Consider the following 288,358-nt stretch of genomic DNA (forward strand, 5'->3'; position numbering starts at 1 on the left):
GAACCAGGTTTTGAGGGATTTCCTAAATGCCAATAGGGTCAGGGCTAATCTCACCACATCTTGGGTGATTAACTGGGTGATTCATTCATGGCTATAATAACATAATTTACAAGTCTGATTGTGTACCTTTTCCTCCTTCTTATAGTTCAGTGAATTAGGGAGAACTCTAAGCTGCTTCTGAACATTATCTTGTTGTTCTGGACTTAAAAAAATGCTTCTGCCCCTTTTGCCTAGGTAAGGATTCTTCCATATTTCCATCAAGGTCACCTTCCTTAATCTCTACACTTGCAGAGGTCAGTGGTGCTGATAACCACAGACTGTCCAGAAAATGATCTATCCGTGGTAAAGGACTAATGTCCTCCATCTTTAGATAGATAGAAATCTTTATTGTCATTGTACTACTTGTACAACGAAATTAAATGCCACCCCAGTGCAGCTTTAAAAATATAAAAACCATAGAACACATAAAACACATAACACACATAAAACACATATACCACAACCTTCACATTCCATATTGCACAACCCCTGATGCTGCATTAATACTGCACTATACGATAGAATTCAGTATAGTTACAGCTCTGTGGTAAAAGCTAACTGCTGAGGAGAATCCAATACCAGCTCCAGAAATTCAGTAAAGGATGCATTCAAACAGCAGGGTGGGTTGAACAAACCAACATCAGGTACAGACACCTGCATCCAGTCACTTGTGGAGCAAAACATCTAGTCACAGCTAAGGTCTCTTGTATATCATTGCCACCCTCTCTGGCCTTGGATCTGTGGCTGATGAATCACCTGAAACCCAGATGGGCAAATTTCAGATGGGGCACACCTACATTCTCACCCTGCCAGGTCTTGGGTATGCATGCCAGGACCTTTTTACAAACAGATCTAACATTCACTAATGGCACTCTGAGGCCAAGGCACCCAGAAATACATCATTCAGGATCTGGGGAAAAGACAGAAGATCTTGAGAAGGTGATCTCATGGATCTTCCTCTGATAGCATCTTCTGTCATAGTTCCTTCTTCCAGGAACTCTGATGACTTATCTCCTGCCCCCTCTCTGTAGTATCCTGGAACCCTCCCCTCTCCCCCAAAACCTGGGGCATCTTTTCAATAAACTTTGCCCTCTCATAAAAATTGACCTGGTTATCAGACACTAATATTAAGCCTTCCAACATCCGTTTTAAGCCTGAAGATAAAACAGGGCAAGTGAGGTGAAAATTGGCCAAAAGCCAGTAGAAAAAGCTAGGAGGTGGTCCTTTAGCGGTTTAGTGCCATTGTCTTTCTTGGCTCCTTCCCCTTTCCAACCTGCTGCATTCTGGCCTGTTTATCAGGACTTTCCTCCAGGGGTGTGCGCGCGTGCTTGCTCTCTCGCTCTTTCTTTCTTTCTTTCTTTCTTTCTCTTTCTTTCTTTCTTTCTTTCTTTCTTTCTTTCTTTCTTTCTTTCTTTCTTTCTTTCTTTCTTTCTTTCTTTCTTTCTCCCTCTTTCCCTCTCTGATAATTTTATATTTATTAGAAAGAAGGGTTAAGGTCGAAGTGCTTTACTTTCACCTATAAGCTCAATTAAGTCCTATTTTCCATCCTCCTGTGATTCATGTGAATTCTACCCTAAGCTTCAAAATTAAACCAGGGCTGAACTCAGCATGTCAGTCCAGTTTTGAAATGGATACCTCTTCTGTGTTCTAATATGTTTGTGAGCCAGGAAACGGTGACAGAAGCGACAAATTACATGGCTACATCCCAGAGAGTGAATTACATTTGGCTCCAGATAGAATGAGCACATACTGTCGCTCAAGAATGGTCATAAACTGTCACATCTCTCTTGAAAAATGAATTCTTAGAATCCTTCCTAAGCCTGTAGAATGAGCTCTGTCTTTTTTTAGCCACGGCCTTCTGTGCTCAAACAGTTTTTGAATGTACTGCTGGGTTTGTATTAGGTGTCCAAGAAAAGCTGAGACAGTAGAAGCATACATTTTGTTCATGTCTTCAAACATGAGGATAGAGGCTTTGCAGGTCAGTCTGATTGTTGGAAGAGAAGAACTAAAAAAGGGAGGCTTTCCTAGCATGTACAGACCCATCAAGCTGCAAACGTAAGTTCAAGATCTAAATAGCTGTAGAGCCACCTTCCCTTGGAGATCTAGAAGAAAAGGCCACCTCCAGATCCCTATTCCTTCATCTTCAGGGGATCTCTGGGTCAGCCCTTCTCGATCACTGCTCCCATTCCCTGAACATCATTCCTACTAATATCAGATGAGCCTCAACTCTGTTACTTTTTCACAACCTGGGTATTTGATCAGGTCTTTAAGGTCTGAGGGGCTGTTCTTGTCTCTTCTGGGGAGTGGTTGTACATATGGGCTAGGGTTGTTCCTCCACACTGGACAAGTTCCTCAGCACTGTTACGCTGTGATGTTTCAGTTTTTAATCTTATCACATTTCTGGAGGGTTCTAAGCCAATCAGTCCAGCAAGATGGGTTCACCTAGTAAAATAAAAATAAATAAATAAAAGTAAGTCTGGGTTCATAGGAGCTGCTTTTGAAAACCAAAGACAGTATCTCATCTTGCCTCTTTTCTCTGACAGGTCTTGCTACCCATTAAGAAGCAGAGATTAAAGAAGTTCAGTGACAGATGTAAGCCATAACATTGAAGGACCTGTTCTTTGGACTCAGCGGTGTGAGTATTGCACGGTAGTGTGTTCAGAATCACTACTCGGAAGCTATTAGCTGTAACTATTAGGACACCAAACTTTGTGAATTGCTATTTTTATATCACTTCTAACTAAAAATATAACTAATCTAAATAAAGATTGAGCAATTTTGAATTTTGGAATTGGGTTTAGTCTGTTTTCTGTGGGCCAGAATTGTACTTCACTGCCCACCAACTCCCACTTCAATAGCTAGGTTGTAAAATAAAGTTGTCAACAGCCAGCAATAAAGAGCTTCATCGTTAGTTTTTTCAGGGTCTAGACAGGGTCCTGTCCTATCAGTTAGTTGTCTTATTACAAACAAGCTCCTCACAGAGAAGTGGCTTAAAAATACACAAGTAATATGTTTCTACCTATTATCTTTTTTTGGTGAAATAAAATTGACCATTATAGCTAAGCTGTGATCCTGAAACAATTAGGAAGGATTTACGCCAATGTAGACATGATTCTAATACTGGGGGAAAGAACTGATACTTAATGTTACACAGCCAGCAGTTAACATCCTATTATATTCCCTTGGCACTTATTATCAGGCATAACCCAGAATCAGAATACTGTAAAAGACTATAAATCATAGTTACCTAGCAGTACATTTTAGAGGATGAAAAGATCTGGAGATCTCAAAAACCTGTCCAGATTATTAAATGGTTTGGGGCCTGGTTATTTATGGCACTTTCTCCAATGATCTCCTGTAGGACCTATTCTATAAGATCAAGCAGGTGGGCATGATCTGAGTCCTACCAATTAAAGAGGGCCATGTCATGGGACCCCGGAAGCATGTTTTTTTCCATTTCTGCCCCTGCACTCTGAAATATCCCCAACCTTGCTGTCCTTGAGAAAAGTTCTAAAACCCTGGCTTTTCAGAGAGGCCAGAGATCAACATGATTTATAATCCCAACCGGTGGAAGATGGACAATTGGTATTTGAGTGACCGTTTCCCCCAATGTACTTGACTATGTGGCTTTCTATATTTTTAATGCTCTTGTTATTCTGTATGCTGCTTAGAGTCTTCAGACATGGCAATCTAGAAATATAAATAAATAAATAACCTGTACAAAATATTGCTGACCATAGATTTTGCAAAGTATTTCTTATTTTCTTGTAGCTTTTTAAAAAATCCACCTCTCAAGAGCTGCTAAACAGTGCTAGTATCTTGTATAAAAGGTAACATAAATATGACAATTATTCCTTTTTATAACTGAAGAAAACCAAGAATTTAACTTGATGGTGCTTCCATGGAAGGGTGGGGGAGATAGAAAGTCACATAGTTCTGCTGATTTTTTTAAAAAATCAAATGTCATTGACATTTTGCAGAAGTGATTTTGGTTAATACAAGCAGTCCTTGTTTAGTGACCACAACTGGAACCAGCAACTCAGTTGTTAAGCAAAGCAGTTACTAAGTGAAACTGTGACTGTACTTATGATCTTACTTCAGCTTTCCTTTGTTTTACAAACCTGTGAAGTCATTAATGCTAGGATTGGTCACAAAGTTACTTTTTCATCACTGTTGTAACTGCAAATGGTCGCTAAATGAGGCAGTTGCTAAACAAGGACTACCTGTAACCTAAATTAGTTACTTAGATTTGTATCTTGTTTTTTCCTCTGCATGTTCAAAGAAGGATATGTAATATTCCCTTCTCCAAATTTTTCCCACAAGAAAAGTTGTACTGAGAGTAAATTACCTTCCCAAAATCACCCAGTAGATTTATATGACTGAGGACACCTTAGTCCTACACTGTACTAGCTGTTCACTTCACTTTTGAAGTAACTATGTGAAACAAGATGCCTATTATTTTTAAACATTCAGTAATGATATTGCTAAATTATTTCACTGGATTTTATTATTGTTTTTATTTATTTTTTCTTCCCAGAGAATGTATATTACTCAGTGGATCAATAAAATAATAAGTAACTCAATGTCAGAAAAAAAGAATGGCAATTTGACATACCTGAGTTTGTAATCTAGATACTGATATGAACATAGCTATTGATATTGTATGTTAGGAAATGCAATGTGAGAGTAAATTAATTTTCATTCAGATAGCTGACATCCAAATATTATTTACTGAACTGTGGCAAGCATGTAGAAGACCAGAAAACAGAGTAACCAAAAAGGTCACAGCACATGGGGCTGCATAGATGGTTATGAAGGCAAGAATTTGAAAGTCTCCAGCAGGATACTTATGTTCCAAATGTAATCAGCTGTACAAACAATACAAAACAATCCAGCATTCTTCTAAAATGTATTATATACTGCTGTGGAAAATAGCATCCATATATCGATCTCCACTTTCCATATGCAATAGGTAGAACTGTGCACTATGTGTTTTAATCACATTATACTTATCCTCACTAAGACTCAGTTCTTTAGAGCAGGAACTGGAAATGCATAACATGCCACACAACAGAGTGACTTTAGATCTATCTGTCCCAATCAGATGCATTCTCGACTTGTGTTGAATCTGAAATCTCATATCCCAGGTCACCATCAGTTCTTGTTTTTATTCCCTTTCTTATTCCTTTCCTAATTTTATTATATTGTATTTTCTATTTTGTTTGGTTTTATTATATACTACCCAGAATCAGTTTGAATAAACTGAATGAATTAAATTAAATTAAATTAAATTAAATTAAATTAAATTAAATTAACATGGCTGTGATTTGGTGCCTGATACATCAATAGGGCACCTGGTTGATGAAGGCAGATTTAAATGTTACTGTAAACAAGTCTACTAGTGAATCCCATTTTGGGTAGCAACCTTCTGTTGCAGATAGCATACAATTCCACATTTATTCAAGAAAATAAATATGGATTTGTCTTGTACTCAACCCTGGACTTATTCATGTTGAACAACTCTACAGCAGATCTAGTGTGTTCATGGAGAAAATCTATCTAGGTAGTTACTAAAAATTGACAATGACTGGATGGTACATAATTAATCAATCAAACCATCAATCAAGAATTAGTATGCTATTCTTTACTGAAAATGCAATAAAGCAAATGTGTTTGAATAGCATACAACATAATAAATTATACACAGATGTCGAAACATTTTTCAACAAAAACAGCTCTGCAGAGAAAGATGTAACTACTTAATTTAGCTAGTTTCTATGGCTTTAGAGAAAAGCCTTGAGGGGTGTCTGTCAGGGATGACTGAACAGGATCTAGATCATCTTGAGGGTTGGGTTAAATGCTTAGAATGGGAAGGATGACACTCTTGTGCTAGGATATGTTTTTGTGCTGAAGATCTCTATGAGAAATGAAGAAAAAGTGGCTGAACATGAGACACAGCCTCCAATTTTACATTATAATCATGGCAGTCTTTTATTTTTATTTTTTCTTTGCTTTACTTACTTACCAACTTTTGGGAACTGGATACATGATATAAGCACTGAACAACATTTATCAGATATTCAGGTCATAAAGCCAACTGCATTTGTTTCACACAAAGATTTAGTCCAGTTGTACTTAGTATCCTTTCCTGTTAAATCCAATGCCCTAACTCCTATGCTCTTTCTTGCAGTTGTATATAGCACAAAGCCCTGGATTCTGGCATGCTCCCTTGAATCTATTTTGGCATTCCCTTAAAAGTGTGTGTTCTTCTTGCTGTCCTCTCTCTGGCTTGATTGGCTGCAAAGGAGCCCACCTGTGCTGTCCTTCTCCTTTGGAATGTCTCAAGTCTTTCGTCTTCATCTGGCGCATTGTCATTCCATTGGTGAAGGTCCTTTTTCTGGCACTCTGTGTTGCATACCAGGAATGCAACTGCTTCTCAAGGAGACAAATGGAACTACAGCATCTCATTCCAGAGGAGCTTCTGTCATGATGCCCTGGCGTAGGATGGCATAGGCAAAACATGGGGGGGGGGGTGTACGGGGGCAGCTTTTCTCAAGAGATCCTATTTTATGGTGAAAAGGTTTGAATTCAAAATAGATTTTTAAAAATAGATGTGCAATAGCAATCAAAGAAAAAAAAATGTTGATAATGCACAGTGCTTTTGATATTTCAGTGCCAGCCATAGCAATTTTGTTACTGCTAAAACCACCATCCAAGATTTTGCTATTATAGGCACTGCATTAATACATAAAATCTCTGCCCATGTGCCAATGTGCTTGCATCACTGAAATGAAGACGGCTTTAATAATGGAAGTTATTTGCTTGCATATCCTCTTCAGGAATAGGACTGCATCTCCAATAGTTTTTTTAAACTGCCCAGGCCAGAATGAATATGCATAAAAAAAAAAAAAGCACAACTGAACTAATTTTCAGGGCTAATACTCCGACAAATCAAAATTAAACAATTAAAAATACTTTTTTGTATAAATATTGGGAAAATACCTCACAACAGAGGGCTTGCAGCAATCTAACATTTGGTGATACAATTGTGCAAAGCTTTGGCTTAGATGTGTTGTTCTATTGTTTTATGATAATTGTGGGTAATGCGTTTTCTGCAGCAATCTATGTTCTTTTTCTTATTTATAATGCTGGTCAAAGACGCTAATAAATACATTTCAGTTTCAGTGATAATGTATCATAGCTACCAAATATTTTGCTAGTGACATAAAATGCACCTACACCTCCAGGAACAAACAGTTTTTATAACTGGTTCTTTAACTAGAAGGTGATTCCATCTGGCTATATTACACAGGCTGATAGATTACTTATGTTGCATTTGGGTTCAACTCTTCTCCATAACTGTATCCAGGCATCAATTCAAAATCGCCTACTGCTCCTGGATCAGTTGACAATGAAGGAGAGAGATGGATGTCAATAGCATAGTTCTTTGATGATCTCTGCTAGATGCTTTAATTTTTAAACAGGCACCAGAATACAGTCCTAAGAAAAACCATGAGATCTCTTAATGTCATCTGCTAAAGTGATTGTATCAGATAGAACAGAAATGGATGCAAAAGAGCTCCTCATACTCTTAAAGTATTCTATTGATATTCAGTTGTGTCAAATGTGATTAAACAGCATGAAACAGTGCATAAGGCCAATATTTCCAATGGCTATCCTAAAGCATATATCAATAAAACAAAGAAATTTCAATCTTCAAACCCAGCTTAAACCAAGATTGAAATAGAAAAGATGATAGCCCGGTAGTACAGCATGATTTTAATTTTGAAGAAGCTTATAGTTGGAAGGGGCTATTTAGCCTGTTGAGCCCAACCTGGTACTCCATGTAAAAATCCAGGCATACCTGACAGGTGGCTATCTAGCCTCTGCTTGAACACCTGCATTTAAATATCTTGTGTATCAGAATGTTGTGGGGTACTTTGTCAGATACTTTGCTGAAATCAAGATATACTCGATCTCCGAAGTTACCAAAAATAAAGTAAGATTAATCTGGCAAGACATACTCTTGACAAATCTATTCCGGCATTTGATAATTACAAACTTGTTTTTGAAGTGTTCACAGATCTGGTTCTGTAGAACTTTTCCTGGTATCCCCTGGATCAGACTGGTCTGTAGTTCACTAGATTTTCCTTTCCTCCCATTTTTGAAAAGAGGGACATTTGCCCTCTCATCTGGTATTTACCAATATCCAAGATTTCTCAGATAAAGCAAAAGGTTCAATCAGGCCAAGGATACAATTCCTCTGGTCCTAGAGATCCAATCTCATTCAGATTAAAAGGTATTCCCAAACATGTTTCTGTCAATCACAAGCTTCTGCCACATCTCACCCTCCTGCTCTTCACAGTTTGCCAGGTGGAACTCATTTCCTTCCTTTGATGAAGTCTAGGAATCAAGAGGCTCTGCTTTTTCTTCCTTACTTGTTAGCATTTGCTGTCTTCATTGAGAACTGATATACTAATTATTCTCTCTTCTTTTTATTTTGAATGTAATTGTAGAAGCTATTTTTGAGACTCTTAGCATCTTTTGCAACCTTAGCTCATCCTGAGCTTTAGTTTTCCTGACTGCATCTCTACAATTCCAGACTACTAAAATGTAACCTCTGTTGGTGGTCCGTCCGTCTTGCCACTTCCTATATTTGTCCTTCATAACAAAAGTTCTTGAATGTGCAGTTTTAGTCTAGTTAGATCAGTGTTCTTCAAATGTGGCAACTTTAGATTCTGTGGACTTCAACTCCCAGAATTCCCCAGCCAGCATGCTGTGGAATTCTGGGAGTTGAAGTCCACACATCTTAAAGTTGCCAAGTTTGAAAAACACTGAGTTAGCTGAACTATCAGATTGACAAAGCCAAGATTATATTCAGGTTAATCCTTTGAGAGTTCACAACTGGCAAGACCACCATTCAACTGTTTAGTGGCTTACACACATTATAATCCATACAGAAATTTTAGAAACTATTAACACGGAATCTCTTTGCTGTAAAACTGAGGACACAAGGTGCTGACATACAAAATACTGTTACTGCTGCTGCTACTGCTACTGCTGGACAAAATCCATGAAGGATAAGGTGAGAAAGGAATATTGGGAATGGTTTGTTTCTGTGGACTCTAAAGGATTTTCCTCCAGCCTTCCTCCAGTTAATACTATCAGTCTTGGGATTTGTTTCACAGCAGCTTCTCAATTTTAGGAGGGTGGCATTTAGTCAGCTTTCATTTTTTGCCCAGAACTCATTGGTTAGTTAGTCTGTTGATCTTGGTTGGTTGATCAATTAGCGCAATACAGAAAATTCAACCATAAGGCATAAAACTAGGGAAAAAGGGGGAGGAGGAATCCTAAAAGGGATGGTGTTTGAAAGAGCATTTTGAAGATTTTGGTAAGGTTTTGTCCTGCTCTTAGGAAGAGTTTGGCAGGAAAAGAATCAGAGTCACAGTATCAGAAGGAAAGGGAAAAGGAGAAGGAAATAGAATAAAATATAAACAAAACAAAACTTTTTACTTCGTGGGAACTTTGCTAAAAGGAAGTTTGGTGAGTCTGTAGATCAGCACCAACTCTGATGTGAGCTTGCTCCATTGGTGAGTTATGAGTCTTGGTATCTATTTTAGAAGGGAAGTTTAGGTGTCATGTATGATTTGTTTAGAGAGCAAGAGATAGTGAACACTTCTCTATCCCCAAAATAGGAGCTGAGCTGGATTCTTACTATAGAAGCATTAGGACACGTTTGCACTTACTGACCTGGTTGCACCTATTCAGAATAAAATAAAAGTTGCAAAGCAAATACAGGTAGACACTTAAGGGGCTTGGCACTGAAGTAGGAAGAAGGTTCGAATGAGAGAGATAAATCTTCCTGACAGCCAGTCTTGAAAAGATTATCTGTCCTAAGGATCCAGTTGGGCTAATCTAGAGCTGGAAGGCAAAAGAAGCCTGGATCAAGGCCACAGCAGAACCAAAATAAATAAATAAATAAATAAATAAATAAATAAATAAATAAATAAAATGGATTGACCCATGTTCTTTTTTCCACCTTGCTTTGGTTGGGACTATGGAGATAGTGCTATTACAATGTGCCTTTATTCTATAGCCCTTGAAAACTTCCCATCAATTTTATCTCAGCAGCTCTGTTTACTCCTTTATGCAAGAAGCTCAGCAGCTTGGCTTTTGGGAGTATGACACAGCTATGATTCTACCTGGGACAATCAGGCTTCCACAAAAACAGCAGGATGTGGCTTCCCTGTAGTCTTACAATCTGAATTTCTTGTGAAAGTGGGCAAAAATAAAGAACAGCATTTAACTTGCCCAGCGAGTGAGACTGCAGAAATAAAGTGCTAATTCTTATTCATTAGTTACGTGCCATGGCATCAGACCCAACCTCACATTTTCCTATTTTCCACACTATTAACGTTTTATGCAATGCATATGGATCCAACAGATACCAGTTTCAGCCAATCCAAATCTGTTTCTTCTCCTTTCACAGTTGTTATGTTTTCCTTTGCACTAAATGGTTTGATTAAAGAGTGCAGCAACTCCTATGGGAAAAAGTCATTTAGCCATGATCAAAGGAATCATAATGAATGATGATGGCATATTCAGCAGTAAAAGAGCATCATGAAACAGTGCCAGATTTATTGTTGTTATGAAGTTCTAAAATCAATCCCCTTATATGGAAGAAATAAATATTGTAACTGTGCATCAGAACTCAAGACTCAGCCAGCACTCTTTAGAAAGAAAACAGGCAGCTTGGAATTTACAACCAGAGCTGGCAAACAAGTACTGGGGAGTTTTGCAAAGGAGTTTAGCTAGGGGTAGGGAACAAGCTGACCTTGGACCTTGCCAAAAGATGAACACTGGGGGAGCAGCAGTGGTGACTTGCCAGGTATGTATTATGTTTGTCTTCTAATTACATCTACAGTATTGCAAATGCAAGCTTGCCTTCTCACTGGAGGAGGAAAGGGAAGGACGGAAGAACAACCATTCTTCTTGGCAATGCCTCAAAGAAGCATTGAACACACAAGTATCTCACATGAAGAAATCTCCATGATGGCTAGCAGAAAAAGACCTCCAAGGAAGAAGAAGGCATCCCAGTGAGAATAGGTAAGTATTTGGAAACACATGTAAAGAAATAATGAACATATTGAGAGGAGAGTTGTGCCACTGGAACTGGCCAACCAGTTGGAAGCCCTGGACCTGGAAGGTGAGCTCTAGCTACCTTGAAAGAGTTTGATCATCCCAATGGAAAGGATTCCCAACTAGTTATTGGAATTGTTACTGTTGGAAGGGACTTCACTGAGTTGATTTAGAATTATTTGTAATTGTTTTTCTGTGGAAACCAGAGCCACATTGAAATGTGGCAGTATACAAAAACTGTAAAATAAGTAAATAGTAAATCAACTCTGAAGGGATCAACACAGCTGAAGCTCTTCACTGAAGAGGCAAAGAAGAGGGATGACTCAGGAAGATTCTCCATCATGAGGGACAGAAGCAAATATGTATAGACCAAATAGGCTACTGCAAGAAATGTGCTGTCTTCCTGTTGCACATGTTCCACAGGTAATGGTAGAAGATTAATCAAACTGACTGGTCATTTTATTCATTCCTGATTCTCTGCATAGGGACAAATAACATTGCTGGATGTAGACAATCACTTTAGAAGACTACAAGCAACCATAAAATCCTAGGCTGGAAGTTGAAGGAGACATGAGACAAGGAGTAACAGAAGGAACCTGAAAATGAAAGAAAAAAAAAACTGTTTAAGAAGATACTGTCTTCAAAAAAGATTTGGATTCCTCGACTGTGGCCTATATCACCAACATAGGGGAACTCTTGGATAGGGAAAATAAGTTTTTCACAAGCTTTCCTAACCTTATGAGAAGAGCTTTAATCTTTGGAAGGGAAAATGAGACAGAGAAGCAGTGTCTCTAGAGAAATGCTGGTCATTAAGAACATTATTACACATAATAATAGAAGTGTGAGGAAGAAAATAATACCTGGAAATCATCAACATATGGCAGTAGAAAGACCAGTGACAGCTGTGAGAGAAAAGCCAAGAGCCAGAGGTTCCCAAGGCAGAGATTACATTTATGCCAATAATCAACCAACAGCCCAGATTCAAGGCCAAGAAGGGCAGAGTAAAGAGTTCACTGAAATGTGGGAATGGTGGGAAGCAGCAGCAAGGGGTTCAAAGCTGCTATGGGTATAAGAGGGCACTGCACTCTCATTCTGACAGAAGGCAACAAACTGTTTAATATGACTTCAGTTTAGTTTGCAATAGAGATTCTCATCTAGCTGTGCAGTGATGAGTGTCTGAAAGACTTATGGTTCATGTTTCAGCCTAGAAGCTTGGTTAAACTAAAGTTCAGGGCTGGAAGTGTGCAGCTCAGTCCTGATCTGGAGAGCCTGACAATGCCCTGTTCTCTCGTCTCTAGGCCAATGCACAGAATATGGATAGCAGAGAGGAGGAACTAGAAATCCTACACATAGGATGTGTAAATATCACCTGATCTTTCTGATTCTAGTAGGATAAAAACCATGGTTAGAAGATACACCTTGATTATTCATTCAAATGAAAGGAAGGAGAAAAGGGAGGCAGAGTGGCTTTATATGTAAGTGGCTTTATACCTATGAAGAAATTCATGTCCTTGAAATACAGAAGTTCTGTTGAAAGCTTCTGGGAAAGATTAAAAGAAATAAGAAACAACGAAACTATACCATTGTGGGAATTCACAACAAGCCGTTAATCCAGGCAGAGGATATGGACAATGTTTTTTTAAAATCAACTCATTGTGTTCTCAAGAGGTCATTCTACAGTCATAAAAGAATATATCAGCACTCAATATCTGCAAGAAAACTAACCCAGCTAAGAACTGAATGTCTAATATATTTTTGAACAGCCTTGTTACTTTATTTTTCAGAAGACAGAAGAAGAAACAAAGGGAGTAGCTATTTTGGACCTAATCTGACCAACAGAAACAAATGGGTCAAGGAACTAAAGGATTCAGATGTCTTAAGGGAGAGTGACTCCTGCAGTAAAGGCCTGAATTGATGAGAACCTTCATCCCCTTCAGCTTATCCTTAGAGACCTTCACCCCTGAAAGTCTAGTACTGCACAGTTTTAACAGGTATTGGAGGAGATATGGAGAATCCTCTTTCAATCCTCCTCCCTGCCCTTTATAAATGTGTCAATCCTCCTCCCTGCCCTTTATAAATGTTTACTTCAGTTTAATGTCAGGGTTACTTATAAGGATAAAACTTTCATTTTGTGGAGGTGAAGCAAGCACAACAGCCATCTATTGAAAGGTTGGTTAGATTGCAAATGTAATCGGTGTTGATCACCTTGAATGTAAGAGAAAAAGGATAATCCTTCAAGAAGTCCCATGCTAACAGTAAGACAATCAGAATAGACGTCTGACTTATCTGACTTTCCCCTAGGTGAAGGCATGAGCAGTCTTTCTGAATAACCCATATTGGACAGACACAGCACTTATCTTCACATCTTGCTAACCATGGTATGAAGATGTCCAGTTAATCATTTTTAAAAAACATATCATCATGATACAGCCACTGTTTCATTCCTAACTTATCCTGAAGGCAGCCTAAATTTGTCCTTAGTTTCCAGTTTTAAAGCTGTGTTTTCCATTTTCTCCTGGCAGATGTATTGTTGTACGAACAATCTACAACACCTCATCACAATCTTTGTGTTGCAAGCTGGCATCTGCTGAGCTTCTCTTGGCTGGTTGAGGCTGCTGTAGGCACACACACATCAGTTATTGGGCACTCCCTTCCATGGCTATCTTGGTTTGGACTACAGGGGTGGGCTAGTTAGATCATCTTGAGATCTTTTCTTTCTCATTAAAAGCACTCACTCAAGGAGAAGCTGCAGCAGTTGGGTGGCCAACTCTGAGCACTTCCCTTCCAAGCAAGCCTTTATTCACTTCAGGCAACTTTTTTTAGCCATATGGATGTGGCCCTGTCAGAGTTTTTCATGGAGCTGGATATGTAGTCAAAGGCTCAGGAAAAGCCACTGGGCTAAAATGGAATTTGAAAAAGAATTACATACAAATAATGAACATGTGATTTTTAAAATGTATAAACTTTTGTTGAGATTTGAAACAGAGGAAGAGCAAGTTAAAGAATGTATGGTAAAATGGGCCAAGAATTTTGGTTATAATGTTCAAATGGATCAATGGGACAGAATGTGGTTAAAAGATTTGAAATTCACATTGTCTTACAATTTAAAATATTTTTTTTTAAATGATGTACTGTTGGTATATGACTCCAGAGAAATTGTCTAAGATATATAAAGGTACTTCTTATCACTGTTGGAAATGTGAAAAACATGAAGGGACATTTTATCATGCATGGTGGACTTGTGAAAAAGCAAAAAGATACTGGATACAAATACACATGGTGATGCAGAGAGTTTTAAAAATTAACATTCAGATGAAACTGGAACTTTTCCTATTAGGATTTATGGACACTAAACTAGAAAAGGCTCATGGATGACTGGTTTTATATATGGTAACTGCAGTGAGGTTATTATATGCACAAAGATGGAAGACTATAGAAATACCCATAATGGAGGTGAAGATGGCAGAATTTGCACAAAGAAAGAACAACAATTACTTTTCTAAAAGACTTTTTAATCTTTTTCTATTTCTTCTTCTATGTGTCTGTAGTTTTTTAAAATCTTTGTAAAATCTTCTTTTAGTAAAAAGTATTAAAATGAAAGAAAAGGTCACTGGGCCAAACTGGAGCTGAGCGTAGTGCCTCCAGTATGTTGTCTCCTTAGACCTTTGAAGCATAACTTTCACAGCTTGGAAGAACCAGCTGCCTTTGCCCACTCAGCTGGCTCTAATTCACACAAGGGTAAGTATACCAATGCCCACTTTCTGAACTAGTCTAACTTCCCAACTCCAGAGGAACTGTAGGTTCAGAAAGTCACAGAGCACATTAAGCTGGCCCAGCCAAAAAGCACTGGAAAACAGCTATTGATAGAATTCTCTCCCTTCCTTCTGCAGACTTACGAAAGCTTTGTCTACCACAAGATCTCAAAAACCAGGACTGTGCAATGGAAAGTATACCAGTTCTCCTTTCGCTTCCCTTCTTCCTGGTTTACCTACTATCTTTATACTGTATATAAAGTGCCTTTTCGGCCCCCCTTTTCTCTCTCTCAGAATCCCCAACTCACAACAGGAAGAAATACGCACCTCTCCTTTGTGAGTTATTCCACTCACTTACTCTCCCCACAAAAGGCTTATACAGAGCATGTTGTGCCCACTCTCTCCACCCCCCACCCTACCCTGTGGCAGGGATTGCTCATTGCTATTCTATCAATATTGCTGAACTATTATTTCCACATTGAATACCACTTCCCAGTTGATTGCTACTTTCCCTTTCGTTGCCATTTCCTGCTGACTGTCATCTTTCCCACCGCGTGCTTTGTGGACTTGTTTTATATTTTCATGGCTAGTCCCTCAACCCTGCTCATTCTGGTATTCCTTACCAGTTTGCTGCTTTGCTCCATTCCTTACTTCCCCAACAGTCCTGACTGAGCAGGTAGATGAAAACCCTTCACATCTTCAGAGACTGGAGAGCTACAGGAAGATCTTTGGAAAGAAGTCTCGGAGGAAGGAGTCTGAATTTCTTCTCTGTCTTGACTTGTCCCCCCACACCCAGTGAACCGAAAGTGATTCTCTTTTGGTTGGATTGTGGGAGGGCTGACCAGGCAAAGCTGGCAACACTGGTTGAAACTGACAGCAGGACAAGGACCAATGTGTTGAAATTAAGATCTCTTCAATTTAAAGATTCAGTGATTCTAAAGAATAGACCCCGGTACCATATAATAAATTTGTAATTATCTATTACTGTACAGTTTTATTGTTGCCAGCGTTGCTGACAAGCATATAAATAGAAGAGCAATCAATAAAAGTAAAGAAGGCTATAATCCCAGACAATGTGTGCTTCTGCTTCCAAAAGCCTGGCTGCTGTGATATAACCTTAACAAGAAAATTGTCTAAAACAATTCAATCTGGAATTCCCAATATGGCTCCTTGGGACCCAAGGAATCTAGAAAGCATTCCCCTTGGGACTCACCAAGATCCTGGCCTGAATGGACTTTTTTACATTTTTAAAACCCAATTTTAATTTTTTAATTTATTGAAACAATTCATATGGCTGCCCATCTAGCTGCAGCAACTCTGGATGGCTAACAGTAATAATAAACAACAACAGTCCAGTTAAAAACAGTTGCAATGACAAGCAATTCTCAGTGTATTAGAGCAGTGTTCCTCAACCTTGGGAACTTGAAGATGCGAGGACTTCAACTCCCAGAATTCCCCAGCCCCTTGGTGGCTGGGACATTCTGGGAGTTGAAGTCCATGCATCTTCAAATTCCCGAGGTTGAGGAACACTGCTCTAGAGGTCCAAAAAAATCCTCTTTGATCTTACAGACAAACAGGGCTCACCTAACCACCCAGCCCAAGTGTTTGGGGAAAGGGTATACAAAGTGCCAGCCTCCAGCATTCTATTTATTTCCAGAAAAGCACTGAGGCCTTGCAAAAGTTCTCTAAAAATTTACATCATGGGCTACGGAATCCCAATCTTGGGTTTGAATATGTGTTTACCACCCCATGAAAAAAGGATCAAGGGAAGCAGGGATAGTTACTGAAGTATCCCATGAGAGGGGCACTAGAAATGTTTTATAATCAAGAAAACCACTTATGGTGGGCATGTTATGAATGGGGCAGGCTGACCCAGCAGCCAGTGTCGGAGCACCCACAACATTGAGAAATGCAGTTTTTTCTCCCTTCTGGTTTTCCTTAGGTTTCACCCAGCCATGCTGACACTTTCCCTCACTTTGTAGCTATACAAATAAACACCCAAGTTTCCTATTCATATCCATATGCTGTACTATACACACATACATACCACAGACATCATCATAGACCAATGACCACCGATAAAATCTTTAGTTTCCATTCATTCTTGAAAAAAAAGAGATAGAATCTTGTGTTTATTGTCACAGAGATCTGCTGTTGGAAAATCAGGGAATTATTATGAGTCAGTGGTGTAATAGGTATTAACATTAATTAGAAGGAACATCTATCTATGATAACAGCAAGGGTTTGTCAAGCAATTCAGCCCTGCAACTGTGTTAGGAAGACAGATTCTCCCACTTTTTTATAGAGTATTAATTTCAGCCTCACTTAGATTTGTGGCAGGCCTATTTTTTAAAAAAAGAAAACTGGAAGTATGTTAAGCATTTTATCTGTGTAACATTACATCTATCATGCCCTCCCCGTTCCCCCCCCCGCAGTTGGCAAGTTTTCATAATTCTCAATGGTTTTGAGTGTCCTCTTCTGACTGAGCAGGGTATGACTCGGGCAGGCAGATGAAGAGTAGTGAAAGGATCTGTCTCCTTCCCACCAACTTTGACTCCCTAGTTATTTGCAGCACTTTATGGAAAGTGGAAGGTGTGCCAGAAGGAATTCATTTTCCCCCTTGGAATGCTGCAGTTGTCCCTTGGTGTAAGGAGATCCCCCAGGGCCTAAGCCAAGAAAGTGCTGACAAAAGTGAAACTCAAAAGGGCAGAGAGCAGGAATAAGCTGGTTGGCTTAAGAAAAGCTCCAATCAAGTGCACCCCCCTAAACGAAGCTATTCTTTATAAAGGCAGACACACTGGCAATGGCGCTATCTTCTGCAGAGCTTTCGAACGCCAGCCCTATGATACTTAAAAATTATGATCGCAAGAAGTGCGACTCCCCCATTTTCAAACGCTCTGCAAACAGCCTCAAAATTTCCAGAGCATGCTTTTGAAAGAAGAATCTGTTTTCCTCAGAATGCTTGGCCAAGGCTCTAAGTTCCGTATTTAGTTGGTAAGTTGAAGCAAGTTGAAAGGATCTCATATTCCATTTGCTCCACGTCTGCTATTTAAGAAAGCATGCTTTCAAAACACAACTTGTAATCCATGTTCTGAGGATACGTATTCCCGCATATACCAATTGTCCAATTGTTTCTTCTATCCTTCTTTTCACTCAATAAGCTGCTATGCCTTTATCTACCAAACATTCAGATATTTCTGATGCAGTAATTTCCTCTTCATTTTCCTCAATATATCGCTCCATGCATCTCAGTTCCTTTGTTTTCCTTGGGTTGTATCCTTTAGGACTTGAAACTATTATTAAGAGGCCCTATAATTTTTTCTGTGGCATTTAGATGTGGGTATTACACTTTCTCTTGCAATGTATCAGTTGGTTTTTTGGCTAGGGTAAAATAACTTTTTTAAAAAGGCTGTAGTTTGAATGCTTCAGTTACCACATTATTTAATATAGACTGTATTTCTTCTTAAATTGGCAGTATCAGTGTTTGGTATCTTCATATAAAGAAAGCCTGTACTTTATTTCAACATTGGCTAAGGTGTGTGTGTGTGTGTGTGTGTGTGTGTGTGTGTGTGTATTTGGGAAACTCAGGCGGTATTATTCAGCTGCTTCAATTCCTCATCCAAATTATCTCCCAGTTTAATTATTGTATATGAATAATAATAATAATAATAATAATAATAATAATAATAATAATAATAATAATAGAACTTCAAAGTGCCCTGGAACTTGTGGAAGACACAGCATAGCCAAAACTGGAATATGTTGTAGAGAGTAAGGAAGATGACCCTGATGGAGATAGGTAGGAACCATTACCTAGGCAAAAGGGGCTGAAGCATTTTTAAAAGTCCAGAACAAGGAATTAACGTTTGGAAGCACCTCAAGCAGATGCCTCCCTAATTCACTTAAGTATAAGCAGGAAGAGGAGGAGGTCCAGCACAATCAGATTTGCAAGGTTCTGTTATTATAGCAGTCTCCATAAAAGTAATCTTAGCGTACCTGTGGAGTTTCCTAGCCTGCCTACACTGTGGGGATGACATAAATACATCATATTGTTACATCAAATCCCTGGTGAAAATATAAATACAACCAAATTCCAATTAATGTTGCTTCTGACTACTGGAGCCTAATATATCAGGATAAAAAATGTAAAATGTTTTGTACACATGTACACATTTTAGAAACAATAAGGATAAATTATATAAGGTCAGTGGTTCAGACTGCTGAAATCTTAATTTATAATACAACTCACATTTAACTATGATTTGGGGCACTCTGTTGCAGCTTCTTCCTCACCTGCTCAAAAAAAATTTGCATCATGCAGTTCTTGCTTTGAACAAATTTTGCAAAGCAGTTTGGGCCTTAACTATCCAAGGGTGAACTCATTTACTGAGATCCAACCTGATTCCATTATTCGCCTTCTAGCAACAAGTAACCCAGAGATTTTTAGAACTTTCTGGAGGCTGTTAGATGGCTATTTGAACTGCAATGTTGTGGCATTATTATATATATATATTCATAAACAGTTTTATTTTCTTAATATATTAACTGGCTGTATTTGGGAGATGTAGACAAAAAATCCAGAAAATTTGCAGTTTTTTAATTACTTGGTGTCAAGCAGGAAGAACTTGAAAATATAATCTAAAACTGTAGCCCCAAATATGATAAAAATATAGCAAACTGAAAATTCATAGGAAATCTCATGGTTTTTGAAAATTTGGTATTTTGGACCAAGGTATAACAATTAACTAAAAGATATTTACATTATTGCTGGTGAAGGATGATAAAGCATATTTAAACTGTATCGCTGGGAGTTGGGTGACATATACATATAATAATAATAATAATAATAATAATAATAATAATAATAATACCACCACCACCACCACCACCACCACCTAGGGTTTTCCCACAGGTGCAGAGTCTGCTTTTTGGACCAATTATTATAATAATTGATAATAACAAGATTATTATCTGGAATGTGTGCACAAACATATTTTCAAGAAAATTAAAGGAAGGAATTTAAAATAATGTTCTGTTTGAATTCTGGATATCTGATTTTTTGGTAATTCTCTTGGTCCTTCACACTCCCACATTCACAGAGAGTAGAGAGAAGAGCCATCTATGCATGGAACAATTCTTAACAGCTGGGAATGAAGTTTAAATTCTACCAAAGTCCCAAAAGCACTTGGTGCAAACTGACCCAAGGAAATTCTTGATGGACACTTTGATTAAAGGAGACTTTGTCATGTTTTCCCCATCTGGCATCACAGAAGATATTTCAGTTCCAGGAGAATCTTCTTACATGAAAATGCCTACGTCTGAAGAAAAATCTAGCAGGGTACTTTCCCAAGGAACAACTTTTCAGATACAAGCTCCTCAAAACAGAGAAATCAATGAACATTTTAATACTCGGTCTAAATGAGAAGGAGGTATAGGACAGAGACAACTATTTTACCTAGGCAAATACAGATAAATATTTCCCTGCTATTTACTGATAAGGAAAATGATATATCGCATCTAATTTAATTAGGTACAGGCTCTGTTTTGAACATACTCTCCTTATGAACTTACAGATTTCAAGATGAGAACGCAGGTTTTAAGTTTCTTTCACTTTATTTCATCATCTGTGCCCCACATTTGATTTATCTGATCAATTATCCCACTTCATAAAAAGAGTTAAGGTTCCCGTCCTACCATGTTGCTCAGTAGCAGCCATATAGTAAACTGTACCAATTATTTCAAAAACAAAAAGCGACGCTCGATATTTGTCTGGAAATGTTGGTTGAGAAAGGACCTGAAACCACGCTTCCGAGGAGTCACTCGTAAAACTTGAGAGCAGGCAAATCCCAGTGGTTAACTTCAGTGCTGTTCAGTTCAGCAGGGGTCTCTTCAACAAGAACGCACGCTTCTAATGACGAGAGCAATTGTGGCTTACGTTCGGCACGGATGGCGTTCTCTTGGGGAAATCTGCACGAACAAGCCATTGTACGGCTGAGGCATATCCAGAGAAAAGTATCTAGACAAAATACCACCCATGAAAGACATCCAGCTTCTCTTTGGAATTGAGTCTTAGTCTGTAGTATAGGTTTAGTAAATTCAGCTGCACAAAGAAGATGCCACAGCAGACTACCTGCACAGTAGTTCCTCCAATTAATGTTACAAGCTGCATTTCCCCCCTATATAAGAAAGGGGGGAAAAACCCTCTACACAATTGCTTTTTTGAGCTGCTGTGCTTGATGAAAGGCAGGCTTCCCTGGAACCAAGCTTTCCCCATCAGTTAAGAGTAAAGTAGGGACCCATGATTGCAGGTAGTCCTCGACTTATGACCATTCATTTAACAACTGTTCACCATTATGCATTTTAGATGTATAGTAGCAGGCGTGCTTGCCTGACAGTCAGAAACCTTAGTCCCTTATTCCTTCTTGTATTGTTTCATGTGCTTTAGGATGGAAGAAGCAATTTCAATGTTATTCTTGTTTTGGCCAAAATAATCAACAAATTTCCCATCAGGCCCAACAAGGTACATTATGATAGTGTGATCCACCTGCAAGAAAAGAAACACAAAAGAGATGGAGGTAAGGTGGAAATTCTGAGAATGGGCAATTCTGCTGAGCACTAAATTATCTCTGTGACTGAACTACTCTCCACCTCTAGACTTCTACATAGAGGAAGGCTTTCATAGGTAGCCAAGAAACACATCAAAAGAAGATATTTCTTCAGCAGCAAATGTAAGAATACATTTAAAAAAATGCCCCACACATCTGATGATAAAACACCAAAACAGCCAAGCCCTATATAAAAAAGGGGGAAAAAAACCTCTACAGAATTGCTTTTTTGAGCTGCTGTGCTTGATGAAAGGCAGGCTTCCCTGGAACCAAGCTTTCCCCATCAGTTAAAAGTAAAGTAGGGACCCTTGAGTGCAGGTAGTCCTCGACTTATGACCATTTGTTTAACAACTGTTCAAAATTATGATGATGCTGAAAAAAGTGACTTATGACTGGTCCTTGCACTTATGACCATAGCAGAGTCCCTGCAGTCACATGATCAAAATCCAGGTAATGGCAACCGGCATGTATTTTCAACAGTTGCAGCGTCCCAGGGTCACGTGATCACCATTTGCGACCTTCCCAGGGGGCGTCCAACAAGCAAAGTCCATGGGGGAAGCCAGATTCACTTAATGACCATGGTGAGTTGCTAATGACCGCAGCAAAAAAGGTCGTAAAATTGGGCGCAACTCACTTAACGACCGCATCGCTTAGCGATGGAAGTTCTGGTCCCAATTGTGGTTGTAAGTCAAAGGCTACCTGTATGAGAAAAACCAGTTCAACATCTTTTGTAAGGCACAAGAACAGTACTGAATTTCTTGGGGTGGGGCGAACAGCAGCAGCAAGAAGCAACTTCAGATACTGTTTTTAAACAATATTAATTAAAAATACCACTTTTTCATGACTAGACTGCTAATTTGGGAGGAACCGAAGCCAGTACTACAACCAACAACTGTCACCTTGGGGCATCTATACTTTAAAGTACATGTAGGGACATTTACACTAATAAAAGCTCCTATTTGAAACAACAAAGACTGAAATCATTTATATTTCGAATTTAGATACCGCCCATCTCACAAAAAGTGACTCTTTTGTATGGAAATTATGCCATATAGTGCTTGCCCTTTGTGGCCAATGTCGTTTAGTATCTGGCACCCTCTGCTGGCTATCCTCTGGTACTGCTGCTTGCCCATCTGGATCTTTCCTTGGGAGAAGGCAGCCCCTATTTGACCTTGTCCAAGCTCAAAAGCTCAGCACCGCTGGGCCTGCGGAGCAGTTGGAGGGGAAGCCACCAGGGAACTTCAGGGTTACGTCAGACTGGAAAGTTGAAACACCCCAAAGGTGGCACCACCTCTGTACTACTGCCAAGAAAGCTGCATCAATGTGTCACCAAAGTTACTTGCAGTTGAGCCAGACTCTAAAAAGACTTCACTTTTTAAAACAATTATCCTCCTCTAGAGCACATTAGAAAACATGTTCAAAAAATGAATGCCAAGAAAATGCAAAGGCTTGTCCAGACAGTTACCAGGAGTCAAGACTCACCTGAAGGCACGCACACACACACAATCCTGCAAGCCTCAACTGAATTTTTCCAATCTCAACATGGCCTTATTAAAACTAATATGAATACTGAAACCACTCTCAGTATCAGAGTATAATGTTTTCAGTTCTACTGCTGACAAGCTCTTTTTCAGTTCGGCTTTTCTTGTTCATGCTTAAAATAAGAATGTCCCAACAACTGTTCCTCTACACAAACAAAAGAGGATCGCAAAACTGCAGCCTCCCATCAGTCAGAAAAGTCAAACGACCAAACGCGATCTTCTCACAAAGGAAAGCCTCTTGTTTGGAAGAAATTGCAGAGTCAGCTCCCACGTCCTCTATGAGAAGTGCCTTTTATCTTTCTAACATAGGCCAAACATTCTCACAATGCTTTCGAATTTATATACTTCTAGGACTGTCCTACTCTCTGATCATTCACATTTTGTTGATTCAATGACCCTCTTTCATAAAACCTCTCCCAGCTTTATCAATCGGTGGGAAAACTCGAGATATACCATACAGAAAGCGTACTCACGATGTAATCGTTATCCTCATCTCTGGGACCTGGGCTGTAATAGACGCGATAGGCTCGAGCCACTTGATCAACCTGTTCTTTCGTACCAGTCAATCCGATCAACTTTGGTGAAAACTCTGGAAACAAAAATAAAGCCAACAAGATCCGATGCATTAAAAATGAGAGCCCAATTTATCAAAAGTGAACTTGGTCAGAATTGTAAGTTAAAATGGAGTCAGTAGAGTTTCCAATAAAAAGAAAGGCCAAGATTACCTTTAACATATTTGGCAATGGCCTCTTCATTGTCCCTCTCTGGATCAATGGTGATGAAGAGTGGAGTGACATTAGGCAAAGATGCGATTCCATCTGTCATCACAAAAGATGATACTTAATCTTCAAGTAATCAGTCTCAAGACAGTTTACGTTCAAGCCTGCAGATCTCCTAGATTAAGCCTGGAGATAACCTTGAAAACAAACCTATACCCCTTACCCATCTTTGTGTTCAAGCTTGTATATAGCCCAGCTTCCCCAGGGTGGATGGACCTAAGCTTTCCATGTTTCCTGGTACATTTTGGGCAGGTTTTAAGGGATAAAATGAATGCCTGAAACCGTGCAGTTCTCGGACTAAAAAAAGGCTTGGCCACCCTTGCTCTAGTTACTTTTCCAGCGATTTTTCCAAGATGTTGGATTACATTCCTATTATATTTGACTACTAACCAAGACAGATGTCACCTTCATCTGCCATTTGAAATATGGCAGTTAGATATGAAAATATCTCCTCCCTGTTGGCACCAACAAAGTGAACTCCCCCTGGACCGTCTTTGAGAACCTCAGCTATCTGTCCATGCTGGTACAGTACTATCAATGCTTAAAAACATATTGTCTTTCTACCAGCTTTTAATTCGCTTTAACATTTCCCCACCCATTGCTAAAGAACCCAGTCCTAATCATAAAATCAAGCTGGGATTATCACTCTTTAACCAAAACCTAACCTCATACTAGTTTTAGAATTGACTTGAAGGAAGCTTAACTCTAACCTTAACCTTACACTAACCCCACAATACCTTTTTCCCTCACTGTTCCTCAGCAGTCAGTATTAACCTCAGGCTATCACTGTGCAAAAAATTAACTCAGGTTCTAAGTCTCACCCTTCTTTTTAGTATAGATTTCAAGAAAAGTTAATCATAATGCTAATCTCTCATAACTTCCATTGACCTCACTCACTCTTAAACCATACTATGAATTTGAGACTACCAGTATCCATTTATATTCACCCTAAATATAATCTTTTTAGCATGAATTTGGAGATTTGAGTGCCAGTATTGTGTAGTGGTTAAGGCATCAGCCTAGAAACCAGGAGGCCATGAGTTCTAGTTCCACCTAGGCACAAAGCCAGTTGGGTGACCCTGGGCCAGTCTCTCTCTCATTTTCAGCCCTAGGAAGGAGGCAACAACAAACCACTTCTGAAAAACCTTGCCAAGAAAACTGCAGGGACTTGTCCAGGCAGTCTCCAAGAACTGGACATGATTGAACGGATTAAAAAAAAAAAAAAAAAGAGGTTTAACCCTAAACTCACCCTAATGCAGATAAAAATACTTTCGATACACACTGCCCTAGCGTTATTACCCATTATGTGAATTTAAGGTTGATTTTCAAGATTAACTTCAACAAGCTTAACTCTAACACTAACCTTAGTAACATCAAGTTAAAATTACCACTATTCAGAAAAATTCACCTTGATTCTAACCCTCATCTTTGTTTTAGCATAGGTTTCATGTAAGTTTAACCTAATCCCTATACACACTCTATCGGCCATAAAAATATTTTCCCCGCACACTACCCCGACAATCAATCATTTCCTCAATGTTGGCACCACCACTATTCATAGATATTTACCCTGAATCTAACTGTAATAGTAATTTAAGTAGAATGAGATTTAGAAATAGGGCTAATTTTTATTGATAGAGACACTCTAACATTGTATTACAGGTAAGAGTGGGGCAAATGTTAAGGAAAATATATTTCTGGGACACAGGGTGAGGTTAGGGTTAGGACTAAGCTTCCTTTAGTCTGTGCTACAAGCTATCATTAGACTTAGATTCATGGTGAAATTTGAGGCAGTAGTCTTGAACCAACATTGAGCTCAACTTGAGTGCTATGGAAGGGTGGGTGGAAAATAGTTTTACGGATGATAAGCTGAATTTAGGTTAGGGTTTAGCTTCCTTAAATTTTATGCTTGAAATTAAGACAAAGATAAAAATCTGTATGAAAACAGTAATTTTTATGCATAGCACTATTCTTAATTACATATTACAGTGTGAAATGTGTGTGAATCCTGGGGAACCTGGAAGACAACTTATTTTCATTTATCATATGATCATATGATGAGGGTAGGGTTAGGGTTAAGTTTGCTTGGAGTCTTTCTAAAACAAAGCTGATTCCAGGGAATCTTTATCATAGCATTAATCTTAAATTCATAGTATGGATAAGAGCAAGTGCTGAGAGAAAACAGAAAGTGAGAGAAAATATTCTTGTAAGCAGCAGAATGGGTTTAGAATTAATAACAGAATCTAGGATTAATACAGAAAAACAAGGGTCACATTAATATTCAGGGAAAAAAAATTAGGGACAGTTATAGTCTTAGGTTTATACTGACACTAGGATTAAACATTATGGTAATGTGAAGAAAAAATATATGTATGGGCAACTGTCAGCCTCAGTAGATGGACCAGACCAGGAAATCAACTCCACAGGGAGGCTAAAACTATTTTCATCAAGATTGGCTATTATAACAGAATTTTATAAATCTGATCGTGTTGTACTTCCTCCTTCTTCTTATAGTTCAGTGAATTAGGGAGGGGTCTGTCTGAGCTGCTTCAGAATATTATTGGGTTGTTCTGGACTTAAAAAACCTCCCACCCTTTTTGCCTTGGCAACAGCTGCTGTATATGCCCATCAAGGACCTCTTCCTTACTCTCTACAGCAATAGAGCAAGGCTAGGGTTAGGCTTAACTTTTCTTGAAGTTTGTGCTGAATACAGAGTGATTTTTTAAGGACAGTGGTTGCCTTAAGATTATATTGCAGTCAGAATCCAATGGTGGGCAACATGCAGAAAAACGGGTATATCGGTGATAGGATTAGATTAGGATTACAGTTAAGATTCCTTGACATTTGTTATAAAAAGTAGGGTGAAGGATAGATTCAGAGTTAATTTGTATGCATAGTGGTTATCCTAAATTCATACTGTCATCAGAAATCAGTGTTGTGGGAAAATGTAGGGGAATATACACAGACACACATGGATATGTGCAACAGGGATACTTAGGGTTAGCATTAGCTTTAATCTTAAACTCACTTTATCAGCCATAAAAATAGTTTCTCTTACCAGTCCAAGGAAGTGTAAGACTAATCCCAAACTCAACCTATCACCAGTAAAAATATTCTCCCTGTATGTTTACTAAAATAAATTTACTAGAAATTTACTAGAATAAATCCTAACCTCAATATCAACTTAAATCTACCACTATCCATAAAAATGGGACAACAGAACAAGGTTCAGTTTAGGCTTATGCTTTCCTGAAGTTCATGCTAAAAGCCAGCATTACAGTTAGATGCTTCTACTAAAAACTAGGGTAGGGCTAAGATTGAGGGTTCATTTCTACAACAGTGACGGCCTTAACTTAAATTGAGGACAGGATTAATTGTTGGGGCATGGGAAATATTTTTTAGGGCTGATCAGCTGAGGATAGGGTTACACGTCCCAGAAGTCTCAACTAAAATCTTGGATGAGGGATAGAATGAGGATGAATTTTTATAGATATCGGTAGTCTCAAAACCATTATACTCTTTGGATTGAATGCTGGCCAACTGGTTAGATAATAAAATCTGAAGTTAGAGTTAAGCTTTCCTGAAGTGTACAATAAAAGGAAGGATACAAGGTAAAATATGGGCGAATTTTTATGGATACTGGTAGACTTAAATTTTAATTGCAGTTAGGATCACGTTTTGTGGCAAAATGTATGGAAAATGTTTCATGAGTGATAAGGTGAGGTTAACACTGACGTTCCTGGAACTCTAATCTAAAAATTTAAGATGAGGATGAATTTTTATAGACTGTATTAGTCTTGGTTTGATACTAAAGTTAGGGTCGAAGGCTGGGGCAATGGTTATGGAAAATATTTTTAATGAATGTTTGTGCCATGTTAACATTAAGTTTAATCTTCTTTGAAATCAATCCTAAAAATGAAGGTGAGGATTAAAATCAGGGTGAATTTTTATCGTCAGTTATAATCTATGATTTATGTTACTGCTGGGATCATCTCCTGGTATAAAGGATAATGTCAATATTACCATGAAGTTAGTGTAAGTACAGTATTAGGATTCCTTGACATCTATGCTAAACTCAGTATGATGGTATGAGTTCTTAATGTTAGTTCTAGTATGTTATTTATCAGGTTTATCATCAAACTGGGAATTACTAATGTGTTACTCTTAATGGGAAATCTTCATAGGATAAATCTTACTATCACGTTAGGACTAATTTGTTTAAATTCCAAATGGTCTATAGTAAAAATAAGGGTGGTTATTATGTTGAGCTTATATACATTGTAGTAGTCTTAGACTGATGATAGGGTTGAGTGGTGAAGCAAAGTTTTGGCTAAATTCTTTTTGGCATTAGGATGAGGTTAGGGTTAAAGCAAAACTTCCTTGAATTCTATTAAAAATAGCAAGAGAATTAGAATCAGGGAGAAATTTTAGGATGATAGTCTTAGGATCATATTCAGTTAGATTAAATGATTGAACATGAGTTAGGGAAAGTATTTTTATTTATTTCATTTATAGGCTGCCTGACTCCTAAATGACTGAGAGGCTTATGGGCTATAGGGTGAAGTTAGGGTTAGGGTTAAGTGTCTTTGAAATCTACATGGAAAACTAGTGTGATGGTTAGAATGTGAGTGAATTTTTATGGTTCGTGATAGTTTTAGGTTTTTCTTTTGTTTAGTACTGAGCTTTTGGCAATTATTAGGGTTAAGCTTCTATAAAATCTAAGCAAAAACTAGCATAAGGGTCAGGATGTAGCTCAAATGTTTAGTGACCAAGGTTGGAAAAAGATGCTCAAGTGTCAATTTAATTCAATCCATCTAAGAAGGCGCTCTTGTAAGATGGACAAGTGAAACAGTACACCACTGAGATCCTTTTTAATAGTAAATGTCTTCGTTTTCTTGCTGTTTCTTATGCAGATGTTTCCCTCTCTGAACATGGGCACCAAGCCTTCACTCTTCTATGCTATACATTTCCCTTTTATTCATGTTTGTTGAATATAACCAAGTTTTAAATGGATGTAAAACCTTTCTACACAGATTCTTTTCTTTTACCTCCCTCCCATCTCCCACTCTCCATAAGCTCTCTGATGAGAGGCACTGGTTTATAACAGGCCCAAATCATAAGGTAATCCTGAGTCACAATCATTCTCTCACTCAAGAGAAGAACAGCAGGACTGTCCCACATGGAGAGTCATTCCAGTCGCTCTGGAGTTGGGCAGTGCCGACATCAAGCCAAATCAATAAATTCAGGTTTCAGCAGGATTTACTTACCAACTTCATCCACTGCTAGCATCATTTTCTCCAGCTCTTCTGGGCAAATGTCAGGGCAATGTGTAAAACCAAAATAGATTAAAACCCACTGGCCCAGATAATCATGATCTGATTTGGGTTGTCCGTGGTGATCAACAAGTGAGAAAGGGCCTCCTAACAAAGGCTTTCCAATGGATCGGGTACTCTCTTTCTCCAGTGCTGAAATTGGATCACAAAATCAGATTATCTGCCTGGAGCTTTGATGGAAGAAAATCTTGAGAAGATTCCAACAGAAATTCCTACATATACATTCGTAATTCTTTGCTTTTTCTTTTCCTATGTGTGGGACAGTTTAAGATGTGTCTGTCCTTAGAACTTGTTTTGGGGGTTTGGTTTTTGTTTTTGCTTTATCTGAAGAATACTATCTATCCTGGGGGTGAAAATACAGAGTTACAATGGCAAAGGCCAAACATAATAGCAAGAAATAGTGTTATATCACAGTGAAACATCCACAATTTGGGAAAAGCTAACATGGAAGCTTTCAGAGTCTTTCAAAATCGGTGCATAAAATGATTTAAAGATCACTTGTATCCTCTCTTGTTGCATTTACACTCAGGGGTTTAATTAAGATAGGTCCTGATTGCACTTCAATAAATGCTAGTATATTTACTGTTTCAGCTGCTTGAATGATTTTCAAAACAACCATTTACAGCATCCCAATTTTATGCTGTAGAAGAGATTTTACTGATAGCAAGACTTGGAAGACGGAGAACTTTAATAATATTGATCTACACATGCACAAATCAATTGAAGACAAGGACAATAAGCAGAAGTTAAGTGAAAACCATCACACATTTGGGCATATCTCATGGTGGGAAGAAACAATAATCAAAAACGTATAATTATTTGTACTACTGCTTAAATGTGTTTGGACTACAACTCCCAGAATTCCTAGCCATGCCCAGCACATCTGAAAACCAGTTTAGAAACGATCAAACTACACAACAGCCACTATTAGCCACATGTGGAAATCTTTACACAATACAACGTCATCACATCTCCACAAGGTGGTAATAAAACAGCAACAGAATGAGTGCAAAGGATGCCAACCTGCTTCTTTCTCTTTCTTCACGTATTTCATTACTCCTAGCAACCCTCCTCCAATCACAGCCGAGACTGCTAAACTCTTCCAAGTTACTGGCTACTGGGAAAGAAGGGAAAACGAAAGGGTTATGCAAATAAATGCTTTCGGGCCAGCCCAAGCCCCCTTTTCACACGATCGCTAATCGTAAGTCTTCTCGTCGTCCCGCCTTACTTTTCCACGCGCTTTTAATTGTCTCCCCTGCTCCCGGCTGAACCGGTTTATTCAAAGATTTTCAGCCGGTATGGGGACCACCGAAGGCAAGATCGGGAAAGGAGGTGGAGGTGGAGGGGCCCCTTTAAGGAAATTAAAGAGTAACATCCCACGGACGGGACTCCGCACCTTTGAGCAAGTTCAGCAGGAGAGAGGATTTGGCCAAGCGTCTCTTTTCAGCTCCGCAGAAAGACAGACCCGCGATCCCGACCGAAGCGCCCTCTTTTGCCAAGAAGGCTGCGCGCAAAGGTGGCCAAGCGAAGGCCTCCACCCAGCGATCCAGTGCTTGCGGCGGCTGCAGCAGCAGCCGCCGCCCATCCGCTTCTCCCACCCTGACTTCTAGAGCCGGAAAGCCTCACCCCAGGTTTCTTGAAGCCCTTCTGCCACCCCCTGACTCGGGGAGTGACCAGGGACCGCACAGGACAGCAGCCCGGGGAGCCACGCGGCGGAAGCGCTGGTCGCGCGCAACGGGCGAACGAAACGAGGCGACACCGCACCGCTCCCGCCATCCTCCCTTCCCAGGCTCACGAAACGGCGCGGCCGGCTTGCAGTTCCGGGACAGACCGGCGTCCTGCCACTGCATTGGCTTCAAGACTGTCACATGGCGCAAACTCCCGGGACTGCAAGAGGCGCCTGCGCTCTATTTTGGCTCTCTATGGTTGGCATGGGAAAGAGCAGTGGGCACTTCGGAATTCAGTCGCCCCCAGAGTACTTTCCCCTCCATTCCTCGCCTCTCTACCGAAATCGCAATACACGGAATGCTTTGCAGACAGGAAAGGAATTAAGGCGGCTTTGGAAAGGAGGGGTGTCATCGTGAAGACTTACATTTCCGCCCCTGTTTGTGGGATGGTCCTCTTCTCTCTCTCCCCCCCTCTCTCTCCAGTTTCTCTTGAATAGTAATAAGAACGACTGATAAGAAAGGTGGAGAAATCCCAACTTTTCATTCCCTGTTTTAAAACAATTAAGTGGATTACGAGGTAACTTTTCAAACATTTTGATACTGGGAAAAGTCCGTATTGTGAACTTAAAACAAGCGTGGAATAAAAACACATCCGTTGCCAATCGCCATGTTTTGTTTTCGGGTGGACGCAAGGCGAGCCGACCGTAGCCTTGCTGGATTCCCCCCCCTCCCCTCCCCTCCCCTCCCCTCCCCCGCCGCCAACAATTTACCAATCGCCCTCTTCCGACCGGGGAGAGAGGCGATAACAGGATAGGAAAGAAGCAGGAACGATCCTCTTGCGAGATTCAAGAGTAGCTCCCGCAGTGCCACCCGCAGAGTTTCTAATACATAGCTCTATGGCGAAAGGAAGGAAATGAAATCACTTCCGCCGGTATCTTTAATATACTTTTTTTTAACCGAAAACAGTACGAAACTTCAAGCGAGATGAGCGGGACCGGTTGCTTGTACCCAAAGTAACCCTACCTATTATGTTCACCGGGGCGGGCCTTCGCCGCTAAATGCAAGGCTAACAGAAACGTATGTGCGAGTGGCTAATTGGAAATCTTCAGATTTTCATTCATGAAAACTGTAAGTAATTTGTACCACCATTGACCCACAGGGTTTTTCCTACCCGCCCCCTCTGTTGCAGAGGAGGACTCTAAAGAACAGCTTGGAGAACGGGACAAAAGTACAAAAGTTACCAGCACGGAAAGGCTTCCCCAAATCTAGGTTGGGGATGTAATCCAGGGCTCTTGTCCTACAACAAATGCCCTAATCCCCAATCATCACAGCTATGCTTGTCTGAAGAGGAGGAGAATAGTAGATCTGTGTATCAGGAGATGTTGTTGTTGTTATGTTGGAAGGGATAATATGACAGTATGCAAGGACATTAACTACCATAGGCTTTGATAATTAAGGCTGCAAGCCTATGCATGTTTACATAGAAGTAAAATCATATTCAGTTGCTAGTGATTGTGAGAAAAATAACTATAAAACTGCAGTTTTAATCTGTGTTGTTTCAAACATATTCTACCACCTTCATGAAATACAATTTGCTGAAAAGATCAGTACTATCAAAAACTGTATCTGAATAAAAATTCCTACACACTTGCTTTGCTTCATCTGATTTACTTTCCAAACAATTCATCTCTTCTTTTTCTCCTTGTATTAGTTCTGAGCGAGACCTTTTCGCAATATGGATGCAGGAACCACAAGAGCAACATCTGAGGCACTCTTCTCCTTTGGAATCATAGCAGATATTCAGTATGCTGATATAGAGGATGGCTATGATTTCCTTGGAATCCATAGGAGATACTATAAGCACAGCCTATGCTGCCTCCAGAATGCAATTGAAGATTGGAATGGAACTGGGGTTCAGTTTGTAATACAGCTCGGGGACATCATTGATGGCTTCAATGCCCAACATAAGACATCAGAGAAAGCACTACAAGAAGTTATGAAGGAATTTAAGAAGCTCAGTGCACCAGTTCATCACATATGGGGCAATCATGAGTTGTATAATTTCAGCCGGAACTACCTGATGCAATCTGAACTGAATACCAAATACTTAGAAGACCAAACTTTGCTTAATAATTCTACCAGAGACCAGAGTTCTACAGGAAACCCAACTACAGAATTCTATTATGCTTACCAATTTTCTCCAATGCCTAAATTTCGATTCATTCTTCTTGATGCATATGACTTAAGTATTCTGGGGAGGGAAACATCAACAAAAAAATATAAAGAATCTCTACAGCTGCTACAAGAAAAAAATCAGAATGAAAATCTGAATAGTCCAATAGGTAGTGTATTGTGCTGAACGTAATTGTTGCATGTTTTTAGAATCATGATCTGGGAAAGATCTGGTTTTGTATAGATAAAAGAACTTGTCATTGATGAATATGAAGATGTCTTCATATATTCTGCTTTAGGGGACTACTTGTGTTGAGTTTGTCATACCAAAAATAAAAAGGTTATATGATAATCTTAACACCAACACATTTATTGTAGGGTCATAAGTGGACTTTTCTCAGCTTGTGTTTATAGGAACACAAGTATATGGCAAGGATACCACCCCATGGAATGTTCATTTCAGAATGCCAACTTTTTCACACAAAAAGTTCTACTGAATTAAGCTAGGCAGTAGAGCTACCTATCAAGGCATTTATGTAATCTCTAAATTAGGAAAGGTGAAATGAAAGAGCTGTTATCTACTGTCTACAAACACTGATGTGTTCTGTATAACTGCTGCAATATTAATATTAGAATCTCTGCAATTATTAAATGATAAGAATAATTTATTAAATTTTTATGCTACCCAACTGAAATATCAATATTGAAACACTGACAAAATTCCTACCTCCAGGAAACTCAGTGAAACAAACCTTTTTTAATCCCATTTTCTTCATTTATAAGACCTGGTTCAATCCTTTAAAGTCAGGCACACCTTGCCTTCAACAAACATTTATGGAATTGGCTATTATTCATAAAAAGTACATTTCAAACTAAAAATAGAGCTTCCCTTTGATTTACTTTTTTACAGGGCTTGTTGAATGCAATTTTGTACAGTTCAATGGTGGATTCAGTCAAGACCAGCTGGACTGGGTTGACAAAGTTCTTACATATGCTGATGAGAATCAAGAGAGAGTTGTGATTGCAGGTATGGCTGTATTTTTAACAATTAGTACTATTGGGGAACAAATAAAGCATCAATATTTGTAGTTTTTACAGTTCTGACTAAGGGTGTGTTCTCTGCTGGTTTGGGGTGTTCTGCTGCCTGAACTGAATTATGTATGTTTTAGATGTTTCAAGGAAGGAAAGGAGTGGGAAGATCAGGGGATAGACAGGCCAGTGAGATACACTTTGTTGGGATATCAGCAGCAGTTATAGCTGAAGGGGCAGAGAATGCTGAAAAAATCGGGGGTAGGCTAGCTGTGGTATGTACCACACTGGGAGCTGCATAGCAGGGAGAGGAGCTAATGGGTATTAGCCTTGCTTTATCTGCACTACCTGAATTTTTGGCTGCTGAAACAGTGTGGCACAGACCTCAAAATGTAACTGAGTTTTGTTCTGAGTTGAAACAAAACATTTTTCACTTCCATCTGTTCTGACAAATTCTTTTTCTTGAACCTGATATATAATGTACCTAAATGAAGACACGTAATACCAAACCGTGACCTAAGAGAGAATGAACAAATATCCTGTTATTTATTCTTTTGCACATTACATTGTATTTAGGCTTTCCTAAAAAGAAAAGAGTTAGAAAAAGGGCCTAGTTACTTCTATTTTTCCAGTTCTACTTCTTCCAAACATTTGAATGATTAGAAGTTTAAATCAATATTTACTATGTAAATTGTAAAGGTATGACTGTTCCTGTATTTACTTAAATATCAGATTTTCAAAGAACAATTCTGAATATTCCCAGGGCAAGTGTTTCACTCTTGTGATTTCAATACAGCTACACTGAAGTATGCTAGTATACTTCCCATCTTATAAATTGGAATGCAATTTAAGAATCGATGGCTTTTAATTAAGGTTACCCAAGAAGCTAAGGACTGAGCTGAGGATATCCAGTTTCGGTCAAATTCTGTGGAATGTTATACCGTTGTAGATGTCATAGTACTGTGTGGTATTTCATTTGTTTTGGGCACATTTCTTCTTGCGTTGCAGGACACATACCTATCAACCCAGACTGTACAAGCAGTATCTGCCTTGCTTGGAATTATAAAGCTGCCCTTTCTGTCATTTCCTCACATCACTCGGTGGTGTGTTTTCTTGCAGGCCATCTCCATTATGGTGGTTACTGCCTAGATTCTCATGGAGTCCATCACCTTACCCTTGAAGGAATTATAGAAACTCCTCCAGAAAGTAATGCTTTTGGAACTATATATGTCTATAATGACAGACTGGTCCTAAAGGGAAAAGGAAGAGTTCCAGATAGGGAGATGCATTTCAAAGATCATCGATACCCTTCTCCATTTTAAATATAATTGTATTGGCCTGGGTTAGAAATTGATATTTTTCAACTGTTTTTAATTAAAACTCAGTTTTAATATTTAATATTGAACACTGAATTAAGAAAGTTACAAAAGGTGTCATATGAATTTTTAAACAACAAAAAAAATAGTCCTGGTAAATTGAATTTATTTCATACTATATTGTAATAACTATTTGCCAAAAGTTCATTCTTATGTGTTTCCTATTTGGATAATTACACTTTCAACTTTGTCTGACATGAAAATTGAATGGAAGCTCTGTTTGCTGATATGAAGCCTGGGAAAATAATACATTGGATTGACATCTGTAATCTTGGAATAAAATAACATTCTGTTTAAAACACTCCCTACCATTGTGCTTCTCCCTTTTGGTCCCTTTGAAATACCACCACTTTCACTGAAGAATAAATTCCTGGCTGAGAGTTCTAGTGGTAATTCTTCATAGTTTTTCCTCTAGATAGAATTCAAACAATACTGAAGTATGAATATCAGAAATAAATAACCTCCTGCCAAAGGATGAATGGAGAATGAGACAGTGTCTAACTCCTTACACACCCTGTTCAATTAAAAATGAGTGGTAATGTCTTCTACATCCAATTAGATGGAAGGATTTATTAACTAAAACACAACAAGTAGTAACAATGGAAGTTCTTGCTATCATATTTCAGTATTTGGATCACCATATCTGAGCTGCAAAAACCCAGAGAATACTGGATGGCAGCAAACAGAGTTTTTCTATGTCTGTTGCAATCTAGTGGTTGTCCAGATATGTGTAGCCCAGATATGGTTGCCCTCTTCAAAATACTTAAGCTTTAAGTTAAATCAGCTTCTGTGAACAATAATTTACAGAGAAATGAGCTTAGTACTACATCAAGCATTCACTTCTCCAAATTTTAATTTATGACTTATTAAATGGAGTATGTCATTCTTTTATAGATTAAGAATTGTATGTTAATCATCTGAATAGTGCAGATCTATGTAGAGAAGTTATGGATGGTTTATGGATGGAGTTTCAAAGACATCGGATACATCCCTATCAAATTACTAATATATTTATTTACATTCCATAAATATATACAACATACTGTTCTTCTAATGGTGTGGTCTGGCTTCAGTCCTATAACTTCAGCATGAAGCTCAAACTAACTTTAGGCACCTCCCACAAAAGCACTTTCATTTTATTCAGTCCAACCCCTTGCATGTATCAAGAGCACACAATTAATACAATGGAAATCATGAACCAGCTAGGATTAATGCAGTTGAAAACAGGTCATAATCCAGAAAATTCAACTTTCAATTACCTCTGGATTTTCAGTCTTCAGGAGCAGTGTAGATAAACTGGACTTTGTGGGAAGTAAATAACCTTATTTGTGGTTCTTGTTAATTTGGCATCAGTGAAGAATCAAGCTCTGAAGTAATGACACTGCTTTCCATCATTTTAAATAACGGTTTTACAGTGAGATGGCCACGAAGCTCGCATTTCTGTATTCACATAGATGTACAACCACATTACAAAAGGAGAAAGAGAGAGGAAAATTGCAATGACCAAGTGAAATCCACTCAGGGAATTTCTGGAAAGAAAAAGGCAGAGATTTTGCTGAACAATCCAATCCAATTCAATCCAATTAACAGGAACTCAAAAACAGGATTTATTCTTGATTTCATAAAAGTATGATTTCTGGAACTCTGATATAGGAGATACAAGTAGTCCTCACTTAACAACCACAGTTGGGACCAGAATTTAGGACACTAAGTGATGCAGTCGTTAAGCAAATCATCACATGACCGGATCCAATTTTATGACTTTTTTATGGCAGGCGTTAAGTGAATCACTGTGATTGTTAATTGAATCATATGGCCGTTTAGCGAATCACATGGTTCCCCATTGATTTTGCTTGCCTGTGATGGAATGTATCTACGAGAAGGAGAATGATGTGGGAGATCAAGGCTATCAGGAAGGAGGGTTCCAGGAGGGGAAAGGAGACAAGAGGCAGCATTGTCCGCAGGGGGAGCTTGAGAAGAGTAAGAGATTCAGGATAGCCACTCCCTAGAACCTCACAGAGTATATCCACTAGTTGCTGTAGTATAGATTTAGTTTGGCAAGATTCTATCTATAAGGTGTAAGCAAATAAAGGAACTGTACTAGACTGGACTGTTTCATTGTTGTTCTTGGGCTGGGCCTGACACTGCCGGAAGCTGGCTGGGAAGGTTGCAAATGGTGATCATGTGATCCTGGGATGCTGTAACCGTTGTAAGTGTGAACTGGTTGCTAAGCAGCCAGATTGTGATCACGTGACTGTGGGGCGTGCTGTGATGGCTGTAACTTCGGGCACCATTTGTCACTTTTTTAGCACTGTTGTAACTGAATAGTAGCTAAACAAAGTCGTTAAACAAACAGTCTTTACCTGTATACAGGTAGTCCTCACTTAGTGACCTCAATTGGGACTGGCAACTCTGTCACTAAGTGCCGCGGTCGCTACGTGGAGAATTGTGACTATCATGGACTTACAGCATCACTTCCCATTTGGTCATTAGGTGACCACGACTTAGAATTTTACTTCTGCGTACTCCGTTAACTCTGCTTATTGCAAGCAGGTTGGGAAGTATGCAAATGGTGATCACGAGACCGTGGGACACTGCAACGGTCGTAAATGTGTGCTGGTTGCAAAGCGCCTGAATGGTGGTCATGTGACTCTAGGATGCTGCGACAGTCATAAATGCAAGGTTTTGGCAGAGTTTATACACCACTGTAACTTAGAAGAAGTGCTAAACGAGGCAGTTGGTAAGCGAGGGCTATCTATGTATTTATTTCAAAATAATAAAGTTTTCAATCCTGCAGCAACATGAGAAGGCAATATCTATACCACATTTCAGTGATACTTCTTTCTCCTGCATTTTAAAGTGTATAGACAGATATATATGAGTTAGCAGAAGACACTAATATATCTGCCAAGGCAAGCACAAGTTTTCCACGTATTTTAAACACTAAACTGGAATTAGTAGGTTAAAAGACTCACTTGGCTGAATTACGACAAAGGCTCATCCAGGCTGTAACAATCATCAGACCAAATAACTCCCTGTTTTTAATCAAAGATGACTATGTAAGTTATACAAAATTGGTTCCATAAAATAAATATATGCAAAGAAACACAGTAGAAAGTCCTTGCTTATAATTACGACAGCATTAATTCTGTTAGTACTGAACAAGTACAAACTTGTTAGTACTGAAAGCACATGCTGGCGGTTTGAGAAATGAAAAAAAATGCTACCTGAGGAAAAACTTATTTGCCATATTTTCATTAGTTGGGAGTATTAACACAACCCTATCAATCCCACAATTTGATTAGGGAATGCAAGATACTTCCATTTAGGCAAAAGATATAAGCATTTTACTTGACTTGGGCACTACACCATAAGATTGGTTGTAGACTGGTTACATTTAGCATCTTCAGGATAAAATATGACACTGTATTTAAACATACAAAACTAGATTAAACAGCAACTACAGAGGAGCCTGAACAACCTACATGTGCACCATTAAAAAAAAAAAAATCAGACTACCTCCTATGCTTTGTATCAATGTTAGTAAGCTCAGATTGCAGGATAAAATTTTCTGGAATTTCTTTCTATTAAGTTTCATGGCACATCAAAATATATCTCAGGAATTTGTTCTAGGTATTTCAAAGCTTTAAATGCTTCTAATTCCTTAGATCTATGGTAGCTTGAGGATCTCACAAGTGTTAAGCAAGAGAACTACAGTGGTACCTCTACTTACGAACGCCCCTACTTACGAATTTTTCGAGATACGACCAGCTCTGGCCCCAAAAATTTACCTCTACTTACGAACTCGCCTCTACTTACGAACTGGATCCGCGGCCATTTTCCCTGCTGCCACGCGGTTGCGGCTTCCTGTGGGCGAGATCGTGGTAGCAAGGAGACGTTTGGTGAGGCTTGTGGTGCGTTTTGTGGTGTTTGGAAGGTTTTTGTGGCGTTTGGAATATTTTGGAGGTTTAAAAATAAAATGCATATGTTTCAGAACTGTTTAGCCATATTTACATTGAACCTTATGGGGGAAATTTACCTTGGGGTGCGACCAAATTCGGAGGGCAGATTAGCCGTATTTACATTGAACCTTATGGGAAAATTTGCCTCGTGGTGCGACCAAATTCGGAGGGCGGAACGGATTAACCGGATTTACATTGAACCTTATGGGAAACTTTACCTCGACTTGAGACCAACTCGAGTTGCAACCAGAGTCACGGAATGGACTAAGTTCGTAACTAGAGGTACCACTGTATAGTGATCATGAAAAAATGATAATATTGAATTAACGCAGAAAAGATCTCATTACTGACCTGCCTTCTTCCTCATGCAAGATGTTATTCTGAGCACTGGTAACCAAGGAGTATCCCAACATAGCAGAACCCACAACACAAGCAGCTGAATGTAGATCTGATATACTCTTCCACACAATGTTATCTGGAAAAGGTGGCAAGTTGTTTGTACAAATTACAATCGAATTTGCACACTGAGTTCATTTTTTTCTTGGATAATCTCTTCAAAAGCCTTCAAACAACAATTGTAGAGAACAAATTATTTAGATTTAGGATTTACTGCATATAGTAGAATCATCAAACAAGAGGAGGCATTTTTCATGCATGTATAAATATCTAAAACAGCTGAATTTAGAGAATTAAAAATGTAGGAGATACTGACATAGAAAAGAGAAAGAGCAGCTAACAGGCCACATTAGATACAGATATAACATAAGAATGTTAAATAAATAATTATGGTATGAAATCTTAGGGAAATTAATCATATGGTAGACTTCTTCATTCCAAAAAGAGAGTAAGAAGAGCAGAAGATTTTAACTGACTTTGAATATGTTGGATAAAACATCTAAACATAACAAAAATATATGCAAAAATTTGTACAGTATACAACTACTTCAATGGAATAGAGAGGCAAAATAACACATGGGTTTATACAAGATAGATATCAAGTTAAATGTGAAAGAAACATAACGCCAGGCATATCTAAGGATACTTAAAATGTTACCTTCACATGCTGCCTTTTCAACCAAAGAACTGAAGTATACTATATTCTCACCTCTGCTTTTATCCTCACAACAACCCATCAAGTAGATTAAGCTGAAAGCCAGTGGTGATTTACACCAGGCTCTCCCTCTCTATGTCCAACTATACAGTTTCAAATATCACAATTGTGAGAATTTTTTTTTTAGAAAAGGAAGAGGATTGGGTTAAAAATAATTATAACTATCAACTACCTTCCAAAGAGCATCCACCAAAAAATAGAAGAGTGCGATACCCTTAAATGACTTTATGATTTCACCGTTCAGCATATTGCCTAGTAGCACTTTACAATCATATATAAATTCATGGTTTAAGAATGTAGTTAAGAACGTTCAGTTAGCTGGATGAGGCACAAAATCTTATTTCTAAATTATCAAAAAACAAAGAAGAGATGCATAGCCAAACTATCAGTAATTGGAAGAGGGATCTATTTTGGTTAATAATACTATACCTGTGATTGATGGATTAAGGCTGACAGCCAGTGAAAGACTTGCTGGCACAGAGTATACAACCTAAGAGTGAGATATATTAAATACATTTTGTAAAAAATGTAGGAAGGAACAAGGAAAATAAAAGTGTACCATCCCAGTGACTAGAAAAATAAAAAAGTCCCAAAATCATACTTCCAGGAGAGAGAGGAAAGCTGTGAAGTTTATCATCTAAGGAAAAAAGACCTTAGAAGGGCAAAAAAGCTCCATTGCGCCCAGTAGGCTTTTTGGACCATTGATGCTTCACAAAAGGAATGGAACTGCCAAAGAAACTACCCACCATGAAAGCAAGCAGACCTACCAAGTTGAAGGAGATGATAACAGGTGAAATTATTTCTTATGAATGTTCTGTCTGCTTGGGGAAACAGTCTATGTGGGGAAGTAAACTACAGGAGAGCTGTAATTTAGATGTTCAGTTTTGCTATTGGTAATTCAAATTCACTTCATGGGATTGAGAGCTTTCCACCATTAGAAGCAGATATTTCAGCTGTGAACCCTCAAGGAAGCTCCAAATTAGATTGTTATACAAAGGGTTAGCTCCGACAACTGTGCATCAATGGCAGCTAAAGTACAGTTATGGTTCCTATGTGCAAGTACACAATAGGACCATATTTCACTCATGTAGGCACAGCAGCCTTTGATAGTAAATAAAATCTACTTACTAGTGGTACATGCTTAATTTTAAACTTCAGTAGAGTAATTGAAAAACCACCTTCTGCAATTTAAGTTCGCTTGCACACTGACATCATCTCTGGAGTTCCTCTTCCAGATGTCATCAGAACTGAAACAAGTGCTAATGGGGAAAAGAGCTTCCTCAGGTACAGGGCTCTCCCTTTAGAAGTCCTCTCTCCAAGGAAGCTCTGTTGATATGATGCTGAACCTGCTATCATTCCACCACAAAACACTGTCTTCCCATTTTTTCTAGATCTTTTAAGTGCTGTTTTTAATTGCTTTTAGGTCCAGTTTTGTATTTATTCTATATGCAGCAGGTGGCAGCATCTAACCAATCATGGCTGATCTCAGGGGAAACCTCAGTCTAGTGTGATAAGCACCTGGATGGAGGACCACCTGGGAATTCTAAAGCTGAGGGCTTGGCTGGGACTTCAAAGCAACCTTCTGGAAGAAGCACACATCCATAACTCTTCTGTGAAATGGATGCAATTATCAGGAATCAAGCATGATATGAAGGTGCCTTGTTTTATTTGTAAACTACCCTAAAAATGTTTATATAAGAGTGTAGCAAAAAAAATCTAAAAATCAAATAAATATGAAAATATAGCAACACATTAGATCATAATGTTAACAAGTCAAGGGGCAAAACCAAAGGCTAGAAGCCAGATCAGGGTTTCAGGGTATTGACTAATGTTGAGATGCCAGGCAAATTTTTCTGTAGTATCAAGATCTCTAGCATACCATAGCCACTGAGGGTATACTCACTATCCAAAGTCCTGGATCAGGATCATTGATCTGTAACAAAGAAGGCAAAAATCATTGCTACAGGCTCTGATACTAAATGGTACATAAAAACAAAATCCTTCAAGGTGAACAATAAGTCATACACATGTCCAAGACAAATTATTTCTGAAATTACATTATCTTGTAAAAACATGCTAATGATATGGGAAGTTACAAAGAAAAGCCTGTGAAATTTGACTAATTAGGAGTATTGGTAATAATAATAAAAATTGAGCACAGATGCATGCAAAACAATCAACATAATGTCACACAAACCATTGTCTGCTTTCCTTGCTCAGCCCTTGAAAGACTTACTAGGGATCTTTTCTCACTGATAAGGATCATGAACAAATGCTATTTCTTGCAAACAACATGAGTGGAAAGAAACTGCAAAGTGCTGAGAGTGGGGTCCTCTTCTGTTGTGTACCTCAAAGTAGAGTCAAATTGTCCACATCCTACTGCCACTGTGCAAACCTGACTAACTGCAAACCCACTGGTGGCTCCCATCCTAATCTGTGGTAAACATTTTAAGAAGCAACATCAAGTCACCTTCAGGTTGTGCTTGAAACTTGGGGACCACAAGGTCCCTTCCATATAGTTTCTTGGCAAGAATACACAGCAAATACTTTTCTTGTCATTTCACATGCCAAATTGTGGGTAGCTGTCTAGGGATAAAATAGCAGAATGGTAGCAGAAGAGGCTGACTTGAGACAGAAAAGGGTCTGCCCGCTCCTCCATTACATCTCCACTGGTCACTTGATTCCATCACCAAGGTAATGAGGGGGAAGCATAGCAGCTTTTACACATCTTGAGGTTGTGTGGAGTGTTGGAATAAGGAGGAAAATGCTGCTTTAGTGCCAGTCCAGGCTTGCTCATGACTGGGGAGGAAATGAAGGCAACTCTGCAAATAAGGCAGAAAAAATGGTGTTGTCAGCTGGGTAAATGGGGAGAGGCTCTTAGACAGTACTGTCTAAGTAACACTGTCACCTACCTGAGCCGCGAAGCGGAAGGAGTATAGACTAAAACATAGAAAAATACTGCAGAACAGACCATGGCAAACCACTTCCGTATTGTTGCCAAGAAAACTGCAAGGGCGTGTGAGGCCTCCACATAGTCACCAGGAGTCGGACTATACTCCAGGGAGTCCTTACTGTTTACGCTTTTCAAGTTGCTTCTCCTGCTAAGCCCTTCCCTGAATTTATTCAAGTTTATGCTCCCGCCTCCTCCTACCGCTCTAGCTAGAGCTGGTAGAGCACTGTGCGCGGGGGGAGGGGAGCGGGTTGTCTTTTCTTGTGACCGCCTTGCTCGAGCCTTTCCCCAATTCGGGAGCCTTCCAGGTTCTGCCTCCACCACTGCCTTCTGCCTTGCGCTACTCTGGGGACTAGCCTGCCCCGGCCCCCGCGTATCCTTTGTCCCTCTCAGCACAAGCACTCAGCGACCCCAGCCAGACCTGAACAGCTCCAGCCAGCCCGAAGAAGACGGCCATGATCACGTTGCTGAGCCTCCAGAGCCGGCTGGCTCCCGGGACAGCAGGCGAAGTAGAACAGCCGGCCTCCATCGCCCGCCTCCTTCTCTCCCGCCCGGAATTACGGCTTGCCTTCCCAGCCCGCCCCGCCGGGCATACGCGGCCCCAGGCGTAACCTTCTTTCAAAGCCCACCCATTCTTCCCATGCCGCCGAGCGAGCGCCCTGGACGTCCCACCGAAGGAGCCGGGGACCCGCCTCTCTCAGCGAACCCAGCCGGGACGCGAGAAGGGGGCAGATCATGCACATAGCACTGGAGCCCTAACAGCCTGGCTGCTGATACGTAGCTAATTTGGAGATGCGGCTTTGTATCTTCTGTTTGTAAATAAACAGGCCTTGATAGCTGGTGGAAGGAAGGAAGGCAGGCCTAGGAAGGCCTACTGTTTCGAAGCTGACCTGATCGCCTCTTTCGGTTCAAGTGGGCACAACTCCGACCTTCGTTGCCAAGATCGGAGAGTAGCTGCCTACGTCTTCTTTGAAATCATTCAAATAGCACCAAATAAAGCTGACAACAAAATCGTAAGGAAAGATGTATGAGGAAACATTACATGACTGGAACATCTTTTTGATTTATTGCATAAGTATTTTACTTCAGTTATTTATATCGCAATGAGTTATTTATTTTCATTACGATTTCTGCAGTCCTGGCAACTGGCACATTGGTTCTTGGAGGCAAATTACTAATATATAGTAATGTGAGTTTTGATCCAACATAAAATTAAAGTTGCTTACTATAATTTTCTACTTCTACTTTTATTTTTAAATTCTTGCTTTGGGATTTCAACCAAATCCACTAGAAACAGATGCTGTGGTCCCAAACTCAGAGAAATCCTTTCTTACTTATTTTTTAAAATGTATATTTATTATTTGTCATATTTATATAGCCACCCAAAGTTATTTGATTATGAGATGGGCAGCTATATAAATATGGCAAATCAAATGTATATACTGATTTCCCCAGCATAGCGCCTCCCAATGTGCTAGGTAGGAATTCAAGGAGTAGTGAATGGTTAAAGACAACTGATACATCATGTATTTATTATATTTAATTAACCAACCTCTCCTTATATAACATGAACTTAAATCTCTACTCCTGCACCCATCCCATGCTTAACAATGAGCCAATGAACTTGATTTTTATTATGCATTTTGTGGTAAGATGATGTTTTGCACCAAAGGCCCCAATTCAATTGCCAATTAAACATGTACTGTATGTTGTGGAGTTTGGACAAACACCAACAATAAGCTAATTGCACTTTTTGAGACACAGTATATGCCAACATCTTATTTTCTGTGCCTGTTCATCTACTGTGCTGACAACATTCAGGAAACTTATCTTGATTTTGTATTAAATAGCAGAATAATAATAATAATAATAATAATAATAATAATAATAATAATAGCAGAATAATAATAATAATAATAATAATAATAATAGGAGGAGGAGGAGGAGGAAAAAATATCATTTGCCTGCAAGCAAGAACTGGTGGGACCACAAAACAGACAAAGTAATAGAAAATGAAGAAGCTAAAGTGCTCTGGGACTTTAGAATTCAAACAGACAAGCACCTGCCACACAACACCTCAGACTTAACAACTGTTGCTAAGAAAGACAAAAAAAAGTCTGGATAACAGACATTGCAATCCCTGGAGACAGCAAAACAGAAGAGAAAGAACTGGAGAAAATCACAAAATACAAAGACCTGCAAGTAGAAATAGAATGACTGTGGCAACAGAAAGCAAAGATAGTACCAATAGTAATAGGCGTCTTGGGTGCAATTCCAAAACATCTGGAGTATCACTTGAAGACCATTAGTATTGACAAAATCACCATCAGTCAATTGCAAAAGGCAGCTTTACTTGGAACAGCTTACATCCTGCAACAATACCTTTAACACCATCAAACAACATCTGCCTATCCTAGGTCCTTGGGAAGGACTCAGTAGGTGGAAAAAAATGCCAAATGCAGTCTAAACAACTGGCTGACTGTGTGACCAACAATAAGTAGTAGTAGTAGTAGTAGTAGTAGTAGTAGTAGTTTGGTGTGCAGTGGTAAAGAAAAGTAAAATTCCATGTCAGAGATTACAAAGAAGTTTTAAAAATGGCTAGCAAGAGTCAGTGTTGAGATTGTCTTATGGGATTTCAGTATCCACACTTAAGATAAACTTTCTTTGGGGAAACTTGAACTCTTATGGCCCATTGATAAAAACAGACCTCTTTCAAATTAGAATTAGCCTAATACCCATGATGACAGCCAGTTTGGGGTCGTGGTTAAGGCACGAAGGCTAGAAACCTGGAAACTGAGTTCTAGTCCCGCCTTAGGCATGAAGCCAGCTGGGTGACTTTGGGCTAATCACTCTCTCTTAGCCCTAGGAAGCAGACAATGCCAAACCATTTCTGAAATCTTGCCAAAAAAAAAATAGAGGGACTTTTCCAGGCAACCCTCAGGAGTCAACACTAACTTAAAGGCACATACACACAGTACCTATGACAGAACATACACTTGTCTCAAATTAGACCACTTAAGAAAGAAGAACATGGAAGAACATGTTATGGCTTTATTATCAGATCACCTTGTCATTATAGGTTTTATATATTGGCTGCTTTTTGTTAACATTTTGTGTGGTGTTTTTATATGTTATATGCACAGAATTACTAGAATGAGATGGGTGGCCATATAAATCAAATGAATTGATCAACCTGCCTGGTAAAGTTTGAATTAATAGATGAGTGGACATCTATTAGGATGAGAGTATGTTTAGCTGAAATTTAATCTAGATAAACAAAGTTACTGTTGTTTGGCATGACTGTCAGTATAGATGGAGGGTCACAACCTATTTTGTATGGAGTTGTACTCTCACTAAATGATCAGGTATGTGTGTTTTTCTGGAATCACACTATTAACGGAGTTGAAGTTATGCCAACTGCACTCCATCTGGAGAAAATGGGTCTGTCCTTAGTGACTCAAGGCTGATTACATCCAATATTCATTAGTGCATTACTGTAATCCTCTATATATGGGTCTTATTGATAGTTTTAAAACTCTAATTGCAATAAAAACAGGATGCTAGCATGAACTAGAATGACCATATCACATCAGATTTATATTACTTTTCCCTGGTTATCCATTTGTTTCCTGTGTCTGTTTAAATTGTCCGTTTTTAATGGTTTGGGATTAAATTATTTGAAAGACTGTGTATATATGAACAAGAATATAACCAAGTCATAATATTGGCCTTAGAAGGTCCAAGAAAAATCAAGTCAGCAAAATGCAAAGTTTTTCGTTGTTGGCCCCATATTTAATCAATTCCTTCCCAGATAATTTTATCAGGCTTTTATCTTAGGTTGCTTTTAAATGGGCCCCAACTATATTTTCCATTTTTTGTTAGGAAAGGCTACAGGGTCTGACTTTTTATCTAGCATTCTGAGGACAATGGTATAGTCAGGAAAAAAAAAAAAACAAGGGCACAGGATAGACAAACTAGGTAAAAAATATTAGATGCTGCCTAGTGGCATTGGGTCCAAGGCACACATACAGGAGTTTGTGGCCTCCATGGCAATCAGGGTCCTTTCCCAAGTCATCAATGGCCAGATACATACCTGGCATCACACATTAGATCTGGTTTTGTCTCATGGCAGTTGTGACATGATCTGATAGTGGAAGTCATTAACATCACTCTGTTGCCCTAGACAGATCCCTCTCTGATTGCATTCCAGCTCACTGGTGTCACCCTTCCCTACAAGGAGATAGAGCCTGTTTGATTGGCCCAACCCCATGCCAGGTGACTGATGGCCCCTACGGGTTCCAAAGGGACCTTAGGGCTTTCCCTAAAGATCTGGTGGGCAATTCAGGTGGGGCCCTAGTTGCTACCTGGAATGCGCAGATAACCTTGGACTGCATTGCCCCTAAATGGCTCCTCCCTGTACACCAATCCCAGACACACACTGGTTTACTGAGGAGCTCTAGGAGATGAAGCACCAGAAGAAATGCTTGGAGCACCATTGGAATAATCACTGATTCCAATCAAATATGAAAGAGAGTCCATATTTACCTCATGAAAATAAGAGTGGCAAAATGTCAATATTTCTCCACCCTTAATACAGCCATAGATAGCCACTCGGCATGCTATTTAGGGTGACCCAGTTCCTACTGGATAGGGGTGGGCCACAGTGCCATCTGTAGGGCTGCTGTGAAGAGTATTATGGCTATTTGACAGATAAAGTTGATTAGATCCACTATGAGTTGGACTTTGAGTGGGCAGGTCAGGCTAAGGTGCCTAGGGCTTGGTCTTGTGATGGGATTTGGGATGAATTTGACCTGGTAACTTCTGAGGAAGTAGACAGGATTCCTGGTGCTGTAAGTCTGACCACCTGCCTGCTGACTCTGGTCCATGCCATGGGGTTGGCCTCTTTGGCAGAGAGGGTAATACCTTTGGTCCTTAAAGAGATGGTGGTACATCCCCTTCTCAAGAGGATGTCCTTGTACCCAAAAGTTTTAGATAACTACTGCCTCATCTCCAACCTTTCTTTTTAGAGAAGATTGTTGAGACTGTAGCTGCTGAGAACCCTAGAGGAAGTGATTATCTAGACCAGTGTTTCTCAATTTTGGCCGCTTTAAGAGGTGTGGACCAACTCCCAGAATTCTCCAGCCATGCTGGGAGTTGAAGTCCACACCTCTTAAAGTGGCCAAGGTTGAGAAACACTGGTCTAGACAATTTCAATCAGGTTTCACATGGAGACCACCTCAGTTGCACTTGTGAATGCATTTAGGTGCAATGTACTCCAAGGCCACTTGCCCATTCCATGGTGCAACCATCCTTGTGCTCTGTGATCTCTCAGTGGCTTTCAGTACACTGACCATGGTATCCTTCTGAACTGGCTCCAGGGGTTGGCAACTGGGAATACTATTTTACCATTTTACTATGGTTCTCTTCCTTTCTTCAGGGCTGATTCCAGTTTGTTGGTTGGGTCACTCCTTAGGTCCCTCCTTTTCGAGGTGCCACAGGACTCAACACTTTCTCCTCCTATTCAACATTTACATGAAACCGCTTGGTGAGGTTATTATATCTCTCAGCTCCAGACTGGCCAAGTGACGCTGTTGAAATCTTGTCCCTGTGCCTGGAGACTGCAGAGTTCTGAATGGGGAGAAATCAACTCCAACTCAGTCCTACCAAGACTGAGTGGCTGTGATTGTTGGGACAGCCTAGTCTAGGGATCTTTTACCTTTACTCTTCGATAGGGTTTCACTTCCCCTTCAGGAGTGGTGTGCAATCTGGGGGTCCTCTTAGACTGACAGCTCCTGCAGGTGTTAGCTGTGGCCAAGAAGGCCTTTACAGAGCTTTATCTGTTGTGTCCCTTCCTGGATTGGGTGGCATCTAGACAGTCATTCACACTTTTGTCACCTCATGGCTCAACTATTGCATGAGGCTGCCCTTGAAGACCACTTGGAAGCTGCAACTACTCCAGAATGCAGCAATGTGAGCAATGAAAGGCCTTCCTCACTATGCTAATGTGATACCCCTGCTCCATGAGCTGCACTGGTTTCCATTTTGCTTCTGGGTGAGATTCAAGATGCTGGTTATGACCCATAAAGCCCTACATGGTGTATGGCCTGGTTATCTGAGGGACTGCCTACCCCTTGTGGTGTCTTCCTGGGTGAAATGAGCTAACAGGGTTGGCACACTCTGGGTTCCTTCAATCAAATAGTGTCATCTACTGGGACCCCAGCAAGATGCTTTCTCTGTCGTAGCACCTGCCCTCTGGAATGAGGTTCCCCCTGAAATCTGGGTGGTTCCCACCCTGATGCATACCAGAGAGCTTTAAAGAGCAGGTCTTTGGCTAGGGTGGTTGGAGCACCTCACTGGATGAGTTTGTATATGTTTTTGTGTTATGGCCAGATTCACCATCTTGTTCTTTTTCAGCTTGCTGTTATTTTCCTTGTTCTTATAGTATATTTTTATTTGGTCTGTTATATTGTGAGCTGGCTAGAGTCATTCTGGAATTGGATGGTGCCTAAACTGAATGAATAAATAAATGTATAATTACAGAATATAATCAGACAAAAGTATAGAATGTCTACTGCAAAACTAAGCATGTTTTATGCATATATAAAACCCACAAAATAAACTGAAGCTTACTCCCCAATAACTGCTTTGTTTGGAGCTTTAAAAGCTATTACCATACAAAATGTTTCTTATATGGGGTAAAAGCATGTATATAATCATAGGAAAATAGTAATACATGCCTGTTTGAAAAATTATATATGTTGAGAGTATAGCTGGCAATTAGTTTATAATACAAGGAAAGGGCTAAGGAAAACTCCTTCAAGAAAGCCCTTTTTGCTTCGTTATGCCTTTCTTTTAGGAAGTTTTTAAACATTCCTGTTTAATCCCTTTTTAATCTGTCTTTTGAGGGGCTTTGAGTAATAGAGTTTTTAAATAAAAAAGTATTTTAAATAAATAAATATTTATTACCATTTTTTAAAATGTTTTAATGTTTTGAGGTTCCATTTTAAGTTATAAGAATGCTTGTAACTGATTTCTGATATAAGTCATCTTGAGCCCCCAGGTGGACAAGCAGGGTATACGTATCTTTAAAAAAAAAATATGTAAATTTGAAAGAGCTCCCTCTTAATTAATTACAGCACTGTAAATATAAACACTGAAAAAGCTAATAACAGAATAAGCTTCCCTAAAACACTTTGCTCACAAGCATACGCTTCCCCCTGCAATATCCTACTCGAATCGCAGGACCACATTTAATTAAGGCAAGGCAGGGCAGGGCAGAGCAGGATAATTCACAGGCTCGACTCTTGCAGAACCGGAACTGATTGTGTTCTCTAGAGATCCAGTTACAGACTCTGTCAAGAAACGATCTTCCCTCCTTCTCCACACGCCGTCCGGCTTAAACAACACTGAACCGCTTCGTACACCGAAGCGTTGCAACCTAAAGACGAGGTGAGGCAGAGAGGCTTCTGCCTTCAGTGGCAACCCGCTCGCGGTTAAAAGGCGGCGGGCGAGCTTTGCGCGGTTTGAAGCAGAGCACCTACATTTCGAGGCCAGCAAGGCTCTTGCTGTAACCAGCCCTCCCGCCCTGCACAGCCACCCCCTCACAGGATACCTCCAAGGCGCTCCCACTTGAAGGTGAACGCGACATGCCCGGCTAGTTTGGGAACTTGCCCACACCGCGGCTCCTTCCCCTTCCTTCCCTCGCTCGTCTGTTTGGGCGAAGGAGTCAGAGGCATCATCCGTTCCGCCCGCTGCCTGGGAGGGGTTATACTTATGCCGTGGAGGTGGGAGGGAGCGACGGAGGGAAACGGAGCCCCAACAGCGCGGAGAGGAGAGTAGCGGCGGTTTGGGTCGGTCAGGGCCCGGGAGGCTGGCGCCTGTCGTCCCGAGTCGGGACTCCGGGTGTCCCGCCAGCTGCCTGGGGCCGAGGCGGGAGCGCGCGAGGAGCCGGGGGCGGGCGCGCGGGACGGGGAGGGGGTCGGTCCGCTGCGCTGCTTCTGCTGCATTGCAGCCTCCTTCCCTCCCGCCGTCCGTCCATCTCTCCCTCCCTTCGCGCCTGGCGCGCTGTACAATGGCGGCTCCCAGCCCTGGCCCCGGCTCTGGCTCCGGCCCCGGGTCGCAGGCGGCGCAGACGACAGTCAGCAGCATGCAGGGTAAGGGAGCGCGCCTCGGGAGCGGCAGCCGGGCCCCGAGCGATAACCCAGAGGCTCTAGGCCGCGCTTCCACCCCGGCCTTCGCCTTGGGCGAGCCGGACGCTCGCCTGCTTGCTCGCCTGCTTGCTCGCTCGCTCGCCTGCCGGCCGGCCTGCCTGCCTGCCTGCAGGGACAGGAGGGAGCGCCGGAGCTGGGCAAAGGAGGACCAGGCCTCTCTGGAGGATGATAGGCCTAGAAGCGCGTCCCGGGAAGGCGGAGGTGGAGGCTGAGTTCTTCTCCGGCGAACCCGGGACGACCCCCCAGGCTTTACGGAGTAGGAATTTCGGTGGGAGGGGGTGTGGTGTGCATGCAGGAAGACGAAACGGGGGGAGAGAGTGTTAAAGAGGCGCAAGGCGAGATGAGTTCGTGGGCCACGAGAGCGAGGGAATGAACGAACTAGTACGTGTGTATTGGAGGAGGGGAGGGCAATGTGTATATAAATGCGCGTGCAAAAACACTCGGAATCGAAAGCAGATGATCACGAGAAAATCGGACCTTCCGTTGCTCTGAAACAAACTGATGTGTAAGGATAGGTGGGTAATTTCCGGGAATGTGGGAAGTGGAGCTTTTAACTCATCCCGCGAGGTAAATTCGGGGAGCTTAATCACTGGAGAGAACCAGAATCCAGTGCAGAAGACGAGGCGTTGCATCGGCAGAACAAACCGAGCAGTCGCTATGAGGTCTTGTTGCCGTGTGTGTGTGTGTGTGTGAGAGAGAGATGTGTGTGTCAGGGAATGGGTCGGGAAAGAGTTACAGCAGGTCTTCAATGAGATGTATAAAGCTCGCTAGACACTTAAGGGTGTTTGTATGGAGTCATGGAGGAAGCGATGATGTAGCTTTAAGAGTGCGAAACGAATGAAGGTGTGAGGTGTTCCCTTAAGAAATTCGAAGATAGTAGGTACGGTAAGTGGAATGAAAAATGCAAAAGAAGTAGATTCGGAGAAAGGAAAGAGGATGCTTATCTAGAGATGTGAGAGCTCTCTTTTTCAGGATCTGTGTTTAGGAAATATGGGGTTGCCATCATATATTTCTGGTTGAATCCAGAACCACTACTGTCTCTACTTACAGAAGTTCTGGAGAGAGATTCACTGTGATGTCTGTATTAGGAAAAACATTCTGAAATAGAGGTGAAAGCATATTTTAAATATTGCATAACTTAAAATTCTACATTGAGTTCCTTAATGCTCTATTTGTTCCTTATCAGTTCAGTATTTGGAAATCCGTTAGCATGTGTATAAAATAACTTTAATAAATAGAGTTTAATACTACTGAAACTACAAAAGGTGCTCTCTCCTCGAGGCCAGCTGAACACTGCTAGACTTTGGACAAAAAGTTTTAATTTTTCTGTTGCATCTTTGGAATAACTTCTATAGAAAGCCTACTATGTTTTGTAAAGCATGTTAAGGATCCTGGATTGAATACCTCATATTTTTAGTTCAAGGGATCTCTAATGGCAGGGCTGTGAGCCTTGAAGAGCAGCTACCGTTAGGGTATAGGCTATAGTTGACTAAATTAATTGTATAATGTGCTCATCAGATGCTAGAAAGCTGTGATTGACTTTTCCTTGCACGTGTATTAAAATGTCTTTGCAAATATCAGATAAGATAGTGTTATATTCTGCTTGATAGACAGAAATGCTATGTTTGAAGCAGTCTACTATGCTGAAACATTAGAATAGTCAAAGTAATATATTTAAGGTTAGGATGGCATTCAAAACCTATTTGGAGGAGAAATATGTAGTATTTCAGAAATTACCTGTATATTGTAAAATCCAGTTTTCGACACATTATTTTATCTCTGAAGCTGTACTAGATGGAGTAAAGTACTAATACAGTACATTAATCAATTTTTATTCTGGTTTGTCTTACTCGTGATTAGTAATTACATGACAAGCAGTTTGTTTCTTCTGGTTTTGTCCCACAAAAACTTTTGTCACGATATAAATACATTCACTGTCCTTCCTAGGAATGCTGGGAAATGTAATTCAGTAACATCTGGAGTGCCACAGGTTGCCTCCTCTGATTAGCATATGTAAGTATAGTATGATATCTGGTTACCATGTGTAGCCAGGAAAAAAAATTACAGATAATGTTGACTTGCTCAGTCTAATTCCTAGAAGTGGTTATATCAGCAAGCAAATAGATATCTTAATAGCTCTTGTATGGCAAGAGATTCTCATTATTAAGCTCTTTCTTACCTGCCCAGTATTTTTATTGAGAATCTTAGTGGGTAGATTTAAACAGCAGGGTGAATAATCTTCACTTGCTTATAAAATGTTATTCTTATTTTCAGTAGTCTCGTATTCTGTGACATGAAGAGAACAATGGGAATATTCTCTTTCTTATGTAGTAGAAAAAGGGCTTTAAGAATCCAGTATTTAACGAGCTAATTTCTCAGCATGTGGATGTTCCAGAAAACCACTGCATTGTAGCATTCATATTTTAGTTACTTCCATGTTTTGTCTCATAGTAAAGAATATTACTTCCCCTGGATGTTGGAAACAACATGTGTTGAATGATAGGACTTTTCCATTTATAATATATTAAGTTGGGAAAACATCTTGCATAAAGTTGTTTTCAAAATTTGCTTATTGCAACTAATAGTTTATTGCAAGGCACTCTGAAGTTTAACAATTTCTGTATCTTTCTGAAAGAGACATTTGGATCAACAGTTTTTAGTCTTGTATCACTTCAAATAAATTATCCAAAGACAGGTTACCCTAGCTGGCTGCTCCTGAGGGAAAAAACCAGATTAACTTCTAAATACTTGTATATTGCTGCCTTAGATTTATCTTTTAGACAAGACATGTAATGCTAAGAACATAATGGTGTTCATGCAGTATATCCAACTATGATTAATGAAAACTAAAACTGCATTAAACCAATTTTTTAAATAAAGTTGGGGAAAAATCCAATTTCATGCAACAAGACTTTCCATGTGCTACTTCTTCCAGAAGCCTGCCATGTTCCTTCAGTCTGCTCCAGAGGGTTTCAGGTTGAGTTGTAAGTTGGAGGGACACTCCACCCCTTCCATTCTGTTGATAGGAACTGATTGGTCAATAGAATGAATTGATTAGGTATCAACCATTATTTAAAGAATTGATTTGTCCTGCTTCATTTGTATGCCCTTGCTATTTTATAAAGGAAAGCGTATTCTCATTGAAAGTTATATACCTTCTAAAACTTAGTGATATACTGACTCCTTATTTTTTAAATTATGTTAAAATATGCATAATTAAATTATTTGCATTATAATGGATGGTAAGCTTGAGTAGAAAATGTGAGTTTATATAGTTCTTAATACAGGAATCAAATGGTTTCTTTATCTACATAAGTTTATGAGAACTTTTACACTGTCATTCTAGATTTGTTTGAGCAAATACTAAGAGATCAGTTATCAGTTTAGTCTCTGAATGGTATGTGAGATTTTTGGTGCTTCAGTAACTATACCAGCTCACAAATGTACAAAAGTGCTTCTCCCATTTATTTCAGTGGTAGGTGACATACATTTGAATACAAGTTGTATATTAATCACTCAAGTGAGTAAGGAAGCCTGAATGCTTGGTAGCACTTACAAATCCTTGGATGCAAGTCATAAATTGTGGTTCAAGGTCAAAAGCCATTCTGCTGGTCTCCCACTCGCTAAATGCATGATTCTACTGTGACAAGTATAAAGTTACCTTGGTCACTGCCTCTTTTGGAAAAGATTTAGTATGTTTCTTTTCCCTCCTTGTATTCAAGGAGTGAACGAAATGCACATACCCCAGATAAGCTTAGGTAACTTTCAGAGAGAATCAAGAATATTAACTGCTCACAAAAGAAAAGAGTAGGGCTGTTTAGTGAGTGTGCCCCCTCCTTAAGAAGTGGTGATGTGCTCCCTCCTCAAGAAGCCATTGCTGGACCCCTAATTTATTTTTGTCCAGTCTCCAACCTTCCCTTTTTGGATAAGGTTGCTGAGGGCTCTGGAAGAAGCGGATTATCTGGACCCATTTCAGCTGAGTTTATTGCTGGGACAAGTGCAGGGACAGCATCAATTGTACTTACCAATGAATTTTGACACAACTAGGATGAGGTAGTACCACCATTCTGGTTCTTCTTGACCTCTTAGTGACTTTTGATACCATTGCTCGTGGTGTCTCTCTGGACTGGCTATGGAGTTTGATAGTTGGAGGTGAGGGATAATTTTTAGGGCCAAGCTGGTGCTGTGGTGGTTCTCCTTTCTCTGTGACTGGTTCCAGTTGGTGTTTACAGGTAGGGAGAAGTCCAGCCCAAAGCAAACCAGGGTGCCTCAGGATTTGATTCTCTAGTCTCCCTTGTTTAACATCTACATGAATCAGTATGGTGAGATCATCCATTAACCTGTACTTGTGATAGTTGACCAAGTTATGCTGTCAGGGTCTTGCCCCAATGCCTGGAAGCTGTTAGGATCTGGATGAGGAAGAACAGGTTTAAACTCAGTACTGACAAGAATGAGTACCTAATGGGTGAATGGAGATTCTCTGTCTTTGGTTCTGGATGGGGTGGCACTTTCCCATGCAGAACTGATGCACAATTTGGGAATCTTTCTGGATTCACAGATCCTGCTCAAAGATCAGATGGCAGCTGTGGCCAGGATGGGCTTCATATAGATTCATCTAGTGTACCAACCCAGGATTCCATTCTCAGAGTCATGCATGCCTTGGTCACCTTGTATGTGGAGTATTGCAACATACTGTATATGGAGCTCCCCTTGAAAGCCACTCAGAAGCTACAGCTGGTCCAGAATGTAGCAGTGCAAGCAGTTATGGGGCACCTCTGCTACATGAAGTGCATTGGTTGCCATTAAGCTTTAAGTGCAATTCCAGGTGCTGGTTAACAGCTATTAACTCCCTTATGGCATAGGGCCTGACTATCTGTGGGGCCACCTCTCTTTTATCATTAGATCCAACAGAGATGGCATGCTTCATATTCATGTTAGGAGATATTGTCTGATGGGACTTAAGAAGTAGACCTTCTCTATCACAGCATCTTCCTCCCTCCCTGCAAGGTTTGGACTGTCCTGACCCTGCAAGCTATTAAACAATCTTTGAAAGCATGATTCCACCCCTTACCCCCCCATTTCTGGGATAGCTTAGAATGTGCCCATTTGATGTGCAGTATCTGTTTGGTTAGGATATGTTTGTTTGTCCCTGCTGTGCTTGCTTTTATGTTCTCTGTTTGTTTGTTTTAGGCATTGTGTTGTTTTTAATCTGTATACCACCTAGAATCCCTTTGGAGTTGGGCAGCTTTATATATCTTAATTACAAATACATCCAGATTCGAAGGGCAAAATATGTTTCAGAGAGCATGACAGCATAAGCGTAGCACCTGTCTTTAAACCAAAAGGATCTTTTTCTAGGATTTTACGTCAACTGTGCAAGCTCAGGAAAAGAAACAACTGATTTAAGATTTTTCCAACAGGTGCAACGGGCTTACCTGTGTTGCCTCCAAATCGTACTTTGCCCTTTGACTCTGGATCTCTGCGTAGTGCTAGAAGAGAAGTAATTTAAAGCAAAATAAAGAGCTCATTAATCTCTTCTAGGAATGATCCCTTAATACAATATCACTAAAATATAATTAACAATAATTTGCAGAAATGTACTTTATTGCCATCTATTGTAAAATTTGAACACGGTTAAATATACTGCCCTTGTCAGCAGTGTCTAGCATAGCTTCTTGTAGATCTGAAGTTTCATATGCAAGAGGTAGAAGTTTGAGTGAAGGAGAGCAGACCACATCATAAGGCAACATAGTCTACTGGTTGACAGCTGTTAGGATATTCTTCTGATACCTAACCTGCATCTACCTCTCTGTGGTTTCAACCCATTGGTTCTGGTCTTGCCCTCTGGGGCAACTGAACAAGTGCCCTCCCTCTTCTGTATAATACATATCTAAAGACTGCTATCATGCTTTCCCTCTTTTCTTCTCCCAGGCTAAACATACTGACTTCCTTTAATCTTTTCTCATAGAACTTCATTTCCAGTCCCCTCACCTTCATAGCCTGCAGCCTTTTTAACTATAGTGGGCAGCAACTGGCCTTTTAAATAACAAACCCCTGAGAGCCAATAAAGGAAAAGAAGGGGTTCTGTCAGGTTTGAGCAGGAAGAAGTTTGGTGTTGGTTTGAGTTGGCTGGAGACCTGGAGGAGGGGGTTACCTTGGGCAAGTCTGGAAATTGAGGAGTTGTTTGGCTATAGCTAGAATTGCATTAGGGTTTTTCAGTATTTTCTCTCTTTTTAACTGTGTGTTGTGAGTGTGGAACCTTATCTTCTTTTGGTACCTCTGATAAAGTTGATTTTTGTTTTGGTCCTGGAGTTGACTGGTTGGCCTTCTGGCTCAGCTTGGTTGAGCTAGAGACTCCCAAAGTTGTGTTTGGTTTCCCTTCCCATAGTTTAGCCAGACCCAGGATTTCTCCTACAGCCCTCCCCTGGTTCCCCCAGAAGTCTAGTGGGAAAAGGGAAAAACTGGTTATAATGAAGGGGTGGTGGTGATGGCTGCGAAGGGACCTAATTTCCCAATTGCTGTTGACCCCTCAGAACTGAAGTGCCTGAAGGGAGTGGCTGGATCAACCCTGAGGGTGCCTTCAGTGTTACAAGAGCAGAGTGGGATGGTTCCTTACTGTGATCCAGAGTCTGTGCTTCTGTTAATACATCCCAAAATAGCATTTAGCTTTTTAGCAGCTGCATCACACTGTTTGCTCGCATTCAATTTACAGCCTACTAGAACACAGAGTAGTGTTTTCACTGAACTACTGTCAAGCCAGGTCTCCCCCATCCAATATTTTCTCCCCAGATACAGGACTTTATATTACTCCTCGTTAAATTTCACCTTGTTTGTTTTAGCCTACCCTCCAAGCCTGTATTGTATAATCATCTCCTCAGCCCCTTAATCTAGGTGATTAATAAACACGTTGAACAGCACTGGGCTCTGCCTTTCCGTTTGATGCTACTCTCCAAACGGCTGTGGAACCATTTATTAGTCCTCTCTAGCAGTGGATATTCAGGCAATTATGAATCCATCTATCAGTTTTATCATCTGGCTCATGTTTTACCATTTTATGAATAAGGTTATCATGAGAGACTTTATCAAATGCTTTGCTAAGATTAAAGATCACTCTGTTCATGGCATGCTCCTGGTTCTATTAAGCTTATTGTAATTGTAGAGTTTCAGCTGTTTTGTAATGAGACTATTCTGATTGTCTTTGTGTTCTCTTACTTTCAGCTATGTTTCTCTCTCTTTCTGTTTTTGCCTTGGTTGCTCTCTCCTCTTCTGTATATATTATTTGAGTTTCATCATTGTTAGTCTTTTTTTCCACCTTAATATGGTTGAACTTCAGGGAGTTATATTTTCATGTTTCAAAAAATTCATATTAAATATGAGTGGTTTGGTATGTTTCCAGCTGGTGGTCATATACCTGAGAAAAGGTTCTTTCCTTCTGATTTGCATATGGTTCCAGATCTCTTGTTTTCTACTTGCAATTGGGTATTTGCATGAAGTTCTTTAGAAGACTAATTATGGAGGTCTGTTGTGAACCAAAGTTTTTATAACTGTTGAGTGCAAAGGTTTTCTGTTACTATTAATTATACTTCATGTAATAACATAGATAGGATATCTTATCTGCATCTGTGAGTTTTCATAGAATTTTCAATTTGTACATACACAGGAATGCACACTGTCAAATATCAGCCGGTGTACTTTCTTATTCTTGCTATTGGCTGAGATAAATTAAAATATGTATCCATATTATTTGAAAAGAATTTATCTCAATGCAAATTTCCCTTCTGATTGAATCCTTCACTGTGGCATATGATAGAAAAGCTAGTTCAAACCTTTAATTTGTCAGGTGCCAGTAGCAGTAAATAATATAGCCTTAAGGTGTGTGGTAATTCCCCCTCCCTTTACAGTTGTAAAAGAGAAAAATGATACAGTTTTGAGGCAACCAATCCTCAATTTGTGATGCTGAAACTCTGAGCTGTTACTGTATTAGAAGCCATCAGTAGTGCCTGAACATATTTCTTCATTATACTAGTCATCTATTAAGTGTGAAATGAAATTATATTTAATAATAAAGATAGATTAGTCCATAGCTAAACAGAGTTTCATGATTAAAGGATTTGTTCCTATGACTGTTATATTAATGCTTTGCTTCTGAATTTTGTGGAATAATCTGTTCTGGTTTGAAACAGGATGCTGTTTCAAAGCTAGGTAGTCCACATTTTATTAAGTGATAGTAGCTGTGGTCACAAGAGTCATCAGAGAAGGCTACTATAAATTCTCATATCTGTATCTAGTGTAAAAGTGTCCTCTCAAGTGACAGCTTGCCTCTGGATATTATGGTGGACTGAGAATTAGGACGGGATTTGTCATTAAAATATCTTGGAATTCTGTAGGTTGCCAAATTATTATAACTTTAATTCTTAATCCTAAAATGGCAAAATAGTGGATATTTCAGTGTGCTTTATTTTATACCTTGAACTATTGAAGGAAAGGTGGGATAGAAATCTAACAAATAAATAAAGAAATAAAATATTATTTTAAGAGACATTTGAAGATGTCATAATGTGATTTGTGAATGCAGTAGTCTCAGTTCTTTGACAAGCGTAGAGATTGGTATTTGGTGCAGCATTCATAGGCCTGAGATTTAAAATACCTGGGAAGGTAGCCTTAAAAATATGCAGAGGATTCTTAAGAGAAATTAAGGAATGCTTAAGGAAAGCTAATCATTCTTCAAACTAGCAAAAATGACATAAAGCAGCTTTGTAAAATAACCAAGCAAACAAAAGCAACATCTGCCTAATTTCATACCGGTTGAAGAAACAGTATTGGTATTTATGCAAGGAATAATTCTGGTTAAATGAATTATAGAACTAACTATCTAAGGGCAGAGAACTGTACTTTTTTATGTAGAAACAGCAGTCCCTATCCATTAAAGCACTGGAGGATAATCTGTGAGTTGCATCTTCTCTGTTCAAGCCAACTTCTAACTTCTGGCCTGTTTCTCTCCACAACTTTGAGGAATCTTGCTCATATCCACAGCTTGCCTCTTGCTGCTGCCCTTGGTGACTCCTTGTCACCCATATTTTGCTTTCTGCTGCTGTCTGCCAATGAGCTGCTGCGTTTATTTGTCACTCGTATCACATTGGCCCAACTTTACTGTTTCTAAGATTTACTCTTGTTAATAACATGATTAAAAAGAAGGTATCTCCATTTCCTTTGTAGAGTGGCTGCTGCTGTGCTAATCACTTTTTTCCCGAGTTTTAAATTGGAAACCATAGTATCCACCAGCATATAATCTGGCTTCCACACTCAGAGCATTCTATGATTATTGTGCCTTTCAGTCTGAGTGCAGCCATTAAATCAAAGAAAGTTTCCCACCCATGCTTTACAATAAAAACCTAACCTGGGGAAGAGAACTCTCCATAATGTAATTATTTTCAAAGTATTTATAAATATCAGGATGCTGCCAAAGAAGTCATATGGAAACCTTACTAGCTATTTATTCTTAACTTTCTGTTTTTAAGTTAACAATAAACTAATATGTAATCTTTGTCAATGATCTGATTTGGATGTTCATCTGATCCTTTACAAATGTTTTGGACAGAATAGTACAACAGATTTTTTCCCAAAAGTTAATAGATAAGCTTTCCCTAAGCTAATGCTCTCCAGATTCTCTGGAACTTCAGTTTCTAGAATTTGGAGCCTGCATTGCCATTCTGAAAATTATATTTTCAGTACAGTACAGTTAGAGGGGAGGTTGTGCTTGTGACAAAAAACCAGATAATTGGAATTCTCTCTTTGCAATTCAGATGTTGTTTTACCTATGTTAAACCTTTTATTTGGTGTCTTAGGTTTTTTTTTTTAAATGAATATTAAATGTGATTTTAAAGGTTATGAACATCTGTAATTTCCAGTAAATGAACTAGAACTTATCTTTTTTGCTTTAGGCTTTCAGATAAACTTCTGTGAAAAAGCACAAAGTAAGATACATGTTTTATAGTATTCTGCTATTTTAATTTATTTTTAAATCATTCTTGGTATTGGGAATGTGTCCACTGTTGATCTAACTAACAGGCCATGCATTAATACATGGGCAGGGCTTCCATTTTTCATTTTCCAAAATCAGATTCTATTTTGCAATACTTTAATGCATCTTATTTATCTTGGATAATAATGATAGTTGTTCCCACAGTAAATAACTTAAAATCAATATAGGACTTTTGCCTTTTGCCAAATAAAATGTATTTGAATTCTGTGTAATGTAAAGATACATGTTTTCATGTGGTATCTGGATATAACTACTTGGGGAAACTACTTAGATACTGAAATGATTATTTCAGTAGAGGTCTAACATTCAGCACCTTAGGGCTCCCCCTTCAGATATCAAACTACACATGAACTGTCATATATGGTTAGATTATCAATTTAATAATGACCGGGATATTGACCAGCAACTCACCAGGATATCATAAGATGCTGTTTCCCACTACTGCTATATGAGATTTTTTGTCTGGAAATGTTGAGCATGAACCTTGGACTTTAAGCATCCAAAGAATACGTACTATGCCATTAAGTCATGGCTCTCTTTTCTCAGTTAAAGTTTTATCTTAAACCTCTTCAGCTGTTGCAAAAGATGGTGAAAACAAGCACACTCAAGCTTTCCCTTCCACATCACCCATCATTTGTAGAGCAAGTATCTATAGAGAACAGTTTCCTCTGTAAATGGAAACTTTCCACATGATAGAAGTTGTTGCATCCCAAGGGCCTTTGTTTGTATAGAGAGGAAGATTTACAGTATGAATGTTTGCTATTTATGTGTATAAGCCAACATGAAAGGATCTACCAAGCTCATCTCTACTGCCCTTAAATATGAATATAATCTCCCAATTTTTTAAAAACGCCTGAAGGTAACGAAAGTTTATCAGATGTTGCTTTTTATTTACCCTCGGAATGATGTGGAAACATGACCGAGTAAGTGCCATGAGTTTGAAATGTCTAGGAAGTTTAGACATTTTAATCAGTCCTTGTCAGATTGTGTTTGGATGATTAATGGAAGCTCTGCACAATTTTTTCATTGTTTCATTCTCTTATGGCTTTCATTTTTAATTGCTATGTACATTATATCTTTATAATTGCCTGCCATGCTGTAGTGGGGGCTCTGTTGAAGAACACAACGTAGCATTGCTAGCAGTTTTTTTCTCTGTCGGGTAAACTTACTTAAACATATTCATTCTGCATTTAATTCTATTTATTTATTTATTTATTTATTTTTGTTTTTGTTTTTTTGAAGTTAATAAATATGCCTACTTAAGTTAGAAGTGATAAATGTTTCCGTGATTGTGGATGTTCAGTAATTTGTGACAGAATTTTATCTCTGAGATTTCTGAAGATCTCTTGTTGGCAGATTATAGGCAAGAAGTACAAAGACTAAAGCATTCTTAAACCAATAAATTAGATTATTACTCATGATCGTACTAGGCTTCCTATGGGAAATCATATTTTATAATCAGGACACAGGACACTGCAGAAGAAAATACAAAGACTCAAAGTGTTGAGAGAATTTGCATAATGTTTTGGGGGTCTTATGTTTTCTCTGTCCCAACAAGACATCCATTGTTCCATGGAATGCTGTTTTTCTCTTGTGCTTCTTGCAGACTGCGATATCTACATGGATGACAAACTCTAGTTCTTAGAAAAGTTATGTGGAAGACGTAACTGATATAGCTGATAATTGTCTAAATGTTTCTTTAAAGTAAATAGGAACCACATGGGTCCAAGATTGAGACTGGTCCTGTGGTATGGAGAATTGTTGACCCATTGCTTGTGCTACAGTCTTTGTTTACATAAGGAGAAAGGGATGAAAGGACTTGGCTGCAATTTGTTTTGAGAGGGGCTTCCCTCTTGATACATGTAGCAGCTGTAGGATCCAGATTGAGTTAAAAACAGAAGCAAATGTTTAAAGACACCTTTCCTCTGTTACACCTGATGTGAGTTCCTCTTCCCTTCCCTGTTCTTGATTATTATCTGTGTTAGAAACATTGAGTTTTAGCATTAAGTTGTGGCTCCTTCCAATAAGATGTTTGTCTAAAATAAGACTTTCAGCTTTAATCTCCCTCTTCATTTCCTGCTTATTATATTCTATATTGCCAAAATGTTTGATTTTATAACACCATAGGTTTTTTTGCACAGTTTCCAGTCTGCATCGTACAGGTGTCCTGTTTTTAGGAGTAAGATATTAAAAATTAAGTTAGCAATAGCATTATTGTTTTACCAGAAGGAATTAATGAGGACTAAATTTGAGCTGCTGTGGAAATTATATTTGAAAATATAATCTACATAGCAACAGCTTTTGGATATTATATGCATAATTAAGAAAGCTCATCAATTTTGTGTGGTCTATCTATGAGGTAATGTTTTGTGGGTATCTTACAGCTTTCTGCACTTTTGTATATGCAATAAATTCTGTTTATGCAATAACATATTCCATAGTATATGGAATGGAATATCATTCCATATAAATATGGTAGTCTTTGTGATTTTTTTTTTCCTGGGAGCTGGAAAGAGAAGATCAAAATTGTGTAACCATTTCACAGTCAAGGGTAATCTGAAAAAAATGCAAATGACGGAAGCCTATGAAATTTTATCAATATTTCATTTGGGGAAGGGGACAGGATGTATAACCATTTCCCCAAGTTTGTTTATTTTAGTTGTTTAACAAATTTATATAGCTGCCCATCTCACAAAGTGTGATGCAGTGTGATGCATAAAAACAATAAACATCATAAAACACTAAGTAAAAAGAGAAAAAAAAGATAAACACTCAAGATAGCAGTATTTATTAATTGAACAAATTTATATAGTTGGAGGACATTTGATGGTGCATTGGAAAAAAAACTAAAGTAACAGCCTAACATTGACCATCCTGTTTATTAAAATATAATTTTTCAGTTTCTTCTGCTATAGTTTTATAAAATGTCAGCTTAAGCATGGAAAGGATGTCTCTTCTTTTTCCAGAGTATTTTTTTGATGGAGATTATGCTTCTATACACTCACACATACATATGGACATTATTAACCCCAAACACCCAGTCTTTTTTTATTTTGTTATAGTTTTTGTGTGCTAGCAGGCCCAAATTCTACCTTTCTTACAAAAAGGGAAGGATTGTGTGGAAGGGTTTTATTTAGAGACATATAATAAATAAACCATGTTCCCTCTCCTGGTTCTGTTATGTCACATGAGCCTAGGGCAAGAGGAAAAGGGAAATGAAGAGCAATAAAGCAAAATTTAACCACACCATTGAATGCTGGTCTGCTCCCTCCCTCCTTTGTTCTGTCAGACACCAATGTGTCAGTCAGTCAGCCAACTCTGAAGGATATCCTGGTAGAGGTTTCCTCTGAAATTAATATGCGTTGGCTTTCTCAGCCAATTCACCAATATAAGTCAGGCCTGCAAGATTCATGTTATCTCCCTTTTATTCTGCCTCTTGGCTCCATTTGTTACTGTTCTTCCAGTTGTCCTAGAGTTTTATGCATTATTTCTTCATTCTCCTGTAAAGGACGAGATAGTGTTATTTGCATCTGCTGCATGTTCCCAGTTAGGACCTATCCTTGTTTTGGCTCAGAATATTTATCTTCAGAGGATTTTCTAAGGACCGATGCAATAAAACGTACATTGGTGCTTAAAAGTTTGTGAACCCTTTTGAAGTTTCAATATTTCTACATAAATATGACCTAAAATGTGATCTGTTCTCCACACAAGTCCTAAAACTAGATAAAGAGAACCCAATGAAAGAAATGAGTCAAAAACATTATACTTGTTCATTTGAGGAAAATTATCCAAAATTACATATTTGTGGGTGGCAAAAGTATGTGAATTTCTAGGATTATCAGTTCATTTGAAGGGGAAATTAGTCAGGTGTTTCAATTAATGGAATGATAATTGGGTGTTAGTGTGGGAGGTCCTGCCTTACTTAAAGAACAGAATTCCTGGTATTCACTATCAAAGTCTGATCATCACAACATAGGTATGTGGAAGTGTGTCAAGGAACAACGGAGATTTCTGAGGACCTCTGAAAAACAGTTGTTGATGCTCACCAGGCTGGAAAAGGTTACAAAACTATTTGCAAAGAGTTTGGGCTCCACCACTCCACTGTCAGGCAGTTGGTGTATACATGGAGGCAATTCAGCACCCTTGTTTACCTCCCCAGGAGTGGTCGACCAACCAAGATCACACCAAGAGCAGGGCATGTAATACTCCAAGAATTCTCAGAGAACCTCAGGATAATGTCTAAGGAACTAAAGGCCTGTCTTGCACTGGTGAATGTCAGTGTTCCTGACAGGAGAACACTGAACAACAATGGTGTGTGTGGCAGGGCTGCAAGGAGAAAGCCACTACTCTCCAAAAAGAACATCGCTGCCCATCTACAGTTTGTGAAAGACTACATGGATAAGCCAGAAGGGTATTGGAAGAATGTTCTGTGGACAGATGAGGCCAAAATAGAATTTTTTGGTTTGAATGAAAAGAGTTGTGTTTGGCGAAAGCAAGCACCACATTCTAGTATAAGAATCTTATCCCATCTGTGAAACATAGTGGTGGTAGTATCATGGTTTGGGCTTGGTTTGCTGCCTCTGGACCAGAATGGCTTGCCATCATTGATGGTACTATGAATTCTGAATTATATCAGTAAATTCTACAGGAAGATGTCAGGGTATCTGTCCATGAACTGAAGCTCAAGAAAAAGTGGGTCATGCAGCAAGACAACAACCCAAAATACACAAGTCTTATAACCAAAAAATAGTTAAGAAGAACATTAATGTTCTGGAATGGCCAAATCAAAATCCTGATCTTAATCCTATAGAAACATTGTGGGAGGACCTGAAGTGGGCAGTTCATGCAAGGAAGCCCCCCAACATCCCTTAGTTAAAGCTATTCTATAAGGAGGAATGAGCTAAAATTCCTCCAAACTGATGTGCAGGATTAATCAACAATTACTGGAAACATTTAGTTGCAGGTATTGCTGCCCAAGGGGGGACATACCAGTTACTGAAAGCAAAGGTTCGTGTATTTTTGCCACACAGAAATGTGTAGCTTTGAATCATTTTCCTCCATAAATAAACAAGTATGTTTTGTTCATTTGTTTAATTGGGTTCTCTTTATCTAGTTTTGGATTCTTTTTATTTAGTTTTAGGACTTGTATGGAGAACAGACCACATTTTAGGTCATATTTATGCAGAAATACTGAAAATTCAAAAGAGTTCACAAACTTTTAAACACCACTATGTACAGTGGGGCAAAAAAGTATTTAGTCAGCCACCAATTGTGCAAGTTCTCCCACTTAAAAAGATGAGAGAGGCCTGTAATTTTCATCATAGGTATACCTCAACTATGAGAGACAAAATGAGAAAAAAAATCCAGAAAATCACATTGTCTGATTTTTAAAGAATTTATTTGCAAATCATGGTGGAAAATAAGTATTTGGTCACCTACAAACAAGCAAGATGTCTGGCTCTCACAGACCTGTAACTACTTCTTTAAGAGGCTCCTCTGTCCTCCACTTGTTACCTGTAGTAATGGCACCTGTTTGACCTTGTTATCAGTATAAAAGACACCTGTCCACAACCTCAAACAGTCACACTCCAAACTCTACTATGGCCAAGACCAAAGAGCTGTCGAAGGACACCAGAAACAAAATTGTATACCTGCACCAGGCTGGGAAGACTGAATCTGCAATAGGCAAGCAGCTTGGTGTGAAGAAATCAACTGTGGGAGCAATAATTAGAAAATGGAAGACATACAAGACCACTGATAATCTCCCTCAATCTGGGGCTCCATGCAGGATCTCACCCTGTGGGGTCAAAATAATCACAAGAATGGTGAGCAAAAATCCCAGAACCACACAGGGGGACCTAGTGAATGACCTGCAGAGAGCTGGGACCAAAGTAACAAAGGCTACCATAGGTAACACACTATGCTGCCAGGGACTCAAATCCTGCAGTGCCAGACGTGTCCCCCTGCTTAAGCCAGTACATGTCCGGGCCTGTCTGAAGTTTGCTAGAGAGCATTTGGATGATTCAGAAGAGGATTGGGAGAATGTCATATGGTCAGATGAAATCAAAGTAGAATGTTTTGGTCTAAACTCAACTCGTCGTGTTTGGAGGAGAGAGAATGCTGAGTTGCATCCAAAGAACACCATACCTACTGTGAAGCATAGGGGTGGAAACATCATGCTTTGGGGCTGTTTTTCTGCAAAGGGACCAGGACGACTGATCCGTGTAAAGGAAAGAATGAATGCGGCCATGTATCGTGAGATTTTGAGTGAACACCTCCTTCCATCAGCAAGGGCATTGAAGATGAAACGTGGCTGGGTCTTTCAGCAATGCAATGATCCCAAACACACCTCCCGGGCAAGGAAGGAGTGGCTTCGTAAGAAGCATTTCCAGGTCCTGGAGTGGCCTAGCCAGTCTCCAGATCTCAACCCCATGGAAAACCTTGGGAGGGAGTTGAAAGTCCGTGTTGCCCAGCGACAGCCCCAAAACATCACTGCTCTAGAGGAGATCTGCATGGAGGAATGGGCCAAAATACCAGCAACAGTGTGTGAAAACCTTGTGAAGACTTACAGAAAACGTTTGACCTCTGTCATTGCCAACAAAGGATATATAAGAAAGTATTGAGATGAACTTTTGATATTGACCAAATACTTATTTTCCACCATGATTTGCAAATAAATTCTTTAAAAATCAGACAATGTGATTTTCTGGATATTTTTTCCCATTTTGTCTCTCATAGTTGAGGTATACCTATGAAAATTACAGGCCTCTCTCATCTTTTTAAGTGGGAGAACTTGCACAATTGGTGGCTGACTAAATACTTTTTTGCCCCACTGTATATAAATTTAATAATAAATAAAAATAAATAGCACCTTATTAAACCTCCAGGAATTCAAAGCTAAATTGGAAATGCAAGAAACAATATACATTTTTAAAAGAAAATAATTTGTATTAAGTTACCAAAAAGTATTTGGTAACAAGGCCTTCAGATTTGATTTGTTTTCTTTGAACAGGATATAATTGTTTCCTTAGGGTATTATTAAACATGGAGCTATAAGGGCACAAGTAAGGTTTCTGGGGATGAGAGAACTGTCAAATTTTTCTTGGGGGGAAAAAAGTTTTTTTGCATCTCAATCTAAAGTACAGTAATTTATTTAATGTCACTACTATTGCATATATCTAGATATGGGTTTAAAAAGAAAATGGGTAGTTTTTGTTTTTGCTTTAAGTTTTCATACCAGGAACAGCAACAAAAATATAACTTTATGAATTTTTAGATAGGTTTTTCAGAATTAACACAGCTTAGATTCTGCCAGTGTATCTGGGTTAATTGAGTTTTTATTTTTTATTTTTATTATTTATTTATTATTACATTTATATGCTGCCCATCTCCCCCAGTTCTGTAGACATCAGAATAGGTCCATACCTTTTTGTGTGTGTGAAGATGCATTAGGTCTGAGCCAGAATCTCAAGCTCCAGAATGACCCTGGAGGTCATGAGAAAGTAAATGTAACACTGTCAGTGCTATCTTAAAGCAACTTTTGGTTTTCCTGGGATTATATGGCAGTTGTGGAGGGCAACTGCTTGGGAGGCATGTCTGCTTTAAGATATTGTAGACAGGGCATACATTTATGCTTCTTTCTATTCTGCAATGCTTTTGGGAGCTTGAATTTGAAATGCTGCAAGTCCTAATACATATAACATTTTGGTACTGTTACATGGTGTTATAGAAGTAATCTAGGCCAGACTCAATGAAGGATGTGCTAAAGCTTTTTGGACAGTTGCCTATTTAGCCTCTCAGTTTAAAGATCTCCACTGAAGGGGAATGCACCACTTCATGTGGCAGTCTGCTCCATTGGTCCACAGCTCTTACTGTCAGGAAATTCCTTCTATATTTAATCTAAATCTGCTTTTGTCTAGATTCATAAAAGTTGGGTGTTGGTAAAAGCTAGCAAATTCTATTTTCAGCAGCCCAACTGGCTTTATTTTCATACGGTTATTACCCTGATTTGCCCCATTGAAGTTTTATTTGGGTCTCCAAACAATAGCTAACACCATTTTCTCTTTTTATATGTGTATTTTTTTGCTATGAATTCCTGCAGTTGTTTTTTATTGCTGGGGAAATATGATAATAGAGTTCAAATAATAAGGCTATGTGATGAGTCATAAGTCTTTCTGTTCTTCAAAGCTGGAAATCAAATGTTTGTTTTAACTGTTACATAATATATAGTGAATGTGCAACAGGATAGCAAGGCAGTAAACTATATAGTTATTTTAAAATGTATGTTTTGTTGATAGAGTTGCATCACTAATTGGTTTTGTATGAGCTTCAGGGTGTAGAAATTGAAGGCCATAAACTGCACTCGAGTGGGACTGGCCTTTGGGGGGGGGGGAAGCTTTTGCACATGTTATTTGATTTTAATTTAAATTTACATTTAGGAATGGCAGCTAGGCAGGGAGGATTTTTTTTTTTTAATTGTGTTTCCCAAGGTCTGGTCTGGTCTGGTCTGGTCTGGTCTGGTCTGGTCTGGTCTGGTCTGGTCTCTCCTCTCCTCTCCTCTCCTCTCCTCTCCTCTCCTCTCCTCTCCTCTCCTCTCCTCTAATAGAAATGGCAACTCAGTAAATATGAGTGGTATACTTAATTGAAGAGTACACGGCAGTAAAGTGTTTTGTGAGCATATTTAATGTTATGCTGGATTTAACTCAAAGAGAACGTATGTTTCTTTAAGCTTAGCAAATCCACACACACTTGACAGCTGCTCATAATAGATGTTACTCTGCCATGTATTATGTTTTGTATGAATCATATTGAGACATTTTGTAAAGTGACCAGAGTTCATGTTCAGGCCTGCTGATTAAAGTGTTATGGCACTAAATTCTTTGCAGCTGCTGTAAAGGCTTCTCCATTTCAGCAGCAATCCCAGTGGAAGTGTCCTTCGCATATCCACACATACGCACGGACAAGATGGGGAAGTTCTTCAGGTGGCCACATTTAGCTTTGAGGATGTGGTGGTTCAATCCTTTGATCAGCAGATTCAGAAGAGTGCTTTGATCACTTTCTGATGTTCCCCAACAAAAGATTCACACAAGACTAGTACGTAATTTTTAAGTCAGGAATATGGCTTTTTTGTTTATTTGTTTTGGCCTGGAACTTCACATTTCCTATATCCATTGGCCATGAGAACAAAACACTGCACATTTACATTTGTTCTCTCAGTGCTTATAGGCACTGGTATAATTCCCACAAAACACTAAATTTATTTGGTTCAGATTTGGGATATTGTGGCTTGTAAAACATAGCTTCTGGCCTAGGCATTTTATGTAAATCCAGGAAATAGTGGTTTATTCAGTAAACTGTGATTAAACAAATTATGGTTTATTATGTATATTCACCTGTAACACTAAATATTTATATAACTATAGAGACATATACATTTTTTCTTGTTTTCTGAATCCCATGCTACCCATCAGGGAGTGGCAGCAGACTTTTCTCCTCTTTTGCCAGAAATCTCAGCCAGATTTTGTGATTGACTGCCTGAGATATTTGTAATTCACTTGTGGTCCCCTCTAGTTTTTAATTTTCTCTCATATATGTTCTGTACCCTACATCTCATAATTTCAGGCAACTAGTGTTGGGTTTTATATGTAGTTGATACCATATAATCATATTGTTGAAAATCGTAATAAATTGAAAACCTTTACTGTTAACTCATGAAAATAATGTAGTATACTTATTACACCAATGAAAAATAACTCTGGAGCAATCAAGTTGTTTATCAGATGCAGACTTTTTGAGCAGCTTAATTTGATGCAAAATGTGAGAACCCTACTGATTTTGTGAGTGATATCATAAAAATTATTTAGTGCTAATGTGAAACGTTGCAAGGAAGAGCTTATTATAGTTTCTGTTTTATTCTAATGTTCTTAATATAGTAATCTATGTTCTCTTCCCGACCAGAGTTTGTGTTTATTTCTCAGGTAAGCGCAGAGCACTGAAGCTGAATTTTGCAAACCCACCTTTCAAATCCACAGCACGATTTACTTTGAATCCTGGAGTTCCTTTTCAGAATCCACACATGTGAGTATAAAGTCAGAAGTTCCACAAGCTAGAACTATTGTCTCGTGTATATTGAATTCAAATCACAAAAACATTAATTTGGACTGAGATGTAGGATCTTCTGTTTACCTAACATTTTCACATTATTTTGAGAAATTAGAAGAGGAATACACTGCTATACCCTTACTTAAATTCAAACTATTGTTTTTGAATGTACATAAAAGGCCATGTTATTTTTCGCTGAAATATTTTCTTACAATTAATTTCATTCACTGAGTAAATTGATTAATGCTTCTATTTTTCAAGTTAGTTAAATTCTTACTTTCTGCATATATTTACGAAAGATACAGCTAAGGCATTTCATTCCTAAAAGAAAAGATATTTTTTCTTTAAAAAAAACAACCTGATAAAATACAGATTTCCAGGAATTACTAGGTTCATTTAAGTTTTCCAGAAAGAGCATCCAGGATAGTCTTATGTACATAAGTAATGTTGACAGATATATATATATAACAATTGGACATTTAATACAGTAGACCATATCTTGAAACCTGGTCTGTTTCTTCAGGCTGCAAGTGTAGTAAAATGTGGAACTTTTTACCTTTCCTTTTAAGAATTCAGAAGTTTAATTGGTGAAGTTCCTAAGAACCTCTGTATATCTTAATTCCCTCAGGTGTTTGTACTTTGTTTGGACAATGTTGCCATTTGCGCACTATGAAATGCTTGTGCTTTGCTGAATGTATTGGTGCTTTTTTCCCCTTATAGTCCAGAGTTTTGCATTTCCCACAAAAAGAGCAATTTTATGGTCTGCCTTGTTTCAGTTCTACATCTGTTCAAGTAATAACATTGCTATTACTGTTTAAGTAATAACTGAGGTGTGTGAGAAGGATATATTCCTCATAATGAAATCAACATAAGGATATATTTAAAGGATGAGATCCAAAAGCTAGAAAACATGGATATTTAAAAGAATATATTCTTTAAAAAATTCAAGTTACTCCTCTAGAAACAAGAAGAACAAGATTTGTCTGTCAAACAGTTTTTCAGGACGTCCCAATCTTTTCACGTTGGCTTCATATTTCCTGTGCCTTTTTCACAATGTGCTCCTTTCTTCTCTTTTTGATAACTTTCTTCTTTACAAGATATTTAGTAGGCATCCATCAGTTCTAGAGACTTTCTTTACCAATGATGTTTTCATCCAGTGACTTCTAAATTGTAATTTGGTGATTTGGTGATAAATTCTGTCACCAAATCTTGGTGATAGCAGCTTTTCTCATAACAGTTTCTAGGATCAAATCATAGCATCCTTAATTTCACATGACGCTGCTGGCTTTTTGCATTGCTATGTCCTTAAAGCTAAATGACATTACCAAAATAGAAGATGGGATAAAGTTTTTTTCTGTAATAATTAGCTTTCCAGGAATATAGTGAGTTTGGGACTGTTCCAGTCCAATCTCAGTATGTGTGCTTGACATAAATGCAGCATTGTTATTCTTTTCAGTGAATAAATCTATTCTGTAATCTATGAAAGACTGAGCATGATATAAATTGTGCTGGGTAATAATCAGACCCATGGTACCATTTTTCTTGCCTTATAGAATCACCTACTTTGAAAAACCTAGGCTACAAATTACAACCTAGTTATCTGGGATCAGGTTCCACTGAATTCAATGCACCTGCTTCTGTGTAGATATGTGTATAATTGCACTGAAGTCTTCAAATTTAAATATCTTTGTCATATATGTTCATCATTTAGCTTGATTTTTAGGAGACTATAAGTTAACAAATAAGACCTTTTCATCTAGAAGAAGATTCTCACATACCTTTGAAAAGCTTTATGGTTAATATACTTGAGCTTTCCACCTGTTTTGGGTTGATTATTTAGATTATTATATAGTATAGAAGACTATGGATACAGAGGCCAAGGCTGTACCTAGCTTAAATTGTACTTTCCAGTCTTCCAGATTTTCTTTGTACAGTTGATTGCTGCTATTGATTCTAAATTGAAGCTCTACACAACACTGTTGATAACTCTTGTGAAATAATTTGTCATTCCATTCATAGGAATGACAGGAAAGCTCAGAGAGGATAGTTCTTCCTATGAGGTAGGGGGTTTTGTGTCTTGATGCACCGTTTTGGAAGTTAAAATTGTTAATCTTTGTTTCTTTCAGGATAATGGAAAAGGCAGTATTTACTAATGTGTATATTCTTCACAAAAGTGGTCTGTTAGATATATTTTTCTTGGTTGCAGAGTTGCAGTCTGGGTCTGCTTAGGTTGCACTGATGGATTTTCCATTAAAAAGTCGTAGCTTCTTTTTACATAATGAAATGTATCTTCTTTAAAGGTCATTATTTAAAAATCTACTTTTTAAATTTGGCTGTGCCAGTAAATAAGGCTACTGTAATATAAAATTGTATGGTTTTTTTTGTTCCATCTTGAGAAGTTATATGAGTTTTTTATGTTATAAATGTTTTTTGATTTGCTGTCTTTGTGATTAAAATGCTATAACATATGTACAATATATCTGTATTGGTTCTAGAATCTGAGTTTGACAAATGTAAAACACTATTTTATTAGTATTTACTATGTTTGAATATTTTTAGAGTGTGATTGATAGTGTATGCTCAGAATCACCCTGAGTTAGATTTTCTGAATTAGTTATTATAAAGTATATAAAGTATATCATTTTTTTCCTATGCAGTGTGATGTGACAGTTCATGATCTTTAAACATTATAATTTACTTTTTCATTGCTAGTTTCAGCATGCAGTCTTAATGTAGGTAATCCTCCACTGTGTGAGGATTCAAATAAGGTCTGTATTATATTAGTATTATTTTTTATATTTATATATCTTTGGTTATCTGTTGCTTGGCTTCAGTACTTTAGATACAGATAGAATTAGGGTCAGTCTTTTATAAAAGATGCTAATAGATTATTCTGAAGGCTGATGGAGATAGTAGATCAATATAGAATAATATATTGTTTCATTTAAAATAAAATATACAGAAAATAGGAAATGTACACTAACATGTACTGCTGTAATAGTGATATGAGCTTGTGACAGAAAACTCCTCTGTACCTCTAATATTGGTGATTTAAGCAGCTATGATGAATTACGTTGAAACTAGAATATGGAAATATTATGCGTCTTACTTTCTATTGCATTGCTGTCAAATTTTAAAGCATTGGGCATAAGGTCCTTGATTTCAGCATAAGTTTAGAAGTGGGAGCTAAAAATCATACTATATTGCTATTTGTACAACCATGGCAGAAATCCAAGGAAATATAATTTCTTCCAAGGTGGTTCTATCCTATGTATTGTGATCTAGTTGCAGTATCTAAATTGAATCTCTGATCTTTGGAATTCATTAGATTTTTGGTTTGGCTGCATTCCCTCAGAATTTATCTTTGAATTTCATAATTGCTATTAAGTCATTTATGCTTTCTATTTTTGCTTAACACTACTGAACTGACTACAGTAAGAGAGGGTAAGAGATGATGTGATCAGAAAGCTTTAAACTTTGGTTTGTAAGTGCCAATTTAGGACCTTTTTTTCTAAAAGTCATTAGCTTCTCTTCAGATATAGAATTGTTCAGAATATCCAAGGGGAATAGCTAAGTCTTTGTAGAAAGAAAAGTCACCCTAATTAGAGTTGGCTTGCTAAAATAAAGTTAATGTGGTCTGATACATCAGGCTAATATATCAAAACACTAAAAAAGTAGGCTCTAGAATTTGATGGAAAAGTACAAAAGTTCTTGATTATGAAAACTGCAGGATATTGTAGGAATTCTCAGATGGTTGACATTCCTTTAGATCCTCTTGTTGCAGATCAAATTAAAAGGGATTTTGCTTTCATTAAGCCATATCAAGTGAGATGTGGCATTAATTTGGGACATAACTTTTTTATTTTGTGTATCTAAAATAAAAAAATAGGTTAATTTTCCATTAAGCTTATAATTTTTCAGCATCCTTTTGGAGACCCATTTGTGGGTTCAATATCTGTGTAGAGGTGCACTGTAGAACTACCTCAAAACATTCTAAAACTCTAACCAGAGAACTGACATCCTTTTTCATGAGAGAATTGAAATGATTGTACATATTTCAAGGATTGGAGCAAATGTATTCTCACTTTTTAAAATTGAGGATTGTAACTGAGGAATAAAGCGAAATCTTCTATTCTACATTCTCTGAAAAAATATATTTGCAGTAAAATTCTTGATAAGAATTATATGAAATTACTATCTTAAAATAATTACTGCTGAAACCATTGAAGTTTATCTTGTCTCAAAAAAGTTGAGAATGCAGGGTTAGGCAGAGTAATTACTATATTTGATGACTAATGAATTCATTTCTAGTGCCATATATAAGCACTCTTATTTCAGTATTTGAAAGGACACGTTCAAATGTGTCATTTTAAGAATTGTAATGACTCCAGTGACTGCCTATGTATGATGTATCAATCTTGCTGTAGTAATCTTAAGTTTATCCTTGGATAAGTTGCCTTCAAAATTGAGTTTTTCATGCATGTTTTAAAATTTTCCAGAAAGGATCATTGGATTCCCCCACCCCCTCCCATACTGTTAGAATTCTCAATATGATTAATAAAGCAGAAGCTTTTATTTCCTCACTTTTTACTAGTAAGCCTCTAGTTGAATTTTCTTTAAAACTAAAAAGAAAGTTCTCAGAAAACATAAAAGAGAAGCATTAGCTTCTCCCTACCCCAGTTTATTCTACCTACGTCATTAGCGAATGTCAGAATTAATATAGGAGATTTCTTACCTGGAAATATCAATGAAAGAATAGGATCTGGAAATATTTATTTGTTCCTCAGGAAATCATTGAATGAGCAGTGGAGGTACCCTTAGTTTTTCCAGCTTTTCACAATGAATTAAATCCATTCCACCTTAAAAATCAGGTTATAGTTACTATTCCTGATTGGTTGATCCAAGACACAAGCAGTAATTTACTGGTAAGATTTTTTTGGACAAAATATAATGAAACAGTGTGATAAATTATCTTCATGATACTTTATATTTTTTTATCAGTTTAGCTAACAACGTAATTGTAGTTAATTCATATGAGAACTAAAGGTACTTTACCTGAAATTAAAATGTAATGGATTTGCTTGGCAGTAAGTTCCATAGATTTCAGTGTGACTTACTTTCAAGTAAGCTTCAGATTGTAACTTTCCACTTTTTTTTAATGTAGTGCAATTTAATTCACAATGATTTTAATAAGGGTTTCAAGTTAACTTGTATGCGGTAGCCTCTTTTTATTTTTCAAAAGGAAGTATAAGAAGCAAGAAAGAAAATGTGTATATTTTGTCTAAAGCAGGCTGTCTTCTCAGTGACTATGTGTGCATGTGTTCTTGCATTATATGGTAACAGCACTGTGTTTTCCTGTCATTTTTATAATCCTTTTCCTGGCTGAAGTGATACTCAAGCAACAATGGGTAGTAATCACATTGCCCCGTTCACGTTCAAAAGGAGAGAGGCGGAGATGATCGTGAAACTTTCCAGCAGGCTACAGTAAGCATAACTGTGTGTTAGCCCATTATCAAATATGTTCATAATAGCCAAAAAGAGATCGTCAGCACAATTATAATACCTTGCAGGGATTTTTTTCATATCATGAATGAATTAATGCAGCTGTAATATTATTAAATAACTCCAATCTACATTTTCATTATAACTGTATGATTGAACTTATTGTTGTGTTTGTATCTACAGTACCCTTGTTCTGCCCCTGGTGTTAAAATGATACTGTATTGTAAAAATAATAGCATTCTCAAAAATATTTTGTATTGGATTACAACAGCCTCCTTTTTAAATTAAACACATTGAAGGGCAAGACATTTAAAGAAAAAAAATATGAAAGTGTATAGATGTGGTAGAATCAAGGAAGATTTATAAGAATAAAGAGAGATTGAGAGTTAATGGTGTTGGTAAACTAGATTTAGTTATATTTTCTTTTCATCACATTCTTTTAGTTTATTTGGCATACTATTATTTCTGTTCTATGTTTTGCATAATGTTGCTTGCTTCAAAGGCAGTTGTGTGAAGGTTAAATATGTATCTCAGTAATTTATTTTATTTTATTTTATGAGATAGAGCTGAATTTGATGGGATTCAGCTCAATTCTTCTTTTATGCCAGCAGGTGGTGCTCAAAGATGAGACTAACGCCTTGCAGATTGCAAACTAGGTTTCTCCTCCAGTGCAGAACACCATCACCTTGCAAGTCTTGCCTGCCTTTTTAAAAAATCATTATCTGTGACATAATACTGCACACTTAAGAGATCATGTTTATTATCAAAAGACAATAGATGCAGAAACAGAGGAGAAAAATGTGATTGGTTTAAACATTTTCAAAGATCACAAGACAATAAAAGGAGTCTTGGAGTGCTAGAGGTTTACTTGAATAACATTTTCCAATTCCTGTTTATATACCGGTCTGGATATGCGTGTAATTTGATAGGTAAATATACAGAAAATGCCAAATAAACTTCGTATGTATTTGATAAAATTTAATACTCTACTAGTAATAATGAGTTCAGTATCCTTCAAACAAACAGATTTCATTCTCCTGGAATATACATTAGCTTTTAAAAACCATTTTACAATTAGATATTTTAACTTTATTTTTTTATTTTATTTAACTAACATATCCATTTCTAAGATTCAGATTACCAGAGGGTAACCAAAATAAGATGATTAAATATTAACAGTAATGTTAAGGATAATACCAAATTAAATCTATAAATAATATTTATGCATTCAAAAAGACTCAGTTGAAAAGATACCTCTAAAACTTGTGAACAAATACCTGTCTTACAATAGGAGCTACAGTTAGATTACCCATCATTTTGTAAAATTATCAAGTTTAAAAAATGGTGGATGAGTGAATGTGTAACATGTATTTGCTGAATATATTTATAGATGATCAAAAGAAGGTAGTGGATTGTGTGAAATTTGCCCTGAGTCTGCTCTTAAATAATACGCATTACTCTCAAGCAATCCAATAAGTAAGTGTGTGAGCCTTCTAAAATACATTTTTCTTTAATGACTGTTGGTTGTAGGAGACACTCTAAAATTTTGGGGAGGTTTTTCAGAGATACTCAGAAGTACCCTTAGGAAACCGTGTTTCTGAGTCAGGCAATATTATGTGACAGAGGTGAAGTACCTGTGGCCCCACAGATATTGCTAAATTACCTCCCAGTATCCTTCACAATTAGCCAGCTAATTAAGGCTGCTGAGACTTGAGCATTATCTGGAAAACCAGAGTTTCCTAATCCTAGCTATCTCAGATAATGTGGATCTAAAGAGTGGGTATAATTGTGTTAGTTCTGTCTTTATACAGTCAGAAAAATTGAAATTTCTAGTGCCTCACTCTACCAAGAAAGCAATTGATCCTATACATACATACATACATACATACATACATACATTCAAACAAACAAACAAACAAACAAACAAACAAACAAATAAGATATCCTATTTCAGAGGTGACTTGAAGTTCCATAAAATATCCCAATTGTAGAACCTCTTGTCTTATAATCCTTGTCAAAGGATAATAAATCTTAGTACATAAATGAGCCTGATAACATTTATTTCATTTTATGAGTTGTTTCCCAGAAACTCAGAAAAAAGATAGTTGGGCCTCTCTTGTGCTTAGATCAGTTCATTAATTGTGCTGTTCTATTGATCTGCAAAATGTATACATTTATTTTATGCATTAATCATGTGAAAAGAGGCTCCATACAATAACCAGGGATCAGTTTTATAGACCTGAACCTATAATCACATCTCTAGCATATAATTGGCCCATCCATGCTTTGGTGTGGATCCTATAGGGGGAAAAAAAACCCTGTTCATGTGTAAGCTTTTGTGTTGTAGATGTTCATGCCCAAGCACAGAGAACTAGTGGTGGTGTCTAATGTGTGTGCCAAGATAGTGGAATGGCCTTAGTTAGTGCTTGGGGACTTTTTTGCATTTTTTAAAAAATCTACTGTTTGCTTGAAAACTGGTATATTCTGTGTATTCATATATTTTGTTATGTTGTTGTTATTGTTATTTTAGAATGAGAAAGACTGGTAGGCAATTTTATTCTCTATATTTTCTATTTCCCCAATTTCTACAGTGTTATAGATGTCTTTTACCAGTCCCGTATCTCTCTTCTGGTATTATTAAAAAGGTGGAATTAAAAGTAGGCCTAGAAAAGAAAAAGCAGAATTCAAGAGTGCATGAACCTTATCGTCATATTAAAGCGTTTTTTTTTTACCTCTACCTGGCCTGTGAGAAGCATTGTCTTTGACTGTTAAATGTTGATGGTCTCATGACTGTGATATGATTTCTGCTATCTTTAGTAGTACTCCACCTTTTCCTGTAAAACTCTAAACTATGTCCAATATTTTGGTAAGTTCATTACTAAACATTGCACATATTTTAAGAATAAATTTTAAAGTCCACGTCAATCTTCCTTTTTATAAACCTCTGATTCCTTAGCATGAAGGTTTTTAATGTTGTTGTTATAGATTTAATTATGCAGGTGGTCCTCAGGTTACAACCAGTTGTTCAGGGACTGTTCAAACTTGCAGTGGCACTGAACGAGGGGACTTATGATGGTTCTTAGAGCTATGGCTGTTGCAGCATCCCCACAGTCATGTGGTCACAATTTCTGACATTCCCTGCCACCTTTCCACAAGCAAAGTCAATGGATAAGCTGGCAGGAAGTCAGAAGTCACAGACATGTGAGGTCCTCACTAATGACCCGCACAGTCCTTGCTTAACAACGGCAAGCAGGACTGTCAGAATTGCCATCTCTAAGAGATGTGGTCATGTGACTTGTGCTTTATGACTATATTGCTTAGCGATAGCAGTTCCAGTCCCAATTGCCGTTGTAACCCAAGGACTACCTGTATTGTCTAAGTACAGAACATAATGTCCGTATGTGTGTGTGTGTATACATACACAGTATAGTGTATCTATAGCTTTTCTATCAATTGGGGAAATATTCAGATGTATTTATTTACTTTTTCATATAACAGGGTAATATTCTATTAGGGTATATAATAGAGTAATATCCTATTTCCTGAATGTGTCATTACACAGCCTGTATCTCCAGGTTGGTGGGATGCAGGCAGCATACTTTGAATTGAATAAAATAGCATTAGTGTACTTGAGATAAAACTGGACTTGAGTTGCATTTCTGGCATACAAAAGGGGCAAAACCTGCTGGTACCATTCTTACTGTTAGCAGAGAATGCTACATGTAGTACAGGTATGATTAAGGCTGATTATCTAGTGTACTTCTTCACTTATTAAAAAGCATTTGTGAAAGCCTTGGTTGACCAAAGCCCTGGCCAGAGGTAGATATCTCTGGGCGCATCTGGTGACCATTCTGATATATAGAAGATTGGAATGCAAGAAGAGTTAATGGTAAGGAAATGAATTAATGAAATGAAAGAAAGACAAATAGATCTGTAGTTTGCTTGTTAAATTAAGAGAAAGGAGAAGGATGTAATAGATTTAAATGAAGGTGATTTGATTTTGAAGTGAGCTGATAAATACATTAAGTCTGTTGGAAAGTATGGGTTAGGTTCATGTAGTTTGTTGTAGTTTCATATGAAAGTAAGACTACATAGGTTAGTGGTGTCCCATGCTACATTTCAGTGAATTGTGTTAGTGTGAGGAACAAGGATGAGGTCAGGGAAACATTGAGCAAGAATCTGAATGAATGTCATCTGGGAAAAGGTTATTCTATTAGTTGACATGAATGGATGGATTGAAATGAAATGAGAGAGTACAGAAGAAGTGATTGGGCTATTTGGTTATCCAAGAATAAATGTTTGATGAATATTGTTTGATGAATATTGTTTGATGAATATCTGCTTTAAAAAAGTTTTGTTTCAGATGCATAGTTTAAGCATTGTAATATTCAAGCATGCTTGTGGGAAAGGAATCATTATAAATCTGTAAGCTTGACTGATTTGATTGAGTAAAAATAGAAATATTGCAGGACGAGAACATACAGGTTGTGAAAGATCCTATTTATTTATAAATCTAGGGAGAGGGGGTGGTGAAGAGAAAAATCTTCAGGCCCAGTTAAGAGGCCTGTTGAAGAGGCAAAGCTTTATTTGGCATAGTATTTGCTCTAGCAAATGGTATGATTAAACATTTCAATTCCAAAAGCTAATTTCTTGAAAACTATTAATTTAAAATAATACCACCTAGAGGCAAGAATTCTATGTGGAGTTGCCTTTGGAAATGATCCAGAATCTTCAATTGAGACAGACAAAACATGTGACATTTATATGGCATCAACCTCTTTATTTATTGCTGTGTATTTCCAAACAGTATTTCAAAATACTGGTTCCAGCATTTAAAGCACGAACTATTTGGGATTTCCTTGACCCATATTGACCTGTTTGTTATTCAAGTTCAGGTATGGAGGCTTTCTGACTTGCCCATCTTTTTGTGTTTAAATAAATTAAAACTTAAAATCTTCAAAAGTGGTTATTTTGGTTAATTATCAGCCACCTGGGATTTATCAAGTCTCATCACTGCCATTTTTAAAGAAAGTCCTAAAGATTTATTTATTTACTTTCCCTGAATAGTGTTTTTTTCTCTGTTCTGGTGCTGGAGTTTGCACTAGGAGCTGCTAGTAACTAGCTGTTGATGCTGCTTTTATTAATGCCATTTATTTATTTATTTATTAAGCTTGTACTTGATTCCCAGTGACTGAGTGGTCCACAAGTTAAAAAAAAAAAGTGTCACTTAGCAACCAAGTTGCCGGTCCCAATTGTGGTTGCTAAACGGGGACTACCTGTATATTCATAAATGGTGAAATATCATATACAGTCAGGTCCAGAAATATTGGGACATCGACACAATTCTAACATCTTTGGCTCTATACACCACCACAATGGATTTGGAATGAAACAAACACAATATGTGTTAACTGCAGACTGTCAGCTTTAATTTGAGGGTATGTACATCGAACTCAGGTGAACGGTGTAGGAATTACAACAGTTTGCATATGTGCCTCCCACTTGTTAAGGGACCAAAAGTAATGGGACAGAATAATAATCATACATCAAACTTTCCCTTTTTAATACTTGGTTGCAAATCTGTTGCAGTCAATCACAGCCTGAAGTCTGGAACGCATAGACATCACCAGACGCTGGGTTTCATCCCTGGTGATGCTCTGCCAGGCCTCTACTGCAACTGTCTTCAGTTCCTGCTTGTTCTTGCGGCATTTTCCCTTCAGTTTTGTCTTCAGCAAGTGAAATGCATGCTCAATGGGATTCAGGTCAGGTGATTGACTTGGCCATTGCATAACATTCCACTTCTGTCCCTTCAAAAACTCTTTGGTTGCTTTTGCAGTATGCTTTGGGTCATTGTCCATCTGTACTGTGGAGCGCCGTCCAATGAGTTCTGCAGCATTTGGCTGAATGTGAGCAGATAATATTGCCCGAAACACTGCAGAATTCATCCTGCTGCTTTTGTCAGCAGTCACATCATCAATAAATACAAGAGAACCAGTTCCATTGGCAGCCATACATGCCCACGCCATGACACTACCACCACCATGCTTCACTGATGAGGTGGTATGCTTAGGATCATGAGCAGTTCCTTTCCTTCTCCATACTCTTCTCTTCCCATCACTCTGGTACAAGTTGATCTTGGTCTCATCTGTCCATAGGATGTTGTTCCAGAACTGTGAAGGCTTTTTTAGATGTCGTTTGGCAAACTCTAATCTGGCCTTCCTGTTTTTGAGGCTCACCAATGGTTTATATCTTGTGGTGAACCCTCTGTATTCACTCTGGTGAAGTCTTCTTTTGATTGTTGACTTTGACACACATACACCTACCTCCTGGAGAGTGTTCTTGATCTGGCCAACTGTTGTGAAGGGTGTTTTCTTCACCAGGGAAAGGATTCTTCGGTCATCCACCACAGTTGTTTTCTGTTGTCTCCCGGGTCTTTTGGTGTTGCTGAGCTTACCGGTGCATTCCTTCTTTTTGAGAATGTTCCAAACAGTTGTTTTGGCCACGCCTAATGTTCTTGCTACCTCTCTAATGGGTTTGTTTTGTTTCTTCAGCCTAATGATGGCTTGCTTCACTGATAGTGACAGCTCTTTGGATCTCATCTTGAGAGTTGACAGCAACAGATTCCAAATGCAAATAGCACACTTGAAATTAACTCTAGGCCTTTTATCTGCACATTGTAATTGGGGTACTGAGGGGATATTACACACCTGGCCATGGAACAGCTGAGAAGCCAATTGTCCCATTACTTCTGGTCCCTTAACAAGTGGGAGGCACATATGCAAACTGTTGTAATTCCTACACCGTTCACCTGAGTTGGATGTACATACCCTCAAATTAAAGCTGACAGTCTGTAGTTAACGCACATTGTGTTTGTTTCATTCCAAATCCATTGTGGTGGTGTATAGAGCCAAAGATGTTAGAATTGTGTCGATGTCCCAATATTTCTGGACCTGACTGTAGAATGAGAAAGAAAAACAAAATGATTTTGATGAGGAGTTCCAAGTTATGGTGGTTGCAAGGAAGGTACTTTTTTTTATCCCAGTTAGATGCATGTAGGATATATCAAATAATATCTTTGGATCCTTTTGATGAGCAGGGTAAGAGACATGCTTTGGTCCCCAAGGAGCTGTAAAACAATATAAAATTCTTAACTATGCAGTTCTTTTAACTATTTAAAGATAATATGCTGAATTGAGCCCAAGAATGTCCTGAAGCTAGTGAATGGATTGAAGGTTGGTGCCTGCAGGACCGCCTACGCCAACTAGGACTGGCTTAACTCTAACTGCTATCTGAGTAGCAAAGCCAGGTTTAAGAGACAATAGATAATAAAGTCTAGAGATCTTTGGATTCTCAAAGATGCTTGCCAACTTCCCTAATTCTCACATGCAGCGCATACAAGGGAAACTGATGAATCCCTATTAATTAGTAAAATGTCTAGCTTGTAGAAGGAATGCTAATCCACTAATCTTGAGTAAGAGTCAGTTTGATTGCCTCCATCTAGCACAATACCAGCCTATTTTTCCCAGATATATGAAGGTGTTTTGGGGCAACTTATTACTTGATTACAACCCTTCTGCCTCCACCCCCTCCCTTGCCTGGTATAGTGACAATTTTACATCTATGAAAACTGCTATGCAAGTTCCCCTTTCCCACTGAATATCAAATACAATAACTTTAAATTGATACCATGTTAGCTGCCCTGTCCTCCCCCCGCCCCTTTGTCGCAACAAAAACAACAGGCAAGATGTACTCATCTCATTAAACTACAGTGTGGTTTGTTCTGAGAATAGCATGATGTGAATGAATGAGATCAGTGAATAATCCAAATTGTACAGTAAGTCAAAATTTGAATCTCTGGCTTGTGTATTGATGCTTAATTGTAGTTTATTCGTATGTGTGAACAAGAACATAAGGGTTGGGTGTGGTTCCCTGGCTTGTTCTGCTTTTTTTATATACCATATCCCAGCTCTCTTATTAATACAAATAAAAAAAGGCAAGAGGATCTAAAAAAGAAGAGCATCTAATTAGAATTTCACCAAATAAGGTTTGTATATACATTAGCCCTGGCTTGTTCACCAACCCTTGGTTAAAACAAACCATGACTTAGCTTGATAGTGAGTGTAGCCTATAGAACCTTGTGGCAACCATAAAGCTCAAGAGATTGATTATGGTATAAACATTTGTAGATTACATGCTAAATAATGAGATACATGAAATAGTAATGCAGAATTGCAGTTCCTCATCTGTTTGTGGATGTTCTGAAGGATTGTAAACAGTGAGGTTGTAGGGAAATGAAATGTAAACAATACTAACAATAACTAACAGGGATAATATTGATAGTTACCTTTCATAGAACAGTTCTTGGTGAAAACACAAACATCCTTCCATAGTTAAGCATTTTTACTTAGATACACAAGTAAAACTTTTTATCCACCAAATGGAAAGAAGGACTTTGTTTCCACGTATATCTTGTCAAAGAGTGGAACACTACATGTAACAAACTCCTCATCTTATGACATACCTGTGCACATGTGTTAGTCATACAGGAAGGTTTCTTTCCATCATTGCTGCAAAAACATTACTAACATGGGCTTTAGTTTATCTTCAGTCATAAATAGGTAATTGGTAGAGATAAAATCTGCTTAATTTCAAATGGTCCAGCTCAGAGCATGAGACCCTCTTGTTTACTGGGATTTACTCTCAAGTGCACTTAGGTTTGGATACTTCAGTAAAGATGAAGATTGGAATTGGCCCTTCTGTTTGTTTGTTGCTGTCTTGGGCTGACAAAGTGTAGTTCTGTAAATAATTTGGACATCAATTCTTTCTTATTGAAAATGAAAAGGTTCTGGAATTAACCTTAACACTTTTTAATAGAATTTGCAAAAACCTGTATTGACTTTTTAAAAATATATTGGCTTATATGCTTTGAATCTTGCTTTAACCTCTCTCTTTCATTTCTTCCAAATGAGCATGCTTTTGAGTTTAATTTCAATTGTTTGTAATATGTATTTTTTTAATGGGAAATTATTATGAACTACAGTCTGAATAAATGAGATTATGATGATATTAATGTTCGATTGGATGGAAGAGAAGTAATTTTGCTTATGTATCTAATTGAGACAAAGTTGTTGAACAGAGCCAAATGATTGTTTCATTTCTATACATAATAGAACCACAAAGTTAATAGGTATTTGATTTTAAGTTAAAAACGTAATTTCCATTAAAGTTGCTTTATCATGTTTATTCATTGCAAGTTTGTATTAAACTAAGGGGGATCTAGTTGAGTAGCTGAGGGCAGTTAGTATTTCCAAAGTGATTGGGCTGGGAAAACTATTTGAAAGATCTTACAACTGTCAGTCCTAGAAAAATTAGGACATCTCAGGTGATCATGAGCTATGTTCTTTCTACCTGCCTATGACTTACAAGATGTTAAATAAAGGGCCAGTAGTAAGGGTGTGATGATACCATTGTTTTTGTCAGTAGTTAAAATCTTTATCTGAATCATCAATGTCCTGGAACAGCAGCCTCTGTGTTCTTGTGAGCAAGTTCTACATGTTCAGCAATGTGGTCTCAGAGGGCAATTATTATGGAATCCGAGAGCTTTCTTCTAGGATTGAGATGTCTAGTTCTTTTTTCCTTAATAACATCTGACACCTTTCCCCACCCTCAAGTACCTCCTGAAATGTAAACATTTTCATTTTACTGATAATCTGCAGTATGTCAGCAGAAGTGTGGGAATACTGAATTTGCAATGTCAATGGGATGCTCTTTTAATAGGGCTGATTGCTTTTAGGAGTGTCATGGCAACGCTTAAAATTTAATTTCTGTTTCTTAAGCTTCAATTCCACTCAACTTTTTATTTCAGTTTTTATTTATTTATTTATTTATTCACAAATTATGTTAGTTGCGTTGAACATCTAGGTACATAATAATTAAAGAGGATTCAGAAATGCAAACAAAAATGCTTCTTTGAGATGCTTTAGGTTTTCTCTGTCCCAGAGGTCAGTAATCTCCCCCCTTCCCCTTGGCCCTTTTCTGTACCCTTTGAAACTTTTGGGATGATTTCTGAAGGCTGGCAGCACAGTTTCCTGTCATTTTGTGGTGGAAGCATGAAAAATGTAATGTAATCCTAAAATATCATACGACAGTTACAGCAAAACAAAAACAAAACAAAATTAGAAAAAAAAATCTTCCTAAAAAATCCAAACAGGCCTCCCTCATTCTGTGTCTTTCAGTCCTCCATTAGTGCTATGTTCTGTATAGTTTGTATCCCATAAAATATTGAAATAGAGGGAGAAAAAGGGTCAGAATCCTCAATAAAAGTATATATTTCTATTTGTTTTGCAGTCATACTATGGTTTATACTGTTCAAATGCAATAGCACACTAGTTTACCATAAAAGACAATCTGCAAGAGTATGCAGAGATTATTCATGCAATTCCAAATCTTAGTTTAGCATCATTCCTGAAAAGAGCCATGTCTAAGAACTAAAAGATAAGGTTTCTTTGCCAAGATAATCAGGTTTAACAGTGTGGGAGAGTTTTCAAATGTAACTCTGAAGCATTTCCACAGTACGAGTTAAAGAGTTTAGTGTTAACAATTCAAATCTCTTCTGTATTTATCAGATATAAAATATGCCTTTATTCTGCATTCCTGCCACAGAAGAATTTTACACCCTTCCTTCCTTCCTTCCTTCCTTCCTTCCTTCCTTCCTTCCTTCCTTCCTTCCTTCCTTCCTTCCTTCCTTCCTTCCTTCCTTCCTTCCTTCCTTCCAGGATAAAAATGAGAAGCAGTAGCTTTGTGGCTTTTTAATTTACTTCACAAATATAATTAAAACAGTTGCTTTATAATGAATTTTGGAAGTTAAATAAATAGATAAAGCCTTTCTAATTTTTTGGATTTCTGTTAATATCAACCAATTCTTATAAAAATGCAGTGACTACAGATGTAATTTTTTAATGATATATTAATACAGATAATAAAATCGAAAAGACAGGTAGTTATTGCCATATAATTATTCTAAAGGGACAAATTATAAAACATTTCCTAGCATAGATAGTAATAAGTTTTAGCTATGAATTTATAAATATCCTCAAAATTGACATAATGTAAGAAAATAACTGATTTTCTTTTCTTTTCTTTTGTAACAGTTACAATTAAGTTAGTATCTTGCTCTTTGCCCCCTATCCAGCTCCTTCTTGGAGTTTATCTTTTTGCATTAGCTATATGTACATTCCTCTCTATATAAATGCTTTTAATTGGTGCTGCTGAAAAAAGTTTTAAACTATTTAAAATGTGGAAAAATTCCTTCCCAAATTTTTTGACAGAGAGAGACTGAGAACACACAGCATTGAATCATCAGGAAAATTGAAGATTTCCCCTGAACAGCATTGGGATTTTACTGCAGAGGACTTGAAAGACCTTGGAGAAATTGGACGAGGCGCTTATGGTTCTGTCAACAAAATGGTCCACAAACCAAGTGGGCAAATTATGGCTGTTAAAGTAGGTGATGCCCATAATTATTTGTACTTCCGACAGTAGGGGCAAAACGTGATGGAGAATTTAATGTTCATCCATCTAGCACTCAGCAAGTGTCTGTTGTTTCCCTCAGTACCAGCACTTTATAAGTGCTATATTGGCTGAGAGAACTGTCTTATTACTGGTTTATCTGATGTGATATACAACATTTGAAGAAAATAAATCCATTCTCTTTTAAATTGTGTGCATACGCATATCATGGGATTAAAAAAAAGTTGAAAGGTTGTAGTGATACGGATATAATACTTTTCATGGACAGGTCATTAGTTTAAACTAACGTGCTTATGGAATTTTAAATGTTCTTCAACAACTTTTCTCCAGGAGCACTGCAGATGCCTTTAAGTTACATTAAGGAATATAATGAAGGAATCAGTTCTCCTCATTCCTGTTCCTTCCACTCTCTTAAGAGTGTGCATGAAATGAAAATATTTTGATCTCAGCTCTGAATAAAATGCAACCACTTGGAATATTTCAAGTGGATTGTTGTCCAACAGAACTTGACATGGTTTGAGTGTTCTACCACAGGGAATGTTGAGAATTGCTTTCTCCCTTGTTCCCTCATTTTTCATTCTATAGCAATAAAGGGGTGAGTGGGAGTGGAAAATGTGTGGGACCTTTTTTTTAAAAAAAAATTAAAACCCTTTAAAATTCCAATAGCTAACAGTGGAAGCAACAGTTAAGCATTCTTTTTTGCAGCTTGCTTGCATGCTACAGCACTGAGACCAGCAAAGGGCAATAGAAGTGCATTTATTGTATATGAATTGACCCTAACACCATAATAGCAGCAAAAATATATTAGTCTGGTTATTAGCTTGAGACTTCTTCCTAATGCATGCACAGTGCATGTTTTACATTTCAGATGCTGCCTGAAAAGCTGAACAAACTAGTAAAATAATGCTTTACATTGATAATCTGAAACTTTAATTACATAGATGCAGCATATCTATATGTCTATATTTTACACATCCACAGTGCATACTGTAGTTTTGCATTGAAAAAGTACAATTAAGCACAGAGAAAATAACTTTATATTACTAGTCATGAACTCTAACTTCTCCATAGCAGAGTACTTAAAAACAGCAATACACTTACCAATCAATAGGCAGTAATCATTTTGTTATGTCCTGCTCCCACTGGTCAGACCATTGAAAGAACATAGAATGAAATTATCCTCTTTTATCCTAAATTTGGTGTAATTTATTCTGAGTAGAGGATTGCAGCTCCATTAAATCATGTTTTCTGCTAGAAAAATGTAGAAGAATCTTAGTTGAGGTTGTGGCTTATTCACGTGTGAAGGTGAGAGCCGAATTACTGAAGTAAAAAGTTTAAACTTGTCTGAAAATGTTCCAGACCTTTTCACTGTTATTCTTTGGTTTAATGTAGAAAGTGTGATAGTGCACCACTTACATGACATTGTGGGAAGTTTATTGTTTAAAAGTGTCTGTTGTAGGTATGGTATAATTATTTTTCTTCTATTACGCTTTTTGGAAACATGAAAGTGAATAGTGTATGAGTTCTGCTTATAACAACCCATCTGGCATTTGCTCTGGAAGAAGCTGACATAGTTCTGAGAGCTCTGCCAGAGAAGTTAAGCGTAGGCTAATTCTGAGATGAAAGGGCAACCATTCAAAGAAGACTTCCTGTGGGGATTTGGAGCATTAGCAGAACTTATAAAATGTTATAAAAGTAGGAATGGATTTCAACTTGTCAGCTTAGGCTATGCACTCTTCATTATTTATATCATACTTAGGCTTAGCATTACTTTTATATACTGTATAGTTTTAATCTTATCTAGAATACCTGTATGCTTCATGCTTTTAAATATTGGTTTGCTTGCTTGAAATTTTTACATCAGCTCTTTCTGTTCCATCTGTTCAATGGCAGCTAAAAGTGAACTTAAAGGGCGGGGGGATTCTGAGTTTCTAAGGGAAGTGGCAATAAAGTGCCAAAATTATTTAAACTTTTCAAGGAAAAGATTGTTCAGAAAGTCGGGAGGGAAATTTATAAAATAGGAACAAACTCAAGAGTTGGGATGACTTCAAGCTTAGTTGGGTTGATGATTCAAGAAAAAATACAAAATAACTACTTTACAGATGGTATCAGGCAAGTATTTAGGTCATAGGAAATCTTAACATTCAAGGAATGATTAGATCTAGAGGGGAATGATGAAGGTTAGAGGAACTGATGGTTTATTTATTGCCATAAATAGCTATGGTATTGCTTGAGTTAAAGATACTGCAAGAAGAAAATAAATGTTAAATCAACTTTAGAAGAAGAAATTATTGTTATGTTTTCGAATGTGTTTTAGAGTCAAGACTTCATTTTTTGCATAATAGGCAATATCTTCAGTATCCATAACTTCCAAACAAACAGATGGATTCTTTGCTTATTGTTTTCTGGGATGTGGAATGATAGATAGCTATGGAAGCGTTTGCCCAGAAAAGGCATCACATACCTCTGAAATAAAACAAAACCTTCCTATGTCTGCTATTCTGTGTTCTCATGTAGATTGGAAAACTTCTTTGGAGGAGCACTGAGGATACAATAGTGAAGTGAAGTCTAGAGCTCCATAATACAAGCAGACTATTGTTGCTATAAGGATTTTGTGTGTGAGATGTGATTGCTTAATTATAACTTAGTGACATATGTAGTTTTAAATTAGTTTGTTTAGAATTGCTAATAAAAAAGTTATCCCCAGTTTGCATCAAAAATGTGAGAGAGGGATTAATCCTTTGTTTCATACCCCTTTTGAAAAAAACCACTTTGTGCTGTTTGCTGCAAATAGCAACTGAAGTAAACAAGGTTGAGGAGGTTCAGGTGGGAAAAAGACAAGAAAGACAGCTATGCAGACCTGAGATGATTTGAGGCTGCTGAGTCTGTCTTTTCTAAAGAGTCCAGTCAGCCAGTTCTAAGCATATTAGCGAATGATTTTAATCCAGAATGTAGTTTGGCATTTTTCATCGGATATAATTTAGTCTTTGATCGTCAGATGAGTTCCATCCACCAACCTGAAGATGGATGATTCTTTAGCTGAGGAAACCAAAAAACAAGCCATCTACTCACTTCACCATAGTTGTGGTGCTGTTTTCTTTATTGTAGATCTCAGTGTAAATATGAAAAGATTCTAGTGCAGTTTGCTATTCTAGTTACCAATTTAGGATAAAGTTGTTGCATTGCTGTGAACAGATTCCATGCTTTTTAAATATTTTTTTTAAAAAATCATGATTCGGATGAGATTAATTATGTAATAGTGCCATTGGTAATGCTTGAACAGTCCTCATTTTTCTTATCTCCATGTCTTCCTGTGAATGTTCATTTTAATGCTACTGTACTGTGTCTGCCTCATAGAAAAAAAATACCAAAATTGTTCCTGTAAGGCTCATCAGGTGTCAGATATCTTGCAATTCGATGATATTTAGCTTTACAAAGCTTTCATTAATAGGAAGAAATTGTGAAAAGCTGTGCTTATTTTGGACTCAATGCTTTTACTTTTAATATAGGTTAATGCCGTATCACTTAATACAGTAATCATTTTGTGTGTACTCTTGCTCTCACTGTTCAGGCAATGGCATAATTTCCCCGATTATTAGGAAAAAAATATATATACTGAGGTGTAATGTTGTTTTAGAAATTCTGCCAGTCGCCATAATGGAAAATCCACGTAGTGCATGACTGGACACCTTTCTTAGCTTGTCAGGATTGATACATTGTCTCAGAGGATCAATTAGTCCTTTTGCTTCCGTAGGGTCCTATTTCTTTGCCCACTTGCACAATTAAAATATTTGTCTTCCAAAATTTATTACAAGAACTACTCTTCGCCAGATAAAGAATTTCTGTGCCTTCCTTATGGTAGATGTTGCAAATAATGGTTTTCAAAGTATAATAAAAAAATTGAACAGAGAAAATAGCAAATTGGCATTGATTCGAACAAGAGTATGATACGGACCCCTATTCAGAGATCCTGCCAGCCAAGGCTTTGATAGTCCACTTTATCTTTTTGTCTAATATAATCCAAGGACTTTTAGTAGTATGGAGTTACTTGCCAAGCATTCTCTCCTTTGAGAAGGCTAATGGTGTCTTTGGTTTCATTATATCTTAGAGTTTTACCAACTGTTTCCAAGTCACAACTAGTGAAAAAATAAATATCTGGATGATTTGCATTAGCTTTATCTCTGTTTGGTGAATTGTTGTTGTTTTTAATTTATTTATTTACAAACATTTTTCCTTAAAAGAAAATGCAGAAATTCAGCTTGCCTTTTCATAGCATAAATTGCACAAGAAAACCAAGTGTTTAATATATTTATACATGATACTTTTGAATGTCCTTTTTAAACTCTCTAGAGTGATCAGAAAATGTTTAATAGGTAATTATCCAATTTACTTAGGAAAATATTTTCTCAGTGTTTGGGGAATCTTCCACATTTATTGTATGAACTGTGATTCATTGGTCCTTGGATTTTTTTTCTATGCTTGAATGGAATTAACAATTGTCTGCACAGCCATTGTGAGGAGGGAACAATATTTAGAGTAAGTGAATGCATAGGTTGCAGTAAGGGTAGTCAAACTGTTTCAAATGCAAACTTTGAGCTCAAAATTTATTTATTCTACTTATATTCTACGCATCTCTATTGACTCACCATAGTTTAAAAAAAAATCAAAAACATGCAAACATCCAAGGTAAATATCAATAAATTAAAACCACGAATAACTACTCAGAGTTACACCAAGTCAGGATAAATTTTAATAATGGTGGTAATGAAAAATAAACAGATAAGAGAACCAAAAAATTGTATCAACAGTTAAATCTATGTAAATAATACATAGTGAAATAAATTAAAGATGATGACCACAAACTTTGGAACCCAACGCTATTCTGAAAAGTTCCACCTTCAGTAGCTTCTGCAGTGTGAGAAGGAATAGTGCATGTCTTAATTCTGAGGGGAGAGTGCCCCACAAGGCTGCAGCAGCAACTGAGAAACAGCCCTCCCCCCCCCCCGGCTTCCATTCCCCTTATTTAAAAAAATACAGTATGACCAAAAACGTCTTGGGAAGGACATATTAGAGAGGCTCACTGGAAGCTGGGAACTGAACATGGAAGTGTGTGTGTTGCAAGGAAACACTGTTGTAGTTAGCAAAACACATTTGCATCAACATAAGTTTCTGACTGGTGTTAGCTTGTATCTTCGGTGTTATCTCTCTTTCTGGGATTAATTATGTCTGATTACAAATTAGGATGTGTTCTGTATGATTAAATTAAAGAACTGGCTTAATTTTTTTCTGTTAAGTTAAATTTAAATTCTGTTGAATTTATTTGCCAAGCTAGGATTTTCTTCCATTTGAGAACATTTCAGATTGATAACATCCATTTATATTTTAAAAACCTGTCTACCATGACTTCTTGTGAATTTAATGATAATATGTCTTTATCATTCTTTCAGAGAATTCGGTCAACAGTGGATGAAAAGGAACAGAAACAGCTTTTAATGGATTTGGATGTAGTAATGCGAAGTAGTGACTGCCCGTATATTGTTCAGTTTTATGGAGCACTCTTCAGAGAGGTTGGCACAATTAAGAATTTGCTTAGTTTACATCTAAAGGTGTAGGTATTTTCAGAATGTTTGATGGATAATGGCATGCATTAATTGAAGGGCAAGATAGATGCAGTTTTCTGTATAACATCACATGAGGTGGGGTACATGCAAGAGAAATTTATCAGGACTAATTCTAACAGTTGAATGTAAAAATGTATATTTGATTTTATTTTGGTGTTTGATAAAAAAGTTCATTATGACTTTGTGCTCTGTGTTTTCAAACTTTCTTTTATTACATTATATTTTATCCAGTCAACCCTCCAAGTAGATTTGGGTGGTATACTTTTATCCTCACAATAATCCTGCAGGGTAGGTTAGTCCAAGGGATTATAACTGGCCCAGTGTTATTTATGAGGTTCCTGGATCAGTGGTGACTTGAACCCCAGCCTTCCTGGTCCTGAACTGCCAGTATGCTAGCTTTCCACACAGTCCACCAAAGAAGGCTTGAGTTCTGCTCATGGAATCCCTACATATTGTCGAGGACATGTTTTGGGCAGGGCACTGAGTCACAGTTGTTGAGCCTTGCTATCACTCCAGGTATCTGAAAGGGTGCATGTCTGGTGCTCTCCTTGTAACAGCACCTCACAGAAGCAGTTTGATAATGCTGTGCAACCTCACCTTTTACGGAAGCTTGCTTAGTGATACTGATCTTCTACTGCGGAGCATATCAAAAGCCCAAAGAACATAATGTAATTGTTGGTAGTATATAATATAATTATAAGTTAAAATCTCTTGGTCTAACCTACCCTGCGGGATTACTGCGAGGATAAAAGCATACCACCCAAATCTACTTGGAGGGTTGATTGGATAAAATATATAATTTTAGGACACAAAGTCATACAGTATAATGTTATTTTCATTCAGGCAACAGGCAACATTTTTTTATTTAATGAAAAGGAGGTGATTTTTTTTCACTTAATTCAGCTCTCAGAAATTACACCAAATACCAGAAGTGTATTGTTCATTTCATAAAAATAGGAATTTCTATTTTCTGCAATTTATGAGAGCCCCATTAAGTTGAAAGATACCTCTTTTTTCATGAAATAGACTGAAATTTAATCCACTTATGAACCAAATATAATTTCACCAGTTGTCCCTATATAATGAAATTGACTGCTTTTGCAAGTAAAGGACAATGTCATTTAAATATACAGTGTACTCATTATAGCACATTATTTAGTGTAATGAAAAGATAATTGTTATGAAGAAGTTTGAAATTGTAGAATTCATTAGTAATCATTTGAAGAAAACTGGTTATATATGTTGGAAGGAAGAAGAGAAGTTTCAAGAAATTACAAGCTAGCAGGCTTGAAGTCTTGGAGCTATTAAATGGCTTGTTGTTCAGTTGTTCTTGACTTCATGACCCAAATCATTTTATCAGGATATCTGTTAGTAACTGCTTCTTTGAGTTCTTGTGAAGTCATGCTTCTTTCATCATTGATAGTATCTAACCACATTGTCTTTTGTGGGTCTCTTTTTCAATTGACTTTGATTTTCCCAAGCATCAGGATTTTTTCCAGTGTTCTTGCTTTTGCCCAAAATATTCAAACTTTAGTTTTAGCTTCCTTCTTAGTGCTTTCAGTGAGCAATTTGGTTTTATTTCATCCAATATTGAATAATTTGTTCTTCTTGCAGTCCAGGATATTATCAACAATACAATCTCTCGACAAAATGAAAACAGGTATTTTAGAATATTAGTTCTAAATACTAGTATTCTAGTATTGGTTCTAGAGGGTAACCAATATGTAATTAAAAAAAAATCAAACTTTTTCCTTTAATAAAAGAAATGAGTAGATCGATTTTGAATCTGTTCAAGAAGAACATATGTAAAATGTTATTTCTGCTTACTTTGCCATAATGATACAGAATGTGCACTACCGTTGATGTATGTGAGAAGACCTTCATTGCTACGTTTTCTTCCCAGAAAAAATTAATGCAGAATATCAAAGACATTTGTTTTACTTTAACAATAAAAATAATAAAACGTTTTCTTTCTTTATTTAGGGTGACTGTTGGATCTGTATGGAGCTCATGTCTACCTCGTTTGATAAATTTTACAAATATGTATATAGTGTACTAGATGACGTTATTCCAGAAGAAATTCTAGGCAAAATCACTTTAGCTGTAAGTTTTCTTTGAAAGCTCCTCTTTTTAGTGCATGCTTCTGCTTTGCTTCATTTTCCCAAACCAGCTTCTAGACAGCAATGAGTTTGATTTATTTAAGGCTTGTTACTGAAGGAACTCTGGTACTTTGCTAAATTATTCTAAAATGGCTTATTTTGTTTTCTAAGAAAGTTCAACTGTGTGAATTTTGTGTGTATGTATGTGTGTATGGCCACAGTCCCCCTCTCCCCACCCCCCATCAACCCAATCAGCTGTTTGATTGATTGCAGGGAACGGAATTATAATTCAGAGAATCTTGCAGAAAGGATAAAACCCAGTTTCATCCATAACAATTCTGCACCCATTACTTAACATTCACCTGAGTGACACTGGAAAAGAATCCAAACAGTTGGGCAGGTTGAATGATGTTCATTGTGATGGTGAGGATGGTGCATAGGATGAAATTCTGCAAACTATCACAATCATGGTGCTACTGCCTGTTAACCCATATTATTTAAGTAGGAAGCAGAGTTAGTCCATGCATTATAGTTCCCATCACAACTGCTTGTGTCCCCTTGGCCAGCTCTGTGGTCCTGGGAAAAGTGTCAGTCAGTTGGTGGCTATATTGAGGTTTTAACTGTCCCTGCCCTGGATAACAAAAGGTAAGCAAACATGTGTCTGCCTCTGTGTATGGGAAAAGCGTGTGTGTGTGTTTGTGTGTATGTGTCTAAATGTTGAGCAGGAGGAAAGGTGTTTTGTGGGTATATTTTTATGTATGAGACAATATAGGGAATACCTATGGTAGCATGTAGCCATCGGAGATTATAGGAATGTGTTTGTCTTTCTAGCAAAATTATTTTTACAGGTAGTCCTTGGGTTATGACCATTTGTTATGCAATCATTTGAAGTTATGACGGCACTAAACAAATGGTAGTTATGACAGGTCCTCAAAGTTCTAGCCATTGCAGTACCCCCATGGATACATGATCAAAATTTGGGTGCTTGAGGACTGGCCTGCATTTGCAACCAGTCACAGTGTCCCACAGTCATGTTCTTCTGCTCTGCATGAACTGCCTCTGCTTCAACTCCCCCCACCTGCTTATCTCCCCCCCCCACACACGAGATAGGCAGGGGTAGTTGAAGCAGAGGCTGTTTGTGCAGGGCAGGAGAAGCGTGAGGTCCTTGCCTAACAACTTCATGGTCCCGACCTAATGACAGCAATCTAGACTGCCGGGACTGCTGTTGCTAAGTGGCACAGTCACATGATGCTTGATGACCACTTTGCTTAGCGATGGAAATCCTGGTTCCAGTTAGGGTTGTAACCTGAGGACTACCTGTACTTATCTTCTAAGATAGTTATTTTTTTCTTTCCTTTAGTGGTACTATTGAGCACTTTCCAATTATTGTCTTTTGTTTTATTAACTATATTGTAACATTTTGTGGCTAAGATTTGGAATTTCTGCTCCATAATCTCCCTGAAATACATTCTGGAAAACTTTTGTTGATTTGGAATTGTGTTCATAATAGGACTTCAGTAGAACTCCATAAAACCTTCCTCTTTTCTCCTAGACTGTGAAAGCATTAAACCACTTAAAAGAAAACTTGAAAATCATTCACAGAGGTAGGCTTATCTGGATTTGTCTTTATTATATGAATAACTTACCTTACTTTTCAAACTGGATCTTTGGAAACAATATATCTAAAATATGGAGCCATTCAGAGACATTGCATGTGTTATGGTCTATACCTAGTTTAAAACATTTAATTCTGTCACAGTTTGTCTTGTTGAGACATTTTAATTCTGGCCATTTGCTTTTAATCTTTTAATCTGCTATTGTTTCTATTTGTTTTATTTAATCTGCTGTTGTTTCCATTTGTATTGGTGTGGATCGTAGCTTATGCACCATTTTTAGTTCAGTTTTATTCCACCCAAAGGATGCTTCCACCAGTAGAAGTGGCCATATTGCTCATTTTTGTCTCCATGCTGCAGCACTTAAAAAAGATTCTCTAGAGAGCTGGGGAGCGGGGCATTTGGAACAACGAGGACCATGGTGTTGGTAGCTGCAGGAAGTAGAGAAAATTGCCTCCTGCTTTCTTTTCCACAAATGAAAGGCATTCTATATCCACAGAAGGAAGTTCCAGGTCCCAAACAATGACTTATAATTGATTTTTTTTTCTGTTCTAAGTTATTATGAATTATTTGAATTTCTAACATTTGCTGTAATTTTCTGTATCATATCTCAAGATATACTAATAGTTATGTAAAGTACATACAGGTAGTCCTTGTTTAGTGACCACAATTGGGACTGGCAACTTGCTCATTAAATGAAGCAGTCGCTAAGTGAAACCACAACTGTGCTTATGATCTTACTTCAGCTTTCCTTTTCTTTAGAGACCTGCAAAGGTCATAAATACAAGGATCGGTCATGAAATTACTTTTTCATCACCATTATAACTGCAGATGGCCCCAAAAGAGGCAGTCACTAGACAAGGTCTACCTGTATACTATATAATTGAAAGTGTTTGCATTGGAAGCCCAAATGACCAACTACAATTATAGAAATTCCTTATTTTACCCTTGGAAAATCTGGGTGATGCACCCTTCCCCCCTAAAAAAGGTTAAAATAAGTTAAAATTGCAGCTTAAAGCAAAGATAAGGAACCTGCAGCCTTCCAGTCTGGACTAAAATTTCCAGCATTCTCTATTGTTTACTGTCCTAGCTTAACCTGCTAATAGTTCTAGTCCTCCACCTCTGGTTAAAGAAGGCATTGCCAGTTTCATCTCCTTTTCTTTGTTTTTATACTTTCATATCACCAGACCCATATGTTCAGAACAGGTTTTAGATAATGGAAAATTGCAAATACTTTAGCCATCACTTAGTGGAATTAATGTTTACCTTCACATTCACAATGATCATATTGACTCTATTTGCCATAGTATATGGGTTGAAAATAACACCCAACAATTCCTGACATTTTGCTCTTATGCTGCATAATTTTCAGTAAAAGTAATAATCTCAGTTTGTGTGTGTGTGTGTGTGTGAGAGAGAGAGAGAGAGAGAGAGAGAACGAACAAATTGAATCACAGTGCGCCCATAGCTCATAAAGCTATAAACTGCAAAGCAGGCTCAATTACTTATGGAATGAGCCAGTGAGATTTCTGTGTGTAGAGCAAAGAAACAAGGATATTGTGGATATTTTCTTGTTAATCTTCCTCCTGTATGCATTCCTTATATTGTATTTATAAAATATAATAAGGATTTAAGAAATTTGGTTGCTTAGTAAATTCTCTGTATCACTCTATTAGTTTTTATTGATCCTCACTAGCCATAAATAGTGTGCTTTTGCCATTACTTAGAACACTTTTGGTTCTGGTGAGGCCAAAACAGAGTTGAAAAACTTCCATTGATATTAGAACAACCTGTATCAACTTTGAATACCTGTTGCAAATTCAAAATTTTTGGCACACCCATATTGATTAAGTATGGTGGGGAGAGGATAGAGAATATCAGGTTTCTTCAGCAAAGATGCAAACAATATCTTGATATTGTTACTCATAGCTTGAGAGCTGAAATAAAAGTATCTTAACTGGAATTTGCCTACATAAGTATTATTTGCCCTTATTTCTTTCAGATATTAAACCTTCCAATATTCTTCTGGACAGAAATGGAAATATTAAACTCTGTGATTTTGGCATCAGTGGACAACTTGTAGACTCCATTGCCAAAACCAGAGATGCTGGATGTCGACCATACATGGCAGTAAGTGGGATTGGAAAACATAATTGCTGAGATGGGAATAAGAACGAAATCTTCTGTTTCGCAACCCTGATATGTAGACTTATACGAAATATTCAGAGGCAATGTCCTGGGTCGGTTTTAATTGCCTTAATTGTTGGATAGATAACTTGGATCCATTGGCAGATTTGAAAGGGAGGGCAAGGAATATTCAAGGCAAGTCACCAGCTTTTCTTAGGCTAGAAGTCTAATCAGTACAGCCTATAGGCCACATGCAGTCCACCACCTTCTGTTTTGTAACCTCGAGAGTGGAGGGGACCAAATATTAGGGAATTTTTTTGTACATTTTGGGGAGTTAAGGAGCAAAGTAGATGCTCTGAGCTTTGCTTGAAGTACTGTTTCATATCTTCAATTCCACTAGTTGCTATAGCAAAGAACCTGGGTTTCACCCTGATAAAAACAAAGGTATTTCCAAGAAGGATATTTATGTTTACAGATATTCTGTTATTATATTTATTATTTACGATATGTTTAAAAAGCTGAATTAAAGCTAAAGTTACTTCTCTTGAATCCCATGTACACTGCTTCTAAGCCTTAGCTGGGTTATATGGACCACCAGTTGAGAACCACTGGGTTAAGGCATTCACTTCACTTGTCCTTGAATTCTGGACCCACAAAGCCTTGTTTAGCCCTCTGTCTTCAAGTTTGCTTATCTTATTCTTGCCCATAGGTTCTTAAGATCTGTTACCTAGTTTTATTGTTGTAAGCCCATTGTTTGCCATTTTCTTGTGTGACCTGCTACCCAGACATGTTGGGCATACTTAATGGACAAAGAGACACAGAGATATTGAGGCTCTCCCACTCCCTTAATGGATTCATAGGGATCTGGTGAATAAGGAAACTGTATATATTTATGTATATGTTTGTTTAATCTATTTCTCTCTGTTTTTTGGAGGATTTTCAAAATGGTCTCCAGTTCTAAAATTGAGCAATTACTATAAAAACAGAACTAGAACTAGAATTAGTATAATAAAAACAGAACAAGAACCAGAATAGAGGCAATAGAAAAACTCTTAAAATTATAACAAAAATAAAACACAAAACTTGTCCTCTTTCTGTTCTATAGTTTGTGATAAGATGGGAAATGGCTCTGAGTCAGGGAAGGGGAAAGTGATGTGAAACACCAAAAATGTGGATAGATTAATAAACTTAAACTATTGGATAGTATCAAGTATTAAGCTATACATGGCAGGGATTACCAAATTAGGAGTTGAAAAGGTGACATTGTAGTTTATAGAGAATCCCCAGGCAAGAGCTGTGGCATTTGTTTGTTTGTTAATTTAGCCACCCATCTTAAGCAACTCTAGGTGGCCCACAACAAATTTGTCAGTGTGTTAAATTAATGTAGTGGCATATAGATCTTGCCAATGTCAGCACTTCTATTTGTGGACCAAGAGAAAAAAGAAAAGGAGTTAAAGAGTTGATATCTTGGATGGCAGTCCAGCACATTTTATTTCACCTTGCTTTACCTTGGAGCCCATGATCAGAATATCACTAAGGGAACAGAAGAACAGTCAATTGTTAATGGCAGTATCTCCATATGATTGTGAAAAATTTAGTTCTGCCACATTAATACACCCAAGAATATTTATTTATAGCATTCTTTAATTGAGATTGTAGCGATCCATTATCTTGCTGAAGATAGATCTGAAATTAATTCCTTTGGAGGGAATTGCTAAGGTACAGTCAGAGTCACTGAGAAAGCCAGCTGGGTGTAGTGGTTAATGCAACAGGCTAGAAACTGGGAGACCGTGAGCTTTAGTCCTGCCTACACACAAAGCCAGCTGGGTGACCTTGGGCCAGTCACTCTCTCTCAGCCCTAGGAAGGAGGCAATGGTAAACTACTTCTGAAAAACCTTGCCAAGAAAACTGCAGGGACTTGCCCAGGCAGTCTCCGAGAATCAGACATGATTGAATGGATTTTTTTTTAAAAAAAAAGGAAGAGTAGGAATCATTATTGGAAGTCCCTTGCAGCTGTCTGTCAGGGCTTTTGCAGAGGCAATGGGAATGTTATGCACATATAAATTGTAAATTGTGTAGTAGTTTGGTTGCCAAGGGAGCACTGTTTAATTTTGAAAGGACACCCTGAGTTTCTTTGGAAACAGCAAATCACAATTCTAGAGATCTGATCTAGGCAACAAAAAGAATTCTCTAATGCCAGGTTTCTAAGAATGCTGCATCTGGCCAGAGCACATCACTGATGTCTTAGAAATGTGAATGGCTGAAGCTGAAAGGATAGTACCATTGTGCAAACTGAAAAACATTCACCTGAGACCAGGGACTTTTACAGTCTTCTTGTAGCACATTACATCCCTGGGTGTTCAACTAATGCTAAGTAGCCTCTGATGCAACAGCAAGTCATTCACATAGGTTAGTGATCTGGACTCTCTGTTAGTGAAAGGACTAGGAACATTTGCAAGAGGAATAAATGTCTAACTTATTGTCTAACAAGACAAGGGTTTTTCCTAGAAAAAGCTTGCTACAATGAAAAGAAGAAACAGGGAGGGAATGATGAGTTCCATGAAGTACAGTGTTGGAGACACAATTCACCATCATTGGAATCCTTGTTCCCGCTTAAGAGAAAAAGAGCCACTGAAGTAGGCTTGAAAATTAGGGTTCAGGTTTACTGTGGAAAGTGAGCAGAGGCTTTGAATAACAAGCTATAGTATGATAGTAAGCACTCTTAAAAAGGTGCTTAAAATCACTTTGAACAAAAAGCAGCTTCACACTCCTCTTTCAGAGCATATGCTTGACCTGAATGAGACACCCATTGGTTTCTTACCATGATCTCCCCCTCAGGTTGTATTATAAATTATACAGAGGGTGTATTGTAAATTATACAACTGGAGACTCAGTTTAAGCACAAATTTTAAGAAATGCTTGATATGACCTGAAGTATGCTTAGGGTTATTGGATTGTTGATGTGTAAACAATTGATCAAATTATACTTAACTTGCACAATTCATACAGAGCCCAGAAATGGCTAACCAGGTTTTAGAATTCCGCTTGGTTTTTGCTCTTCATTAGAGTGATGTTTACTGAGGGTCATGTTGGAGTTACCATTATACTATTTCTTGATATTTCTGATCTCTTTCTTATATACCTAACTTTTTCTGTCTTATTTCAGCCAGAGAGGATAGATCCTAGTGCATCCAGGCAAGGATATGATGTCCGTTCTGATGTCTGGAGCTTAGGGATTACATTGGTAAGAAATAGTGAGTGTTGCTGAAGAAAAGATCCTAAAACTGCTTATGAAGTGGTAGTTGGATTTGGGAGATGTAAAAGAATGGTGTTGCTTTTACGAACATAGTCTGGTATCACATGGCCTATGCTGCATATCTGAAGGTCTAAGCAAAAGTACACAGTTTGGGCTTCTTGTCCACCTTTCAGTTTTACCATATGGTGCTGCCCCCTCATGGCAGTATAAAATTACTGAGTGTGTAAAGAGTTTGCTTCCTATCTTTTTAGCATAAATGGAGCGGTACCTGCATTTTCCTGCTTTTGCTGCTCAGTGCTGTGCTGGAATTTTCCTTCAAAATGTCAGCAGTGGGCAATAGAAAAGATGGATAGTAGTGCTGAAGAGAGCATTATCATAATTCCAGCCACCAGTTCCCCATCTATTGCTGCTACCAGAATCCCTCTGGACCCACTGCCAACCTATATGCTATGTAGGGCAGTGTTTCTCAACCTTGCCAACTTTAAGATGTGTGGACTTCAACTCCCAGAATTCCCCAGCCAGCATTTGAAGTCCACACATCTTAAAGTTGGCAAGGTTGAGAAACACTGGTGTGGGGTAATAAGGATGACCATTTACCTTTTCGATGCTAGTATCAATTTTTGTATATGTGACCTTGGGTATGAGAAGTAGATGGATGCTTATGTTTAGTTTCAACTGGTTTGGCAGCTCTAGCCTTTCCTGGATCAGGACTATCTTGCACCAATTACTGACACTCAGCTAACCTTTCCACTGGGTTTCAGCAAGGTACTTTGTGTGAAGACAAACTAGAAGATTGTTGCAAAGGTGCAGCTTGTGCAGAATGCACACATTTTAAATGGGGATGTCTAAGTATGATCTCCCAGGCACAACTGAAGATACTACTGTTTGTATATCATGCCCTCAATCACTTAGGATCCAAACTATTAAAAATTCATCTCCCTTGTACTAACTTATTGCACTTTGAGATAATCTGTAGTTGCACTAATAATGCTGCTGCTGCTTTCAGTTGATCTGAGCTAGAGCCGATAATGCTCCACTTGTTGAATTCCTTTCCCAGGAAAGTACAGTTAGCCCTTAGATTGTTAAGCTTAATACAACATTTAAAATACTTGTTTCCCCATGCAGAGGTGATATAATTGGCCCTGGATCTTTACTCTTTACAATTTAGGAGTGTTAAGTCTGCAATTCACTTAGTGTCTTGGTTGGAATGCTTTGATTTATGTTTTATCATTGTTATAAAACTGTTGTATTACATTATATAATGCACTGAGCTTCTTTGGAAGGAAGAATAGTGTACAATAAACAATAGCGCCAATAACTGTTCCTGTGTTGAATAATTCAGCCTGTGTGTTTTGTGCTGTCTCTTTGGTGTAGTATGAGTTAGCCACAGGACGGTTTCCCTATCCTAAGTGGAATAGTGTATTTGATCAGCTGACACAAGTGGTCAAAGGAGACCCACCGCAACTGAGCAACTCAGAGGAACGGGAGTTCTCCCAAAGTTTTATTAACTTTGTCAACTTGTGGTGAGTATATCTCATTCTGATCCTATTCTAGATGAGTGGTGATTGATGGATGGGTGTAGACAGCAATTTTATACACACAAACACACACACAGTGCATTTGGAAAGTATTCAGACCCCCTTCACTTTTTAAAATTTTGTTATGTTGCAGCCTGATACTACAATCGTTCAAATTTATTTTTTTTTCTCATTAATCTACACTCAGTACCCCATAATGACAAAGTGAAAACAGAATTTTAGAAATGTTTGCAAATGTATGAAAAAGGAAAAATTGAAATATCACATTGGCATAAGTATTCAGACCCTTTGGAACAACACTTGAAATTTAGCTCAGGTGCCTCCCATTTCTCTTGATCATTGCTGAGCTGTTTCTACACCTTGATTGGAGTCTACCTGTGGTAAAATAAATTGATTGGACATGATTTGGAAAGGTACACATCTCTCTATGGAAGGCCTCGCAGCTGACAATGCATACTGAATCAGAGCAAAAGCCATGAGGTCAAAGGAACTGCCTGCAGAGCTCAGAGACAGGATTATTGCAAGGCACAGATCTAGGGAAGGCTATACAAAAATTTCTGCTGCACTGAAGGTTCCCAAGAGCACAGTGGCCTCCATAATTCTCAAATGGAAGAAGTTTGGCATAACCAGGACTCTTCCAAGAGCTGGTCGCCCGGCCAAACTGAGCAATTGGGGGAGAAGAGCCTTAGGAAGAGAGGTGACCAAGAACCTGATGGTCACTCTGACTGAGCTTCAGAGATCCTGTGTGGAGATGGGACAAAGTTCCAGAAGGACAGCCATCACTGCAGCCCTTCACCAATCTGGGCTTTATGGCAGAGTGGCTAGATGGAAGCCTCTCCTCGGTGCAAAACACATGAAAGCCCGCTTGGAGTTTGCAAAAAAGCACCTGAAGGACTCTCAGACTGTGAGGAACAAGATTCTTTGGTCTGATGAAACCAAGATTGAACTGTTTGGCCTCAATTCTAAACATCATGTCTGGAGGAAACCAGGCACCGCTCATCACCTGCCCAATACCATCCCAACAGTGAAGCATGGTGGTGGCAGCATCATGCTGTGGGGGTGTTTTTCAGCAGCAGGGACTGGGAGACTGGTCAGGGTTGAGGGAAAGCTGAATGGAGCAAAGAACAGAGATATCCTCAATGAAAACCTGTTCCACAGCGCTCAGGACCTCAGACTGGGCTGAAGGTTCACCTTCCAACATGACAACGATCCTAAGCACACAGCCAAGACAACACAGGAATGGCTTAGGGACAACTTGTGAATGTCCTAGAGTGGCCCAGCCAGAGCCCTGACCTGAACTCTATTGAACATCTCTGGAGAGATCTGAAAATGGCTGTCCACCGATGGTCCCCATCCAACCTGATTGAGCTTGAGAGGATTTGCAAAGAAGAATGGCAGAAAATCCCCCAATCCAGGTGTGCAAAGCTTGTCACATCATGCTGAAAAAGACTCGAGGCTGTAATTGCTGCCAAAGGTGCTTCAACAAAGTACTGAGTAAAGGGTCTGAATACTTAACTACATGTGATATTTCAGTTTTTCCTTTTTAATAAATTTACAGACATTTCTAAAATTCTGTTTTCACTTTGTCATTATGGGGTACTGAGTGTAGATTAATGAGAAAAAAAATGAATTTGAATGATTGTAGTATCAGGCTGCAACATAAAAAAATTGAAAAAAGTGAAGGGGGTCTGAATACTTTCCGAATGCACTGTATCAGAGAATGCACAAAATCAGAGAATTTGAAAGAGGATAACTACTGGGAAAGAGAGCATATGTAAGCTGTAGAAAACAATTTCACAGTATCTGAAAATTCTGGGAATCGTAGTTCTAACATCTGGAGACCACCAGATTTGAAAAGTCTAGTATATAGAGTTGCTGAATTTCCACAACATGCTAAGCTAAATATGATTTTTTGTTTGTTTTTGAAAAGTAAACCCAACCATTGTGTTTTTTGCATAATGTTTTATACCTTATGCCTTAGCTTGATGTGTGAACTTGTTAACTACAGCTTATTTAATAAGCCTTTCTTAGTACTGTATATCAATTTAGACAATGAGTTTCAGGCTTTAAATTAATACTAGTCTTTATTTATTATGACATTTCTATGTAATCTTGTAAAATATGTTTCTGTAAAGTTAATTTTAAAAAAGATATGGAATTTTTAAAAAGCAAAGTGGGATGGAAACCTGTAAAAAGAAATAAAGTTTTTAAAAAATCATAAAATGCAAGAAGGAAATTCACAGCATGCCCAAAAAAACATAGTTTAAACTTAAAAAGTCAAATAATATAACTTATTTATAAGTCCTGAATAAACAGAACAATCTGTGCTAATTGAATTTCTTTGAATCCTGTAACTGGGGTGCTATGGTTGAGATGCTCCCTCTCTCCCTCTTCTGGCATAGAGGGTCCTGGGTTTTTTTGGTTTAAGAATGGCTTGGATATGTCCTACCTAAGGTCCTGATTGAGACAACATACGAAATAGGAATGACTGGAGAAGCTCATTTGGGCATGGACTCAGGGGTGGATAGCACTTGGAGTAGGATGGTGCTAATTGCATCCAGCTGGGATCACATCATTGTTCTGAAGGAGTAGGCAACTGGGTACCATCCAGATTTTTTTCCACAGTCCCTTGCCAGTAACCCTGCTGACTGAGATTGATAGAAATCAATCAAAAATATTTGGATGACATCAGTCTGCCTACCCTTGCTATAGTACCTAGGTGACAAGAATAGACAGACCTGTACTGTTGGTTGTATTTGCAGCTTTGCAACACATTTGTTATGTTATACTGGAGATAAAAATGAATGGTTTCTGAGTCTCATTGCAATTAAATATGCCAAATGGAAAATATTATCCAATAAGCTACAAGTAAAATAATTACAAACCAAACAGGAATTCAGGCATATAAAAGTAACAAGGATAAAATAGTTGCCTTTGAACGTTCGATTATGTAAAACAGAAAGCAGATTTTTTTTTTAAGATTAATGAACATTCTGTGCAGTGTAACGTTTAGTCGTAAACTAATAAAATTTCTTTTGAGACATGCTCAACTTCTGGTGATTTCATGGAAATATCCATGTCATTTTCTTCACAACAGTACAGAAATAGGTTTTACAAACTGATTAAAGCAAGACCTGTTTTATGGCTTGTTTGGAAACTTGCTCAGTCTGTTTTCTTGATAATGTTTCAAACACTCTATAGAACACATTTTGACCATCAACTTGTGGCTTAATAAACAATATTTAAAACAGTTTTTTGAAGTCATTTACCCTCCCTTTGTACACACAGGGCAAAAACCAAGAAGCTGCAGTTAAATTATAGCTTCCCTTTATGTCCAAACGAGCTGTGTTCAGTGGCTTTCAATTAAACCAGAGCATGGATGCTAGCTTTCAGCTTTTTTAGCAGTTTCTCTCTACTCTGTCTTACACCAAACAAAATCAAGGCAGGGTTATTTTTAGTTTCTTCTGCTTTCTCAGGGCTAAGTAATATTTTCTAAACTTCTCCCCGTAACAGTTTCTTGTTCCTTCCCTATTCCTACCTCTACTCCAAGAGCTGCTCTGGATTGCTACTTTGCTTCCAGGTGCAATTCATGGTGTTGATTGTCATCAGGTCCTTCATGGTTTAGGGAATTTGTGGGACCACCTTCTCCCAGTAATATTAGCCCAGTAATATTAATAATAGGATCCAGTAGGGTACGCTTGCTGCATGTCTCCTTGATAACCTTCAGGGGCCATGGAAGTGTAGTTTTTCAGTTGCATACTCCTCCCATGGAATAGTACTCCCCAAATATGCAATTGACCCTCCTGGCTTTTAGAAAATCGATGAAAATCTGGTTGTTCCACCAAGCTGGGGGAATTGCTGTAATTTCCTCTTGGGTTGCAGGATAAGGCCTTTTTACTGTTACTGTATTTAGGAATATGGAATATAGTTGTATGGTTCTAATCCCAATTAAGCTGTAGACTGCTCAGAGTTAGTGGATTGGAAGGGCCTATCAGTCCTGTAACTGAATAAATAAGCAAATCCCAACTTCATATGGGATTTCCCTTGGTTGAAAGCCATTGGTAATACTTTATCACTTTGGATGCAACAGAAAGCTAAAGTCAGCTACAGTTTCCTGGTTTCTTTGCTGTCACGAAGGAGCAGCTCACAGAAAGAGAGGGTACAGGAGAGTTTAGCTTCTTAAACTGAGATGTTTCAATCTAGATGGATTTGCTCTCCCTGCTGGTTTTCATGTAAATGTTGTTTTCAAAATACAGTTAGACTCTTAATGTGCTACAGGAATTGATGCACAGGAAAGCTTTAACAAACTGATATTCTTTATTCTGTAGCAATGGAAAAGTCTACGGTTCTCTCTTAAAAAGAAGCTGTCATTTTCCCTTTATCTCTCAGCTAAGTTCTGTCTGGTTATTGATCAATTATTTATTAATTTTTGATTATTGCTATTTTGGCAGGATAAGCTAATGTAACAGATGTCTTTAGAAAACTTTTGTTTATAAAAGGTTAGAACAGGCTTGGAAGGGGAATAAAAGGAAGCATATATGAGTGCTACAGAAGATGAAAGTCTGTGTACATCTTGTGTACAGAATTTGAAAACAAGTTAAATAATGGTCTCTAGGTTACAGAAACTTTAGAGTATTACTATGGTGGTAATTTTCAGTGGTACTGAGATTAAAAGCTGTCCTAGAATTTCCATGATGTTTAATATATTAATAGGACAAGAAGTAGTGAAAGGGAAAAGCTTTGTTCAACTTGGTGACAGAAAAATTAATATATGCCTAAATATATTAGAATTACCTATTTCTGATCATTCCTCTAACTTGTGCTGTCCAAGAATTAACTCAGATGTCTTTCTGCAATCATTTTCATCTGTAATATTTTTACTAATCTTTTTAGCCTTACAAAGGATGAATCCAAAAGGCCAAAGTATAAGGAACTTCTGGTGAGTATGGAATATGAACCTATGAGCAAGATTTAACTGAAGGTTTAGGACATTCCTGTCATCTTTACTATTTTGAAGCTCTGTAACAGTAATATTTGTACCTCTCACACTGTGGAATACAATCTACATTCCTCTTATAGTATTAAATGGTGGTTGCTTCTATCTATGGTATACTGAGTGCAAACCAGTTTTTATTTATTCTTTTCAGGGTTGGATTAACTGAAATTTTTTGAACTGAAATTTTGTGCCTGGATAATAGAATTGCATGACAATTTATTGTAAATGACTTACTTTGTTTATAGATTGAGTTTGAAGTGCTTCAGTCAGATGATGTCTGATTTATAGATTTTTATCCTGAATGTTTTATGGCTATTTTAAACCATGTGAGGATTGTTTTTCCTAATGAGAAATTGTAGGAATCATTGCAGTGGCTCATAGAATGTAAGATATAATTATAGAGAATCACTCAATACTTTATGTCTTGTAGGTACCTACTATGATCGCATATACTGACTGTGAGACCGTTTTGTTCCTTTTTTCTTCCAGAAACATCCCTTCATCCTAATGTATGAGGAACGAACAGTGGATGTTGCATGCTATGTTTGTAAAATCCTGGATCAAATGCCAACAACTCCCAGCTCACCAATGTACGTTGATTGATACTGCTGCTATATCAAAACTCTAGTGCAAGTGCTGAGAGAAAGCAAGATGTACAGAATCTTCACCCCATATTGCAGTGTTTTAATGCTCGCCCAGACACCATGTGCAATAATGTTGGTGTTTCTCTTCCATTCTGTCTGTATATTATTGTCACTGACAAAGTGCATCCATGTAATACCCAATCTCACAGTGTTAATGTCAAGTCAAAGAGAGACTTTGTTTTGCTCTTTTTGTGGACATATACATAAAATGTGGAAATCAGTAACATTTTATTTGTTGGCCATGATTGGATAGCACCTAAAGTTAAGTTCTAAACTCAAAACTTCTCAGCAGCTACTGGAGGGATTTTATTCTCAAACTCTTCCAACTGCTACAAATAATTTAATGGAAAGGAAGTTAGTTGTTGGTCTGTCTGATTCCAAACATTAAAAAAAAAAAAAAAACTCTGCCTTGGGAGAGAGTAACTTGTGCAGCCAAATTAGCTACTTTTACCTTCTGGAGCTAGCAAAGGCAAACGGGGGATAATATATAAATATATATATATATATATATTTTTCTTCACAAAGTGCAATAGATTGATTTGAAATTCTGTTGCTTTTCAGCCACAGTGTATATTTTTAGGACAGTGTGGCTCAGCAGAACTTCATAATGTTGGGGAAGGAAGGAGTGATCATGTAAAATGGATTATTTCTTTACCAAAAACATTCAATGCATTGAAAGAGCTAACAATTCAACTTATAAGAGAGGAAGAATAATGTATTCTTTCACTTTCCAAGGAAACCAGTCTTCAGCAGAAATAGGTATCCTATAAACTGTTAACTGATGAGATAAAATTTTGAATGGAGGAATTATTAAACTATTCAGTGGAATTTAAACTGGCTTGTGACCCCTGATTTCTAACTGTAACCTGCTGATTAGCTGGCTAACTTTCACATTTGGAAAGGGTACTGGATGGCCTGCAGTTGTGAAGAGCTGTATTACATTATTAAAGAACTCCAGGTATGACTTGGATCTCTGCTTCATGTCTGATACCCAGTATCCAGTCAGATAAGCTTCCTCCCTCCCTTTCAGTTAGATACTTGTACTTCCAAAATCACTGCAAAATGGTGCTAATTAGTTTGATGAATTCAGTCTCTACTGAACTGTTCTGAAAATGGAATCCAGTTTTTATGATGGCTTATTGATAATATATTATGGAGAAAATCACTAAGAGTTGACACCAACCTGATGGGACATAATCAGTCAATATTGATAATATAAGGGAATTTATGGATTAAATTCTTCAAAGAGAATGACAGAACAAGGAATTTTAATAAGAATATTGTCAATCCAAGAAAAAAAAATCCATATAAATTTAACTGGTATTCATTTTTTCAGCTATATTTGATGAAATACTCATTTCTAAGTGACAGCAGAAAGGAAGTGATCCTCATAAGACACAACAGAAACAAGATCTTATTGCTGTAGCCAGTTAACTCTTACATTTCTAGTTTACCGACTGGTTAGTAATCTTTCAACAGGAAAAACAGAACAAAACCCCTTATCCCCTGCAAGAATATATGAAATATCAAATGAGATATGTGTTTGAATGGAATTTGGACTTTAATAATGCAATAATTCTTCCTTTTGGTCCTTTTAGGCAAAAAATGTACAGAGCCTCCCAGCTTGACCATACCAGTTTCCTGTTGGCTCTTCCTTGTCTTTGCCAAAAAATGAATAATTGTTATAGAGTCCCCTTTCCCAATTCTATTATTTGTGTATATAAGCAGAATATTTCCATGCAGTTGATCAGGAAATGGAAGTAGCTTCCGACACAGGCTCAGTGCGATGGACAGTTCTAGCATATTAATCATAGATTGTTATAATATACTATTAAGGGTGCAGCATTTATATTACAGTGTATGTTTATAAAGATGTATAGTGTTCAGAAGCTGTGAAAATAGTGTAAGAACTGTACATTGTGAGCTCTGGTTAATTTTTTTCCTTCTTGTACTATAGAAAAAAAATGTATAAAAGTTTATTGATAAGCTGATGTGCAGGGATATTGCCTAATCGTCTGTAAGTAAAATGGAGTTTCACAACAAGATGGCTTTTAAGAGCTTCCAACTATTTTATCTTTTCCTGAATTGACTTCCTGTTCTATTTAAAATATTCTACATGGAATCAAAGTGTTAATGTAATAGTTCTATTTTTTTCGCCTGCAGGTCAGTTGTAATAAATCAAGGATGCAACTTAGACCTTGTTAATTTTTGTTATAAGGTCAGATATGCAATGGGGAAATCAATAAATGCCACCTTTCTCTGGCCAGTTTTCCCTATTCATTGAAAGAAGAACCAAAATAGATGGTGGAACTAAGGTGATTACCTTCTTTTCCAACCTTAAACAAAGTTGTATTTGATTGTTGATACATTTTAAACAGGTATTTTTCCTTGCTTCATGAACCACTTCCGCTGATGCATCACCTAAATAATCATGACTACTTAACTGCAACTGAGACCTGGAGTATTGCTTGAGTGGCCTGTTTATTTCTTATGCATATTTTTAAAATGTATCTCAACATTTCATTTGCTGTTTGCACAGTGGCATCATAAGAACATAAGCAGTGCCCTGCTGGATTGGACCCCTGGCCCATCTAGTTCAACAGTCTGTTCTCACAGTGGCCAACCAGCTGCACAAGGAAGCTTGTGCAGTCTTGTCTCCCAGCAGATGGTCTTCAGAGGCAACCGTACTGCCATCAAGCCTGATCCCCATTGATCCCCATGACTTTCTTGAATTGGTCCAACCCTTTTTTGAAGCCAGCCAAGCTGGTAGCCAGCACTAAATCTCATTGTAGTGAATTCCAAAGTTGAATTATGCATTGTATAAAAAAATATATTTTCTTTTGCCTGTCCTGACTCTTCCAGGATTCAATTTCACTGGGTGACCTCTGATTCTAGTATTTTGGGAAGGGGAAAATAGTTTATTGTCCACTTTATTCACACCATGCATAATTTTGTACCCCTCAATGTCCCTTCTCATTTGCTTCCTCTCTAGTCTAAAAGCTCCAAATGTCACCAGCTTTTCTCATAAGAAAGTTGCTCCAGCCCGTTGATCATCTCTGAAATTTCTCTAGCTCCACAATATCTTTGAGGTGCGGCAACTAGAGCTGCACACAATATTCCAGATGTGGTCACACCATTGATTTACATAAGGCCATTATGATATTGGCATCTCTATTTTCAATACCATTTTTTATTATCCCTAACATGCTGTTGGTCTTTTTTACAACAGATGCATATTGTGTTGACACATTCATTGCATTTTGTACCATGACTCCAAGATCTCTTTCCTCATCAGTCACTGCTAGCTCTGATCCTATTAGTTTATATGCATAGATAGAATCTTTGGCACCAGCGTGCATAACTTTATACTTAGGTTGAATGGCATCTGTCGTTTTGATGCCCACTCCCCTAATGTGGAGCTCTTTGCAGTTCCTTATGGTTTTTACTACTTTGAATAATTTCGTGTTATCAAACTTGGCTATTTCAACTAGTCATACCCAATTCCAGATCATTTATAAACATGTTAAAGAATACTGGTCCTAGGACAGAACCCTGAGGGATCTCACATTCCTCCATTGTGAGAAATGTCCATTTACTCTTACTCTTTGTTTTGCTGATTTCTCTTATATGTGTGATTTATCCTTTAACACCAAGATCCCACTCATCTGTAGTAATGCTACAGCCCCATTTGTCATTACTGTTCCATCTGTCAATGTCTGATAGGAGTTTTGTTTTGTTTTTGGTAGTGGGTTTCAACAAAATGCACTGAAACCATTTTAATTGATTTCTCCAAGCCCATATTTATTATATGAGGAATGGGTAGGAGAGCAGGGAGAGGGGAAGAATTAAAAAAAAAAATTGAGGGAATTACCACATTTCTAGTTTTCCTTTAGCATTCAGAGTCTCGAAACTGATGTGGCTTCACTGTGAGTTAGTCATACTCTTTGCTCGGCAATGAAGCTTATTGGGCAAGTAACTCTCAGCCCAATCTGCTACTTAGAAGGGTTTATAAATAAGGTATAATAAGAGATCGTATTATAGAAAGGAGGATTTTTTCCCCTCCCAAATAACTTCTCCTTAAAAGAGTAGGTTTGTCTTAGATTTGCTGACAAAATAGCAGTGGAGGCAGATGAGGGGTTTTCCAGTCTAATCTTCCTTTTTACAGCAGCAAGCGTGGCTGTTTTCCTTCAAGGTGAATATAAAAATATAATCCATTCTAAGCCCTTTGGATAGGATACAGACGAAATTAAAGCAATACTGTATGGAAATGGAACAGCACTTACTATAAGACTTGACATGACAAAATAACGTTAAAACACAAGCTCAGTGTGACATCACAGGATTCTTTTAATAAGTACAGCAGTGCTGGTCACAGAGGTAAGGAAGTGTATTTATTTACATTGTGATTTATTTTATTATTTTTGTAGTTTAACAGCATCCTTTTAAATAAGGATAAAGCTGTCATTAAAGTTCTGTACCGCACAACAGTGTAGCACCTAAAACTATTCTGGATTCAAGTGCTAATTAAAAAGTCTCATTGGAATGGCTTCTAACTTCTTTGCATATTAGCATCAAAAACTAAAGGAAAATAAGCATGTGAAAGAATATTTTGGCTACTAGTGCACTGTGAACATTTGTACAATCAAAAACCCATGCGTTAAATAGTGACCTTACAAACAGTTAACATTTTTAACATGCAGCAACTCTTACTCTTTCCCTATTTCAGCCTCTGAAGTTAGTCATCTTAACAAGGCCACAGTTTTACGGATTCTGAGGTCTGCAGACAGAGTTCTTCTGCTAATCTTCCTCCATGAAGATATTGATGACACATAGTCTTTTATAAGCTGATGTGATTTCCAAACAAATGATCCTTCCAGTAATCTTGATACTAAGTACACTCATTTGGTAAACACAATGAAGTTTAGGTTCCAATCCTAACTTTTACCAAGCTTCAGGAAACAGTAAAGATAAATGCAAATGGATTTTTCTCTTCCTTTACCCCCTCCCACTATAGGACCTTCTGAATTCTGTGCCTAGATGTATGAGAAAAACAAAAATAGTAATAGATTTACTAATACTGCAAAATATCACTCTTCCTTTTCATCTGTGGATTCACAGGCTTCCTCTAAAATACCCTAAATGGGGTTTTTCCAGCTCATCATAAGACTTGCCAGAAAATCTGGAAAATATTTTCTCCTTTCCTCCTCTTGTAAGTCTGACAGGAGGAATAAACCAGAAATCCTGGTTTCAATCCTGGCTTCTCATAATTTGGATGCCAGGAATGGTGGCTTAAGTAATCAGTCAAAGCATAAAGGTAAATATCAATCTAAATCTTGACATTTGTTTCTTTAGCAGTTACTCAGTGTTTATTCTGAGTTTCTGTTTCTAGCTTAAATGTAATGACAAACCAGAAATGTACTGAAGTGAAAGTAAATTCTCCATTCCATTTGATGTTCACATTGGAGGAAGTCTTTGTGAACCCATTCAAATCAAATCAAATCTTTATTATGGTCAGAGACCAGCATAGTTTGTAAACCCAGCATTTTTCATGGACACCTCCTTGAATATATTTGTAACACTGAATTATAGTTTAGCATTCCATGCACAGTGCCCCTCTACATGATTCAAATTAGATTTTAAGTATGGAATGGCTTTGTTTTGTTAACTCATTTTACAATTATTTAATAAATATAGAGATACATTTATTTTAAATATCTATTCCCCTGATTTCCTTTTGCTTTTTCCATTTGCCAAACCTATCACTATGCATATGTTCTGGCATAGTATTATTTTGAACTATCAAATAATTAGTGCTTCTGATTCTTTAAGTTCTTATACGACATACGTAAATAGCACCAAGATTAAAACACTGTTTTAAGTACAAATTTTATACATTTATGTACCATGCTATCCCATCTCCACCTACATAACTATTAGTAGTGGAAGCATCCTCAAGAGGGCACCGCCACCCCATCTGTCACAAAAATGACCTATCCTATCCTATCCTATCCTATCCTATCCTATCCTATCCTATCCTATCCTATCCTATCCTATCCTGCTCAGTTATGGAAAATCAGTGAAAAATCTGCATGGAACTTACAGCAGAAGAGCACTTACTGGATTCTAGTAGGAAAGGCCAATCAAAGACCTTCTGATAAGCGCTGGATTGGGTTTCCTGATAAGTATCACCTATCACTTGAACTATAGTAAACTTCTAGTTCAGGAACAGATCAGGAGGTTAATTGGGGAAAGAGACTTCGTTTACCTTATTTTCAAAGCTTATTCTTTGAAGCATGAAGAACTAAGCCAGTGGCCAATGTCTTACTGGGTTAACAGAAGCCACCATACTGCTGTTTGAAGACTTTAAAAATCCGCCAGGAAGAAGAGATGGCCAGCTATGACTGTGTTTGGAAATCATTATATGTTGTTCACTCAGTATGAATAATTCCATGCAGGGCATGTGCCTCATTCCGTGAAGGTCTTGTTAGTTTTTCCTACCAGAGAATCCACATAACACGAGGACTGTGATAAATAGTTTCACTCAAGAAATGAGCAAGTCTTTTGCATTGTTGAAGCACATATAGCTGCCTATTACACCTATTTTTCAAAAGGCTCCAGCAGTGATGTCTTATCAGTTCGCTTGGTTTGCATCTACTTACTTTTGAAAAGTATCTAACTCCTCTGCTCTGTGACCAAAATAAAGGATATCAGAAATATCCTTGTCTCTACAATCTTGTATGTCTAAAGAGAAATGCATGGGATTGTGCTGCTTGAGTGGCAATAACCTAGCTTTTGTCTGAGTTTAAGACAATCATGATTTTTGAGGTATTCTTGAGACTTTTAAGCCTGTCTCATGGCATTACCAGTCAGCTGATTGCTTGATCTGAAACAAAATTACTTTCAAGAAAAGCTCTGAATTTTACATCAAGAAGGTTTAGTGACTGACATAAAATTTTACTTTCACAACAGATAAAATCGTAGGAAGGGGGTGTGTGTGTGGATTAGAGCCAACTTGACTGGATCTAAGATTCCATCTGGAGTTTTGCTTCATTACTTCCATCATTCTCAACAACATAATGCAATTATTGGACAAGATTGAATGTTCTCATCTTTGTCTTATATTTTGTTTATGCGTAATCATTCTGCACATGGTGTATTAGCAAAAACCAAATAGGAAAAGGATACCTTCAACTTGCTAAAATGAATAATGCACAGCAAGACAAACAGAAGAAAGATATTGGTCAGAAAGTGTATCATTACAGGGAATAAAGCATTGACAATTAATTTGAAGAACTATAAATTAAATAGCTCAAACTGAATTTCAGTGGAATTTTTATGACTGGGATAGAAGACAGCCAAGTGTGTTGATACTAGTTTTGTAGTTTTTCCCTACAAAAATACTCTTGTTCTCATATAGCTCCAAGTATATTTGGAATAATGGATGAGAAGGGGTTTTTTCCTTGGAGATGGGAAAAGAAGATTTTCACTAAAAGTAAGTATGGAAAGGTCCCCCCCCCCCGCTTTTCTATCAGTTTTGACAAGTACTGCTTGTTTTAAAAATGTTGCTTATGGCTAATGCATCCACTTTATTATTCCAGAGACTGAATTTCTTGAAATTTTGCAATAGTGCAAAGAACACTGTTTTTGGTTTGTTTGTTGTTTTGTTAGATTTAAAACCTTTGGTCCTGGAAACTTATTGCTCCCTAGCTAGGCCTCCTGGGGTTCAGTCTGATTAGCCTGATCTTGTCCTAGCTTTTTTTTTTTTTTTTTAAATCTGTCTTGCTCTTTTCTAGGTTTTGCCCTATTGACACGTGTGAGCATTCCAGGGATAGCTCAGTGATGCTGCATACAGATTCATTGTGCCAAATCATATTTACAGACTAATGTGTCATTGTCCAACATATGCATTTTAATTTCTGAGTTTAAATAGCAAACCTCATAGGCCATGGTGCTTAAAAAGTAAGCATGTATGGGAAAATCCTGGCTCATATGTCTCCTCCTAATGTCTACAAGCTAATACAAATTGATAGCTTTCAGTGCACAGCATTATTTAATACTGCTTTAAACTCTGCAATGGTTTCAAATGGTATTTGCCTATTTTGCTACCTTTTCCAAATAAAGTATGTAAGATACACAAACCAGTATCTCTGTGGTTAGGAATATTCAGTTGGTTTATTGACAATTGTTTCTCCTGCTGAGATCCTTCCCAAATGTCCTGGATTTTCTTATTAAATATCAGAAATCTTCACCAGAATTTTAGTTAAAGATCCACATCTTTCTCATTCACTCTCTCTACATATACATATACCTCTATCCTTTGTAAGCCTAGGAATTAAAAGTGTCACTTTGTCATAGGGGAAGAGAAGGAACTGGTATAGGAATTATTCTTCTACTACTGCCCCAAAACAGCTTCCCCCTGCAGAAATGGCACCCTCGTTCCAGCTGGATTCTAGATGGGGAGGAGGTAAGCAAGGATGGAGTCATCTAGGGGTGTCTGCAGGATGTGGTCAAAAAAGTTAAGATGGGTCCCCTTGTTTTTTATGTGTGTCTCAGTTTTTTGACCACACCCGATAGATATCCTTGAGGCCACCATTCCCAGCCTATTGGATTGACCGAGGTGGTAGAGCAGCAACTTTGTGTATGTCTTAGGCCTTGGAGAGACACTTGAAAGGCATTTGGAGGGAACATGGAGTATTGCACCTGAGCTGAATGTTAGACTTTAAACAACAACAAAATTACAAAAGCGGGATTGCTCTTTCCATGGCTCTTTGGTGCTGATGTTCTAATTCCATTGAACTAAGTTTGCTGACTCAAATAGTCAGGGAGCAGGGCTACTGTAGCTGGGCTGCAAACTTCCAGAGTTCCCCTAGATGGCAGCACACTTCTCCATGTGCCCTCTAGCTAAATAGTGGTGGTCTGGAGTGTTGCAGCCCAGATAGGGTAGCCCTATCATGCAACTTCTCTACAATCTGTTTTTCTTTCCGGTCTAAGATAAGAGTTATCTTAATTATGTAGATAGGGAAACTATTAGCAGATATTCAAGAGGAGTTGCTGAGGAAATGATCTAAATAAAGTGCTTTAAAATAATCCCAGATGGTTTTTTTTCTTTTTTTTTAAAAAAAAGAAGCTTTTCCTTTTCCCTTGTTTATTTAGTGAATTAGTTTTGTACCTTTTTCATTCTCAGTTGTTCTTTTTATTAGATTTGTAGTCTGCCGTCTATACAGCAGCTCAAGATGGCAAGATACGTAGCACTCGTGCTCCTTCTTATTTTTCCCCCACAGCAACAACCCTGTGAGGTAGGTTGGGCCTAGAGAGAGTGATGCTCCCTCAGTCACTCAGAGAGCATCTGTGGCTGAGGGTGGAGTAGAACCTGGGTCTCCTCTCTCCTAGCCCAACATGTATCATTTTATTGAACTTATGCTTATTATGGTATTGTGTTATGTTATTATGAACTTACACTATTGAATTATTTATCAATTGGTCCTCCAAATTCATAGGAATTTCTTAAACTGATGTTTCCTTAAATATTTCTTCCATATATTACCCATCATTGCCTATTTATACATTTGTTTTTATTTATGAATTAATACTTAAATTAAAACATTAAATTAACAAGATATATTTAGTACCAAATTATTAAAGGAAATACCATTACTAAAGACACTTTAGTCTTTTGGAGGAAAGCGGTAATTGGCTACTTTTTTAATTAAATAGAAAAAAAAGAGAGAAAATATATGCTTGGCAGACGGCTAAGATGGTGAGTAAAAGTTTACACAACAGAGGAGAAACAATATTTAAAGAATGAATATGGGACTATTAAGACTGTGCAACACACGCTATGATGCATACTTTAAATTTCAAGGGATGCAGGATGAAGCAGGATGAAATACGCAAGGCTCCCCTTTTTGGAATAGAAAATCAGAGCAACCTGATTTTAAAAGTTTAGGAAAAATACTGAAGTATGAATTTCCACAGCTGGTCTGGGTAGCTGATCTTGTAATTTAACAATGTAATTGATTTGAAAAAGCAAATGTAGACTTTTAAATGACAAAATAGACCTAATAGCCAATATCCCTTTACCAGAGAATAAACATAACTGAAACTGAGTGAAGTCCTAGTGATAGAAGACATATACAGGGAGAAATAATTAGAGAACTTGCAACTTATTTTAAGGCTGATTCTGAAAGATATTAATGTCTTCTGAATGATTTGTTTATAAAAATGCAGGATGCCCATGTGCCCAGTTATTCAATCCTAGAGATGTTTTGACATTTTTTCCAGTTTTCAACTGATGTGGACAATTATGAAGAAGTTCTGAGTACAAAACTACAAAATTTTGAATGCAGGGAAATTTGCATTCAATATTTTTGCATTAACAAAAATAAGAGAATTTAAGGAAATAATGGAAGATAAAGTTTTCATTCACGGGAAACTGTCCTAGTTTGGATTGGCACATGTCTTTATCTTCCAAACTTAATTTATATTTAGAGCTATTATTGAGAGTTATTAAACGTAATCTAGAGATTAAGAAAGTAATTTTTTTCTGGTTACACAAATTATATCACATACACACATATTTCTTTGGAAGAAATACTGAAATGTATGAATGAGTTGTCATAAATGGAGCATTACCTAAACTAAATTATTTTCACTGAAGTCTAAGCAAGAAAGAATCAACAGTGATTAAAACAGATTTTCCAGTCAAGGATTTCCCCCCTCCCTTTCTTACTCTCTTAAAGATTTATAAAACTTAAATTAAATTAAAATGAAATGGGATTTAAAATGAAAAAGAGATGGATGAATGTCAAAACAAAAGCTACAGCTTAGCAGGGATTGCCATAGTTTATATCAGTACCTTACCAAATACATTTACATTTTTATAGCTTATCCATATAGAAAAATAGTAATAATGGGAGATTTGTAAAGTTCTATTACTGTGTTTTATGGGAAAGTGACAAATACAAGATTTCTAAACTGTAAGAAGGCAGCAAGGAGTGGTTTGATATCGCCTGATTTCTGGTGGTCCTAGGCAGAGAAATGCTAGGGGGGTAGGAAGAGAGTCTGCATTGGAGGAACTGCTACTTTGAAGATGTCAGCCAGGACAGAAAAATGGGATGGGAAAGAGGAAAGGTTGGAATCCTTTGAACCCAAGCATCAGAACCTACACACGTACACTCTATAACAAAGTAGTGGTGTGTTACCCAAAGATTTTGGACCATTTTGGATAAATATAGAGGACATGTGTCTTAATCCAATGTATTTGCTATATGTTGCCCTTAATTCAGAGATTGCTAAATATGAATATCCTGCAACTTTTGCCTGCTGGGTCCAGATATAATAAAATTTAAAATTCATATTTTAAATTTTAAGGTTGGTTTGAAGAAGGGCATATAAGCAATACCTTTCACTAAGCATGGGAGAAAATTTGATTTATTGAGAGGGGTTTTCTGGAGCTGTTTTTACTAACTAGTGAAAAGCAAAAACACAGTTTCAGGTTTCTCTTTCCAAAGCTAGCTATCAAGACTTCTAAAGCTATGGACGATCCACTATCTTACAACCCAGACAGCAGCAGTATTGTTCTCTGAGAAATCTTAGATAAGGAATCATAGGAATGATACCTGCAGCAAATTAATGGGTATTAATAATTATGCAGTATTAATACAACAGCTTTGGAACCAGATAAAACCAAAAGGAACTCCACTTGTAGATTGCAGCTTTCCTGACTTTATTCCCCTACTTGATAGTAACCCACAAGGAAGCATTTTTGTGGGTTGATGGATCCTCTAGAATGGCAACAGATATGAAAGATAGGAAGTTGCAATAGATTGAAGAAATCAAAGAAATTCAGCAAGGCTGTTTTTCCATTTACACAGAACACATCTTGGCTTAGGCAGTACGTAGAGCTCTCAGAGGAAAAATGAATTAAAATGTGAAAACAACAACAACAACAACATGTAATAGCTCAGACTGAAATTATACGGATGATATGCTTGTTCCACACCAAGCAATTTCTGGTCTTAAATTAAGATCGCTTTTCATTAATTTTACTTTAGATTCCTATGTTTTCAGTATTGTTTCAAGGAGCTGTGGCACCAAAAGGGAAGGAGATAATTGTTGCTTTTCCCCCATAGTGGCAGCAAAAAAAAAAAAAAAAAAAATGCAAATATTTCAAAAGAAAAGACACTGAAGCAAGAGGACGATACTACAAACATTGGGACTTACTGAATAAAATTATTTGGTACATTCATACAAGATATGGCAACCCATTACAAATAGTTCTGAAGAAGAATGGAGATTTCTGAACATCAAAATAAAGGTTTTTATCTTCCCCATCTTCTCCATTTTGTAAGTGGTGATGACTCTATTGCTCATGGTAAATTTATTCCTGATGATCTGATTATGGATGTTTGTAATTTCTACACTAATGGTCATGGACAATATTTATGTTCAGAATATCAAATGTTTAAAGATTTTGAATGATGGATTAATAATGGTTATGTGCTGATCTGTTACAACTTTTTATGTATCTCAAATTATATACATACATATATATGTTTATATTTTAATTTAATAAAAAAATAAAAAATGAGATAAGTACTTATTAAAGGAGGAATGTACCTTTAAAGCAGAAAATTGATGAGGCCATGGAGGCTCCCCTCCAACTTACACTCAATTAAAGACCTCTTATTTTTACATTTTCTTCTTTTTCCATTTTGAAATCCTTTCCAAGGAGACTGCCCACCACAAAATAAGTCATGTTACTTCAGGTCTGCTGCATGTGTCTTTAAAACTGAGAAAACAAGAGGAATAAATAAACTTAAAACAAAGAGAGGAAAATATTCAGGGAAATGCTGGAAGATTATTTCAGTTTTGAAAAAATATAGTAAAAGGTTGCTGATCTGTTGATGCTTCTGAGTAAGATGACTTGGACAAAAAAACAACAGTAAAACTGTTCATATATATGATAAGCATGAAGGGCAAAGGTTCCCTAGGAGCATTGTATGCGATCTACAAATATGCCCATAACAGAGTCATATAGTTTGATAAGCCTGTTAGGGCTAATACTGACAGGTTTGGGCAATGTACAGTTGTCTTGCATAGAGAATCTCCCCCGGAAGAGGTTGGGATGGACAACGAGCAGCTATTGCTTAGCTACATTTCCTGGGGCTGGATTTGCTTATGAAGCAGAGGAAGGAACTTGTGTTGGAGATGAAGGGTTGTTTGTTTTGAGTGTAGCAGGGAGAAGAAATAATTATTTGGTGAATCCATTGATGATGATAAGATAAATTATGTCCTGGGAAAAATGACTCCAGTTCTTTTCTCACTCTCTGGATTATTCCAGAGCATTCTGAAATGGTCTTTTAATTCTTTCCATGGAAATTACTTGTGGTGGGTTGCCTCCCCATTCTTAAGGCTTACTTTGATCACCACTGTTGTAAGTGCAGATCCATAGTGCTGTTCAAGTTGAGATCAGTAACATCTAAGAAATCAATGTTGAAGATGCTGGGCCCTGTAGTGGTAAGGGAACCAAAACCATTGGCTGAGCTTGGTGGTGTGAGGTCCAGCCATTCCATTGTTTCCCAAGGAGACTCTGTGAAGCTCATGTGCAAACCAGATCCTTCACCAGATGAGGGAGACAACTGAGTCTCCATGGGCGAGAGGGGAGTTGGCAGGATCTCATGGGGTGAAACTAGTTCATCGGCAGCCTTGCTAGAAAATCCTTCCATCGCTCCATCAAAGTGAGGTTCCTCAGTACCCAGTTTCAGGAGGGTGACTTCACCTGACCGCCCAAGAGGACTGTGAGAATTTAACAAGATTTCCAAATGACTATCATTGCTAGAGCAGCGTTCAAAGGAGAGCTGATTTGAGGTGTTTTGCTCAAATGAAGTGGATGCCTTTAGTAACAAGGGTGTTCCAGAAGTCCCTGAAGACACTGTTATCTGAGGTACCTTCTGAAGACAAGGGCGGTCCTCTTTAGCATTTGCAGGCATTTCTGTTTGCAAACCAAATATGATAAGTCAAGAGCAAACCACTTTTGGTCTACTTCCAATGTTAAGTGAGTACACTTCTGCTTGTGCAACAGGACTTCCCAACAGCATCTGCCATTGCAATGACACATTCCAACCTTTTGTTTTGGCTGAATAAAACCTTACTTGATGCTATGCTAGCTCAAATAGGTACAGAAGGGATGGTGAGAGGAACATGTAGATCATATAAAATGCCTGCAATTGAAAGTAGTGATGAAGTTGTGTTAATACAAGACAAAGTTGTTATAAGTGGTGTTTGTAATGCCTGTCTAGTATCAACAAAAAAAGCTGATGTAAAGAATTATTAGAATAAGGATTGATCATACAGGGACGTGTACACGTGCTTGAGCATGCAAAGGGTAAGAGATTGTTAAAGCATTGTAAATTAGGCATGAAGGTAGGAAAGTTGTGTACATGATGCACTGAAGCAGACAGAAGCTAGTGAGGAAAAGCACTGACAAAATGTGATTGTGGAGTCTAGCATTTTGTGGGTTCTCTCCCAAAATGCCTGCTACTGAGAGAGAGGCTTGCACATCCACATCATGGTTGACATGGTGAGCATCACAAAATGCTCCCAACAGAAGGCAAACAAGAAAATGCTTCCTGTCCTCCCCACAAGATGCTCCCACCTGCAACGCCTTGTCTCTGTCTTGGGGCTGTGTTTTCCTTTGGGGCACATGTCCAAGCAAAGCATTGGGCAGCAGTTACCCACCTTTTGTCTAATTCTCTACGAAAATCTAGGGGTCCTGCACAAATGCCTACTTTTCTTTTTTTTTTTAATAATTCTTTTAAAAAATCAGATGCCCTAGAGTAGGGAGCTTGTTGTGGACCAAAGGAAAAACCAAGAGACACACAGGTGCCCATGCACATGACAATGCCTGCTCGTGATTTTCAGAGAGCTTGATGACTCTTCCTTTGCCCTTTGTAGCATCTTCTCTCTTGGTCTATAAACATAGTGCCAGCCCTTACCTCGTTGGCTTGTTTTTTCCCTGACTTTATTCAGCATTATTTTTATTCTTGTGTACAGATTCTCAATTTTGCCTGGACTATTTTTTTTGTTGCTGTATGTGTTCTTTGTGTTTCTAATAATGTTTTGGGTGTCACTGATTTCAAAACCCCTTATTCAATCTTGGAAAGGCAAGATACAAATTGACAAGACAAACCACAACAGTTTCTATGACCAATTCCTGGGAGTTGCTGACAGTAGCTAAGCATCCAGAATTGCTTCTTCTTCTTAAATAACCACTTCATGTGAATGTGGCAGAAAGTAGCAGTTTTCTTTAATGGCCAATGGCCATGGCCATGGCTGTAACTAGTAGGCATAAGTTGGAAGTGCTTGGACTGAGTACTGCTTAGGATAATTAACTAGGCAACAGTTATTTTAGGCATTGCTTCAGGAAGTGGATAGAATCCGCAATGGATTACAGTCCCCATATCTGACAAGCACAGAATATCTGCTGTGGGTAGCCTGAAGTTTTAATCTTGTTTTGCTAGGTTAGAACCAAGAGCCTCATTCTACTGGCATCACCTACCTCCAGTTTCAATAAGCACATCTAACAGTTCATCCATCTGCTGACTTTGAGTCATTTGCTGCAGCAAGAAAAGAAGCAGAAGAAATTTGAAAGTGAGGATTGGACCACATATTATTATTGTATAAAATCACTCTTAAGTGATAGAGATACAGTGGTTCTCTGGTGTTTGCACTGATACTTAAAAAGCTCAATCCCGTTTGATGTAATAAGGTAACACCCCACAAATGTCAGCAGTTTTGGGTGCACAGAGCACACAGGTAAGCAACCTGTGACCCCAAGGCTGCAGGTGGTTCCCTGTGTGCCACCATGTTATGATCTTGGAGCCACAACTGAGCATAGTTGCTAAAAACTGGCAGCACCATTTTGACTTGGAGACCACATGAACAATGTAATGTCAACCCTAAAAGGGTTAAAAAATAAGGAACTCCTCCAAACTCCAGGGGCACCAGTATGCATGATTTGGTCTCACCCTCCCTACAATCCTCAGCCAACCCTATGAATGCTAAAATGTTGTTCCCCCAAATCTTGCCCACCTGACCCAGTGGGTTAACATTCCCCAATGTGCATTATTTAATGTCACATTTTTCAAGTATCAAACTGGAATGAAAACCTCTCACTTGATTCATTGAGATATTCAACCTCATCCTTATCCTATTTACTAAGAAGTAAATTCTACATATTTATAGTGCTTACTTGGTTGGGTTTGAAACCTCTCTGCTACGAAGGAAGGAAGGAAGGAAGGAAGGAAGGAAGGAAGGAAGGAAGGAAGGAAGGAAGGAAGGAAGGAAGGAAGGAAGGAAGGAAGGAAGGAAGGAAGGAAGGAAGGAAGGAAGATCTACATGACCCAAGTAAATGCAATCCAGGGTTGTTTTCACCTCTAATAAAAATATTGGCTTAATTCTTTCTTTTGTATTTTTTTTTAATTCTGTAAACTGCAATGTCATGCTATGACAAGCTGGATAAAAATCAGCTAGATAACTAGTTATCAGCATTAGAGCCAGAGGTTTGGAAGCTAGCTGAAATAAGAAGCCTTGAAGGACTGCAAAAGAATGAATCAAACTTTATGTACTTCATTGACCAAATAAATTAAAGCTAGTTATCTTGTAACTCCAGAGGAAGAATCACTTTTCCTTTTGTAAACTCCCTGCTAGCCCAGATTGAATTAGTGTAACCTGAGCATGTTACATCAATACACAGTGTCTCAAATCCTTCAGGTTTATCATTCATAGATTTTTTTTTTTTCTGGACCATGTAGATCAGGGGTTCTTAACCTGGGATTTACGGATCCCTTGGAGCTCATGGTTGGATTTCAGGGAGTCCGTTATAGTGAATGGGAAAAAATTGCAATTTTATTTTCACTAACCTCTAACTGAAATTTAGTTTTTCATTCAATAATGTAATTTATGGCCTCTAGACTCCACAAATGTTTGTTAACTTCAAGAAATCTCACTAGCTAAAATTATTAAAACCTAAAAAAGGGTATTATCTTATTAATTTAATGGTTTAATAAAGAAGGACATATTGCTATATATTTGTTATTTTTAATATTTTGATAATTATATTTGAGCATAATTTGTTTCCTTTTTATTACACTCTAAATCTATGTATTTTATTTTATGCATTCAAAATAAAAGGAGTCCATAGGTTTCTGAAACAGATTGTGTTTTGTGCTGAAATCTGCAAGGCACTACCCAATAGTAAAAACCCAAGCCCAGCCCTAAATATATCACCCTGGACCATTACCTGTTTCACAGCATCAGCATAAGGTGGAGGCTGTTTCCCCTCTGGGAGAGTGGCGCTGGACTTACAAAAGCTGGCAGACAGAATGGAATATTTTGGGCCTCCTTGTGTCGGCACCTACATGGAAGGAAAACCAACTGCAGGAATCCAGTCAAACCCTGTGCTCCTCTGCAGCTGCATCCAAAGTCCTCTAAGCTAAAACATCTTACATATGGGTGTAAATCAGTAGCTCAACGCAACCCCAAGGAAAGAAAAAAAATGAACCCAGCTCTTGCCGAAAATAGTTTTGCCACGCGGATACAGTCCTACTGAAGTGATGTAAAGGAAACTCTGCTTAGTTTTCACCCTCACATAATCCATAAAACTAACTCCATTTCTAAATGATTCAAGGAAGACATTCAATAATGGGGTTCTACTCAGCGTTGAGACAATGCCTGGAACCAATCTTACCAGTTTAAAAATATCTGCACTGGCTCCCAATTTATTTTCAGTCTGAACTCAGTGCCATGTTTACATTTTGAAGCCCCAAACAACCTGGGATCTGGCTATCTTGAGAGGTTTTGTATATAGCTGTCCAAGTATTACAAGTATATCTAAGTGTCTGTTTCTTTACATCCAACATCACTGGAAATAGTGATGGTGGTTATGGTACCCTGACTAGAACTCTTCCTCCAGGAATACTTCCTGCTCAGTCCTTTTAAAACATGATTCTTATTACTGGATTGCCTGTGCTGACTATTTTAAGGCTGATGAGTAAAATAGCACAAGCAAAACATATGTACTTCCTTACCAGAGCTGTACACAAATGGCGGCTGGGTTGTGGAGAACTGCTGCGTCCTTCTCCCTGATGGCTAGGAGACACGGAGAGAAGGTAATGGCTGTTTGGTGAGGGTGGAAGGCTGATATGTTGAGGACTCTTTGCTGCCTCTAGTGGAGAATGCTGAGGAGAGCACTGTGGGCTTAGGAATGTGGAGGACAGTATGCCATTTTGTCCAGAAGGTTCCATGCAATGGCTATTTACAAGATGCGGCATCTGAGGTGTCCCACAGTTACTCAATGCCTCAGAGTTGCTAGCCTTACCTTTCAAGGCAGCTTGCTTAGAGGCAAATGGGCAGCTGGACACTGAGTTCTCTTGCTTGACTGGAAAACCAAACACACGTGCTGGGGGCTTCTTCTCTTCCAGTCCATGGCTTCTTTTGCGCTTCTGGAGCTGCATTCGCAACTCTTCCACTTGCCTCTGCTCTTGCTGCAATTTCCAAGTCAGCTCATTGATGACTTTCTGTTTTTCCACCAGCATTTTGTCTTTTTCTGTGTCAACCCTTTCAACATCATGCTGGATGCCAGCTCCATTAATGCTTCCCACCAGATTTTCCTCACAACCACCTTGCACAGGTGAAGAGTGCAAGACAAACTGTGGGGAAGACATTGGTCCTTCATTGAAACTGTCTGGTAAGGAGCCATTCACTGAAAGATCAGAGGAAGCTGGAGAGATGGGTGGAGTAGAACTAGTGCTGCCAAAATGGTAAAAGCCATTGGATAACAGACTGGTAGAAGACTGTGACGGATAGCTGGAGAGAGAGCTTGTTGGAGTGACTGGGAAAGTGACAGTGGTTATTTCATTGAAAGAAGCCACTGAATTCCCACTGCACTCTTGAAAAGGTCTAAGACGTTCCATCAAGGCTGTTTTTGTACCTGATACAGGAAGTCCCCTTATTCGGAGTTGCTGCCTTAATTCTGACACCTGTGATAAAATGGTTTAGTTAGTGTCAGCATCATTTTTTACTTTATTGCATGTTTATTGTTGAAAAAGAAACTTCTTTTAATCAAACTGTTTTAGCCAAACAAAAGCTAAATCTAAGATCATTTGTTCTGACAAAGAGGTCTTGTTATAATCTACACTTCAGAGAGATTGCTATTAGCTGTTAACTCCAAATTAGGATACTTTGTACACCATTAATTGTCATTTCTAATGGGGTTCTATAACCTTGGAATTATTTGGAATACTCAATATCCAAATCATAAAGTTTATGGTAATGAGTCTGGTCAAGATTAAATGCCTTTATCATATCGACTTTTGTCTAAATTCAGCCTGTGTTCTTATTCATTTATGTCAGACTTTATTAGAACAGGATTCCAATCAGTTGCACAATGCAGAGTTTCTAGATAGAAATCAATCGATCTATCTAAAAGCAAATCAGAGTGTGGAACAAAGAAATCATGTGAAGGTAGTTTAGCTCAGATAGCCAGAATTCAGATGGGTTCTAAAACTGCAAAGATCCAGAGTCAAAATCAGGTGTACCTATTCCTGGAATCACATATAAGCCTGGGAAAAGTTGTGGTATCTTTAAGTAGTTGCTTACATGCAACCTGCATGTCCATATTTGTGCCAAGTCACATTTTCCCCTTCAAATCCACATCATTGCACGGTCCTAATTGTCATAACTAGTATCTTAGCTTAGACACAAAATCAACAATTTGTCAAATATTGCAGGTTAAAGTGTTGCAATTTTAATTTTGAAAATAACAGTAGCTTCAACTAGGTGTTGCACTAATTGGGAAGGCTAGTTCAAATTGGTTAAATTGCTAGTGTCAGCAAACAATACATTTGTAAGACTGAGCTCATATAATGCATCAAGCCATAATGTGATCTGTTGGTTTTGGCCTAGCATAGCAGTGTGTAATGATTAAAGGGTCGGGGGCCTCAATTCTCCCCTTTCCAAGAGCCTCAGAAGGTAATCTCAATGGAGTGACAGTGGAAATGTTTGTCCCTCTTTTTGCAGTTTTTAGGGTGGGAAGAAGGCCACTGAGAACAGTCAAAACTATCTCAATTCCACTTTAAGCACCCCTCCCCCAATACCTCAAAACTTGTATCTGGGGGTGTTAAGGGTGAGAAGGAAATGGGTTGCTGCTCAGAAGCTTCCAGTTTCCACTCCTACACTTTAAAACGCAGGGGGGAAACGTCCCCTTCAAGGACTGAAATTGATTCCCAATGTGATAATTTTGGAGATTGCTCCTTAGAGTGGGAATGGCCTCTCTAACAAGACATTAAAAAAAAAAAAAACTGCCATTTTGCTACCCTGTTTCAGCAACATGACTTGGGGTACTTGTGTGTGTATTGGGATGATGTCTGTTTGGCTGTGGGTCACGTGCCTGTGATTTAACACTCTGGTATATACAGAAAGTCAGAGTTTATGGTTTAGCCTTTGTGCAAACCCAGTCCACTGTGATGGATTCAATAAATCATGATAAAACAATCTATAACTTGCCTTGTCTTTTAACTTAGTTACTCCTAACACTACACATAATACTCACTTTAAGGTCATCCAGATTGGATGGGAGAGGACCTGGTTTGAGAGAAGAAATGCAAGATGGCCCAGAAAAGGTTCCCTTCACTGGAGAAAGAGGGTTATTGGTGACTGTCGTAGGGGAAGAGCTTGAGATTTTAGGCATTTGCTCATTTGGTTGCCTAAAAAAACAGGAGCAAAATTTGTTACTGTGATTTCCTCTTTTGTTTTTAATATCAATGTCAACTGTCAATGTGCCAATTTTGATCCTAGTTTTATCATGCGTTCACCATCATTTTTTAGATTTCAGTACAAAATAATAGCACTTTTGCAGAATTTCAAAATGAGAGATGCTGGGTAGGCTTTGGTCCAGTACAGGCGTGTAGCGCTCACCTTAAAAGGCTTATTTCAAGGTCTTTGCGTTAGAGAAGAATCCCTAGTTTAGCAGCCCAACTCCTAAGCCCCAAACTCTTCTCATTTCCCCTAGCAAGGGCTGTAAAACACACTGGATGTATACTGACCTTTCATTCCCAGCACACAAGCTGCACACGCAGCAGACTCAGTAGGAATATTTGAAACACGCAAGTCTAATATTCAAAGGTGACTAATCCACTACCTCATCAAAACGTGGCAACAAATCACAGGTCTGTAACAAAATGGGTCACCTGGGAAGACAGAACACATTTCCACGAGCAACTCACTTCAGCTGAGAGGAATGGGATCCAGGGTAATTGAACTGCTGCTGGTGCCGATGCTGCTGTTGCTGGCTAAGGATCTGGAGCTGCAGGAAGAGCTGCTGTTGCTGCAGAAGCCTGGCGTAGGCTGAGTCCATGGGAGGAGGAGACTTCTCTGCTTTCTGGTCTGGGGGAATGTACTGGTGATACTTCAGCTTCTTCACTTTGGGCTTCATCTCCTTAGGTTTTTTGTGGCGATTCTTGCCATCACTTGAGGATTTTGACTGTTTGTTCCGTAACAAAAAACAAACAAACAAAAAAAACTCAGAAAGGTCAGTTAGAACTTTTGACAGTCATTTCGATGGGCCTATCTATTAACCCATTTCTCAGTAAGTCTGAATTCTCTGTGAGGACTGCCACTGATTTTCAGGGCCCTCAAAAGCCTTCGGTCTTCAAAATGATGGGTGAGGAATATAAGAGGGACCTTACCAAAAGTCACTCTTCCTCCTTTTGTATGCAGCTCGGAGTATAAAACAATTGGCACCAGTTTTGAAGACCATGCTCACATGGTATTAGGTAAACGTTCCTTTCAAATATTCTGATCTTCCACCTGCTGCCATTTAAGAAGACATGGTAAATGACCACATTCAAAATGGCACAGGACCCTTGTATTTTGGTGCAGGTATTTCGCATAGCATTTCAAAATCAAAGTACCCTTAAATAGCCAAATTTGAGTTTTCTAACTTAAATCCGTCAGCCTCATGAATGAGAGCAGGGCAAAAAGGACGCATCTATACTAACTGTCATCTCTGCCTTTCTGATTAATTAATTCTGATTAAATAATTAATATGCCCTAGTACCCATATTTGTGTGCAGCTTTTTTAGAAAGATTCCAGTTACTCTTAGCACTTGGTCTTCCAGAGAAGCACTATTTATGGTCTAGTTGGGGAACACTTGTTACCCTCCCTTCTCCCCCCCCCCTTTTTTTGCCTGAATTATGAAAGATAGTATCATACCTTTACAGACGTAGTAATAGGGATAGGAGATGTCTGCTGCCCATTTAGCTGTTTTGGACTTTCCGGGTGGCTATTTTGCAGAGATGACGAATCAGCCGTATCGTTTTCAGAACTATGGGAATGACCCTGAAACCAGAAAACCACTGAAAATACATATGGCATAATTGGATAGTTTCATGAAGATTAGCGCAGGCAGGCAATTTACAAAGACATATATAAATGAGCTATACTAATTGGATTTACAACTGGTTATCTTGGCTTTGTCCCATCCTTTCTTATAATAAGGGCTGAATCCACATGTTATCTGATCTCCTTGAGAGGTCACTTCCATTTGGTGACTTTCCATGCAGCATATCACATGGATTATGTGTCAGTTTAGAAACTCTCTGTACAGTTAGGAAGACCTCCGTGGTGAGTCATGGCAAAAGTAGCCTTCCATCAAAATGAGGCTATAAGTAGAGAAGCCTGGAACTCAGGTAGACCTAAGAAGATAGGCATGACAAGCTGTGAGAGGGATGAGCTATTTTCTGGAAGTCTGACCATCTTTTAGCTTTCACATGGATAGGTAAATCTAGGCTGCCAAGTGATAAATAGAAACTCTTTGGTAATATGCAATTCACATATTGCATATTACAAGTGTATGTGAAAACAACATTTTTTGGTTTTCACCATAATCAATCCATACCTTTTGCAGGTGACTCTGGACGGCCTGTTATACTGTTGCTATATCACTAAGACCAATCACATTTATCGGGCTGGTGTTATTAGGAAACCAAATGGATGATCATTGGGCTCCTTGCCATAAGTGCTTGGAAAATGGAGATGCCCCATGCCAAGTACACTGTGTAACAAAGCTGTTGGAATGAAGAAGAGCAGCCCTAGCCAAGAATATGTCGTGTTCAGGTTAACAGTGGCTTGGGATCCTTTGCAGGACACCCCCATGTTTTATGTAACCACTAAAGGCTGACCTTATAGATGACTTCCTCCATAGGCTGCAGCACCCTTAGAGAATATTGACATGTTCTTCTTTTTACCCATACCTTGATCGTATTCTGCCCAAGAAGGAACAAATTATTCCTCTTCTGAGGGTTAGAATCAATTAGCTAATTCTGAATGCTCTTTTAGAAATGAAGGCAAACTAGCAATGGGGCTGATGAGATCCCTACTATACTGGTGGTAGTGTAACTTTTTTCCCAGACCAGACCTAGAGAGTAGTGATGGGAAGAATGGCTATCATTTTTATATAGATATTGGCTGTGCACAGCACTAAATGAAGGTAAGATCTCCTTTGAGTTAAGCTCTACTCTTGGTGACTCCATGGGCATTTCTGTGTAGTTTTCCTAGCAGTAATATGGAAGTAGTTTGTCATTGCTTTTTTCCAGGATGTTTTTCCACTTCTCAGTCATCAACATCTCTGACATCCCCTGACAGTCTCCCATCTGAATATTAACCAGATCTTCCTTAGTTCTTTGAGATCAGCCAAGACTGTCAGCAAGGGCATCAGCTATAGATTAATTTGAGATGACTGGCCAGTAATTCAGAAAAATGGGCAAAACAGCTTCTCACGTAAGCAGAAGTTATACAGCATACAATCTAATTAATCCTCTCAGTGATTTGGTAAATTGAATGGGATTTTGGTTTGCCTTCTACCGAGTGAGACAAATCCCAAACTGTGATATGATTGAACATAATACTCATAGCTCTCTGCCGTCTATCCTCCAAATTGCAGTAGCTGATAGAAATATCTAAGAAAGTATCTAAGAACAGCCTTGCTACATCAGATCAAAGGATTTTTTAGTCCAGCAAGTACAAGTAGCAGTCATTCTGACCAGTAATCCATGATAGGCTTGTGTTGCATAACGGTCTACTAACCCTGAATACTTAGCTAAACAGAAACTGGTAGTATAGCTAAAATTCCAATATGAAAGATGATTATTTGACCTAGTACATGCTAGGACCTATATACCAAAATCAAAGCAAAGCAAAGTTATAGAAGTCATATATCAACCTAACAGACTACCTTGCAACTGTTATATACTTTACAGCCAACTTCATGGAACTTTCTTCTGAGCAAACCTATTTAATTTAATTTTGGGCTTTTAGGCTGTCTCTAACCCAGAGACAGTAGAAAGCTGGAGCTACAAATTACAGTTCATCCTCACACTAAATTAGAGAGGGAGAAATATTGCCTACTGTTTGCACACCTTGGATACTAAAATATATAATAAATAACAAAACAATGAAATTAGCATCATGACCATCTTGACAACATTTTCAAAGAGATGAGAGACAGGAACCTCAGGAAAGTGTAATGGAAAGCTAATAGCCATATACTTTTAACTCAGACGTTTCTGCATTGTGACTCTAACCATGTGGCGGACTGATCATCCCAAGGCTCTGTAATCACAGAGAAAGGGACAGTGAGATCACCCTAGACTCATTACGCTGCCAAAGCCTAGAGCGTTCTACATCATCAGCACTATCACATTGTACAAAACTGTCTACAGATTGGGCCAAACAATCCCCAGCTTACTTTTTGTTAAGTCAGATATGTTCCAGTTTTTTCCCCCAAATTTGGAAAGAATTCTGATAATTTTCTGAGCTACATTTGGGCCCAAGAAGACTTGTTAAAATGTACCCACCCATCTTATAGACAACAGCAAGAATCCTTTGTTGGTTGGACTTTGATCTTTCCCCATCCCAGAGTTTTCCTTTTAAACAGCCCTTCAGCACAAGAGCAAAGTTCTCCTCTGTTTTACCTAAACACTCTCTTTAAAAGCTGTCTCTGGGGGTGAGAGGTAAAAGATTTTTCTCACACAAGACCGCTGGGGCCAAAGATGCTTGCAAAAGAATGACTTTGTTTATAGAGGCATGATACATTCTTGACAGGAGCACTTCAAAACAAATTCTAAGCTACAAAGTCTCTCTGAGTCAAAGGTTAACTATTACCGAACCTTCAAACCTCATTTTCTCACCAGTTCCCCATATTTTTTGCTTCCACACAAACCTAAGAATAACACTCCTAAAAGGTGCTTAAAAAACAAAAACAAAAAACAAAAAAAACCCCTGTTATTTAATAAGAGAGGAGACTTGAACCCATTTGCACCAAATATTATTTTACCTGAGTTGTCCCAGACACTGAAGGAAATGTTGTTTCGGATATTTTGATTCGTGCTGCCAATTCTGTGGATCCCTGAGAATCCTCACTTTTAAGCTGCTCTGGGGACATCCCATCATTGCTGCTATCTTCTTCAAAAGCAAAGGCATCTGAAGATTTAGTGAAGTTTCCCTGGGTACCTAGAAAGATAGATGGACTCAGTAATAGATTATATTGTGAATGGCAGTGGGTGTTCAATGAATTTGCAAGAAAGACATTTTCTTTCAACTGAGCAATTTTCATACTTGATATTATATATAGCATTAACAGAGGCCCCTCATTATTCAGGGGTGGGGGGAGTGGGAATGAAGACCACAAAACTGAAAAACAAGAACCTGAGTCTATGGGAATTGAAGGGTTAGGTTCCAGAGCCTTTAGCTGTCATTTTCCTTCCATACAACATGTCCTTTCTTGTCCTTCCACTGAGGCCATTTGCACAATGTACCTTTTGGCAGATCTCACTGAGTCAGGTGAGTTGCAAGGCTCCACATGACTTCCCAAGGAAGCTGGCCTTCTTCTTTGGAGCGACTTGCTTGACTAGTGATGGAAGGAGTAGCTAGAGTTGTCTCATGTGACTCACATAGGCTTTTCTGCAGTCCTTGTGATCTCAGCAGAAGGCCTTTTGATGACCCAGCTAGACATGAATACTGTCTGCAGAGTGCTTCCCTGATGAAAGGCCCATCCAGCAAGATCACAAAAGAGCCATTGCAGCTCACAGCAAACTCTAGTGAGCATGTGGTGCAAAGCTATGGGTGCTAGCACTAGCATCCAGTGGCACAATCAAGAGGACTCTCTCCCAAGATTGTGAAAGAGCCACACGGCTCAAAAAAACCAGTATGAGTCATGTGATGCAACTGAGGAGATTCCCTCCATCATCAGCTGAGTGAATCACACCAAAGATGAAGAAGGACAAGGAACCCATGTGGACCCTCACAACCAGGCTGATCCACCAAAACCTACAGTGACTGTGGGAGGATAATGAGGAGATTGCACAGATATTGCACAGATGATCTAACTGTAATCCTTAAAAAAGTTAATTTACATATGTATAAATTTGATATATAAATTTTAAATATAACGTGCAAATGTCCATCTATCGTTTTGCACATATGTCACATAATAAAAAACAAGTCCAAAACTGCATATAGGAAACCCATTATTCATATACCATAGCCTGATCTCTATTTAGCAGTCAGCAAAACTGCAATAGCAAGGGCCGCTCGTATAGCTTTTCTAACTATAGACCAGTAATAAACAAAGCAAAATAAAATGTAAATACTCAATCCTCAAATTCCAAGAAACCCAAAATGCAGTACTGGTCAACACAACTGGTACCCAGTTGGTTGAAAACCATCACAGAAAGTTAATAATATAGAGATTGAGCCTTGTAATTACAAGAGAATACTCTATATGTTTTAGAAAAAATACTTTGCTCTGGCTGTAAAACTCAGTGTATATTCCATTATCAGTGTATATTCCATCATCGCATGTATACAGATAAAATTGAAACAAGAACTTTTCTCACCAGGTCCCCATATTTTTTGCTTCCACACAAGATCACATAAAAGTGATGATTCTTCAGCAGATTTTGTATGTATATATTCAGCATATTATTTACAGCAGTAAGGATCATTATTTTCTATTTTGGGTTTTTGAAAGTTATTTGTGATTCTACTGGAGACATTATAATCTATGACTTGCGTACAATTTGCCTCCATGCAGGTAGCTAAACCACCCCCATCAGCTCCTGCACAACTTTCCTGGGCCAAAAACTACACTGGACCTTGGAATCTTATATTGGATCAGCACTGCAAAAATGGTGCATCTAGGACAAAAGCTAAACCTGATTTCATTCAATTTATACTTAACCTTAATTGAAACAAAATATAATTATTTATGAAAAATTAATTAAATTAAAAATTCAATTAATTAAAAACTAATTTTGAGAGCCAGTTTGGTCTAGTGGTTAAGGCTCCAGGCTAGAAACTATGGGACTATGAGTTCTAGTCCCGCCTTAGGCATGAAGCCAGCTGGGTAACTTTGGGCCAGTCACTCTCAGCCCCCGAAGTCAGGCTCGGGCGACAAGCCAGTCGATCATTTCCTGTCACAACCAACAGATCACCATTCAGTTGATCTGAAAAAAACAGACCCTGCACATGCAGGAAAAACATTAGGAAAAAAAATGTAATAGTTTTCTTTCATATTAAAAATTACAATGGGAAAAATAATGGATAAGGTGGACGGACAGGATCTGCAATATCAGCGGAATGCTTCTGGAATAGCTGTGGATTGCCACTGAGGATGAGTCGAGACAGAGGATTTCACAATACATTCAACACAAATTAGGCCCAACATAATGGCCCATAATGAACTTTTGGAAATTTCTGCAGGTCATACACTAATACTAGCAGCCTCAGTAGAATCAGTTCCTTATTTTTATTCCAGAATGTCACAGCTCTGAAGAACGCAACTAATATCCATTCTTTCAGAACAGATTATTCCTCTCATGTCAGTTTGTTTCTTAAAAATTCATAGAAATGCTTGCAAAATATACAGTAGCTCATCCTGCGAGAGATAACATATTCAAGGAAGTCCCCAAGACTGGGTTGCCCGATAGATAATCTCTGTTCAACAAACATCAAAGTTCTAGAATGCCCCCTTTTTCTGAAACACAGCATCTAGTAGGAACACAATGAGGAAACTTTTTATGTTGCTGGTTTTGCTTCCTCAAGATTCAGTATGGCTCCTGCCAGATGCTGCTTCTCTGCCACTCAGCAGACTTGAGGAGTTCTGGAAAGTGTTCCAGTGCAATATCCCGTCATCTAGCAGGCAAAAGCGCTTGACCCTTGGCTTTTGCTGATAAGTAAAGTGCTGGGAAAGACAGGCTCTATCACAAAGCCCCTGAAAGGCTGGAAGACAGAGGGTAGGCAGTGGAAGAAAAGAAGATTCCTTCTATGCACTGTAATCTTTGCAGGGCCATGTCTGGCTTTGATCAAGTGTCTTCCTGCTTAGCTAGCAAAGAGGTATGTTGGATTTGGAGGGGACATGCCAATAAGGAATAAACCATTTAGGAATACTAAAGTTCTGGTAGCTCTTCAACATGCATCTATGCTCCTTTGGAGGAATTACCCAAAAGACAGTCCCATGGGACTTTGCTACATTACAGTGGAAGGTGCCTTCATCCTCTTGTGTGCTGGGTACAAAAGTATTGATGTAGCATTACAGGTGCCTATTAAAATTACCTTTGATGGCCTCTTTCACAGCTGAGTCAACTGGAATGATATTCTTCTCCACCAGCTCTAGAGGTCCTGGCCTAAGAGCAATTTTTTCATTCAGATTGTCTGCAAGACGGGCTCGTTTTAGTTTCATCTGAGTAGTTTGAATGGATTCTTCTGCAGCTGAATCTGTCAAGTAAATGGTGAAAAGATCAAGTCTTGTACCAAGTGACTTGCTTTTTCTTTTAGCATTTAAAAACAAGCACAATGAGCTATAGGTCATGTCAGAACAGTTTATTTGAAGAGGAAATATACAGATCCCTTGGCATGGATGCAACTATAAAACAAAGCATTTTAACCAGAACACAGCTGGGTTTGCACAGTGCATTATATCATAAAGTGGTGTGTTTGATTGTGCCTTAGTGTGATATGTCAATGGGGACAGTCAGTAAAGCATGACTTACTTTTGGGAAGGAAATCATGCTTTGGAATTATGGCTAGTGATTGGCTTACTGATGGTACCTCATGAGTTACTATGATGCATGAACAGGGATTCCAATCAGAAATATTCACAGTATCATAAAGATTTGTTCAACTGCATAGCTTATGTTGCTTTCTTTCTGGCTTGTCCAACAAAGCATGATTAAAATAAAATCTAGCAAGCATGACAAGAGACCATAGCCAACTAGTCATATGCAACAAAAATAATTACATTAACTACATTAGGTAGTAGGCATCTGACCTCACAGAATCATAGAATGTAAGAGTTGGAAACGACTTTGCAGTTTCAGTTCAACCTCAATATGAATTTTGTTCAGGGTTGGTTTAATGTACAAAAAGTATTACCTGTATATAGTTCCCAACCAATACTCTTCCCCATTCATGTGAGCATTTCCCACAACACTGCCTCTATCTGAATAGACTAGAGATCATTGATGAGTGACTTCTTTGCATAAATAGGCTAGAATTACTGGGCATTATGGAAATCAGGTGCAGGTATTATATGTTCACTGCTTTTTTTTAAAGCTAGGTCTCCAAAAGAAAAAAAGAAGTGCAAAACTTCTGAATTAAAACTTTTGTACTTGTGGATGAGAAGTATCATCCATAGACAGAATGGCATATAGCTGGAGGGAGTAATAAGACTCAATTCACTTATTAAATAGATTTTTTTTTTTTTTTTTTACAACAGAGAGCAACTCAGCCAGTCTTACCTTGAACAATGTGCATATCAAGCTGTTCAGAATGCTCGGGTCTATTTCGGATCTTGTGCTTTAAATAATCTTCAGTCTGTAGAACGTAAGAGCAGAGATTCTGACCTCACTAGCTTAACTTAAAGGCATTAAGCATCGCATCATAGAAAGGATACTCTACTTTTCTTACAGACATTCACTTTATATTTTGCCCTAGACTTAAAACACAAAAGTTCTGTTATCTGGATACAGAATTTCTGCTAGTTAGGATTTGGATAAGTTAAAGGCCTCCATGAATCTCTCTTAGAACACAAATGACTGTTAGCTGATACAATGGACCGATGGCATTAAGCATCAATTTAGAATATGCATTAAATCCAAAACAGTTCAGTTGTGCATGTAACACAGGCTGCAACTGTCTACAACATATACAGATGGAGTAAAGCAGATTCACTGACTTCATTCAAATGAATTGCAGGTGCTGCTTTTTCTCCATGTAACCACTTCTGTATTTGTTTGAATCAATAGTAATTAAACTGATGTTGTGTCATGTGTGAAAAAGGGTTTACTAATGTAAATTTCTCACTCTGCCCCCAGTACTTTCAATAAAGGCTGAGAATGTATTTGTGAGTCTATTTCAGCTTTCCAAATAGATCCAGTTTAGGTTTTTCGACTCATATAATCCTTTTCTTCTTCCAGGCAACCAGCCAGTAGAAGCTTTTGAAGAGAGACAGTGAGATATTAACCTATGCCTGAACATACACAGCACTTCAAAGATACTTCAGACTGCTTGAAGTCTCCCAAGCACATTAATTTTTCACCATGGGCTATAGATCCTTCCTTACATTAGCCATGAATTTCTGCAGGACATTCATGTAAAATAGTGTAATATATGCATTGTCCTCCTGGCATCAATTTGAAAAGAAGTGGGTATATTTCTCCACCGCTGGTAAAATTGGAGCCAATCATTTGGCTCCCCAGTCTACATAAGATCCAGTCATGTATTAACTAGACCCAACTGTTCCATTAACAGAGAAATAACACATATGATGCATTATGGTAGGCTACAAGTACAATTCCTAAGCAATTCAAACCAATGGACATTTCTAGAATCCTACAAAGGTGCTCTATGCTATTGGCCACCAAACCCAGCATTATTTATGGTGGTAGGTAGTTTTCAAGGACTTTTCAGCCACTCTGTCATGCTCCATAAACTAGAAATATTGGGGATTGAACCTACAGTCTCAGACAAACAAAGCAGGTGCTTTTCCAGTGGGACTATATTTCTTCTCATATTAAAAAACAAAAAAGTCTTATTGGTCTAGATCTCCTGAAAAAGGCTGCTCCATGCAGACAAAGACCTCCATGTTACCTTATTATATCTGCAATAAGAAAAGGAATCTTGTCTGTTTGAATAGAAGAAGAATTGTTCCTATCAGGTATATCACAGGCAGTCTGGAGTGAACATCATCCTGTTGTTATTGTTGGGGTGGGGCCATTTCTTTTCTTTGAAAGTAGGAGCATCTCCACCAGTTGGGAGTGGGAGGACAAGTTGAATCACCAGTAAAGACAAGAAAATCCTCAATCTATTACACATGAGATAATTTTTTTTTTTTTTCAGAATATGTGCTTTATTTACAGTTGGGGAGTGAGCAACTGGGGAGTAAGATTGTTAGACTTATAACTCTGCTGCAGCATACTGGTGCTTCTATCATCCAAGCCTACGATCAGCTACTGAACAAGCCAATCTCTTTTCATAATAAGAATCTGACTTAACTGATGAGCATGTGTGCAGCAAGACAAATGTGGGAGTATACTGCAATTTTTGATCACTGGCTCCTCCATTTTGGCTGTTCCATTAGCTTTGATTAACAATGCCTAATCTCAATGCAAGGGCTGTTGCCAACAAGACAGAGCACCAGTGGTCACCAGCTCAAAGGAACTTTGCACTGTCATAAGAACTGAAGAGCAATGTGGTACTTAGCAGACAAAAGGACCAAGGTTTCTTTCTGGGATTCCCCCCTCCCCTCCCCTCCCCTCCGGCTTGCATGATGAAGTGTAGCCAACCTGAATACACTTTCCAGCTTACAGAGTGCATATATTCTGTTTCCTATGTGCCAATGGCTAAGCTGAACACCTCATAAATGTGTATAGTTCTGTTCTCTTCATTGTGAGATGAATACTAAGTATATCTTTTCAGTCACAGTTCAGCAGAGGGTTTTTCTGAGCCCTGAATGCTCTAAAAAGGTTGTTATCCAGGGCAGTGCCATCACTATCTACCCACTCAAATGCCCACTCAGTGTTACCTTGGTTCTCTCCAAGCTCTTCTTTTGCTCATGGAAGGGAGAGGGGCTTTTCAGTGCTGCAAATATAAACAGAGAGAAGTCCAGTGAGTCCAGCATGCATGGGGCATACAGTCAGCTTCATGGTAATAATAATAACAACAATAATAATAGCAGCAGCAACAATACTAACAGCTGCAATCCTATGGAAATCACCAGTCTCTATCATAGGTTGGGTTGTGGCATGAAAAATGGTGGAGGGTGGAGCCAAGCAAAGAGACAGATGTCATCTAAGCAGGAGACCTTCTGGAGGTGGATATCTTGGGGTGGGGGAGGCCAACACAAAAGCACAGCTTGTCCAGGATCTGAACATTTTCTGTGAAAAGCCTGAGAGATGCAATGGTAATCTTGTACATTATGTTAGGTCATGCCACACAGATTTTGGCGCATGATCAGTCAGAGAAGATCTAGCTGTAACTGGACTGCCAGTGAGTTTCTTCCTTTAACAAAACTGGAGCTACATTTCATCACATGGTGTCAGCACTTAAGGAGTCAATAAAAGGAAAAATATGTTCTCCTCCTCCCACATCCCTTTTTATTTCATCTCTTTTTTTTCAGTTTTAGAGGGTTACCAAAATTATCCATTAAATTCTAATTTTTCCAATTGTGCCTCTTTTCTTTTATGAACCACTCTGGTATACTTCTTGTAGCAGGTAGCTTGAAACCATCTAAATAAGCCAACAACAAAATATATCAGAAAAAATGCCAAATTATCATAACGGGTTTGTATCTTGCATGGCCTCTCGGGACCACCAAGTTGGCCAGAGTCAACAGAAGAAGGCAGATTTAGCCAATGTTCTTATGAAAACATTTTATTTGCCTCACAGCAATGAACAGCTACACAGGACAAGAGACAGGGAAACAGTAGTGCCTGAGGCAAAATGTTCTTCTTCAGTCTCCCCAGTATTGAGAAGCCAGTCATCTCCTCTTCTCTGCAGATCCTTCACATGGAATCCAATTTTGATTATGCTCTAATGCAGTGTTTTTTAACCTTGGCAACTTTTAAAATGTGTGGACTTCGACTCCCCATGTTGGCTGGGGAATTCTGGGAGTTGAAGTCCACACATCTTGAAGTCGCCAAGGTTGAAAAACACTGCTATAGTATGAAATAATCTTAAGACTACTGTAAGTCACTCGGAACGTTGACATAAACAGAAAGGTGGGGTATAAATTCAACAATGCATTTAGAAAATAAATTAAGAGCTGGCAGGGGGCACTTCCAGAACATCAACTTTTCCATCTCCCAACTCTTCTGATCCCAGATAAAATATTTTGCTTGCTTCTGGATTTTTTTCCCTGTCTACTCTTGCTTTAAACTCTTCTTGCATGTCCTGTAGCCTAGGGAAAGTGAGCAGGGGTGAAATTGACCAGAGTTAACAGGCAACAGGCCAGCTCTAATTGTCTGTTTTCTTCCAAGCAGGCTAAAAACAAAAAGTCCCCTTTTCTTTTGCATAGAACCAGCCAGTGTGTTCTTGGGTTTGTTTGTTTTTTTTCATAGTTTATCTTTCTCCTTTTTAATTTGCAAAGAGAGCTCCTGGACAATTAAAGTCCCACTTTACTTAAGCAAGGGGACAAGCCAGCAATGTAAAGTGCTCTGCTCCTTGCATGTTTCTTTTTTTCTTGGTGCTTCTTTGTGCTGAGAAAGGAACTATAATGAAATGGAAGTTCACGGAAATGATGGAGATAGTGAGTGGGCTTGTGCAGCCGCAAGTCCCTGAATGTAAGGTTTAATCTGTAGGGAGCTCATTTTATGCCAAAACTGAGACTCATCTTTAATCTAGTAATCTCATTGGAGATACCGAAAATGAGAAGGAAAAAAGAGAGAGATTGAGATGGAAACATTTCCCCATTTTCAATTTTTTAAAAATGTTATTTCAAAATGAGAAAATAGGAGGCAGAAATCTTGTTTTGCAGAATCTTAAACTTCAAAAACTATACTGACTAGAAGCTAAATGGGTCCTGATCATCATGGCCCAATCTGGCTCATTCCAGCATTGATGAGTTTTTCACAAGGAAATCTTTCTTCCTGATAAACTTGTTTTTGGAACTGTTTTCCGTCAAGACGGAGGCTGCCCCTGCATTTTAAGAGACTTATTGAAGGTGCCTTGGCAAAAAGTCTTGACTGACTTCAATCTCATTCTTGGGACCATTTCTAAGCCTTGCTATTTATTTCAGTTTATTACAGGTTAAAGATGAGGGTTAAAGTGCAAAGCTCCCCACTGTCCAAAGCTATACAAAAGCTCCTAGAAGTTTATCTCTTTGTTGAAGTGTGGCCTAGTTATTTATGCAATGAAAATTGTCCAGAATCCAAAAAGAAAGTTTACAGACAAAATTCAGGTCTCTGTTTTAGTAAGTGTCAAATTATTGTTTGCTTTTTTTGTACAACTTGTGATAAGGAGTTCAGTCAAGTGGTGGAACTGGAAAATCAAAAGTGATTTTTAAAATTTCACAAGCATTTTTTTTTTTTACTTTCTTTCACTAGAAAAAAATTAAGACAGTAAAAACTGCTTTTAATTAATGATTTATCCAATCTTCACATGCCAGTTTTTGCTTCTCTGCTCCAAATGAATTTGTTCTCAGAGATGAGTCATTCTGCATTGATGTAATTGGATAAGCTAATTTATTATTTATCTCCCAGATTTAAATGGATCAGGAAATATATGCATTCAAGGTATACTCAAAACGCAAACAGCAACTCTACAAAAACTCAATGGCCAAAGGAGATGTACAAATAAGAAAAAGAGTGAGGTAAAAAAGTTATAGAACATCTTCCAGTACCACAGTTAGCAACTGAAAAAGCAGAATAAGTTGTAAAAACTGTCATTGCCAGCATCACTGATCTAAAAAGTCCTTCCTCCTTTTAGAGACGCTCTAGAAGGAGATATGCCTGTCCAGAGGTGTGATGTGCAGCTAATGGGGTGACGAAAATGCTTTGAAGATTAGAATTCAGGCAAATGCATTTTTAAAAATGTACTCTACCCAGTGAATCAAATAATACCACTAATCTAACTCTTGTCTCTAGTTATGAGTTTCGCCAATGTAATGTCTGCAAGGAATACAGAGAGAAAAGTCACAAAGGAAAACAGAGTATTTATATAAGTAAATACTGACAAGAAACGAGGAAGCAGGCTGAATAATACGGCTGATTCTTATAGTCTGCTCTTCCTCTATCTCCTATCCAAGTTTGTACTACTTAGCATCCATCTTATTGCCACAGCAGCTATTCCCAAGCCATTTCACAGCAGAGGATTTCACAGCAGAGGATCCCTGCCTACTCTACAGAAATCATCACTCAATGAATAAGTGCCACAGTTAGCAACTGGAAAAGCAGAATAAGTTGTAAAAACTATCATTGCCAGCGTCACTGATCTAGAGTTTGACATCTCTTGCCATAACAGATGACTACAATTTAAAATGGGCTAAAGGCTACTTCAGATTTTTCCTTATCCAAAAATATTTTTGGGAAAAAATATAAACTGGTCAAAGACATATTACATGCATCCATTTATCTTGTACACGGCTAGTGAAATTTAACAAAACACATGTTTTATTTCATGGCTGCTCTCCCATCCGATTTTGTAAAACCTAGGTAAATAGATCTACTGCTCTTCAGAGGTAGTGAAGGATATTGTCAAGCTGTGTCCTCTAGAAGGAGATACATTTTGGATTATGAAGGTCAGGGAGATAAAGATCTGTCCCTCAGCATGACGAAAATCTGGAAGATGGTGCCGAACTGTTTGCCTCAAAGCCTAAACTAAGGCTATTATTCTTGCTTCCAGCTCCCCCGTCACTTTCTTCCTCCTTCTCTTTGTGAACCAAAATGTCTTTGGGGAGGTAAACTAGCAACTTTTATGGGGTGTCAGAGCACCCTTTGACAGTTGGCAAACACCAATGACACCTCATTTTTGTAGAACACGCCAGTTTGGTCCGATAGCGGGATAGGAATAAAACTGTCAAGAACTTTGGGCAACGCATTACGTAAACAGTCTGTGTGGATCCACTCAGCAGTGATTACATGCTGTACCTGTACAGACCCTGAAATGCCCTTTGAAAATGCCAAGCTGCTGCATGCGCCGTTTGCAGGGAAGTGATAGACGATCCATGCCAAACACTTAGAACGGTTTGCAGGTTGTGACTTGAGAGGAAAGCAATAGCAGAGCTAACAACCACATGCTGAACCCAAAGCCTTATGCAGTAATTGTGTGTGTGGCTAAGAATTAGGGTGATCCAGCAGATAGAGTGTTTGGGCTGGGAGACCTGGATTCAGATCCTAGTTTGACCATGGACTCACTGGGTGGCCTTGGGCAGGGTGTTATCTCTCTCAGTCTCAGTTTCCCCATCTGCAAAAAATTGGAATAATAATGACCTAGTGACCTACCTTAGAGGGTTTTTTTTGCAAGGCAACCCAAACCTGGCAACAAATTGATACAATCTAGTCTACTGCACATATAACTCCCCAATGTTCCCTGGGCTCATGAGAATTCTAGATTTATGTGTGAGAGTACAAGTTAAAGTTTTGTACCTTATTTTAACTATCACTGTGGTAACAAGCTCTTGGTGATGGAAAAAAAAAATCCCAATCACTCTTTACGGTGAAACTCCTTCTACTTGCTTATTGTCACAGCGGAAAGTAGGAGTACAACCCACTCAGGATGAGGAGTATGGAAGAATACCTTTCTGTAAGTACTCCTTTGTGCTCCTTCCCTGTGAAAGAGTTGATTCCTGCAAGGGTAGCGCATAGCACTAGACTGGAGATGCTAAAGCAATGTACCTGTAGGGGCCGTACCTGGCTCTGAATCAGTAATTATCCAGATGAAATGCTCCAGGGAGGGGGACAGACTTCAACCAAGGCTGCCTGAATACAGTAAAGGTAGGGAGGAAAAACAAAGTACTTACGTGGCATGATTCCTTGGCTGACAAGCTGCTCTCGGCTTCTTCGCTGCTGCAGCCGCAACTGTAAAACTGGGAGAGAGTGCATCTTTCAGAAGTGAACTCTAACTTCTGCCCAGATAACTACAAACCTTTCATTTGTTCGGATTTTCCACTCTACGACTACAAAGAAAAGGTTCAGTGCTTTATCACATGCACAAAGGAATCATCCTCGTTCCAACAGCTTTGCCCTATTACTGAAATGCGGTTCTCTTATTCTCTAAAACTAAGCCAATTAACCTGGGGTTTGGTCAAACAATCCTTTCTCCACCTTCTCCCCCTTTACTCACATATGCAAAGGTTAACAATTTTATAACACTGCAGCAAGACTGGAGCTGTAGTAAATTTGGCTAGGCTGAAGAAAGTATTGAGCTATAGTTATTATATTGTTTAATAAAGTTTTAATGCTTCTGTTTTGATTGGGCTAACTCCCTTACATGTTATTTAGGGATGAAAGAACAAAATATTTTCAGGAGTTTACAAAAAAAGAAGACAGCTGCAAAATCAAATTATTTCACATGTGGAATGCGTGGTCCAAATAGATATTTTCTGTTCTATGATCTAAAACAAGAAACAGAAGATACAGAAAAGGAATGGGATAACTTTGATCTGTACAGATAAGAACATAAAGAGAAAAGAAGAGATAGCTATTTTTTTCTGACACAGCATGAATGGGATTTACTAGACTGAAATTCTAACTAGATCGAATTAAACTAAGAGATAACATAATGTGTTTTACATGTATCTGTTCAGAAGTCAGTAAGTCTTACTCCCAGGTAAATGAGACTGCACCCTTAAACTACAGAATCATGCTATGCAAAAATGACTTCTTCTTCTTCTTCTTCTTCTTCTTCTTCTTCTTCTTCTTCTTCTTCTTCTTCTTCTTCTTCTTCTTCTTCTTCTTCTTCTTCTTCTTCTTCTTCTTCTTCTTCTTCTGTTTTTTGGCCCTTCGAACAAAAAGAGTGGATGTAGCCCAAAATGAGAGGCAATCCAGGAAGGTATGGCCAATCTTACGCAGGAGGTCCAACTGTGACTATAAATAATTGAACCTAATCTTGAAACTTCTGACATTTATGAAGCCCAGCCTGTTCTCCCTTTCACTGACTCACTCGCTGTGAGTAAAGCCCACTTCTACGGGCATCAAGTGCCTTTCTTTCTTCCACCTCCATGTGCATTTGGCATAATATAAGCTTGTCTTGAAGGACAAAAGCTGAACACTGTCACTTTAGCTTGCATTGTCTTTCTGAAATCTATTTGGGTCTTTAATAACTATCATGGCTGTAAATCTAAGTCACCAGATTTGTTTCCAAATTGCAAATGAAGCTCAGTGGCATTTTGGACCACTGAAGTTTTAAAAATTAGGGGAAATGAAGCTGCAGACCAGAGAGAACGTTAAGTGAAGAAACTGTATTTTGCCTGCTACAGGGAGATGTGATGCACTCAGCCGTTTGCCAAAGAAGCAGGTAAGAATCAATTTACATATTACAAACATTGTGTGGAAACCATTCAAAATTGCTCAACACACTCATAGGCCTGTTCTGATTTGCAATCCAAAACATCGCTAGTGGGGAATAAGCCTGACAAAGGACAGTAGGACTGAGCATCTCCAAAACTGCAACACAAGAGGAACCGTCCAACAAGACCAGAAAAGATGAATCTGTCAGTTCCACTTGCTCCCAAGTGAGCATTTTTAAACATCTGACATTTTTTCCCATCCTGTTGATGAAGAAGTCAGCCATTTTTGGAAAGTTCTTATCCAAAAACAAACAGAACAAAATCTCACCTATTTGCACTGGCCAAATACAATTCAATCACGTAAAAGTGAAACATTCAAAGCCTCTGCCTGAATGGAAGAATTTGCCACTTCACTTTCTTCTACATTAGATTTTTTTCAAATCTCAAATTCTTTCTTTCCTGTATATCAAGAAATCTGAGATTTTTGTAAGATGTTATAACAGAAAAACTACTATATACAAATTATTAAATACAGCTGGCATGGTGAATCATTTCGATTCACCTCATGTATTAGCATCAGTGTATACTCAGCTGAAAATGACAAATTATCGTAGATGAAAATTTATTAAAGTTTCCCTATAATAATTTTTGAAACAATTTTCATAGAAACATGTATGTTATGTAGCCTTCTCCTTTTCCAAGTAATATCCATTCATTGATGTTATTTTCATTTTTGCAAAATCTACTTTTTTTCCCCTTAACCCTTAAGAAAACAAATGCTGTATCAACAAGTTGACAAAGCTCTGTGAAGAATCTTTGCTGTAGTTACATACAGTACCTCCTAAGACTTATCAGAAAATCAAAACCATTTTCCAAACGTTGAAGAAATTCATGAATGCTACAGGGAGGAGAAAACATCTCAATGTTTCAGTCAGTGCAGAACTGTTAAAAGCATGGAGCTCTGCCTTCTTCATAGGGACCAGTTCTTCTTTGGATGGAACTGGGAAAAAAAATTGCCGTTTCCACAAATAATCTCCAAGAAATGAGGCCTGGAGACAAATGGCTTCCTTGGGGCACCAGCACCCTCTTGAAAAGCTCTCATGATTTGTTTATGCCGGCTCAGGCTTAGCACTGCAGAGTGATTAAAACATCTGTTTGCATGCTGCTTTAATCAGGACTAGACAAGGAACTGGCCCACTTAAGAGATGTCACTTCGGCAGAAGAACATGGGAGGAAAGAGATAGAGAACTGGGGGAGGCAGCTGCCAAAGACCTGGGCATTCAGAAAGTGTGGCCTGTTTCATATGGTCTTAGGAACCAGATGCAAAGCTTTGACACCATGAAAACTTAACTGTACACATGCCAAAATACTTCCCTTTCACTGCAAAGCTCAATAGCTCCAATCCTGGAAGAAAATATTAGATGAGTTGCTGCAGTCCTATAATTCAACTACATTCTTTAATTTGAACGGTATGAATGTTGATCTGCATCTTCAGCACATGTGTATGGGAGGGAAAGGGAGTTGTTTCCAGGAATTTCAGAGGAATTTTCTTCCCCATAGAAGACCAGAAAATTAAAACCACAGAGGTTCAGAATGTCTAAAACCATTTTTTCCCTTTTTAAAAGAAAGAGTTGCTATATAGCCGTAGACAATTACTAATTTTCAAGGCAGAATATTAATTCTTTTCTAATTGGGCATTTACTAGTACGTACGTATGTATGTATTTATTTATTTAGATGATGATGGGATTTTTTTGGAAAATTTTCTTTATTCTTTACATTTGAACTACAGCATAAAGGATGACTAGGACATTTCAACTAATTATTAGCTAATGGAATATGTAAATCTTATATACTATGAAAATCAGTATCAAAATGTTCATACACAAGTCTGAATTAAAACCACTTTTGTCTTGTCTGTATCATAACAATTCAACTGGTATTATGAATATATATATATATATATATATATTAATAAAAGTATCTGCGATTGTGAGATAGTGAATGACTCCTCTGCAACAATTTTGAATTATTTCTATTCATTTACAATCCATTTGCTGGTCTACTACTGAATAAATCTGCTGAGAAACTGTGTGATAATTTAGATTTAGTTTTAGAGATACTTTATCTCTATTCTCTAGTGATGGTTGGAACAAAGGCTGAGCTTACTTGACATCATCATCATCATTGGTTTGTTACAGAACCAGTAGATGAAACATGCAGTTTTCATGGCTTCACATATGAAAAACTATTTAACTAAAATAATGAACAAGATGGGCCATCAGTCTATCCTATGCTTACAATATGTAAACTCTCCATGGAAGTTAACATAACCCTACAAATGCACAGATGGAGGCAGCTTGCCAAAACGCCTGCATAGACATTCTTCTGCCTTAGTAAGGGAGAAGATGGCACTCCCTCCCTTAACCACATTTGAACATTGGCTAGACAGGCAGTTGTACCTTGGAGTATCCAAGCAGAAGACCAGCCCAGGAGGCATAGTCTAACTCACACAACACACACTTCTGATTCCCAGCCCCAGACAATCATTCCATACTCCCCAGCATATATTAATCAAGATAGCAGTCCCACTAGGACTAACAGTAGCACTGTTGGGGAGGGGGCATAAGCTCATTTGCAGGTGACATTTATTTCAGTGCAACAAAACTGTAGAACAGACATTTAATTATTCAGAATTCATTAAAAAGGCATGGATTAATCTTGTTTATCCAATTAATTTCACCCATCTGAGATCTACCAGTCCTGTACGTCAGAGAAGTGGAACTCAGTTTCAGACATTAGCAATAAGATGTATAATTAGGAAGTAACAGTCCTTTCTGCATGTTCTGGGCCAGAAATTATAGTGAGCTGGAGAACTTTCTGGTGCCTTGCAGGCTACTTATTCTATAATATAAATTAGTTTAATGCTGCAAAATTGTTCTGCATTCCCTCCCCCACCCCCAGCTTTCATTCAGTTTGTCGAATGAGTTCCAGAGCTCTTGAACTTCCCTACTTTATGAAATATGGAATCTGAGGGTGTCCAGTTTTTCATTTCCAATGTTTGCAGCTTCTTTGCCTTCCCTTACCTCAGTTTAATCCCCAAAAAAACATCATGAAGAAAGTGCTCATAGAGAACCTTTTCAAATTAGGAAACAGGCAGCAAGAGCGGCCACAGAGCAAGGGAAAGATGGGTACCGCAGGAAAAAACCACGCTCACCCAGAACAACCTCTATCACGACCTCATGACAAAAAGCAAACTAATTAATCATGCATAAAAGAAATTCTAAAGCCAGAGGTAGAAAAACCGAAGTTACCTTTGCAGAAAAAGAAAACTACAGTACCTGGGAACAGGAAGAACAATTTTGGGACTGTATTATTATACCCCCCCAACCCCAACCCCCAATATAAGTTCATTAGTGAAAAAACTGATATATCCTGAGTCACTCAGAATGAGCCTTCTACCAGATCAGAGATTTACTGAATGATGCTATCATCAAAATGGTAAGTTGTTATAATTCTTCAGGTGTTTTCTAAACTGATCAGGTGGTCATTAATATGTAGACTTGGTGGTAAGTCTGGGTAAAATACATAAAGCGAATCTATGAAAAATAATTATGAAATTCAGTGTTCCTTTCTTCTCATTATGTCTGTTTTAAACGTTTCTCCATAATGCAGAAGCACCTTTCACACCACTGTTCAAGCAATGAGAGCATATACACCTGCTCATTCTCTGCATTACTAAATAGTTTCAGATGTTTACAAGTTTGCTTTCCTCTGCCTTATTCTTTAGATCAATTCCAACCATGCCATAGACTATAACGAACACAGGCAGGATAAATCTGGGATTTAAAGCAGGATAAATTTCAACTTACCATGAGGATTCTAACAAATGGTTTTGTAATAAAGGTACGGTAATAGTCCCAGTGAAAAATATAATTAATGAAATTGTGTAAATAAAACCTACAGTGTTAATTTCAATGTACAGCCACAACTCTGGGAACTTTTAAGTGATAATCAAAGGAACATTTGCTTTAGATCTTGCCTATTTTTTCATCAGAAGCTTTTAGACTCTTCCTTACCACATTGGGTGGTTCTTTAAAAAACAGATCTTTTATTTAACACTTTGCCAAAGTCTGCAGTGATAAAATGTAAATCTAGTATATCCAGTTCTTTCGGCACTCTCTCATCCTGATTAGCACCTGAACTTCTGGACAAAGCAAAAATTCCAGCTTCATACTTATTGACATGAAAATAGCTAGAAGATAGCTTCCCATTCATAAGAGATCATAAAATGCATTCAAACAGCACTGAATCCAAACGAACCAGAGGCAGGATAAATAGTCTGAATGAATCTAGGTTTCAGTATCATACTGTGTGCTACACCAAGCTATCTCTTAACACACTTAATCCAATTCAGTACTCAATTCAAAACACACATGTTCCTTTCCCACACTGACAATCAGCCAATTTTCAGTACAACTTTTTAAGATTCTTTAGCCAGTAAGGCTGAACTCAGACGCCTAGAATATCATAACTCCCCATGTAATCAATCACCAGTCACCAACCTGAACCCTCAGTGATGGCTAGCAGATCAGAGATGGACTCTTAAGTAGGCTCCCAAGTTGCATCGTCTAGTTACAGCACTCCGATAATATCTGGACATGTATTTTTGGGAGCAACAACTCTCTGGAATGATTCCCTCCACCTCCAGGAAAAGTTAAACAGTTAGGGGGAGGGTTCTTGGGTCAACCACTTAATGTTTGTCCCATTTGATTTAATGCAATTCCATTGATACTTGGAACCTGGCAGCCAGGCCAAAAGAATCATTGTTTCTGTGAAATTTGTCAGGATGACCTCAGGTTTTGTATTTATCTTTGGCAAAATAGACAAAATAGCATACACCGTAGTTTCTTAACTTCAAGGAAATGGGAAGAGAGAAAATCTCCATGCCTGCAAGATTGCTGAACCCATTTCAGATTTATACCCCACTCAGAGCAGTGGCTCGTCTGTCCTAGGTGGCATTTGAAGCAGTTCTCACTGTAAGCGAAACTTGCTTGCTTTTCCTTGGCATGAGGTTGGCAGAACTCCACCTAAAGTTATTGCCTCCTTTATTTATTTGTAATGAGATTTTTGGCCTTGTAATGCTCATTAAAACCATGCTATCATTATCAAAGTAGGATACAATTAAAATTAAATTTATTATGAATGCAGCACTAGAATAACCAAAGAGCTAAACAAAGCAAAACTCAACAGGCTTGTCAAAATATGATTTCTGTCAGCTTAGCAATTTCAAGACAGGTGAATCTGTCATGGAAAATATTCTATAATAAGGTGCTACCCCAGAGGAAGTTCTACGATTAGGAGAGAAAATAGTTTCTCCTGAGCATGGGATGGCATCTAAGTCAGTGTTTCTACATTTGACTCTAAAACAAGGAAGAAATCTATGAGCAAAATTATTCCTTAGATATGCCTCCCTATTATTTAGAATTTTAAAAAGAAATATCAGCCCCTTGATTTGGCTTGGAGGCAGCCTGGTAACCAGGGAAGGTCACCTAGAATGGATGACCAAATTCAAACTGCTGCATTCTGCGCCAGAGAAGTTTCTTAACTACCCAACATATAACATACAATTACAGGGGTTGACCTAAAAGCATGCAAGACTATGGCAAGGACCCTAATCTTCAGACTATCTCATAAATAATCACCCCAAAACATTTTTCAGTGCATGTTCAAATAGGGTACCAGAGTGGGGGTTACGTAAGTAGACAAAATGACCATTGCCAAAAGCTTATTGGTAGAAAAAGTCCAAGAGATTAACTATCTCGATATCACTACATGTTATACAATGTTAACAACAGAAAGTAATGGAAATACCATTTTTCTTTTGCTGGGTGAATGCTTTTTAAAAAAACCAAGTGTACAATTAGTCGAACACAGGGAATTTATCCTTAGACATAGGATTATACCTCATATGTCAAATAATAGCTATATGTCCTGCCCACACATGTACAAGGAAAATGCCATTATCAGCACCATTTCATTCCTTTAAGTAAGTAAAGAATGCAGAAATAATGTGACAGTCTCCAAGAGTCGTCACAGGGAATTATAAAAATCAAAGATTGGCACAGAAATTGAAAGGAGACACTTAAATCTGTATTCTGTAATTGTTATTTTAATTAGTTATCATAAGAATCCAATATGTCCCCCAAATGCACTCAAAAAGTGAAAAAGTAGTAACAAATTTGAATTAAATTTTATAAGACAGCAGGACACATTGTGATTTTAGAAAATTTGCTTTGTTACAATATCTTCTGCCACTTGTCCATCACAAGAAAATGCTACACAGTCCATGTTGGCACTATGAATGAAACTCAAAAGTATTAATTAGCTGTAATAGTGAACTGACAGTGGTAAGAAAGCAGGAATTTGTAAATGCTTAGTTATAAGAACAATGTGGTAAGTAATGAGTATGATAACACTCTTTTTATTATCGCCATTTTAAATCTGCCCAATAAACTAAGTTTTCATGGAGGTATGCAAATTAAAAACATAAACTGCAAAGTTGGAACATACCGTTCAACAATTCTCCTATCCATATGAAAAGCTATCTAATTGTTGGAATCAACCAGATACAGGTTAGGGTTTTTTTCCCCCCCCAGAATAGTAGGCATGTACATGCCTACTACAATAAGTTGAGGATTTGTAAATTTCACTGATTACAGCAGGACCATCAAGAATATACTTAAGTATTTCTAAGCACTGAACTTGGAATTAATTTTGTTCACCTCATGTACTTCACATTAGCCTCCTACCACTGAGATGATAGCACAATGTCTGGTCTGCACTCTCGTACAACAATATGTTCTCTGCCTAGAAATTAGATATCAGGAAAAGAGGTTGTAGTTGAAATTTCTAAATGTAGAGATTTGAGTTTTACTAACTCCCCTCCTTGAACAGCCTTGACACAGCTCTTCCGCCTCAGGAAAAACTGGGCCATTCAAACAGTTGCCATCTCATCTGACTGTTGCTCTGCTTCATACTGTTACAATGACCAAGCTGTTCCCTGTGAGCAGCTTGGGCTTTCAAGAAATGAAACACTTCTTAGCAAGCATCTATCTTTATATTGGTCAGGTCTTTTGTCTATGCTGATATGCAATCATTCTATAACAACAACATCAGGCACAAAGATTGCAAATGATTGCTAAGTTTAAAAAGCCAAGATGAGAGAAAACCATTTCTCTGGTCATCTGGTTTAATAGTTTCCTTACTGAAAAAAGTAAAAGAACCCATCATTCACTTATGTCTCTTCACTACTATTCTTATGGCAGGGACTGGATGCAACAAGTGAGCCACAATCTGTAAGTAGCACCTTTCCTTCATTTTAGAGAGGATGATGTGAAGCACAAGACTCAACAAGAGGGACTGTTCACACCATAGCCAAGATCCTACTCTTAAGCACTATGATTCAACTAAGGGTTGGGTCTCAGCTTCATAAAAATGAAAAGATATGTCAGAGATTCATTTTGTTCTACTCAATATGCCAAATAACTTGGTGCTCCCACAACATCTACTTGGTGCCCCAGCAGCATCACGTTTAAGTGACATTAATTTTCTAAAATATTAACTCTGGGGAGAAATGCTTGTAGGTGTTGTCTGTTCATCTCATAGAAAGGGTTCTCCATGAAATGAGACAGGTACAGTCACCCCAACATTGCATATGTCATTGTCCTAAAACAAGTACAGGGTAATTAAATTTTGGGAAAAAGAATCTCAATTGGAAGTGTGCCCCATAAACTGATTCCATTAGAAAAGCTAAAAGGAACAAAATGCATGGGTCTCAAAGAGTCATAAAGTTTACTTTTAGCCTGGAATCATTTGAAAACTATGTTCTGTGATCCTACCATCAGTTCTGTAATCTCTATACCCCCAACACCCCCGCTTTTAAAAATAACACATAAATGACTCTTAAAAACAATAGTGGCTCACTGTAGAAGAATGCAGTGGCTCAGAGAACTATCCCCATTTCTCCTGCCTGCTTCAGGAAGATGGCAGTGTTGCTCTGAGATTCTTGGGTTACAGATCAAGACTTCTTCTTTTCAGTGAATGGCTCTGTACCATTAGCATAAGACATTGTACTAATGGATTGTGAAGAATGAGTTATTCTCATGAAATGTAAGATTACATTGATAGAGAAACCACAGCAAAGCATTGGTCCCGAATCATGGAGAACCGAGCCAGGCAAAGCCTCTTACATTAGTACACACATCTCTGGAGTTTTTAAGTAGCTGCCAATTTTCTATTTTCTAAGCAAACATTACAACTGACCACCCAGCTGTCTCACACGTCCTAATAGTACCCGAGTGCATTAGCATCAGGATCTTCTGATCTTCTTGTTGTCTCTGATGTAGCAGAGATCAAACCCAGCTGCCACCATCTCCCTTTCCCATATTGAGTGGGTGACATTCTGGAATGAGTTGCACCATCCAAATGCAGAATGTGATTGTGCTGTACATTCATTGGTCATACATAGAGACATCTTTGGGTGGCAAGAATAAAATGCTTTCAAAAGTGGTAATAGTTTTCATCAAAGCCAATAAAAACAAAATATCAAGACAAGTGTGCACAGAAGAATCCTCCCTGCTCCTGTACACTATGATACAGCATTCACTCAAAATTACTGTGATGGTACTTACAGATGCTACTACTCAGTCAAATGACTGTCTCTTGTCCTTGCTCACCATCACTCACCTTTGTTCCTGCTGCAGGTCCGCAAAGAAGAAGCCCTGAATGGGGCTTCAACCCTCTGTGGAGATCTGGTACATGTTTTTTGTAGCAAAGCTTCAGAAAATGGCAATCAGTCGCTTGGCTCTAGCTTTATTTCTCTGGTGATGTCATTTTAAATATTTTGCATGTTCCATTTGTTATTTGTACTTCTAAAAAAAATGATGCCTTTCTGCAATTCATGTTTGTCCAATTAGTCACAACTCTAAAGGAAGAAAGCTGGCTGCCTAGATGTTGGAATAAAGTATTAAGGCCGGCATACACAGGACAGCACCTGACTTGAGCGAATGGGAGGAGATACTCTTGTTGTAATAACAACCCTTATGGAGTTCTGATCCAGTTCTCTTTCGCTCTCTCTCTCTAGCATGCACACACACACACACAAACATATATAAGTTCTCTTAGATTGGAGAGCTCAGAATTATAGAGTAATTCCTTTTTTTTTTTTAATAAGCTAGACCATCAACGTAAATTGTAAGCAGTGAAAGAACAGAAAGAGAGGGAGCAGATAGAAAGGAAAATGCATTTCTTCATCTGCTGAGCAGCTTCTGTGATAGCCAGCCCATGACAGCTTTACAACTCCTTGGTTATTTTACTTGCATGCTGTTTAATGAGAAACAGCCTCCAGCTGAGGTTTACAGCAAAGGAAAGTTTTAGGAGAAATTCTTGCTGTGTTAGCCCTACCTGATCTGAATTTGCTCCGAATCAGCATAGAATGCTCAGACCCCAGAAGTGTCATGGTGAAGCCTTGTGAAAATTCCCAGGGTCAGAAAGCCCCTCGGTTCAAAGCATTAACCGGCACCAAGTAGAGAAGCTGACCACAACCAAAGGATCACAATTCATCTAGCCCTCCTTGGAGTCTAGGTGATGGCAGAAAGCAGCAGAAGAGTAACTTAAGGAAAGTTTGGTCTCATCCAGCACTAACCCGCCACAAAAACCTACTGCATGCCTTTGCACTGTGTTGGGCTAGTTAACTTCAGCAAGCAGACCCCTCCTTTCTATCCACCCCTCCCCTCCTTTGTCAAAGTTTACTATCAGCATCATCACCGGGTGTCCTGACTGATGTCATAGTCTAGCAGGGAGCAGACTATCCCTAAAGGGTCTTTAGGAAAGACAGAAGTTTGATATCTGATCCGCTATTACTACCAACAGGAACTTGGCCAATCAAGACTCTCCCTCCCTCTGACTGCAGGGGTTCAAAGCAGCTCTGAAATATCAACAAGACTCCTGCTTAACTCTTTCCATGATGCTGAGCTGTCGCAACCAAGAATTCAAGAAAGAGGACCGGCACAGGGGCATGGCTCTTACTATGGAGTTTAACAATTCACATTCCAAGGACTTCGGTGGAGATTTGTAATTGCCAGCGGGGCTCTGTGTCAGGGTCGCTTTTCTTTTCTAGGTCTGTTATTCTAGTGCTACAGATAAATGAGGTATTAATAAACTCACAGATGTCACAGAAATAATGATCAAAAACTCACCAAAGCGAGATTGCATGTGCAGACATGGCTTTCATATCAATGCTGAAAACACAGGTTCTGTGTAAGCCCAGAACCTGTAAAGTTCTCCCTACTCTACCCACTTCAAGAAGCATGTTTAAATTATTATCTAGCCAGCTGAAACAAAAGACTTAAATTGAAAGGTTTCACTATCTAGCTAGCCAGCTAGCTAGGAAAGTAAGAGGATATCATATCCTGGAGTTCTATTAGAATTTTTCTCTTTGCATTATCCTCTCAAACTGGATTTTCATCCAGTTTTACTACTTGTTTGTTTTTAACCCATGTCTATTTTTAAATGTCTGCAGTACTTTCTCCAATTTGCCATCAGCTACTTCCATGCACATAATCTTTCAGCCGAATTCCTGCAGTACCATGTACTTTTATCTGTATGTTTCAGTCAGAGATATTTCACATAGCAGGAACACATACTGCAAGGGGGCACAAAGGACTCCAGCAGAGTCTTCAACCCTTATGGCGGTGGCATCTCACAAGAAGGACCTGAAACTGCTAAGTGAATTGTCCACCTGACCAGCGTCTCTTCATGGCAATGCCTGCCGTTGCAGAATACGGCTAAAATAGAGGTGCCTTACTATCTGTGTATCAGATTCTAATAAAAAATGCCCTCCTCCAACTTGGATACCCCATTCACCAGATGCAAAGTTGAGAGGATCAGTCTGGATGCTTTCATTGTTGACAGGAGCAGCAAAACTTACCATTGTGTAACAGAAGAGGATTTTATGAAGATGTATCTTTCTGATTGAAAATGAGGACTCTACTCTTCTAATCACGCTCTAAAAGGCTTCTGGAAGGAAGACAAAATGGTGCCTGCCAGTTTCAGGAAGGAATGTGATTTGGAGATAAAAGCATAGCTGGAGAAAAATGAGAGCCAAGACTGGGGGTGGTTAATTCTGTCCTATCCTTGTACCCACTAAATGTTGATGTTTTAACTTTATGTATGGGGAATTCACAATTATTAAACAGTGATTTTGAACTCTTTCTGTCTCTTCTTCCAAAACCTTTCTCAGTTCTCTTCCAATAGTTCCCTACAGCCCCAAAGGCTATTCTCAGCCCCTGAAAATAGGCTTAAATGTAGCCTTCAAATATAGACCTTTCTGCTATGCAGTGGGTGGAGATGCAGAAAGAAAATGGTGCTGCATTTCATAGCATTTTCATGGTATTCCTATGGACGCGCCCTAAAGCTGAAGAGATGTTTTGAAGTGGATATGCCAGCATCTTGTTGCACCTGTTGGCACCTCCTTAAGTCAAACATAGATTTTCCTGGGATTGTGTGGATAATGGGCAAGCCCAGGAAAAGATGTAGCTTCTTTAAGGAGTGCTGACAGATACAACGTGTACACCTACATCCACCGTGAAGCACCTTTCCAGCTTCAGATCTGAAACACAGCTTATCTTGAGGCATTATTACTAGAAATAATTAACTTGATTTTGACTTTGGATAAGGTATTTGCTAAATGTGCAAACCTTCATTTATATGTTGATCTCTGTAAATCTGAAGCTTCTGGAGCTGCAGATAAAGGATTAATACTGTACTAGCTCTCACACTGCTTAATTACTACCAGGTTTGGATTATGGGCAAGCAGTCTGAGAAGAATTTCCACACAAGCATTCTAAATCAGGACAAAACCTGCTCTGAAACTATATAATCCCATAATGCTGGTAGTGACTGAGAGCTAAACTGACTGAATTCTGGTTCAGCTGATATATATGAAATCACTAAAAAACTACTCTTTTCTGTGAAATGCAGAGGCTCTACAGGATTGCACCCCCTCTTCCTCATCCTTATTTAAAGTTGTACGCATTTAACTGCATGCAAAAAAATTCTGGCAACACTGTTTCCCCATTTGCCCCATCTCCTAGGCTTCAGACCCTCTAACAGGTCTTTTAAAGGAATAGGCGTTTTATTGGCTTTGCAGCTCCCCTTCATAGGAACTACTCAGAATTTTTTTGCATGCAGTTAAATGCGTACAACTTTAAATAAGGATGAGGAAGAGGGGGTGCAATCAATTTATAAATTATTTATTTATATATTCCCTAAGGGACCACCTCTCCCCTATGACTTCAACCCGTCCCACCCGATCACACAGAGGGGGCATTCTTCGGACCCCCTCAGTAAAAGAACTTCAATTAGCGGGGTCCAGAAGGTGGGCCTTCTCTGCGGTAGCCCCCACTCTTTAGAACATTCTGCCCCTGGAGGTGCAATTGGCCCCCTCACTCCTGACCTTCCGTAGGGCTTTGAAGACCTGGTTCTGCCACTTGGCCTGGGGTGGGGAGGGAATACCTCAAACATGGGGATGGCTAGCCCCATAGAGGCCTCCTGTCTTCAGCCTCAGATTTTTCATCTTCTTGGACTCTCCTTCCCCTTTTTTAGTAATGCTTTTAACTGATGTTTTATGTATTTATATATATTTATGTTTTTAATGTTTGTTGTGAGTCGCCCAGAGTTCCCCCATTGGGGGGAGATGGGCGGGTGAGAAATTCAATAAATAAATAAATAAATAAATAAATAAATAAATATTTCCATTTTATGTGTGCAGTAGGGGTTTCTGTGGGATCTGTAGCAGCTCACTGCAGTGTAGTGGGGTTAGGGTTGTTGTTTTTGCTCATATTCAGCACTGCAATGCTGTAGAAAGAGAAGGTGACCACAGATCATCTTCAAAGTGGTTTTGAGGAACAGGGGAATGTATCCTCAGGATGTTCAGTGATGAGGTTCTTATTATGCAGTTGCCCTATTCATGCATGGAATTTTACCAGAGGAAGGTAGAGGGAATTCCAGAATGACATAATATATTTCAAACCCTCTCTTCTGGAGGTTGAGTCATGGCAACTGGACTTCTTTTCTTTTGGTTTGATACATTTCGCTGCTTGTTCAAGCAGCTTCTTCAGTCTAGAAAGTTGGTTATGGGGGACCCCATAAAAGTCTTCCAGGGTGGCTGTGTTTCTCACTAACATGATGGACTTGTTGAAGGGACAATAGGAGAGTGACATCCTAAGATTAGACTACTAGAACAAAATCATTCTAGGCACATTAGTAGCCCAGGGGATGTTTTGCAATTGACAACACTACCAGAAAATGCTTTCTCTGCTTTTTTAAAGTCACTACTAAGCTGTCTGATGTTTCCATCATAATATTTACTTCTTGGTAAATAGGCTAAAAATCTTCACTTCTGATTCAGAACTGCAAGATTAGAGAATGAAAAGAGCAAGATGACATAGCTGTTTAAAAAACCATGCAAAATGTTTTCTGCTTAGCATAAATATTTAATCGTTAAAAAAATGGCAATCTGTTGTGTTTATTAAGGAAGGGATGCAAAATGCGAACTAAGTGCAGGGTGGGGTAGGCTGGCTTTGCTACTACAAATTCTATCCCTCTGGAAGATCATTGTGTGAGCTCCTTAATCTCCAGGCCAATGTAACCTTGGTGGGCTCTTTTGAGATGTCCTCATGGGAACTCTCTAGAATACACACTGAAGACACAAAAGCTACTAGGAGGAAAGGGCAACAGTTCAAATACCAATCAGTGGGTGCCCTCTCCCCTATTTGTAGTACATATTTTATAAAGCATCCCTCAGGGAAATATGTAAGCGTCCCCCAGGCTAGTGCTATGTCAAACAAATCACCCACCTATCTAGAAGCCCAAGCCTTATAAATGGCGTTTCCAGGTTTTGAAAAATGAAGTCTCCTTTTCTGTCCAAGTTAATATCCAGAACATTTCTAGAATGAGCATCCATCAAATTCAGTTTCATCATTTTAAAAATACTACATAATCCCTGACATCTCAATCATCTGAAAAACAGCTCTGTTGTAAAAGCCAGCTGAGGTACAGAAATATAGGCAGAGAGGCAAAGATGTGTCTATAGGGGCCAGCAGATCCAGAGCTCAGGTAGCATTTGCGATTAAGGGAAAACCAGCATTTATTTCACTGGAAAACAAGTCTAACACACAGCGCAAACCATCCATTGTTGTTGCTTCCTTGCATTGTGCAAGAAAACAGTGATATAATCTGTGAAACAGGCAAAGCAAATGCTGAAATGCAGCTGTAAAGTAACCACTGTAAAGATACTATACCTCATTAAGAACAATGAGATATGTTTCATTGGCCAAATATAGTGCTAGGACAGTTTGGTTCCTGAAATGCTGAAGCAACCAAAGGAAACTAGTGAACATTAAGTTAGCATTGAGAAAACAGGCAAGTGCTCTACAGGCAATGCACTCTTCACTGCAGTACTGGCTCAGGTAACAGCACAAACCGATATCTGGAAAAGCTGCCTCTGAACCTACGCCTAAAATTTGTAGGATCTGAGCTCTTGCAGGATGGATGGTATACGGCTTCTTCTCTGCAGTATTAACATTTGTTTGTTTGTTTGTTTATTTATTTATTTATTTGATTTCTCTCCCGCCCATCTCCCCCACAATGTATGTATGCCATTAATGTATGCACTTTGTAATAGAAAGGTAAAAACCTCCCTCATTAAAATAGCAAAACAGAAGAAAGTATGAAAGGAAGGGTCAAGCTAGGAAAGGGAGAGATATCTGGATGAAAGAGTGGATGTTGCTGAGAAACAAGAGGCTTTTAGAGCTAGATGATCATGACCTGAGGTTTGGATGGCATGGATACTTATGGTACGATAAAGTTAAAATTAATGTGGATTTTAAGAATCCTTGTATTAGATGTGCACATTGAGAATATGGAATAAATATAATATTCCAGGTTGAGCCTGAAAACACCTCTGTGGATCTCAGCTCAAGAAGTTTTTCATAGAAGAGAAACAGCAAAGACAAACAGTTGACATATCGGGAACTACTGGAAAACCATCAAGGGGAATTTAGGTTTAAAGAGAACAGCTAATAGCAGAAGGATATAATTGTCAATGGTTTTCCCATTTACAGTATCTGAAAGATTTAAAATGGGCAAAAAGGCTTTCAAACTCTTGTATCTGGATGGGCCTACGTGAACATGAATAGACTTTCCGTGTGTGTGCCTGTGTGGGCCTTCAAGTCAGTCTTGACTCCTGGCAACTGGCTGGACACAGTTCCTGCGGTTTTCTTGACAAGGTTTTTCAGAAGTGGTTTGCCCTAGCCTGCTTTCTAGGTCTGAGAAAGAGTGAGTGGCCCAAGGTCACCTAGGTGGTTTTGTGCCTAAGGTCTAACTCTAACCACTACACCAAACTGGTTCTCAAAAAGTCATGTACAGAGTCCCTGTGTGCAACCTGCATTTTAAGCAGGTATAGGGAGCACACAGGCATTTGAATGCAGGCAAGAAGCCCCTTGAGCAAAAAGCATACAACACACATAAAACAGCATATAAGATTAATCACCTGAGAAAGAATATTCATTAGGTTTATATCAAGAGTTCAAGGCAGCAAGGAGCTCAAGGCAACAATGTCTTCTCCAATGTTTTCCCCAGTACAATAGTCCTGGGGTAGGTTGAGCTGAGAAAGAGTGACTGGCCCAAAGCCATCCAGTGAGCTTCCATGAGGGTGGAAACTGAGTCTCCCCATGCTTAGTGTGGTAAAATAATCAGGATATCTGGAAATAGTATAACATAAGTATGCTTCCAGTACTTACAGTAGGTTCTTTTCCCCCAGAAAAGTTCTTTTGGTGCTTCTGACATTGCTCTTCTGAAATCAGCTGGAAAAGAGTCTACCACTATGATTGTGTTTGCTAATTTTGTGCAATGTGTCCCATTATAATTCCCCAATGGCATAGTTTATCTGAAGTTTCCTGAAAAATGAATACTTTGTAACCATTTATTTTACCAGTGCGCTTCCGTTTTGCTATAAGCACAGCACAAAAAATTATTAAGGAAAAGGTAAATGCCAACTGTTCAATAATGTAGATCATGGGTTCTCAATGGGGGCGGTACCGCCCCCCGGGGGGCGGTGGGAGGATGCTGAGGGGCGGTGAACTTGTTTTGGGCGGTAGGGGGGCAGTGGGCATGTTTTGGGCGGTAGAGGGGCGATGAGCATGTTTTGGCATTCAAACTTAATTTTAAAACTCCCCCCAAAATTTATTAAATCGATTATCCGGTTTACACCATTTGTACCAGCAATAAAACGAACTTATGCGACGGCTGCCTCACGCACTTCTAAGAATGGTGAGACGAATTTGTATTCTAGGTAGGCTGACCTTGAAGAACTCGACACTACGATTCGTCTCCGATCCCAACCAGCACAGCACATGCGTCAGCTGTCTTCCCGCGCGATTAATTGCAGCGCATGTGTTGAGCGTCCTTTCAATATGAATGTTTGATTTGACCCGTGTTTCTTGAGTTGCTTTTCGTTCGCTTCATTTCTGTTTTTTCCCCTCAGTTTCGATTTACTTTCATTGTTTATTTGGCCAGTCAGCTAGGTAAGTGCGCTTATTAGTTCTTTATCGTGGTCGTGAATTATTAATTTTGAGAAAGAGCATTTAAGCATTTTTTTTGCATTAGTCATTTTAATTTTAATAAAAGGAACGCAATTACCTTCCAGGGCAAAAGTATCGAGTTAAATCGAACAAATTTGGTGTGTAAGTCTACTGAAAAAAATTACTTAAAATTTTGGCCTTTTATAATTCAGTAACTCCCCCCCCTCCCCAAAGGGTGACGTTGAAAAATTTTCCGCTCCTTAGGGGGGCGACAGCTTCAAAAAGGTTGAGAATCACTGATGTAGATGGATATTGTGCATCAGGATGCATAAGAGCAGAGATGCAGGCAATGTTTCAGGTTTCAACCTTGCCAATCACAAGGAATAGAGAGGTGACAGGAATGGCCCCTATATATTGAAAAACTGATCTGCAGAAATGTGAGAAGTATTTCTGAAGGGTGTCCAATGAGACAGGATTGTAATGATGTCAAGAGAATTGAGACCCAGTGTGGTCTACTGACAAGAGTGCTGGACAAGCACTGGGGAGACCCAGGTTCTAATCCACTCTCAGCTAAGGAAACAACCTATTAGTATGTAGGGAAAAGGGAGAAAAAAGGGCTACAGTAACTTGAGCTTCTGAAAGAGACAGGACGTGGTTCTTATACAGCAATAAATAGACTAGGACATTCTACAGAAAGGAGAATCTTTACCTGACACCGAGCATCACAAGTCAGCCTTGATAGTCATCTGCTAGTAGTAATAGTCACTTCTGACTCCTCTGATAATTCAGATGTATGGAGAGTGGGCAAGAATCAAGAGAACTAACAGCAAGCACCCATGCTTGGATAAGTTCACAATTAACTTGTTTTACAGAAGACAGGCATTTTGAGAGCATTTCTTGTGGCTATTTATATCCCCAAAAACTATAACCATGATATCCTTTTCTTTTTTTCCCCCTTTTTTCCTTATTTTGTAGGTAGCATAATGTAAGCCTTTGACATAAGTATATCTGTTTGGGTGCTTATATCAAAAGGAACAATCTCTCAAAGATAATTGACTTAACAGGCAGCCTTTCCACTGCATTTCTTTTAAACTCGAATGCATTATGAGACTGGATAAATGAAACTGGATAATAAAACTGGAACATCCTGCAAGGTTGTTACTTAATGGTCTCTTTGCAACCATTCCCTCACCCCCACTGGCAATATGGGTATTATCCCAGGCTACTTTGCAGGACTGACATAATCCATGTTTTTTCAACCACTATCTCCCTCTGCAATCTCAATGTGCTATTGATAGACTTTATTTTCATTTTTCATTTGCATTGTCATGGTAATTTTTGGATCATGTTTTCCAACACAGGGCTTTTTTTGAGGAGGGCGGGGAGCATGAAATTAAATATGAGTTAGACAGAGCATGAATCCAAGCCTTCACTGCTGATTTCTACTTTGCGTGGGTTTCCATTCCTCAGCTACAGCTATTCTAAAATTGTGGATTTTTCAAATTGTTTTTTCTGGGTATTTATCACTTATCTAATGCAGAATACAAACATGACTTCAAAATGAAGCTAAGAGCCTCTTCTCCAAGCACGAAATGTGTGCTGGTGTGTGTATAAATATAATTCATATTTTGTAATTTATTTAAATTAATCTCCAGTTGTTTGTGCCCATCTGGTACAGCCCAGCAGGATGGGCACACACTGGGTCCCATCAATTAGAGAACATCATCTCATGGGAACCTGGAAAAACGCCTATTCTGCTCCAATTCCAGCCATCTGGAATGATCTCTCCCTAGAGATTTGTGTAGCTCTGTGGAGAACATAGAGAATGGCCTTGAAGGACAGGAGGAAGGGCCACTACCAAGGCAATGGTCAGTTAAGCGGAGCTTGAACCCGTGCCAAGAAAGCAACATCAGTAAATGTCTCAGACAAGACCTTCTCTAGTTCACACAAAGATAAGTGAAGGAGGGGCGAAGCACATTCAGACTTGAAAGATTCTGTTACTATAGGTGTTACAATAAAAGTAGTCCCGACCTATATGGTGTTGAGACAGTCATTTGAGGGTCAAGTTGCCTATTACATTAATTAATTAATTAATTAATTCTATTTATAGCATGGCTTCCCTAAACATGAATCACAGCTATGACTTCATTTATTGACTAAAAATCCTGAAAAGTGGGGGCAGGTTTATTTCTCATAAGACAATTACTTAGAATAAAGCCTGCACATTGAGTTTTGTACCTCTTGCTCTACAGGAATTAGAGACTTGTTTCTTTTTAAATTCTGTGTAAGCTCAGAGTCTAGGTCTACTAACACAGGTTATCTCTACTCCTCTAATGGTAGGCACATGGGAAAAAAGAGGACAATATTAGATATTGTCTAAGTATCCATTAGTAAATTGTCTAATATCCAATTACTAAGGATGCACTCTTAATCTTATCTTTGGTATGGAAAAAGTAGAACAATGCATTTCACACTTTCTGAAAGCTAATAATAACTGGGCTTACATACTGCACTAAGCCATAATGAGGTTTAGTATGTTCTGTGAACGCAATCAGTGTGGTTAGAAACTATGACTTGTGGCTTAGTACAATGTGTGAAATCTGTCACTGTAGTTAATTCAACAAGCCATGAATTAGTGTGATTATTTATTTATTTATTTATTTATTTATTTTTCAAACTTATCCCCGCCCATCTCCCCCCAATGGGGGACTCTGGGCGGCTTACAACAGATTAAAACAATAAATAAATATATAGTTAAAATTTATAAGAAAACACATTGATATGTGATATGTGAATCCAGCCCATGTTGGATTCCCACCATTCAGGTGACTCCACTATCTGTACTATCAGAGCTTCAATGTAGTTACCAGAGCTCTCTCTAGAGTATTATATATCTCATGGAAGCTACTGATGGAACTCTTGGCATTCCATCCTGTCCTCCAGATTCTACTGAAGTTGAGTTATAGATGCTTAGATCAGTTGTTAAACTTGGACAAGCCACAACTTAACTCAGTGCCAAATTGCCCTATCATTCCTCTTCCAGAATTCCATGTAGATTGGATAGACCAACCCCATGTTTATGACTGCACATGAGAATGTTTAGAGAAAAACACTGACCAAAAAAATAGGTTTCTTTAGAAAACTGAGTAACATACCTTTGTTAAGGTGCGAGGAACTAGACTAGAGGCATTTACAATGGAACAAGAAGGAGAGTTACATGTGAACTATCGAGGAAGCCTTGAGAACCTATTATCTTAAAAACAGATATAGAATTTGCATTACAGAAGTTATGGATGGGTGTGCATAAAGAAAGTAAATCAAAATGTATTTTTTAAAAAACCCTGATGTATCTAACCAGTCCCACTCCTCAGGTTCTTGCAGTTCTATGATAGTACTAGGTATCTATATAATGTCAGCCCTTCAAGGTAGACCATGTCAGGAAATAGACACTACATGAAATACTAGAACTCTGCTGTATTGATATAATAACAGAATTTTGAAAGCCTGACAGTATTTTCCCCTCCCTCCATCTTATACCAAACCAACATGAACTAAGGCAGGGCAATCGTGAGTTTCCTTCTCATGTGTTCCTGTTTTCCTGGGCTAAGTTCATGTTTTACTAACAGTCACTATATATTTTCTTCAAAGTCATCTCTGTACTCCTCTAAAAAGAGAATTCTCAGAATGTTTGCTAAAATTCCAACACTGAATACTTTGAAAGCAGACAATTATTAACTTGGCATATTTTTATAGTAATCATATACAGAGACTGTATTATCTTAATTTGAGAAATCTCTGATTCTAGAAATACTGCCTGTATGCAATTAATTTACATTTCTTCCCCATTTTAGCCACAAATTATCTTCCAATATTCACTTCTACTATAGTTTTGTAGTGTTGGTCAGTGTTGGCAGAATGATGCAAAGAAAAGCTACATAGGTCTGCAATATATATCTTGTATTTGTGTGCTGGCTAAGAGATGGAGGGGGTACTTTGTTTTCTTGGAAAGCCTTCTGGTCTTTATTAAAATGAGACCGTGGTCAATCTCATAGAGCTCATGGGCCAGGCTCTGGGCCAAGAATAAGTTCCTTCTGCAAATATTTATTTTATCATATCAATGACAAACTCCTTTGTATAAACATTTTTATTTAATCATAATTTACCAATTATTTTAAATCAATTGTTTGCTTGGTTTCTAAACACTAATCAAGAGGACCACATTAAAAGTTGGTCAGATAGATAAGATGCATTATCTCATTGCTGGACTGTGGTATAATAGTCTGGCTTGTTTCCTGGGGTGTGTCTGAAGTAAAGGGGGAGCATGGATTAAAGATTTTACACTCTGTGGGGTTCGGTGTCCAGATCCAGCTGGCAAATGACATTTTTCATTGATATCCAAAGAGTGAGACATGGTTTAGGGGGAATGTAAAAATTTAATGGGCATACCATTGGCCTTCTTTGACACCATTTCCTGACACCATTTTTTTCTACATCGTTGCTTGCCCCACTCTCACATCCTCTTTCAGGATGAATGAATATTTTTCAAGGCTACCTATTCCTGTTCTAAATAGTAACTCTATCTTCCTGTTAATTAAGTCTATCTTCCACAATGGATCATCCATAAGCAGATGCTGTCATCTACTTAATGTTTGCAGATGGGTAAAACCAGTAATTGAGAGGCAAGATTGATTTATTTCATTTGCTTTAAAATGCTACTGTATTTATATTATTGTTTTGATTCCCCTTTTTCACCCTGAAAGCACTCCAGCAGTAGTAGAGAAAATATTCTGCATAGACGGTCCATGATCCAGTCTTTGGCACCCTCATATAGAGCTAGAAAAACTTTTGCCTGGAAATCTGGAGTTAGTCACCAATGAGACTAGTGGAGTAACCATCTGACTCAGCATAAGGCAACATCCTATGTTCCCATGTGAAAGCTTATGAGCACTCTTCCTCATGTGAGAAAAGAGGGAATATGTTTTTAAAGCTGGAATTTGGTATCTCAGTCATGTTCTTTTTAGCTGGATGAGTTCTGAGTCATCAGGTGATTCCACATCATAACATTATTTTTCTAAATATGTCACGGAAGGGAGGGAGGAAGGAAGGAAGGAAAGAAGGAAGGAAGGATTTGCTCTTGCCCAGATTGTTCCAGAAAGACATTTTAGTATTTTACTGTCGTACAGCTTGAAATCTTCTTGTGATATCCAACAGAAACTTCATAGAAGTGATAAATCTATCACAATTACTCAGTTACACCATGCATGCCTTTAACATTCTGTATCTGGCTCCAAAATACTGGCTCTCTTATAGCTTTATTGAGTTCCTCCCCAACAGATAGTACATATCTTAGAATAGGAGCTGCCAGATGTTTCATTTTTTAAATTACAAAGATCATATCTTATTTCTAAATATCAGACAAAGCAGAACTAGCAGTCCTAGTTGGGCAACAGTCTGGTACAAGATCCATAGAACAGATATTACAGTTCTAAACTGTGTCTTTAAGCTGAAATAAAAAAGTAACATCATCACAATGCTCAAGATGTTAGCCTTTATTCTTCACTCACTGCATCACTACATTTGTCTTTTTTCAATGGAATTATTTTGATGTAGAGATACTGCCATTTCTCTACCAGAAACAGCTCCATTTTATACTTGGAACAATGCAATTCTTTCTGCTCAGTAAACATACCTCACTCGATTGCTGCAAATATTGCTGGACAAGGAGCACATATGCGTATCTGTGTCCCATGATGAATAATTACAAAGGATGCGCCTTCCACTGCTAATAATATCCAGTATTCCCATAGAAAAGGAATACAGGACTGCCTTGTTAGCAGTCCTTTTTATGGAGTTTGGACCTTTTTTTTTTTTTTTTCTGGAAATCCTTTCCCTTTATTTTGGCTTCCATACTTATAGATTCCTAGCCTTTTCCTCAGTTTCTCATTCACGGTTATTGGCCTTCTCACCAGCCAATCCCTGGGACATGCTTATCAAGGACCAACTTTTGCAGAGCTTACTTACAGTCAAATCAAATGTAATTTGGGCCTGAAAAGGCTTAGCCACAGTCGAAGGAGCCAAGCAGCCCCAAGAATAAAACCATCAGGAACTAATCCATAACAGAATCTGAAGTCCCTGTCATTTTGAGTCTTAAATCAATTAACTCTCTACTCCAGAGAGAGAGGGATAAAATCTAGGTTGTGCAATTTCCACCATGGTAAGCCTGTATTGCAGGTAAGGGAGACGCCTTCTATATACTGTATGGCCTGATAAAACTTCCCCCATGAGACAAGTCTAATTATGGCTAATAAGTTATATAAATACATAGAACTTTGATAACTGCTTTAAAATACATTTAAAATGTTACTAGAAAATTACAGTGGACTATGAAACAGGAGAGTCAGATGCAACACCAATTAATTGTGAAGTTACTGAATCAAGGAACGTGCCAGTTGTAGACAGATGTAAATACTGAAATATACTTCTGAATGGAGCACTTCAGGGTCACCAGTCCAAAGACGCTGGGAAGGTATTCTGCTTTCTCCTCATTGGGTGTGGGTATGCATGTGTCTACATACATATATGTGCACAGAAAGAAACCAGAGCAAAGTATTCTGAAATTCTTTTCAAACAGTTTACCAAAAGTGGCCAAGGAGCATATTTTCTTGTGGATAATGAAGTACTATTTGCCTCTGGGTGTGTGCATTTTGGTTCTCCCCTCATGCTGCATCTCTGTGCGCTTTTGTGTATGAACACACTGCAAAATGCATATGCTCTGTCCCAGGTCACATGACTGAGAGGATGAGAAAGAGGAACTCAAGATAGGGTAACAGGAATTATTCTGATCCGGTATCCCACTGCCTTCCCTATAGGCAATATCTAGGGAAATCTATTTGTGGGACCACCTGCTCCCTGGGCCATCTGCCTCTTCCACATGCTCCAATAGAGAGGACACACACCAAGTCCCCTCACTGAGACAATGCCACCATTTGGGACTTTGGAGGCACACCTTTTAAGTGGTGGCCTCTGGTTCTTGGAAAAAAATCTGCCCCCCCCCCCCATATATGATTGGCCACCAACCTGCAGATCTTTAGAAAGGCAGTCAAGATGTATCTCTTTCCCCTGGCGTTTGGATCCAGATGAGTGGAGTCCCAACTCCATACAAAAGTGTTTTGCCATTGTCTTCTTCCAGGATAGTCCAAGGCAGCTATCAGCCTGGAACTTCCTGGTGGTCTCATGTCCAACCTTGCTACTTTTTTGGGATCAGTAAAGGTTCACTAGTTGTCACCAACTGCAGGTAAGAAAAGTCACTTGTGGGGAAGGAAGAAATTCATCAGCTACCAAAGTTTTGCCTGAGGTGGATAAATTAAGTTAACCAGTCAGTGTCACAGTAGTATTTTAAATTAAGTAGACCAACACACTCTGATAACTATATATATTGTAGTCTTCTTTTAGCTGGCATTCTTAACTCATGGATAAAGCTTTAAAGATGGGATTGCCCAGTTGAAGATCTTTCTGTTCTCCCTGACATTTAAAGATATTTTCCAATGCCCTTATATTCCTGTCTGTATTTATTCCCATTTATATCACTGTACCCAGCCTTTTTGTTATGTCACTGGGTGAATCAACAAATCATACCCCATACAAATCTTTTGGTAGCTGGCGGTACACCAAGTTAAATAAATAAATATAAATAAATAAAATAGTGATTCTATTTCTATTCCACACAGCTTGGTGGGAAAGTCTGCCAATGGGCTCTTCATCCAGAGTTGTTTTGCAAAGGTTTGTTATGTAAACACATAAGAAGAAAGCTATTTAGAGATAATAAAGACCGGACACTTTTTAAAAGTATTACTATTTTCTTGGAGAAATAGCTTCATTCCCCCTCCCAATTTACAGCACTCCCCCTCCCCTGTCAATCCTTCTCAAAGGATTTGGGATGCTGATGTCTCTGCAAGCAAATCAATAAATAAATGGTGTTTTCTGCGTGCATCAGATCTGTTACACATGACCAGCTATTGGTGCTTGTAACTGGATTTGTTTGCATTTCTACGGTAATGCTAAATGTGCTTATGGATAGGAAAAAAATGCATGTGTGTGCACACAGATCATCTGTCTCTATGAATAGAGCTTTCCTTTTTCCACTGGCAACTCAATATGAATATGACCAGGACCAAAGTTAATGCACGCCTGTGCATGTAAGAACAATTGGTTACGCAAGCAGAATGATGAGGCAACATTGGTTGCAAAGCGAGCCTCAATGTGTCTTTTCCATTCCTCCCCACTGCAAATGCCATGCTCATTAGTTTCCTGGAATATAAGAACACTAACAGTCAACTTTAAAATGTGGTTTATTATAATCTTGCTGTTCTGCTTGCTGAAACATCTCCACTTCCTTTTCTTCCCTTTGCTCCCCATTTGAATGGACACTGCTTCAGTCATGTCTCTGGGGGAATTCCTTTCCCACACCATATCTGCTTCTCATCTACTGCACAGATTTTGATGTTTATTGTTTAAAAGATAAGACTTTCAAGACTCCAGCTTTCCCAGCAGAGAACATGATGTCCGCCTGTCCAGCCTCCCCATTTGCTTTTTCTGGATCTCAATTTAGTGAGTGAAGTTGGTAAATCTCTTGCTCTTTCAGCAGCAAAATGAAAGAGGTATTTGGCCCTTTTCCCATCAACATTAGAAAGGTTACCAGGATTGATCTTTGCACCAAACACTCTTCCTGCTGCCAAGAGATTCCGGGCACCATTTTTAGTGATAGCAAGAAATCACTACTACTGTCAACACCAGAAACCTGAGATAATCCAGGGGAAGTTAATTCACAGCATTCCTGGTCATTCAGGCTAGCGGTCAAGAGGACTTTCCTTGGTTTTAGCTTCCTGCTCTACTTTGCATTCACAGAGAATGTCTATGGATTCTTTCAGTTTGGCTCTTCCTGCGATATAGCATTTGGGAACCCATCTGACTGGAATTCAAGTAAATATCAATTCAGAATGTCTGGGCTTCAGATAGAGGGGACAATTTTTTTATTCAGATGTCATTCCCATTAAATGGACAAATTTAGAATATTTCCACTGCTGAAAATGATAATAGAAAATATCTCAGATTTGGTATTCCTGAAAATATTCCACTTTCAAAGTTGACAAATCCGTTTTAAGGTTCGGTTTAAATATTGCTTCTGTTAGATAATCTGTGTCTGTCTGTTTTACATCCCCATATGTTCTCATTTGAGTTTAATTGCTGTGGTGTCCTTGTCAGCAATCATTATATATAACGTTTCTCAATTCACACATTTCATATCTTCTATCAAGTATGGGGAGGAATGGCAATAATTTCCCCACAGCTCCCTGCACCTCCCCATTCTTTACTCTTAATCCATTCTTTACTCCTAATCCCCACGCATTCAGCCTAACACGTGCATGCATTTTATAAAGGTATGTGTAGAACTCTTTCTGTGAGACTCAATACCTATGGAGGCAGACTCCTACATATGCAGAGATTGCTACATGTGGTATATTTATACGATTAATCCTTAAAGGAATTTAGATCACTGGCAGCAGGAGCAAAAACAGCAGATGTGATCAGCTCACCTTTCACAGTGTAACATTTAGAAATCCCTGTGTGATCTTAGCACATTGTTCAAAAAAGTTCTTCATTCTCCACAATGACCAAACCTATTATAGTCTAAATCTGATACAAAAAGTAAGGCTTCCTATTGCTTTTGTAAGTCTTTCAGAACTATTTGGAACAAATACTGCAAAATATTCCCAGCATATATAATTTCTCCCCAGTTTTGTTTGGAGTGTGTCTTGAATATGTTCATGGCCAAGATCCAAAGAACTGTAGGGTGATTTGGACTTGTGCTTCTTCAACTGAGCTCACTATGTTATACTGCAAACTGCTTTTGAAACAGATAGGACTTTTAAAACCAAAATTTTGAGGGAGGGAGGAAGGAAGGAAGGAAGGGAGGAAGGATTTTAAAAGAATTATAAAGAACATTTCAAAGGAATAGAAAAGAAGATTCCCTTAGGCCTGTGTAGCTTTTTGGATTCCAGCTATGGGAGCTAGTTGTAAACAACAAAGAAAGTAAGACTTCTCTGTTATGCCCCACTAGTGAGTTTTCAGGGGCACCTGGTTCATTACCGTAGGAAGTACAACATAAGATTTGATGATTCTTGATTTAATGTAGCAAAGAGTTTTTATATTACATATAAAGCTTGTTCACTTTCCTTCTTGCAAAAACCAGCAGAAAACAAAAGAGCTGATAAGACTCCATGCCAACAAATGAATTCTCAATATGTATGTGACGTCATGGAAAAAAGCAGAGAACCAAAAGGAAAAATAGAAACCTAAGCAAAGCTGCTTGGAAAGACATTAGCAGAGAGGCTAATATGAGCAACGTTACAGTTATTTCAAGGAATGAAGAAATGTTACGCAACTGAAGTTAATGTGAATTTAAATGTTGAATACACATTAAAAAACATTGGATCTTTGAACATCTACAAAAGGACTAGGCAACCAGTACACCACATCACCTATTTGAGACCCCTGGAACTTTATGGCATTATCCTGCCAAAATTCATTCAACCTGGGCAGAGTGATTTTAGTGTTTTATTTGAATGTTTTAAGCTTTAAAACAGGTTTAGAATAGTAAGGCAACATTTTAACCTCTCTCCAAAGCAAAATAATCTGGAGAAGATCATGCCATTACTCACTTAGATGAAGCAGTTGTCCCCCTAGAGCCCCCAGATTGCTCTCTTACTCTCATATGCATAAATGAGGAAAAATTTTAAAACCTTATGTCCCTTTGCTTATTAAAGATTGCCCTACTTGATCTGTGACATCACATTTGACTAGGTCATTAACTGCAGTTAGCTGAGAGTGAAAATTATTTTTACAGGTACAGAATTTGCTGAATAAGTAGTTCTAGTAGACAACTCTTTTCTTCCAGGGTTCAAGATTAAAAACTAAAGAGGAAACTTAAACTGAAAACATAAACATTTTTCAGTGGATTGAGTGTGTCTCTATGTGTGTGTGAGCTAGAAAAAAACTTTTTGGATGGCTTTCCTTGTGGAGTTACTACAGGTAATTTAATTATCATGAACCATGGTGTTATTAAGAGGCCTTTTGCAAGTCTCTCAATAAAACCATCTTTGATTGTATGTTTAGTTTCTTTATTTAAAAAAAGTCACAAAGAGTTTTTCCATGAAGACATCAAGGGGTGGAAAACAGAGGAACTATTTGCCTCTTGGGAATAGTCCATTGGGCACAATGTTGTTGGGGAATATCAAGAGCCTGGCTCTGAACTGAAACTGGAGTTGAAAGCCAAACAAGGCTACAGAAGATTAGTTCACAGTGGAGGCAGTAGCCAGAGGCAGGTACAGAAAACAACATACAATATGCTACACTTAGTCCTCTGTTGAGAATTGCCCCAGCCTGAGATCTTTTCAGATTCTCACTTCAAGGAGACAGAAGAGGAAGGAAACATCTATGTAATTACATTCTCCTCTGCCAGGGACATAAGAAGTCATGGAGCATCAAAGCGATAATAACTATCAACGGGGCAAGCAGGAAGGAGATGGGGAGAAATCATATGGAAATCATAGAAACAAACCTGTATGTTTTCCTCCATGGGCAAGTCATAGCTTGTGAATGGATTGTCAGCAGAGCAATGCCATTGGAGGAATGGATTTTCTCTCCTCCCCACTACTATCCCACATTCCTGTGTTTTCCATTTGTAAAAGTCTTAAGACATCACTCATCATAGGTGTCGGTAGGTAGGATCAGTGTCCGCCCTCTAAAGTAGACTAGACTAAGAAACAGATACCCTATGGGCCTAAAATTACTGGTATTAGGACAGCTATAGTAAAAAACAAAAGTCTGAATATACTTCCCCTCCTCTCTCTTTTATTTTCATGTGAATGGCAGGGGAGGGCTGTCTGAGGTCTTTTCATAACACTCTTTCTTGGTATGGACTCAAGCTACGTTTATCTGATTGTTGCCATGGTAACAGATCATCCCTCTGTCCATCAAGGCCATCCTCTCTATTATTTATAATTAGCAGCATCACAATGGTGGGTGCAATTGGGCAATCAAAACCCTACCCTTTTTTACATGGTGGTATTGCATGTGATGTCCATGAAAAAGGGGTAAGGCATCAATCACACGGTCACACCCACAGTGTTGATCCCCTGTCCGTAGATGCCCCTGATATTCATGCATCCCTGTTGCCTTATCTAGTTAGGCCCAACTTACATGGATATATAAAGTTCATAACTGAGGCAAAATGCATACTTGTGGGTGACATGAATGCTTACATAAAGACAGGGTTGGTTATTTATTACAGAGCTTTCTAAGGTGATTTATATAACACATTTAAAACATAACACTATTGCTAAAATACACATAGAAACAATCACAGCACCGAAAAGGCTACAGTTAAAAAAGAAAATAAGGTCCAGTTCAGAGCACTGTTAATAAAAAGAAAGCTGCTTTAAAAAAAGTTTTTCAGACAGTAATGAAGATAGTACTACAGGGACATCCCTCGAAAGGGAGCTCCAGAGGTATATAACCACCACTGAAGAAATTCCTTCTCATAAAACGGAGTATGACCCTGTGTGCATTTATTCAAAGCTATATGCAGTTGTGTATATTACTGGACACATATTTTGTCCTGCTTTTGTCAGAATTGCCTGTTGCTCCCTTGGAGGGCTGAGTCAGTGTTCTTCCGTTCTACGCTGGGCCTTTTTTTGAAATGCTGGTCGTTGCATTTTCTATTTGCTTTGTTCTTGTTTCATCATGCCTCCTAGGTCCTGGGCACAAGCATCTCCTTGCTCAAAGTCCATTGAAACTGAAATAAGTAAAAAATGCCAGGAATCCTATTGATCAATCCAATCTTAATCCCCCTAGTCAGATTCTACTTAGCTTCATGATCACTCTAATGATCATAGCTTGATTTTCCCTGCTTAAATAATAAGGATTTATCAGGGAACCAAAACTTAATCCTTATTGTCAATTTCTACTCAGTTTCATAATGTCTGTAAAAAATCTGCCAGCTTGATTTTCCTTCTTCATATAAGCAAGGCACACCAAATTCTTGCCTTATCCCATCTCCCAGCATCTGAGCTCAGGCAAGCCATTATTCCCTGCCCCTCCATCTAACAGAGGATCTATATTACAACTTACAATCATTATTAGACCTACTGTTAAAAGTGCCTGGATGCTAAAATGCACCACACTATCCTTCCTGCATCACTAGTTGAGTTGGATGGTCTGTAAATCTTATAAATAAAATAAAATAAAATAAAATAAAATCACAACTAGTAAAGGCTTTTTAACAGAAACAGAAGGAATGGGAGCTTCACAGGGTGGTTCCTCCCTCCTTTTTTTTTTACAAATGGCCCAAAAAATGCACACAAATGAAAAAGTTGGAGCCATGTCCTAGCAATTTATTTTCTTCTTTGTATGTGCAGAGTAGAGGTGAAGGAAATTATGTTATATTAGAATCTGTGATGGTTCAGACAGAGGGAATTTTCTGAACTCTCCTACCGATCAATTGATTAACTCATGGTGCGTCTTGCCCATTCTGAGTTTTGAGGTTAGCAGAACAGAAGATGATTGAAGACTGGCTTCAAACTGGTTATGTGCTGTGCAAGTGCCCTTAGCATGGATAGGTTTCAGTTTTAAACTGGCTGAATTGGCTTGCTCCTCAAAGAGAATGCTGTGAGAAGAGCTCAAAATCCCTAACAAAGATTTCTCAACATCTTCTATAAACTGCAGTTCTTTCCTCAATGTTCCAAATGTGTTAGATTACATTGTCCATGTTGCTGAGAGATTACAAGAGAAAGAGTTCAACACACCTGGATGATGGCTGGTTGGAAAGGTTGATTTAGGGAAAGCCATGACACTTGAATTGATATAAAATCAATGAATTTTAAGTTCCCAGAAGAATAATGAAGAGAAGCAGTGATCATCTGGCAAAGGAACCAACATTTTCATTTTATTTCTAATGAAAACCCAGACATTAGCTAGGTTTTTTTGGGGGGGGGGATGGGATTTTCCTGATCCAGCTGAAATACAAAGGCAAAGTAAGCATCATTAGGGAAAGCCTATGGCCTACTACATTCAGAAAGAGCCAACATTTTCAGTTAAAACAATAATATAACATTGGGAAGAGAATCCATTGCCACCAAGATCTTACTAAACTTCCAACTCCAGCGTCAGCTACCAGTTCCAGTATGGCAGACAGCTTTGCCAATAGTTGTGGATGCTGGGAATTTTTTCTGCAATATCTGAATAGGTTTTTCACACCTGAGAGGGCAGGTAGAAAAAAAGATCTCTCACAGGAAACCATGGAATATGGTTCCCAGGCAGAGGGGACAGCACTGGACTAGATGGAAGATGCAGCAGATCAGCGTAAAGCAAGCTTGAATGTCCACCATTCAGTTAACTGTGTGCACTTTTCCTCCAGAGAAACTCTCAATGTAGAAACAAAAATCAGGTATGAAGTGGCCTTTAGAAAAATAAGCTCTGCAGTCGAGTTCAGTCTCTAGTTCAAAAGCTGTTAAACTACCGCATCTCCATCTTGCTATCAAAAGCTGGAAATTACATAATAGCTTCACTCTATTCCATTTAATTATGAGATTTTAATTTTAACGCCTGCTTTATAACTCAATGAAAAACACATGTTATGTGCTGAACACAATCCAGCCTTACCAAAGTCCAGAGGCCAAGCTCGTCACAGGGGTGTCTTTTAAAAGATCCCTTTTGGAATGTTATTTTGAACTTTGTGAAATGGCAAAAGTGCTTTTAAACATTGCAGGTCTCTTGGGAATGTCAAGTTTAAACTTAGTACAAGATTTTTAATTTTAAACTATTCCTTAAAATAGTTGATGTAAAATTTGGTGGGAATTCTTTTAGAAGCCTAAATTGGTTGAACTGGAAGTGACACTTGGAAACTTTCTTTTTTCTTTTCTTTTTTTGACAAAGACACAACACTTGTTTTTACTGTTAGTGTAGCATGAACTCATTCAGAGTCTAATGAGACTGAATGATCCTGCCCCCCTCCCATGACCACACTCATCTCAGCCATTCTCTTCTGAGATTTTCCAAAAAGATAGAATAAGAGGAATTCAGCTTGTTTCAATGACAGGAGCTCCATGACAATGAATTACAAATTGCCCTGCCTGCCTGCCTGCCTGCCTCCCAGAAAAAATTGCTTGAGGAATAACCACCCACCCACCAAGGAAAACATTTAAATCTCTCATCTCTTTTCTTTCTCCACCTTTCTGTATGTGTCTCTGTCAAGAAGAAACTTTAATTTGAAGAAAATAAAAAATCCCAGAGGAATAGTATACTCTATAAGCAGCTTGGCCCACAATATAGACAAGCTTTCCTCTGGACCAAACATTTCCCAAGTTTCTCAGGGGAAAAAAAAGGAAACAGAAAACATAAATCTCAAGCCAATTCAAGGGCCCGGAAGAATGGCATTCCAGCCTATCAGCATTCATCTTCCCAACTATCTCTTCTTCACTGTACTAGTAGTGGCAAGTAGCAGTGAAGACAAGAGCAGAAACATGAAGAAAAGAGGATGGCCATTTTTCTTTCCTTCCCTCCTGTTTTCAGTTACAGTTGCTGTTGCAGAGAAGTACAATTGTACCAATTGTAGGAATATCTGAAAAACTGCATCTCCAATATTCCCTGGTCTTTGTGCACTGACACTGTTCACAAAGAAAATGAAAAGGGAGGAAGGGTCGTAACAACTCCTTTTCTTCACATCCTGCTATAAAATGCTGGGAAATGTCTTTGGGGAGTTGAAGAAGCTAGATGGGATTGTCTATTTAGAGGCAGGTAGGTTTTTCTTCGGGCAGTTTTTTACCCGAGTCAGAGAAGAATTAATGGGACTTAAGAAGCTTGCTTCTTGCTTGGAGAACATCTTACATTTTCCCTGAGAACTTCATCAGCACTTGTAACAGAGGGGCACAGTGGGCATCTTCTCTACTCCACTCCTACTCCCCCACTCCTTAAAAGTACTTGAAAACAATCTGCAGTCACCTTCAAATCTGCCAGTCTCAAAATACTGAGAACAAGGAGCAAAAATCAGTGGTGCCCCTCGAGCTGCTACAAGTTCTAAAGTAACGAAAATCTACTCACCTTCCCTTCATGAAAAAGTGAAATAAAATAATTGCTTCCACCATGGCCCATTTATGTCCTTACTTCATATTTGCCTGATTTCACAGACAACAGCACACCCATCCCCCCAACCCCCAGCCCACAGTTTTTAAGAAAGAGTGGAAAAGGTATCAAACCTATTCTCCCTTTGAAAGAATGGTGAGGCAAGATCTCCTGCAAATGGGAAAAGAGATGGTGTGCACAATTGTGGCCTTCAGGACTGGATCAGAGCAAGCAATTTAGACTCTATTGTCCCTTTGCCATCTGCTTTCTCATTTGTGTTAGATATACTCTTCTTCACCGCCCAGTAGTAATACAAGATACAACATCCCAGTCTAAATGGAGACCATTTCCCCCCTAGTGACTTATACCATCTTCATAGCATACACATGATGTGATATAAAGCCTGTCCTCATTACTGCTATTTAGGCACAATAAGAATTGGATGGCTGTAGAAGATCACTAGTAAGAAAATGACCATAGACCCCTGCTATTTGAGTCATCCTTCCGAATGATTCTTTCACGAGACTTTGAGACATGTTTAATTTGAAATATAAAATCAAAGTCTTAGAGTTTGACTCCTGTTAATTTCCTGAACACATTCTTGTAGTTTTCTGGGCAACAGTGTGGAAGTAGTTTGCCACTGCCTTCTTCTAGGATGGGTGGTCCATTTGTTTTAATTCCCAGTCTAGCCTATAGTCCTGGGATTTCCTGGTAGTCTCCCATCTCAGACTGAAGCAGATCTGAGCCTACTTAGTTCTTTGAGATCAGACAAACCGGAATTGGGAGCAATGCTGCCATCTACTGCAGATTAATTTGAGGTTTGTTTGGCTAGTAATTACAAACAATGGGCAACACAATATTGAACTTCTCATTTAAGAAGTGGTTTATTACTAAGCCAAAGACAAAATGGAGAGCAGAGGATGCATGTGGAAAATGAAACTTATGAAAGAATGAGAAGCTAGTATCTTACAATTCAAGAGGAAAACCAGTCGTTTCTGTGTTGAAGAAAGGAAGAAAAAAAAAAAAAACAGGCTGACTGGCTTATCAGAAAGTGGCATGTGACTGGCAGGTGAAGAAGGACCCAGCCAATCTTTGAAAGGAAATCATTTTGTAGATTGGGAGTGGAAGGACAGAGATATAGAGATTTCCCTATTTAGCCCCTGCTCAACCTCTATCCCATGTTTCCAACAGTAACTTTATGGCTCCAGATTGTCCTCATCCCAGTAGCTTGTTTGCCAAGGCTGTTTGTCATTTGATTTGATAAAGCCACCTTCCCACACCTCAAGTTCCCCCCACCCAGATAAGAGAGGGAGGCCTCACTTCATTTGCCATAAAGCCTGAAGGGTTTAAGGAGAAGCTTGTTTGGGAAGCTGCCATTGATATCTGTGACAGGTGTCAGCTTCGTATGGAGTTGCCAGTAGATGTTAACATGGAGCTTAGCTGAACATTATTCTTGCCAAGAGCCACACAAACTATAAGTGTGTGTGTGTGTGTGTGTGTGTGTGTGTATGCATTCATGCGGATATGCACAGACAAGGAAACTATTTGAGATATCAGGGCTTCATTAAGAATTACCCTGGCCTTGCTAATTTCATCTATTTTTCTTGCCTCATTCTTTTTTCATTGTTCCCCTACTGTGAAAGCATACATTGTGACCTTTGGATAAAGATCTGCAGTCTTAATTTTTCTTCTAGAATTTATTTTGGAAATTACAATGTATATTTTATATATAAATTTTCAATAAAAGAATTAAAATAACATCTGTAGCAGCAGTAGAACACCAATAATAGTGACTATATTATCTAATCTAGTAGCACAAGCTCCAAAAAATGCCATTAAAACCACAGACCTACCCACTCTAAAGTGTTTGCAATCTATAAAAAGTTCTGATAGTGGAAGCTTTACTCTTCAAAGCATTTTGATTATTCTTCTATAAAGCTTCTTTTCACTGCATTCTTATACCGAGACAATAAGTAGGTGCATTTCATCTTCAAATTAAGGTGCATATCATATACATGAATTTAAGTAGCAGATAAATGTTGGAGATAATATTTATAGAATTATATCAGCATGCCAGTGTCAGATGTGCCACCATTTTCAATGTTTAAGAAAAACTGCTAGGTTCAGACAAGCAAGATAGAAAAGGGAAGAACAGCATGAGCTGACCCTTCAAATTAATATTCCTTACATTGTGAAAATGAAGAGAAAGCATTTAGCCCTTTTAGATCTCAAAATTTTTTTGTATGATAGGCATGACCATGATGGCTTTGAATCCTGTAGATCTAGTATCTTGTCAGGCCTAGCGCAAGAACAACAATGAGGCAGTCCAGTCCAGTATAGTTCCTTTATTAGCTTACGCCCAAAAGACAGAATCTCGCCAGACTAAATCTATACCAAAGCAACTAGTGGATATACCCTGTAAGCCTCTAGGGAGGGGCCAGCCTCCGCTTCTTCTTCTCACGGTCCTTTTGTGGGCTGAGAAAGTGCTTGCCCTGTACCCTCTTCTGGAATGCACTCCCTCCCTCCTGACAGCCTTGATCTTCCATTCCAGTATCCTCCTCACACATGCCTTCCATTGCATGTCTCTCCAGGTCCACCTGTGCTATGACTCTAATTAGCTTCCTTTTCCTGTATCACGACATCAGTGCTCCAAGAGCAGAGAGTCAAAATCTGTGGAACTTCCATGGTAATTTGGGAGACCAGATATGAGGTTGGATGTTTCTCTCCAGGACTGGAAATCTAACTCCCACTTTGGAGGAGGATTTCCAGTGTCTACTATGGCCCATGGAAAGGGCCTTAGGTCTACTGTTTAAATGTACATGTTGGAGGTGCAACCCAGTCAAATTTAATATATTTTCAGACAGAAACCTGGCAGTAAATCCAAGTCTTATTAATTTACCTTTAGATTTATATCCTGCCTTTTCTTCAAGAATTCAAGGTTGAACTCCCTCCAAATCTGCGGGGATCTCATTATTATCTTTATATCTTGTATATTTTAATTTTTTCTCATTTTTAATAATGACTTTTATATTTTTCTAATGATTATTTTTTTATATTTGTTGTTTTATTGATTGTTGTATGCCTCCCAGAGTCGCTTTTTGTGAGAAGGGCAGCCATATAAATGTGATAAATAAATAAATAAATCATCATCATCATTATTATTATTATTTCCTCACAAGAACAATCCTGTGAGGTAGGTTGGCCTGAGAGAGCGAGTGACTTGCCTAAGTCATCCTATGAGTTTCCGTGCCTGAAGATGGGCTTGAACCTGGATCTCTCCATCCTATTGTAGTACCTTAACCACTATATCACACTGCCTCTCTTATTTCTGACTAATTATCACAGAATTGCACTGCATGTTATTTCATGGGGCTTAAAGGGTGCTGCATTCATTCAACTTTCACAATAAATAATTTAACTTAACTTTAATTTAACAATTATTCCTACATGCTCCTTAAGGAACCTTTTAAATTAGCGTAACACAAATGGTGCCATTTCTATCTGGTGCTACTTTTGTAATGCCGAGGTCTATTTTAGGTTTAATACTTAAATGTAGAATTAAGATAAAACATCCAACATTTTCTGTTTCTAGGTTATAAAGAATAAGTTACCAGTTTATAAATTACATTTTGTAATAGAAATGAGGAAAGTATAACCAAAAATCCTATTGCTGTTTTTTGCTAAGTACAACTCCCCCCAAACTGGAAGATAGATAATTATTAAGTATTAATTTTGCAACTTTTTAGTCAAGTATATTCTGCCCCTGTAATTCTCTTTTTCCCCATCTAGAAATTTGTCACTGATAAAAAACAATTATCTCTAATGGAAGTCCTGAAAATGTTTTCTGTGTTGTGGAGGCAACACAGCCTGTAGTACTCATACTCTGCACAGTATTGTGCTTCTTATCTCTAGATAAAGTTACATCAAGGCTTTCTTTAGATTCCCTCTATCACACCACTTAGCCATCAGAAATCATAGTAGCAGGATGCAAAGTATTTTTCACTCTACAGTGTCCGCAGAACAGCTTAGTTGATTATAACATGAACTAAGAGGACCTAGGAGCAAATTATAGAGAAAACAATACTCCCCTTCACTGTGGTTGCAAGTAGGAGGCAGGATAATTTATTGTGAAGGTCCCTCATGATTTATACAAAATGTTAAAGTTGCAAGCTATCTTCACAATAGAGTAACCAAACTGTCATTGGAAAATAAGGACACTTGATGAATAATAAAAAGCAGAGGAAGATGTGTAGGTCAATAAGAACATTTCCAAAATCCAAAGATATAAGCAGGTCATGTATACAAGAAGGTGAACAATCTTCTCCAGAACTTTCCCATCTTAGATTCTGTAACTGTCTAGGACTGGTCTCTTTTTTAGCCATGATCAGTGGATTGCTAAAGGAAGATGTAATCCTAGTGGTTGTGAAGGAAGTAATGATAAAACTATTTTTGAAAAAGCCAAATTTAAATTTCATACTGTTGAAAAACTTGGCTGTTCCTCATCAATCACTTTAAGTAAAGGCTTGGAGCAAGTACTGTCATATCTGTTCCATGCTGTCTTGAAAGGCACTTATTACTTGTTTCAATCTGGCTTTCCATCTTGGTTTGTATGGATGTTGTTTTAGTTACCTTGGTAGGAAACTTTATTTGTTTGTTTTTTTGTTTGTTTGTGTTATATCCTGTCTTACATTTAGGAGCTCCACATTGTGAAACTAGTGCTTCCTCCTCCTATTTTTCCCCACAAAAACAATTCTCTGGGGTAGTCTGAGAAAGAATGACTAGCCCAAGTCATCTAGTGAGCTTCTGTGGCTGAAGGTGGACTAAAAATTGGGCCTCTCCACTTCTAGTCCAATACGTTACCCACTACATCACATTTACTGGGGGAATGGGACGCTCATGGTTTCCTTAAACTTCACAGCAGTTTCCAGTGCCATCAAGTATAATATTTTTCCATATTATTTTTCCAGATTGGGATTTTGATCTTCTTCCTGGGCATGGGTTTATAAAATAGAGCTAGAGAATATTTCTCTCTTCTGGCCGTTGGGTTGCCTCAAGATTCTGTTTTGTCCCTTATGGTTTTAACATCTTCATTACATTCCTGGGTGGAATCATCTGAAAGGCTGACTAAGATACAATCAGTATATGGATTGCAAACAGCTCAGTCTCTCATTTTTAGTTTGTAAGCCCGAAGATGCAATGAATACCTTAAACATATACCTGGAATTATTTTGCTATAGATGATGGCAAGCCAACTGAAGCATAAGGTAGGTATGTTGGAAGCGCTGTGACTCAGGTAATCTGTTGATCTCTTAAATTAGTTTTGGATAGGATTACATTTAACCAACAAAGGTTATGTCAGAATATACCTAGACTTGGCATTTTTATCAATGTGCAGATCCTTGAAGTTCTTTTACCAGTTTCATCTGATTTGCTAACTATAATCTTATCAAGAAAAGATAGGTCTCTTATGTCAGGTAGCCTTTAGAAACTTAAAAAAAAAAGTTCACTGCTACAAATTCTAGCAGTGACACTTGTAAGGACTAAATATTCTGATGGCATTAACCTATTTTGTACAAATTTCACTGACTGCTTGTTTAAGTCCAATTTAGAGTATTTTTTAAATCTTTTAAATGATTGGGGCTGGGCTATTTGAAAGACTGTCTACAGGCTGAGACTTTAGGACTGTAAGGTAGCAAGTGACAGGGACAGGCCCTTCTCTGGATGGATACATGAATTCTGGAAGGCATCTCCTGAAAAATAAATGTGTTTTTTTCCTTACTGATTTTAACCAGGTTCTAAAATCCTTTTTATTCCAGCCTTTTAAATGGTTTTTGTTCTGGATCTGTTTTATCTGTGGCCTTTATATTTAATATTTCTATTTTAGTATTTTATTACCCAATCAAGCATTTCAGGAATTAACAAAGAATAATTAGTCCATAGTCCTTCCTATGTAGTATAAGGGTATATGACTAGAGGATTCAACTATTTCTCTAATAATAATAATAATAATAATAATAATAATTTTTTTACAGAATAAAAACAATAGAAATTTAAAAAAGAAAAAGGAAAGAAAAGAAAAGTGATAAGCAAATAAAAAAGAAATAAAAGAAAAGAGACAGAAAAGAGAGAAAAAGAAAAGGAAAAAAAAAGATATAAAGAAGTGGCTTCCAATCTTCTTTACAGTAGTTATAAATGCATTTATATTTTATCCTGTCTCTCTAAGGTTACATCGTAGTTCCCTTCTTTCCATATTCTACTCTTTCTAATCATCAAACCCATAACTCACAAGTTCATTTTTTTCTATTTTTAGCAAAAAGTCCATAAAGGGTTTCCAGTCACTAATAAATGTTGTTGTTGTCTTTTCCCTAATCAAACAAGTCAATTTTTCCATCTCTGCAAATTTTGTCATCTTCACCAACCATTCCTCCATTGTGGGTATTCAGAGCCTTTCCATATTTGTGCATATAATCTTGCTGCAGTTATTATGTATAAACACAATCTTCCATAAGTCTTTTCTACTTGTCTGTCCATTAGTCCCAGCAAGAAAAGTTCTGGTTTCTGGATATTAATCTTTAAAATTCTTTGTATTGCTGTATATATTTGAACTCAAAATTTTCTAGCTTTTTTACAAGTCCACCAAGTCAGTAATCTTTGCTAAATTTTGTTTCTTTAAATATTAATCAACTTTCACTGGACAAATTTCTTCTCCTTTATATAATTTTGAAGAATATCAATGGAATATTTTTTATGTGCTTACATTGTCTGTTGTCATAATCCTTCCAGTCGACTGTTTCTTTAGAAACAGAACAATCTCTCATTTAAAATCTCTCAATCTCTCATTCCCTTAAAAAGAAAAGTTAAAATACAATAAACCTTTTAAATATTCAAAATGTAAACATTCAATAATAACAGAGCTCAACTATAGAGCTGTTCATACTATGGGAAAAGAGTAGCTTCATTAAAAATAGAACGTTTACAAAAGAAAATGTAATACTCCAGGCAAACCACAAGCTGGTGATAATTGCTGCCCCATAGCCTCCGTATAAAAAAAAAGATGAAATAGAGATGTCCAAATTAATATTATAGATCACAAGAGATATGAAAGAAAGAGAATACACTCATGCACATCCTGCAAGGCTAACATAAAATGTAATTTCCTAATTGGTACAGAGAAATAGAAAAATTAGCAACATACAGAAAACAAGAAAAGCTCCAATGCAAATTCCTGACTAGGCTGGTTACCTATTTCTTTAAAAATAACATTAACCGAAACGCCCCTTCCTCTTCTTCACTTTTCTTGGCCTTCCTGCTTTCTAAGGATTGCAATAATTACGAAGCTGCTGAGAAGCCCATTTGCTCTCCCAGCCTCAGTTCACAACTTCTGCAGTTCTGCCTCTAGATTTAAAGTTTTTCTCTATATTTAATAGAGGTAAGAACGGGGGAAATCTATTCCTATCTACACAATAAAGGACAAATTCCTTTATGAATATCTCTCTTCTTTGTCTAGCTGGCTGTGAATTTCTGAGCAAATTCACAATGCAAATAATTTTATAACAATAATTATTAGGGGAAAAAAAAATAAGATTAGAAAACATGCACACACACACATACACTAGCACAACACAGCAAAGCAGTCAATCAGCACACACGTTCAGTCTACTTTCCCCCTAGAGGTTCACTGAAATAACCATGTTATCCAAAAAATAAACGATGATCTGGCAGGTGGATCTTGTCTGTTCCACCCAAGGAGGACAATCAATAACCATACCCTTAAAACAAAACAAAATCCAACCCTCAGACAGGAGGTAGACAAGGAATTGCATTGCTGAGTCAGAGCTGGCAGTTTGAACTGAACACAAATAAATTGATAGCCAACAAAGCTAGAACAAGGCTGGAGTCATTTGGCAGGCTCCATCGGTACTTCAGCAGCACGCATTTTTAATCAACTGAACACTGTTTATTTGTTGCACTTTTAGAGCCTCCAATGGCTGGGAATCTCTGGGTGGCATACACATAAATTAAACACAAAGCAAACACCACCACCCCCCGCCTTCCCCATGATTAACAATGATGAAAACAGCACACGGTAAAACCACAGTAAACCAGCAGCAAGAATAAACATTGCAGGACACAGAATCAAAGTAAACGCAACCAAATAAAATAGTTCTTGAAATGCCTGGAAGAATACAAACATGGCACTAAAAATATTACAACACACAGTAACCATCAGGTGACCTTTTTTGAAGAGAACGTTCTGCACGTGAGACACCAGTGCTGAAAGGCTCCCCCTTCAGTTGCCACTTGCTCTCCTTCAAGCAACTTGGCCCCATATCATTTAAGGCTTGAAAGGTTCAAACTAGCCTGGAACTCAACCCAAAAATCCACTGGCAATCAATCTGCCATGTCATAATGATCTCCCCTTCTGTTAAGACTACTCAGGCTGATTTCATAAATTAGATCAGGTAAGACCTGAACCACAGCTCTTTAGTAACTGTTACTAAATATAATTTAATATAATATAATATATATACATAATATAATATAAGTAACTCTGTTCATATCTGCAGATACCAACTATACAGATCTGCTAAGTTCCTGAACATGGGCAATCCATGCTAGTGCTAGGTGGTGTCAACTTTTTCTGACCAGTGGTCTAACTGCATTTCAAAATATTGTCTTCATTTATTAGCTTTGTGAATTGTATGGCTTGCCTATTATGTGCCAACACCTGTACACTACAGACATCATACAGATCATAAAAATATTCAGAAAACCAAGGCAGAAGAGGGTAAAACCATACAATTTAAAATTAAAGGTCAGAATACTCACACCTAATGATACGTGTCACAGTGGAATTTGATAGGCTGTTTCTCACAGCCATAGGAGTCAGATTATGATAATCCTTCAAACACCACATTGTGGTGGTGCAGTAGAAGTAGAGAAAGATGGGGGGGGGGGGTGTTACTGTTCTCGCTGTCAAAGAACAGGCCCCAGAATGTATCTAATCCACTTGGCCAGATTCAGTCTATGCTTTAACAGAAATCACCCCTCTGAAAGGAACTGATCGGGCTCTATAAAGGAAAACAGGGCATCTATAAACAATCATGTTAACATTCACATTCAACCCCCAATTACAGAGAGTGGCTGGGTCATCAACAGACCCACCACTTCGTATATCAGCAGGTAGTTTCGATCTTCCATCCCAGCTTTAGGAAGAGGTTTGTCCTTGAAAAGTGATCTAGCAAGAGTATTCTATATCTAATAAGTGTGTTATCTCACTTTTATTTCAAAATCAATAACCCAGACTCCCAAATAATAAGTAAATCTACCCCTGGATGTAACCAGATGTCCATTTGCACACGTTATACATGATCTCTTTGTGGTTCCCCATCCTTTCCATATCCTTAACCTACTGCAATCAAGGCTTATCTTGGATGTGTCTGGTTTGAAAGGTGATATAGAATGGTGGTAGTCATCAAGTACATGGGTGCGCAACCTAAGCTGAAGAGATTTATTTTTTAATTATTTATTTATTGAATTTGTATGCCGCCCATCTCCCCCAGCTGTCCAAAGTTTTGAGGGTAGTCCAAGAGCTCCTTCCAAATCTATTACACAATACAATGAGAAAAAATATGTCAATTACCTGGGGACTAACACATCATTTGTATTTAATTTGTTAAATGAAATTTAAGTTACATTTAATTTAATTTAATTTTAATTTAATGTAATTTTCTTTCCTATCTTTGCTTGTTTTTTGTCCTATCACTGCCTACTTCTTCAAGGGTGGTTCTGCCAGGAGACTATTGTGTCATCAGCACCCTTCTGGGAAGGTTATTTAGTTCTGATCTAGTGAGGGACAACCTAAAACTTGATCCCTCATCCTTTTAGGAATGTAGTCATGCTCCCCATAAAGCCCCTTGCAATAAATGTGTCTAGGATGTTAAATGGTTAAATCAAGAGATAAAAAGTCTGAAGCTGTATTCTGAGTATTCTCACTAATATCTTATACATTATAGCTTCATAGTCATGGCAGTGCTTTGCGTACTTCAGTTTTCTCTATGTAGAAAATCCTCTTGTTGATGATATGACAATTCTTCATCTAGGAAACTGTTCTATGTTACTACTCCCTTATTGGTATAGGAACAGCTCTGGAATGAACGCCCTGAATGTGATCCAATCAGATTGGTTTGACACTTCCTCAGCATTCCAGGCCCTTTTGTTTGGCACAAGCACTTGTTGTGTAGGACAAGATGCTTTCACTGGCAAAGGTTGGTTTTATTAAACACTCAACAGGATGTTATACATCCATGCAACCAGACTCCTTTTTATACCACTGAAGGCTGGCACTCTAGCAGGGCACCCACACCACCCAGCCAATCTAAACTTTCTTGTCCTTTTCAGAGATATTTATAGATGGGAATTTTGACAAGAATGAGTTTCTGTTTTTGAAGGAATACTTTTACTTATTACGATGTCTGTTTTTAGCTTGTGGGTATCCAAAAGGTGAATGTAATTGAGAAAACTGTAGTATATGTGTACTTTCTAAAGAATGTGATGAAAAAATCTATAAAGGGAGGAGGTAAAGAGACACCAGGAAAGAATGATTTGGGCCACAGAAAAACAGTAATGTGGAAAATTGCCTCCCTCACCATCTCTGTTTCTCAACCTGTTTGCCAACCCAAGCAGAAAGAATGGGTGCTGGGAAAATGGTACGTTACTGCACAGCTTTTGCAATTAAATAAAACGAAGATTTTTTCCCCCTACAAGCAAAAACATGTTCGCAGCAAATGCTAAAACTAATAAAAACGTTAGTACCATGTGGTACGTGCTGAATATTGTGCTTGTTGCACTTATTGATACGAAAATGTGTAGACAACACAAAACTTTCTTTCAACCGTTTCATTTCTGGAATGCCATAAGCGTTCCAGGTTTATGGTACTTCTGATACACAGGAAATTATGCTTTTGCAGGACAGGTTAGTTGCATCAATGGATTGTTTGGGGGTATCTGCAAGTGCCAGAGTTATTAAACAGCATTCTTTAAGCAATGCAGATCCCATTTCATATGGTTTCAGATCTTCAAACTAAAGTTAACAGGATCCTTATAGGTTTTTGCATGGATAGAGTCAGACTAATGACCAGGCATCTGCAGAAAGGTGGGCTTGTGTGAAATGTGTAGCACTGCCCCAAGGCCAAAGGACCACCCATACTCCTCAAAGAGAATATATCATATTTGTATGTCCTGGTCAACCTTCTCTGAGTTTGGGTGGGGGTATTTGGAAGGGAGACTTCAGGGAATACCAAGGTCACATAGGCCAAACTGGCGAAGGCAAACCGCTTCTGTATTGCTGCTGAGAAAACTACATGGATCTGTCACCAGTAATCAAGCTCAACTTGAAGGAAAGTTTATGGACAAGATATATAGAAGCTTTATCTAAAAATAATATATATTCCTCCCAATCAATGCCTAAATGATTATACCTTAGTATGAACAAACACTGATGTCTCGAGAAACTCCAATTGTCTTTTTATTTTTTTCTTACCACTTTGAGACAGTTTGGTATTTCACAGTTATGTCATGACTAAATTATAGTGATGAATGAAGTCTTATGTATCATTTTCTAATGAATTTTGTTTGGAACATAAAACGTTAACTTCTGCCTACATCAGATATTTTTCTTTTCTTTTTTAAAGTGGCACATCTTATAGGGCACTCTTCCAGACCTGTTTAATTTGAAAACATTCCAAGTGGAATTAATGTTATAAGGAAAAGGGCCCAATAATTTTTATGTTTGAGAAATTTCTGTCAGATTACAACTCGACTGATGTGAAATGAAATTTCAGCAACTGATTTATGAATATTATTTATAGAGCTTTAGCTACTCACTGTTCTTTTCATCCTTCACATTCTGATCTATAGACACACACACACAAACATGGATTTCATTTATTTATATGTTTTATATGGCTGCCCAACTCACAGATAGAGATTCTGGGCAGCTAAGATATGTTAAAAACACAAAAACAGAAAAACCAAAACACACAACACACCACAATACAGGATCACTGAGACCAAACCACACAGCACATTCCAATACAAAGTCATTTCAGGAGGGACTCGTGTTTTGGAAAAGCAAGGCAGACATTTCTTTCCCTGTTGGTGTAATGTTGGAAATAAAGATTATGGTCTTGACTGGGGCAAACCTGAATTAAAATCTTGGTTCTGCTATAAATCTCACAGGGTAAACTTGGCCCAGTCAGTTTAACCTATCTCACAAATAGTGATGAAATAAAGAAAACAAATGTTTATTTAAAATATTTACATACCACCAATCAAATTAGATTACAATGCAGCAATTAAAACACAAACCAAATTAGAAAATGAATCAACAACACATCAGAAATGAAAAGCCAAGATACGATATTGAAAATGCCTGGGTAAATAAAAATGATTTCATTTGGCAACTGAAAGATAGTGCAGCTGGCATCAGGTGAATCTTTCTGTACAAGGCATTCTACAACAGACGTGCCAAAGCCAAAAAGAAAAAAAAAGAAAAAAGGCCATTCTCCAGTTCAGTCTTCCCCAGTCTGGTGCATACCAGATGTGTTTCACATTAGTCATGCTAACTGGAAATGATGGAATTGTAGCCCATCACTTCTGGAATATAATATTTGGAGGAAGGCTATTTTGTTGATATCTTGAGAAGAAAAAAAGAGTATCATTAATGGATATTAAAGCACAGGCCAATTGTTGCAGAAATAGATATTCTTTTAATTATCGGGGCCCAGCAGTGTAGAACTTGGTAGATAAGTACCAGCACTTTGAACTGTGCTTGAAAATTAACAGGCACTTAACCAAGCCTTTTCAGAAATGGGACAACTGAAGCTGGATAAGCTATACAGTCAAAATTCATAGTTGTACTAGTTGAAGTTTCCGAACTAGTTTCAAAAGCTGCTTTATGCCTTCCCACTATATTACACCAAAAGTGGGCAAGATTTATGTGGACAGTGTCTAAGTTCTCTTTTTTGGGGGGGTCCTGGGTGGTGGAGGGGTCATAGCAGTGATCTGATCAGAGGAAATAGGGCTGACAGTTTGATGGGAATTTTGGAAGATTCTTTTTTTTTTTTTAATGGCATCTTAATTGAGGTCCACCTTCATTAAAGTTGGAATAAGAACTATTGTAAAGGCTCAAACCTGACACTTAAGATGCAGGAATTCTTTTTTCAAGGTAAGGATGTCTAGTGAGAATTGGATAGACTATTTCCTAACAGTGTATATTGCTGGATATGGACTCTTCCCCAGACTGGCCACTTGTCATTTATCCAAACCTGGTAAGGCCCGTGGATATGATCATATAATTCCAGAGGTAATCAGGAATGACCTGGAGTGGTAGGCCCCAATTCTAGCTTCTCTTTTCTCTTTCATTGATTGTATCATGTGTGTCTCTAAAGACTGAGGGGATTGGGATATAATTCCAATATACAAAAAAGGCTGCCCCCAAATTACTGACCTATCAGTCTCTTAAGGATAGTCAGCAAGTTGTGTGCCAGAGATCTGTATGAACAATTGGTGGATTACATGGACTCTGAAAATATTCTGGCAGAGTAACAGTTTGGTTTCTGACCAGGCCGCTCTATTTTACATTCAGCCTTTATATTGTATCACCCCTAACATAGCTTTATGTGCAGTGTTTTGATTTTAGCTCCGCATTCAACCTGATACCAAGAGAGAAACTCTGGTGTACTATTACTATCAACATCAGCTGACTGCCCTCCACTACATCTATATAAAAAAGGATTGTCAAAAACACCAGTTTGTTGGAGATGTAATAAGGACAATGCCTCTTTAAAGCATATGTTTTTACAATGTCCTATACTTATTAAGTTTTGGGAGATATTAGTAGACTATATAAATATGATTCTACGACAAGAGCTAACATTTTCAGAGGATAATATCCTTTTGAACTATATACCTAGTACATGGAACCTGACAACTGGACAATGTAAATGGATTCTCCGTGCCCTTACTATGGCCAAAGGCCTGATTTTGCAGCATTGGAAAGGTAAACATATGGCCCCATCTATTCAATGGTTTGAAGACCTGATTGCATTTGCTACTTATGAGCGGATTGCCTCTAGACATAGACTTTGTATGGACAAATATAATGAAATATGGGACTCATTTACACAAAATACACTGGGTTAAAAAAAACATAATAGTCATATAACTCTATTAGAAATATATATGTACTTGAATAGTATTTGTATTAGATAAGCATATATAGAACTGTAACTATTGTTTTAATAATACATTTACACTTTTTTCTCTTTGTTGTATTTTTTCACTTTTTTGTTAAAGCACTTTTATGTATGTTTTTCTTCTTTTTGTAATCAAAAATGTAAAACTTTTTTTTAAATCAGCTGATTGCCACCTTTTTCTCCTTATGTCAAAATGATATGAAAATTCACATCTAAGGGTCTGCTACAACGTCCAACTGCACTCGCCAAAGAAATTCCAGCTTAGGGGAGTTAGGGAAGACTGCATCTTGGCTCTAAATCTGCATCAGCTATTCAGTCCTTTTACCATTCTTGGGGAGCCCTGTCCATTCCTGTTGCAATAAAACACTTTTCAGCAAAGGTGCATGAACAGTTTTTTATTGAATGTAATTTGGTATTTATTCCAACTTCTCAAAGTTTGAGTCTTCTCAGTCCAAGTTTCTAAGGAATGTTCTTCAAGTGTGTCGGTCTGTGTCTAGTACTGTTCTTTGTATGGAAGAAGGACTATGGGGAGTTGAAGCCAGCACATGGGTTAGCATTTTTTAATTTTGGCTATGGCTTGCTATTTTTCCTGTAGGCTTAGCCCCATAAGTGTTACCTGACCCCTTTAACTTGAAATGGAGAAAAGGGATGGAGGAGAAGCTGCACCATTATGGCTTCTTTCCTTTTGCACTAATGACAATAGGGAATGGCTTGGCCAGGAAGAACCTCAGACAAAGAATATTTGATATGGAGGATCAAATTAAACACAGCCTAATTCCTACTGAAGTTTTCTTAGGCAATCAAGTTATCAGTCATAAACGTGCAATACTTCTTAATCTGATCACCATACCAAAATTCCAAAGAGCTCTGATATTCAAAACTGTAATGCCCTACAAACTGCTGGATGGGAAATTCCAGAAAATCCCATATAATGAACACTGTCACTGTAAATCAGGAGCCACTGAACTAACAGACCACCTGCTTCTTACTGCCAATCCTGCTAAGATATTCAGGCTGTACTGCCTCCTTTAGCTGACTAGAGCAATACAGTCTCTTATAAAATCACCAAGTTTTGTTTAATAAGCAGGAGGATTTGGTAGGACTTCACTAGGACTTCACTAGGAACAAGTTCAGTAATAATAGCTGTTAATCCTCCAGTTTATCTGTTTCTAGCTGTATTTACAATGGACTTTTCACTGAAGCCTTAGTGTTAATATTAGTCTCTACAAGTGGTTTCCCTGAACTAAGAAAGTTTCACCTATGCTAGTTGTGGTCAACTTTGCTTCATTCCATTTTGTTTTATTTACTTTATCTTTTAAATGTTTCATGTTCAGTATGGCTGATCAATAACCAAAACGAAGTACTTTGACTTTGACAATATATATTATATCCAGTTCCAAACATGGAATTATTATTATGCTTAAAACACACAACATAACAGAGCAGAGAAATGACAGTAGATTTTAAAACTATTTCTGTGTAATGGATTTGAGTTTCATCACAGCTGTTTTATAGCGCCGCATACGGCAACATTGTATTTTCAGCACAAAGCCAAATCGGATAATTGCCAAATCAGTTTTACTTATGGAACTATGTAATTATAGGGCCAATGAATTCAGTGACTACTGCTTGATAGAGCTATACAGGACAACCTAGAAGGCAGAGTGACTAGCATAAATAGTGATATGTGCCTTCCTTTATTTTAATGCCAGCTTGGAACCACAGGAGGAAGCAGGGCACATATCAGCTCTTGAATATTGCTAATGTATCAATTAAATTAATTCAAAAAAATTTACATTTAAGCCAAAGCTGAATTAGTTATATATTCAAGTTCTAAATTACAATTTTTTAGTTTGAAATTTAAAATTTGAAGTTTCAGAGTGCCAAAATGTTTCTTCACAATGTCTTTTTTTTTTCTTTTTTTTTTGTGCATAACAGTGAACTAAATTTAAGGGAATTCTAGAAAACATAACATTCAGGTTCAGGTATCAGATGTATTATATTTCAAATTTTGTTGTAAACAAATATTTCTTAAGACCTCTTGTTGATAACAGAATATTCATTCAGCCTACAAAATACAATCTTAATGAATATGCTGGAAAAATAATATTGTTTTTAGTAATTGTATTTAAATAAAAGCAAAAAAAGTGTAACTATTCTTAGCCCACTACTCTTCCAGTTTTTTTAACTGTTCCTTTTTAAAACTTGTGCTATTTTTAGTGTATTTGTGGTATTTATAAAATAATTCAGTGGGGAAAGGAGATAAATGGAAACCCTATATGCTGGTCTGTCATTTCCAGCAGCAAATTGACATATTTACTCACAAATAAATGTGTACTTCAATACTCTTCCAGTGGGTTTAAAAATCATTATGACTTTACAGATGCAGAGTTAGGTACTCAAACAGAACACAATGCGGAATTAGGATGTTAAACAGGAATTCCACCTGAAATGAGATATTGTATTTTTCCATCAATAAGACGCCCCCATGTACAAGACGACCCCCACTTTTCCAACCCAAAATTAAGAAATCAATATTTTAAAGATAGTGCAGAACACATTTTTTATTTAGTAATTAGGTAACATTTACCTGATACACTCAGTGGGAGGAGGTCCAAACCGTCTCTCTGCAGCTCTATTTCCAATCTCTTTTGCATAACTGATTACATTCAATCACGAGTGAAACTGCCGATAGCTTGTCTCTGCAAACAGACTTCCTCCAATTGGTTTGTTCAGCATTAGCTGACGTCAGTTACATAAGGCTTGTGATTGGAGGAAGTCTGTTTGCAGAGACAGTATGGGCAGTTTCACTCATGATTGGAGGCTCGTGATTGGAGGAAGCCTGTTTGCAGAGTCAAGCTATTTCACTAGTGATTGGAGGCTAGAAATAGGAGGAAGCCTGTTTGCAGAGACATAGTATGGGCAGTTTTGCAACCGCGCGGTTCTCTCCTCGGCTTACTTCCTTGAATAAGACGCCCTTCAATTTTTAGCGAAAAGATTTTAGAAAAAAGTATCATCTTATAGTCGGAAAAATACGGTACTTTCTAATATGCAAATCTAAAACAAATATTGTAACTACTGCACCTAGTTGCAACAAAAATATTAATGTATAATAGCATCAATTATGTAAGCATTGAATTGCTCAGTCAGTAACACTGATCAATGTGGCATTAAACAGAGTGAAATTAAAGTTGTCCATTCCGAATGATATACAGTAATTTCCAGTAGTTTTTAGATTATACAGCAGAATTGTTCTTTCCCACCCACAATTCCTAAAACCTGGATTTAGCAAATTTCATGGAACAAATCTATCCATTTGGCAGAAGGACATCATTGAATCTGATCCTCAAAATTTCACAGGCCATGTCTTCTGCTAAACACCTCAGAATTGATGGGATCAATGTAAGTAATCCAGCTATGTTTTTATTTAGGCATAGTTTTAAGATACATATTCAAATATTAAGAAAAATATATGTCTTAAGTTAAACAGCCTCAAATGCTACAGCTATCACTAGATTAATTCATCTATTTTAATTGCTTAAAGATTCTATCAAAATTTTCAACTTTTAATGGTAATTTTAATTTTGTAGACAAGCTTAGTCAGATTGAACATTGTAGCTTCCGTATACATGTATCAATTAGAGCTAAATGGAAAAGTGTTCTGAGAAACAGAGAGGTTGTATCAAGTGAAAAATGTCAAAGTTTAGAATATTACAGCTCTTTCAAGTGGTGCATGCATTAAACAACAGGAAAATTGCAGAATGGAGAAGCTGTGAGCAACTTGTAAATACACCCTAAATTGTACATTTGTTTTGCCTATGCTTGCTAGATTAAGAAATCACAATATTTCCATCCCAGTTTTGCATACATTCAAATAGTGTGATCTACACATCAACATGTAATTTAAATGTCAACGAGAAAACATGCAGCTATGTTTTATTAATTTTATAGAATATATATTTATAAATATATATTATTTCAATGTAAACATTTATAAATATGCTGTTATGTTCCATCAAGTCATAGCTATTTTCTATGGATAAAAGCTGTTCAAGCTGTCCTGTATCCCACCACATTATACAATTATGTAGCTTCCAGTACTCTATCCGTGGAGGCCTTGGTGCTCTCTGAGCTTGGTTGTTTGCTTGCAGATGCTTCATTACCTAACTAGCTAACATCATCAGGATCAGGTAACATCATCAGCACTGATGATGTTACCTAGTTGGGTAATGAACCACGTGCAAACAAATAGCCAAGCTCAGAGAGCACCAAGGACTCCACAGTTCAACCCTTAGCCACAGATATTCTCTTCTATTGGGAGTACTCTATCCACCCACCTCACACACTGTTGGCTTATTCTCCTCCTTCTGCTCATCCTGCCCAACAGTATCTTTTCCACAGATGCATCAGCCCTCATGATATATCTAAATGTGATTGTTTTTGTTTCATAATCCTTGCTTCTAATGACCATTCAGGCTTCATGTCCTCTATTACTGAATGGTTGGTCCTCTTGGCTATCCAAGGAATTTGTGAACATATTTTTTTTTCTTTAATAAGCACTTTTTAAATTAATTTTGTTTTCAATTTATGTATATTCCCTTCTACACATTAGTCCATCAAATGCAAAATATGTTAGTTTATATCAGAAGCCACTAATTTTTCAGACTCCCTTCATTATCTCTCTATATAGTGTACTGTAAACTTTCTTCCCAAATTTTGTAATCTGCTGTATCTGTTCAGAGATCTTGCAAAGTTCTTGGCTCAAGACCTTACGTGAGTTGTCAGAAATCCCCAGTATATTATCTCCTTGTCAAAATACTAAAAGTTTCATAGTTATATTCCACAATGTGTAAAATATCTTCATTGCCTGAATTTTTGCCTAGGTTTTAAAAGTTGATTTTCTTCTCTTTTTTGCTTTAATAACCCCTTTCTTTCCAAAAATTATAACCAAATTATGTTACAAAAATAGTGATGAACCTATAATATTTTGAAAATAGAAAAATCTATCATATTGGATGGGGCAGGATTCCAGTTACTTAAATATACATTCTATTTCTTTCCAAATAATTTTTATATGAAGCCAATTCCATTAATCACTAGACTTTTGTGATGGCTAGTTGAGATTTTTTTTCAAAGTTTTTTCAACACAGTTTGAAAAAAGAGCAAACCTTTAATGCAGGGATTTCAAAGCCATATATTGCTGTATTTGGGGAAATAGCAAACATCTCAACAAGCCTTTCAGTGTCAGTGCAGCACTAGCTTCCACCTCAGAATATGTTAATTTAGGAGAAAAAGACTAAACCTCATTTGAGTTAACACGCTCCTGATGAACTCATATAGCTGTCATTCTATCCTGATGAAAGAAAGAGCCACAGCTACACCTATATGAGTTTTACAGGAAGGTTTTCACATCTCCAGAAGGAAAGAAGATTATGCCACAGGAATGTGTCCTCCTTAGCTGAAGAAGCATTATGGCTTCTTGTATTACTCCATTTTGATTAATAGTTGCTATTTTTTTGAGGTAAGCTGCAGCGAGCAGAGAATCTGGCTGGGCTGTCATATTTACTCAGAGTGTTGGTGTGATACAATTCCCAGCCATTCAGAAAGAGCTCATTTCTCCTGATAACTAGAAACTACAGAGAAAGAGGAGGCGAAGTAAAGGGATTTGTATAAAAGAAGTTGTTGCTTGGAGAACATTAAATCTGACAAAATTTGCTAATAAATATGGTCAAGACTAGACAATAACTTTTAAGAACTAGAAAGTGTACCAAAGAGGAACTGTTGTCCTTAATATGCATACGCGTGCTTTTATCCCACTCTGGATAAAAAGATGGTGTAGGTAGTTAGGCCAAGTTATGCAGATAGTCATATACCAGAAAAAGGTTGCTTATCCAGGTGAATTGACATTGCCTTTTTGTGAACTGTCTATATTTATTAAGACAGGCTGTAATATGTTAATGGTGGTGCTGTGCTTTTATATTATATGTTTTTCTGAATGTTTTAAGTATGGCAAGGAAAAAAACTGTTAAGGGTATGTAAACTGTTCTGTCACAGATTATTCTGATCCCAAAACTGGCTGTAGAGTTCCAAAAGTGGTTCAACCCTTAAACAAGCCATTCTGATCTTGTAATAGGCCATTCAGAGCGATCTTCTGGAACATTTGGCATGGTGTATTCTGAAGTCAGACGACATTTATGATGGAATGCTTTGCACACCTCTGCTCACATCACTGCTCAAGTATTCAGCAAGTAAAAATGGGCAGGATGATAAAAAATTTTGAAGAAATTGGCCTCTCAGTGACTTGGAAATTTAAACAACTACCAAAATTTGCTCTCAGTTGAATCTGGTGCTGCATATTAACAACATATCTGCTGAAAATCAGTGTAGTACAATACTTTTTCCCCCCAATAATAGTGTTAAAAGGAGAGAGAAGGAAAGTGCTTCTCACAAGGCAATTTTTCACAAAGATTCCTGCTTAATTTTAAAAAAACACAAATTAAAATTGGCAGCTGGCTAATATGTGCACTGCTAAATTTTTCAGTGTTTTCCAACAGAACTTTTAGCACTGAGTGCCATATGAAATTAAATAGACAAAAAGGCACAATTATAAATTAGCCTTTGCCAACATGGCGGCTTCCAGATGAACTGGGACTGCAGCTCATAGAATTCCTATCCGGCATCATCAACAGCCAGATGCTTTGGTGGGGAAAGGTGGATGATGATGATGATGATGATGATGATGATGATGATGATGATGATGATGATGATGATGGTGATGATGATGATGATGATGATGGTTGGTTGCATAGTCAGCCAGAAGTTTAGACTGGATTTGGCATTTTTATCTACCTATCGAGTCCTTCCCAAGGACCTGGGATAGCCAGATGTTGTTGGATGGTATTAAAGGTATCATCACAGGATATAAGCTGTTCCAAGTAAAGCTGCCTTTTGCAATTGACTGATGGTGATTTTGTCAGTCCCAATGACCTTCAAGTGGTAGTCCAGATGTTTTGGGATTGCACCTAAGGTACCTATTACTGTTGCTACTGTCTTTGTTTTCTTTTGCCATAGTCATTCTACTTCTATTTGCAGGACTTTATATTTTGTGATTCTCTCCAGTTCTTTCTCTTCTCTTCTGCTGTCTCCAGGTACTGCAATGTCCACTATCCAGACTTTTTTGTCTTTCTTATCAACAACTGTTAAGTCTGGGGGGTTGGGTGGCAGGGGCTTGTCTGTTTGAATTCTAAAGTCCCAGAGCACTTTAGCTTCTTCATTTTCTATTACTTTGTCTGTTTTCTGGTCCCAGCAGTTCTTGCTTGCAGGCAAATGTATTTCTTGCAGATATTCCAATGCACCATAGTTGCTACTTTGTCATGCCGTTGTTTGTAGTCAGTCTGTGCAATCTTCTTGCAGCAGCTAACTGGGTGGCCCACTGTTTCCTCAGCTTCTTTGCAGAGGTGGCATTTGCTGTCTGTTGCTGTCTTCTCAATTCTGGCTTTGTATGCATTTGTTCTTAAGGTTTGGTTTTGTGCAGTCAAAATTAGCCCCTCTGTCTCTTTCTTCAACTTTCCTGCTTTTAGCCATTGCCAGGTCTTGTTCTTATCTGCTTTGCCTGCTAGATTTTTTTGTGTACTGGCCATGTAATACTTTGCCTTGCCATGTCTCTTTTTTATTCTTCATTTGCTCTTTCTTATAGGCCAGTTTAGTTTCTTTGGTGTTCAGTAAGCCTTCATGGTGTACTAGCTTCAGTGCATCTTCTTCACTGTCCTTCAGATATTCTTCCAAGGACCCTTTTTCTTCTTCAACTGTCTGGTGTACTTGCAACATTCCAAGCACACCTATGCTCCCTGGTAAGTAGAATCTGTCAACATCACTGCGTGGATGAAGGGCATGATTCATTGTCATTATTTTTATATCCAGGGCTTTTAGCTCAGTTTGAGTCCAGTCCACTATTCCAGCTGTATATCTAATGATTGGAACTGCCTAGCTGTTAATCGCCTTGATGATATTTCCACCACTGATTTTGGACTTTATGATCTTCTTTACTCTCATGATGTACTCACTGCTAACCTTCTTGACTTCAGTGTGCTTGATGTTGTCAGTCTGAAGGATGCCCAGATATTTGTAGTGATCTTCTTCATCCAGATTCTTGATATTATTTCCATTCAGCATCTTGATTCCTTCAGTTTTCACTATTTTTCCCCTCTTGATGGTCAGGGTGGCACATTTGTCCAGTCCAAACTCCATTGCAATATCTTGGCTGTATATTTGGACAGTGTTGAGCAGCAATTCCATTTCAGATGGTGTTTTTCCATACAGCTTCAGATCATCCTTATAAAGGAGGTGGGATAACCTGGCAGATATTTTTGATGTTTGATAACCATGGCCTGACTTGTTCAATGTTGTTGACAGAGGAATCAATGTAATGACAAATAGTAGTGGTGATAGCGAGGCTCCTTGAATGATCCCTCTCTTGACGTTAGCCTCTCCCAGCCTATCACCATTGACCAGCAACTGTGTCTTCCATTGTGCCATTGATCTTTGCACAAAGCTTCTGATGTTTCTACTGACTCCTGTTATTTCTAGGCACTTGATTATCCAGTCTTCCTTCTCTTACAGTTTTCCAAAATCATCTTGTCAATTAGGAGCTTTTGCCTCTCTGCTGTTTGGGCAGTTTCCTTTTTGTTCACATTGAAAGAGTTTGTTTTCAACTATGCTGTTGGACTGCATCAGCTACCACACCAGTTAGCAATTTGAAAGTTGTTGGCAAGCAGGTAATTGGCCTGTAGTTGCCTGATGCTGCCCCTTTTGCTGGATCTTTCATTATCAGGTAGGTTTTGCCAGATGTTAACCAATCTTCAATTTCACCTCTTTGCAGTATGTTGAGAAACTGCTTGGCAGTGAGTAGGTGCAGAGCAGTGAGATTTTTCAACCAAAAACCATGCAATTCATCTTACCTGGTGCTAACCAATCTTGATCTCCTTGCCCTTTTCTCCACCATTTCTGCTGTTATTATACAAGTTCTTTCATTTCAGCTTCTTTTGTATTCTTATCCACCTCCTTTATCCAGGCTGCATTCTTGCTGTATTTCTTTGGATTGTCCCATAGCTGTGCCCAGAACCTCACTGTTTCTTCTTTGTCAGGTATTTACTGGATCATTGCAGTCTCTCCATTGATGGATTGGTAGAAATGTTTCTGCTTCGACTGAACCTGGAGATTCTATCTGTAGTGTGCAATTCAAGCTTCATATCTGCTGATTTTCTTGGCTATGGCTGTTATTTGCTGCTTTATTATTTCCAGTGCTTCCTTGATTTTCCTTGTTTTTAAGTGATATTTCTTGATCAGGCATTCTTTGGTCTTTTTGTTCTTCAGCTTCTTTTCTTTCATCTGTTCTAGCTTGCTTGCATCTGATCTTAGCAAGCTGATCTTATTTTCCAACCTGATCTTCCATTTTGGTGGTGCACTGTTTGGCTTTTTTTCTTGTTTGTGGATTTTGCATCCATGGTATTCAGTTATAACTGCAGCTGTGCTGTACATCAATTGGTTTGTTTCTTGCAGTGAGCTGGTGCTTATATTTGCTATTACAATATTGGCATCATTTAATACTTGTACTAGCTGTTTCTTTGTAACAAGCTTCAACACAGGCAACCTTATTCTGTTGTTTTTGTGCTGTTCTAGATGCTCAGTTATTCTTTGTTTCAATTCATCTTGTTTTTTAGTTAGAGGGTTTTGTTCTTTCTGAGAAGGCTTTACTGTCTGAGCTACTTCTGGCAAGGCTTTGATTTCTTTGCCCTGGATAGACCTTTGCAGTTCTTCTAATTCTGTGAATACTTTCTTTTGTATTATAAATCAACGTTAGTCTGCTAGCCTCTGTTCTGTTATTTTTGATTCTGGATATTGTTCTTTCCAGAAGTGATGCATTTTTTCAGATATCCTCTTCTTGTTGGACTTGATTTGTAATAGCAGATCATTATTTCTTTGTTTTCAGTCTTCGTATATTTGCAACGGGTAAACAACTTTTCTTCCAGTAGTTCTGCAGCTGCTGGCCCTTTTTTATTTTTATTATATTTTATTTTTATTTTTATTATTTTATTTTTTATTTTTATTATCTTTAATTTTTATTATTATTTTATATTATTATTATTATTAATCACATGGCTACATTAAAACTATTGGCTGATATAGGTATAGTCTTATCTATTAATGCCTACCACTAAAGATTTCAAGTTATAAGAAAAGGGAGCCTCTAATTAGCATTTTCAAAGAACTTTAAGATCTGCTGTACAGCATTGCTTCAAGAAAGCAGGCACAACATTAAAGGGATTTTTATAATGTATGGCTACAGCTTCCAAAATATCCAAAATTGGGTTATAAATTGACTCCATCTTTATGCTTGGCTATTATACTGAAACCCTGTCATCTATAAAATCAAATACAATACTAGATAGCATTAAATAAATTACAGTTTACATTGTGTTCAGGCATGAAATAAGGTCTATCCTACATGTGTCCACAAACAACTCTGACTGCCCTGCAGAACAGTCATGCAGTAAAATAGAATTGATGGGCCAGAGTGTGGAAGTAGCAGATACTCCTAAAGCAAAGACACAATAGCAATTAAGAGCAGGGTCCAGATTCTAGGGGATTGGCAATCAATAATAACTCCACTGGAGTCAGCCAAACACCATACATGAACACTTCCCTCATCCCTGTCCTTTTTTGTAGCACCGCATGCATAATGCATCAAAATTAATCACTCTCTCTAGGTAACTCATAGCAGTTGATGAGCTTATCCCCAGAAGCAGAAAAACTATATTTTTTCTCTTGAATTATAAATACTAACTTTCCCAGTTCTCAGCTTGGATTTTTAATGGTCACATTTTGACTTTAAATGCCTTTAAATGACACCACTTAAGTATTTAGTAATGGGCGAAGAGGCAATTCTGGAACAGTGGGTGAGAGTGGCCACCAACAACCCTTTCTGTGCTCTAAGGGGCTACCACAATATTAAAGCACTCTTTTTAGAGAACATACTCGTGTCACAAAGTCGTCACAGCTGTCCCAGACAATAACCAGCCATTATGTGCTCAGTCAACAAGCTTGCAAATTGCTCATAAAGAATACCATGGTTGTCAATTTTTTGTTAAATCCCTGCTTCTCACAGAGCCACATCATTCTCTTTGGTCCCCCATAACTAATCTTACTTTTCAAGGAAGCACAGCAGATATAGGAGATCCAAGCAAGCAGCAGTATAACAGATCGCTACCAGGGAGTGCAAGGACTTTTCCTCCTATTTACAAGCATATGTTTTTTAGATTTCATTCTTAGATACATGCAACTATGCTCAAGCTGAGGGCATGATATCAAAGCAGGGTACTGACATGGTACTGGAAACAATGTAGGGTTACGGTACAGAAGACCAGAACAGATCCAGGAATCAAGATCTTGTCAGCTCCTCAACCCCCAGAACGCTGTCTGCAACACTGACGAATATGAATGTTACGTGGTTTTGGAAAGGCTCCCAACATCTCTGAGTGCTCTGTGTACTATTATGTTATCTTTGATCTAACCCCCTGTTAGGGATTTCATGCTTTCAGCCTTTGTTTTAGATTCAGTACATTTATCTGAGCAATCTTTCTGAGATGTGTCAACAAATTCAGCTGGCTGTTCCGAGTTAGTTATTCAAAAAGAGAAATGGCATTATGTGTTGAGAACCAAAAACTGGTTTGCACACGCAGGCATAATTGACCAACTCCTGTCCTATATTAGCAGATTGTACAGGGTGCAAAATAGGAACCAGGCAGTGTAAGACATCTCCTATTACACCCTGTTTGCTTCCTAATCCCTCTTGGTTTTACAGTCCTGCTGCCCATTTTCTTCTGTGATACCTGCAATGGTCAAAATCCTAGATGGACTGTGGAGACCCATCTTCAAATCCTCACTTAATAACAAAGTTCACTGTTTAACCTAGGCTGAGCTAGCTCACAGAGTTGCTATGAAGATAAAACTGAAGAGAGAAAATCCAGTAGGTTTCTTAGAAGCATGGGGATAGAATAAATAATATCCATAGAAGGAAGAAATGTGCAAAAATGAAAATTGCAAAAGGGAATCTAATGACTGAATATAAGAAATGCCTACTAGACTTGATCTGATCTATTTCAGCATTTTATCCTGTAATAATCAGCCACAAAAACACATGAAAAAGACATGAATGTTCATGTTCCCCAGTTAGCCATGAAAAAGACATGAATGTTCATATTCCTCAGTTAGTGGTAATGAGAAGCATGCTCTCACTGATACAGAAGCAGTAGTCTTCAGCAATAGTATCAGCAATCAATAGCCTTATCTTTCTCCATTAGATCTGTTAAACTGGTGGTGTTCAATCATTTTCTGGTTTAAACATCTGCTACATTGAAATTGGTATTTGCTGAAAAGAAAATTAAAAAATTCATCTCTCCTGAATCCCTCACCCCTCATTGTCACAGAATGACTCAAGGTCCACTATCATGAAACAGGACAGAAAACCTCTACAGTACTTACATCCTGCATACCATACATACAGCTATAACCCTCAATCCTGAACTAGCCTCTTCTAACTCATATTTTTTTCTAAATCCAAAAGCTTAAAATGGTGCAAACTTGTTTTTTTTTTTTAATTGGGCCACGGTGTTCTACAAAACCATAAGTAATGCTTTAGTCATTTAAAATTTGTATTATCACCTTACTTTGACTATAATATACAATTCCATATTTGCAAATCCAGTCACTGTATGGTATCTCAATTGCTCAAAGAATTGTAGACATTATAAGGTTATTTTTTGGCAAATTTGATCATTAGCCAATGGGAAAGATTTTATTTCACTGTCATATCTTGGTCAGGCTACAAAATAAAACATTTGTGAGTATGCACTCACATGAAAAGTCTTTGGTGCAAGAAATTCACAGCCTCTAATCATTGCTTCTAATGATTATACCACAACTGCAGATGGAATACCACAATTGGATATGGTCTTTCCAGAATCCAGTGCTGATTTAGAAAATTATTTACAAAAGAGAATAAATAATCTGTTTTCAAACAGCAAATAAAAATAGGCTAAATATCTTAAATGTTTAGCTTCCTTTTTAAAAACATAAATACTGTAAGGACTAAATGGCTTTGTCCTCAAAGCAGATTTCATTAAATGCCAATGCAGAAAAATCCTGCACAATTAGAACAGATGCAATACAACACCATTCCTCTACTCTCAACCATTTTTTTTCCTTCCTTCTTACAGGATGATTCTGTTTCCAAGCTCTGCAGCTCGTTTAAAGCTTCACAACCACATCACAAGACAATGTCTTTTCAGTCACATCTTTTAACAACGGACACGTTCCAACTGTTAAACTGCTTTGCAAGTTGCATTGATTGCCAGTTTGCTTCCAGGTGAGATTCAAGGTGCTGGTTGCTACCTATAAAGCCCTACATGGCATAGAGATTGGTTATTTGAGGGACTGCCTGTCTCCCATAGTATCTGTCTGACCAGTTTGATCTGGCAGGGTTGGCGTGTTCTGGGTTCCGCTGATTAAACAATACCACCTGTTGGGTGCTAGAAGTGTACCTTCTCTGTGGCAGTGCCTGCCCTCTGGAAAGAGGTTCCACCCGAGATTCGAATAGCTCCCACATTGCTGGTGTTTCAGAGGACCTGGACTCTTTGCCCAGGCCTTTGGAGAGGAGGACTGGTGCCCCTTTCTTCCTTTCTGCTCCCTTCTGACTTTATTTTCTTTACAATCATGTTCTTCCATCTTGTGCTGTTTTTGTGTGTGCCTTTTTTTCTATTATTTTTGTTCTATTGTAAGCTGCCCAGAGTCATTGGGAGTTGGGCGACATATTCATTTAATTTATTATGGTTGGTCACACATTCGGCCAGATGTTTAGACTGGATTTGGCATTTCTGTCCACCTATCAAGTCCTTCCCAAGGATGTGGGATAGGCAGATATTGTTGTTTAATAATATTATTATTTTTATTTTTATTATTATTATTATTATTATTATTATTATTATTATTATTTTCTTGTTTTAAAATCTGAACCTTTGATACATTATATTCCTTATGAATTTTCTGACTCTATGGTTGAAACACTCCCAGGTCCAGTAACTAGTCCTGGTTGGAATTAGATTCCCAGGGATGACCAATTCCTTCTATAAAGATGCAGGAGGATTCTGCAACAAAAAAGTACTCTATAATAGGTCAGTTTTGACCTTTCCTAGAGAGAGATATTCAAAAATATATTAATTGGTAAGCATTGATTATAACAAGAATATTTATTCATTTATTGACTGCATGTCTACCCCACCCCAGTCCAGCGACTCCTCTTTACGTAAGTCTTTCAGTCTTTGTGGTTGGTCCAAGATATTGCAACTGGTTCAGAACACAGCAGCATACCTGTTGACGGGAACACCAGGCAATGAATATATTCCATATGCTTTGGGAACGGCTGATTACTACCAAATCAGATTACCAAAATAAATACCTTGTTTTAAATATAAGCATCTTTGAGAACTTGGAAATAGCTCATCCCCCCACCAGAAAACACTGCCTCTCACGTTACACCATTAGATCACAGTGGTCATCAAAAGAGATGTTATTCATGGCACAAATACATTTTAAAACTATTTCATGTATTGAGATTTTTAATGCAATTAAAACATTCCAACCTCTTATTTTCTGCAGAGTATAACACCTGACACCTACTGATTCTATGACCATTGATAGTTGAGTTCAGCTTCTTTCGGAAATAGCAATGCTGCCATCATGGTACCTAGCAGTACATACACATTCTTTGGAGCGTATCTGTTAGTGAAGTTCAGTATCCTTTTTATTTTTTACAAGTGTACAATTATATCATGATTTTATTTGATATACAGATTAAAATTTAATCATTAAGGAAGTATATATGTTTCTTGCCTAACCCTAAACCCAGCAAAAGCATTAATTTATTTCATGGGGGCAGAATTATACAAATTCATTTACTATTTTCAGTGGTCCCAAAACTGCATTGTTAAGGAAACCCTGCTGTGTATCTTATGTTGATGGTATAGACACATGCTTCTTTTCCTTCCAACCCTCCTCCAAGAATGATTTCTCCTCTGCCATATGTGCAACACCTTCTGTTGTCATTGTTCTTTGCCAAGGCCATCCCTTGATACTTGGTGTTCTACTGATTTTATCAATATTTATTGTATGATTAGCAGCCCTTTGACTGTAATTATTTTATTTTTAAACGATGATTAAAGTTTACTTTAATGATAAGCTTTCTAGAAAACGTTTGAAATATGTACAATGAATTAATTTACACGGGAGTTTGTGTCACTCTAGAACACGTATGTCTGCACATTGAGATGGACACACAAGCATACACCAATGCAAGTGTAGTTTAATTGTTATAAATATGTTTCCAAAATCTTATTTATATACAAGAATGGGATCAAAAAGGTGAATGCAAATGTGTGTATATTTATGTAGGGAAACATTTCCAACTGACATGCCATTAAGTCCCATTTCCTTCCTAATGAAATCCAGGCCTGGCGACCGTCAGTCTAAGCCCAGCGTGCTGCTCAGCCCTGCAGCGTGTGCTGGAAATCGAGTCCAGAAGGTTAATTATTCTTTCAATTGACCAACATTTTTGAGACAATAGAATGCGGGAAATTAATTGCAGAACTTAGTCTTTTAAAAAGCTAATGGCAAGAATATCCTTTGCCAAATCTTGGCTACAGTCAGAGCACAAGAAAAATATGAGAAAACAGAGGCTGGATCAGAAGAAAGGTTACTTTTTAACCCCCTATTTCCCTACGAAAAGATATTTCAAATAGCACAATATCTTAACAAGTACCTTAAACTCTCCCTACTCTATTCAATGAATTGTAAAGGTAAAGTGAAAGTACTCTGAAGTTTCAGTGCTTCAGCCAATTACTGGCAGGAATGAGAAGCTCTAATGTTGAGTCAGTTTTTAGGAATTACCATAGAGGAGTTTATAATGCTGAAAAGTGGAGCTAACACTGAAGTCCACCATGATGGATTTAACTTTAAGAATTCGGGAGGAATTGAATCTGAACCAGGAGCTTTATTATTTTTTTGGTGGACAATTAGTTTTTGTATTTCCACCTGGGTTACTAGTGGCCACTCTGGAATAGGGTCCTGTAATACCAGAATGTATGAGATGCAATCCTGGGTAGGCGAAAATATACTTTGAAAATCCCTGTTACAGGTGTCAGGGGGAATTGAATCAATATCATTTCCTCATATTTCATATTCATTAACATAATATCACGTTAATGTTAGTTTTTGATATTAGAAGCCAGAATAACCTATGATTTTTGTTTGTTATGGCGTGCTGAATCTCTGCCCAGGATTCATGGGCACATTTGTTCTTTTTCCCCTTTAATAGCTTCTTACATCTCCTTTTATGCTTACGATAGTATCATTTTGCAAAAGACACGTCTTATTAAAAACCTATCCCCCATCCCATGTAATATACCTTGCGATTTCTCAACAAAAGCAAGCATATCTTTGCACATCTGGATTGGTTATTTGTAGCTTTTCACAGAATATACAGTACTTTTGTTTGCCATATTACTTCACAACATAATAACATTAAAATATATGCATGAAGATTACCATTATAATCCACCCCGCTGGCATTAGAGCACATGCTCCAGGTTTTCAGGATCATCTGTCCTATTTCAGTAGAGGCCGTTCCAATAGTCAGACTCCTGCTTTTATTGTCCACAGGTTTCTGCTCTCATATTTGCATGGAATATGGAGCCCTGGATGTATTGGCCTCATTGCTTTTGAGCCTAAGGTAAATTACAGCTGTTAATGTGTGAAAGTAAAAAAAAAAAAGTAATCTACATCAAGCCCATGGTTTAGGATAGGAATGGAGTTCAACTAAATGAAATTCAGCTAAAGTTTTAACATGAACACTACACAATTTGAATTACAGAATTACCATAGCTTCCTACAGAACTTAAGGCCAATCTGTGACAGGGAAGTTTGAAGTTACATTCACAAGGATATTCCAAAGAGACAGACTGTGTCTCACACAGAAATACTGTATTCTTTTACTGAATTCAGGAAGAGGAAATTGAAACATCTCATAGAAGAAATCTTATGAGAAGGGAAGTAGAAAAAAGCAGGAGACAAAGAAAAAAGAGAGAATTCTGACCCAGAAAAGGAGCTGGGCTTGGTAGCCTTTCACCTACAAAGCTATAAAAGTCCTGATGGTTTAACTAGCATAATATCCAGCCAGAGGTAGGTGATGTATATAGAAATGTAGCCATAAAGCTCTTTATAAACTCAGCAACTTCACTTGTACAGTACAGGATAACAAAATAAAATCCAAGACAGACACCAGACCATATATGCAATACTGCTTTATGGCATACTTAGAATGGCTATAATTGTTCTTGATTTTGATTTTTAAAATCATCTGCACTTTTACAAAACAGGGTCCCTCCTGTAGTTCAGAACTGAGCAATTTATTTTAAAAAAAAGACTTCATTAACCATTATCCATACATATGAGCTTTACTTGAAAAACTACCAGCCTCTACAACATTCTATGGCTGTCAGAACCACAGGACAATTGTGTATTTAATACTTCTTGCCAGTATTCTGAATTCATTTCCAACTGTTTGGAAATTTCTCAGCTTAGGGGGAAAAAAATCATTTGCCGTTTGCCTAGTGACACATTTGATACTTCATTAAATGAAGCAACAACTTCTAGTTCTTTCCATGGACACAATGCAAATGAAGAAGAGAGGTGAGACTTGCTCAAAATCAAAATTGTTCCACCCAAAATAATATCTGAATTAATATTCTCAGCTCCTATGTGTTGGTCACCAGACTGTTCCTATTTTCTTCTGAAAGTACACATTTATGTCATGGATGGATAAGACATGGATAATGGCCATATGAAAGTTTCAATTTCCTCTACTTTTTTTTTCGAAACATAATAGCTCAAGTCCAATCATGTTGTATTCAAATATTAGAATAGTTATTCCAAATATGGTTGTGTTGCAAATGTATAATAAACATGAAAGCAGGAATGCAGTTATTTATGTCCCCAATTGTATGTTTAAGTTTAGCATATTTAAGCTCTTCTATCCAGCTGTCTGACTTTATCAATTCCCATAAAAGTTGTTACAAGTGACTGGGCCAGGGAATATCACATCCCAGCAAGCTGTACATGTCCACTTTCCAGGTCTCTATGGATAAAATCAAAGATTTCATATGTGTGGTTTTTCTCACAATTCATTAAAATACAAGTTAGTATTATATGTTGAAATATTATTGTTTATTTCTAAACTTGGTATTTCCATTCCAGTCTTGATTCACTTGACTAACTGGGTGAGATGTTGGTCAAAGTTGGAACTGATGCCAATAGGCAGTGATTTGTTTATCAAAACATTAATTATAATTTTCTTAAATATACTGAATTTATTAACTATTTAGGTATTTCTATTCTCTGTAATAGTTTTAAAACTATTGCATTAAATATTAATAATATATATAAATATATTTCTTTGGATATTAATATGGATATCTGTAATCTTACCTTTTGGGGTATAGTAACATTCTCAAAATATTAAATGTTACTTTATATTTTTACTTTATATTTTTCATACTCTGCCTCTGGAAAATATTTAAAATATTTTCAAAAACTCAATACAAAATTCCCATAAATTTCCATAAAAAATAAAAAAAAATTCTGCTGGGATTCCATGAAATATCCATGAAAAAGATGCAGTTTTCAGTTAAAGAGGGGGGCTTGTTGTTCCAAACTTTAATTATGCATATATTCTGACTAGTACTAAATTTTGGATGGATTCACACAGTAAAAATCTCCTTCCTGAGCTTTTTTGGAATATTCACATTTAGTATCTTTAGTTAATTGGATTGTTTGGGTTCAACATATAATAGATTAGACATAACTTGTATCATTATTGCACTCATTCAGACAATTTTATTATACTACTTATTGATAATTGTATGTTGATTCTTTTTGTTATGTTAAATTGGTATTATGGGGTAACCTAAATCTTAAAACAGAGTACAGATTTGTCATATGGAAGATTTGGAGTTACCCTTTGTAATTAAAGCATCTTTAACTGTTGCAATCTCATTCAAGGGATGAAAGAAAGAGAGACTGTTTTAGTATTTTACAAAAAAAGTAGTGTAGGAAGTATGTAAAAGTAAAACTCTTCCAAATCATCCAAATCATGAATGAGTAATAATTTCTACAAAATCATAAAATATGCAAAGAACTTACAGGATTTCAATAGTCTACCTTAAACTATCTTACACAAAACTTTATAGAGAAATTTATGCTTGCTTTTAATGTAATTTAACAGAGCTTTATATCAAAGTACATTTATCTAATACATTCAAGTTCTTCTTGTACTTGTCCTGCCACAACCATTGATTGAATCAACTCTGAAAAGGTTGCCAGATGATCAGCTTCAACATAATTGACTTAATAGATAGTCATATCTTTCTATTAAATTATCACTCATTTTAAAATAAATGACCTAAACTATCCAACTTCTTCATAAACGTAGACTGAAGAGACAGTCCCACAGTCCACATGTTCTCCCACAAACATTTTTTCTTTACACCTAATTTATACCTACATTTGTTCCAAGACAGGTTTTGGGTTTTCACAATAAATAAATGAATGAATGAATGAATGAATGAATGAATGAATGAATGAATGAATGAATGAATATCTCCTTCTACCTTTCCTCTAAACTCCTTTAGGTATTTCAGGTATATAATCAAGTGCTGTTTCTGCAGTTATCTATCATGTCCAAAAAACTTTGCATGAATAAATTATTTCTTTGTATCACAATGCCCATAAGATGTACAAATCTCAAAGATAATATGTGTATTATTTTACTTTACATATAAGATATGAACATTCCAGACTAGATATTAAAGAGAACTACTCATGCCCTTTTCCATAAACTCCTTCTGCTTTTCAGGGGCTTCAGCTTACATATACTTGCCTAAGATTAAGTTCCAGTGAGCACTAAAAGACAATCATCAGAGCCAGCATACTTGAAATTGACCTGGTAATAACTGAAGCCTTGCTTATTGTATCTAGTACTTCCTCAGTCATTGCTTAGCGATACCTCCTTGTACATACAGAAGATATATATCTTCCTCTGAAGGAAGCATTCTGAATGGAATTTCCTCAAGGGCCCTTAGAATTGGTAGAATAAACATTAGGTCAGCTCACTAAAGTTTTACTTGCAACAATTTGAAGTGCAAGTCCACAATACCAGAGTAGCACAAGAATTCCTAGATACTTCACGATAAACAGTGAAGGCTTAAAACAACATTGGAAAGAGATTTTAATCAATATTGAAAATTGGCTTATAGCATTATATAGGGCTGTTAGATGTATATTTGGCCCATGATGTTTCTTAGTATGACAGACTAACTAGTTAACTTGTCAGTATCTGGAGTATTTAAACTCTTTCTAGTGATCTGTTGAAGAGGAATATTTCAAAGAATTGCCCTGGACTGATTGCTCGGTTCAGATTGCATGGCTATTGCTAGGCCCTGAAGCTAAAAGATAACATTTAGCCTGTTTTTCGTTATTCAGACCTTTTAGGGAGCACACACCATCTCCAAATTCTTTTGAACAACAGTTTGTCAACAGTAGCAGTAGGATTTAAACTTCATGAAGAAGGAAGATCAACATAATAGCCAAGCTTGAGCCAACACACCTAGGAAATAATGTTTGGTGTTGTCTCAATTATAAACATATAAAAAGATTACAAGAATGTTGAGAAGAGAGATCTGAGTATCCCCGAACAAGTATAGTCAAGAAAAGACACATGTAGTATTATTATGCAATCGTGAATAAAACAACAGAATTGGAGTCTTCAAGGAGCACTCATGGCTTAATGTTAAAAATCTTTGTAGTTACTGATTTATCTGACATGTCTAAGGAAAAGTATTTCAGACCATCACTTTCTGAGTCTAAAGGAAATTCCATCAATTTTAACTGATGCAAATAAAAATAAAGATGAGGATCAGACTCTATCTAGATACAACCGTGAATTGGTCCTATGGAATTGATATACTTCCCACTTTGATTATCTGAAAAACAAATGGATAAGAATTAACTACCAACATGTTCATATTGATAATATATTCAGGGAAAGCTATGGTAGATAGGCTATCCAAAAACTCAGAATCAGGAAATGGCAGCAGTGTCTTTCTCTCTCACACACACACAGACACATTAATTAAAAATTGGGCCCTTCAAACTCTTTTGCTGCTACTAAATATTATTAATCAAAATAGTTGAAAATTAAGCCGTAAAGCTTAAATATTAAAGATCAGAATATTAAATTCTAGAGGCCAAATGTAATATTCTTAAACAAATCTAAGAAGCTTATTTAAGGGCAAAATGGAAAATAACATCAGATACAAGAAATCCTTATATCCTTTTCTAGCTATGTAAAACAAATATGTAAAAATTTGCATTATTCCAGACAGAAGTGAATATGCTCCTTTCTCCAACTAAACATACACCTTTTGTTGTCCTATCTAGTAGTGGCTGTAGTCCAATAATGACAAATTAGTGTTCATGCTCTAAACCATGCCTGCACAATATATGGCCTGTCAAGTGTTCAGCCCAACAGTATTTTTTGAAAAAATAAGCTACTGCTTACAAACGTTGCCTCCAGCTGGAAGAAGCCACCACCGCCTGGGTTTTTACAGCCACTTCTGCCCTGGAGGACATGCTGCCAAGCACCTCGAGGCCTTATGGCCGCTGCCAGCTCCAACACTGCTGCAAGGCCACTAACCATCAAACAGCCAATCAGCACACTGGGTATTCCTTAATGGCCCACAAATATTTTATGGTATGAATCTGGCTCTTTCTCCTCTATGGGCTGTGCAGGCCTGCTCTACTTTAAATAATGACTCTGCAACTGGACAGCAAGAGCTAACAGTCTGTCATGCCAGAAGGCACAAATTACAACTGATTGGGAAGCTACGTTGGAGCACTGTCCAAGAGGGAAGACTGAGGGGATCATATATTGACTTCTAAGTTATGAAGGATAATTTCAACTGAACCACGGATTATAAGAGAACAATCATGTCTCTGTCACACTTGAAAGTCCCTCAGCTACTAAGAAGTAACCCAGGTGTAAAGAATACTCCTTTTTATTGGTAGAATGTGTTGTCAGGTTTGGGAAGGTAGGTCTGAGAAAGCTAACAAATCAGATGCAAAGTCTGATACACTTCTGATATTGGTTAAAGGAAACATGAAAATAGTCTTCCAAGATACATTAAAACTGCAGTTTCAATAATTCCTCAACAGTATGGATAATAGCTTTGCTGGATAAGGATTCTGTGAGTTGTGATTTAGCCTGTTTGGAGGATCTCAGCTTGAGAAAAATGGATAAAGACTAGGGGTTGGCAAGACTATACTCCTGGGCACCAAAATGCAGAGTGTATGATGAAGAAACCCCCCAGTGCCCCAAAATAACGTAAACTGTGAAATAAAGGGGGGAATCTTCTAATGTCGTTTTCCTTAGCTGCTTGAACCCAGAAGGGGTTTCTGGGTGTCAGCCCCACTAGGTAGACCAGATCATGAAATCAACTCCACAGGTTGGCTGAAACTACTTTTATTTAGGTTGGCTATAATAATAGAATCTTATAAGTCTGATTGTGTTGTGCCCCCTCCTCCATCTAATAGTTCAGTGAAGTAGGGAGGTGTCTGAGCCATTTCTGAACATTATCTGGATGTTCTGGTCTTAAAAAAAGCTTCAGCTCCTTTTGCCTAGGCAATGGAATCTGCATATCTCCATCCAGGTCATCTTCCTTACTCTCTACACTGGGGAACCTTCTGAGAATGTCAGGATGTCTAATGAAGAGGGAATTGCTCAAAACTAAACTTATCCCCTAAGATTAAACTGTGTCCCTTTCCCCTCTGTCCTATCCCTACAGCCCTCTATACTGTACTCCATACAGTTCAGTGGGATTCCCTGATTATCCATGGAGGCTTTTAGGAGATCACAGATGGCTACAGGAGGAAAGTTACTTCCCTGTACTTTCTTCTGATGGGAAACAGAGCACATGCATCTTGATCCTATTAACTTATCTGGGTACTTTTACGTATGACCCATATCAGGAAAACCAAGAAGAATACTATCAACATTAGTAAAGAACATTCATTGTGCCTAACACATTGTAGGAATTTATTCTTTTGTTAATGTGCTTAAACATTTGATGTGTTATACCATATACCTAATTATCTTTGTATGAGCAGTTCTTCTTCACTTGTTTAAACTAAGAAGCTGGACTCTACTTAGCTCAGCTCATCAACCCCAAAGGAACCACTGTTTATATCTATTCTTTCTATAGGACATTACTCTGTGGAGAAAAAACCTGATTATCTTCTTCATTAGTTCATGTTTCTCTCAGCAGTGCATCTTCAAAGAGCCACTGTTTTCTTGCAACTGGCCACTCTGAAGTTTTTATTTTCCTTTGGGAGGTCCCAGTTATTCAAAAGTTGAGCAGTTGACAGCTGCTTGGAACATACTACAAAAGGATTCATAGCCAGCAGCATTTGTATCTCTTCATCGCTTTCTTCCTAGACTGGATCAAGTCTCTGGCCGCTACTTATGGCTGCTATTCATGACATTGCTGGTGTTATTATGACCTTTTTCTCTGTTATTGCTTTATCTGATGTTTGCAGGACAGTGCATCTGGGTCATTTTTCCTTTAAGTTGGAATGGGTTTATGGCCAATGGAAGGCGCTAGAACAACAACTATGCAAGGCTATAGTCCTGTCTCCTGCACCTCCTGCTAAAAGCTGTACCCAGAGGAAGGAAATCAGTAGAAGACCCTGAAGAAATATTTTTTTCTGTATCTATTTCCTCCCTCCTTGGGCCAAGAATGAATGAGTTCCTGTCAGTGAAGTCAGATTCTGAAAATATTAATTGATGGGCATCTGTAATTAGAAATTGATTGTTCAGTGGAAATGTGACTCCTTTTCTTTTGTTTCACCTCCCCAGGAAGAAACAAGTAACTGTTTATTTCTCACCTATTGTGAAACACAAAATGAAGGATGGAAGAGTTTTGAACAGATCTGTTCTAGAAGTCCCTTGTAATTATCCTCTTTCCTTCTCAGCTCATGAGTATTACTGAAGGCTGAGTAGAGGTATGAACAGTAGAAAACTAGCCTGCTGCTTTTGAGTAACTCCTGGAATCATTCTAATAATCTTAATAATAACCAGCAATTTCAGTTTACCATGTCAAATATACAAATCCTTTGCAGTACTAAAAATTGATGACCCATTTTTATAAAATTGGCTTTGTCAGTACTAGAGTTCTGAGAACTAGAAAGAAGAATTGCCAACAAACAGCATTATCTTTATTTTTTACTAAATATAATTTCTTAGAAAAAGAAGTCAGACAATTCTTCATAAAATCTAAGGGAAAAATAAATGCTACAGATATTTTCTAAATCACCATCAAACAGAACTAATCTGGTTATTAAACAGCATAGGGAGGGTTTGACAGTCTTTTTGTTATGATGTTTTAAGTTATACTGTCTTATCCCAGCCACCTCTATAGTCTATTTTAGGTAGATTATGTATACTAGATGTTTTGAATGATTTCTGTCCTGCAAAATGGCCAGGAAGACTTAACAGCATGTGTGTTTCAATCTTTCTGGATTTCTCCTTTATATTTGATAGACATATTATCAATATTTTTGGCTGAAAATTCTGAATGATTTAATTTCTCAATAATTTCTATTTATTGCTCCTGACTGCAGCAATAAAACCATTAAATGCCTTCTGTGGTGGGGACATCTGATACTGAAGGATCCAACTCTCCTAGCTTGCTTATACTGCTTACACTGGTAGAACAAAAAGGATGTTGAAGCAACATTATTCATTTTTTTCTCCTCTCCAGATACATACATGTTTTATACATTCTGCCCTCCCCCCCTTGTTTCAATGGGAAGGAGCTGAACTATTCCAGTTTTAGCACTAGCACAGATCTAGAGGATCACTATGGAGCCACCTGTCCCAACATACAACATTTTTCTAAGTTGGAGATCTGATATAAGATTTAAGGGCTGTGGACACTTCCAGGATAAAATCTTTTGTTACCCTTGGGGGAGGGGAGACACCCCCCAAAATAACAAAACTTCCAATGCAAACCTGAGAATAAATGTAACAAGATTAAGAAAAAACTGCATAATTTTATATACAATGTATATGATGATGAACCTGGGTAGTGGCAGATAAGAAGATTTATTTCTCCATCAACTCTGAATCCTCAGAAAACCCCCGAGTAGACTAGGATAGATTCTCGGTTTCAAAAATTAGGAAGGTGGTCTGTTCTAGGTGAGATTTTATATCTTTTTTATTACACTGAAATAATATATGTGTGGTCTGACGTCTTCCTTGGTTCAAAGATATTACCCAAGACACATATGGCTTCAGTAATGAGGAGAGCCTTTTCTCAGCTTTGTATGGTTATCATTTTTCCTGGACTGGAATAGCCTGGCTATAGTTATCCAATGTCCATGTTCTAATAACCTCACAATTATTTTATTATAATATGCTCTATATAGGACTGTCTTTAGAGCTAGTTCAGAAGCTGCAGCTGGTACAGAAAGTCAAAGTGTTACACAGAACAGCTAAATGAGAAAATATGGAACTGATCCTCCAGTGACCACCTGTGAGTAGCCAGATCCACTTCAAGATCTTGATACTAGCATTTGAAGCACTAAATGAATTAGAGATCAAGAACTTAAAACAATGACTCCCCAAATACCAACTGATCCACATACTGAGTCTGGCCAGGATCCTGTGTTTGGTCCCACCTTATGAAGTGATCCAAAAATACTGTCTTAGTAGTGATGCCTCCACTATGGAATTCAGTCCTGGAAGAACTGTAGATGGCCACAACTCCATCAAATTTTAGATAGCAATTAGAATCACATCTGTTCACCTGTGATGCTATCTATTATTGCTTTGGGCATTATACTGGGCCCTCTTAAGGAGGAGGAACATCACATTCTAATAAAAACCTATTATGAATTACCATGGTTTGTTTCTTTTAACATGCTGCATGATAATCTGCAATAGACACACACTGACACTGACCATGTTTGTGGGAAATATTCCCTTAAAATGCATGTGTCTAAGTAGATAACATAACGCCATCTGAGAAAATATATATAAATAATTCAGATGACTCTGAAAAAATCATCCACCAGAAGAATTTATTTCATGTCCAAGTTCCCCTCTCTTGAGAACTGACACTCCATTTTTTAAGCAAAATTGGTTGAATAATGAATTTTGCAGAACTTGAATTACAGAGGCCAGTCTTCCTATGAATAATATCTGCTAGGACACACAGTTAGAATGTTAAAAACGCTAAATGGCTTAACTTCCATCAGAACCACAACTTCTATATGTTCAGTAAGAAGACACAGATTTTTACTGTGTAGATGTGTTGAAATAAAATGGAGAACAGCAAGGTTCAAATTCCCATTTAATTGTTAAGCTCCTTGTGTTATTTTAGGCCTGTCATTGCTGTGTCTCTCAGAATAACCTCTCATACAGGGTTGTTGTAAGGATCAAATGGTGAGGCAAGGGAGAAAAGAAAACATTATTCCCACACAGAAAGAAGATAGAGGACAGTGACCCCAATTCAAGGCCTACCACTGAGTATTCCAAGCAACACTGTAAAATAACTATCAGAAGCTTTTCAAGCAGTCTTTTTCATTTGTCCATTACACTGGCATAGCCAATTATTTAGGAGATTTCCAACACACATATCATATGGACTATTTATATGCCGAGGATGATATATTGCTGAGCCACTTTGCTCATGCGAGGACTCACCCAATCTGAATATCAATTAAAAGAGTCTTACTGTTTCCTACAAAACATCAGGCATTCTACAGTGTGCACTAAGTATATAGTGAACATATGGACATGATAATATTATTCAGACTATTGTGGCTGCTACAAATCAATGGAAATGTAAATCATAGATGTGACTTTGCATTGATAGCTAAATTCCATGCAACTTTAGACTAAATAACTGAAACACAATGACTAAACATATATTAAACCTGGATAAAGACATTTTTCTATAATAGATGAAGGATTGTCAATCTTCTCTTTGCTGTCTCTCCAAATGCAAAGCCAAACATATTGGCTCTGAGGGAAAATCCTTCTTAGCCTTTATGGCACAATAAATTCAAACATGGTTAAGCAAATGAATGCTACCTCACAATAGCTAAACAATACCTTATTTGATACCTGCTTATCAATACACACATACACATGTATCTGCATGTGTGTGCATGAACAAACACAGAATAATGCTTAAATGGGTACAGAATATTTTTGATGACACTTGTTCATATATTTATTGCACATATCTAATATATGTGAAATAAATATATAAATATATCTAATATATCTATTATGTAATACATCAGATAACAGGTGATGAAGACAACAGTTCTGCTGCCCCAGCTGTCTCAGAATGGATATCTGGCAGCCTGAACATCTTGGAGACAATTTTGGGGTATCAAAGGCTGTTGAATGTATAGCCTGCTGTAGTCCACAAATAGATATCCCATTACCCAAAAAGCAAGTAAACACCAATAAAGTACAAAAAGGCTCACCGATATCTGTAAATGTTCATCAAGTAAACACCAGGTGCAAGAAGAAACCAACAGAAGAACTTGGGCAATATTCATAGCCAAAAGCTCCTCACTCTCCCTTTCATTTTCAGAGAAAACATGCTATTTTAAACAGAAGCACTTGCTTTAAAGGAATAGTGTTGTAGATATCATCCAAAGATTTGCTCGCCAGCTCTTGTAATTTTATTGCTAACCTCAGAGTTTTGAAAGTATACTCTGAAAAATATCTAATTCAATTTTGGCAAATTGAGTCCTGATGCACGCAGCAAAGATCCTAGGCCACTGTGATCTACAAAGACGCCTGACAAGAATGAAACGGACTGGAAGTACGCATTATGCTGAACTCTAATGTGATTCTTAGCACAATTCAGTTATGGTGCTACTCTCTATTGGCTAGAAGGCTACAGTGTTGGTGGAAGCCATGGATTGCTGATAGAACACAGTTTTACATACTGGCAGAACATGTGACTTCTGCTCTGCCATCCTTATCTGCTTGGATGAAGTGGGGCACAGTTGCAGTTACTGCAATTTCTATGCATTAGCCACTCTCTACATTCTGCTCCCAGCTTTTCACTGCTTGGCAACTTGAAGCTTCCCCTTTCTAGGTAAATTCAGGTACTGAGTGCTCCCTGCAGCTATCCTGCACAAGGAGACAGGAGGTGTGATGTTTTGTACCTTCTCTTGCAGAATAAGCAGCAATTTGAATGCCTGTGTGGAGTCCTTGGGGTTCTCTGAGGTTGTTTTCTTGCAAACGTTTTGTAACCCAGCTAGGTTACATCTTCAGTGCTAGAAGCACTGAAGATGTTATCTAGCCGGGTAATGAAACATCTGCAAGAAAACAACCAACCTCAGAGAACCCCAAGGACTCCACAGTTCAACCCTGAGCTACACATATTCTCTTCTATTGAATGCCTGTGTAGATGGATGCCTGGGAGTGTACGGATTGACTGTAGTGATATTCTTCTGCTGTTCCACAAGTGCTGATGGATTGGGGACATTAATATCAGTTGCATGTTACATTGGTTCATTTATGAAACGTATTTGTACGCTGCTGTGGAAGAGCAAGCTGTGGAGGAACAATTGCAGGCATCTGGGCTGCCTCCCTCCCCTCCTATCTGAGCCTCCTCCCCAGCATCAGCCCAGCAGAGTTGCCAATAAAGCTGCAACCTTGAAACAGGGGTGGGGGAGGAGCTGTGTGTGTTTTGCAGCAGCAACAAACAGAGAAAGCAGCCAAATAAAAGAAGGTGTTTTTCTTCACAGGGACTGGAGGGTCCAGAGGAAAAAGAAGAGGCACAGCCAGGTCGAGCCAAGCCAAGCCCAACGTTGGGAAGGTGCAAGTGTTTTATGTGCTTCCTATTTATAAAGAAAAAGAAGAAATCCCAGAGAGAGAGAGAGGATTTAAATACAGACCAGGGCCTGTAAGAGTAAAACACTGTTGTATACTAGTAATAGTAGTATTATAATAGTAATAGTATACCAGTAATAGTATAATATAGCACAGAAGCAGAAGTAATAATATAGAATGTAGTATAATAATAGTAGTAAAATATAGAGAAAATTGTATGGTGTCATTAGTAATAGAAATAGAGTGTAGGATAAGATAATGGGCATCGAAAAAACTTGCACATATACTGTATGTTTGTATATTTCACTTTGTATCTTGGATAGTTTTTTTCAAAATAAAACATCTCCCCAACCCTTATAGAGAGATATAAAAATCCAAGTGTCTAGGGTCCAAGGCTTTTGGTGGATCTTTTGAGTCTGAGTCAATCAAATCGGGTATGGTTTAAAAAGAACCCGTGATAGCCACCACAATAAAAAAGACTCTATCCCAAGTGGTAGAAAGAACTGTAAAACTGTGGTTGTTGCTTTGTTTCGCCAGTCTTCAAAAGACACATCCGGAGAAGGGAAAGTTTTCTTGGCATGGATGAGAGGAAAAGGACCAAGGGACTTCATCTGTTGGGGCCCGTGTTAACTGCAGTCTGGACAGAGCTTCAGGCCATCTCCATGGCCAAACTGGAAAAAGGGGTTGAAAGAGGAGAGGAATTTCTTAAGCTGGTTTCATTTCCAGCCGGTCTGCTCATGGGAGACGAGAAGGTGAAGGCTGCAGTGCAGAAAGGCCTAAGAGAGTATTCCAGACCATCAGATATTTTAAAAAATAAAAATAAATAAAAAACCTGGATCTGTTTTCATTCATTATTTTCCTGGATGTACAGTTAGCATAAATTCCTTGAAAATATTCAGTAGCATTTTTTCAAATAGCTTCCTCTTTCCTTTGCCTACAAATTGTATTAGTGGACTCCACTCAGTGTCACTATTCTTTCCCACCCCACCCCACCCCATGAAGTCTGTTCTGGGAGATCTTGCAAATATACTCCCAAAGCAATCTGTGATATCACAATTTGTCTGCCTTAAGTCCTTTCTGCATAGAAACCTTTGTATTTTATTTTCATGGCTGTTGGACTAGGAATTTACATTTATTTCAGATGGGAATACTGAAGTCTAAAAATAGGAAGAAAAATTATGCAGAAGAAAGCACTTGGAACATAATGAACCTTTGCTTTTCTGATACCTTTCACTTGTTAATCAGGTCACTACACACACTTCATTACATTAATTTATTAAAATCAGAACACTTGGAAAGTTAAGGAGTAGGAAATTATTTAGAACATCACCCATCTTTGCATCCTGAAGCAGAAAAGCTGCCTTTGAACCATACTTCTACTCTTCAAAATTGAAAAGAATATACACATATTTTTTGTATTTGATATCTGCCTCAAATTCTCCCCAAGCTTCATTTTTATTGTGTTTGTATGTAAACAGATCAGATTAACAATCAACACTTTATGATATGTAGAAGTCTAAACAGAATGATGGATAGGGACTTGAAACAACTGTTGCCAACTTGCCATCTTCCAAAAGCATGCTGGCTTGCAATACTGGAAGCTATCATCCCAAAACATCAGCTATGGGGCAGGCTGAATGGGACCTTCCCTGCTGCCCCCTAAATTGAATACTCTGTCTGCAAACTTCACCAAACCATTTGAAAATGATTTACTCTCATGGGTCATTTTCTGGCAAACAACTTGTAAACTATCCACACCACCCCCTTTCTGGCGTTCTAGCCTGCAGGACAATCTGTCAGAGTATAGGCTTATAGAGTGGACATGTCCCTAATGCTGGATATTTGCTGTTGGCTTCTTTCCTGGGATGCACTCCAAATCCACACAAACAATTTTGAATTATCCACAGACTGGTGTAGGCAAGGCCCATGAGGCTACAGTTACCCTATCGAAGGGATTTCAGAGCATAACTGTTTAATTAAAAAAAAAAAAAAGGAACTGCTTCCCAGATGATTTTTGATCTAACACTTTCTAATTTCTGAGCACGGCATATAAAAGTAACAGGAATTGCTGAATGGCACATTCAGCCTGAAAAGACCTTCTTTTCTGATCCAGAGTGTTACTGTATCACGTGTGCCCTCCTGGTTCCACTTCAAGGTTAAGTTTCCTTGGATTTTAGCTCAGCTCTTAATGACTACATGGACGTCTCCATGCACTTTTCTGGCAACAGAATGTCAGTGGATTGTCACTGCCTTCTTCCAAGACATTTTTTCAACTTCCAAGACATTTTTTCAACTTCCCAGTCTAGCCTGCAGCCAATCTACATCCTCCCACTCCAGTAACTGCTGTCTATTAGTTTACACTTCTTTGATTACCATTCCCATTTATCAGAAAGAACCTACCTCTTACTGATTTTTAGTAATCAATGAAAGCAGAAGCTTTGCTTTCACTTTTTATTCAGTTCAATTCATTCAATTCACCTTTATATGAATTTTACCTTTTAAAAGGTTCTGGTGCCATATTAAGAATGTAATCAATCACTTTAAAATGGAAAGGACAGGCATTTTGGCTGCAGCAGTTTCATTTTGAGCAGATCCTCACTGTGCTTTTTCCAACAGTCTCAGATCTGAGTGACGCTTTATTTGGCCGCTTTTCTCCAAATCCATTTGTTTCTAAGCACTGCTCAGTTATTATGAGCCAGCATCCAGTGTCAAGTCACTATCAGGGCCCTCGTGAGCTGCAGTACGCACATAGAAGCATGGTTAAGGAATGACCTTATAAACCGCCCTTTGGCGGCACAGATATTTCATAACTAATTGCCTTGTACTGATCACAGATATCAGCCATATCTTCCAAAAGGCTAGTTAAGGCTATATATGGTCAGAAGATGACAGGGCCAGAATATTTGTTTTGTTCTGCTAAAATCAGATAACTTTGTACCCATCTCTTACTCCAGTGGATTGGAGCTAGATTACTCGGCAGAAGGTTGATTTCCTACAGAATTAAAAACTCACGCATCCTCATCATTGCTTGTGTCCACGATCATAGCCAAAAAAGATGTATAAGGAAGAATTGAAAGAAAGCACCAATAAACTCACTTTTGTTTCAAGTAACAAATGCTAATTAAGGCCTATGTGTGCAAATTCACCATAGCCACAGACCTATTGTACAGCTTTCAACAAACATATGTCTTTATATTTGAGAATTCAAATCTCTATAGAACTCTACTTTCATTCTTAAGACACAAAATAAAAAGTTTCCACACATGTTCACTGAGGTTATTGGGCCATATTGTGTTATCCCAGGGTGATTTCCAATTCTGCTTGAAAGATGCATGTACGAAATCAAGGCATTTAGACAAATTCCAATGTCAACCCATCTCTCTCATTACCCCACGACTTCCCTGCCTGTTCCATATGGAGTCCACTATCTAGCCTCCCCACTTTCATTTCTAACTTTCATTTCTCCTTTCCTCTTCTTACATCTATTTAAACCATTTGTGTTTTAGTTAATTTGCTCAAGCAGTTAACAATAACAACAAAGGGTAACAGACAATCAAATAAAATAAAACAGCAAAGTGGCCTGCAATAATTATGCCTGCTGATTAAGGTATGAAATTTCTTTAACTGATCCATACCAGACAGATTAAGAAACCCTCAGAAGTATATCTTCTAAAACCCTAACCCTAAAACTGTACTAAAGAGAGCCAAGGAAGTCTCATTTGGAACAGTAACTGACAGTCTTACTCTACTGTCCAAAGATGTTGCTTTCTCAACAAACTCAAAGAACTACCATTTATTCCAAAAGACAAGACAAATCGTAAGGAAGAAGGCAGTGTCTCACTACACAGTCCACTCAGAGGTAAGTCAACAGGATTTACTCCTGGTGTGTGTAGAATTGTGCTCTTAAGTATGCTAGTCCTGGACATTCAAGCTTTTCTAAGCTTTCAGAACTTTGTCAAAAAACCAGAAGGACATCTGATCAGCTCGCTTTGCTATAGGGGAGCTGTCCATAGCAGAACTGTATGTGCCACTATACGTTATACATCCTAGCACCTGGCTGGCGCTTTCTATTTTGATAGCAAAATTCTAAAGAGATGCCAGAGGAAGCCAAATACTAGGGAACCACTAGGAGGGATTAAAAACAATGGATGAATAAAGGACTAAATAAATAAATAAAGGAAGCCAAGTACTAAATAATTTCTAAATAAAGGAAGCCAAGTACTAAGGAATCACTAGATTTTGTCATTTGAAAGGACTAAAAACAATGGATAAAGTTTGAATACTGATGAGAGAGAGAATTTATCCACACATATCTGGCTAGGTCTATGTGATAGGAATCTAGTCTTTGCATTCTATTAGGCCATTCAGACTCTGTTCTGAAACTGGTAATTTCGGAAGCAAAATGCATGATGAATCAATTTTCACAATGCATTTTAATTGCAGAAACTGGATACACTTTATGAGAAACTAATTTAATATTTTTGCTCTGTCTGACTGCTGCTTCTGCATCTGTCAGGTACCAGCACTTAAAATAGAAATTTGGTAATACCAGAGTATCTAATTTGCTAACACAGGAAACTTTTGGAAACATTCACAGTAGTGCAAAAAACTGACAATTTCACCCTTCACCCTCATAAACTTTTAGCTGGTGATTTACGTTTGGGCTCCTTAAATCAATTGGTCCCAACTGCACTGTTGAAAATTTATAGCAAAATAGATTGGACAACATTGTTCATACCTTTGAAGGTGAGTTATCTGCTTAACTGAAAGGGTGAGCCCAAAAATCCAACTGTTCTATAACCTCACTCTAGTTTAATTGAAGCAAAACCTTAACAATGCAAAATAACTTTTATTGAATGGGACAAGAGTTATGCAAGTTAAATATTATTTTGTAGCTTTTTTGTACAAAATAGCTTAAGGAAGAGAACTGTGTGATCTTTTCTCCCCAAAATATCTCTTTATTGATTTTTATCAATACTGCATGAAATCACCACATTAGGCTTTCCCCATCAAGGCAATCCAACACACAAGTCTTGTTTTATTAATTCTTTTAATGTAATTATATAATCTATTTTTAATGCTGTGCCAGAGGCTTGCCAGACTAATTGTATTTTGACATTTGATATAACTCTAATTTTGGCCCAGCTTGCGAGATTTGCAATTGTTAAGACTGCGAAAAGAATGTAACCCATTTTTAGGAGCAACGCTAAACTCTCTGATCAGGAGCAAAGTCTCATGTCAGGGTCTGCTGGGACAAAATGGAACAGCAGGCAAATAAAGAGCAAAGTTGTTGTATGCTTAAATTCAACAGGCAGTGACAAAAAAGATGTTTTGTGCATTTCTCATGCCTTGGCTTCTCTCTGTACAAGGCAAAGCATCAATGAAGGTGGGCAAGTATGGAGAGATTGTATAATGAATGCAATGGTAAGAATGGGCCAATTTAAGATTTCTATCAGATAAAGAGCCCCGAAAATAGACATCGAGTCAACAATATAGGAGCCCAGATTACACCTGTGGCAATCAATACACCTATAATATAAACTCAGGGAATGAAAAGTGAGGACAAGCAAAAGATCAGAGGAAGCCATTTTATACCAGGTCAGTCTATTGGTCCATATAGCCTTGTATTGCCCATTCTGACCAGTAACAGCGTCAAAGGCAGAATCTTTCCCATATTTTAACTGAAGGCACCATGGATTGTGCGCGCTTGAGACTGCTTATGAAAGAGTGAACCTGAAAAACAATGTTGTTTTGCTGCCTGAGGTGGAGAGCCAAAGGACATCTTCTGTGCTGCATAATACCCTAGAACAGTGAAGTAATTTTGGTATCTGACCCTGAAAAGCATCTCTCTCATTAACAGCTAATAAGAATACAATAATACATTAAATATCTACAGTATAAATGATGCATTTCCATATCACCCACACATTTTGTTTATTTTTATTTATATGTCACATTTATATAGCTGTCCATCTCACACATAGCAACTCTGGGTGGTTACCTGAGGCAGTAAACATGCACTACCCAATGGGAGTATAGGCTCTACTTGACCTATGTTTTATCATCACACACTTGCACATCCATTTATGCATAAAACTCTTTCCTTTAAGGGTCTAGGTTCAGCCTGGGAACTTGCGAACGCTAAAGAATCTATGCATGTACAAAATGCCTTTGCTTCATCGTTGAAACCATGCACAAAGTTAGAATCAGAGCAAAAAAAAAAAATCTTTTAGGTCAGAGAACATGATTTCAATGTATGTTTAATTTTACAAATTAAGCGCTTGGCCTAGTGGTATAAAGAGAATGGAGTTATTTCCATAACGATCAACAGATCTAACAGCTTGCTTGTGTGTTCTTGCAAACTGGTCTTCAATTGCAAACAGATGGGTATTACTCTCCAGCCCACAATAACCTCAGCAATAATGCTGCATTTCACTTGAAAACACCTTCAGGAATTCTGGCCACTGCTGTGTGATGACAATCATGTTTACAGGATGTGCGCATCCAGCAGGAAGGGATTTGTCTTTTGTGCTGTTATGATTGTTCTTGCTTTATTAGCATCCTTATTAGTAACCACAACTCCTTCTAAAAGCTGCCTTGGCAGCTTAAAAGCACAGTTAGCTAGCACTACAACATGAACAAGACGGTTCAGTACATGGAGAGCGGCTTCATTTGTCATACTCCTATAAAGTATTTTAAGAGGAAAAAAAAAGTTGTTGTAACTGGAGACAATCCTAAGTCTCAGGATTTCATGGCTGTCACAACTACATAACTATTATAGCCCTTCACAGCTCCTAGCATGGATGAGCTATAAAGGAATCGTTCTCTGGTAGTGTTCCTGAAGCCATGGAACAGAGATCAGCAGTTGACTCCAGTTTATGAGGTAGATGTTAAAGAATATCATATAAGAAGAAACAGATCAGTTCTTTTGCTGTCCTCCTCTGACTGTTTATGTACAGGAGGATTTAACCAGATGACTGGATTGAGCCATTGTAAAAGTCAGCAGGAAACACCTGACATGTTTATGTATTGGCCCATACAAATAACAAAATTGAGTTCAGATGTAATGAAAATTATGGTTTAAATTACCTACATAAGTCTTGGGCTTATACATTCCCCTTTTCTATATTCTCTTTATCATGAGATTTCACTTCCATTTTTATTCAACCACAGATTAGCATTATAGCCAATCCCTAAACTGTAGTTAACGTACGACTTTTTAAAAGAAGCCGGTTTCATCAATCACAGCTTGAAGTTGACTTTATTTCAATACACCACAGTTTGTCCCATTTTGGTAATAGCATTTTTAGTTAGGCTGTGGTTAGTTAAAATGAAAATAAACATTCATAATCATGTTTTAGGAGATACATTACTGCTAAACCCAAGACTCATTTATTTGCTGTTAACCCATCATTTAACATTATGTTTGAATAAGGCTGATAAAACAAAATACCCTGTTGTACAAACTGGAAAACATTTGTAGATTTGTAACATTTGTAGATAAAATTACATGTAAGTGTGCTGCTTGGAAGCCTTGGCTAATAAAACTGACCTCTGCTTTTCCAGGTTTAAATTTATACTGAAGTAAAATAAAATTAAATGAAGTTTTTATTTAATAACTTTCCATCAGATTAAAACTTATAATTTGACAGGAACTTTTGGAGGTGTTGTGGGGTACCAATGGCTCTGAATTGCAGATTATAAATTTTTGATCTACATAAACATTCATAAACTACATACAGTATATTGGAATTATTGACATGGCAAAGATATATCTGGCAGAATCTTATGCACATATGAAATCTGTTTTTAAAAAATGTAAATTAGTGCTGAATTGGTGTGGAACACAGTTGTGCTTGGAAAATGTGATACAGAACGACTGTTCTTTCTGAAGACCAATTTTCCTCAAATAGTAAATTACACTACCAAGGACAGTATTAATTAGAAATATTCAGTATCTTGATCCTATTTTAAAATTCAGTCTCTGCAAATTGGTCAAAATAACCTTTCAGAGTTGGATGCAAAATTTCTGTTGCATGCTACAAAGCAAATGAAAATACAGGATTTAACAAAGTAAGTTCATGAGAGACATGAATTTTTTAAAAACCACTCTGAGAAGATGCTTCACAGGCAAGATGCTACCTGCGCTCTGAACAACATAGTTAGAATTAGACTTTGGGATCAGATTGGGCTGACAGGATGCAAGACCATATTTAACTGATTGTATTGGAATCTTAAAGGTGATATATTCTGTAGAGCTCTTATATGGAGATAATAATTACCTAGTGGCCACACAAACAATTTATTTGTGCTTTGTTATGCTTCCATGCAGGTTAAATGAATTTTGGAATTCTTGAATGTTGTAGAAACATTGTCCCGTGGAAAAAACATGCCATGAATTACTTGATTTGAAATCTTGCCAGCCTGTATATGCTGCTATCGCAACATTAAATGACTTTTACTTAGGGTGAAAGTTCTTATGATAAATCATGGAAAAACTGACTTGTGCTATCTTTAGTCACCGTGCTGATTCGCTCTCACAAGTCATTCACAGCTCTAAAAATACAGTTTATATCACCACATTCCTGGAATTCTTTTAGTTCTTACATTCTGATTTAAGTGGCATTAAAGACCCAGCTGCAGAGTTCAAGGCTATGGGACATCTCATCAGAGATTAGCTGTCACCTGAATTCAATACTCTGTTCAGAATATTTATTTGATCAGTCCTCCAAAGCTAATACAATGTATCTTCCTGTATATATATCTAATGCCTAGTTATATGGAATCCAAGGCTAAAATTATCTTGGAACAAGATAATAAGAAACACACTCTGACTGCACAATAAGAAGAAGCACACTCCAACTGCAAGGAAGATTTACACTGGGACACACACATGCAATAGAAGGTGCTGACCTAGGAAATCAGCGTTGTGGGATTCTAATAAGATCAGGTCCCTGGGCACGCTGAGAATTATAGATTGCTGCTGTGCTGGACAACTGCATTGCCATTTTTTAATTGATTACCTTATAATACAAAGATATCAGCAAGTGCAATATATGCTCTCTGGATTTAATTACAAGTTTCCTTAATACTTCATAGTTTAAGCAGAACTAAATGCTTTCTTAATTCCTTTGATAAGGACCACAAGGTACATTATGTTCTTTATCCCAACTGGCAGCTCAACAAAGCTGAGCAATAAAAAGCTTCATTTGTGTAATAAATTGTGCTACAATCTAGTATTTAGGCATAAGGTCCTTGAAAACATGTAACCTTTTCTGCACATTTCACTAAACTCAAACCAGATGAACATTTATAATTCCTCATCTTTCATTCAAGTGGCTCAGAGCATCTGTAGTTGGGAGGGATTTGTCTCACAAAAGAAGGCTCTTTTGTCTCACCAAAACTGTGCTAGGTGGGTTAATCTGCAAAGCTCTAGATCGGTCATTATGGTACTGGCATGGGATGAGACTACCCATAGGAAGCAACTATGCCCGTCCTTCCATAAAGTAAGACAAAAACTATATATGTCAAGACATACATTCCATTGAGTTCAGTTGCTTTTACAACTGAGTAGGTATATCTAGAATTGCAACTGAAATGACATATATCCAAAGTTGGATTTCCTATATCCTTGCTCACTGTAACCACTATAAACTCCTTATTCCCTTTAAGCCTCTATTTTTAAAAATATATATATGTGTACACCCAGAACATATCTTTGAAATGTTTAGGGGATTATAAAAACCTAATAGACTGGATATTAACTCAGGTGAACAACTCTGGCCAAGGGTAATTGAAGCTGTAACCCAGCACACCTAGAAGGTACATCTGAAGGCCATCTGTTGAAGCAAACGTTCCCTCTTACCTTTAATAAGATCCTGTGGGAGCCTCTGAATTATACTGTATACATTTAGCAACAAATAGTTGATGCTTTAGGTGTTATTTTATATATTTTTAAAAGATTATTTATTAGATTTTTATCCCACTTTTATTTTTGTTCAGCTCAAGGCAGCATATATACCTAATGCTCTCACCTCTTATTTTTCCCCACAACAACCCTGTGAGGTGGTTTCAGCTGAGAGAGAGTGACAGGCCCAAAGTCACCCAGCTGGCTTTCATGTGTAAAGGAGGACTACAACTCACAGTATCCTGGTTTCCGGTGTATCACCTTAGCCACTACAGCAAACTGGTTCTCAATCAATTATGCTCTACTGTACTTGCTAATAACCCAAATCAATTAAGGATATTTAAGCCAACAAATTAAAATAATCAAACAAGAATGGCAAAAAGACAGTTGCTGCAATAAGGAACTAGAAAGATAAAGTGAAATCAATAGAAAGGGAAGATGACAAAAACAAAAAGAGAGAAATCAACAAACAGCTGCTACCAAAGGCCAAGCTTTTACCAACAACAAAGAGTAAAGGAATATTTGGCCCACTTGGGTGCCCCTCAACACAACTCCCAAAAGACAGGAGCCACAACGTTTCCATGACCAGTATCTCTCTTGTCAATCTGGGAGTGAATCCTTCAACTTTGAGCAGAAAAAAATTAAGAAAAATATACCAGAGTGAGTGGTCCTTGTAGAAATCCTAACCCAGTTAGATTAAAAGCCAGCATCATGATACTGAGCCTAGAAACAAATAAGTACAAAATGCAAACCTATCAGAAACAGACGTGTATCTTTGCCGCTTGGCAGCAGGATGCTGATCAACTGACACATTTATCTACATTTATGCTTCTTCTCTATATGAGTAGCCCCATGTAAACAGTAATCTAGTCTGAAGATTATTAATGTACATATTACCGTGGCCAGAAGGGCTATCTTCTCCAGGAACAGAAAGCTTATGCTCGTAAAAAGAGCTTCAAGCCATCTCCAGCACCTGATCACCCAGAAACCGCACTAACTCAAGGAGCAGCCGCAAGCTACAAACTTGAATTTTAAAGAGGAATTCAATCCCATTCGGCACAGCATGTAACTCTGGGTTGGCTGGTGCCCCATCTAGTAATAAGTCATTCTTATCTAGATTACAATTCAGCTTATTTTCCTACATCCGCTCCCCTCTTGCTGTCAAACATCAGGTTCAAGTTTTCTGTTGTTCCCTAGGAGTTAAAATGAGACAGAATACTGACTCCTCTGATTTAGTCTCCAGATAACATCAGCCAATGGTTTGCTGTAGAATACAAAAAGGATAGCATCCCACAGCATAATGGCCAAGGGATTGAACAGTTAATGCACCAAACCACATTCTAAAGCCTCTCCTTTCAGATCGCTGGATCCATCTAAATAGTCAGTATGATGCCATTGAAGCTCTAGCACTGTGAAGCACATCCTAGGACACCATGGATTGAAATTACTGAATACTGAGAAGTCCAGGAGAATTAGTAGAAACACATTCCTCTTTGCCCATTACTCCTGGGTAGATCATTCATTAGAGCCAGAATAAGTTATGGGTTGTTCAGGACAATTTCCATAATGAGTGGCACTGACTGTGCTCACTGAGGCTTATGGAAATGGTATGGTAAACTTCTGAGGGTGGGGATAAAGTTACATATCACTGCAGAGTGATCCATGAAAAAGATGAATATAACAGAAGTAGAAACAGAAGTAAATCATCATCATCCTTAATTTGAGGCAAGGCAACATTATCCAAGGTTGTTTTTGTTCATTGCTCCAACCCTCTTCCCAGAATCCTTACCCATGCTATTTTTTATTATCAAGGAATCTCACTATCAACATTCCCTAAAGTAGCAGGATACTTCCCCATGTTTGTGTGTAAAGACTTGGCCGCCATAGTTATGGCTAACCTCTCCCTTTTTCTCCAGCATTTTAGTAAAGAACTTACCATTCTTCCTCTCAGCAAACGTAGGGACCTGGATACTAGAGTCTCTTACTTCACTGAAACCACTGTCTTTGTAAAGCACTCCTGCATTTCCACCAACCACATTTTTCTGGGCTGAAGGCTCCTGCTTAATCACCGAATTCATCACCAGGCCTGAGGAGATATGGTCAGACTCCTGTTCCTCTGCTTTGAAAGTTCAGTGCTTCCCAAAAGCCAACAAAAAACTGTAAAAGAAAATTAATAAATTACAAGACATGGCACTGGAGAAGGAAAAGAATGTAAGAAAAATTATGGTAGGGATGTAGTAACTACTGCTTATTCTCTTGTCTTGAAACATGGAAGTTACCCATGACAAAGACTTCACTTGCATCTTAATTTGCTTCAGTAGAACAGTGAATATTAACTGAATAGGCTCCTGCTTCCTCTACTTACCTTTGGGAGTTACCAAAACACACAGTCTTGGTTTTGGTGTGAAAGGAGCTTCCTAATAATCAAATGTTACTGTAACTAAGAATTTACAACTGAAAGACATCTCAACTTATCCCTGACACTTTTACTAAACCTTATTGGATATAATAGAAGTAGCTGTAATAATAGTAATAGACCTATAGCAGCTAGTCTGAGACAAAGTACTGTAGTATTATCCAAGGCACTGTTCTTCACTATTCCATCTCTTTTCCCCGTAAACCCTACCTAAATTCCTGCATGGATTTGAGACCCAGGTCAGCAGAATATCTTTCTCAGTCCATTATATACAGGTACAAAATTCTGGTTCATCAATACTGAGTACAGAGCTTTTAGGGACATAATGTTAAGATATTACCCTTCTAATGTCACTCAGAATGTCTCACTAAAATTACAGTATAAAAATAAAAGCCAAAAAATAATACAGAAGTAGTAGTCGTAGATATAGCAATATTTAAATAAAACACTTCTCAGGCAAAAGTTAACTTGAACAGAAAAAAATTCACCAACCAGTAATAGTTTCTTTGCTAACAAATTGTGTATCTTTGATAACAAGGAGAGTATTTTAGAATGTATTTCATGACAAAGAAAGCAAAGTATTCTACAACTTTAGAGCAATCACTAAAAAAGCTTCACACTAAACCCAGGTTCCATCTTAGACAACACAGTGAAGAGGCAGTTCATGTATGTTTGCTGTCCTGTACATCAGGCCTCACTCAGTTCATGATAGTTTAAACTTTACCTACAGATTATTAATTTATTATATTTCTGTTTTAACCTTTGTAAATCACAGGAAGGAAGGAAGGAAGGAAGGAAGGAAGGAAGGAAGGAAGGAAGGAAGGAAGGAAGGAAGGAAGGAAGGAAGGAAGGAAGGAAGGAAGGAAGGAAGGAAGGAAGGAAGGAAGGAAGGAAGGAAGGAAGGAAGGAAGGAAAATTGTTCAAACATCCCCTTGGTTCACTCTTGGCAAAAAAAATCCTATTCTGGTATACAGCCTATATTCTTAAGTGTTGTCAAATAACAAACTCATATATTGGTAGTAAAGTATTCTACTTTAGAGTAAGACATCTTACTAAAAAAAAAGGGGGGGGAATCCAGGAAAAAAGATAACACCTCTCCTATTTTATAATAGTTAAAGAACCCAAACCATTTGTTTTGTTTTTTCTAGCCATTATAAATACCTCTGGACTGATCTGATTCACTGATAGAGGGGATCAACAGTAGGCTTGATCTCTGCCCTTTTCATATGACACTGACATTTCTGCACCTCCATGGTTACCTTGTTACATTCATGTAAAGCCTGCCCAAAATCAAAAACATATTGATGATTATTAGATTTCACTGTGTGACAACACTGATGTCCTAGATCATCATCTCTATTTTGTTCTGTTCAGACACAAAAGCAGGGTATACCTATACTTGCTGAGGTAAAGGAAGGGAAGCCTTTTTTTGCAGCGGGGGGGTCATCAGTGGCGAAGAGTGTCTGGTTCTACATAGCAGTACTCCTTTAATAACAGTCCCCAGCTCTGCAGGGCCATTTATGCATATTATTGTGAATTCCCTGATTAAGATTTCCATGACTATAGTTTTGGCACGCAGTGTATCCAAAAGCATGGAAATCCATCTACAGCTGCATCCACAACAACCAAAATCCTCTTTCTCTTTCTGTAATTAATAAGCAGCAAAGAACAAGCAATAACTGTTTATTCTTGAGTTTTTAAATATTCATCTTTCTGAGCATTTTGGAGCTCTTGATGTGATGTATCTTTCCAAGAGAAAGTCGGTGATGACAGGACAATCCGGGAAACTGCCTCTGTGTCCCCATTCCCCCCCCCCCCGCAAAAAATAATGAATGTTTCTGTGGTTGAACATTAAATCTTTGATGAATTAGGCCAGGGCTTTGGTGACGTCTCTGCTGAACTGATATGACAGTTTTATATGGATTATGATTATTTATGTTTGTGAAAAATCGCGAACTAGAGCCAGAAAGTTACTGTCGAAGCTTGGAGACCACCAGCATCGGCGCTCCTCATGAAGGCCTTTTATATTAGGAAAGTAAGATCATTCCGAGATTTCAACCATGTGTAACTTTTTCATTTTCACTAACTGTAGCACAGGGTCCTTCACTGAATGTCTGGAGGTCAGGATGTGCCCTTAGAGACGCCTGCTCTCACAGCACACTCAAGTTGGGTTTTTCTCCGCCCCCCCTTTCTCTCCCCATGTCAGATTTGGCCTGAAAACATTCCACCCTGTTCCCTCACTTCAGCTTGAACTTAACATATTTACAAAGCTTAAGCATTCTTGCTAGCCTCCAAAAGCATCTCCCATCCTACCCTGCTGCCAACATATAAATTGCAAGACTATACACAGAACAGGACGTGTCCTGTCTCTTCTCTGCCTATAAATATTAAGTCCCATAAAGTCTTCTTACAGTGGTAGCTTTACATGGGCTCTTGCAAGCAAGTTGAAATCTACTGAGTAAAAGTGGCAGACAACTCTCTTCCAGGGTTTCTGATCCTGCTCAATACCAAGGCGTACAGAGAGGCTATAAACATTTGAAATACTGCAAGAAAAGAAAGGTATTTTCAGTAAGAGCTCAAAATGACAGTGTTGCCGTAAGAAAGGCAACCCCATTAGAATACTGGCATGGTACCCTAAACAGTGTCGTAAAATAAATAAATTTCACCATGACATGGAAATATGTAACCATCTTGCAGATATTTGAAATGAAAGCCAAGATTGCTTTACAGATATTTAGCAGTTATGATGCAAACCTAAGTCACAAAGAAAAGCATTAGAACATTGAAGAGGGGCAATCCTGCAACAAGTTATTTTCTTGTTTGGTGTCCTCACCCAGAATATCCCACCCCATCCCATTCCTCCACCCACCTAGTTTTCCTTCATTCAACCTTCTATGGGCACTTCAGGCAATGTGTTTTTGTACCAAGCTGAACAAGTAAGTACCAGTGAGCAGCTCCTTCCCTCTGCAAAATCCCATTGGAAACATGAAGTTCCTCACTGCAAACTACTGAGCTGTACTGGTGCAAAGTAGTTCTTTGGTGACATTACCAGTACAGCTAGGAGACGGGAGGTTCTGTTCCCTGGTCCCTGCTAGCTGGGAACTACAGGGCTTAAGCAAGCATACATGAGGCCCTCCCTCCCTTGTAGGTGTTTGTTAGTGTGCATTTTCTGGGGGCTTTGCTGATAGTTCCATTCTGGATATGAAAAAGTGCCATGCCTCTGCAGTTACGAAAGCAATGGCTCTTTTAAGTGGATGTCAAAAATAAAGAATCATACCCAGGGCCTCCATACAAATGTGGCTATCCATTACATTCAGTTTCTGAAGTCCTACGTCAAACTCTACCATACAGAGGGACAGCAGCTAAGAAAGTAGGATGTTTCCCCAACTAGAGAACTTTCTTGAGGCAGGGTTACTCTTTACTTTTACCATTTTTGGAAATACTAATAATATATTTTGTCTTGGATCTGTGCTGAATTTTTCTCTCCCACTGTGTTTTCCTTCTTTTAAATGCATTGGTTACTGTCTTTAACATATTTGTTCTAATGATAATAATTTATTAAACCTGTATGCCACCTGACTCTCAATGACTCTTCTACATGTGCTGTACGTTCTCTGATTTTCATTGTACTGGTTGTGCAAACTGTAAGCCATTTGGAGAGACCGGGTGGAAAAGGGGAATATAAATTGTTTTAGAAAGAAATCATGTCTTGCTCAGCTTTCTCACAGCAGAAACCCAGATTTACTTATTTGTTTGTTTGTCTGGTTATTTATTTATTTTGTGAATTATCAAAGTCTCCCAGCAGTTGTAACAAAACCATTGATGGTCAATTTCACCATGAGAATCTCGTGGTGGTTTCACATGATATTTTATAGAGCAAGTGCTAATTCAGGGAATCTTTCAGCTTCCCCTCCTTTTTTGTCCATCCTTTTTTTTAAGCAAGGAAAAAATAATAAAGGAAAGGTGGAAGGGCCGCGCAGTTTCTAACTGAGAGCAAACCTTTTTTTTTTTTGAGAGAGAGAGAGAGAGAGAATGAGGAACTAAACCTCTTTAGAGAGATTTCACACAGGAAATGCTAAGGATGTTCACATAGAGAATGGCTAAAGGAGTGAGAAAGAGTTCACGAAATTTGGGTTGTTTTGAAATAACTCTTTGATGTAATCAACAATTTGAGAGGGCACAAGTGGGAAGCTGTAAGTCTTTAAAGTTTTCCAAAAATATCCCACACCCAAACTGATTGCTTGTAGCCCCCTACCCTAACAAGTAGAATATACCATAGCCAATAGCCACCAATATTAGTGAGTATATTAGAGATTAATGTTTTAACGTCAATTACATAATGATACTTAGTAATGTTCAAATCAGTGTGTGTGTGTGTGTGTATGTATATACATGTGTGTATGTGTGTATGTGTGTATGTGTGTATGTGTGTATGTGTGTATGTGTGTGTGTGTGTGTATGTATGTATGTATATATATATACATACAGGTATCATAATAAGATAAGCTGCTTTTGCGGACTTGTCGCATTACCCAACTTAGACCACCCAATGAGTTCCCACTTAAACAAATGAAATTTGAATTCCGGCCTGATTCCTGAATCAGCTCTACATAAACTGTTTGAGGCTTATATTAACTTTTGTCTGGGATAAATTCTCTCTTGCAGTATCGGATTTTTATAGAGGTTGATTACAGTCTTCTTTGTTTTAAGAAATAAACCTGCCTCAGCTTCAGAGTATTTGATTTCTCCATCTTTTGTCAGCTCACTGGATTTGGAGGTGGATTATTATGAAACCACCAGCTCATGATGTGCAGGAATGACCGTGAGAGCATTTTCAGGCTCATTCATATCCTTATCCTACTGCTTCTAAGAAGCCTGGGAGAAGACCCTCGACCCATAACATTTCAATTATGTGCAAAGATTTTTTTTTACCCCAAAACTTCAGTACAATACTAAAATCACAAGATTTTCCTAGCAATAAATCACACATGGAAAACATTGTTGCTTCTTACTTCTACCATTCATTATTGCTTTAGGTCTGTTAATGAGATACATCAAAAACTCAGGAATGAAAGAGAAACAGTCCAGGGCTAAAGAATTATACATTGTAGCTGTATACTGGTGTGCCCAGCTTTTCTGGATCAAGGGGTCACATTGGACCTTGTGGTAAATGCTACAGGGAGCATTCTCCAAAATGCTTGCTTTATTTATTTATTTATTTATTTATTTATTTATTTATTTATTTATTACATTCGATTTATTGTCCGCCCATCTCCCCCCAATGGGGAACTCTGGGCGGCTCACAAAGTACATATCATACAATTACAATTATACAATTAATTACGTTATGTGACCGGCAGGGGTCGCTAGGGGGTCATCGGGCTTTTCCTCCTCCGTAGATCTTCCTCACCGCTCGCCGCTCATGCCGGCTGCATTCGGAGTTCGGCCAGCACTGGTATTTTGCTCCCCTGCGCAGCACCGCTGGTTCCCCCCATCTAAACGGGAGTACCCATTTATCTACTCGCAGATGGAATAGCTTTCGAATTGCTGGGTGAGCAAGGAGCTAGGACAAGGGACAGGAGCTCACCCTGTCCCGCGGAGCTGGGCTCGAACCGCTGGAGAGCCAATCATTTCTGACCGGCAACTCCCACGTCATTAAGCCCTTACGCTATTTCAAATTTCAGTTTTGCATTAATTACACACACTTTTTGCAGTTAAATGTAATTTAAATCAATTTAATTAAACAGACTTAAAATGATTATTTCCCGTGCTTAATACAGGTAGTCCTCGTTTAGAGACTGCCTTGGACAGTGACTATTCATGGTTACAACATTGATGAAAAGGTAACTTTGTGACGAATGTCCACATTTATGACCGTCGCAGGATCTCTCTCTCTCAGTCACCTGTTCACCATTACAGTCAGTTAGTACCTGTTGTCGTGTACCTAACCTGCTTTTTTCCCTTTTTTTGCCCCCTCACAAAGCACAGATTGCCTAAACAAGCTATCCCTTCCTGAGTTGCTTTTCTCCCTAAAAGTGCTAAAGGCAAGTTAACAAGCTCAGCTCTGAGACCTTAATTAGTTGATTAGAACCCTCCAGCAAACTTGCTGCCCCTGCCTGAAATTGACAAGACCCTAATCAGCTTCACACTAAAGTCTTCTGTTTGTCTGCTAAGCAAACAGCTGCCCAGTGCATTCCTTTCCATGTATATGCCCCATTGTATGCCTGCTTACTCTCTTGTAATCCCTTCCTCTCCTCCCTGCCTAATACAAACATTAATTCCCTTCTTGCTAATTATCCCACTGCTGGGGTGAGCATTCCAAAGGGCAGGGGAGTGGGAAAAAAGGGCTATAAGTTTTGCCCTTTTACTTGGCTTCCGTATGAACCGAGTTCCGGAAACATTCCCACCTGTTTGGGGTCATATCCTTCTGATGCTTTAAAGCAAAGGAAAGCTGAAGTAAAATCCTAAGTACAGTTGCGGTCACGTGATTTTTCACTTAGCGACCGCTTCCCTTAATGACCAAGTTGCTGGTCCCAATTGCAGCTGCTGAACAGGAACTACCTGTAATCTTCTTTTGTTAGTATACTTACTAGTTTGGAAGGGCTGTGGGGACATACAGTAGCACCCTTATTGTGCACTGATGATGCTATTACTTATTTTTTGGTTTATTCTGAAGAATCTGAATTGTTCTGATGGTCACTGTGCTCATTATAGGAAGGTCTGCTCTGTATTTGAAGAACAGTGCCATTCTGTGATTATTCAGGTAGAAGCCAACTATATAATGGTGCCTGTGCTCTGGAAAGCTCTCTGCCCCTTAAATCTTTCATCCTATACCTACAGTACAAAATGCCCACTGAAGGCTTCTTTCTTCATCCAAGACTTCCTTGTTTGAATGTTCGATTACTGGATTCTGAGGATTCTCTCTCACTATCCCATCTTTTTTTAAAAAAAATTTAATTGTGTATTTATATTTTTAGATTTCAGGAATTCTACTGCAAACTGTGTCAAGATGAAATAGAATGGGAAGTGGCATAAAAACATATTAAACAAACAATATTGTAAGACTAAATATGAATGATTTCCTAAATCCTGTTTCAAAAGTTTAAGAACTCAATTTATACACTATTCTAGATTCCAGTGATTTGCTACCAGAAGGTGTTAATTTCATATAGTTCAGTGGGGCTTTATTCCAAGAAATGATGCACAGTTTAATGGCCCTGGTTTTCTTTCCTTTATTTTACTGTGCTTTGGTGGTGGTGGTGGTTTTGTGACTGCTAGAACCATGTAGATGGAAAATAGTAATAACTGGCCAGTCTCTGGAACAGATCAGATGGAAGGAGATTTTACTAACGGTGATTCTTCAAATGTTTGTTTTTGCTTCTGTGCATTAAAACGTTCTGCATTTGTCCACTCCCACAATGGAAACTTCCTGAGCTATTTAGGAATGGAAACACTAAGACTGATAAATACATGCATTTAAAATCTGCCCTTAGCTGCAAGCTGAAAATAGGCATTGCAGGCTCATTTTTCTTTAGAAAGTATGGCTGGTCAGGCCATTCTGTTAAAAAATTTGATGGTTGAGGAACACATTATATTTCCTTTGCAGATTTAAAGTCTAAATATTCACTTCCTCCAGAAGCTGAGTAGGAATATTTACAACTGGCACAGCTTACAAAATTGTCCAGATGCTTGTAAAACAACCTGAAATATTTCAATTTTTTAAAAAAAGGATACATTGCCAGACCCACTATTCCTTGGATATCTTCACAGTGGTTGAAACTTGTGCACTGCTCCTTCCTCCTCAACCTGTTCTGAGCCTCTTGTGAGAGGTTTCACGCATAGGATCTGGATGAAAAGTTTTCTCTTAAGCTACCTTCTTTCAGTCTAGCATATAAATCAGTCATTTGTTCTTGAAATAAATTAAACAAAACCTATTTCTAGGTCAGTACTGCTATTGAAAAAAATAATAAAAAGAGAAAGGAAATATATGCCTCCCCCCTCACCTCCTTCCCTCTTACCAACACTGGTTTCAGAGGGTAACAAGTACAAAAGAAAGAGTTGATGGAAGAAGATGCTCTATTTCCTTTTCCCCTTTGCTCCGGTCCTACAATCGTGATACACCTGTTTTATAGAGGATACCCCTGTATGTAAACTGCTATCTAAGGACATAACTCATTTGAATCCAACCTCTATTCAAAGAACCATCCAGTACTGATTTCCTATAAAAAACTATAAAAAGGAAAAACAGAGGGTAACTTGAAATTAACCAGCAATAATTAGCATATAGATAACTAACTGAGCTGGTAAGGGCATAGATGACCTTCTTACAGAATTGTCCCCATTACAGCAAAGTCCAATATATTCCTATTTCAATTCAATCCCATATCCCTATTTGTGTATGAATTATTATTTACAGACATGCCAAAATTAAGTTGTATAATTGACTGCATTTAAATATCTCCCTTTGGAATAGTGAGGCTTTGGTGATTTAGACCATGTTTATTTTTTTCAACACTCCTCCCCCCTTATCTTTCCAGCTTCTTCTGCTGGGTGAAACCATTGCAGTGGAAATCAAGATGTTTCATTCATTCACTCGTCTTACATAGCTCCCTGTTCATCTCTGCAGAAGTATGTTTTCTAAGATGTATAGAAAGTAGCAATAGAGTTATGATAGCTTGCTGTAAAACCACACAAATCGGCAGAGAAAAACCAGGAGACCAAAGGGAGACAGAGCACCACATAGATGGAACTTATCGCATTCTTTGCATGTTTATTGTAGCATGTTTGTGTTCCTGGGATTCTGCTCAGAAGAATGTTGCTGATAAAACACATGGGTATTTATGCTTTTTAGCGATGTTTACAGTGCAGTAGACAGTAAGAGTTCTTCCGGATTCTATAAGGGGTTGAAATGCAGACTGGGCCAGAAGTACATTCCCCATTGACAATCGTTCTCAGAAAAAGGCCAGTCTGCTCAGCTATTACAGTGCGCATGTGTACAGAGAGGTTGTAAACTCAACATTTTGAACTTAAATGTCTTTTATTGCTTAAAATAATAAGCTGTAGTGTAATGAAAAACACTCCTAAAGCTGTTATGCAATATGCATGTAATTAAGATTATCTCTTTTTCTTGTTAGGTTGTATCTGAGTGTGGAAGATTAAATTTTCTAGGGCATCCTTGATAAAGCAATTTGATAACTTTAATGAGGTTCCATATGATAGTTGCAGCCTGTTTTTCTATACAGTTGAAGAATCTTCCTCTGTCCTAGAGAGGCCTACCCACTTTTTCAAAGAACAAGCAACATAGGATGATCTCTTAGCAAACAAAAAAGACTCTTAAAAAGTTTCTCACTAGACTCAAATCAGTCTCCCTGGGTCCCTCCTTTTTCTTATCTAAGCTCATTCCTCTGGGCCTTCTACACTTGCTCATTTTACACTCAATTGTTCCATCACTAAAATGACCACCAAATATTTCTGTAAAAGTGTTTTCATAGATACTGTAGATAAATTGCAGTGACAAGTTGCAAATTTGCCACAAGGAAACAGTATATCTCTGAGTCACAACTTCTCAAAAAAAAAATCTGTTTCAAAAAAAATTGTTTTACATCAAAACAATTTTGTGGGGGAGATGGGTGGGGGAGAAATCCAGTAAATAAAATAAAATATTTTAAATTTTGGATGTTTTATGTGTTTTAGACATATTTATAGTTTTAATGTTTTTTGTAAGTCGCCCAGAGTCCCCTCTTGTGGGGGAGATGGGCGGGGGAGAAATCCAATAAATAAAATTAAATTAAAAAAAAAACAGTACCTGTAAACTGGGGGAGAAAACATAAATATTTCCCCATTTCTACTTTTCCAGATCTTTGCATGTTTAGCTCTGGAAATCTTTATAAATGTATTGTATTACAGAAGGTGCCTCTACAAAGCCATCTTCATTCAAGAACCCAGCTTATAAGGATTCCCAATTATGTGCTTACAACACATAATCCACTTATAAGGATTCCCATTTGGATGTGCTTACAACATTTCAGGTGTTGATGCAAAGACTGCTATCAGCAGTTGGGCTCCTGGGGATTCTGGGACTTGGGTATGTGCTCTTCATGAATCATCAACAAATTTTCAATGTCATTTTAATTCCAGAGAATGATCATTAAAACAGATAGCATATGACTGTTCATTCAATACACTAGTCTAGAAATAATCTAGCTTTCAATTACATACACTGAAGCAATTCATTCCAGCTAGTTCTGCATGTTGGCCATTTTCCCTTCACTGAAAGCAGCTACATTCACCTGTGGTACCAGATATCTGTGATGAATAGTGCAATAAACCCAATGTGTCACTTTCTGGCCATCACATAGAGCAGTGTTATCCAAACTTGGCCACTTTAAGATGAGTGGAATTCAACTCCCAGAATTCCCCAGCCAGCCATGGTAGCTGGGGAATTCTGGGAGTTGAAGTCCACTCATCTTAAAGTGGCCAAGTTGGGACAACACTGACATAGAGGCTATAAAAGGCATGTTAAGGTCACTTTTATTGCATAATCAACTACAAAGATGCAGGAAATACATCATTAGCCAAATGGTTCTGTGCTCCTGAATCCATGCAGGTTTGTGTCAAAAATTCAAATTCGCATTAAGACTATTTCTTTTATTGAAAATATGAGGAGCCAAATTAAGACAATCAAGATATAGCTAATCATTTCACATAACTTCTTTTGCTTCAATTAGCACTATGGATGACACAAAACAAAACCCTTAAGCAGTCTTACTCAGATCTACTATCCAAGTGCTACTTTATGTGTCTTCTTAAGAACATAATGTTTTAATTAATTATTTCCTATCAGAGTTTCCTAAGCATAGACAGGAGAAATTAACAGGAAATAAGTCAGTTCCATAACTCATGCAGGTACATGAAATTGGGGCTGCTATATGAAAGGCAAGATCTAACCTAGGATTACAATAACAAATAGAAAAAGAAACCTACAGCCATATAACTTAGAACCATACCTCTATGTTTTATCTTGTAGAACATGACTTCATGCAGCAAGTCCTCATATATTGGACTCGTTCACATATAATAATCTGGTTCTGACTTAGAATGATGCGTGAATTTAGCAAAAGTGGTCTATAAATTATGGGTTGTGGCAGGGCTGAGCACTCTATGAGTTTAAGGATGCATCAATTACAACTCCCTTTTTATGAGGTCCCAAAGCAGCCACCCTGCCAAATTTCAATTTCCTACCACTTTGAAGTATGAAACACATGAAAACTATAATGTAAAGCTAAACCAGACTTAACGCAGCTTTTAAAGAAAAAACCATAGAAAGAAAATCCTTAACTACCTCTAAAAATCCTAGAAAATAAGTCAAAGTCCTGACCCCATACATCAATCATGTCAATACTAAGAAAGTTCACTGAAAATAACCTATTTTTGTATTGTTCACAGATTAGGATGTTCATTAGATTGGGGCATCAACCATATTAAAAAGAATAGTCTCATTTTATTAGGCCACTTTTTATGTTCTTTACAGCTGAAGTAAGTCTCTACACTGTGGAAAATGTAGCTGACCATTTCACCTAGTAATTATACTCGGCGTGATATAAATTCTCCTTACCACAGAGAAGCACCAAACTATTTGGGGAGGGGGAGTGAGCTTCCTAGAATTATTTCTTCCCAATCTGCTCAATGAGAGGAACTGTTTGGTAAATTCCCATCTGCTATAATCAGATCATCAGCTATAATGTGACTTCCTAAAAAATATACTATTCCAGCCAGGGACAATTTCTTACAATGACATCTCAAATCTTGGTGGATGATCTTACTTCCTTTTTAAATATCTTAAGTGAGTAATTCAAAAAATGGTATCATTTTGTAATGAATGAAAACTATGGTATGATCATAATCTGGCAACATCTTGCATGCTCATTGATATTAACGACAGCATTTTGAATCAAGTGAAATGCAAACCCTTTCCCACTATGTGCACCAACAGTGAAGGCCAGCAAGCAAATTGCCACTGAACTTGCTTATTGAGGAAAAGGTTCTGATAGCTTGTTATAGGGAAGAGCTCAGGACAAATCCTACAGCAAAGCCAATATTCAAAAAAACTTGAAAGCACCCCTTGGTTGAGCGCCCTTTGCTGTTGTTGCCAGTTGGCATTCCAAAAATCTACTTAGAAATATTGAATATTCTTTTAAAAAATGCCATTAGTGGCATATGTATATTACACACACACACACCATTAAAATTAACCAAATTATACACTGGTTTAAAAAAAGGCAGCTTGAAGATGCCAAATTTAAAATTGTATCCATTTTTTTTTTAATCTGGCCCAGATAAATACTTTACAATTACATGATGGAACAGTGCTGCCCTGCGGGAAACTGAAAACAATATACTGCAGAGGCCAGATACCCAGGGGATTAAGGATTTACACTCCACTAATCTTACACTAATCCACATACAGAAAACATAGATTGAAGAACAGCACAAAGTCAAACTGCATCCTAAGCGTGCAGATGGGCCGTCTTGAAGGAGACTGAGCTGGTAAATAAAAGATCTTAAAATAAAGAGCTACATCAGGAAAGAGGACGTGGGGCTTTTCGGAAGAAGAACCCACCACATAATAATGTCTTCTTCTCTTAACATGAAGATAAACTTGCTGTACTTCTCAGTCCAACATTGTACTCGTTAAATCAGACAAATTTGTAATTGCAGAACTGACTTCCCTTTCTGGTCACAGTATTTAACCAAATCTCTTTTACTGTTTTAAACTGTAAGCACTTATCGTGCTATAGCAAGAATTCACCACTGAGATTAAATGTAGGTCTCCAGATGCTAGATATAGAAATGAAAGATTTGTAAGGACAGAGATTCTTCTCTCTTACCACTGTTAGCCATAGGGCCACTTTGCTGCTACCTCTAGTAACAAGTGACTTCTAATTAATACTAGACACATGTTGGAACAATTGTGTGCTAGTTGACACCATGAACAGAACTTTGTGTGTACTGAAGTTTAGCATGCAGCTGTGAGGACCTGAAATCCTCCAGAGCAAGGGTAGTAGAACCTACTGTTTCCATCCAGTCTGGTACTGCCAACTCTAAGTGGATAGGTCTGCTGGGCTGAAGATGGAAGTCTCAGAATCTCTGCTCTCATTCAGTGCCATCTGCATCCTACTGTTACGATGTATGGCTCTTCCGTAGGTCAATGAACATAAAATTCTGCACATCCTGTACCAATGGCACGGGTGGTTAGAGCTCAGTGAAAAACTGTCATTAATAAAGAAAAACCTTTAAAAAATCATGACTAAAATGGCGAAATGGTACATCTACAAATCCTCTGGTGCTCAAAAAATGTTAAGTGGAATACCAAAATTATTGAGTCAGATTGATCATCAATGCTTCTGCAAAAGTGAGAGTTACAAATATTAATGTATTACATTTTTATTTCTATTTGGGGGTTATAGATAGTTTTTTTCATGCAGGCAAGTCTGCACCCTAAGGGTTCAGTCTGTGTTCTAAGAACAGAATGACACAGGAGTGTTTTACCTTCAAGAATAAGTAATTTTAAAGTATATATTCCTTCCCTAGTAGCAGAATGTGTATTCCCAGGTGTACTTGAAAATTTTGTAATTAAAACTTATCTGGGAGGAAGACCTACTAAAATCAGTAAGGCTTTCTTCTGGGTAAACAAATACAGGACCATGCTATCAGAGCTCTATTTTTAATTTGAAGCCCCTGCTGTTAACTCAAATAAAGGTATGTTTTTCAGTACTTGTCCCCAGTCTCCAGGACACCTTCCACGTAGACCTGTCCCACTTCTCGCTAACAAACCCTCCAGAAGCTGGTGAAGATCTTTGTTTTTAGGAGGATCCTCAATGCATAATTCTGTTGCTGTTTTCATTAAATGTTTCAATAACCTAAATATTTCCATTGTAGCTGTGGAGAACAGGCAGGGAATAAATGTTTAAAATGTTTTTTAAAAAATAATCTTTACGCTGGATCCAGTATATAGCAGAATTGACCAAAAAAAGGCGTATGTATGTCATTCTTTTGCAAATAATAATAATTACAGCTGATGTTCCAGAAATTCTTACTTCACAAATCTAAACCAGCAGAGAGGCTGAGGGTTTTTTTTCAAGAAGCTCATTTCTCAAATTAACTTCTTTGAAGGTTAAGAGAGGTAGATTTTTCTAACAAGACATGGTTGAAAACAGTGCCTAGCTTGTGTGAAAAAGTGGGTTTTTTATAACTGGATAAGAGACAGAGTCAGACGGTTCACTTAAAACATGATAAAGTAATAGCTCTGCTAGGAAAGACATGTCACTGACAGTCTGAAAGGATAATCTCCTTAATTAATAAGAGTAGCTCCTCAATTACGTTGTAGCAATCTTTTTGGAAATAATGGAGTACCATAAGGAGCAACAAATTAGCTATGCAAGTTGAATTAAATAGCGTGGGGATTTGAATAATCAAATTAGTTATGGTTTGCAGAGTGATCACTATCCTGATGCTGTTTTTTCAGCACTTTACTGTAGGGGTCAACAACCTTTGAGTTGACAGCTGTTACACTTAACAATTTTCAGGAATTGTTTTTAGAGGCATTTGAGGGCCGTATTCTTTCCTTTTCAAATTGCAATACAGTATGTCTATTTTAGGCCTCACAACAGAGTTTTCATTTCTTCCCAACCTCAAAATGGCAGGTGACTGTGCCACATTTTTTTTTTAGCACACACAACCACAGGCAACCGCAAGGGGTACAAAAACGTGACATGAGGGCTGCTAGTTGCCCATGCCTCTTTACTGTATCCTCAGCCAAACTGAAAAAAGCTCTGAGAAGAGCAGCAACAAAACAGGCTATGTCATGCTTAGTTATAATGCCAAATATAAAATACACAAACCGCTATATGGCTTGTAATGTCGTAGGAACCCAGCCACAGAAGGACTGCCTTTGTTTTAAAATCTTAAAGTCGTGATATCAAGCTGTTCTTTCAAGTAAAGTTAAAAACAGAGGAATGCTCCATTTTCCCAAAGACAACTGCACAGTAAGCAGTTACGCAGTATCAAAAGTGCGAGCTTTTAAGAACCATCTGCGCAACCAAGCAAATATGGAGGGCAAATAAGAATTTGCCAGTGAAGTTTAACAGTTGGAAGAGACCCAGGATAGAAAAGAGTGACAAGAGAAACTGCATGTTCCGTTATATTGCATTCTGGAAATCCTTAAAGACCTGGCTGTTTTCCCAGGTCTTGGGTCGGGGTGGTTGGGCCCCTGCCGGATTGTTTGTATGGTGTGGTTAGCCAGAGTCACCATCAGTTCTTATTTTTATGTCTGATATCTTTTATAATTATTGTATCTTTATTCTGTTTGGCTTTACTGTACACTGGCCAGAGTTGGTTCAGAGTCAGGCAGTGCCTAAACTGAATAAATTAAATTAAACTGCAAGTTCAGCTGTGAAGGGTGAAAAACTCTTGTTCTGACTAGCTACTTCCTGCAAGGGGTATGGCCTGAAAGCTGCTACCTGCCCACTGTGGGGAATCAGTGACTGCTTCCTGATAAGCAGAGGCTGTAAGGGGAATATCAGGCATGTCATAAGAAACAAGCTCATTGAACAACTACACAGGGAGAATAGGAATGTGCCAGTGAAATTTAATGGGAGAGCCCCTAACTGATTTTCCCTCTAACCTGGAACATATTGAGCTTATAGCAGCACTTGGACTGGAGTGAGAAATGGCCATTTACTAGAAGACAGAAATAAAAATTCAAAATAATGTTGACTAGAAAAATAAACAGATACAAGAAAAGGATAATAGTTGATTGCAAACTGAATAAAAGTCAACAGCACGTGACTGCAAAAAAGGCAAGTGCAATTTATCATCTGTCAAATGAAATATAGTTTTTAAATTATGGGACTAGAAATTAATTCCAGGATAGACTGAAGGAATAGGAAATGTGTAGCCTTGAAAAGAGTAGACTGGGGTTAAGTATAATAGCACTCTTCAATACCCAAAGGAATATCACAAAGAAGGTCAAGATCTCTCCTCTGGTGTTCCAGAGTGCAGGACACATAATTATTGGATCTCCTCAGTAATTTCATAAATATTTTTAAAGCAAGATATGGATAATGCATTGCTAGGTTTTACTGCTACCATTAATATCAGAATCCAATACAGTAAAGGTGAAATGTCAGTTACCTTAGAAACCTATAGAGGAGTAATTTTTTGTGATTCTTATCAGCTGCAGAACCAATGTTTTAAAATTGTACACAGACCTGCAGCTTCAGCTGCATAAGCAGAAGCAGATGTTAGGAGGATCCAGATGCAATCTATCCCAATGGGTACATCGAGTTCTATGTAAAAGAACAGCTAACTAAAGGGGAATAAGTTCTGCTACCTAAATGACCACCCTGGTTTTGAAATTACATGTTATTGCCATTGCTACACACATTTCTCATTCAAGCTGTCAGGCTTCTTGCTTCATCTGCTTCCAAGTCCATGTCCCTTCCCTGAAACATCATCCATGTTTAGCCACCTTTTCTCCCAAATTTCCATGCCTAGACTGGTATTTACAATGGGCTTTGGCTGAAGCAACATTTTGCTCACAGAAGCATATGTCCTGTGACACCGCAGTTGTTGTGACATCTAGACTATGGGCAATGTTTCTGCAAAGAAAGATGACTGGGCATAAACTTGAACTACAGTTTGGAGCATGAAGTGATACATTTTTACTCAAAAATAAATACCACAATGACCAGTTAAATTTACATCCAAGCAGGCATGTAATTGCTTTCTTTAACCTTTTCTGCTAAATTCCAGATGCTGGCTTTGGATTCTAATATTAATTGTGCATACAAAATACTTTATCTTGGACTCTCTCTTTCTCTTTTTGGTAATGTTTTGTATAAGTGTTTATTTTTAATGTATTTATGTATATTTATTGTTTTAATGGTTTGCGTGAGCCGCCCAGAGTCCCCCATTGGGGGGAGATGGGCGGAGATAAATTTAATAAATAAATAAGTAAATAAAATTATGTATAGGGTGATGATGATGATTCCCAACCACATTATGCAAACTCAGCCTGCGTGATTAGTTTATCATGGAAGCCAAGAAAATTGAATAAATTGAGGAAACCATTGTTAAATCATCATGACAATAATATACAGCCGCTGATCTATAAATTAAGCACAAAGGCTAGGTTCACTCAGTATGCTAGACTAAAACATGAGAAATTGGTTTCTGGACCCACGTTGTGCAAATAAAGCCTCTGATTCTGTGGATAAATGCATATGCCTAACATATCAAATATTAAATGCTTGCAATTTCTTGAATATGTGTAAAATGCAAAATGTACACTGTTATTTATTCATTATAGTTTTTTTGTATGCCACCTACACACAATTATAGCTTCCTTGAAAGCATTCTGTGGTTGTTACTGTTCCACCCTTTGCTTCCGACTTGTTCAGTTGCTACAGAGTGAAGACCTATGCTTTATGCGTTGCTGAAGTATTTTGTCATAATTTCCTGCTTTTGTTTAGGAAGGAGATTGAAACATATCTCATAATGTTAGCAAAAGTATTTCAAGGTGGCAAATGAAATATTTCCCCTTGTAAAAAGGACCCTTCTATGTCTCTTGACAGAAAAAAATCCAGCATTTTTTTAAAAATTGCATTGCTTTAACTCTGTACAACTTCTTATCTTAATATCAAGATGATTACTTACACACATACATTCTCCATCTATTCATTAATCACATATCATAGAATTGTATATGACTATGATACTTCAAAACAAACATGTCCCTCAAACAAATATTTATCTGATAATTATAGGATTACATACAGGTCTCTTATCATGATCTGGAGCAAAACCAGTTTCTAGCCAATGTATTTCAGGAGTAAATAAATTATTAGATGGGCGGCATACAAATTTAATAATAAATAAATAGATAAATAAATAAATAAACAGATGAATGCTTAAAAGAATAGTATAAACCTTAAAAAGCAGCAATTTGTTAAACTTTTCCAATGATATAAACTCAATTCCAGAGAGAATCAAAATCATAAATCTGAAAAAAAAGAAGAAAAGTCAAGGAAGCCAAATAAATATTAAATATTAATCTTCAACATTCCTAAAAGAACAAATATGATTTCTGGGTAAGAATGTCCTTCCAATCTAGAGAAAAAAGCCCTTCACAATTCCATATAATCTCTTACCAGGCAGTCAAAGCTGGGATAAGGTTAATCCTTTTAAACAGATTCATGGTGCATTCATACCATGAATATTTATAGTTTTGAACAGTCCAGCTCAGAAAGATTTACTGAAGTAAGCAGAATTAAAACCACCTTTATATCTGCAGCTGGAAACCTCAAATAGATTTTCCACATTTCACATTTGCACTAACCCCCCAACATACAATGCAAACAGTAATCAATAATGAATCCCTTCCATTTCTGATGCAGAGGATACTTCATACTCTACTTCTTTTTTCAATCAAGGAAATGTGCATATCAACCACACAGGGTTATCTATTTGCAAACAGATTTGCATCAAGACTAATGTAACCAGAGACACCACTGGACAGAATTCACAGGAATGCCCTAGGACCTGGGGACATAACATTTGTTCTGTCTGCTAGAGTTCTCTGGAGCATTCAGAACTACCTGCTATTGCAGGAAGAGACTAGTTAAGTCCACTGATTTTGCAGAAAACCCCACTTCAATGAAAGATCTTATGCAACACAAAATATATGTTTAGAATGGATGCTATATTGGTTTACATTGCATGCTGCCAACTCAAAAATGTGCGCGCTCTCTCCATATTTATGACAGAAACCAAAATGTTCAGTAATTAGCACCAGATCCAAGTAGCCACCTGCAGGCATTGCAGTAAGAGGATTTATTTGCAAACTGGCCGCCCCCCCCCCCACCCGCCCGCACCAGCCTGCTTCTGCCATGGCATTTGCAACTGTCATGGCCAATTCCCTGCTGCTATTCTTTTTCAGCTCTCAGACTTCAGCTTCTCTTCATTCTTTCCTCTTGCTCTGTTTTCTAAACAAAGCTGTGGAGGGGCAGAGGAAAAGGCTGGTGCTTATTCAGTGGAAACTCCATTGATTACTCTGTGTGGTACCTTTCTGACATCAAGGACACCTTTGGTACAGGGGAAAATCTGGGTTCTATCAGCTCTTATAAGCAAGTGTTTCGAAAGGTTTACAGAAAAGTAAAGTAAACAGAGCTCTGAGTAACAAAAGAGTCCCGTTTATGCATTCTTTGATTCACTGTAAAGGATGGTGTAAACTGACTTTTTAACCAAGCATTAGGCAAGCATTTGGGCCCACGCCATTCCATAATAAACAGTGACATGGCTATATTAAAATATTTACTTAATGCACGGCCGTGACTTATAGTATGAGTGGCTACTCAATAGAATGTCCTGAGTGCTAAGGCGTCAGGTGCCACTGCCTATATAAATATTCTGTGTGCACTTGTTTATAGGAAAACCCCATCTGGATTTGGCTAGAAACAGCAGACACCCTGGTGACCCCAGTTTTTGCTATTGGAAAATATAACACAAATGTTCGTTCATCCAGAGAAATGGCAGCAGTTAAGTGCCATTTGACAGACTGAAGGGTATTGGCTTTTCTCAATACGGAGCAAGACCTGCAACGGAAACATTTTCACAATAAGTGCATCCTTCATTGGCACGTTTGTGCTGGAACGGACACCTCTGTATCCCAACAAGTTCCATTATTAGAACAGATTCTTTGGGGTTCCAAAAATACCCTGGGATACCCACTTAGTTTCAAGTTCTTTTCTTCCATCTCCTCAAGGGCCCATGGCAAAAAAGACCACATCTTGCTATAGTTTCACCATGAAGGGAAGAACCTTACTCAATCTGACTGTATCTAGCAATTCATTCTCAACTACATACAGAGGATGTAGGGTGTGAATGCAACAGAACCTTTCTATTCACGTTTCCCAGCACCTCCTCCTGAAAGTCCTCTGATAGTCAGCAACCTTTCCATTTCTCTCCTCATTATCCAGCATGTACAACAACAGCAAGAGAAGTAGGTGATGCAAGGAAGAAACTGACTGGAACTACCATGGGTAGAATTTGGCCAAGGGTAGAATTTGGAGAAAACCCGTCCACCAGAAAATGAAACAATCTAGATGTGTACCAAGATGTCAGTAACAGCAATCTGATAAATAAAAATCCATCCATTCCAAATTGTCACATTTAATGCAGTAATATCATTATTTGCACTGACAATATGCAGTTACTATCAATTACTATCCTTAGTTGAGATTGGAAATAAGCCATGCATAAATGACTGGGATTTCACAGTAAGCACATACATAGAGTTGTCCTGCAGTGCTACAATCCTACACAGAAAGAAAGAAAAGGGAAAAAAAAGGATTTGTGTGTGTGTGTGTGAGTGTGAGTGTGTGTATAGCCAATAAACAGTTCCAGTTATGGCTGACTTATTTTCAAAGACAAAACACAGAGGAAAGTGTAATCAGTTAATACTTACTACCGCTTAGACATCTGTTGACTTAGCAATAATCATGAATAAGGTTCTTACCCTATGAGGGTCCCTGAGAAAATATGGCAAACCCCGCAGCTGGCCAGAGTTTACCAGTTCTCCTCTTCTTCAGCCAGTAACCCACAAGTCCTTCTGGTAGACACCACCCTTTCGAATTTTTTTTCCAATGAAAAAAATAAACGCCCTGCAGATGCTGACCCAGTAGAAGAACGCTGAGTCCCCTACCCATTCCTACAGTCCATATTTCCCCTACTGCACGTGCCCCACAGCAAGGAGAATAAAGCAGGAGTAGTAGAAGCACTACTGCAAGAGCAGCCCTGATGAGAAGCTGCTCTTGCACCTGGTATTGTTTCCTTGGAGGACCAATGGCTGTTTCACCATAAACTGGGGTGACATTGGGTACAGACAAGATAAATTAATCTAAATAAAACCAAGGCATCACTATAAAGTGTAGCTTAACTGAAATCTGACTCACGGTCTAGGTTTTGACCATATGCTAAGCCAAACCACAATATGGCTTGTGTGTTGTGTAAACCAGATCTTAATGTAGAATACAGGCTAATTTCATACACCACCACCACCACCAAAAAAAAAAAAAAGTGGTGCAAATGTTGTAATCATATACCTACTTACTTGAGAGTTAGCTCCATAAACACAGTGGGACTTACTTCTGAGGTACAGCTGTAGGCTTGAACTGCACTTCTCTGCTCCTGAATGCATGCTTGCTCTCTTTCACTTTGAAAAAAATAGGAAGCAACGCATGCTGGAGTTTGCAAAAACAGCTTCATCTGATGTCAGGGCCCCTCCCCCCTTGGCAATTCTTTCACTTTACTCTGTAGGCCTTTAATTATATAACAAACCCGAACAGTATAAATACAATCCAACTCTCATATCCTGTCAGACAACTTAGTACTGCAAACCTGTCTGAAAAAAAAAATTCTGGCCACACATTTCAGCTGTGTGTTGCTCTATCTTTATGAGTAGTATAGTTTAGTCTAGGGGCTTTTTTGTTGAATAACATGAGCACAATCAAGGTCAAGACACGTATATCATAGCAGCCTACCTTTCCCCCCCCTTTTCTCCCCTTCCCCTGCCCCCCCTTTTTTTTATTCCGTAGCTGTGAATTTATGCACCCTGGAACTGTTGAAAACAAACTATGCTTAATCTCAGATTTTGGAAGTTGCCCTATATCAGTTACATGGCATCCATTATGTGCTAAAATGTGCCATGTCTCTTTGCCAGTAACATTACTGTTGAATCACAAAGGCCTTCTTACTGTCACCCTTGATCCATGGAGCAAACAGAGTAAGGAAGTACTGGCATAACCCATGGATACTGAACAGGTCTGATGAATCACTGACAGGCCAGGTCCAAGCTGGGGCGGGGGGGAGGAGTGGGCAGGATGTGTTTACTGCAATAGGGTGTACATGGCCATGCTAGCACCATCATAGAGAAGGCCTTTCCTTCCAACTCTATGCCTTATATTACTTCAGAACAAATCCTCCCAGATGTCCTTGGGCATATGCAGGAGTTTTTGGGGTTTTTTTTACTAGAGAACACACTTGGCTTGAGATCTTGAGGGAGATACTATCTATACCAGAATGTGTGCTGATTAACCAGTTGTGGCTTCCTCTGATTTTTCTTAACTTTGGTGCAGGATATCTCTAATATTAATATCTCTCCCTATTTTTGAACTTCCATTTCCAGAGTTCTCCAATGAGAAGGCCTGCATATTAAAACCAGTTCAAATCTGTAACATGGATTGTGTCTTTCATAACCTAGAGGAATCCCTGTTCCTGCTTTTTGACGTTCGGCCCTTCTTGTCCCACTTCCCTCTTTACAAATACTGGTTGGGTGAGCAACTGCTGTGTTCAGGCCAAAGTAATGTATTCCAGGGCTGCGCAGCACTTTGGAGTCAATTCCAAATAGGTGGTCTGAACTGCAAATATAGCCTCTGTCTCCAATTCTTTAAAGCAACTGTGTCATCAACCATAATAAAAAAAATATTGATATTCTTAAAGCAGCTGTGTCTGCCCTCCACAGCTGCCCCACAATCCTGGAAAAAGACTGTTTTAAAGAATTGCAAACTGGTGCAGTATTTACACCCCTGTGTGCGCCAAAGTACCCTTTTGGAATTGAATCCAAAGAGGAATTGAATAGATACTGTACCTTTGCCTCCCTATCACATAAGAAGCACATTTACCGAAGATACACTCATACCACATTTGTGTAATTTCATCTTCTGTGATGTATAAAGGCAAAATATGGCTATAGCTAAGAATGAAATAGTACTGTATGTTTCAAATGCCCATTAGCATGATCAAGCATCATTCAATGCAGTTTGTGCCTTGATCATTTCATATTCGGTGACTATATAACTTAACTTCTTCAAGTTAATCCTGAATTCTGGCAACATAATAGGCAGGTCCATGCAGTTTTCTTGGCAGCTGTACCAAGTCAAGTGGTTTGCCACTGTACAGTTATACGCAAAGGATGCTTTTCACCATCTCAGCCTTGCCTCCAGCCCTGGAATTTCCTGGTAGTAAGTACTAACCAGGCCTGATGTTCTTCACTTCAGACCCCAGGCATAGTCAGCCAAACCTTGCCACCTGTTTTACTAAAGATTTATTCAAATTCCATGGAAACAGAATTAATAAAGGAATATGTGTAGCTCAGGGTTGAACTGTGGAGTCCTTGGGGTTCTCTGAGCTTGGTTGTTTCCTTGCAAATGTTTTGTTACCTGGCTAGGTAACATCTTCAGTGCTACCTTTACTGTCCTCCCCTTTCTGCATCCTACAACTGGCAGGAAAAACATCCAACAGTCACAGAACTTTAACAGGAATGAGGCAAATCTGACCGTAGGATTCTGGCTGTCATCTCTAGGCTCCTTCCAGACCCCTATTCTGTTCCCACCCAAGCCAAATATATATTTATATCTATATATATAAAAGTCATGAAGAAAATTTGGTACATATCCAGCGCTCTTACTTAGCTTTCTCTTCCTTTCCTTTCCTTTCTTTATGTAGACATCTTTTATTGTTTCTTACAGTATTGATAGTTTTTCCTTCTTTCATTCCAGATACTGCTATGGATCAAAAACAATCCAGAAGACTGCACACTGAGCCCATTTCTAGAAATATAAACATAGTCTTATTAAGTGCACTCGGTGCGAAGGAAGGTGCTAGGTGAGCTCCACAGTGCTTTGAAGTTAAACTATACCATTTTCTGAATGCTTCAGGATGTAGCCCTAAGGAGCATTCAGATATGTTCCAGAGAACAGAAATGATTCAGCATTTGTCCTTCCACGTGCATGCATTATCTAAGCTGCTCCAAACGATGGTTGCCTGCATTTCATATTTAGCAATCTGGAGACCTAGTGGAGAGAGCACAGATGATTTGCTACCCATTCGTGTTTAGACGAATCTGATTTGGCGGCATGCCTGGATGAGTTTGTGGGAGTGAGGTAATGGCTCATAGGCAGAAGCTCTTTGATCTGGATGTCTCAAACTAACGAGCTCTTTATAACCCAACTTGCTTTTATAAACCCATACACTTGATGATGCTGGTAAGAATGAGGCATCGGAAGAACATGCTTCTTTTGCTGACGCTAATTTACAATCCATTCATTTCTGTTTCTTTAGGTCAGGGAACTAAAAGCCAACTTTTAACCCAAACATTTTATGCCTGCTACTTTTACAAATAAAATATTAACAAAATCAGTGATTAGGGTTCAACAATATTGCCATATTTTTAGATTCACATTTCATACATTTATTTTATTGGGTATCAAAATATGAAGAACAAAAGGCTGTAATCTGTAAATCAGTTACTCCTGAATTATTCTGGATCTTAGTGTAGGATACTCAAGAGTCCACTATCTGAAGACTATTTTATCCAGTCTCTGAGATGAATATCTGTGTTTTGTTTTGGGGATGGGGGGTTTAAGGTTTATTTTTTCTCTGCTAGAATTAAAGGATTATAGAATGTAAGAGTTGAAGGGAAGCGCCTGCCCATCACGAAATCCATTCCTACAGCATCTCTGTTTAAATACGTCCATGCGGGAGAGTCCACCACTTTCCCAAGGCAGTCTGTTTCATTGCTGAACAGCTCTTACTAGTAAGAACTTACTGCTGATATTGAATCGACATCTGCTTCCTTATGATTTGAACCTATTGTTCCTTGTCTTCTGAAACAACACTGAAATCTATCTTTTCTTTTGCATGTTAGCCTTTCAGATACCTGAATATGGCTATCATAATTCCTTGCAGTCCTCTTCAGGCTAACCATTCTTAGTGCCTCATAGGTTTTTCCTTCCAGGCCCTTTATCATCATGGTTCTGCCCTCTGGGATGTACTCCAGTTGGTCAATGTCCTTCCTAAAATGTAATGCCCAGAACTGGACACAATATTTAGGCATAGTCTGAATAGTTCACAATAGAGGGGAGCAATGACTTTTCTTGACATGGATACTATACTTTTGTTGATGGAGTTTAGGATTGTATTTCCTTTCTTTGCAGCTGTATACCTAGCAGGTATTCTGGGTAACTTATTTTGCCATGGATTTTCCTGTAAACAGATCTGGGTTTTTTTCCATTCCTAGTAGATCCATGGCAGGATGAATACTAGCAAGAATGAAGTCCAACTAACATTCATTCTTACCTGGAAAAAATATCTCACTCCTTTTTGAAAATGTACAAAGTAGCCAAGATATGTTTCCCCTACCTCCCCTATACTTTAATATAGGGCTTGCCTAAGATTTTCCTTGCAGTGCTTTCTGGAATAACCATGCGTATCTAGGCAAAAGAAAGAATAAGCTGAGTGACCTGCCATTTCATATATTTTCAGAAGTAAGTAAAAATCCCATCTACCACTAAGCAGACTAACAAAAGTATACCTGAATATTTCACATAAAATCTGGACATAAACCTGTCAGAGCACAAATCTGTCTTGCAAGGTGAAAAGTAAAATAGATCAATTTTAGACTGATTTGCAAATTTCTAAGCAAGAGAGCAGGCATTCAGTTCTGTCATACTCCGGCAGCCTACACCCTGTGGCTCATGCTGGCTCTTTCACAATCTTGTTGGAAGAGCCTCTCAACTGTGCCTCTGACCCCTCGACTTTCCCCCAGACCATATCTGGTGATTGTAATGGACTGTGAGCACTAACATCCTGTGTTGCAACTGAGAAATTTCCATGTACCTGGGCAGCACTAGTTCCCAGTGGCATAATTGAGAATCTGCTATGAGAGATCTGCAGGCAAGGCTAGCATTCAGGGTTGCAACTGAGATCCTGAATGAGCCAGGTTGAATGGAGAACCAGCATGGACCCTGGGCACCAACAGCAGCCAAGTGAGTTATTTCCAAGAAGAAAAAATCCAGATGCCATGAGGAAGCTATTGGATCCTTGTGACAGGGCTGACCCAGAAGGAGCTAGCACAACTGAACGAGAAGGAAGAGCAAATACAGATTCATTGCACAGATGCCCTAACCCTTAAAAATGTATGCAGGCAAAAGAGCCTGGTAGAGGAGTACAGAGATGGCCTTCAAGAAAAGGTGTGGCAGCTACTAGGAAAACATGAACTTAGTCCAGAAAAAAAGGAAGGGGTGAGAAAGAAATGCACGATTGTCCCACCTTGACTTTCTTTGATATAAGAGGGAGGTAAGGAGAAATGCTGTCAGGCTTTCAAGATTTGGTCAGGCAGAATAAGCATGCTTCAGGTCCTGTGGACCAAAGAATGTCGGTTGGTGGGGCCTAGAAGATGCACCTTTTCTGCTGTAGCACCCAGCTTGTGGAACATTCTACCTCTGGAGATCAGGATGGCCCCAACCCTGCTGGCCTTTTGTAAGGCCCTAACGACCTGGTTCTGTGCCTGGATCTGGGGCCCCGAGGGTGTGCAGGGACCCGCTTCTTGGTTATGCTAGTGATCTGGGTTGATGTTGCTCAGCCGCTGTGTATTTTAACTTTTGTAACATTTATAATTGTTTTTATTTTATTTTAACTCTCTTCACTGCCCAGAGTCACTTGTTGTATAAAATCATTTTTAAAAAAAGCCAAAAGCACTGATACACACACACACACACACACACACACAAATACACATATACTGAGATCTGGTCTCCGATCAGTCTGACATATGGGAAACCATGAGTAACAAGGCCACGAATAAGGAGGTCCAAAGTACAACTTAAGCCATACTCTGCTGTAACTGTTCACTGTATTATATCTAACTCTTAGCCTTCCTGGTAGTTTTTTTTTTTTTATTCCTCTGTGGAATTTAAATGCCAAAATGAATGAACTCCATAGAGTGGCTGATTTCATGTGTGGAAATTACAATATGGTAGGGGGATGCTTGCCTACAGTATGTCTGCTTATATACTGACTACTAATGGCAGTGTGTGACATAAGGAGCAGACATATATCGCCACAGAAAATGCATTGGCAGCAGAGTCCATGTTTCCGGCACTACATTTCTTGTGTTGTAAGCTATGATATTAGGCCATTGCTCTGGAGACTGTAATGTCTATTACTGTGTGTGGACAGAAAATCCCTATTGTGACAAAACAGCTTTCCCAGATGGGCGCTAGATTGAGAAGGCTGGAAAGTGTGTGCTCAGAATCATTCTTGTTGCTCCTGGATCCTACAACAGGCCTTGCCTTCATCATTTGTCTGCAATTCCCAGATAGACACACTCTTAATCCATGGCTGATACAGAGCTGTGGTATCTTGGGCTCACTGACTTCAGTACTTGTTTAAAGTATTGCAGGACCAAGCATTAATAAATGATTTTTATATTCTCCCCTTTTGCCTTTGGGACATCTATAAAAGAGATAAAGGGCAGCTCTCTAAGAACCTGGCCTCAGCTGCTTATCTCCTATTTAAACAGTTTGATGCCAGCTTCGTTATTACTCAGGCTTTCAGCTATTGAGGTATTTTCCTTGCGCAGAGACTCCTGTTCCATGAATAAGCACTGCAATTTAGACAACTGGCATGCGTATTTAGGACTCCTGCCAGAAAGGTGATAGGCTTGTCCTTCCCATTTCCACTTAAGCAGCGGACTGAAGTCCCCCTGCTCAAGCAATTTATACTTTCAGAGACTGTAGGTTTCTCTGAGATAGTCCAGGGTTCACAGAGAGGGAAGGAAATGAAAATGGTAAAATATTGACAAAGATTTCCTAACTTGGAGACTACACTCACCCAGATTATTTGTCAGAAGATTAACAGAGCAGAAAATTAAAACAGCTAACTTTAAAAAGTCCTAACAGTTCTGAGGTTACATTAAAGGCAGACAGTTTTTTTCAGAAGGCTGAAGAAAGCTACAAAAGGTGGACTGCCTCTTTTCAGATTGATCTGACCAGAAATCTGAAGAGATCACTTCCAGATCACTTTTGAAATTAACCCAAGGGCCACGGTTTTCCCATCCGTGATCTGTTGTGATTGAGTTGCTTCTGCACAGCACAGAAATTCAGTAGCAGGAAATGATTACTATTAAGTCTGTAGATATAAAAGGGACTCATATTTATACTCACACCTTAAATTGTGCTACTGTTCTCATCTCCAATGTGCCTGTTCTTATGTTTGGTATAATTTCTTCTGCAAAATCTAGAGTCTATGGTCCAGGATCACAAGTGACCACGGAGCACAGGAACACTGCATAATGAAAACTCTAAATCTTCATGAGTACAGGGGGACATTCGGCATATAAGTACATACATACCCACCCATCACACTATTCCCTTTCAGAATAAACAACTTTATGCAGATCACAGAAAAGGAGTAAGAAATACTAAGCAAATAACAAACAAAAAGGAACCATAGCTAAAATGTGTTTACTCCAACACTGTTCCCTGCTTTTCATAGTTTTCTATCCATTCAAACCATCCTTGCCTATGTCTATACTATGCATATAGTATAGACTATACTATACATTGCTTTGCATGCTATATTTTGTTCATTAACCTTCTCACCTCTCTATTTTTGAAGATCTCATCAAACCCATACAGTCATCACTTTCTCCATCTTCCCCTTCCTCTCAACCCATTCACTCTTCCTTCATAGATTTATTTTATCCAATTCAGTTTTCATTTATTCTCTCAACATAGTTCTTTCATACTGGTTACTAATTTTTGTATTAAATCTACATATAGTACCATTTATTCTAGACCCTTTTTCTTGTGGGTTTACTGTGCACACTTCATTAATACCCTTTTCCGATTGCATTTGACTTTATACAGCATTGTGCTTTTTCTGACGAGCATTAATTCCTTGGGGCAGACCACATGGTGCCCACTACCTTTCTACCAGCATTTTCATGCTTTAAAATTTCCTGCTTTACCCATCTTTAGTAAACATGCTGCCAAGATATACAACTACACCTGCTTGCTCTGTTTTTCACCACTTGTGTATAACCTGTGACCATTCACTCCATTTTCCCTGTCAAATACAGCTATCTTGGTTGTTGATACATTAATTTTAGATCCACCTTGTTGTATCATACAATCTGTCCATCAGAGCTTCAACCTAGTTGTGACAATAAATCTCTCTCTAGGAATGCAAACATGTATCATGAGCTTAGCAGCAGAAGATTCAAGGACAAGGCTCAGATGAGTTGGTTTTACTGCAAAGGCAAAACTACTCTATTTATTTATGAATCACAATTACGCGCTGCCTTAACCAATGAACAACTCCCTGTGCTTTACAACAATTAAAACAACACAAAACTTTAGGCTTTAGCTGATGTTGCATTCTGCTTTCTGTTCATAGATCTTTCAAGGAGAAACGTGCCTTTCTGATTTCATGGGTCATCCTTCATTGCAACTGCTCATATGTTTTTGCATGCAACCTGAGAAATGCACCCCAAGTATGCCAGTGCTACTTTCAAATGCAGCTGGGATTGATCTGGACTGTTTTGACTCTTTGTAGAGTCTTTCAGCTGTTTCTATAGGCACAAAAACATAGACGAGAGAGCTGGGTGAAACTGACAGCAGGGGACTAACCGGTGTGCGGTGTTTTTTTAGAGCAACTGCTTGATAGAGGGGAGAAGGGGAGGGGAGAAGGGGAGGGGAGGGGAGAAGGGGAGGGGAGGGGAGGGGAGGGGAGGGGAGGGGGAGGGGAAGAAGAGGAGGTGCTAGCAAGTTCTTTTTTCTCACGTGGAATGAAGCATTGAGGAAATTTGATTGCTCCAGAACCACTTCTCCAATAACCTGCAGCTTCTTGTTCCTGATGCTACTCTGTAGGCATTGTTCAAAACCTATTGCCCCTTTCAGACACTACTGCTGTTTACAATCCTGCTTAGAGACTTGGAGAAGAGTATCGGGTTGGAAGACTGATCACATAACATCTTGCCACATTCACAGCTTTCTTTTGCTATAATAAGAAAGACAGCTTTGTAGCCCATCCATTTCACCTTACTGCAAACATTCTGATTTTTTTTTAAGAAAAAGCTTTTTATTTTCCAAATGACCACACAGACATATACAACATTTACTGAAAATGTTGATAGAGATGCTAATACTTTTTGTTTTGTTTTTGCACTGCATGAGGGATGAGAGCATTTTGATAACTTAAAACAGAGCACAGCATTGTCCTATTCATCACCTGAAGCAAGAGCATTGATTGGCTCAGTGCGTGCCTTCAAAAAAGCTCAAAGGCAATGAGGAATAGAAATGGTCCCATGGGGAAATTCTCTCTGTTGTTGTACTCAATCTCTGAATGCCTTTCCTACAGATAAAACTTGTACTAATTCTACTGCAATTTAAACTCATGCTGAAAACATTTTTATTTGCCTCAACACTTCAGAACTTATAATAGTGTTGCTGCATTAACTATGAACACAAATATGGCTGCGCTGAGTTAAGAACCTGAAATCCAGGAGACAACTTTACTTTAAAATTGGAAATATTACCATAGAAACGTCCACCGAGAAGATTATGCAGATCTCCTTCCTAATATGCAGAATACCAATGAAAAGGTAGAAACCCCTTGATTCAAACTTAATTCCAATGTTGATATCCATGCTGTTTTCTTGGCAGTGGTACCGAACTGTTTGCCATTGCTTTCTTCCAGGGTGCTTTTTTCAACTTCCCAATCTATCTTACAGCTCTGGAATTCCCAGATTGCCTCCCATTCAAATGCTAGCCAGGACTCACCTTGCTTAGCTTTCAAGATCAGCTAGTCACCAAACAATGATAATAAGGCAGACACCCATATGCCACTTAGTGTCAATTATTTTCTGCCCTCAGTCCAGTCTATTCATTCTCACAAAGATAAACTTTATAATTCCCAGTTCCAAAGCACTTATAAAGAAGACACACATTTCCTCCAATAGCATTCCAGAAAGTAACTTCTACTACAGAGAAAGATGTGTCTTTCAGTCCTTATGGTATCAAAAGGTGAGAAGCCAAAAATATTATTTATATATTTAAAATACATGTTGGGACAACTAATATGTCAAGGTTCCTTTTTTTATCTTAAAATAGATCACAGAGAAGAATCTGCTCATAGGTGAGTATCCACTAGTACTTTTACAATGCCTTCAGGAATTAATCCCTCTTGCAACAGATTGTTATAATTCTCCTTTCAAAGTTGGCTTCAACATATCGCTGGTGATCTATCTCAGGAGTGACGAGCCACATGTCCTAGGCAGCACATCCTGATCTGACTAATCAATTATAGAAGAAAACAGCTTTCTGACATCTACAGGGGCTGGGCTGCTAGCCACACTAGAGGAAGAAGCAAATGCTGTGTCCTGCTTACTAATTCTGGGGAATGACAACCATTATTAAACCTATATGCATACTTCATGCAAAAGAGCATTTTCTAAGCATATGAGCTCAAGAGGATAGTATTCCCCAATCTGGTGCCCTTGAAATGTTTGGGACAACATGTCCCACAATTTCCAGCCAACATGGTGAATTTTGTGAGCTGAACAGAACAAGTTGTCATTCCGCATCCTGTGATAAAGATTCCAGGGGTTTATTATGCGTGCTTTAGAGCTGATGTACAGCAGAAACATTTCTATCCCACAATCAAAAAAAGTTAACCAATAAAACTAATGGGGGAGGGGAGTCCTCCACCTCCCCTCCACTTCTATAAAGCTTCCACAGGATCTACATAAAACCTGGGCCCTGCTCAGACTCATCTGATCCAGCCAAGCTATTCTTATCACAGGAAACCAACTGTCTGCCGCCATGTTCATGTTTGGCTCCAGTACAAACTTCCTCTCTTGAAGGAGCACACCTGTGGAGGTTATTGCAGACCTAAACAACCTGCTCAGCCATAATCACTATTCCTCCCTTGTAATGATGTAAACCAAGACCATTGTTTTTGCAGCCCTTCAAATGCAATTCTACAACAGCAATATTCACACAGAATGTAACACACTATACATTATTTATCATTTCATTCAAGCCTTTAGGGGGTCCAGGTTTGATTTAAGGAAGTTTAATGCTGTAGGAGATGCATAAATGGGAATGATCTCTGAGGACTTGCAATGTTATATAACAGTCCATATACCTGCAGTTTTGCCAGCATTTTTTTCATCTAAACAAGACCCACTTTAGTAGACCAAATTAAGAATCTCCCCATTGGTGCTGTAAGGAGGAGAGGGAGAGAGAAGAACAGACAGGTAGGAAAAGAAACACATTTAGCAGTATTTAAGAACTGCATTGTACTAAGAAACCTCTGGTCAAGGGAACAACAACCAAAGCTACTACCTTTGGCATTTTCTAGGTCATTGCAGTATGAACTTTTACAAATTCTGACATCATCTTCCAACATCTGTGAGTTGCAGACAAAGCTCACTGTCAGATCAGGCGCAGTACTGGAATACACAGATGGATTCTGGACTACCCCAGCTTACATTAATATAATAAAAGGAACTACTCTTTCAAACTACCCATGTTCTCAGTGACTGTATTGGAGTACTAGACTAAAGGCCAATAATGTGGCACTGTGGATACCATGATGTCTGTACTACTTCTACTGGCTTCCTCATTAAAATAAAAAAAAGTCAGCTTTTTAAAATTACCAAAAATCTCAAGCAATAGACAAATCTACACAATAGTGGGAAACAATTAAAGAAATTACTGTGAATCAGACAAATCTGAGCATTTAGTAGAAATTTTTATCAAACCTCCCTTTCAGTGCCGTGGGATTATCTTCATATTGCAGCATAGATTGCTTAGTTCCATGGAGTTCTGCATAGCCTAATTCATTATTTTTTTCCATACATTCTTCCCTTCCCTCTTTCAGATAGGGCAGTAAAGCATCAAAAAAGAATGGAAGGAGGGCCCTGCAAGATCAGTCAAACTTATGATCTAGGTCTCGAATCCCGTTTCCTATCTTAAGGTTCTAAGAAGCCCACATAAAAGAAACAATCCTCTGTCATTGGAGTGAATATTTAAAGGCACGCTCAAACTATGTATGAATCAATGTAGCCAGGTAAGTCTAATTCATCTCTGTCCTAACTAACAGGAATAAGCCATGATGGGCATTATAGCCCAACAGCAGTGAGAGGACTGTATGTTGCCTTCCTCTGATCCATTAGATCACTGCTCATATAAACGCCAAAACTTGTTACAAAATTGTACACCCAAAATGGATTTCTGTGCATGCTGTCACATTTTGGGATACCCAGTCTTCTTCTGCGCAGAATGTACTCTTCCCTTAGCCTTTTGCATTCACATTCCCTAAAGTAGGGAGCACTCTTCTGCAGAGCAATTTTCCTAACTCTAACTCTTTTCTATTTGCATTTTTCTGCTGACTTTTTCTCCCCATTTTTCATCTTCCCTGACTAGAGGAGGTGGGTTCAGCTGACATCATGTTTCATGCCCTGAAGAGGAAGCTTCCTTGACAGCTTTTCACTGGCAGGGTCCAGACAAGCCTCCACTCTGCTTCTCAAAGACCCCATCCTAACTGTCCACAAGCAGGATGAACTGTTTTCCCTTTAGACTTTTCACCCTGCTGTTGTAAATCCCCCTGGCATCCAGCCAAGGCCTATGCTAGACACAGCCATAATAGAGTCATTTTTCTTCTGCCCCTCAGAGAAGGAAACAGCAGAAATGCTCTCCTTTCAAATAGTTTAACAAAGTGCAGATCCCGATTGAAGGTGACTCTGTAATCTATCCAGCAGAAACCATTGGCTTCACTGCCCTGTGCTCACACCTTAAGGAAGCAAAGGACAACATCTTCCATCGAAAGGGAAATGTACATGAAGATGCAGCTGTTCCTTTGGATTCCATCACAGAAGAAAGAGGCAAAAGAATGAAATAGCTGTGGGATGGGAGAGCCACCTGACAATTTGCAAAAAAAAAAGTCTGATGTTAGGGTTGTGCAGAGGCAATGCAATGATTACTCATATCTTGTAGTGCAAGCCAGGTGACATTTCTCCAGTTCAGGCACAGAGATGTCTAGCATTACAAAGTCTTCCTGGTACCAGTCCCTGTGTCACCATCCTGTCATGACTGGTGTTCCTGCTGTGTTTCCTGGGAGATAATAAACTCCAAATGGCTTCTTGGGCTGTGGTGGAGTTGGAGCTGTCATTCAAACTTCTTATTTTCTTTCCACTGTGCCAGAGGGTGATGACTCACTTGAATTACACATCACCAATAGCTAACAGAGATGTAATGGCATCTACAGTAAAATGGTAATTATATCATGAAAGAAGCATGAAACCATCCTGGAGTTCCAGGAATCTATGTTTCCAGTGCATGGAGGGAAATGTGAGAAACAGTCAACAGTTACTGAAGGAAATTGGCATTCAGCTATGTCTCTTAGAAATTGGTTTTGGAGCAAGCACTCTTATTGGTGCTTTTAATATTAATGTAAAAATATAGGATATTTATTGATCAAACTTGCAACATACTATATCTTCATGTTTTCCAATCCAGCAAGGAATAATGGACCTTCTAGAATCAAAGATTACATGAAAGTGAAATATGTTGGTAGAATTTCATATCTAGGGAAGTAGATGTTCCACTGGTGATTTATGAGATAATGTATGAGTCTCTCCCTGCCCCACTGATGTCAGCCAATCATTTGTTGTATCCATTTTCAAAGAAGGCTCATAATGGAAGTTTTCTTCTTTCTTTTTACCTGGAAACAAGGTGGCCAAAAATACTTCATTGATACTCTCTAAGAAAGTCAGACAAAAATACAACACTGTATTTTTGTGTACCGAGCTTTGATCAAAGATGGTACAGTTACAATCTTGTGATACTACAGCTTTCCCTTACCAGCTTTATTTATTTATCAAATTTGTGTGCCACCAATTTCATTATGACTCATGGCAGCTTACAGCAATTAAAGTGTCCATGGTATATAGAACAGTATATAACAATACACTATAAAATATAAAACATGAAAATGTCCATGATAACACTATAACAAACACCATAGCATCCTACTATCAATACACATTTATAATCCATACTACAACAATCCTATGACAATTACACTGCAACCCACAATTAAACAAAATTGCAGCAACATTCAGTTATCAAAGGCCCTCCAGAATAGTTCAGTCTTTAATGTTTTTGGGAAGGGTGTCACAGTAGGGGATAATCTAATGGCCACAGGGAGGTTGTTCCACAGTATTGGTACTTCAGTGGAAAAACAGCTTCAGCCCCTCACCCCCAATCTCATGGAAATATGGGATTATCAAAAGCTTTCCCATAATATACATATTGGAAAGGCCATTTTTGGTTGAAGGGTGCACTCTGAAGATACCTTGGTGCCAAACTATATATACAATGTTGATACCTAACCCTGAACTGTCGTGATTTCAAGCAGATGTTAAATAACTCTGTGGCATCCCAAATATGAGTGGGTACCAGGATAAATTCTTTGCTCTGATTATCACCACCATATAAACCACCATGAAAAAGTACCTCCAATCCCCGACTCTTGCAGATGGTCAAGAAGGATATCATAATTAATGGTTCTGAATGCTGCTGAGAGGTCCAATAGAATTAGGAGGGGGGGAAACTTACCTAAACTAGGTCTTGACAAAGGTAATCAACTAGCACAACTACGCATGTCTCTTTCATATCCAGGCCTGAATCTGGATTAAAAGAGCCTAAATAATCTGTTTCTTCTATTGTGTCCTGTAGTTGCCCTCCCCAACACCTTTTCAATAACCTTCCTCCAAAAGAGAAGATTAGAGACTGGGTGATAGTTGTAAAAGTTGATAAGATACAGGGAGGGTCACTTAAGGAGGGAGTGCATCATGCCCTCCTCATTCCAGTCCATCAGGTTCCCCCCTGACCCCCAAAGGAGCCAAATGGGACTGGTAGCAGAAATAGAGACCCTATCCACTTCATCAGAATCCACAGGCTAGAAGAAGTCCAAAGTAACACTGCTATTGATTCACTGACTTCAATTGCCAGAATTCCTAGCCAGCATTCCCTTTGCTGAGAACTGCCCCAGGTTCAGGAAGGCTGAGACTGCAACTGAAAAGAAGAACAATGAAATCCGTAGGTTCATAATTTGTTGCTTCTAATTTTCTGGCTCACTGATTCCATAAATAAGTGCTAATTTGTGGCTGGATAGACATCATAAATGACTTTTTTATATGTCTTACTATTTCTTAGAAATGAGTGGATGACATAGAAGTGAGGGTAGTCTACAGATAAGTTTGCCTGACTATATACTGAGACAATCCTCAATTATTCAAGATAACTTTTTCCATGCTTAGGGTTATTGAGTTTTCTCGATGATGATGATGATGACGAAGATTTGTGTTAGCATTTTTTTTAAATTCATGACTTGAATATATCCAAAAAAATAAATGTTACAGTACTGTGTACATATGCCCCTTAGTGTTGTCAACATAATGCTCTTGAATCATCAGAGCACATATTTTCCAGAGAAGAGAAGGAGAAGGACTGGCTCAAATATGTAACTGCCAGAAGAGAAAAGAAATCATATTGTAGTGGAAGAGTATATGACTTGCCTGCACTGAGCCTTAAAGTCTCAGGCAGCAGGGCTGAGGAAGGCTTGTGAACCAATCCTAGTACCCAGCTTTGTGGCAGTTTGAGATTCTTATTATCTATCTATCTATCTATCTATCTATCTATCTATCTATCTATCTATCTATCTATCTAATATATATGCCGCCCAACTCCCAATGACTCGGGGGGTGGGGGGGTGGCGGTGTTTACAAATAAATGCATTAAAAACAATGGGGAAAAAACCACAACATAATACAATACAGTTCATAAGAAACCCAAGGCATTTCAATGGTCTATTTGCAAATTATGGGTATATATATAAATCTGTTTTCTTTTCGCTGCACATTTTTTAACATGTCTTAAGCCCCATTCAGGCATTCACATATCCAGAGCAGTCCTTTGGTAAGCACCCCAAATAATCTACCACCTGTCGCCCAAATGATGTCTGTTGCCGCATCCTGCAGATAGTTTGCATATCAGTTCCCAGTCAGTTCCCGAAGCAAAGCCTCAGCTGCCACATGACGGGGACCCTGCATTATCAAGGTCCTTGCTTCTGCAGAAGTTGGTGTGGCTTTTCTTCTCATGCCCAGCTGGAGCCAGGGTCCCCTGAGCAAAGCAGGCAGAAGGCAGATTTTACCCAGAAAGCTCATGCATTGGATACTCTGGATGCCGGAATGGAACACCTGAAGAGGGCTACAGCTGGTCTTTTATTAGAAGTATCTTGGAGTTTTCGGCAGAGAAGATGCGCCAGAGCAAATGCAATCCTTGCCTCAAATAGCCCAGGTGTTGCTTTTTGCATGGTATAATATTACAAGGTTACGTATTGTGTAACCAGTGCTTGGTAAATTACATATTGTTCATGATAGGAAACTGAAATTTCTCTGGGAGTTATATAGGTTCAAACCAATATATTCACATGGAAAAGAAGATACAGTTTCTAATCTCAGAACAATTTCCTAAATGAATCGTTTATGTACAGGCATTTATTTACTCTTCCAAAAATGTACAAGAGAGGTCTAGATAAATCTCTTGGCAAATGGCCGAGTGAGACCTCTGTCATGTCACCCTCAAAAACTACCTATTCCAATGAGAGGTGAGGACATGTTTTAGAGCTGGCATTTAGATTGCATGGAATCTCCTGTTGGAGATTCCCCAAGAACCATCTCCATGGCTTTGAGGTGATTAATGAAGTCCTAATTCCACCTGCCTTTTACCACTTAAAATTATATATGTTTTGCTTTCTTATTCAAATGTTCCAACCATTGCCACTTTTACTGTTGGAATGTTTGTACTGATTTATTCTATTCTGCTTGTGCACTGCTTGACTTTTAAGACCTGTATAATAGAAATTAACCACCCAAGCAACTCTTGCTTCATAATTTCTGTTCTGAATTCATGGTCCCCTTACAAAGTGTGATTAGCCACCAATGTGAAGTAATGTGTTGAAGGTGCTGTTTTTGTTTACTTGCTTATGGAGCCGAGAATTACTGCACATTCATGCATGACAAAGGACAAAGAAGAAGAATTCTATTAATGGAATTATGACATGATCTTTTGACACCATTCCCTCTTCTGAGGTAATAAGATCTCAGAGGATGCTTAATAGGAGATAGATGAATAGGAGGAAGCACAAAACACCTCTTGCAAAGACACTCTCTCCACCTGTGGAGAGTATACAAATTTCTTTTAATGTCACATCTGAACTTTGAATTTCACAGAGAACTGAAACTCCAACTAATATGTCATTTTTCCACTTCCCCAGAAACTCATGAAGGGGAAGAAACCTCAGGGGAAACCAATCTGGGCAGCTTCACTAAGAAAATATACAAAATGAATCAAATCCTAGAAATGAACCATCAATTACTGAAGTGACAAGTATATAGAAATGTGCCCATGGGATCTGAATCTAAGTCTTTATCACAGGACTCAGATGTGACTGGGCCTGTGCTCCCTCCCTCCTCTGTCAGTGATAACAGAGATAATATTACTATTCCTCAGAAGATTTTTTTTCCTCCCTTCTTAATCTCCCAGTACAGACTCCTGGTGACTGTGCCACAAATAGGAGTCATTTGTTCTGAAATCACGGCATTCTGAACATCCTAAGTATTTATTGATTGATTATATGTGTATACTGCTTCCTATTTTAAAAAAATCTAAAAGCTGTTTACAATAAAAACCCAGCAATTAAAAAAAATTAAAGCGAATACCAAAGCATAGACGTAAAACAATGCATAAAATCTAAAATGAGCAATAAAAAGACCAGTAAGAGAATAAAAGGAGCAATAACAAGTTGAAAATATCACAGCACCATTGTTACTTAAAGATCTGTGAGAAAAAAAATGTTTTTGCCTAGAGCTGAAACAGTATAAAGATGGTGCCAGGTCTACTTAGCTAAGGAGGGGATTCGAAAGTAAGGGGGCCACCACAAAAATGTCTCTCTGGGATAGCCTTTTGTTGCACCTCTGCATGGAATGGTCCCTGGAGTTGGCCCTCCAAAGATAGAAGTTGTTGATTCATCCATGAATGATGTACGTTACGCTTTGCTAGGCATACCTCAATACTGAAAAGATTGCATTGGTCAGAGCAGTTGGTTTGTGGATATAGGAGTAAAGTAGGAATGGAGTGGGTGAGTTTGACTGTGGAAGGATTTTAGAGTTTTTTGTTTTGTTAGCATGTTAGTAGGTAGTTTTAGGAGGCCCATGAGGTTGGATAGAGTCATCAGCAAGATAGCAAGTCTTATCATGCTGCTGGAGGAAACTGGTTGGGCTGCAAATGGCTTTGGGGCCTGGGAGACAGACAGTGGAGAGCTATGCCAGGGTAGTGGTGACAGTTCAGTAGTCTGTATGGAGATAATTGGTGTCCCTTTTGACAGCATGAGATGAGCTGGGACTGGTGCAATGGAGGCAATGGTGCTGGTACCAGTGGAGAAGGGCTTCAGGACGAGGGTTACCATCACTGTGTCCACTGGAAACATTGTAGCGGCACCAGGTAAATGCCCACCCCAGATGAGTCTGCTATGGTGGAGGAGCAGTGATAGTGGATTGGCAACAAGGGATTATCTCTGTTGCTGGTGAACACCAGGCCTTTCTGTAATAAGAGCATGTCCATTCATGACTTTTGGATAGATAAGCAGGCAAATCTGGTGTATATTGTGAAAGTAAGGAAAATTACCCAGACTGAAGTATGTAGGAACCATTGCCTAGGCAAAAGAGGCTTAAACATTTTTTAAGTCCAGAACAGCGAGATAATATTCAGAGGAGGCTCAGGCAGATGCCTTCCTAATTCACAGAACTATAAAAAGGAGGAGGAGGAGGTACAGCACAATCAGACTTGCAAGATTCTGTTATAGCCAGTCTCAGTCAAACTTGTTTTAGCCTTCCTATAGAGTTGATTTGGTCTAGTCTACCTAGTACGGCTGATAATAATTCCAAAACCTGGCTGAGTGAGGGCAGAGATGTTGCCCTCTCAGAAATTTGGCCAGCTGGGGTTTGGGTCCTGGAGCAGTCTCAACGATAGGGCCAAACTGCTGGGGCAGTATTGTGAGACCTTGTCTGAAACAAAGGTCTCTGTTCCTGAGATGACAAGGTACAAGTGGCTGCTTGTGAGTCTGGGCCATAGTGATAAGTTAGAGGACCATTTGGTGTATTGGCAGTGCTGATGCCCATAAGGCTTTTTGCCCTGGGTTCCTTGCCCAGTGCTGGAGACTACTTGCCTTTTGGTGTTAGGGGACTTTAACCTCCACATGGGGAGAACTGGATCTAGTGGAGCCCAGGAGTTTATGGCCAGTATGACAACCATGGGCTTGTCGACTTTGACACACATAGATGGCCATATGTGAGACATTGTCTTTATTTCAGAGCAGTTGTTGAATGATCTGGATATGTAAATAATACCATTCTCCCTTTGACATAGTCAGATCATTTCCTAGTTTGGATGTGACCCATTGACTCTGCAGGGCCTGACCTACTCAAATAGTATAGCCCAGGTGCCTCATGCATCCAGTGGGGTTCTGGTGGGTGACTAGGGAATTCCCTGACCATCTGTCAGGTAAATCTGTTGGGGGCCTGGTTTGCTGCTGGCTAGAGGTGGCATCTTGGGTTCTGGATGAAATCACCCTTGAGCAGTACCTGTCAGCCAGTCGCTGGTGGTATATTGGTTTTCTGAGGACTTCTGGGAGATGAAGTAGCAGAAGCAATGTCTAGAGCACAGGTGGAAGATGACTAAAATAGAATTTGACCAAACACAGGCATGTGCCCAGGTTTGGGCCTGCTCCTCCGTGACAAGAGTAGCAAAACATTCTTACTTCCTCTCTCTTAATGTATTGGTGTGCTGCCATCCACTAGCAGTATTTCAGGTAGCCAGTTCTCTTTTGAGTAAAAGCCGGGATTTCTCCAAGTTCTACATGCTACAGTCACCATACAATAACTTTCCCTAAATAGATGCATTTTTTTAAAAAAATCTAGAGATACAGAGAAATGTAAGCGTCCCATAGAAAAAAATCCCACATGGTTGTGAACATTACCGTCTAATAGGAGCATACAACACTAATTTAAAGTTAGAAGTAAATGTAAGCATATCCTTGGTAATAGGATCAGTGAGAAAAAGTTGAAGGATTAGTTTTAGAATTTCCTTTGGAACTCTCTCAACAGATAGCTTTGAGTTTCTCTGATCAAGAGATTATTGGTAATGGGATAGAAGCTCAGATAAACCAGATGTAACACAGTGAAACACTTTATGCTAATCTCACACAACAAGCCTTCTATCTGGTTTGTTTACTTAAGTCACATTTTGTATACATCCTTAGCAAAATGAAACAAATTAAAAATAAGGGTATTTATATGCTCAGATTTTAAAATTTAAACAATCTCACCAAACCTCTTTAGCTATGTAGTTAATTTAACTCAAAGCATAGATGAAGTTGATAATGCCCAGAAGATCAGAATCTACCACTCAATTATACAGTCTTGCTCCTTCTTATTCAAAGATCCTAAACCAAGATTATGTAGCCATTAGTCCAAAGGCCAAGGTGACATGGCCATCTAAACTTTAAGATCAGCACCCTTTTGATATACAACTCCATATTTGGCATTATATAATATAAAGTTGCACAACAGCAAGGCATATAAAAGAGCAATATGATGCCCATCATATACATGGACCACAAGATGATGTCCCTCCTATATATTAATTAGAGCTAAAGTAACCCAACATATCTTTCTCCTCCCCATATCCATTCCTCAATGCATAATCCAATCGATTGATTATTTACATGTAGTCCTATGGTAACTGGGACCAGAATTTCATCACTAACTGATATGGTCATAAAAACCTTGACATCACATGACCATATCACTTAGCAACAGAAATTCTGGCAGTCCCTGTTGCCATCATTAATTGAATCCCACTGGTCATTAGGTGAAGACCTACCCCGATCCAAGCCATTTCTGGCTTTGTCCCTCCCAGCCCTGAGCCTTGGTAAGGTAAGGGACTGCCTCCTCTTGAACTCTCCAAATCACATGCAGCCTTCTCATGAGGTTTTGAAAGGCATCAAAAGCCTTCTGAAGCATCATGAAAAAACCCCTATCACACATGGAGAATCCTGTGCAAGGCCTTGGGAAGAAGGCCTGGCATGGCCAGCAGCTGCCTTGCATAGGACCAGGCTGGGCATGTCTTGTCAGCAGCATGAGGAAGAAAATTACAAAGGTCAGCTGGGGGCAGCAGGGCCAGTGGAGTACAGGGCAGTGGGGGCAGCTGGGGCTTTGCGCTGTGGCCCTGGGGTGGCTTGCTGTGATGTGGGGCTTGAAGCAGCACTCCTCAGTGGCGGTGGCGGTGCTAGTGGTGTTTGAGCTGAAGTAGAGGCCTAGGGATGGTGGCAGCTAGCTGAGACTGCTGAAGGCCTAGGCCTCTACTTCAGCCCCAGCGCTGCTGGTGCTGCCACCATTTCTGAGCAGTGCCACTGTGCAGGGTGACCAAAAGGGCAGAGATGGGGGGAGATAGGTGGGTAGGGGGAGCTGAAGTGCTCCTGCAGTCATAAGTGTAGGTGGGCTCCCAAGCGCCTGAATTTTGATCACATGACTGTGGGGGCACTGCAATGGGCATAACTTTGGGGACTGGGCGTAAGTACCATTTGTTCAGTGCCACTGTAACTTCAAATGGTCGCTGAACGAATGGTTGTTAAGCAAGAACTATCTGTACTATACAAGACATATACCCTGCTATTTTTGGCATAGCACCTAAGTAGACCATGAACTTCTTTTAAGCTGATTACCGAGGTCTTCCTTCCTACAGACTTTAAATGGCATCAGTCTGAACTTTAAAATGAACATCTCTAATTACAGTCAGAAACCTTCAGTGCATTTAGTTTTTTCCTTGTCTTTTTTCAAGGTTATGTTTGCTCTGAAACCTTTTTCAAGTCATGTTTACAAGGATAGATGTTGATGCTGTGGGAAAACCCAAGAGATCTAATCAAATGTACTCTGTAATCTCAGGTAAATGGGCTTTATTATTTATCTATATTCTACCCTTCCTCCAAGAATACTCCTCCAAGCTAGCACTGTAACAGTTCTATGCTGCAGATAGAATGATGGATATTGGTGCTCCAAGGGACCTAGGCAACTTTTGATGGTTGAGGATTCATACCTAAGATTCCCACATTCAGATCCCATGCAGGAGAGCTTGACAGATAGAATTTCAGCTGATTGGAATTCCTGCATGTTGTGAAGAAAAAGAATATCAGAAAGGCTTTTCACAATTAAAAATTATATTAATAAAAATACATGCAGTAGACTGAAGAAGCTGCTTGGGCAAGTAGTGAAACGTCTCTAACCAAAAAGAAAAGAAGTCCAGTTGCCATGACTCAACCTCCAGACATACATGCAACATTCCAAACAGGGTTACCTAGGTTTAACCATTCAGAAATTTTAACCCTGCAGTTGCAGTTTACTACAAAGCATAGAAATCTACCTAATCATTGGTAGAGGTACTTCAATCAGTTTTTTGATTGAACATATATAAAATGAATAGTATGTGGGATTAAATAGGAGATAAAGTTGAAAAAGAATTAGAGCTTTGCTGCAGGCATATGTCAATTTCTAGACAATGCATTTAAAGAAAAATGTAAACAAATGAAAGGTTAAAAATAGAGTAGGAAAAATAACAACAGATATGTATAATGGGGTGGGGTGGGGGTAATAAGAGGAATAAGAATGATTAGTATAGCTGTCAACTATAAAAACTTCTATATTCAAGAATATGGAGAACTTTTTTTTTCTTTAAAAGGTCAAAAAACAGTTGCTGTATTACAGCAGCACTGAAATATATGTATTTGTTTCCTCTCTACCTTTTCATAAAGCAGAAAATACATGACTACACAAGGGTATCTCTTTCTGCAGACTGATCTTTATTATTATTCTGCAGGAATAAAAAACTTGGAAGACACAATAACATTAAAATGAACCTTCTCTTTAAATTAGAATCTGATCAGCCTTTTAATATAAATGACCCTAATAATTATTTGGATGGAAGAAATTTGACACTTGCAGATTTTCAGATTTCAAAACACAGGTACTCCTCGACTTACAACCATTCATTTATGACCATACAAGTCACAATGGTGCTGAAAAAAGTGACTTACAACTGGTTCTGACATTTATGACCGTCACAGTGTCCCCGCAGTCACATGTTCAAAATTCAGGTGCTTGGCAACCGGCATGTATTTATGACAGTCGCATGGGGTCATGTGATCACCATATCCAGCCTTCCCAGGGGGCTTCCGACAAGCAAAATGAATGGAGGAAGCTGGATTGCTTAACGACCATGTGATTCACTTAACAACCACAGTGATTTGCTTAATGACCATGGCAAAAAAGGTCGTAAAATCAGGCATGACTCACTTAATGATTGCATTGCTTAGTGACAGAAGTTCTGGTCCCAATCGTGATTGTAAGTCGAGGACTACCTGCAATGAGAAACACTGTCAGTTTCCTCAGAATTAAACAAACAAGCAAACAAACAACCAGATTGTAATGTGAAGCATCCCATGAATTTGCTTCTTATTCGTAATTTCTTTTTCATAGAAAATCAGAATAGAATCACTGACTTTCTATGTATACTACTCATGTACACACAAATCAAGAGATCTAAGCTTCTGCAAAATTGACCTTAGCTATAAAGTGAGAATCTGGAAATGAAATTGGTTCCTGAGAATCTAATATTTTTAAAGAACAAGTTCCTGTTCACAACTCACAGTGGAGAAAATTAAAATCCTTAAATCAGGTGTTGCTGAATTCTTAAAAAATAAAGGCTGTTGCACTAGAGATTGCAGAGGATAAGTTCTCTACATGATTAAACCTCTTCCCTATTTCTTTCTCCACATACCTGAATGCAGGTTATCAAATCCCATTCTACAATGATGATACTTATGATGATCTATTTATTTATTAGATTTTCCCTCACTTTTTGTACTGGAATCCAAGGTGGCATGCATAGTTTCCCCTACAACAACCACCCTTGAAGTATGTTGGACTGAGAAAGAGAGAGACACTGACCCAAAGTCATTCCATGAGCTTTCATGGCTGAGGATGGTCATGAATCTGGATCTCCCAATAGAAATGAAGATTCCAGTTTTTCCAAACGTGTAACCAAATAAAGCAGGCAAAGGGTGCTGTAAGTTCAGAGCATAGAGCATAGAAGTATAAGGATGCTATTTGCACACATGCCTTTTGTGAGTTTTTCCAAAGAATCTGGTCAGATATAGTGGGGGAAAATGCTGAATTAGGATTACTCTAATCCAGCCCAGCTCCTCTTGCCGTTTAACTTAATTGCCTTTTTAAACTGTAGAAGTTTAGTCTGTTCTCACACAGCATGAGGTTCTAGAATTCCTGATCCAAAGGCTGCCTTTGAAAAGAAACTGTTCATTAATTAATTTCTTCCTTATACTTATTGTTGCCCTGATTGCCGAGCATCTCATTCTGTAGTAAACCACCCCCTCCCAAAGCCAGTTAATTCCCCAGAGCGATTCAGCTTTGTATCTGCCACTATCAGCCCCCACACCTGCCCTGCCAGGAGGCTTTATTTAGCACTAACATTCATCACCCGGACTGAGCACATAAATAATGCCATTAGCCACTCCAAACTGTGATAAAATTAGCAGTGTAAACAGAGAAAGTAAATGACCTTAGTGGAAAACCATTGTTGATCCTGACCCAACACTTACAAAGGAGATTAGTCAGAGAAGAGCAGGGCAGGATGACAAGGGCTCCTGGGGACTGTTTAAAGACCTGAGTCTCCAAAATGTTTATTCTTAGGAAAAGATTCCCTTGGTGAGTCTTGTAAGATTCATGGGTCTCAAAATGGGAGGGGTTAAGGCTGACCTTTTCTTTTTTTTCTTTTCTTTTCTTTTCTTTCACCAGCCAGGTTAGATATCTTTTTCAATAGTTTATTTCAGAGTAACTGCATTTTCTCAACTCTCCCCCAAATCACTTAGTATTCTTATCTGGAAAATAGCAATAAATAAACATGAAAGAAAAAAAAACCTCTGCACCTAATTTTCAGTTATACATTTTTTGAGGGACTTTAAGGATTTTTCCTCTCATTTCTACAGAAGGATCATCTCTAGCAACTCAGTCCATTTATGTAGCAAATAACTCAGTCTAAATCTCAATCTCAATCTCAATCTCAATCTAAATGTCAGTCATTGATTGATTACCACATTCTAATTCACTAAGTCAATTTACACAACTCGGAATGAATCAAGAAGCTGATTCATTCTAATTTGTACTGCACTGTGCATATGCTTCCAAAATTGCTTCCAAAAATGTCCTAGCCCTGATTAATGATGCTGAGGGAAAGATAGTGGGAGGAAAGCTGAGGGCTAAAAATGGGAGAGAAAGGGTGGCACTTAGTGATTCAGAAATAGAGGGATGGAATACAACATTTCTGGGTATTTCACTTTCATTCATATTGAAAGTCTCAATTTTTCAGTTTGCCCACTAGTGCAAAATCCTCAAAGGATCCATGGGAATTACAGATTTCGGCTTGGGAATAGCATCATGCTTTTATCAATGTATCTGAATCTTTGACTGACCAATGGCTTATATGAGAAGGAAACAAAATGTGGGGATTTCTAAAGGACACGGCCATTGAGATCCTATAAAGATAATGTTATAATTTACACTGCTTTTGTAAGTCCTATGTATTGTTCTCCAGCTTTGTTGTAGAACAAATGTAAAGGCTGAAAAAGGAGGAGAGGCATTGATAATCTGGAAAACAAGAATGAATGAACAGTGTGATACAGCCATTTGAGATCTCTGTTATAAAACTGAATGAAGTCAAGGCAGTAGCTGCTCTTTGCTCTTTTTTACCAGCACCAAAACAATAGCACTGCATTCTTTTGATGCCATCACATACTGTATGTTTGTTAAACTTAAGTGTTTAAGAATAAACTTTATCAATTTGATTGGATCTAGTATAGGTCTCTTCCTATAGTATTATAGGTTACTCCATGGTCATCAAGTGGTTTTTACTGCAAGCTTCTTTATGAAAGATATTGAGTTGGGGCCTGGAGTTGATGGTTAGCTTTTTCATACTGAGCTTTTTTTCTTTTTTTCCATCCTTTCCAGCAGTATGATTTTATGTTACAAAACCACAAAAAGCTGCTTAGATATTCTACAGCCTGATTCATTCAACATCTGCTTTTCTATTTTTCCCCTGGAACTGATGGCAAATACTATAGATGGTTAAGATCTGCCTCTTAATTACAAGCACATGGAAGGCAGGCTGCGCCTCAGAGCATGGTGAGAACTCTCTCAGGAAATGCAAGCAAGCTGTGACGCGTGTACATGTCATATTCATTTTCCTGATGTGTTACTGATTGGAGCCCTTGATCCAAAACAAACACTACCTAATATACAAAATTTGGAGCCTGCTTCCTCCACTTGCAAGTGTTAGGGTCTGGAAGGAGGCTTCATTGTAGAAACAGCAAATGCTACCTCAGGAGACTGGTGGCAGGAACAGCAGCAACAGGAAAAAACAGAGATTATTTTTCATCCCTTCCTTATTCGCTTCCAGTCTTGCTTCTTGGTTTGGAGAAACTCTTATGCAAGATACTGTCAGTACTCTCCCATCCAAATGGCCTCTTTCCTCATGTTCCTTGTTGAATGGGGCTACCCAGGTTACCATTTCATAATGTGTTTCCTTCTTTATGCACTCACTCAGATGTGGCAGGGAAACAAGCAGCCTGGACAAGAAAGAGAAGCAGCAAGGAAGCTTCATGGGTTGGCAGTGAGCATTCTTTGTAGTGTGGGCTTGGACTGGTAGCCCATAAGGCCAGTTCCAGAGAGTGCCCATGTTATCTCCAGTTGATGTTGTGCTTCTGTGCAACTTATTGGAGATTATCAACACCAAGACTTTGAGATGAATAGAAGGGAAAAAAACTATCACTCTAGTCCTTGCTTAACAACGCTAATGGGGACAGGAAACTCCATTGTTAAGCGATGCGGTCGTAAGTTGAAAAACCACATGACCATGCCACTTAGTGATAGCAGTTCCAGCAGTCCCAGTTGTCATCGTTAAGCTAGGACTGCATGGGATGTTAAGCAAGGACCTCATCTGACTGTGACTTGCAACTTCCTGCCAGCCTCCTCATTGACTTTGCTTGTTGGAAGCCAGCAGGGAAGGCCGCAAATTGCAATCACATGACCACAGGGACTCTGTGACGGCTGTAAGTATGAGAACCAGTCATAACTACCACTTGTTCCATGCTGTCATTAATTGAGTACCACCTGTACTGTGATATTTTTCCTCCAGGTGAAACAGATATATTTTTCTCCTTTTTATTGGCCCCATTCCCACAACATGAGTGATCCAATCTTCCTCTCTATCAGTAGATTCAAATTTCACAGTCAGGGATGGCTGATTGTGGCAGGCATTTTTACAATTCCCACAGCCATTGCAAATGAAGCCAGGCAAAATTAAGAAAGGGAAGGAGGGAGGACAGCCATAGACACAGAGTGCCTAGTGGTATCTTTTTTAGCAGGACCCCTCTTGCATGGTCTTAGTCTTGGGAGTAATAAAGGTTATTAACCACACAGTAAGCAGTTTCTATAACATGGCTGATTGGTTGTGTGTATGTGGCAAGCCTGGATCTGTTAAGGTTTATCTCACCTCCTTGAGATTAGTTAACTAGTCAACTGGGACAATTAGCTCCTTTTTGAACTTCTCACTATACACTAATTCCCCACTGAGTTAATTAAGTGTGTCATAGAAACAAGAGAACAAGGATACATTGCTTGATTCACTTGTTTTGAGAACTGGAAAATATTTTTCTGTGTAGTAGCAAGCAACATGTGTGTGACTGGTCTATAACTCTGACCATCTCTCAACATTTCCAAAAAGCCATTTGGAGTTATGTGACTGTACCCTTTGAAGGGCCACAAATGGTGGTTGTTAACCAACAAATCCTTTACAGATGTTTTATGATCTCTTCTGTGTGAATGGGTTCAGAGAGCCTCTTACATCTAAAATGAAGTGGTAGGGGAATATTCTTTATTGACAGTCAAGGACCTATATCTTTCCCTGTTCAAGAAACATTCCACCACAACCCCTCAACTCCTTGAGATAAAATTGGGAAATTTCCTGAATCATTAAGCTGGATACCACTACTGGTAGAGATGGAGAGGGAACAAACCCCACACTGCAGAGAGACCCCACTGCCTCCTTGAAAGACACATCCTTCATTCCTTTCTTTGGAGGGCCTCTGTTTTCCAACTCCAACATGCAGCTGATATTTTTGTTTCCATTATGGCTAGAGGGGACCTGTCAGACATGATGGCCATCTCTGCTCATGCTGCAATGTCAAGCATCACTTCTCAGCACTACCTTGCTTACGCTTGGCAGCCTCTGAGGAGCTGACATCCACTGACAACGTTTCCAAGCACTTGCTTCTCGTTCCAGTCTAAATTATTCTGTAGTTAGACACTGATCTGACTCAGATAAAATAATTGCAATATGGCTTTGAAGCTCTTGTTCCCTATGGATGTTTGATCCTTCCTGGCTGCCTCAGGCTTGGCTATTTGGGATAGTGTCTGGAAAAGAAGCAGAACACTTACATGTTTTAAATGCTAGTAGATTTCAGTGTGTTTGGAGGATCTAGAATGATCCTAGTCTGGCAGTGAGATGAGACATTGATTTTGGGGGGGGGGGTTGTGCTCTGTGCCGAGTTTCAAGGTAAAGTATATATACCAGAGGGTAAAAAGTGACTATATGCCATGACTGACATCTGCAAATATTGTGCTTTATCTGAGGTCTATACCCCTAATCCTAAATTCAATTAATATATAAGAAGTCAGTGAGCTAAATGGAGAGGTTGTTAACAACTGTGGGAATTTAATGCTACGGTCCTGTTTAATACAGGATTTGTGTTGGGTGATGATATCTCTGTGTTACCTACCTTACAGGGTTGCTGATGGAAGAAAATTACAGCTAAGGAGTAGAAGATACAAATGTGATACAAACATTTCATTTTGAAATGGGCCCAACCTGCATGATGCCTCTTGCACACCCCCTCACACCCTTGGGCACCATCCCTGATCCTCCCATGCACCCTTGCGCACCCTCCCCAACCTGCACAGCACCTCTCACTCACCCCCTTGCATCCTTGTGCACCGTCCCCAACCCTCTCTCACACCCTTGCGCACCCTCCCCGCACCACAGCCCCTCACTCCCTCTCCCACCCAGCAGCAGCTGCTTACCTGCCTCTGGGCCTGGGACTTATAACTTCCTTCCGGCTTCCCCACTGACTTTGGTTGTTGCCTCGCCTAACGACCGTGGGATTCCGTTAATCACAGCAACCAGAACTGCTGAGCGATGTGATCTGCTTTACAACCACATTGCTTAGGGATGGAAATTCCATTCCCAATTGCCATCATTAAGTCGTCGTTTACCCTGTACCTCTTTATCTTTAATTGAAGTAAAGTGTTAAGCATCAGATAATATTTTCAGGAGGGAAAAGTAAGTCTCTAGTTCATTCCCCAGAGATGCTTTTTAAATTTTTAATAAGGATTCCTTGGGGAGGTGGAGAGAAAGAAAGAGGGAGGGAGGGAG

At 38.3% G+C, this 288,358-nt stretch overlaps 5 protein-coding genes and 3 long non-coding RNA genes across 29 annotated transcripts; 3 read left to right on the plus strand and 5 right to left on the minus strand.

The window, feature by feature from the left end:
• Nucleotides 1–20,524: 20,524 nt before the first annotated feature.
• Nucleotides 20,525–31,565, minus strand: SCO1 (synthesis of cytochrome C oxidase 1). Of its 2 annotated transcripts, none has more exons than XM_015891533.3 (6): nucleotides 31,281–31,565; nucleotides 30,212–30,302; nucleotides 29,123–29,320; nucleotides 23,802–23,894; nucleotides 23,550–23,665; nucleotides 20,525–21,474 (listed from the first exon to the last, which is right to left on the minus strand). In XM_015891533.3, exons 1-6 carry the CDS (start codon nucleotides 31,446–31,448, stop codon nucleotides 21,343–21,345), a joined length of 798 nt encoding a protein of 265 aa, XP_015747019.1. In that variant the 5' UTR covers nucleotides 31,449–31,565; the 3' UTR covers nucleotides 20,525–21,342. The 2 variants fall into 2 exon arrangements, with proteins under 2 accessions (XP_015747019.1, XP_007422918.2); XM_007422856.4 differs by lacking the exon at nucleotides 31,281–31,565 and adding an exon at nucleotides 30,815–31,236.
• ADPRM (ADP-ribose/CDP-alcohol diphosphatase, manganese dependent) lies at nucleotides 31,306–35,480 on the plus strand. Of its 2 annotated transcripts, none has more exons than XM_007422855.4 (5): nucleotides 31,306–31,432; nucleotides 31,822–31,983; nucleotides 32,567–33,197; nucleotides 33,938–34,054; nucleotides 35,065–35,480. In XM_007422855.4, the coding sequence occupies exons 3-5, from the start codon at nucleotides 32,591–32,593 to the stop codon at nucleotides 35,376–35,378; spliced, it is 1,038 nt and encodes a 345-aa protein (XP_007422917.2). In that variant the 5' UTR covers nucleotides 31,306–31,432; nucleotides 31,822–31,983; nucleotides 32,567–32,590; the 3' UTR covers nucleotides 35,379–35,480. The 2 variants fall into 2 exon arrangements, with proteins under 2 accessions (XP_007422917.2, XP_025018906.1); XM_025163138.2 differs by having other exon boundaries at nucleotides 35,176–35,480.
• TMEM220 (transmembrane protein 220) lies at nucleotides 35,338–51,221 on the minus strand. 7 transcript variants are annotated; one of them, XM_025163146.2, is made up of 7 exons: nucleotides 51,068–51,164; nucleotides 42,976–43,327; nucleotides 42,409–42,438; nucleotides 40,935–40,995; nucleotides 39,746–39,869; nucleotides 38,408–38,467; nucleotides 35,338–36,961 (listed from the first exon to the last, which is right to left on the minus strand). In XM_025163146.2, the coding sequence occupies exons 2-7, from the start codon at nucleotides 43,018–43,020 to the stop codon at nucleotides 36,829–36,831; spliced, it is 453 nt and encodes a 150-aa protein (XP_025018914.1). In that variant the 5' UTR covers nucleotides 43,021–43,327; nucleotides 51,068–51,164; the 3' UTR covers nucleotides 35,338–36,828. The 7 variants fall into 7 exon arrangements, with proteins under 7 accessions (XP_025018914.1, XP_025018912.1, XP_087989577.1 ...); XM_025163144.2 differs by lacking the exon at nucleotides 51,068–51,164 and adding an exon at nucleotides 43,877–44,207; XM_088133451.1 differs by lacking the exon at nucleotides 51,068–51,164 and adding an exon at nucleotides 43,418–43,842.
• A 4-nt stretch (nucleotides 51,222–51,225) lies between these two features.
• Nucleotides 51,226–116,287, plus strand: MAP2K4 (mitogen-activated protein kinase kinase 4). 7 transcript variants are annotated; one of them, XM_088133444.1, is made up of 13 exons: nucleotides 51,226–51,608; nucleotides 61,607–61,639; nucleotides 71,685–71,784; nucleotides 77,197–77,292; nucleotides 88,638–88,812; nucleotides 94,287–94,406; nucleotides 96,444–96,563; nucleotides 98,112–98,163; nucleotides 100,175–100,302; nucleotides 103,466–103,543; nucleotides 104,930–105,078; nucleotides 109,987–110,032; nucleotides 110,579–116,287. In XM_088133444.1, the coding sequence occupies exons 1-13, from the start codon at nucleotides 51,527–51,529 to the stop codon at nucleotides 110,690–110,692; spliced, it is 1,293 nt and encodes a 430-aa protein (XP_087989570.1). In that variant the 5' UTR covers nucleotides 51,226–51,526; the 3' UTR covers nucleotides 110,693–116,287. The 7 variants fall into 7 exon arrangements, with proteins under 7 accessions (XP_087989570.1, XP_087989571.1, XP_087989574.1 ...); XM_088133445.1 differs by lacking the exon at nucleotides 61,607–61,639 and having other exon boundaries at nucleotides 51,228–51,608; XM_025163137.2 differs by lacking the exons at nucleotides 51,226–51,608; nucleotides 61,607–61,639 and adding an exon at nucleotides 51,984–52,180.
• MYOCD (myocardin) lies at nucleotides 55,986–237,453 on the minus strand. Of its 8 annotated transcripts, none has more exons than XM_088133441.1 (14): nucleotides 237,297–237,453; nucleotides 147,807–147,872; nucleotides 142,875–142,930; nucleotides 140,590–140,665; nucleotides 139,406–139,567; nucleotides 136,128–136,303; nucleotides 133,007–133,132; nucleotides 132,018–132,274; nucleotides 131,345–131,498; nucleotides 128,823–129,773; nucleotides 128,036–128,149; nucleotides 126,293–126,350; nucleotides 57,101–57,154; nucleotides 55,986–56,074 (listed from the first exon to the last, which is right to left on the minus strand). In XM_088133441.1, exons 1-14 carry the CDS (start codon nucleotides 237,436–237,438, stop codon nucleotides 56,001–56,003), a joined length of 2,466 nt encoding a protein of 821 aa, XP_087989567.1. In that variant the 5' UTR covers nucleotides 237,439–237,453; the 3' UTR covers nucleotides 55,986–56,000. The 8 variants fall into 8 exon arrangements, with proteins under 8 accessions (XP_087989567.1, XP_025018897.1, XP_025018900.1 ...); XM_025163129.2 differs by lacking the exons at nucleotides 55,986–56,074; nucleotides 57,101–57,154; nucleotides 237,297–237,453 and adding exons at nucleotides 122,919–124,726; nucleotides 147,202–147,250; nucleotides 158,759–159,157; XM_025163132.2 differs by lacking the exons at nucleotides 55,986–56,074; nucleotides 57,101–57,154; nucleotides 237,297–237,453 and adding exons at nucleotides 122,919–124,726; nucleotides 147,202–147,250; nucleotides 158,042–158,701.
• LOC148216610 (uncharacterized) lies at nucleotides 147,903–211,216 on the plus strand. The gene is made up of 3 exons (XR_015794687.1): nucleotides 147,903–149,302; nucleotides 209,645–209,793; nucleotides 211,083–211,216. It is a non-coding gene; the product is annotated as an uncharacterized LOC148216610 (long non-coding RNA).
• Nucleotides 237,454–280,757: 43,304 nt separating the features above from the next.
• LOC148216611 (uncharacterized) lies at nucleotides 280,758–283,235 on the minus strand. Its single transcript, XR_015795039.1, has 3 exons — nucleotides 282,805–283,235; nucleotides 282,151–282,215; nucleotides 280,758–280,965 (listed from the first exon to the last, which is right to left on the minus strand). It is a non-coding gene; the product is annotated as an uncharacterized LOC148216611 (long non-coding RNA).
• Nucleotides 283,236–283,630: 395 nt separating this feature from the next.
• LOC148216612 (uncharacterized) lies at nucleotides 283,631–285,394 on the minus strand. Its single transcript, XR_015795040.1, has 2 exons — nucleotides 285,247–285,394; nucleotides 283,631–283,751 (listed from the first exon to the last, which is right to left on the minus strand). It is a non-coding gene; the product is annotated as an uncharacterized LOC148216612 (long non-coding RNA).
• Nucleotides 285,395–288,358: the final 2,964 nt, after the last annotated feature.

The sequence above is a fragment of the Python bivittatus genome, unplaced genomic scaffold (genome assembly GCF_059951505.1).
Source record: "Python bivittatus isolate LINGU-HERP-01145 unplaced genomic scaffold, Pbiv_v1 ctg000080_np1212, whole genome shotgun sequence".
Taxonomy (NCBI): domain Eukaryota; kingdom Metazoa; phylum Chordata; class Lepidosauria; order Squamata; family Pythonidae; genus Python; species Python bivittatus.

Bases quoted from the DNA above. Each gene is read 5' to 3' on its own strand.
- ADPRM (XM_007422855.4), top strand. From the start codon at position 32,591: ATGGATGCAGGAACCACAAGAGCAACATCTGAGGCACTCTTCTCCTTT. The intron at 33,198-33,937 runs GTAGTGTATTGT...ACTTTTTTACAG, and splicing joins AAATCTGAATAGTCCAATAG to GGCTTGTTGAATGCAATTTT. The intron at 34,055-35,064 runs GTATGGCTGTAT...CTTGCGTTGCAG, and splicing joins AGAGAGAGTTGTGATTGCAG to GACACATACCTATCAACCCA.
- TMEM220 (XM_007422853.4), bottom strand. From the start codon at position 43,984: ATGGAGGCCGGCTGTTCTACTTCGCCTGCTGTCCCGGGAGCCAGCCGG. The intron at 40,996-42,408 runs GTGAGTATACCC...TCTCACTCTTAG, and splicing joins CTGATCCAGGACTTTGGATA to GTTGTATACTCTGTGCCAGC. The intron at 36,962-38,407 runs GTGAGTCTTTTA...TTTTCTTTCCAG, and splicing joins CTTTGTCGTAATTCAGCCAA to AAATTCCCTGAGTGGATTTC.
- SCO1 (XM_015891533.3), bottom strand. From the start codon at position 31,448: ATGTTTGAAAAGTTACCTCGTAATCCACTTAATTGTTTTAAAACAGGG. The intron at 30,303-31,280 runs GTAAGTCTTCAC...CTTTCCCAGTAG, and splicing joins CCACAAACAGGGGCGGAAAT to CCAGTAACTTGGAAGAGTTT. The intron at 23,666-23,801 runs GTAATCTTGGCC...TTTTGTTTCCAG, and splicing joins CATTGCCAAATATGTTAAAG to AGTTTTCACCAAAGTTGATC.
- MYOCD (XM_088133439.1), bottom strand. From the start codon at position 237,438: ATGAATTCGGTGATTAAGCAGGAGCCTTCAGCCCAGAAAAATGTGGTT. The intron at 132,275-133,006 runs GTATGATACTAT...CGGAACAAACAG, and splicing joins CTATTACTACGTCTGTAAAG to TCAAAATCCTCAAGTGATGG. The intron at 124,727-126,292 runs GTAGGTGATGCC...GTTTGCAAACAG, and splicing joins TGTGCTTATTGAAACTGGAG to AAATGCCTGCAAATGCTAAA.
- MAP2K4 (XM_088133444.1), top strand. From the start codon at position 51,527: ATGGCGGCTCCCAGCCCTGGCCCCGGCTCTGGCTCCGGCCCCGGGTCG. The intron at 94,407-96,443 runs GTTGGCACAATT...TTCTTTATTTAG, and splicing joins ATGGAGCACTCTTCAGAGAG to GGTGACTGTTGGATCTGTAT. The intron at 103,544-104,929 runs GTAAGAAATAGT...TCTTTGGTGTAG, and splicing joins GGAGCTTAGGGATTACATTG to TATGAGTTAGCCACAGGACG.